The sequence below is a fragment of the Lepidochelys kempii genome, chromosome 1, assembly GCF_965140285.1.
Source record: "Lepidochelys kempii isolate rLepKem1 chromosome 1, rLepKem1.hap1, whole genome shotgun sequence".
NCBI classification, from domain to species: domain Eukaryota; kingdom Metazoa; phylum Chordata; order Testudines; family Cheloniidae; genus Lepidochelys; species Lepidochelys kempii.
Window position 1 is genome coordinate 268,618,774 of NC_136380.1, and position 212,474 is coordinate 268,831,247.

Sequence of the window (212,474 nt, forward strand, 5' to 3'; positions counted from 1 at the left end):
CCTGCACTTAGGACGGAAGAACCCAATGCACAGCTACAGACTAGGGACCGAATGGCTAGGCAGCAGTTCTGCGGAAAAGGACCTAGGGGTGACAGTGGACAAGAAGCTGGATATGAGCCAGCAGTGTGCCCTTGTTGCCAAGAAGGCCAATGGCATTTTGGGATGTATAAGTAGGGGCATAGCGAGCAGATCGAGGGACGTGATCGTTCCCCTCTATTCGACATTGGTGAGGCCTCATCTGGAGTACTGTGTCCAGTTTTGGGCCCCACACTTCAAGAAGGATGTGGATAAATTGGAGAGAGTCCAGCGAAGGGCAACAAAAATGATTAGGGGTCTGGAACACATGAGTTATGAGGAGAGGCTGAGGGAGCTGGGATTATTTAGCCTGCAGAAGAGAAGAATGAGGGGGGATTTGATAGCTGCTTTCAACTACCTGAAAGGGGGTTCCAAAGAGGATGGCTCTAGACTGTTCTCAATGGTAGCAGATGACAGAACGAGGAGTAATGGTCTCAAGTTGCAGTGGGGGAGGTTTAGATTGGATATTAGGAAAAACTTTTTCACTAAGAGGGTGGTGAAACACTGGAATGCGTTACCTAGGGAGGTGGTAGAATCTCCTTCCTTAGAGGTTTTTAAGGTCAGGCTTGACAAAGCCCTGGCTGGGATGATTTAACTGGGAATTGGTCCTGCTTCGAGCAGGGGGTTGGACTAGATGACCTTCTGGGGTCCCTTCCAACCCTGATATTCTATGATTCTAAAGTCACCCTTGAGCATCTTTCAACCCCCCACCCCCCTACACTTATATTGTGGACAGTTCAGTTGGACTAAGGAATCTGGCCCTTATTGTTCTGATGAAATCATAACCAGGACATTCCATTTCTTTCCAGTGTCTCCCATTGAGATTTTTGCTGTATTTTGTTGCATACACATAATAAATTTCTATTTGCCTGTAAGTGGAATCTTAATTCAGGCTGACCAGTGATATGAATGAATTATCTTTGGAGTTTGAAGGCTGAAAATTAAAATTGCTTTGGTAAATATTAGATTTCAGTACTTGCCTCTGGACTCTTTCACTTGCTTTCTTTATCTTACTTTTGTTTTACAGAGCAACCTATGCTTAATTTAAAGAGCATATCTGGCAAACATAAATGGAGCTCTTTGCTATCCTAATTCATTTGGTTTATTATCTTGTAATTCTGCAAATTAATCCTAGCCCCATCATTATTCTACTTAAGAAAAATATTTATTTTCTTATTTGACTGAAAAAAGGATTAGGCAACAAATATTCTCTCTTTAATACTGTCTCTTGATATAATAATTTGCATTCCAGAGCATCTTCCATTCAAGGATTTGAAAACATTTTGTGATGTTAATGGATTGTCTCATAACACCCCTCTGAGTTGGGGAAGTACTTTTATCCCTATTAAAGATGGGGGAACTGAGGTACAGTGAGGCTAATCTATGGACAGTCCCACAAGATGATAATTTCTCCAAGAAAGAGGATACGTTCCTAGTGCTAAGCAGATGAAAAGTAACTAGAGTTGGAGTCAGAAGGGACTCCACACAACTTTCACACAATAATCACATACACTTGAAGAAAACTGCGTGAAACAACCAATTTTCACTTTACAAAATTTATTAAATGAAACCTGAAAGTACTTACAAGAAGCTAAGTATCTGTGGAGGTCTGGCAGATCCCATGCAGGCCTTCATTATTAATGTACACATGCATTACATACAAGAAAACTATGGTAAAAAGACATTAAGGTTGCAAAGTCAAGTGTTCAAAATTTCAGAATTGTGAAAATAAAGCTTACTTTGTCCGCCTGGTGTGTGCTGACCCAATCTTTAATTACATAATCACAGGTTATTTTTTCCTCAGGACGTCTGAGTCATTGAATGAAGCAGCTGTTTAATGTTTCTATCTGTCCTCATCATTCAGGGTCTGGACCCTTCCCCAATTTACTGCATGCCATCCAAGCGCTGCACTGAATATGGAGTATGTTATTTCCTCACTATTGCCTCTCACAATAGTAATGAATTTATCTTCACAGAACCCCTGTGAGATATTATTATTAACCCCATTTTACAGAAGGGGAATTGAGACACAGAAATATTTTGGCCCAAATTTGGCCACTGTCCATTAATTGTTGGAGTCTCTATGTCTGGGTGTCCAACTTGAGACATGCAGGTTTTTCAGAGCTGTCATAGAAGTAACTAATTCCACGCCTGCACTGCAGGAAAGGGATGATCCTTTGCATGGATTGGACCCTCACTACAAAAGGCCTGGGGGATGCCTGTTCCATCCGTTAGTCTTCAAACTCTGGAATCAAACAAGACATGGTCCCCTGCACCCATAATATTTTGGGGAGGACTGAGGGAGAGCATATTGTGGAGATTTGAGTAATGGTGCAAACAGAGACTTATCTGAGTCTAACAGACTGCAAACCCTAGTCTTCATTCAATGGTAGGGGATGAAAATCCCACCCAAATTCCTATGCTACAGAAAACAAGAAGCAATTTACTTTGCAATTAATTTTATGTTTTACTCTATGAAATTGTTGAAAATGTGTTTAAATACGAGCTTTCTTCCTTACAAGCAGATTGTTAACTAAAGAATTGAATTACATGCTAAAGAAAAATGTTGTCTCCAATGCTATCTTCTGAAACCTGCAATGAATTCTTAATCCTGTGTTTATGAAAGTAAAACCTGCTGCTCTGGATACAGTGATATCAAAATTTCAGCATTACCATTCTACTGAAATGCTAAGGAGAGACAGTAGGGCAAAATTCTTATTTCAACAAAAATAACTTTAAAAGCATAAAATATTTAAATATGAATGTGAAAAGAATTCTACTGAACTTTTATTTCTCTTTTAAAAATAAATGTAATAGTGGTGGCAGGGTCCAGATTGACAGCACTGAAGAGTTATCTCCTCTGTAATAAAAAACTTTTTACTTATATAGCACTTTTCATCTGATACTCTCAAAGTGCTTTACAACTATTAATTAAGCCTCATGAAAACCCTCTGATATACTTCAAGGTGACCTTCAAAAAGAATAAAGAAAAAAGAAAAAATGAGGTATGTGCCCTTTTTTGGTTTTTATGAAGTCTAAAATATGCTGTTTTTCTACTTCTTTTATAAAAGAAATATGAGGAATGTAAATTTTTATCTTCCCTGTAAGAGTTGGGGGTCTTCCTGGAGGACGGTGGAAGTGTAAGATGGAGCATTCTCAGCCTTTAATTGAAGGGGTAGTAGTTGTGAATCTTTTTTCCCAACTATGTTAGGCGTTTGAGTTAAATATAAGTTATAAGAGAGTTTTAAACAATCTTACTAAAAATACATTCCCTAATTAGTTACTCAAGTTTCACTTTCTTGGTTCCTCTGATGTGATAATCCCAGTAGAACTCCTCTTATCCATAGTGTTATAGGAAAAACAACATAGACAACATCTGAATAATGTAAAAATAAACACTCCCCCCCCGCACATCTCTTATAATAAAAGCAACACATAACTAAAATACTTTCAATCATCCTTTATATATAATAAAGCAAAAAGGACCACAACCCTCTTTTTCCCTTTACAGATCACCTTTAAGTATCATTATATCTATTTTATCATTTGGTTAACTGAGGCACAGAGATACAGTGAAGTCAGTGAGAGTTTTGCCATTTAATGGGGTCAGGATTTCACCGTTAAGTGGTTATAGTCACACACAGGAGGCAGAATAGAACCCAGTATTTCTGACTCCCAGTCTCAAACTCTAATCACCAGCTACAACTCAGCTTATTCCCCCACACATTCCCCTGATTCTTTCTGTTATTTGTATTGCTTGTTGCCTGAATTACGATAGTTAGCAATGGTTTTGAGGCAAAATGGTGTCATAGCTTGAGCAATGGCTAGGGACCAGAAACTCCCAAATTCTAATCTTGGATCTCACAGTGACTTACTATGTGGTCTTGGTCAAGCAACTTCATTTTTCTGTGTCTATTTCTCCATCTGTAAAGTTGGGATAACAACACTTACTTCCTTAGAGGAATGTTTTTATGATACTTTAGTTAATGTTTGTCTGAATTTTCAAACAATAACAACACTTAGCATTTATATATATTTTCAATGTTATTTTGTTAAGCATTTTAGAATATTGTATGAAAGATACAATGCCTTTGTACTACACTTATGTAGCTTTTAAATTTGCCTGTTTACAGATTCTCTCTTCAGAATTATATGAAGACATCTAAATACACCTCTTTCCAACAAATCAGTTTCACTGTCAGCAGTATGTAAGAGTTTTTCTTCCTTTAACAAAGACAGAGGAATCTGAAATTGTAATTTAAAAGCAGTGAAATTGTGAAAGAAGGAGTCCAGTGCAGTGGTTTCTCAATGAAGCTCATCAATAGACGCACCCTTGACTAAGTGCAAAAGCAGTTAAAAGTGTGCTGGTATGGTAAAGTTTAGCATATAGCACATGCTTTATGGAAAAATCCATAGTTTATGTTTGAATGTTAGGAGGCTACAAGGCCTGCAGTATCTCAAGGGCAGTCTTTTTGGCCTATTCACATTTTTTAATCAACATGAGCTTTTTGAAAAGGAGAAACCCCAGCAAAATACAGACTCACTTATTTAGGACTGAATGGCTTACATTCTAAATCTTTTTACTGAAAGAAGTTCATATAAAAACATTAATTCCTGAAAAAGACATAATTTCATTTAAGATTAAGATGGAAGAAGGAAAGTTACCTTTTATTTTTTTTAAAAAAAAAAATAAGATGACATTTTCCAAAATGTAACTAAAAACTATGCAAATCATTAGGGGCCAGATCTTGGTCCCTTTAAAGTCAATGGCAAAATTCCCATTGGCTTAAGTAGGAACACAATTTGACCTTATAAACTATGAAATTCAGTGTTTGATTAAGTTACCACAGAAAGAAAATTCAAGGGAGCAGAGATACAATCCAGTTGAAAAGGCTTCCTCCTGCTATTGCACATCCATTAGCAGGATCAAACATTTTCTCCAAATTCTTTATTGACTGCAAAGTAACGTCAAATGGGACCTGGCAAAAATAAAAACAGTATTTCTTAAGTAAATAGCTTTTTAATATTACAGTAGGAATAAACTGAGACCTCTTAAATAGTCAAACAGGTTTCCCAACCACAATAGAAGAATAAATTGCAAATATTTGCGGCACATAAATAGGTTTGAGGCCAAAATGACCTCTTCTTACATGAAACCCCATGGACACAGGTTAAGGGGGAGGAAACCTCAGCAAGATCCCTTCACAGAGTTTCTCTTTGATCACTCTGTACCCCTCAAACTTGGGGACTTTGGCATATCCACTGGATGCCAGAACACCAGGACCATCTGCCCCATTCACGTCTTTGTGCCAGCTCTTGAACTTTGGTTCCTTCTGCCCACCATTCAGTAGTGTAGCTCCAATGGAGCCATGATGCCAGGGAATCCCACTGGCTACAATTATCCTCAATCCCCCTCCAACCCCCCCCCCCCACCCACACACAATGAGAGGGCTGTAAAGCAGTGGTGGGCAACCTGTGGGCTGCAGATTGCCCACCACTGCTCTAATGGAGAAGAGAGTGCCCCAGGTTATATTACAGTTCCAAGTTAATCTCTGTGGATCTTGTAAGAAGGTGATGCCAGTCCCCCTAGTCCTGCCACCAATTAATGTGAGACCACCTAGTCTATATGAACTAGATCAGTTTTAAAGCTATTGTTTAACTGCATTCAGCCAAAAGGGATTATATTTAGAAATCACTTTTGAAATTTAAAATGGACTTTCCCTAGCATTATTCTTTAAAATTTCACTGGGGCACCTGACTGTACTGACTATATTATTTTTAAACAGATGATCCATCTTCTGTTCTCAAAACCTGAACACTAATATACTCTAAAATGAATGAGTCAATAAAAATGGCCTTTTGTTCTAATTAAGAAGTAAATTCAATGATGAAGCAAATGTACAGGCAGATACTTCAACAAAAGAAAAAAAAAGACAGGAAAATACAATGGGCTGCTAAGTGTGACAGGACAAGAAAGAGAATTTTAAAAGACTACGCAAAATTGGAAATTGACTTCATTCAATTAGCTCAGGAAAAGACAAAAAGGAGGTAAAAAAACAACTGTAAAAGGTTTCTTTCAGAGACTAGGTTCTCCCTGGCTCTGCTGTGAGGCAAGGGTGCACAAGAAGCTCTTCTGATTACATACCCCATACAAGGGAAAGAACAACTGCAGTCCCTGTGCTCAAAGTAAGGCAAGGAGTGTTTTAGCTATGCATCCTGGCTTCAGGGGACAGGTAGGGGTGGGGCTCGGTTTTCACCAAAAGGGGAGCATGCTACATCATCCTAAAGATGTTGTGTGTGTACTCCTCCTGCAGGCTGGAAAACGTGGGTGAGGGATTATACCTCCTGATGCACAATCTCTCCCTGAGCTTCCCCTGACTCCAACAAAGGGTCATTTGTTATGTGCATAGTCTAACCAAAGATGTTTTATAAAATGTACTGAAAGTGTTGGAAATATTGCTCTGAAATATACTTTAAGGAGGAAGGTGCTGAGCATCCTTAACTTCCATTGGTTTCAGTGAGGTTTGAAAATACTCATCCCTTTGCAGGATTAGGTTCTAAATCCTTCTTTAACAAAATCTCCCATGGAAGTTTTACGTGAGAGGATTTGGCCTGAAGCCTCTATTCAACATTTTAAAACAGGCCCCACTGATACAGCCCACCAGGATTGTAAGGAAGTTAGAATGGCTTCTCTTCCTATTCACCTGGCCCAGTTTCTCCTTCCAGGAAAGATGTTTGGGAGGGATTGTTGGAAGTCTGATTTCTGCAGAAAGGAATTGCATTTAGATATGGGCAACAAACTGGGTAATGTAGAGGGATAGGGTCCTTTGGGAAGAAGATGATTTATTTCTCAAAGGGGATATCTGGGTTGGTGGGAAGGGGGAAGGTGATATATACAAAAGGGTTTTGAGGAGCTCATCATTTGTGTTGGTGAATGTTGATCAGCCAGGGTAGGACTGCAGAACTGCCAGATACCATGGACCTTTTCCCCATTATTAGTTGGGCCAGGATCCATAAGAGTCAGCCCTTTGGACAATCTCACTCCTATAGGCAGGACTGCTCTGTGAGTACCAGGGAGTACTGTATTTAGTAATGAGGAGGAGGAGATAATGTGATTGAGAAGGGGGAGTGGAGGTGAGAGATCCACGGTTTAATTATTTATAAAGGATGAATGAGGGGGATGCCTTGTGTATTAATCATTATGCTGTGGGCAGCTGTAGGGTAAAGGTATTTGGGGATTAGTGGAGGGGTCACTGGTTAGGATGGACTTTGAAGCGTACTCTAGGGATTCTTACTTGAACACCCAGCTGCAGCCACTGCAACACTTTAGGGCCACCTTAATGTAGTCAAGAAAGTTGAATAATAGTGCCTCATTCTGGAGAGCTTTGATGCTGATTGAAGAGAAGGTTACTTACCCTGTGCAGTAACTGTGGGTTCTCCACTTGTAGGTGCGGCAGCATCCCCTGCACCTGGGATTGGAGATCTTCATCAGCAGTGCTCATTGGACTGCACATGTGCACCTCCCCACTCTTGCTCTGTGAGCGGGACCTCTATATAGTGCTGTGCAGTCTGACCGTTCCCAGTTCCTTCTCTGCCGCAGAACTTTGTGTTTTCGGCTCTGAAGCAGAGGGCAGGATAGATAGGTAGTGGAGCACCCACAGGGACACACATTTCAAAGAACCTCAGTTACTGCACAGGGTGAGTAACCTTCTCTTCTTCTTAGAGTGATGTCACTATGGGTGTTCCACTTATAGGTGACAAGAAAGCAGTGCCCCTAATTGGAAGGCTGGGGTTTCAGAGCAACATTTACTGATGATGATAAGACAGCATGTCCTAAGAGAGTGTCTGCATCATGCATAATAGCATAGTGATGGGCAAAAGTGTCGGTTGATGCCCATTTAGCAGCTTTGCAAATGTCAGCAATGGGGACATTATTGAGAAAAGCTATCGAGGTGGATAGTGAACATGTGCAATGTACTCTAATTGCAGTAGGGGAGTGTCTATTGTGGAGTTTGTGCAAGGGGTCCCTGAAGAGGGATCAGGATGAGGGGGTGGCAGTGCAGGATAGGAAGGGGATGAAGTATCCTTCCTTGACTATCTTTAGAACCCACTTGTCCAAGGTGATTCATCTCCATGATAGGAAAAACAGAGCTAGTTGGTAGCCAGACTGGTGGGATGTCAAAGAAGGTGGGTATGTGCGAGATGTAGCCCACTGCAGAATGCTGTCTAAGTTTGGACGGAGGCCTTTGTTTTCAGTGCCGGATGTCATAAAAGTGCCACTGAGGAATATACTGCAGTGGTCGTGATCACCGGGGGGGAATGATACTTCCACGGGCATCTTTTCGGCACTGGCATGTAGATGCTGAAGGACTGGAGAGTAGTTTGGGAGTCTTTAAGTGAGTGCAGGGAATCAACTAGGTGCACCGAGAATACTTTTTCACCCTCAAAGGTAAGTTTTCCACAGAGGTTTGTACATCCTTAGGAAAGCCCGAGAGGTGGAGCCATGAAGAATGCCTTATGACCACACCAGTTGCAATGGAGCGGCAGTAGTATCTGCAAAGTCTAATGCGGCTTTTAGGTTTGTATGTGCTAGGAAGCATCTCTCAGATATTAGGGTCTGAAATTGCTCTTTCTTGGCCTCCGGAAGGTCACAACAGAGTTCCTCCAACTTGGAATAATTTAAGTACAGTATTCAGAGTAGCAGTCGTGTTAGTCTGTATCCGCAAAAAGAAAATGAGTACCTGTGGCACCTTAGAGACTAACAAAATTTATTTGAGCATAAGCTTTCGTGAGCTACAGCTCACTTCATCCGATGCATGTAGTGGAAAATACAGTGGGGAGATTTATATACACAGAGAACATGAAACAATGGGTGTTACCATACACACTAATGAGAGTGATCAGGTAAGGTGAGCTATTACCAGCAGGAGAGAAAAAAAAAAGTACTGTAGAATTTCAGATTTATGAATACTGGAGTTATGAACTGACCAGTCAACCACACACCTCATCTGGAACTGGAAGTACACAGTCAGGCAGCAGCAGAGACCAAAAAAAAAAAAAAAAGGCAAATACAGTACAGTACTGTGTTAAATGTAAACTACTAAAAAAACAAAGGGAAAGCAGCATTTTTCTTCTGCATAGTCAAGTTTCAAAGCTGTATTAAGTCAGTGTTCAGTTGTAAACTTTTGAAAGAACAACCATAATATTTTGTTCAGAGTTACGAACATGTCAGAGTTATGAACAACCTCCATTTCTGAGGTGTTCATAACTCTGAGGTTCTACAGTCACTGTATTTAGCCATCAGAGCTCATAGTACAAAATTCAGAATTGAAGCATGGCTGATGAATACGCCTTGCATCCAAATAAGTCTAAGCATTTCCAATCTCTGTCTGGATGGCTAGACTGGGATTGGTATTGACGGTCTCTTTCTCTTGCACCACACTGACTACCAGAGAATTAGGGGTGGGCTGCGAGAATAGAAATTCTGCATTTTTTGATGGAATATAGTATTTTTTGTTGGCACGTTTGAAAGTCAGAGGGCTGATGGATGCTGCCAGAGCACTTCCGTGGTGTTGAGAAGAGCCTCATTTATTGGTAGTGAGATCTTGGAAGAAGAGGGTGTGTGCAGACTATCAAGCAGCTTATGCTGCTTGTTGCTGACTTCCTCCAAAAGGAATCTGAAGAGAGTCTGAAATCCTGTGGAATAACTCTTAAAAATGTTTGAAGTTGTCATCAGTCATAGGACGTGGGGGCACGATACCTCATCTGGGGAAGAGGAAGAGTAATGTAATGTTGGTGTAGCTTCCTCCTTCTGTTCCTCCTCCTGTTCTTCCTCAGGCAGTACTGGCGGAGGCTCAGCCTCCAGAAGGCGAGAGACCAATGAAGAAGGGAGAGGTGTAGGTCTCTGGTTTTGCTCCATCAGAGGTTTCCCAGATTGTGCCCAGTACCTGACCCAAAGGTCCCAATATGGCCAGTGTAAGGGAATGGAACATGTGGTTTCATCCATGGTGGTCCGTACCAAGGTTGTGGACCAGATGTAGATTGTGCGTAGTGAGGATGAGTAGGTGGAACTTGTCTGGCAGATGAGGGTGCAATGGAGCCCTCCTCCTTCTCCTCTTCTTCCTCCTCATCACTGGAGAAGGGAGGTGCCATCCTTGGGGGAGAAAGGAAGGGAGCATCGTGAGTCTGGAGAGGAAGGTGGAAGTGGGTGGAGGTCACGTCTAAGGAGAGGGAACTCAGGAATGTCAGATACCAGCAAGTTTTTAGGATATCTGAAGTCTTGTGGAGGGGGAAAAAGCATCATCGGTGCAGATGTGTGACTCTGCTAAAGGAGGGATGTGCTCCCCTGAAGAGTCAGTAGATGGAGCAAGAGGCTTGGCCGGTGCTGATGACTTTGCCAGTGTGGACACTTTCTATGGCCTGTCTCGGTCTTCAGAACTGCAAGACAGTTTTTTCATTTTGGTAGGAGAAGTACTTGGATGGGCCCTGGAGCTATGTCCCCTGTCAGATGATACTGAAGCAACTGACTTCTCAGTGGATGGTGTTCTGGCAGGCTGTGCCTCAAAGTGTGAGGAGGGAGCCCATTTCTTTCAATCCAAGCAAGAAAGCGAAGACTTTCTCTCCCAGGGACGCAGGGAATGAGGATTGGCAGATGATCTGGCAGAGCGCAAAGGCCTCACAGGAGGAAAGTCTGGGCTTGGGTCCGATGCCGATTGTAGTGATTTCTCCATGAGGAGAAATTTTAACTGAATTTCCTGGTCTTTACTGGCTTTGGCTATCAGGCCAAGGCAGTGGGAACACTTTTGTGGGACGTGTCCCTCTCCCAGACAGTGAATACACTGCAGGTGGCCGTCTGGTACTGGGAAGGCGACCACGCAAGAAACACACCTCTTAAACCTGGGTGATCTGGGCATAATTGTGAGGGAGAAAAAAGCTTCCTGGGTGGGAAGGATGGGAAGCGGAGAAACGAAAACCTAAACTATGAAATAACTGTAAAAGTAAAGTTACAACAATTTTTTTTAAAAAGAATTTAGATAGAAGAAAAGAGAAGGAAAAGAAGAAAATACTAACTACACTACAACTAACAAGTAACACACTATCTACTGAGGGAACAGGATAAGCAGGCTCTGTTGCGGATTCCATCCCAGACCAAAGGCAGCAGAGAAGGAACTGGGGGCAGTTGGACAGCACAGCACTACATATACATCCTGCGAGACGGGGGAGGTGTGCATGTGTGGTCCGACAGGCACTGCTGATGAAGATCTCCGATCCCAAGCACAGGGGGTGCTGCCACGCCTACAAGTGGAGCACCCATATGTATATCACTCAAAGAAGAACTATTAAGCTTCCATCAGGTAGACTTGAGGAAAAAAATTGTCCTCATCAGTCTATCAACAGTTTTATGAGACTTTATACTAATGTTTTGGCATCTACTATCACAATAGTTGCCCCAGGCCAGCTTCTCCTCACAGAACACCAAGGTTTACAAATAACCTGAAAAAAATGAAGAGAGGCAGGAAATCCCTAGAGGGCCGGTGGTTAAATTGTCATGCTGAGTCTGACTGACCAACAGACTTTTTAACATGGTATGCTGTATCTGTTTTTATTTAATGCAGTGTTGGTGTAGCCATGTTGGTCCCAGAATATTAGAGATTCGAAGTGGGTGAGGCAATATATTTTATTGGATCAACTTCTGTTGGTGAGAGAGACGAGCTTTCAAGCTACACAAAGCTCTTCTTCAGGTCTGGGAAACGTACTCTGGGTGTCACAACAAAATACAAGGTGAAAAAGATTGTATAGCATAAGTAGTTTCAAGGGTCCATTCCCGGTCACGTGGCCTGTCAACACCTCTCCAGTCATTGGGGAAACAGAAAGCTGGGGGTCAGGGGTTAGTGGGTTACAGATTGTTGTAATAAGCCATAAATCCAATGTCTCTGTTCGGTCCATGATTTTTAGTGTCCAGCAAAGTTATCAATTTAAGCTCCCAGGCTCATCTTTTGAAAGTGTTGCGCAGGTTTCCTTTAAGATGAAGACCGAGAGGTCAGATATAGAATGATTGCTTTGTGAAAAGTGTTCCCCCATAGACGATTTGGTATTTTCGTCAGGTTTCAGAGTAACAGCCGTGTTAGTCTGTATTCGCAAAAAGAAAAGGAGTACTTGTGGCACCTTAGAGACTAACAAATTTATTTGAGCATGAGCTCACGAAAGCTCATGCTCAAATAAATTGGTTAGTCTCTAAGGTGCCACAAGTACTCCTTTTCTTTTTGGTATTTTCGTCTTTCATCATTTTTCTGTGAGAGTTCATTTGGGAGCATAGTGATTGTCTAGTTTCACCCACATAGTTGTTATTGGGGTATTTAGTGCACTGAATGAGGTACACCACATGTTGTGATAGGCATGTGTAGAATCCCTGGATTTTGAAAGGTGTGTTATGGGGAGTGTCAATCATCGTAGCAGTGGAGCTATGTCTACAGGTTTTGTATCAGTTGTTCTGACAGAGTCTGGTCAACATCCTGGACTCCACGATCAGCTTCAGCAATGGAACCCTACAGACAACTGCATACAAGAAACCCACAGATCACTACACCTACCTTCACAGATCCAGTAAACACCCCAAACACACCAAGAAATCTGTTATCTACAGCCAGGTACTCAGATACCACAGAATATACTCCAAGGAGAAAGTCCAGGATATATACCTGTAATGGGGGAGGGTCCCAGAGTTTGGGCTGCAACCCAAGCCTGAATGTGTACACTGCAGTTAAACAGCCCTTTAGCCCGAGTCAGCTGGCATGGGCCAGCTGTGGGTGTCTAATTGCAGTATAGAAGTATCTTCTGAGTACATTTCCCAGATCTAAAGAAGAGCTTTGTATAAGCTCAAAAGTTTTTCTCTCACTTATAGAGGCTGGTCCAATAAAAGATATTACCTCACCCATCTTGTTTTTATTTAAGACAGTCTTGCTGGGGACTTGGAAACTGGTAGTGAGGTCACAATCACTCTTTGGATGCCTCCAAGAGAAACTGAATGCTGATCACAAGTGGGGTAACAACTTGAGTATACTGTCATGGACAAAAAATGTACCAATCCACCTCCCCAAAAAGTTGATGGTAAGAGCCAAAAAGGACAAAAGGAAAGCCCAAATGACTGGAGGGTCCAAAGCTAGATGTAAGGATACATGTAGTCTTTATATTAAAAAGTGCTGGGAATCTGGTGGAGCTTATGCAAAGGATATAGCTCTTGGCAAAGGTGGAGAAGGGAAAAATTAGACAAATCTACTGTGAGTATTTTTAGTTTTCTGTTGTATGTAGAAGGAAGTGTTTGTAGCCAAACAACGAAGATATAAAGTTTATAATCATGCTATTGTGGAGGCCTGAGACCTGATCAAATATGCCCCCCCACCCCGGTCCCATATTAAACCAGCCTTGGGTGAAACTCAGGGAGTTCACCACTAAAATTGGAAAAAAAAAATATTAAGATAAGCTCTGACCAGCATTTCAATACTGACCATCTGCATAAATAGAGAAGGTCACAACTAAGTTTATCTTTCATGTCTAAATTGTAAATGTAAAAACTTGGGCAGGAAGGAGGACAGGTAGGTGCCAGTATGTAATTGGTTAAATTTTTGTTATTTAGGAGTGGGGAATAATGTGATAGGTTTAGTAAATTTAATGGAGGTAGCTAGTTTTACCTATATAATGTAAATGAAAAAAATGCTCTTTGGGAACCATTTCTGGGCTGCAGTTCAACATCAAGCTGCCAGAACTCTGACTCCTCTATATGACCATGACGTGCAGAGGCATCGCTGGGAACCCCTAGATTAGTGGATCCTCCCTGGCCATTGGGTGAAATTTGTCTGTATATTGGGAGTGGTGAGCATAAGAGATTTGCTTGGTATATGTATTCTGTGAGTGTTGCTAATAAATAGGTGTTTAGAGCACAGCTGTTTAAAGCTCTTTCACGGGGAAAAGGGGTGGGTACTTAAATTGATTAGGTTTCTTCCTGAGCCCTGTGGGTAAAGATATGTACCTTACACCCTGAACCCTAGGAAGGAAAAGGGTGGGGGTGCCTAAATTGATTGGGTCATGCCTTGAGCTGTGGGTAGGGTATAGGCAGGGTGCCCTAAATTGAGCAGGTAACAATTGTGTACATCAATGCTATTTTGATTGTACAAATCTCTATTAAAAACCAATAATGTAAGAAAGAAAGAAAGACTAATTGATATCATCTCTATTTTAGTTTGACCAAAAAATTTTAGCCTTGAAGAAAAAGAGGGTTTTTTAAAAATCAGAATATCATACCTCAGTTAATGGAGAGGCCAGATCTGGAACAATACACAGCAAAGCTTTTACTTCAGACAAACATTGCTTAAGCATTTCCTATAACAAAATAGGAAAAATCAATGCTGTATTTTACGTTTTATGCTATGAACTATTAGAGAGGATTTTTAAACATTCTTTTTCATTGCCTCACAATTATGGGGTTATTTGTTGTTTTGACAGAATTCAAAGTGTGGGAATGTTTATGTTCCATTTTTTAATACTGCAGAGAAGTGATGCTCAGACATCCTTAAATGTATAAAGTACCAGACTTATAGTAGCCACAGTAAATTCATGCTGGTCTTTTCTATAGCAACTCAAGGGCATAATCCTGCAGTCCTTACTCAGGCAAAACACCAATTGACTTGAGGAATGAGCAGGGCCGTCTCTAGGGGAATGTGGGGCCTGGGACAACACCTCCCCCCAGCCCCCTCACCGCCCCCATTCCACCCCTTTCCCCAAGCCCCTGCCCTGCCTCTTTCCAGCTTCCACCTCCTCCCCCAAGCGACACCAGGAGCTGGTGAGGCGGAGCAGAGTGGGGCAGCCTGGGGCAGAGTTGCTCGTTGCTGCTAGTGCCAGGCCCCCTGCTAGCCCCTCAAGCCACCCTGGACCCTGTGTCCCGAAGCACGGGGCCCCCCAAAGCATGGGGCCCGGGCGGTTGCCCCGGTCCGTCCTATGGACAGCACAGCTCTGGGAATAAGCCCCCAATAAGTGTACTTCTGCCACACATTTACTGGAGACATTAGAGTTAAGCAGATAGGAAGAAGATATTTATGTACATGTAACATACAAAAGAAATGCCACAACCAATTAGCATTCCAGACTGTGGTTTTCAGATCACTGACTTATTTACTAATGAAAGTTTGAACAAAAACCTTCAGCTAATCAGAAACAGTCACTAAAGGACAGCTCTGTCTACCTCCGAAAAACACTGTATTCTCTGATTGGCTGAAACATCATTTGTTCTCCAAGCCAGTCAGAATACAGCTTTTCAATAATAGCACAGTGAGCAATTGTCACTGCTTCACAGCACCCATCAAGAAAAATGACAGCATCTACATCATTAATCATTTCATATAATAGATATAAAGAGAACAGTGTCACATGATAAATGTCTCCCACTTTGAAAATAAACGTCTTCTTTTCCTCAGCATTTATCAAGCAGCAGTTATGCTGTAGCGATATTCTATTCCATTGACATTATCTCAAAGAGACCACATGGAAATCCTGAAATTGCCTCTTTTGTATTTATTTATTTCTGTCACAGAGACATATTCAGCCTTGCTAATAAAAAGAGAGAGCATGGTGGTATAGAGAAAATGAAAAGAAATTCCTTGCCAGTTTTAGTCCTACTCAGTTATTGGAAGTTTCTCTTCTTAGAATCCAATCACTGGCCATTCTGCACTGAAGATGTATAAGCTATTTTGTCAAAAGAGCTTTCGTGTTCATCTGCATATTAGTATAATACCATGGCCAACATTTTCAAATATGGATCACTAAAAAAAGTTAGGTGCTTACAGCCATATTTAGACATCTGAGAATGTGGCCTTTATTTTCAAGGAAGCTGAGCATATTTTATGTCAGGCACACCTGACAAGAAAGGAAAAAAGTTACAAAGTTAAAGATTAGGTGATGTGGGTTAAAATGTTTCAACCTTCCTTGAAGTAGTTGAGGGAGGTCTCAGTTTTTGTCTTTTCTTCCAACTTTCCCATTTCCTCAAAAACAAACATGTAAGACATCGGACTATCAGATGTATTTAGAATCCTGGGCATAATTTGTCCTCACTTACTTCTGTTTTTTCATCAAGTTGCACCTTTGCGAGATTAATTTTGGACTTTTTTGAAGGCACTTGTTTCTGTCTTTCACTTTGTACTTGTAAAGGAAAACTTGTAGATGACTGCACCAAAATTTCAATGTGCTGTTTCACATTAGACAATTTCTCACGTAAGGAAATAATTCTAAAAAAGAATAATGTTGTATCTGTTACAAAATGCAGTTATACATTTCGCAATGCTTTGATGTTACTTTTATTGCCATACATAAACAAATTGACGTGAGTTGTTTCTCACATAGTTTTGCTACGATGGTTTCTTTCATTTCAAGCCTGATCCTGCAGTTTTGCAAAAACCAAGCTTTCACTGAAGACAATGGAAATATGAAATGTGAAGAAATGCAGTATTAGGCATTTTGTGATTTAAAAGAACCACAACAAAAATGGTGAGAGGAAACATATTTCAAAAATAATATTTTCTCCTTTATGCCATTGCCATTCTGTTGCCTTTGTTGCTATGTTATGTGTTTTGTATGCCAGAACACACCAGGTAAGTTTAACAATTTGATGATCTGAGTTGAATTTGAAATAATACATAAATTACTACTATAGTTGTATAACAAAATTCTGAACTTTGCCGGGCAGGGATACCTCTTACCTACAAGACTATTCCCTTCACAATGTTCTCCAGTGCTTCCTCCAGTTCAGTTCTGCATAGCTCAAACAATACTGCTTCTATTACTTTCCTTGGGACTCTATCCACAGTCTGATATATCTCAAAGTTTACTGATATTCAGCCTAAAATTTATTTTACCTAATTTTATCGCATTGCTCCTAGCTATTCCCCCTTGTAGCACCCTATACAACTGATCTCTGTCCTTAGTATTTATAGCCTTCAAATACTAAGTTATATTTCTGAGCAGTCATCATTTGATCAAGACACAAATTATGCATACAGTAGACATTACACACATAATATAGCATGTAGTAATATAACAAGGTCTGTGATTAATTACCTAGTCAGAGGAATCCACAAGTGACCAGAAAACACATTGACTGAATTGAAAGTCTTGATGCTGACAATCTTGACATACTTTATATTGTAAGCATAAAACAGCAAAACCTGTAAAGAAACCTTAGATTGTCAACTCTTTGGTGGAAGGAGTTGTTTCTTTCTACATAGCTATTTGTACAGCATCCAGACTATTGTAGGTGCTACCACTAAGTAAGTAAGTAATTTCTGTGGGTTTGAAAGATTATGCCACATGGCATGACCACCCCGAATGCACCCTGACTTCCTGACCCCATTAAACCACACATTTCAAAACCCAGAGAGTCTTCACCCCATGCAGACTGAACACAGGGCTTCTACCGAATGTGGGTTAGGGGACATGTTACTATTGAAGCTTCTTCCCTGCCCTGGTGTGTGTCAGTCATTTTATTATATCAAACTATTATGGTCCATATAGCAAGCACAATCACCCAGTCTATGGAGTAATACCAACAAGATGAGTTAGGTCAACTTTAGTCCTACTGAATTAATTTGCTTTTGTGGTTGAAAATTTATTTCTTAGCAATAGATGAAGATTTTTGGTCCATACACAGGCAATTTCAGGTGTGTGGCATCATGCACTGTATGTATATAGGATTTATACAAGTTTCAGGTACTGCACTTAAATGCACTTTGTTATTTTTAATAAAAATCTCCAATCCAACTCTTTTTTCATTTTGTAATTATACCATAGTCTCCATATCTTTCGTTCTTTTCTCCAGAGATGGAATGTACCACTGGATGCAAAGTTCCTTGTTTGGAGCAATCGTTGCCTTGTTGTCTAGCTGAATGTCTGTGTCTGTGCTAAAAGAAACAGGGGAAGCTATTCTCACTGTGGACTTCTTATGTGGGGCTCCAGGAATTTCTGGAGACACCTGAAAAACAAATGTAAACCAAAATAATGATTTATAATTTTTTTCCAATATAAAATAAGCTTGGCTAGCAGTTAGTTTTAGACCAGTGGTTTTCCACCTGGAGTACGTGGACCCCTGGGGGTTGACAGACTATGTTTAAGATTTGCAAAAGGGTCCACACCATAATTCAAAATTTTTTAAGGGTCCGCAAATGAAAAAAGATTGAAAACCACTGCTTTAGACAATCTACACTGTCTTTTTAGTCCCATTATAACATCTACTGCTGTATAAATATACTACTTTTATTTATACTGCATCTGACGAAGTGGGTATTCACCCAGGAAAGCTCATGCTCCAATACGTCTGTTAGTCTATAAGGTGCCACAGGACTCTTTGCTGCTTTTACAGATCCAGACTAACCTGGCTACCCCTCTGATACCTTTTATATAGTTATTCAAGTAAATATGCAGCTTTAAAAGAAGCCACACCCATTTTTCTCAGTTGAGCTTTTTAAGAGTTCACATGGTGAAACATTTTTTATAATGAGTAAACTGAAGAGTTTTTAAAAGTGAAGTAGTTAATCAAAATCTGTACTTCTAAGCTCCAGATGGTTCATCCTTTCTAAAAATTATTTGACATGCTGATCATGTGGAAATCCAGTGCTGAGATACTCAACTCACTTCCATATATGTTAACAACTACAGTAGTGACTTCACCATTTGGCCACAAAAAATGTTCGTATATGGTCAATGGGTCCTTGGCCACACAGATCCAAAGGATAAAAAACTCTGAGACAATAAGCACCCATGACATACCCACAATGGTCTCCTGGCAAAGTAAAGCAGACTCTGTTCCTGGGGGTACCCCACACTATACATGGTTCCTCAGTGTCTCTTGGTGCTCTGGCTGTGGCCATGAACTCTTCACCATCCACAAAACAAGGCTCTACCTTTAAGATACTTTTGAGCCCTCAATGCCTGATTAAATCCCTGTTCCCAGGCCCATTTTAGAATGTTGTTGTAAGTTTGTTGCATCTCCATGTTAATGTGTATCTGTATAAAAAGATTTCGTTTTTGATATCTCTATGATTTTGCAATATCTAGTCTATGTTGTACAGTTTAATTAAGGATTTATAGAAATTTCTTTTTACAGTATATATTTCTAATGTACCACACAGGGCTATGTGGCATATTTTGTTTTTAACTGTACAACATCATTTGTTGTGGTTTACATCACATTGAATCTTTCAGAAGAACGATGACACAGCTCCTCCTGTCAAACTGGAGGGTTGCTGGACTACAGACATTGGTATTTATCAACTCAACTTTCTCAAAATCCTGTAAACAAACTATTGTCTTACAGAGTGACATAAAATGTAAGCATGAAAAATTTTTAAAAAGTACATTTTATTAGAGCATTTTTTGAAATTTTAATGTAATTTGTTTGGATTCTTTGTTCAACAGAGCAGAAAAAAGCTTCAATGGATGAAAAAAAGTTATACAGACATGCATAAATGAGGAGATCCTGAATATAACAATGATACTTTCAATAAGTCATCTACCTATTTGTAGTGAAAAGCCACTGAGGTTTACCTGGAAATTACCACATGTGAGTTGGAAGGAAAATTTAAAGAGCTTAATGTGCTCAAATGGGGGCGTGGGGTGGGGTACCTATCAAATTACAGGAACAATTTTTTAAAATAATGCATACAACCTGCTGAATGATGAAAGTTTCTAAAATGTTATTATAAAAATCAATGAAGCTTTGAGCAGATAACAAAAAAATCAAACAATTTTATGCTTGTTAGCTGTCTACAACAGTGAAACTAACTCATGATTATGCTGCTTGCACCTGTCACAAACATAACAGTGATCTCTGGAGCTGATTATTCTAGGACAGTGTAACACTAATTATATCAAAAGAAGAGCAGACTGAGTGAAATAATTTTTGATATATGATGGCTGTTATAGATGTCACATATCATATAGTTACAGTTTATTCAGTGGCACAGTTAGCTCTTCATTGCTGGGAACTGGGTAATGCTATGCTGTTTTACATTACAGAAAATTCACCAATTCTAAAGAGCTACTTTCATAAAAGCAGTTTAAATCAGATGGGTAAGAGAACACATTTTTGCAGGCTTATATGAAAACACTGAAGAATGGAGAGTAAGATTAACCATAAAGAATAACCTGTTATTTTAATGTTGTAATGGTAATTGTTATTCCTGTTCAGGTGAAGAGTGGGATGGGAAGAAAATAATGTTTAACTTTACATTGAACCTTCAGAGACTAAAATCAATATATATGGCATTGTTATTGCAGACCCTACACTTCCAACTGTTGAAGCTTGCTGTGAATGATATAATGTGAGTATATAGCTTTATTTAGGTTTGAAGCTTGGAATTTCCTTTAATCAACTATATAAAAACAATCTCCAATTTGCATCTCAAACAAGGGGAAAAACTTGTAGGGAAAGGCTCCAGACCCAGCTTGACAAATAACCACATCAAAGAAGTTATTAGAGTAAGCAGAAGACCTACAGTGAATGGAAGAAGGGATTGATCAGCAAAGAAAGCTACATTTTGGAGGTTAAAAAATGTAGGAATAAAATGACAGTACCTAAAAGTCAAGCTGAATTAGCCCATGTTATGGAAAGTAAATAACAAGAGGTTTTTTAGTTATATAAATACAAAGAAAATAAGGAAAGATGAAGTTGGAACTCTATGCAGTGTGGATAGGAAGGGGATTACGGATAATCTAGGAAAAGGCCAAAATCTAAATGAATGCAATGCCTTGGTTTTCAATAAAGATGATAACATGGAAGCACAGCTGATGAAAATGAGTACATAGAAATGGAAATTACCACATGTGAGTTGGAAGGAAAATTTAAAGAGCTTAATGTGCTCAAATGGGGGCGTGGGGTGGGGTTCTGTATCATTTCCATTCCAGATACTGAAAGAATTGGCAAATGAAATTGTTAGTCCAGTAGCAAGGATATTTAATAAATCTATATATTTGTGGGTAATACCATATGGAAATAGCTAACAGTGTACCTATATTTAAGAAGGGGGGAAAAGTGATCTGGGCAATTTCAGACCTGTTAGTCTGACCTCAGTAGTACACAAGGTTTTAGAGCAAATTGTGAAGGAAAGAATAATTAAATTCATGGAGGTTAATGGTAATGGGGATGTAATGCAACATGGGTTTGCCAAAGGTAAATTATGCCAAACTAACCTGATTTCCTTCTTTGAGAAAATAACTGATTTATTACATAAGGGAAATGCAGTAGATCTAATACACTTGGACTGAAGTAAAACATTTGATATACTACTACATGGGAAATTACTAGCTAAATTGGAGAAGATGGGGATTAGTACAAGAATTGTAAGGTGGATAAGGAACTGGCTAAAGTGGAAAAGGCAACAGGTTCTGCTGAAAGGTGAACTATTGAACTGAAGGGAGATTACTAATGAAGTTCCTCAAGATCAGTCTTGGGACCAATTTTATTCAATATTTTTTATTACTGACCTTGGCACAAATATAAGAGTGTACTAAATTTGCTGATGGTACTAAGTTGAGAGGCATCATCAATGCAGACGATGATCAGAATATTATATGGAAAAATCCTGATGACCTTAAAGACCTGAATGGGATGAAATTCAATATTACAAAGTGCAAAGTCATGGACTTAGAGTCTAATAATAAGAATTTCTGCTACAAGCTGGGGTTTATCGTTTGGAAGTGACAGAGATGGAGAGAGACCTAGATATGTTGATCCATCACAGGATGACTATAAGTCAACAGTGTTATAAGCCTCTGAAAAATACTAGTGCAATCCTTGGATGCATCAGATGAGGCATTTCCAGAAGAGAGAGAGAAGTCTTAATGCCACTGGACAAGGTACTGGTTAGATCTCATAGATCTCACTGTGAATACAGTGTACAATTCTGGTCAGGTGCAGAGAAGAGATACTAGGATACTAGGATGGTTTTAGCAGATGGCAGGACAAGGAGTAATGGTCTCAAGTTGCAGTGGGGGAGATTTAGGTTGGATATTAGGAAAAACTTTTTCACTAGGAGGGTGGTGAAACACTGGTATGCGTTACCTAAGGAGGTGGTGGAATCCCCTTCCTTAGAAGTTTTTTAAGATCAGGCTTGACAAAGCCCTGGCTGGGATGATTTAGTTGGGGATTGGTCCTGCTCTGGGCAGGGGATTGGACTATATGACCTCCAGAGGACCCTTCCAACTCTGATATTCTATGATTCTATGACTGGGGGCATGGAGGAATTATCTTATGAGAGGAGGCTCATAGATTTTAAGGCCAGAAGGAACCACCGTGATTATCTAGTCTGACCTCCTGCACATCACAGGCCACAGAACTTCACCCACCCACTCCTGAAATAGACCCCATAACCTCTGGCTGAGCTACTGAAGTACTCAAATCTTGATTTAAAGTTACAGAGAATTCACCATTTATTCTAGTTCAAACCAGCAAGTGACCAATGCCCCATGCTGCAGAGCAAGATGAAAACCCCCCAGGATCTCTGCCAATCTGACCTGGGGGAAATTTTTTTCTCAATCCCAAATATGTCAATCAGCTAGACCCTAAGCATGTGGACAAGACCCAGCAGCTGAGACCCTTTTTTCTGGAAAAGAATGCTCTGTAGTAACTCAGAGCCCTGCACATCTAGTGTCCAATCTCCGGCCAACATGGATATATTGCTGATAGCAGTCGTAGATGGGCCATATGCCATTAGAGGCAACCTCATCATACCATCTCCTCCATAAACATATCTAGCTCAGTCTTGAAACAAGTTAGACTTTGTGCCCCTAATAGTCTCCTTGGAAGGCTGTTCCTGAGCTTCACTCCCATGTTGGTTAGAATTCTTTGTCTAATTCCAAGCCTAAACATGTTAATGGGCAGTTTATATCCATTTGTTCATGTGCTAACATTGGCCCTTAACTTAAATAATCATAGAATCATAGAATCATAGAATATCAGGGTTGGAAGGGACCCCAGAAGGTCATCTAGTCCAACCCCCTGCTCGAAGCAGGACCAATTCCCAGTTAAATCATCCCAGCCAGGGCTTTGTCAAGCCTGACCTTAAAAACCTCTAAGGAAGGAGATTCTACCACCTCCCTAGGTAACGCATTCCAGTGTTTCACCACCCTCTTAGTGAAAAAGTTTTTCCTAATATCCAATCTAAACCTCCCCCACTGCAACTTGAGACCATTACTCCTCGTTCTGTCATCTGCTACCATTGAGAACAGTCTAGAACCATCCTCTTTGGAACCCCCTTTCAGGTAGTTGAAAGCAGCTATCAAATCCCCCCTCATTCTTCTCTTCTGCAGGCTAAACAATCCCAGCTCCCTCAGCCTCTCCTCATAACTCATGTGTTCCAGACCCCTAATCATTTTTGTTGCCCTTCGCTGGACTCTCCAATTTATCCACATCCTTCTTGTAGTGTGGGGCCCAAAACTGGACACAGTACTCCAGATGAGGCCTCACCAATGTCGAATAGAGGGGAACGATCACGTCCCTCGATCTGCTCGCTATGCCCCTACTTATACATCCCAAAATGCCATTGGCCTTCTTGGCAACAAGGGCACACTGCTGACTCATATCCAGCTTCTCGTCCACTGTCACCCCTAGGTCCTTTTCCGCAGAACTGCTGCCTAGCCATTCGGTCCCTAGTCTGTAGCTGTGCATTGGGTTCTTCCGTCCTAAGTGCAGGACCCTGCACTTATCCTTATTGAACCTCATCAGATTTCTTTTGGCCCAATCCTCCAATTTGTCTAGGTCCTTCTGTATCCTATCCCTCCCCTCCAGAGTATCTACCACTCCTCCCAGTTTAGTATCATCCACAAATTTGCTGAAAGTGCAATCCACACCATCCTCCAGATCATTTATGAAGATATTGAACAAAACTGGCCTCAGGACCGACCCTTGGGGCACTCCACTTGATACCGGCTGCCAACTAGACATGGAGCCATTGATCACTACCCGTTGAGCCCGACAATCTAGCCAGCTTTCTACCCACCTTATAGTGCATTCATCCAGCCCATACTTCCTTAACTTGCTGACAAGAATACTGTGGGAGACCGTGTCAAAAGCTTTGCTAAAGTCAAGAAACAATACATCCACTGCTTTCCCTTCATCCACAGAACCAGTAATCTCATCATAAAAGGAGATTAGATTAGTCAGGCATGACCTTCCCTTGGTGAATCCATGCTGGCTGTTCCTGATCACTTTCCTCTCATTCAAGTGCTTCAGGATTGATTCTTTGAGGACCTACTCCATGATTTTTCCAGGGACTGAGGTGAGGCTGACTGGCCTGTAGTTCCCAGGATCCTCCTTCTTCCCTTTTTTAAAGATTGGCACTACATTAGCCTTTTTCCAGTCATCCGGGACTTCCCCGGTTCGCCACGAGTTTTCAAAGATAATGGCCAATGGCTCTGCAATCACAGCCGCCAATTCCTTCAGCACTCTCGGATGCAACTCGTCCGGCCCCATGGACTTGTGCACGTCCAGCTTTTCTAAATAGTCCCTAACCACCTCTATCTCCACAGAGGGCTGGCCATCTCTTCCCCATTTTGTGATGCCCAGCGCAGCAGTCTGGGAGCTGACCTTGTTAGTGAAAACAGAGGCAAAAAAAGCATTGAGTACATTAGCTTTTTCCACATCCTCTGTCACTAGGTTGCCTTCCTCATTCAGTAAGGGGCCCACACTTTCCTTGGCTTTCTTCTTGTTGCCAACATACCTGAAGAAACCCTTCTTGTTACTCTTAACATCTCTGGCTAACTGCAGCTCCAGGTGCGATTTGGCCCTCCTGATATCATTCCTACATGCCCGAGCAATATTTTTATACTCTTCCCTGGTCATATGTCCAACCTTACACTTCTTGTAAGCTTCTTTATGTTTAAGATCCGCTAGGATTTCACCATTAAGCCAAGCTGGTCGCCTGCCATATTTACTATTCTTTCAACTCATTGGGATGGTTTGTCCCTGTAACCTCAACAGGGATTCCTTGAAATACAGCCAGCTCTCCTGGACTCCTTTCCCCTTCAAGTTAGTCCCTAATAACTCTTCTTCCTCCTTGTATTTATCCTTCTGATGTGTTTATAGAGAGCAATCATATCTTCCCTCAGCCTTCTTTTGGTTAGGCTAAACAAGCCAAGCTCCTTAAGTCTCCTCTCATAAGGTAGGATTTCCATTCTTCTGAGCATCCTAGTAGCCTTTCTCTACACCTGTTCTAGTCTGGATTCATCTTTCTTAAACATGGGAGACCAGAACTGCACTCAGTATTCCAGATGAGGTCTCACCAGTGCCTTGTATAATGGTAATGACAATTCTCTGTCTCTACTGAAAATATCTCACCTGATCCATCCTATGGATGCACTGGCCTTTATCACAGCTGCATCACATTGATGGCTCATAGTTTGACCAATACATCCATGTCTTTCTTTTCCTCTGTCACTTCTAACCGATACATCCGCAGCTTATAACAGAATTTTTTGTTGTTAGTCGCTACGTGCAAAGTCATGACTATTAAATACCATCCCATTTCTGTTACTCCAGTTTTCAAGGTCCTCCAAATCTTCTTGTATGATATTCCGGTCCTCCTCCATATTGGCAATACCTCCCAACTTTGTGTCATCCACAAATTTTATTAGCACACTCCTATATTTTGTGCTAAGGTCATTAATGAAAAATGTTAAATAAGACTGGTCCCAAAATCAATCCTTGAGGAACTCCACTAGTAACCCCCTGCCAACCTGACAGTTCACCTTTCAGTATGACCTGCTAAGGTCTCCTAACCAGTTCCTTCCCCATCTTCTCCAATTTAACTAACAATTTCCCATGCGGAATTGTATCAAATGCTTTACTGAAATCCAGGTAAATTAGATTTACTGGATTTCCTTTTTCTAGAAAATCTTATCTTCTCAGAGAAAGATATCTATCATTTGTAAAACCATGTTGTATTTTATCCCAATTACCTCTATGTCTTTAATTACTCTCTCAAAATTTGTTTTAAGACCTTGCATACAGTTGAGGTCAAATTAGCAGGCCTATCATTTTCCAGATTACCCTTTCCCCCCCCATTTTTTAAAATATAGGTATTATATATGCAATTCTCCAATCCTGGGATATGACCCCCGAAGTTTATGGATTCATGAAAAATCCTTGCTCTTGGTCTTACAATTGTTTGTGTTTTGCTTCAGCTTTCACCTCGGATATGGTAATTTCTACTTCCACACTCTTGCTCCCATCAGCCACCCTGCCATTGCCCCTGAACTCCTCATTACCCTTATTAAAAACTGAGGCAAAGTATTTGTTTAGGTGCTGACCCATACCTAAATTATCTTTAATATCCGCCCCATCCTCAGTGTTTAGTGGTTCCACTTCTTTACTTGTTTTCTTTTTATTTATATAGCTTCAGAACCTTGCACTATTGGTTTTAATTTCCTTTACCATGTCCCGTTCTGCTTAGCTTTTGATAGTTCTCACTTTATCCCACACTTTCTGATCTCCAAGAGTTAGCTTTCCTTGCTGATCCATCCCTTCTTCCACTCTTTGTAGGCTTTCTGCTCTCTCTTAATCTGTTGAGATGCTTGTTCATCCAGTTTCGTCTGCAATGCTTCCCTATGAGTTTCTTCCCCTTGCTTTGGATGCAGGCTTCAGATAGTTTCTGCAATTTTGACTTACAGTAATTCCAAGCTTCTTCATATTCAGATGCTTGACCTCTGAAGTTCAGTCAACTTCCCTTAATATTTAAAAGTTCCTTTTGCAATCATGGAACCTAGTTCCAGACCTATTTTTGTTTCTCCTGGAAGTGTTTGGCTTATTTAATCTAGCAAAAAGAAGGCTTAGAGGGTATATGATTGCTCTTATTGGGGAAGGTGGGGGGAAGAAGGGAGAACAAACACCAGGGAGGGTAAAGGGCTATTTAAGCTACAGGACAATGTTGACAACAGACTAAATGGATATAAACTGACTATAAACAAATTCAGACTGGAAATCAGAAAGTTACTAATCAAAGGAGTAAGATTCTGGAACATCCTTACAATAGGAGTTGTGGGGAGAAAAAACTAGATTATTTTGAAGTGAGAGATGGACACATGTATGAGTGGGATTGTATGATGGAGTTGTTTGTGATGGCGGAAGACACGGCTCAGCAGACCTGGGTGGGTCTCTTCCAATTTATATATTATGTTCTTAAAAGTTTATGCTTCAGGGCTTCAGCTCGCCACCTGTAAGGTTCAAGAGAGGACATCCCTCACCCTTGCAATGTATTCTTAGGTGGTTTTGTTTGGTCTACTTCCCCTAAAGCATCAGAGATGGTCATGTCTGGAGATGGGATACTGTATGGGTGGGCCAGGGCTCCAAAGTGGCATTGAGCATTCTCTCTCTTAGATGCTTGGCTGGCTTATTCTTGCTCACATGTTCAGAGTCTAACTGATCACCATATGTGGGGTTGGGAAGGAATTTTCCTCTAGATTAGACTGGCAATGACTTTGGGGCTTTTTCTCCTTCCTCTGCAGCATGTTGTGCAGCTCACTCACTGAGATAATCTGGGTATATTTCATTTATCAATTCCCTGCCATTGCAGGGCCTTGGTATATGTCAGTCCCTCCCATGCGCTGCCTGATTCACATAATAGTTTAGGCTCTTGTGGACTGTAATACTTTGGATTTATTGTGTAGGTGCTGGGTTGTGTTGGTGGCCTCTGATATGCAGAAGATCAGGGTAGATGATCTGGTGGTCACTTCTGGCCTTAAACTCTATGACTGTGAGATTTGGACTGGACTAGTTGCCATGTTTGTTTGCAACCCTTCAGTCCTGAAAGGACTGACTCTAAAACTACTAACTCAGCTGGTCTAATAAGCATATTTACAATTGTAACACACATTTAAAAATAAGCTAAACCTGGAATTAAACACCTCTGCAGTGTCCTCTTTAGACAAATAAATAGAATTCATTTTTTGAATGAAATGTTTCATAATATTGTATGTAACATATAGAATATATACAAAACATATACAATTCTGACAGGATAGTAGGTTTGTACAATCTGAATATGTATTAGGCATTGGGTATTTTTGGTGCGATGCATGGGGATTTGACCAAGGGATAAGACAAAAATATTGGTCTTCTATCAAATAACACTGAAATTTTCTTTAGCTTTTTAAGAAAATTTCCCTTCAAAATAACATTGTTTAATTGCTACTGTTTTCCATGCTATAGACACAATGTACATTGGATGTAATTCACTCCTGCGCAGAGGATCAGCACAAAAGTCTGTGCAACAATTAATTCCTCAAAATAAGGCTTGAGTAGGACTTAAGTGTTGCATGGGCTTTGTGCTGGCCCTGTGCAGTGGTGTGAATGTCACCCTTGTAGAAGAGCTGGTAAGAAACAGAAAATTTGGAGAGTCCATGAAGCTCTTCTTGCATGACATGCTTTGCACTTATCATGCATGTGTGATAGGGAAAATAATTTTTAAAACATACCTTTACAGGAATAGCAGCCAGACTAACACCTGGTTTTTCTAAAACCTGCAGCTGTTTTGGAAAATCTTCAAGACAACAGGTTGAATATATATACAGATGTTTTTTTAGGAAAAAATGCATTTCTGCTAAACGTAGAACAATTCCTGTATCAAAAACAGAAGTGAACAGTGCATCTTCCATAGAAAATGGTCCGGGTGTTGATTTGGAGACAGCTTTGGAAAGAGAAAATCTTCATTAATTTACCATTTGCTATTTAGAAATATAGACTTTCTATGACTGCTTGACGTTTATAAATCCAAATCACATAGTAAATTTAAATAAATTCAGCAAAAATCTATAAATATTTTTTTCAGAATTACTAAACTGATGGTTCTTAATTATTATTGTTTATTTGAATTGTAGCACCTTGAAGCCACAGCCATGGACCAGGGCTGTCTGTAGCTGAATACACATAACAAAAGTAGCTTAAGAATCCTTACAATTCTGTGACAGACTAGAGCACCCACCTGCAAGCATCTCAGTTGGTGCTTGCAGAAAGAAAAGCTTTCTGAGGTGATTTTAAGAGTTGCTCAGTGGAAGGAAGAATCCATCTCTCTCAGGAGCTCAGTTAGGGGCTTACCCCGAGACAACAGCTGCGGAGGACCAAAACCACCCCCGGAGCCTGGCATGTAATGTTGTTTTTAAGTGCAACTCTCACTATCATCTTGACAATCAAATGTTTACTTAGGTCTCCGTAATTAAAAAGAAAGTTTGAAAATTAAATAGGTTACTGAAATAATAATGAGAAACCAATTTCAAGAGACTTATTTGGTGATGCTAAAGAGACATAATATGGTATCCTGAGTCTATGTTCATTTACATTGGTTTTACACTGGCATAACCCCATTGACTGAAGTTTCTCCTGATTTACACAGTGCAAAAGAGCTCAGAATCAGGCTCAGTATTAGGTACTTTGGAGTTAGTTTCAGAGAATAACTCTAATTCCCCTGGCATCAAGAAAAAAGTAAAATTGACAGTTCATACCAAAGAGATGGCTCATATTATATCTTATTAAGTAATTATGGTAGCGGATTAAATGGACCCATGTTATAGTTTGTTTCCTCTGGCTGTCCTTGGAGATATTACATGCTGTTCCTTCACTTTCTATTTGGTCCTTTTCACTTTGTATGATTTCTTCATTTTTGAGAGAAGGGGCCATAAGGTTTTTATAGCGAACCTCATATCCATATCCATCTGCAAATGCAAAAACAATTAAACCTAACTCACACCCATTTTATTCAACCTTGCAATTTGCAAGTTTAAAAGCTAAGGTGTACTTCACAGCAGAAAGAAACTAAAATGCACACCAAAAGGGAGTTTTATTTTCAATGCTATTTCTGAGTCTTCTGCTGAACTTTGTCATCTGCAGCTGAAATGCCATTTGTGACCCCAGCAATGTGGCGATACAAGGGAAGCAACTATAAAGCCTTTTCCAACCTGCTCTTGTACTTGTTTACCAGCCAGGAGAAAATGTTTTTAACATTCAATATTTTAACATCAGAAGTCAGATTCTGCCTGGCCCTTATGTGAACTGAAGCTGGGGTGTGGGTGGGGGGCAGGAGGAGAGGCACACGGCACCTTCAACCTCTTTGCATGGCCCACATGAAGGCCAGGCAAAACTGCAGTTCCTGTGCTCAGGGGAGCACAGTCCCCTGAGGACATGGAGACTGTGGACACAAACTGTTTGGGAAGGAGGAGGAACATACTCCCACCCCTTTCTGCACCAGCCTGGGGAGCAGGCTGTACCCAATAAAGGGGGGGGACCTCTCCTTGAGCTAGAAAGCTCCTGAAAGCAATGACTCTCCCTTGGCCCCCTTGAGGCAGTGTGACTTTTCTTACTCTGGGCTGTGTCTAACAGATGTGAACTAGCACCAGAGTGCATATAGTTTTCCATGTGATTCTTCCATTATGTCATATTAGGCCATTCCACATTTCCATATTTTGGCTTATTGCCTTCAGTGGGTCCAATCTTCCCATTGGTAGTGCACAGGCAGACTGCTATGTGGGTGTAGAACACTACTGATGTCAATAGGGTTCAATCTGGGCACAGCAGTCCACATGTGCAATCCACTGCAGGATCATAGAATCATAGAATATCAGGGTTGGAAGGGACCCCAGAAGGTCATCTAGTCCAACCCCCTGCTTGAAGCAGGACCAATTCCCAGTTAAATCATCCCAGCCAGGGCTTTGTCAAGCCTGACCTTAAAAACCTCTAAGGAAGGAGATTCCACCACCTCCCTAGGTAATGCATTCCAGTGTTTCACCACCCTCTTAGTGAAAAAGTTTTTCCTAATATCCAATCTAAACCTCCCCCACTGCAACTTGAGACCATTACTCCTCGTTCTGTCATCTGCTACCATTGAGAACAGTCTAGAACCATCCTCTTTGGAACCCCCTTTCAGGTAGTTGAAAGCAGCTATCAAATCCCCCCTCATTCTTCTCTTCTGCAGGCTAAACAATCCCAGCTCCCTCAGCCTCTCCTCATAAGTCATGTGTTCTAGACCCCTAACCATTTTTGTTGCCCTTCGCTGGACTCTCTCCAATTTATCCACATCCTTCTTGTAGTGTGGGGCCCAAAACTGGACACAGTACTCCAGATGAGGCCTCACCAATGTCGAATAGAGGGGAACGATCACGTCCCTCGATCTGCTCGCTATGCCCCTACTTATACATCCCAAAATGCCATTGGCCTTCTTGGCAACAAGGGCACACTGCTGGCTCATATCCAGCTTCTCGTCCACTGTCACCCCTAGGTCCTTTTCCGCAGAACTGCTGCCTAGCCATTCGGTCCCTAGTCTGTAGCTGTGCATTGGGTTCTTCTGTCCTAAGTGCAGGACCCTGCACTTATCCTTATTGAACCTCATCAGATTTCTTTTGGCCCAATCCTCCAATTTGTCTAGGTCCTTCTGTATCCTATCCCTCCCCTCCAGCGTATCTACCACTCCTCCCAGTTTAGTATCATCCGCAAATTTGCTGAGAGTGCAATCCACACCATCCTCCAGATCATTTATGAAGATATTGAACAAAACCGGCCCCAGGACCGACCCTTGGGGCACTCCACTTGACACCGGCTGCCAACTAGACATGGAGCCATTGATCACTACCCGTTGAGCCCGACAATCTAGCCAGCTTTCTACCCACCTTATAGTGCATTCATCCAGCCCATACTTCCTTAACTTGCTGACAAGAATACTGTGGGAGACCGTGTCAAAAGCTTTGCTAAAGTCAAGAAACAATACATCCACTGCTTTCCCTTCATCCACAGAACCAGTAATCTCATCATAAAAGGCGATTAGATTAGTCAGGCATGACCTTCCCTTGGTGAATCCATGCTGGATCAGACTTTGACTTTTCATTTGCACTGTGCAGTAGGGTCTAAACCCAACCTAATAAGACGTTATAACAAAAATCACTCTGTTCCAGTTATTTCTAATTTTCTATCTTTTGTTTAGCCACTTGTTTTACTTAATCCATGACAAACTCAAAAAGCACATTGGCTAATCTTATTTCTTTCTTTTAATGAAACCATTTAAAGGCCAGATTATTTATACAATGTATGGGTCTCTGACCCTCCTTGTAGAACTTGCTCCTGATTTTGCAAGTGCTCTGAATACTGAACTCTATGAAATCGGCTGGGCATCCTGCTCCCACAATACTTGCAAGACCAAGCTCCTTTTTTGTTATTTCAACCCTGAGGACTGATGGCTGGCAGTCTCCTGCATGAAACTCCTTTGCCAACTTCAAAAAGGAATAACTGACTGTAAATTTCAGAGGGCAGCATCTATACTCAGCAGGGAGTGAGCAAAATGATCAGTGAGGCTAACACTCTACCCTGCTACTGCTGCCCTCCAGGGTAAGAAAAACCCTAAGAGCTAGGGAAGTTTCATCAGTTTTGCCAGTCTTGAGCTAAGTAACTAAGACCCAGAAGTGAGAATCATGCACAGATCTATCTTTAAAGAAGTTATTATTAGCACAAAGCTCTCAGCACAAAAGAGAATGTAATCCTCACAATGCAACAGTAGACATGGAGTAGTAAGTATTACACTTCTATTTCAGCACAGAACACAGGGAATCTTTGCATCTGCAGGCCTGGCAGCACTATCTGAACTATGCCTGATTTAGTCTCTTTTCCAATTCCTTGCTGTTTTCAAAGACTACAAAATCTTCCTCTACATTCTTGTCTGTCTCTTACAACCATTCAAAAAAACCTTTGGTATTAATTCCCAGTGGCAATCTCCCAAACAACAGTTTATGCTAATTATGTGTGCATATAGAAAAATAAGTAATGCCTCCATTATTCCCATTTTCATTGTTAAAGATCATTTCATTGTTAATTGTAAAAACAGAATGTACTTAAAATGCCCACACTGTATATAAATGAAAATTTAACAATTTTCCTCATTAGTGCCTCTAAATCTAATATTTTACATGCTGTGTTGCTCATTTTCATTTCAATTCTCCTTTTCTTATTATGGCTTATTACTTCCTTTCTACATCCTCCATTCTCTTTTGTATTCCCTCTCAAAACAACCAGGACAAACACCTGCAACATTTGCTAAAGAAAAAATGATAAGCAATTGTCAGCCGATGGAACTTGTGCCAGACAATTAAATTAATGGAAGGCTATAGCACACGACCCATCTATTTTTATAAACCAATCACAACACATCTATTTAACAATGGTATAGTAAGCAGTCATTGCTCCACTTCACCATCATGTATCAGACAAAATAATTCCATCTCCAGTAGTCATTTGGAATAACTGAAATTAAGTCATTAGAACAGAATGTTATCACAGCATCAAGGTTTTCTGTTTCAAAAAAATATATACATCTCTGTTTTGCCTTGGTATTTACATAGCATTTCAAAATCATTGTTCCACAGCAACACTTTATTTCACTGAAATTATTTCTTAAACAAAAATTGCCATTTCATCATTTTTAATGAGCTCCATTGTTTGCAGAATAATTTTAGAGGTTGGAGGTAAAAATCTCCCTTTTCTAATTGTATATTTTATCATTCAGCAAACATGGATAATTTTTTACTTTGTTCCTCAAATGGAGCTTGATTTTTAAGGGAATCTTTTTTGTTTATTTTTACTATGAGACTGATCTCTGTGCAGCTCTAGGAACAGGGTTTGTTATGAATCAACCAATGCAAGATCAGAAAACATTATTTTTGGCTAGGTCTTACATAAAATCTACTGAATATAATTTTTTTATTTACTGGACTGGAAAGATAGTGTTGGATAGTGGTTGAGTAATAGAGTATAATAACTGGAATAGATCATTAGGGCTGCAGGTTTGTCACTGTGATTTTTCTGTCTGCCTGTGACTTTTCTCCCTGTCTGTGTGACTTTCCCAAAGCCTGGGTCACTGGCCCAATGCATAGCAGAGGGCCAGGGAGCAGTGGGGAGGTAGGAGCTGGAGAGTGAACCTACCTTAGCCCAGTGAGGAGATATGAAGAGGCTGGAAAGTGAGCCTGCTCTGCATTCACCAGGCAGAGCGTTGCTCAGATTTGGCCCCACTATCCCCGCATCATGGCGGGAGGATAGGTGGGTAAAACTTCATTGAGTGGCATTATGACCTAGCATGTGGGGTCACAGCACCTCTGAGGTTTGGCTCACATGCCCCTCCATCATAATGGGGGAGATGTGGGGTGGTCAAACCTGAGCAGTAATGCAACCCTGCGTGCTAGGTCACAGCAGCTGGAGTGGGACACTGGGCCCAACCCCGTGGGACAGCAGCTGCAGGAGTCTCTGCTGCAGGGTGAGCATGGGGCACCAGGCAGAGTCCTGCAGGACAGGCACTGCAGGAGCTGCCACTACCCAGGGTGAGTGTGAGGCAAGGAGGAAGTTGTTTTTTTTTTTAAATAAAAAATAATCAGGGAGCAGTCACAATAAATGTAATGACCCATGACTTTTACTGAATTGACCATGAGTGCTCCAGGATTTTTGATAAAAAATGCCATGACTAATCTGCAGCCCTAATAAGTGTTTTATAACTGCTTAATTTCAGAATTCCTTTGAAAAACAAATCAAACAGAACCTTACTGACTAATGGTAATATTTCTTTTTTTATTCCAAATTCAGACATTCCAAGGTAAAACTAACCTTTAGAGAAAAAATCTGTCCTAACTCACCATGTGAAAAGAAGCAATGGTAGCTGACCAGAGGGTCAGGAGCCATCCCTCTGGGCATAGGGCAGGTTGGCTCAGATAATCCTGATTCAGCATGCACAGCTGTCTTAAAAAGAAAAGGAGTACTTGTGGCACCTTAGAGACTAACCAATTTATTTGAGCATGAGCTTTCGTGAGCTACAGCTCACTTCATCAGATGTATGCCGTGGAAACTGCAGCAGACTTTATATATACACAGAGAATATGAAAAAATACCCCATTGTCCAGCTGGTAATAGCTTATCTAAAGTGATCATCAGGTGGGCCATTTCCAGCACAAATCCAGGTTTTCTCACCCTCCACCCCCCCACACAAATTCACTCTCCTGCTGGTGATAGCCCATCCAAAGTGACAACTCTTTACACAATGTGCATGATAATAAAGTTGGGCCATTTCCTGCACAAATCCAGGTTCTCTCACCCCCTCACCCCCCTCCCAAAAACCACACACACAAACTCAGTATCCTGCTGGTAATAGCTCATCCAAAGTGACCATTCTCCCTACAATGTGCATAATTAAGGTGGGCCATTTCCAGCACAAATCCAGGTTCTCTCACATCCCCCCACCCCCATACACACACAAACTCTCTCTCCTGCTGGTAATAGCTCATCCAAACTGACCACTCTCCAAGTTTAAATCCAAGTTAAACCAGAACATCTGGGGGGGGGGTAGGAAAAAAACAAGAGGAAATAGGCTACCTTGCATAATGACTTAGCCACTCCCAGTCTCTATTTAAGCCTAAATTAATAGTATCCAATTTGCAAATGAATTCCAATTCAGCAGTTTCTCGCTGGAGTCTGGATTTGAAGTTTTCTTCTTTTAAGATAGTGACCTTCATGTCTGTGATTGCGTGACCAGAGAGATTGAAGTGTTCTCCGACTGGTTTATGAATGTTATAATTCTTGACATCTGATTTGTGTCCATTTATTCTTTTACGTAGAGACTGTCCAGTTTGACCAATGTACATGGCAGAGGGGCATTGCTGGCACATATCACATTGGTGGATGTGCAGGTGAACGAGCCTCTGATAGTGTGGCTGATGTTATTAGGCCCTGTGATGGTGTCCCCTGAATAGATATGTGGGCACAATTGGCAACGGGCTTTGTTGCAAGGATAGGTTCCTGGGTTAGTGGTTCTGTTGTGTGGTATGTGGTTGTTGGTGAGTATTTGCTTCAGGTTGCGGGGCTGTCTGTAGGCAAGGAGGTATTTTTTCATATTCTCTGTGTATATATAAAGTCTGCTGCAGTTTCCACGGCATACATCTGATGAAGTGAGCTGTAGCTCACGAAAGCTCATGCTCAAATAAATTGGTTAGTCTCTAAGGTGGCACAAGTACTCCTTTTCTTTTTGCGAATACAGACTAACACGGCTGTTACTCTGAAACCTGTCTTAAAAAGTAACAGTTTAGCAGTGTGTCCATCCCTCCCACCACACACACTGATTTACTTGCCAACCCCAGTATGCTCACAGGGAGTTAGGTACACAGTAACGCCCCTAACTCAGTTGGCCAATCTCCCTTGGTGATATGAAGTGCTGGCAGGTGAGTTAGCTGGCACTAAAACCATTAGGAGTGTAATTTGCCCTGCTCCTGTAAGGGTGTACTGGGCAGTGGCAGATGTTCCCTCATCTTTAAGTCTTGTACTTCTTTGAATGGCAAGGAAGGATTTTGTCTTTACTTTACACGTATTACAAATAAAATGTATTGCAAGTATGAAAAACTAATAAGAAAGCTTTCATGTTTCTTTACTACCAAAAAAACAAGTGATTGAACCTAATACCAAGGTAAACCAGATGATCTGAGTTTACATATTAAATTCACTATAATATTACATGTGATGGATATTTTCCATGGATTATTAAACGCTCTACAGTTGTAAGATATAAAGTAATACCAGACAAAAAATCTTTGTATGAAGCAAGAAGGTCCATAGAAGCAAATTCTGGGATGTTCTGTTGTGTTGCGGCTTTCACTTCGTGGCCTTTAACACTCTTCTTTCCAATTAATAGCTGAGAAGCAAGCATAGCTTCACTGACCTAAAATTAACATTTAATTTAGTCAGAATCAGGTCATTGTTATATTATATATATACATACACACACATATATATACATACACACGAACACACACACTAGAAAACAGACTACAAAAAATTAAGCACCCAGCACCAGAGGTGACTGGGGAAATCTTCCATTTCTCTCTGAATGGAGTACATATCTCACTTAAATAGGTCATTACTGTTGACAACTTAATTATTACACAAGTGATTTCAAATCAGACATCCTCACCTGGATGCCACTGATGTCTGCCCACATGTCAAATGTGTATGCATACATATAAGGCACTTAATTCCTAGATTTGCATTGAATCAAAGTAAAAGCAACCTGTGTCAGACATGGCCAGGAGAGATGAAAAGCATTGCTCATACAGCATTAATTTTAAGTATTCCAAATAACATGCCTGGCAGAAGTCCCAATGAATTTTAATTCTTGTCTCTCCTATGTTGTGTTGTCTTCACAGCTGGTAGGAGTGAAATACAGGGTATGTTTACACAGCAAAAAAAGCCCTGAGGCAGCGAGTCTCAGAGCTCATGTCAACTGACTTGGGCTCATGGGATTTGAGCTGTGAGGCTATAGCAATGTAGATGTTTGGGCTCAGGCTGGAGCTTTGAAACCTGGCAACGGGGGAGGGCCTCAGAGCCCAGGCTCTAGTCCGAGCCCGAACACCTACGCTGTTATTTTTAGTCCAGCAATGCAATCCTGTCAAGGCTAATTTCCTACTCTGGCACTTCCAGTGCAGAAGGTGGGGCCCTCCAAGGATTCTAAAAATTAATACTGGCCACTCCAGGCTTGTATTGAACTCTCAAGGTTACAGCTTCTCTCTGACCTTGGATGGGTAGATGCTGCCACCACCCAAGTGCAAGAACCCCTTTGAGAACCCAGGAAGGCGCACATGGAAATTCCTTCCTGTGGGGAACCCTCAAGCCCTCTACACACACACACACACACACACACACACACAAGAGCTGAGAAAGAAAAAAAAAAAGAAATCAGCTATTGCCACCAGCTAGTTAAACAACATGTGCAGAAACCTCTTAAGACACAAAAATCCAATTCTGTTCTTAAAAAAGGTAAATTTTATTAATAAAAAAAAGAAAGAAAACACATCTGGGAATTTAGGCATTTGCTAGATTAAAAAAAACTACAAGGATTAAGTATCAAGAATAGCTTTCTTGAGGTTCAGTTTAAAGGTTACAAGCAAAACAAAAAGCACCTGGGGTTAGCACAGAGGAATCCGCAAGCCATAAAGAAATAAAAGGGATAAACCTAATTGCGTCTTCCTAAACATTTCCTGCTCTACTTACATATCTGGGGTTTCAAATGAGTAGTTTCTAGGTATGATACTGAGGATTTTTCATACCTGGCCCAAGCTTCTTACAGCATAGCTTCTCTGTCCATTCTCTCCAGGAGAACCACCACGGACAGACAAAAGGGGAGTCTTGTTTCAATTTTAAAAAGTTCTAGCCTTCCCACTGGCTCTTTTGGCCAGGTGCCCACTCACTTCCTTTTACCTATGCATAGCAGTGAGACTTTTTAACCCTTTACAGGTAGAGCAATTTGAGAACAGCTACTAAGGGATTTTATAGCTACTGGCTGGCTGGCTGTCCATAAAAGGGAGTGCCCCCCCCTTCATTTATCACAGAGCCCTGGTCAACTGACCCAGGGTCTGAGACTCACTGCCACAGGATTATTATTATTATTTTGCTGTGTAGCCATACCCAAAAATGGGATCAATATCACACCAACCTGTGTAGCTGCTCTGATTGCAATCCAGGCCTGTGCTCTGTACACTTCAGTTACATGGGAGATTCTCTCGATAGAAGCCAAGTTTTCTTTGGGAGTAGTCTAAAATTTAGCAACAGTTCATAATTAGGTTGGTAGGTTTGCCATGGAAATACATAGTTGGTGGGGAGGAGGTCCTGGAGGAGTCATGGTAATTAAGTTACAGAAATCAGTAACATTTGTGAAAAGTCAGATGTATTTTAAAAACCACCCAAACTATATAAATGGGTCTCCCCTATATTTTTGAAGGCACATCATGATCCCGCGCTTTTACAGAGTTCTAGTATACAGCTTTTTCCATTTTTTGTCAGTAAACATTGTCTTGAGTTTTAAGTGACCTTTCTACTACCTCTTTTTTCCTTATCTACTTGACCTGTATTCCCTGATGGTGTAGTGCTTGTGACTGTACCTTGCTGTACACTAGTCTTTTGTGTCTGCAATGTTGCCCCTCATCTCCAGTTGTAAAACAGTATACAAACAATATACTGAGTAACAGCAGTCTGAAAAATGTTTGAAGATCACTTTATAATGATACTTTGTTTGAGAACCACAAATTCATTAGTACAGAATCTGAAACTAAGCCACAATTTTGGGGTTGTTCTTCTGACCTCAGTGTTTTCCTGTTTATTTGAAACCATTTTTACATACAACATTAACATTGCAAAAATACCATAAACCAAATTAACTAAATTAGAATCCTACCGCTCTACTTTGAGTTAGTATTATTTATTTGTAATATATATTGTGGTAATGTCCACAACGTGCTAAAAGACGACATGGTCCATGCTCTGAAGAGGTTACGATCTAAAAAAAGGAGTACGTACCTTTGTTTTGGATGCCTCTATCTTAACAGTTTGCAAAGCCTCTTCCTTATATGTAGCCAAATGGAAATATAACAGTGCTATCTCCAGGTAGGATTTCCTTATCAGCCTGCAAAAATAAATACACAAATGCACTGATTTTAAGGCCAGAAGGGACTATTACGATTATCCAGTCTGAACTTTTGCATAATACAGGCTGTAGAACTCCAGTGATTCCTACATCCAGTCCATAACTCCAGTTTGAGATATAGCAGATATTTTAGAAAAATATCCAGTCCTGATATAAAGACTTCAAGTAAGAAAGGCATACCATACCAGGCAAGAAAACCTAACAAATGGCATAACTATTTAGGAATATGCAAAATGTATTTTGTGTAATATGCAAACAAGTACTTGGTAAACAAAAAACTGTTTGTCAAACTGATCTGGTTCTATGTACACAATTTGTACACGTTCCTATAAGCACAATCTACTGCTTCAATGTTAGGTCACATGTCCACTGCCTCAGTTTTTCTCTCTCATGGATGGTTGATTTGGGGTATAGCTCTCCAGACAAATCTATACAAAGATCCTTCCTCTTCCAGGAATAAACAAAACGTGTCCAGACAAAGAAAACAGCCCCTTCAGCCCTGTACTAGGCTCAGCTGAGGTACGGGGAACGTAATCCCTCTCTCAACTCAAACCTGAGCCTGAGACCCTAAACTTTCAAGCAGCGTGTCCTCTTCACTTTGTCTCTGGGCCATTTCCTACATATCCTTATAATCATGGGCCGAGACTCTATGATTGGAGAGATTCTTTAATATTCATGCTCCCTGTAGGTCATTTTTCCAGGCTTCCTAATTGGCTCTCTCCAGGTCCTCCTGCCACTCTGGACTCTTCCTATGAGGAACACAGTCTCCTGACTATGTAGTCCTCTTTCCAAGCACAGTCACATGCTGAACTGTTGCCAATTCACAGATTTATTGTGCTGAGTTCCAACAGGGACATGATTCTTGTGAAACAAAACAAGAGAGAGACACTAACACACTGCTGTGTAGACTAAGGGAAGCTGCACTAAGCAACAAAAATCAAAGATCATGAGTTCTAGACCCAGCTCTTCAAAACTGTTAATATTTCTGTGCATGTCACAATTCTTATTCTGAGACAACATTTTACATTGTGGGGAATAACTCTCATTCACCAGTTTCACAGATTAGATAACTAAGAGCTTGCACAAGGTCACATCAGGTACAATCCAGAACAGAACCCAGGTCTCTAATACAGAACTATGTCTCATCTACTTCGCCACACATTCTTTCAGAAGGAACATGGCACATTAGATGCTTATGAAACCTACACTAACACAGTATGGTACTGTGTCACCCTCTAGAAGGGAAGCCACATATAAAGGTTTATGCCTCTACTACTGCTTCTGTGCTCAGAGTTCTGATTCTTTGGCTCAAGTGGTAGAGGATCATGTTTTCACATGCAGAGGACCCCAGTTTTGTCCCCACAGAGAACCCAATCAGGGGCATTGCTATATTTGGCTATACTGTATGTAACCATGAGACCACAATCTGCTCCCTGAGTCAGGAATAGAAACTAACAATCTTGATGTCCAGTATCCCAAAGCTGCTCATCCTGGTCCTCACTGCCTGAATCGATTCAGGCCTCTAGGTCCTTCCAGTCTATTGCCAGCTTTTTGCTGGTAACTAATACCAAGGAACACTGTTCTCGTTCCTGTTCCAAGGCACATTTGCCCTTCTCCATCTCCATCTGTCCTTTCGGTTGTTTCTAGCTGCTAACTCTTTTAGCTTGCCAGGCTACAGGCACCTACTCCTCACCTACTCCCCCTGGGATCCCTCATACAGCTGCCCTTTCCCACATATTCAGGCCAAGCTGCTGTTGAAGTCATTGTCTGGAAAGTTCTTTAGGACTCCCAAGCTCTGGATTGGGTTTCCAGGTGCTTAAGGAAGATCCCTTGGGCAATAATAGGGTTCAGATCAGGAGCAACGGTGATAGTGCAAGACAATAGTTTTTACTATGCTATGATGTCAGGCAACCTCACTGAGACCTTGGTAGGTGGCCTGAGCTCCCCCTAGATGCTCATAGCCACTCCACGGCTATTGTTACTCTCTCTAACATAATCAAATAGTCTTCAAGGTCATCACTCGGGCCCAATTTGGCCGGTCTGAGTTGGTTCATGCAGCCTCAGTCAGTTCTGACATTGGCACTGGACCCCTCCAGCAGCCATTTCAGGAGAAGCTCCTGGCCATCCCCGTTCTTCCTCTGCTCTTCCTGTTGCTGCTCATATTGATGTTGGTTGACTTCTAACATTCGCTTCCGGGTCACTAGTTCTGCTGTTCTTGCTTGGTGGCCAGCTGCACTGCCTGCTACAGTTGCTGGTTTTCTATCCTTTGGACGTGGACTGCAATTCATGTTTTTTAAAATGAAATAAAACGATCAACTTAAATTTAGCACTTTTTGTTCCTGGAGCTGAAACAGAGGGTACATGTTCCAAAACAAAACTGAAAGCTCTAACTTTTATCTAACGTAATATTTATGTGTTGGTTATTTCAGTGTTTATGGAAATGTATATTTAATCCCCTGCAACATTTACATTATATAAGAAACTATATCAATATTTCTTTTATCTTGGAATAGACAATCTCTCCACAAAGAGGGAAAGAAGCCTGTCCTTTATAAAAGAAGCATCACAAAAAGTCCCAGAATAAAGCCGAACACTACATAGTGGCACATATCTAAAGTGAGAAAGTATTATGAAAACTTATATTCACAGTTCTTTACCCAAAGTTTTGATCATTTCGCTGGCTCACTTTTATGGCATTCAACAGGGTTTCAGCAGCTTGTGGTGACTTATTGTTACCTGCTTCAATAATCTGGCGCTCTACCTTACCTAAGAAAGAAACACAAAGCAGTTTTGCATGATTTTATTCTTTTCTCTGCAAGACCCAAATTGCTTTTTCCTGCAGGAAACTCAGGTTGCCTTTTTTCTCCTGCTGATAAGCAAGTAATGGGCACATATTCAGTTTTCTTCAATTTGCTTTTAAATGTAATGTATGATATCAGTATGACAAGTTATTCCAAACTGAAGTATTACCCTGTATTGAAATATGTGAAATAGTTACAATAATCAACTTTGGAAACACAGTGACACCTAGATGTCATTAGAATCCAATAATGCATGTCAATATTTCAGATTGTTCTTTCCAATATATATGACTTTGAACCCTACTGCAATTAATTTAACGGGACTCTTATTTAATTCCATAGCATTTTGAAATTTGTCTCAATCCTCTCATTCTCTTTACTGTAGACTGATGCAAAGAAGTCATTTAGTGTCTCTGCAATATCCTTATCTTTCTTGATTGTGCCCCTTACTCTCTGATAATCATTTGTTCACCTACCTAGTTTATCTTCAAAAAATAATGGAAGATAGGAGAAATTCAAGAGGACTGCAAAATGGCAAATATAGTGCCAATCTATAAAAAGAATTAAGACAACCTAGGGAATTACAGACCTGTCAACTTAACTTCAGTAACTGGAAAGATAATGGAGCAAACAATTAAAGAGATCAATTTGCAAACACCTAGAAGATAATAAGGTGATAATAATCAGCATGGATCTGCCAAAAACAAAATGTGTCAAGCCATCCTAATAGGTTTCTTTGACAGGCTGACAAGCCTTGCGGATAGACGTGAAGCAGTAGGTATGATATATCTTGACTTTAGTAAGGCTTTTGATACTGTCTTACATAACTTTCTCATACACAAACTAGGGAAAGACAACCGAGATGGAGCTACTATAAGGTGGGTACATAACTCGTTGCCAAACCATTTCTAGAGAGTAATTATCAGTAGCTCACAGTCAAGCTGGAAGGGCATATTGAGTGGGGTTCTCAAAGGGATTGGTCCTGGGTCTGGTTCTGTTCAATATCTTCATCAACTATTTAGACAATGGCATAGAGAGTACGCTTATAAAGTTTGCGGATGACACCAAGCTGGGAGGGGTTGCAAGTGCTTTGGAGGATAGGATTAAAATTCAAAATGATCTGGGCAAACTGGAGAATGGTCTGAAGTAAATAGGATGAAATTCAACAAGGACAAATGAGAAGTACTCCGATTAGGAAGGAACAATTAATTGCACACATACAAAATGGGAAATGACTGCTTAGGAAGGAGTACTGTGGTAAGAGATCTGGGAGTCATAGTGGATCGCAAGCTAAATATGAGTCAACAGTATAACACTGTTGCAAAAAAAAAAGCAAACATCATTCTGGGATGTATTAGCAGGAGTGCTGTAAGCAAGACACCAGAAGTAATTCTTCTGCTTTACTCTGCACTGATAAAGCCTCAACTGAAGTATTGTGTCCAGTTCTGGGTGCCACATTTCAAGAAAGATGTAGACAAATTGGAGAAAGTCCAGAGGAGAGCAACAAAAGTGATTAAAGGTCTAGAAAATATGACCAATGAGGAAAGATTGAAAAAACTGGATTTGTTTACTCTGAAGAAGAAAAAACTGAGGGAGGATATAACAGTTTTCAAGTACATAAAAGGTTGTTACAAGGAGGAGGGAGAAAAATTGTTCTTGTCAGGGCTGGATTACCCAGTAGGCAGACTAAGCACATGCTTAGGGCACCAGCAAAGCAGGGGGCACCAAAAAAAAAAAAGTGTTTTTTTAAAAAAGCTTGATATTTGATATTTCAAAAAAAGCATCGAAGTAGTCATCATGGGAAAAATCAGAACTTTGTTAGACTTCCTGACACTCCACTACACACTTTTCCCCCGTTTTACTGTTCTCTTTTTATTACTTATCCCCACCTAAACCAGGGGGGCGTCCTACTAACGTAGATCGAAATAATGCGAGGAAATCACATTTGGATCATTGCAGAATGGAAGTTTCTTGGGATTGTTGGAGCTTGTGGCTCAGTTTAACCCATTTTAGCAGGCCATATCTCAAAATATGGGAGTGCTGGCAAAGGTAACCCATCATACTTATCCAAGACAATATGTGATTAACTCATTGGTCTAATGAGTGACAAAGTTCATTCAGCTATTGTGGATGAAATATGTACTGCTGGGTACTTCTGTTTATCTGTCGACTCTACACCTGATCTTTCACTTATTGATCAATTGAGTATTGTACTAAGATATGTGTCTCCCACAGATGGAAAACCAGTTGAACCATTTATAACATTCCTCAATTTGAAAAGCCACACTGGTGAAGAAATGGCAAATCAAGTACTGCATTATCTGTGCCAAGTTTGCAAAATGGATTTCTCAAAGTGCAGAGGTCAATCTTATGACAACGCTGCCAACATGTCAGGGCGTTCTCAAGGAATCCAGAAGAAATGTTTAGAACAGAACAAATATGCCATATTCATACCATGTGCTGCACACTCTCTCAATCTTGTTGGCCGCAGTGCTGATTGTTGTCCGGTGGCAGTAAGTTGTTTCTCAACAGTCCAGTTACTTTATACATTTTTCTCTGCCTTAGCACACTGATGGGCAGTTCTTAAAACATATTTGGGCAATAATCATGTGTTGAAATCTTTCTAATACTCACTGGGAGGCACATGCAGTGTCAACAAGTACAATTCTGGAATCCTACTCAAAGATTATGGGTGCATTAGAAAGTATAACTGAAGACCAATCACAAAAGGGAGAAACTATACGAGAGGCAGAAAACATTGCAAAGAAGAAGCAAGAAATAGAGTTTGTATTCGTGTTGACCATGTGGAATGAAATTTTACAACACTTTTACCACACAAGTCAAGCTCTCCAAGAAAAATAATTGGATTTGAAAACGTGCAGACCTCTGTCAATCATTAGCACTTACACACTTTGAGGAATGATTTCGAAAGATTTGAAGACATATCAAAAGATTTCTTGCCTGATACTAACTACAGAGAAGCCCAGTCCCACAAGTGAATCAGGAAAAAAAACAGCAAATGATAGCAGTGCAACAGAAACAGCATTGAATCCTACAGACAAATTTTGCGTATCTACTTACTACGCTATAATTGATATACTTGACACTCATATGAAGAGGAGAGGTGAAGTGTACAAAGTAGATTTTCTTTTCTGAATGATATGGACTTATCTGACGAACAATATTCACAAGGTTCCCAAAAGCTAGTTGACTCATACCCTGTTGACTTGAACATGAATCTCTGTGGAGAAGTATGGCAGTTCCACTGTTATATGCATGCAAAATTTAATGAAATAGGAAAAATGAAATTCAGTCACATTGATCTTCATGACACAATATTGAAAGATGGAATACAATGTGATTTCCAAATGTAGAGATCGCACTACATATTTTTTTAACATTGATGATTACTAACTGCTCTGGAGAATGCTCTTTTTCTCAGCTGAAAAGAATAAAAACCCCTCAGAGAACAACAATGTGTCAGGACAGACTTGATTCACTTTCCCTATTGTGTATGGAAGCGGACATGCTTTGTCGAGTCAGCTTCGATGAGCTTATCCAGAATTTTGCAATCAGAAAATCTAGAAAAAAGCTATTTTAATTTCAGCCTACATGTAAGTTTTGTGTCATTTCAAAAAATAAAATGTTATTTTATGATATAGTATTGTTTTTATTTTAATTACATATGGGGGGGCACCATAATCTTTTCAGTGTTTAGGGCTTCTAAAGGTCTTAATCCAGCCCTGGTTCTTGTTAACCTTTGAGGATAGGACAAGAACCAATGGGCTTAATTTGCCTCAAAGGAAGTTTAGGTCGGACATTAGGAAAAACTTCCTATCAGGGTACTTAAGCACTGGAATAAATTGCCCAGAAAGGTTGTAGAATCTCCATCATTGAAGGTTTTTAAGAACAGGTTAGACAAACACCTGTCAGAGATTGTCTAGATAATATTTAGTCCTGCCTTAGTGCAGAGGACTGGACTAGAAGACATCTTGAAGTCCCTTCCAGTCCTAATGATTCTATGAAACTCCTCTTGTATTTCTGAAATATGTCATTATATACTATACTCTTGTTAAATATATTCAAGTATAATTAAATGCAGTAGAGATATTTTTTATTATTGCAGTAGAGAGTCTGTCAATGTGGGAAATGTCAGGAGCATGTATCCATTCTAAGGCATACTGCAGGCATAAGTATAAGTTGGAAAGATAGTCATGTCACACAACCAGGATTTTGCTTACCTTTCTGAAACAGAATTTCTGCTTCCAAATCTAATTCTCTTGTTGCAGATGTTCTGCAAAGGTCCAATGCTGTTTCTAAGTGACTGAGAGCAGGTAACCATTGTAATGGATTCTCTCTTTTAGATGTGCAAGCTACTTCTTGAGCTAATGCATGTGCTGAAAGGAAAACATTTTAGGCAGGCTTTGGTAAATCGTTTATCAAACAACACAAATACTGTAAAAAGGAAATAACTTCCTGGCAACGAGAATTATTTTACAGTACTAAACTCCAAAAATCTAAATGGTACAAATATTTTCAGTGAGGTCCTGTGGAGCTGAGAGATCATTAAGATCTTTCAAAACAAACCATCCTGGAAAAAAAAAAAGGGACTTGTGGCACCTAAGAGACTAACCAATTTATTTGAGCATTAGCTTTCATGAGCTACAGCTCACTTCATCCGATGAAGGGAGCTGTAGCTCACGAAAGCTTATGCTCAAATAAATTGGTTAGTCTCTAAGGTGCCACAAGTCCTTCTTTTCTTTTTGCGGATACAGACTAACACGGCTGCTACTCTGAAACCATCTTGCATGGCTCGGTTCACATGGGTCACAGGAACCAGACCTTGCAGAGGACATTTGGAAGGACTGGCAGTGAATCATTCCCTAGTTGCACTTGAACTTCAGATTCTATACAAAACCAACTTTGCCAGGAATCTCCAAATGTCAAAGCCCCTTTTGCACCCTTCAGATCTAGAGGCTTCTTTGACATTTTCCATGGAACTCTGCAAAGCTTATCTATTCTCCTAGGCTTTTCCTAAAAGTTTAGGCTGAAGGGTAAACACTGACCAAATGAGGTCATTATTTTGCTGGGTGATTTATATTGTGTGAACTGGAATTATATGGATGGTAAGTCACTGTACCTGGAACTCTTCTCTTTATTTTTGTATATTTTAAACATTTGTACAAGCACCTTTGGGAATACAACTTTAATGAAGAGAAAGAAAAGAACCGGAGCTACTGAGATTACATCATCATTAAAGTTACAAGATCTTGGTTCCAGTTCACACTGTAAATACCATACTGTAGAGTCAAATGTGCATATAGTGTCTCACATCACATATGGGCAGCTGAACCATCAAATACCATTTGAAACACTGACATTGCATTTCCCGCTCTCCCCCATGGTTATTGTAGGCGGTCACAGTATTGCCACCCGTACTTCTGCACTGCCTTCAGAACTGGGCCCTCGAACAGCAACCACCACTCTCCAGCCACCCAACTCTGCAGGCAGCAGCACAGAGGTAAGGGTGGCAATTCCATATCATGCCATTCTTACTTCTGTGCTGCTGCTGCTGGCAGTGCTGTCTTCAGAGCTGGGCTCTCGGCCAGAAGCTGCCACTCTCTGGCTATCCAGCTCCGAAGACAGCACTGCCATCAGTAGCAGTGCAGAAGTAGGGGTGGCAATAATGCAACCCTCCTATAATAACCTTGCAACTCCCCCACATTCCCCTTTTGAGTCAGGACCCCTTCAGTTACAACACCATAAAATTTCAGATTTAAATATCTGAAATCATGAAATGTATGATTTTTAAAATCCTATGACCGTGAAATTGACCAAAATGGACTGTGAAATTGGTGGGGGCCTAACTATATCATAGCCATCTTTGTGAACCAAAGAGACCACTCTGCCTTGTCCTAAATACTGATATCTGTAATCTACCATGATTCAGATACTATACCAGTGGTGGGCAACCTACGGGCTGTGTGTGGCCCACGGGCCGCAGGTTGCCCACCACTGCACTACACCAAAAGACAATTGGCAGGAGGGAATATGCAGACAAGATTAATATTGTTTGTGTAACTTTAGCTATGAATGTCCTGACTTTTTAAACATTTGGCTTTTTACTGACAGAGGTCCAGTAATGATTTAATTTAATTTAATTTAAACATCAAACAGAGTTTAAAGCTTTTTTCTGAGTATATTCAGTACATTTCCAAGTAATGTGCCAAAAAATATCATGCACTGCTAGTTACACTGGACAAATGAAGCAGAATTTATTTGTTCATTAACAGCTCACACACAGCATTAAACATTATAACTTATTTTATTGAGAGAAGGAATATTGGCCCAGATTATCTCCTATTCTTTTTTAAAAAATGTTTAGTTACCATAACAACTGTTCTCTGAGATGACTCCCCATGGGGATCCATACATTAGGGAGTTGGAATATATATGGGCAATTCTCAGAGAATAAATGCTGTGTGTGGCACTCAGCATGGTATTGTTAACTTCTGCTTGGAAAGAATGAAAGTTATTAATTTAAAACTACACATTGCACTTGGCAGTTGTATACATAACACTCAGAAAAGCAAAATAAATGGATATGTGAATGCAAACTATACGGGATATAGTAACATGCATTATACAAAACTATAATATTTATGAAAAATCATATTTTTAAAATGTTTATGGTTGTTGTAATAGTTGTACCTTGTCTGTATAGTTGTTTTGCTATTTGCAATGACTGTTTCCATTTACTGAAGATTTCAGAAGGAAATATTTTCTTCACATTTTTACCATTACTTAATGAAAAATTGATGTAATTCATACCCCTCTGGTACTATTTCAGTTAATCTGATATTAGTTTTCAACTATTCATCAGACCCATTACTGCAACAATGTACTTGATTTTTCTTACCAATTCTCATTTTGACTTTTGCCAGTACGTTGATAGCTGGCAAGTAATTATTTTTCAAAGGAACCACAGGACTTGTCAATGCAGGGTCTTCTATGCACTGTTCGATTGGTTCTCCAAGGGTAAAAATCTAGTAAAAATGTATTTTATAAAGATAATTATACACAATACAAACCATGTGATCCATATTATATATATCCAGGTTGCAATTCTGCACTTTGAATGTATACAAGGGTCTGCGCTCATAGATCCAAAGACCCACTGACTGACTTCACTATGTCTTATGAAAGCGCACTGAAGAAGGGCTTGATACTCCTGAACTGCTGAATTAACACCAAGTGTCCTCTCCATTGAGAAGAAAGTTCCTCTAAGTTGGGTACTTCAAATTGTATCCCAGATGGGACAGACACAAGGTTAATGAGCTCATGATCAGGTTTACAAGTCTCAGCCTCTGAAACAGGATAAGGGCTCCAGAAGCAAATTCCCTCACACCAGAAAGTCATCAAGAAACAGAACCTCTGATACCTTAGTTCTGGAGATGGAATGCTGCTACTGCCAGACTTGGAGAAAAGATCTTGAAGCCAGTGAGAGACTGTCTCACAATAATATAAATTCATGTGCCAAAACTACAAGCACTGTTGACATAGGGGGAGTCAATACAATTAGGAACTGCAGTTATGTAGGCTGTAAAACTATTCAGGTTAGCAAGTTCCACAGGTGGAATTCTAAGAGGACAGAGTGGTCCATTTCATTCTTGATCATATAGGTTGGGGGACAACAATTTAATAGTTTAAGCCACTGCATGTCTACACTTAAGGAAGGAGAGAGTTTAATCTGAAAGCTTCTTTTGTGAACCAGTATCAGTAGAGTGGGCAGAAAATGAAGAAGGGCATGTCTACTTCCAAATAACGAAGGAAATAGAATATTGCTATAAACTTATGTTACAGGTGTTATGCCTTTAGATGAATTTTAACTGTATGTAAAATCACTTTATTTACACCATTTCAGTTTATTTTTGTGAATATCTATAAATACAAAATATTGCTATTTTATACTTGATTTCTGGTTTGGTTTCAGTCCAGATTTTCAGAGGTGTGGAGCACACTTTGACTTCAGTGGGAGCTGTGGGTACTCAACATCCTTGAAAATCAGGCCATTTATTTCAGTACCTACATAGGGATTTGGGTGCCTAAGTGCTTATCCATTTCAAAATGACACAGGATAGTATTCAAAGTACAGATTATCTACATCTGCATCTAACCCTTGTTGAGTCTGTAGGAATTTGGTAACTATAATTTTGTACATTGTATAATCTGAAGGAAATTGGATTATATGCCCCCTTTCTTTCCAATGAGTTGCTAAAATCGTTTCCAGAGTATGTCACAAATGAGACCAGTATGAGGAGTTTGCAAATCGCATGAAACTAACATAAATCACAACATACCCTCACCTGTTTAATGGTAAATTTGTGAGCCAGAATTAACAAATTTAATCGTTCGACTGCAGAAGAGTGATGCTCTGTGTCCTCATCCGTTTGTGTTGTCAATATGTCAGCCAGCAGAAGCATACTTTTCACTAGTGTTAAAGAAGCCATTGGGGAAATAAATGGCTTTTCTTGGAGTAAATTGATTATATCCTATTTAAACACAGATAAAATAAACCAATTTAACCAATGTTATTGTTTGTTTATAAAGACACAAATAGAATGAAAAAGTATGTTTATATTCACATTATCTAAGAGGTATTAACTATTTCAGGATTATTTTGTCCTGGCAGCAGTTTTATTTGGCAAAAACCAAAAAAATTAACAACTGTTCTTTGTTTTCATTCAAACCTGCAGAAGAAGCTGAATGCCGGTCACTGGGCGCCTTTCTTGCAGGTCAAGTATAACAGCTTGCACCATCACTTCAGCCTGTGTCTCAATGTCACTGAAGGCCTCTGCTTCTATTATTACTTCATTTATTAGACTTGAGCAATCATTCATGTCATTTTCTAAAACAAATAAGGCGATTAAAAATAAAAGTTATTTTACAGTACCTTTCTCTTCCAAACTTTAAGGTTGCATCCACTCTGAAAAATGACTATAAAAGTGATATAATGGGCTTCCATGTTTATTGTGTTTCACTGATTTCAATATCAAATGTGTTCAATTTACAAGAAAAAATGGTTTGTTTTCAAATTGTCAACATTGCCAACACACAAGTTGGGTTCTTTTCTTCTGAGGTATCAGTACAAGTAATGAAGATTCTGCAAGCCTGAGGATATTCTCCAATTACACCTGCTCAACTCCACTATTGTCTTCAAAAATCTTCTGCCAGTTACAACTTTGAAACTCCATTATCCTTTATATGGGCTGCACAGGTGCAATTCAGAGCAGAGTTGGCCTGCAGACCTATGTTAGTAGAGATGATACTCATGCCAGAAAGACCACAGCTTCAGAGCTCTTGTTGAGCTTGTACGACTTGAAGTAGGAAAAACATCAGCTCAATTTACAACTAAAAAAATTCAGTCTGGAATCAATAAGACACAATAAATGTTCCTGTTTTACAGTCACCTTTCAGAGTGGAAGTAGAATTATATATAAATTGTAAATACATAATTTTAACATATATATTAATGTACATGTATATATAATGCAATATAGTTAACACCAATACATCATTGTGTAACTGATGAAATATTAACTAACAATCTTATGTACAAAAAAAATTCCCTAGCAATTTTGTGCAATTAGTGGCATAAAGTATTTTTATACTGTCATGCTCAAATGCCTGGAAATAAAAGAAACTGGAACAGAACATTTCCATTTATAGGAGCTATATAAAGTCAGCACAGCAGAGGCTTATTTGAGGTTTGTTCAAAATAGAGATATGTAGCAGCAATAAATTTTAAAAATTAAGTGCGCCTATTTAACTTAATTGCTTTAAAGCACATCGATTTTTTTATTACATACTTGATTTTTCAGAAGGTAATGAGCATTAAATGAGCCTTCTTTGATTTAATGGCTTATACTTTATAAACTAGAGGGAAAGACCAAATTCAGAAACAGAATATTTTCCTGGCTGTATTGGCTGAATTCAGTATAAACAGTTGTTTACTGATAGTGCTAACATCAATATTTTATTATTTGTACTGTAGTAGAGATTGGGATCAGAGGACCATTATGCTGGGCACTATACAAACACCCAAGAACATATGGTCCCTGTCTAACGAGCTTACAATCTAAAATACTGAAGCAAAGACAGTAGTACCTTTCATGTCACAAATGCCACGGATCTGCGCTGTTAGTGCAGTCACTAATGCCATGCGACATCTCAGCCACAGACGTATGTTCATATGTTCTTGTGCTATTACATTGCAAGGCAACGGAGTACTGTCTACATAAGAATCCTGGTCATATTTCCAAAGTCAATAAAAAAAAATTATTCTGTGAATAAACTACTTTAACACAAACAATGCAGAACTGTTTGTGTTAGTTTCTGTATTTGTTAGTATAATATAAATCAAAATAATACAAATATTTTAAAAATAGCATAGTTATAATTAAAAGTTTATTCAGTTTGGCTCAATCATTTTTATTACAGATGTCAATTTTTGATTTATTAAGTTAAAACCCGATGAAATAATGAAATCTACAATGAAAATTAAACTGTGGTAATGTGAGAACAAATAAATATGTAATATGTGTAGAATATGTGCCAGTGATGAGCACGTGATAAATTCAAGGACCAGGTGATAAAGAGCATTTGTTATACACTTTTGATCACCTCATCTGCAGTCTGCCCATTAATCCACTGAGACTAATTCTAACATTTCAGATGTCTAAGGCACCTCAAGCAGCTGTCTTCCAAAACAAAACCTACCACAGAGTTCTGGCTCCCAAGCCAATCTTGTATACCACCTCCAATCCATTACAAATAGCTTTTCTGAGACTGTGTTCTGCAGCCCAGATGTCAATAGCTTGTGCCATCAGAACACAAGAGATGAGCATGGCCAGAGCTTGTTGTTTAGCCAGTATCACAATTATATACTTCAACTCACATTCTGCTTTTAGTGACACCCATTCAACATAAATGGCTTGCATGTTTGCAAAGATTGATGAAAATTAGATATAAGGCTGGATTTTGACCTTCAAAATCAGTTTCCTTTAACGATATTTTATGTTGAGAGCCTTAACAATTTTAATTGTCACTGCTGGAGCTACAATATGTGGGACTGTCAAGATAATAAAAGACCTCAGTCAAAATTCTGTCAATCCTTAGACAAGTATTGAGAATTAGGAGATTTGATCAGACACTCTAATTTTAGATCTCAGTGGTGATGTGTACTTCTCTCTCAGGCTCTTCCAGTGAAATGCTCTCACTCAATACATTTGCTTATACAATTTACGTATAGTAAAGTCAATCACGTATTTATTATATAGCATCTAAAAGTGTCTGAAGAGGTTTGAAGTTCAAATCTATATTTTACAGTATAAAAGAAAATCCTGGATTTGTATACTGTAGCACAACTACTGGGAGGAGGTTAGGTCAATACAACAAGGTATTTCTCTGGTGGTCTTTTTTCTTGTTTTGCTTTGCTTTTTTTTTTTTATGGGGTTTATAGGCAGAGGAAATGTTGATGCTAAAATATGCAACATGAAAAAGCATCCTAATTGCATTTACAATACTCCCACAGCATATTAACTACCTATGATGGCAATTAAAAGTCAATGTTTAACAACAGTAACCATACAGAGTTATCAGATATATCAGACCTCTCCTATACTAAGACTAAAAGTAAATTTAATACTTCAGATACCACTGCTTAATAGCTGTAGATAAATGCATGAATGGTGATCACCGCACCAGCATTTCTAAAAGAGGTTCAGCAGTGTGCTCAATTTGACATTTTGATGCAAGACTTTACATAGCAAGCAAACAATAATTTACAAAGTAAATCTGTATCAATACATACTCGATGCTCTGTTTGCTGTATATTTAGCTGAATATGTGGAACATTCTTCCTGAAAATGATTGCATCCTGAAGAAGTCGAATTGCAGAGAAAGCCAAAGCAGCACTGATAGGGAACATATTGTTAAAAAACAAAAGTATGTATCATTTTATGCTTTTATGTAATCATTCTGATGTCTAGACCATTTCTGATTGTGAATCAGCAGTTATAGACTAGATTTTTCTTAATTAATACAAAAAATGTATCTATAGCACATACTGAATTTACAAAAACAATGAGGAGTCCGGTGGCACCTTAAAGACTAACAGATTTATTTGGGCATAAGCTTTCATTGGTAAAAAAACCACTTCTATGCAGAGTTATTTCCTGTGGCCACCAAGCTCCCCTCACCCACTGCCCCCTCTCCCCCAGCGCGCTGCGTCCTGGCTCCTCTGCCTACCTCCAGGTGCTTCCTGCCGCCAAACAGCTGTTTGGCGGCACTTAGCGCTTTCCAGGAAGGAGCGGGGAGGAGACAGAGAAGAGGCAGGGTGGGGCAGGGATTTGGGGAAGGGGTTGGAATGGGAGCAGGGAAGGGGTGGGAAGAGGCGGGGCAGAGTCGGGGCCTCATGGAAGGGGTGGAGTGGGGGCGGGGCCAAGGGCTTTTGTATCTTTGTATGAAAAGGTGTCGGTAATACAGCCCTTCAGCCAATGTACTAGTCCTCATGTGGCCCTCATGGTGATTTGAGTTTGAGATCCCTGGCTTAAAGTCAGACAAACCTGTTAATAGAGGCTGTACCATTTTCTGCATGCTAGGAAAGGAGAGGACACACCCTTCTTCCCTGGTATCCCTTTGTAATTATACCTCAGGCTTTTGCCAAGTCCCTGTAGAGAGGCTTCTCTCTTCCCAAGATTGAACCAAGAGACTTCCTTTACATAGTCTCCAGTGAGCAGTCACATGGTATTTGGAAGTTGCCCCCTCACCATCATTCAACGTTGCTAGAGACTGACTTTCAGTAACCTTTAATATAAAAGGGCTGTAACAGGCACACTGAGAAGCACATACATGCAACCCAAGGCCCAGTGCTCTATGAACCACAGTACTGTGAACATCAAGTGTTCAAAAATCATCAGTCAGCGCTCCCCTCCCCCCGACATCATGAGATTGGCTTGAAAATAATAAATGATGGGCTTTTTTTCTTTGCCTTCTGGTTTCTGAGCCTGTAGACTGCACTTGGGTCACATTTTCAAGATTTTCTTTGCAACCACGAGGGCAATAAACTTCATTTTTAAAAAACCTAAAAGGTAAGATTCTTGTGCAACCTAGTTCTAGCAGTTAGGGCATTAGGAAAAAATATGAGTGTTGGTAACACTCTAATTAAACAGTGCTTCTTTGAAAAAGAGAGGACTTACCAGCTACACTGATATTTTATGACTGAAAAGGAATCTCCAACAATTGCAGATATAGATGGAAATCCCACATTTTGTCAAAAGAATGAAGGTATTTTCAAGACAGGAAAATGTTTGGGAAACTGATCTAGTGGGAAAATCTTTTCTAGCAAATGCTCTTGAGCCAAACATAGGCGCACCCTCCAGAGAATGTGCTCCTTGTAACAGCTGTCCCCAACTTTCTACTGAATCAGAGCTACAAGCAACAATGTCACACGTGTAGTTACACCATATGAGTTATATGTATTTTTCCAACCTTCCCATCTTTCACCACACTTCTGAAATGTTATTGCTTTTCTGTGATATTGAACAATGCAAAGTATTTCCAAGCTACCATAACTCAAAAGGCAAAAGCTCCAACTTCTTGTTGGAAGGCATAAAACTATTCCACAAATTAATTGTTCAAAAATGATAAGCCAGGTTAATTTACACTGCGGCCTCTTTGCACAGCTCTGGCAATGTAAAGCTGCCTTAAAGTGAGAGTAAATATAATTTAAGGCCTCTAAATACTGTAAATGGGAATCAGACTGTGAAATTTGAAAAATGCTAGATTGAACGTTCTAGAAGACACAGTCCTTTATTTATGCAGAAAACAGACAAAGGATGAATAGCAGTATTCTAAGATTACTCACATACTCCTACCAATATGTGTCAACTGCACACTGGACTGACTTAATCGATTCAGTACACAAAGAGCCTCAAACAGTAATGAAAACTAAGAAAGCGGTTTTGTAGTACTTGTGGCACCTTAGAGACTAACAACAAAAGCTTATGCTCAAATAAATTTGTTAGTCTCTAAGGTGCCACAAGTCCTCCTTTTCTTTTTGCAAATACAGACTAACACAGCTGCTACTCTGAAACCCGTTTTAGTAGTGCTTAGTCTTCCCACTCTTCCCAACTGAATCCTTAAAGACTGATTTGCCACCACTTTATTCCAGTTTTACATAATGGTGAAGAACTACCTACGTCCTGTACCTTGTGAGTAGTCCCATTGAGTTCAATGGGATTACTCTTGTGTATAAAGGTACTCAAGGCTATCAGTGTTTTTCAGGATAGGGACTGTAATGTGGAAGACACCCAGTGAGGCCAGTGATGGGGCTGGTATGGTACTGGAGGCGAGTTCTGCCTAGACCAGACATTCCAGTCCTTTCACTTGTTATGAGAATGGAAATGGTTCCTGAAGGAGGCCCTGGACTCCCTGAAGTGGAAAAAGAAGGAACTCACTTCAGAATCCGAGGTGGCGGCAGAGAACTGTGAAGCCAGGGTGGTGCAGTACCGGGCAGCATATCCACAAATCAGGTTTGTGATCTATGATGCAACTATGGTACTGGCAGCAGTATTGAGGGTTTCCTAATCTGAGGTGGCGCAGTTACTTACGGTAGTCTCTGAGCCAACACTAAGGAGATTCAAGAAAGCAGTACAGGACTCGAGGTCACAAGGACCAAAACAGATCCAAATGTTGGCGGCAACATATGCATCACTTGTGTGATGGTTCCACATGGCACTGTTGGTCTGGATGGTTGGCAAGGGCGGTACCAAAAAGCTCAGCAGACCTTATGCAGCTTTGTAGGCCTCCAGAGTGGTCAGTACCAAAAGGGGCCTTTGCCCTCACATCCCCACGCTCAGCAATGATGGCTCCACCATCTGCACTGATGAAGTAACTGATCTCAGTGGCCCCAGAATGGGTACTAGAGTCAATGGCTTTGCTCATGAGATCCACTAAACTGCAGTACCGGGGAGTGGTCGGCCAGAGGGTACACTGTACTTTCAATACAAAACTGGCTAACTTCTGCAGCCAAAAAGTCCCGTACAGAGGAGTTTGATGAAGTCAAAGCTGTCCTCTTCTTAGGCTTCAGCAGCTGAGGGTGCTCCAAGTGCTTGTACCTCTTTGAAGACTGTCCTGGTTAGTGGAATTGTCACAAGGTTCATTTACCACTGCTGGCCACTGTGGGGAATAGCTCTGCCAGTCTGCACCCTCCCTCCAGTGGTGTCTTCTCCCATCTTGTCTCATTCTGCTGCCTCGCTCATTCCCAGATCTGCAGCTTCCTCTTCATGGCTTGGCCCTCCAGCCAGATCATTAAAGTCTTCCCCTCTGGAGAATTCAAAGTCCTTCCAGAGCCTGTTGTCTAGCTGGTGTCTCCACTGCGCTGTGCCACTACCCAACGGCTGGTAAGGGAACCCAGACTCACCCTCTACACAGGGTTTCAGCCCAGGGACCCTATAACATGCAGCCAAAGGCTATATCTCCTTAGTCCTTGCTGCAGTTTCATGGGCTTCTTCCTACCTTACTAGCTACTCCCCTCCCTGAGTTTGCCACCCTCCAACTCCCTCTACTCAGGGAGTGACTGTAGCCTACTTCCTTGCAACCCTTTACACCCTTGCAATAGCCAGCTACTTGGTTATATACTGGCCCCACCTGTTCCTAATTAGTGGCCTGCTCCCTGGCTCCTCCTCCAGGTGCACCTGGGGGATTTAAATGGCCTGCCTGGCCACCTTAACCCCTTCCAACCCAGTGTGGGACAGATGCCCTGTCATAGGAATCTCCTCCTGTGTCTGTCTACAGGTAAGGCCAGGGGAGCACTTCTGAAAGGAGTGGTCAAGGAACTCCCTCAATCTGACTGATCTGGTTCTGATGCTGGGCAAAGGGCAGCCTCCATGGGGATGTATCTGAAATACTCTTATTTTTGTTTCCTTGTTCTAGTCTTGAAACCCTGGCAGTCTGGATTCCCGTCCCTGACGTGGCTCTTACCCAAATACTTCAAACAGCAGGAGTCAGGGTCACTCATAGATTCACAGGCATTGGTTTGTGACCCCTGGAGCAGGGCTTGAAGCCAAGGGCCCTTGGCATAAGCTTCCCAAAGCCCAGATCCACTAACTATTGACATTAAGGATATAAAAGGAAAACAAAAACAAAAGGAAAAAGAGGTCCAAGGAAACAAAATGAGTATCACTAACTACAACTAGGCTAACTACTAATTATCAAAAACTAGAAATAGGAACAAGTACACTCTAAGAACAGACAGTAAGAAGGAACTGAAGGATGGGCAGGGCAGTTCTGCCTTTTATACCCGCAACTCAGAGCAGGAGGCAGAGGTGTGGCACCCCTCTATTGCTTGGGAAAACTCTCTGGCATTGGTGTGCAAGGCACACACACATCTAGTGTAATGGACATATGCAAACATTTTAAGATTAAGTACCGTACTTCCTTCCTGACCACTTTGGATCACTGAACCACCCATCTATAAGGCCGACTGAACATCTACCCCGCATTGGAGAGCCCCAAAAGATAATCAGCAAATGCTTGACACACACTGGTATCCCTAACACCGTAAAAAGGGGTTCCAGTCTGAAGCAAATTGTAAGCCAAGAGAGAAACAATACGTAGTTGGATACTGACAAGAGAGTTTCATAAAACTGACATAGCAATCAAAAGGGTAGAGCAGTCATCGCATACTGGTCAGTTATTTCTCTTGGGGAAATTTACAGCAGCATTAATCTGCTTGACAGGAACAGTGAACCACAAGGATTACATGAGGAGAAATGTCCACAGGCAGTCTACAAGTTCTCATTTCCGCATCTACACTAAATACCTTATTAACTCTGATACAAAAGCACCAGTCCTGCTGCCTGGACTTCAGGGAAACTTCTGTCTTCTTTTAAATAATCTAAAGAAAATTCAGCTGAAAGATTATATAGTTGTGCTATCTCAATGTCTTCAGCTAATTTGTGAACGTTTGTACAGCATTTTGAAGATGGAGAATGGTAGATAAGTCCAATGTATAATTAGTATTAGTCCATGTATTTAAGAGAAAATCTTCTCTTTGGTAGGCTGTGAGTCAAGGCTACATGATGATTCAGCTGGATGACAGACAATTTATTAGAACACCAGAAAGAGGAATTGCAGTTCAGCATGATAATAGTGGGAGAATGGAACGGTAAACTAAAACACGAGTGATTAGCCCATAAAGGGGTGACAAGCTAAGCTTAAATCTCTAGTTAACAGCCCACTGCAATGCAAATACTGTTTACATCAAATAAAAGACCTAGCTAAAGGGAAGAGGTAGACATTATCAAAAACAAATAATACTGTAATAAAATCATCATTCTTATAAAAATAGATTAATCTATTTTATTTTATACTAAGCAGGTAATAAGCAGGAACATTTTCCCAAATTAAACATTAATGTGATACGAAGATGATTATACAGAAGCTTCTATGAATAATTTGTATCTCTATTGTGCTTGATATTTCTAAAGTAATGGAAAACCTCAATTTTATGAAGGTCTCAAAGGTCACCAGAAATTTTCACAAAATTTGAGGTTTAGAAATTATGGGGAAATCTGAAAGTCATGAAAATACAACAGTATTCTACACAATACTATTAATTCAATTTAAAAATGCAAATATACTTCAGTGCAATTAATATCTAATTCATTTAAATATATTAAAGCTATATTAATACAATTAGAACAGCTCTAAAATCTAGTATTACAATTCAGATCTAACATCAATGAGTAAATCTGACGTAAATCTGATGTAAATCTGAATGTTCTCTTAGGCCAGGGACACAAAGGCATTTTAAAATAAACCAATTTCATAAATTCAGAAAAAAAGATTTTGCACAAAAAGATGTTCTCTCTATACTAAAATTATACCAAAAATAGGAAGGCATCTGCTAAAATTTCCAGACTCTTATTTTCAGTAAAAACCCTGGGTGTATTTTTTTTATTCTGCAAAATATTATATCACAAACACTCTATCTGGAGCAACTGATATGTCAAATATTGATGTTTTTTTTAAATGAAATAGACAATAGAATCCTAATGCAATTTGCCATGCACACAAATGACCACACGACATCTTAAGTAGGGGTGGATATTGTCTGGCTTGCTGGGGGAAGGAGTATAGCACTTTATGGGTGCGGGATGAGAGAGAAGCTCAATAGATGCTGCAAAAGTGAGTGAGTCAGCTTGGCAACGCTGACGTGTCCCCCAGGAACTAGAAGGGCTTGGGAATTGATAAAGGGCAAGCCTGGAGGGAGAAGCCTGTTTTCCTCAGACCAGGCTCAGCAGCACCCACATCCTTCCCGTTGGAGGTGGCAAAATGCCAAATTTGGTCAGGACCTGCTGTGGGCTTTGTGCTAATTGTTCCTTTCTAGGGAGTCTGGGAAGGATGTTTTCCCTTACCACAAGATTGGCCAAGGTAGAAAGTGGGGGGGCTTCGCCTTCCCCACAGCAGGCTCAGGGAGAGCTTTGTTATGGTGAATAGGGAAGGAGTTAGGCTATGCTGTCACAACTCATTATATAAGTGTGGGATGGGTGTCCAGTGCAGGTACTCCATAGGGAAGTGACATAGTGACCAGATAAATGGCTTGGTAAAGGACCTTAAAAGGAGATGTTTGTTAAAGGAGTGGAACAGGGGAGGTTCAGGGCTCCTATGACTGGCACGACAGGGAGCCAACCCCCCTTCCTTATAGCCCACCTTACCCTTCCTTCGGGGGCGGGAGTGGCAAGGTCCCAGCAATGAGTTGGCTGGGGGGCCTCGATGGAAAAAAAGCAGGGAGGCTTGCAGAAGCCCTCAGGTAGATATTGAAATGATCATGGAGTTACCTGCACTGGACACTTATCTGCCGGGTAGTCCCAGACATCTAGTAATAAAGTTGCAGCCTGATTAAAATAATATCAAGTGTCTCCTGTCCTTCTTTTGGTATAGACGGGCAATTATTGTTGTTACTTCCGGTAGCTTTTAATGTTTGAAATGTATGAGTATCTTTGAAAGCAAAGAGGATAGTTGTTTTTTTTTTTGGGTGGGGGGGAGTTAATCTTACATTCAGCAAGCTGCAATGTATTCTGGTCATTTACCTGAAAGCAGTTTGATGTCTCTGCTGAGAAATAACTGCAAGCTGAAGCTTGGCCTCAATAACAGTCTCTAATTCTACAGCAGAACAGTGAGAAATCTTCCTGTCATATTCATTCAGTATGTTGGCTACAAGAGAGTTAAGCCTTTCTTCAGCTTCTGTCAGTAAAATCCCCTATGAGAAGAACATCACAACATCATGTAATTTCAAGAAATAATACAAATAATAGAAAGACGCTTAAAAAGTTCCCTGTTATTGTCCAGGACTTTCCATACTTTGAAATAGGCCAACATGAATATAAGGCACTATTTCTGTAGGCAAGATTATTTTTTTGATCTGGTTATAAACTCAAAGAACAGGAAGTAGCACTGCATACTTAACTGGCAATATTGTAATTTATGACTCTAAGCACAATACTCTAATTTATTACTCCAAGCACCAGAAGATATAGTACTGTATATCTTAATAAAATATAATTAGAAATTATTCAGTTAAATATTTTTCATTCTTATCTTTATATCATACAGTTCAGGATTCAGTAATTTTCAATTGTAAATAAAATAATAAAAGAGCAATTGTTCATATTGAAAGAAACCTATTATTATCTAAATATAACCTCGTTATAATTAATGAGTACAGTATATATCCTGAAAGTCCCTGAGTAGTTTGCAGGCCCTCGGATTCACATTAAGTAAAGCTGCAGGAGACCTTGGAAAAACCAGATCAGAAAGAAATTTCACTTTAAACTAAAAACTTGTCAACCTCAGGACTCTAGGAAGAGTTAAGTTAAAAGTCATAGGAACATGTCATGCCATCCGTTTTTAAGCAGAACTCCACAATGACCTCAAAAGGGTGCTCTTCTTAAAAATCCATGGTATCATAGGGCTCAAAGGAAACATCAGAAGCGTCAAATCTGTATTATGCCTCTCAAGTGTTTTGTAGTCTCTAAAAGAAGAGCACTCTTCCAACTCATTTAAAAATTATATATGGCATGTTTTCAAGTATGGAGCAGCATAGTATTACTTTCTAGTTGCCAACTAAACAACATAGGAATTGCCCTACTGCATCAGGCCCAAAGTTCATCTAGACAGTTATTCTGTCTCTGATAGTGGCCAACTGTGTCAGAGGTAGGTGTAAGAACCCTGCAGTGGTCAAATAAGGGATAATTTTTCCTCCCACCTCTGAATAGTTAGAGATTGGGATAAACCATGATGCATGAGGTTTAATATCTAAGATAAGCAATAAACAATTAGGTGAGGTAATAAGCAATAGCCTGATTTCCAGGGTAAAGGATCATAGATAGAGGATGATTAATTTGCCAGGAGAGAACAGGCAACTGACACTAGAATGACTACTTTCTCTCACTATCTATTTCTTTACCTTTTCCATGGATTTGGCAGAATTCATACAGGCAGCAATTAATGCCTATCAAGAGCATCAGTAAGTTTATTCAAAATGTTTTAAATCTTTATTTTTCTTTGTCATATCCCTGGAGCTGTAATTTCTTAAACTACACAACAAAATGAAAATGAAATGCTTCTCTTTTAAAAGCCTTGTCAAAGGTTCTAGAGAATTAATTTCTATTTATCCAGTATATTATCCCATCAAAATAACTCAGATATGTCCTGCAGGGACCACCTCTAAAGGTGAATGGGTACATTAGTTCTCATGTCCAAGTTAGTCCCAAGCCTCTCTGTTGAAACAGAGGGGGCTCCTAGTTGCTAGTCCATGCCAGGCATAGATTAAGGCAGGGGTCCCTGGCCAATTTGGAGGCCCCACAGGAAAAATGGGTGTCCCAGCCCCAGAAGAAGCCCCTACCGGGTCACCCCAAGCCCCAGCAGCAGCCATAGGGGAAGAAGCTCTGAGCCTGGGCACCCAGAGACTGGCTGCAGCCGCGGGACTGAAGCCTCAAGCCTGGGAAGCCCTGAGTCTGGACTGCCCCGAGCCGCAGCTGGAGTGGCTGAGGGTGCAGAAGCTCCAAGCCCAGGCTTCCCCGGCTGGAGCGGCTGGGGGACGGAAGTACCTAGCCCAGGCTTCCCCGACTGCAACTGGCAGGCGCACAAGCCCCTAATCTTGGGGCTTCCTCTGCAGCTCCTATTGGCCGCAAACTGCAGAGGTGGCGCCTGCGGATGGGGCAGTGGACAGAGCTGCCTGGCCACGGCTCCACATAGGAGCCAGAGGGAGGAAATTCTGCTGCTTTCGGGAGCTGCTTCAAGTAAGTGCCGCCGAAAGCTTGCACCCTTGCCCCACTCCCAGGCTGCAAAACCCTGTCCCAGCCCTGATCCCCCTCCCCGCCTCCAAACCCCTCGGTCCCAGCCAGGAGCACCCTCCTACACCCCAAACTGCTATCCCTAGCCCCACCCACGTCTGCACCTCCAGTCAGAGCCCTCACACACACCTACATCTCCTGCCCCAGCCCAGAGCCCCCTCTAATACTCCGAACTCCTTAGCCCCAGCCCTGAGCCCCCTCCTGCACGTCATCCTTGGCCCCACATCAGAGCCCACACCCCCACCCTGAGCCCTCACCCGCGCACACACCCCACTGCCTGCCCCAGCCTGGAGCTCCCTCCCGCATCCTGAACCCCTCATTTCTGGCCCCACCCTGGAACCTGCACCCCCAGCCCAGAGCCCATACCTCCTCCCACACCCCCACCCCCTGCCTCAGCCCAGACCCCCCCCTCCCATACTCCAAACCCCTCAGTCCCAGGCTGGAGCACCCTCCTACCCCCCAAGCCCCTCATCCCCAACCCCACTCCAGAATCTGCACCCCCAGCCAGAGCTGTCACACACCCCCATACCCCAACCTCCTGCCTCAGCCCAGAGCCCACTCCCATACTCCAAACCCCTCGGCTCCACCCCCCCAGCCCCCTCCTGTACCTCAAACCTCTCATCCAGGGCCCCACCACAGAGCCTGCACCCACAGCCAGAGCCCTCACCCCCTCCTACACCCCAGCCCCCTGAGCCAGCCCAGTGAAAATGAGCAAGTGAGTGAGGGTGGGGAGAGCAAGCAACAGAGGGGAGATGGAGTGAGCTGGGGGCAGGGCCTCAGAGAAGGGGTGAGGCATGGCTTGGCCTCAGAGGAGGAGTGGGGCAGAGGTGGGGCAAGGGTGTTCGGTTTTGTGTGAGTAGAAAGTTGGCAACCCTAGTGAGGGCAGAAGCCCAGAGCCCAGGATGCCCCAGCTGTAGCCACTGGAAGCAGAATCTCCAGTCCGGCAAGAGTCACTGCGGGAGGAAGCCTCGAGCTTGGTGCCTGGTGCTGTGGCAGAAGCCACTGGGGACGGCGGAGGGGGGGTGAAACGGAAGCCTGGAGCCCAGCTCCAGGGCTGCTGCAGCGTAGAAGTGAGGGTATACCACTCTCATTTCTGCGCTGCCTCTGTAGGTGGGTCTGATCTCCCCACCAAGGGCGGCCATGCAGAGAAGGACAATTCCTGTCCCTCCCTAGCGCGGCCGGAATAGCAGCTAGGAGCCGTGGGTTCCCAGCAGCAGAAGAGATCAGATTTCATGGGGGAGGGCTGATTTCACGGTCCATGACATTTTTCATGGCCATGAAATTGGTAGGACACTACCTATAGCTACTAACAGCTTGGGTCACATTAGAACCAGTGACCTAGAAAGTAGAGACTCTTTAACTCATTTCCAGTTCCCTACATCATCTAGTCCCCACAGTATAATTTCGGCTACATAGGAAATATATCATTTGATGAATAGTGGATTGTTTCCTAAACAACAAAATTACCTTTAGCATAGCCATATTTAATTCGTCTTTACATCTGACCAGCTGTATAATAATGCTGCTTTGTTCCTGGTGTCTTGTAACTTCTGCATTAACTGGCAAATAACATTTGTAAAAGCAAAGGATAGCAGTTAAATTCCAAGAAAGACTTCAACTTACAAAGGAGCAGAGCTGAGCAAATAATTCTCAATAATTTGAAGAATCTATCTTATTTTTCTATTCACTGAATATTCATGAGAAATTCATGACTGTTCTCAAACATATTTCTTATTTACATTTGTTCTACCATCCTGCCAAACTTTTTATACTTCACACATCTCAGGTGCAACTACAGGGCTCTCCGTTTAGAGATTGGGGGATTTTTTGGGGGGGAAGGGGGGCGGGGGGAATTTGGAAAAACCTCCAATCCCACAAGAGCTAGCCCCATGAAGAAAAGGACTGAGCCTGCAACTGCCAATGAGGAAGAGTAGAGCAGTTAGGCATAGTTTATATATAACAAACTAAATCCAACAATCTTTGGAACAAACAAAGCATGTCTTTCTCCTCATTGTGACCATTTTGTTTGTTCCCATATCTACTTCTCTGTCTTCAACTTTTTATACTGTAAGATCTTGGGGACATGAACTATCTCTTATGTTTGGAGAGGGCCCCAACATATCTTGGGAGATCCCAGAATATATATAATTAATAGTAATAAGTGAAGCATTCTGACTATGAAAGGAAAATAAATAGGTGACCACATCATGATCTAAAGAGTATCTTCTGGTGGGTAATTTACTAAAAAGAAAAGGAAGCCAGTCATTCATCTCCCAAGATGAAAAAATGGATACTCATTTGGAAGAAAGTGATCAGGAAATGTTAAAACAGTACAAAGCACAAAAAGCCAGAGGATCCACCAACAATAATGTATCTATAAAAACAAGTAAGAATGAAAGGCAACTCTAAATTAAATTTAAATATGAAATTTTAACTATAAAAATTTGAAAACTTATATGTTTAAACTTTCTAAAATAAAAAATAAACGTTTACATTTTCAGCAAGACATAATATGAATATTCTTTAAAATGCATCAGTATAATGTGTACAGAAATGCTAAAAATGATAAAATTATACATGAAACAAGCTGGAGAATAAAATCAAATGATGATCAGACTTTTTCATGACAATTATAATTACTTTTTATGCTTGACTCCATGATTCTGCTTGGCTTTTTTAAGCTAGTGTTATCCACAGAATAGATTGTTTTAATCACTTTTTCAGGAATGCTATTTATTGTTGCCGAAAGACAAATGATGAAATGCATTTTGGCCAAAGTTAATTTATTCATGATTTGTTGATCACACATTGAAACCACAGCTGGAGGTAGACTCCAATTAAATAAGTCTTCTAGTACCTACAAGCAAAGTAAATAATTTGAATTCATATGCAATTACATGCCAACCACCATATTTGAATTCAATAAAAGAAATGTGTACTCCACTTCAATTAATGACATTCATGAAAATACAAGTAGATATGACTATGACTCATACTAGATAATATAATATTTGTCACCATGGAGGAATTGGTGTTTTTCTTCCCACAATGTTTTTCTGCCAAGTGGTCGCATATGGGAGAGCCTGACAGGTGAGTTTCCCGCTGGAGGAGAAAATCAATGACAGAGGCCGGATATTTCCATAATTTGTTCTATTTACAAAGTATGTATCTGTCCTTGAACAGAGGTAGTCACAAATAGTATACAATTAAACTTCTATATCAGTAATCTCAGCCAAAATCCCAATTCTGCTCCCAGACTTTATTCTTGTTAGAGAGATTAAGGCAGGGAGCAAACTCACATTATTTGTAACCCCCCACAGCAAAAAAAAACCCCTGCATCACAAAACTAACAATACTGTGTACTTGCTACACAACTTTGTATTTTTCATTCTACTCTCTGTAAATGCTTCCTTAATTATTACTAATAATAATTATAACTTTTTAGCTCTTCATAAATATTAAATTTTGTATCAAACCTCTGTATATCTATCTATCTTCCTACTGTATTTTCCACTGCATGCATCTGATGAAGCGGGCTTTAGCCCACAAAAGCTTATGCTCAAATAAATTTGTTAGTCTCTAAGGTGCCACAAGTACTCCTCGTTCTTTCTGCTGATACAGACTAACACGGCTACCACTCCAAAAGCTAGAAGAGGTTCTTAATATAGTACCATGAAGTATATAAATAGCAGAACTAACTAAATCAAATCTCAAGATAGAGCCACAGTGATCCTGTGGAGATTCTTCAGCTTTGGTCATGTCAAATCTCTGTCAGTTTTCTCATTTGGTAAACTGGCAATAATAATACTAACTGAATAATCCAAGAACTTTGCGATTATTGTATGTATTTGATTCCTTTAACCAATTTTAAGTCTCTCTTCTTTTCGCTTATAAATAAACCTTTAGATATTAGATACTAAAGGATTGGCAACAGCATAATTATAGGGTAAGATCTAAGTTATATATTGACCTGGGTGTGTGGCTAGTCCTCTGGAACCAGAAGAGCCCTTTGGTTGATGAAACTGGTTTTAAATAACCACTTATCATTAACTCTAGTGCCTGGGAGTCGAAACAAGGACTGGAATACCTAAGGAGGCTGCAGTTCTGACTTCTTGTTAGCCAGTGTGGTAAGACAGAAATTTACTTCTGTTGCTTGTTTGGTATTTCTCATGGAAGAATAACCACCAGTTTTGCAGTGTGTCTGCCCTATTTCTTAGCAGTTTGTCCTGAATCTGGTATTCTCAGTTGTGACACACCGAGGAACGGTGAGACTAACTTCTATCCAAAGAGGCCTATTGTGAAATGTAATGTATATGAAGTGCTAAAGAGTGTTATTATTAACATAAAATAATAAATAATAATAAAAGGAAACATTTACAGAGGCATATAATGGACAATACAAAGTTATATAGAAATCACAGGAATAGGTATATTCTCCAGGTCACATAATTCCTATTGACTCTTACAGGTACTATGCAGGTGAATAATCATGCTCTGAACTAACATTTTAGTTCTTGGAGATAAAGTTGTTTTCTTACCTGTAAGTTTGCATTCGTCAGGAGGGGTTTCGATGAGTCGAATTTCTGAAAAGACTGGAATTAAAATGTAACAATGAATGATGAATGAGTTGCTGATGCTCTTACAAGGAACTTGGGGGAAACCAGTGTAGTGGTACAGTGTCACATGCTATATTGTCATGTAAGCCTCAGTTCAGAAATGCATTTAATCATATGTTCAAATGCAGTTGACTTCAGTAGGGCTGAGCACACGCTTAAGTGCTGCTCTGAATAATGAAGGTTCCCAGAGGGCCAAAGAAAATATCATTAATGGTACTGGTGTCCTTTAAGGCCCAATCTAGTGGGGGTGCAATATGTTCACTCTCTTTCGGAAACACTGGTATCTTACTCTTGCACGACTTTCAGCTTCTTAACCCATGAAGTGTCTCCCTATGGTATTTGTTTGAAAGAAACATTGGAAATTTTAAATAAGATCACCTTTCTGTCTGAACACTTTTCATTTAAGCAATGTTTCATATGAAACCTAAGATTACTACACATTAAAATGGGGGAAAGGAAGATGTTTTTCTCTTTTTTTTAGATTATTTAATTTACGTTTGACATTTTGTATATTTTCAGCTTTTTTGTAATCCGTTTTCCTTAGCCCTGATTCTGGTCTCAATAACACTTGTGGAAAGGAAATCAGAATCCAGCCTTTTGTGCATTTGATGTCACTGCCTCTGCAGTCAGTTTCACTGGTTCCCCACAATCAGTCATTTTCCCCTGTTGCCTGTGTTAGCTTTTCACACAAACAGAGGAATAAAACATTTTAAAAAAAGAGGACCATGTAATTGTAATGCTACAAAATTTTCAAGGAACTTGGGGCCACATTTGGTATGTAAAAGTAATTTGTACTCATCTTTCCAGAATAACAGTGGCCCTTTTAAAAGGGCTACAAGCTTCTCCTATAGTGAAATGCTAAAAATGGTAACCAAATATTAATAGGAAGAGAGGAAGCTAATGTTAACTGAAGGCAATTAAAGAACTCAAGTAGTGAAAAGATACGATTTGTAATGTGTTTGTTTATTTTTAATCTAGCATGGGTGATTCTAATCCTCAAATGACAAACAACAGAACTAATCAGGCTATCAGACCTTTGTTTTGGACACCGAAGTATATACACACACTTACACACACACTTCTTTACATGAGATTACAGGAAAGGAATGTTAAAGTTGCAAAATAAAATGTTTCAAGATCAGGAGATGCCCAAGTGCATACATCCTTAACTCTGTCCCTTTGTGCATATGCATTATAAGAAAGGGTGAAATCCTAGCATCACTAAAGTCAATGGGAATTTTGCCATAGACTGAAATAAGGCTAGGATTTCACCCATAGTCTTAAACTACATGGTCACATACTACTTTTCCCTGCAAGACGCCTGCCTTACTCATTGTATAGTCTGGACGGAACTCAGTGAACAAGGAAGGTATTCAAACTTTATTTTTGTCTTCACTGTTCAATGACCGGTTCTCTCCCTCATTCAGTGCACGATACCTAAACTGCTTATTGCGTGATGCTGGAGTACTAGTAATTTCAGGAACTAGTAATGGCTCTACTGCTTGTAAAGGTTTTTGATCATTATAATTCAATGAAGGAGAACCAAGTGTTATAGTTTCGTGGCATATGAGGGTACAAATATAATTCAAGCATGCATATTTTACCATCATTTTCCCAATAAGTCTGTAGCCCGCAGGTACTTTCCAGGGAATTTTTTTGCCATGATTGAGCAGACACAGTTCATGGAAAGCCTCCGCAAAAAATCCTAAGTCTGTAAGTACTTTAATCTTTAAAGAAAAAAGAAACTGAGATTTAGTTTTAGTGTCTTTTCTTAGTCATTCCATTTACTTACAATAAAATATATTAAAAAGGGAAATCGTCAAGTAATTTTGACCCAAATTTTGACCACTGGACACAATTTAATGGAGAATGTTCATTGCTAGACAGCAATCCTGTATGTCTTGTACTGAATAAATGAACCCAAAAGCTGAAGATTTCATGTAACAACAATAAAACAAACAACCTTTCTCCAAAACTGAAAAAAAAAAAAAAACGTTCTCCATAATCCTCATCATTTCCTTGAGTCATCCAAACTCTAGAATAGTTAAGCTTTCACTTACAAGTTATGTTATTTTAAAAAATGCACTCACACTAAGATTTAAAGAACTTTAGCAGGAGTACAAATGAAGTGACAAAACTATTCCAAAAGTTACGACAAAGTTCTTGACGACGTTACTGGTGTTGACAGTGAGTAAGGAAGTGAATAAGGACAGCCACGCCACGTACACGTAACTTTAAAAAAAATTAAAAAGAGCAGGAGAGGGGAAAATCAATGTTTGCCAAAGAAAAAGGCCAGACTCAGAAGGGAATATGTTATGTTCATATTTTTGACTATTGTAGGAGTCTTGATTAGTAAAGACAGTAATAAAAATAAGTGATTTCAATTACAAAGGACTCTCAGTCCATCAAGATGCTCATTGAGAGAAAAATATTGAACAAGAATTCAAGTATAAAATATTTCTTTTACAGTTCATGGCACAGTGTTATATACCAAGGAACAGTAAATCAATTACATTTAGTAATAAAGTTAAATGAAATGTTTATTTCAAAATGGAATACGTTGTAGCAGCTAGAAGGTTTATTACATTACCTTGAGGATTCTTCCTTCAATACATTTAACCGGGTCCCGACAAATTTCAGAAACAAAGTATTGGTACAATGTGAACAATGGCAAAACCTGCAGAAAAAAATGTTAGGTGGTCTAGACATAAAAGCCAGAAAGTCTGCCAACACAAAAATACAGTACTGCGAAGACTGTACATTAAAGAAAACACAGGAAAGTAGCCTAAGTTACAGTGGTAATACTTCCACTGCCATCCTGGCTTGACATCTTCTTCAGAACCGCTTCTCTTGTGTTCTGTGAAGAATGGATACTTTACAAAATTCTGTAAATGGCTAAAGCCAATCCTACTATTCTTAGAGCACTATCTTTCATCTGATCAATACAACAGACTTTAAAGTTTCCTCAAAATTATCCTCTTAGCTCAGGCGTGTTTGATGTACCATAGGAGAGTACATCTACTTGAATGAATTTAGTACACAGGGTTGCTCAAATAGTCTGCACTCACCAAAAATTTTCTAAAACAATAACTAAAAGGATAAAAGTATACCTATGACATTATAAAATATTAAACACCTAGTCAAATATAATAATGTTCTAATTTAAACTATTTAGATTACAATACAAATTGAATCCTGACAAGGCTCAGTTGAGTTGAATCTGCTTATCCAACAGTGAATTTGTCTCTTGATCTAAATTATTTTTATTAGACAAAGTTAATAAAAGGTAAATGCTCGATCCTATAATCTTTACTTATGTGATTAATATTTAACTATCCAAACAGTCCCATTAATTTCAATTCAACTTCTGATCTAAGGGTAACTCACACAAAAAAGTATAATGTACTACGACCCAGTCCTGCAATCATAAATAAACATTGTTCACTATTTTAAAGATTAAAATATACTCAGGTTAAAAATCATATTTGGATTAACATTGAAAGAACTTTTGTAATCTGATTTACTGTTCACCACTTATACTGTTTGTTTTCTTTTTAATTTTCTTTCAGGGTGGACAATGAAAACAAGCTAGGCAGTGTTACTTTGGTTTATAGTTATTTTCTTGTCAGTATCACTTTACGGTTCTCATGAACTAGTTTAATAGTTCTGTGTCTGAATTACAAAGTCCTCAAGGGAATCTTAGTCTCTTCTTAAAATGTTTTCTCTGCAAATTTAAAGTATTTCTGAAAAAATATATTCTGTAAAATATTATTTTATCAAACCAAAATCTGGAGCCAAATTTGACCTCACTTTAAGTGTGCTTTAATGGTGTCCGTTGTCTAAAACAGTCCCACAACTGATTACACTGTACAATAGAGTGGAAATGTAGCTCTTGATCTGCTGGTACTGCTATTGCAGTGCCTCTGATCCATGGCCTACTAGCTACTCTACCTGATACAGGAGCAATGTGTCTATAAATGTGCAGAAAGAGGTATGTGATTAACAATCTGCTCTCTGAGATAGATAAGCAGGTGAGAGTATGTGTTTCATTAAAGTAGGAGAGAAAGAGGCAATCTGTATAGAATAAAATTAACCTGGGGGCTAGGAGGGGACATAATTAAAGTGGGAAATGGGAAAGAACTTGGTGGAGGGCAGGGGTACAGACGAGAGCCTTGCAGCAGGACCTGCTGCCATAACAGTGGAAGCAGGTAAAATGTACTTTGTTACAGGTGCAATTGGGTGGGCAAAAAAAAGAGACTGTGGTAATTTGCAGGAAAACACTAAATCTCCAGTCAGTTTGTCATAAATAGAATTTCAGCAAAGTAAAGCAAGTTTTTCTTTTTTTTTTAAATAAAGGTTTCAATACTTAAATTTAAGCGAGGGATCAAAAGAAATTTGCTGTCTATTATAACAGGAGTTAAAATATTTTTACATAGTTTAAACAAGATTTGTTTTATTCTTTTAGTGATAAAAATTGTGTCTAAATTCCATTTGTATATATATTAACCAACTTTAAAAAAAAATAGCATAGGAGAATCTGTCTTTCTTGTGGGATTTGCGGGATCTAAGATTTTTGTGGGTGAGAATGGGATAAAAACGCAAGAAAGAATGCGGGAGCGGGTGGGAGTGGTATTGTAGGGCAGGACGGAAGCAGGATTAAAGAAACAGTCACTTGCAGGGCTCTAGTAAAGATAATTAATTAGGGAAGGAAGTGGTGAAGACAGATCTTTAAGAGAAGGAAGAGGAAATGAGAGTGAGGAAAATAAAACTAAAATAACTTACTTGCTGAATCTATAATTAAAGTTCTCTAATGTGCTTTGAATATATTGCATCTACACTCACTTTTGAAGTAGAGCGGTTCTTGAAATCACATATATTATGTGTTTTCCTCTGAAGTGCTTAGGAACACAATGCATTTTTGGCTTCCTGTCATGTACAAGTGCCCTATCTATGCTAACCAATTGTAATCCACTGACAACCTGGACACACTGTGAGTGGTAGAAAAGCCAGCAGCTGCATCTACTTAGGAAGACACAGCATAAGCACAGTGGTTGTTTAGCTCTGCAGCGAATTCCATTTGTAAACTGGATAAAATCCTAGTTTATCTCTGCATCTGGCTTCATGTGAAAAGCACTTCTATGCCTCAGCTTAGCTCTACTCCTTGACTACTACTGACACTTTCAAGGAGGGAGGAAATAAATGAGAGAAAGAGAGAGACCATTACAATATTCCACCAACATGGCATGAAATAATAAATCAGTATTGCTGACCTTACACACGCAAAATGTACAGACCCTAAGGCAGTCATTCTCAAACTTATTTGATCATGCCCCCCTTCTTTGTGTCTAATAGTTTATGCACTCCCTGCCCCAGGCACCCGGCCAGCAGCTGCCGCGCTCTGGCCACACAGCTCTGAAGTCAAAGCAGATAGCAGTGGCTGCTGGCCAGGTGCCCACCTCTGAAGGCAGCACCACCACCAGCAGCATAGCAGAAGTATGGGTGGCATGGTATGGTATTGCCACCCTTACTTCTCTGCTGCTGCTGGTGGTGACACTGCCTTCAGAGCTGGGCCCTCGGCCAGCAGCTGCCACTCTCTGGCTGCCCAGCTCTCAATGTGTGCAGTAAGATTTTTTCCCCTAAAGCTTCTCATGCCCCCCACCCCCAGAATACATTCTATGATATCCCTGGAGGCATCCCCCTCCTCGGGGCACACACACACCCCAGTTTGAGAATCTCTGCCCCAAGGGATTAAAAAATACAAAACTCTGTGCCATGACCCTGTTGCAACAGTCCCCAGACCACCAGCCAACAAAGATAACAAAGGCTCTCTCCAAAACATGCAGGGTACCCACAACAGATTAAGCATAACAATTTTCTATTAAATATGATGACTTACAATTCATTTATATATGTTTTTCAATAGTACTTACTATTAGATTTTGCTTTGCACAATGCAATTCAAATATAAGGAAACTCAGACTTGCAACTACAGTGGAGACATCAGCTCTGTAGCGATCAGAGAACAAATCAATGCCAGGAATAAGTTTGTGTATTTCGTATTGTGCAAAGTCACAATCAGCTGTGGGATGTGGAATAGAGACTCTAAACAGTGTCTGAAAATAATAAAAATGACATATTTGTAAGTATATATGCAGCTGTGAAGCATAAAAAAGGATGAACAATTCCCAAAGCTCAAAATGAAATTCAGTCAACTTCTATATTTCACCTGGTTCCAAATAAAACCATGCAAAATTGTAGAGGAATGATTAATGTTTTCATGTCTGAACCTTGATCGAGTGAGAGATCCGGCTGTAGATGGATAGAAGAGAGCATCAGATGACACTGAGCAAAGCACAGAAGGAGATCTAGGTCCAGAAAAGCCACAAACAATGTCTATTTGTCTGGATAGGTAAATTATATTCAAAGGTAAATTAAATTCAAAATTACTGCTAATTTGTTTTCAGTGGCTTTCTCTGTGTTGGTCTTCTTGGTCTGATAGGCAGAATGACTATCATCATCAACCAGTATTTTCCTGCTCTCTAATTCTATCCTTTCCTCCTTCAGAATTTTCTGGGAACCTATGCAGTCCCTGAGCAGATTTATAACAACCAGTTGTGTGGCAAAGGGAGAGGTGCTGGTAGTCTTAGTTATTTGTTGACTCAGGACTTGGAGGGAAGTCTGCAACAAACAAACTAAAACAAACACACCCACACCCACATCCATCCCAATAAACAAAATTACCACAAAAGAAGCCTCAGCAAATATGCCACTTCCTGCTAAGAAACCTTCCTAATGGGGTTTAGGGCTCAGCTTTCCAAGTCAGAGCACATCAAAACAAAACTTTAGATAGAGTGGAAGAAGTAGAATAGTAAATCTCCAGAGAGGCTCTTGAAAATATGTCAGGTAACCCCTAGGAGAAGAGTATAAAGCCTCCTGATAGCATACAGCAGGGCTGGCCAACCTGAGCCTGAGAAGGAGCCAGAATTTACCAATGTACATTGCCAAAGAGCCACAGTAATACATCAGCAGTACCCCATCAGCTCCCCACCGCTCCAGCCCCCAGCGCCTCCCACCCACCAGCAGCCCTGCCAGTCAGCTCCTCCCACCTACCATAATAATCTGTTTTGCATGAGTGGGAAGCTGGAGGGGGGGGAAGGGAGAGGAGCAATGAGCTCATGGCAGGCTCGGGGGAAGGGGCAGGAGCCTTGGGGGAAGGGGTTGAGTGGGGGCAGGGCCTGGGGCAGAGCAGGGAGTTGAGCAATGAGCACCCACTGGCACACTGGAAAGTTAATGTCTGTAGCTCCAGCCCCAGAGTCAGCGCCTGTGCAAGGAGCCACATATTAACCTCTAAAGAGCCGCATGTGGCTCCGGAGCCACAGGTTGGCCACCCCTGGCATACAGGAAGGAATTAATGACTCATTCAAGTACTTCAGGAGCCAGGGAAAACAAGGAGGAAGGGCTTGTTGAGATTCCTCACCTCATGGAAGTCTTAAAGCATCTCTTTATGGAGAGTATCTTCCCCCACAGAAGGGCTTCTCTCTCTTTTGCACAAGCTCAGCAGGCTGGTTTGGTCTTTTACAGCCTGTGACTCCACCAACTTCCTGCTGCTTCTGGAAGAGTCACTACCACCTTTACACAAGCTAAGGGGCTGGTTTTGTCCGTCACAGCTCAGGACACTGCTTCAGCCACCTCCTTGTTTCACTGAGGTAGGTGAGATTTCTTTCATTGAAAGCAGAAACAACAATAGCCGTCCCAAGGTAAAAATGCTACTGTAAGAGGCAGAACCAATGGGAGGTTTTTTTCCCTTTTTTCTATTATGGTCTTCTTTGGTCACAAGAGAAATGGCTACTATTTGAAGACATGAACGCTACCCTCCTGTGCCTGCTGAGTGAGGGAGGAGTCAAAGTGAAAAAGCTGAAGAGAGAGCCCTAGAGAGTGGGAACATCCTGGATAATGATGGCCGGCATCCTGCCTGCCAGCGTCTTTGCTATGCTAGACCAAGCCACAGAATAGTACTGTTTTTGACATATGGACAGTAAGTTTAAATAGGGAAAATGTGTTTTCTTTGAGTTGTTTACTAAAGTTGATCCATCTTAAATGGATTTTAAGGGGCAAAACTTGTAGAAGGGCGACTATTGTACAAGATAAGAATGTTGTCTCTGAAATTGAAAATTCCTCCTATACAGAGTCTATGACATCACAGTTAGCACTCATGGCCTAGAGACTTGCCGTGTCTACACTGCCACTTATGTCGGCAAAAGCTATGTCGCTCAGGGATGTGAAAAAACAGACCCTTGAGAGACATACATTTCACCGGCATAAGTGGTAAACGTGCCCAGTGCCATGTGGGTGGAAGAGCCTCTCCTGCCAATATAGCCACTGCCACTCACAGAGGTGGTTCTATTATGTCGATGGGAGAGCTCTCTCCCATCGGCATAGAACATCTACATGAGTGATCTTACAGTGGCGCCGCTGCATCAGTACAGCTGTGCCACTGTAAGCTCCCTAGTGCAGGCATGGCCTTACTGTTTATATATTCATGCAGCAATGTGAAACACAAAATAGCGAGCATAAACCTGGGACAATAACTAGATTAAAGACTATACCAGAAAGAGGAAACAAAGTTATAAAACAACCTTCCAAACCAAACAAGTTATGGGACTTTATCCTTGTTAGGTACCATGGCAGTGGACTGATCATATTTTGCAGCACACTCCCATCAAGCTACAGCCATCTGAATGAACTAGGACAGATCCTACTCCAGTCATGCACAAGTATTTCCAATGGGACAATACTGCGATGATCGGCTGATACTATTGCTCTCGGATTCGTGGAATCAACATTTTTCACCTTTGTATCACAGACGGTATAGTGCTAATAGATAATTGAAATGCTTTTGCTCAAATGTTAGGATTTGGTTTCTATTCTTGGTGAAGTTAACAGGGCTTCAATCTGGATGGGTTCTATCCTCGTGGATCAGGCTGCAGCATAAGGATCCTAGGATGATGCATGTGATTAAAATAATACTACGAATTTTCTATTCTCCATTTTTTTGGATGAAGCTGATTAAGTTCCTGAGGCTGCATTGGTAACTATTAGCATAGACCCCTTGTGCGTATGAGAAATCCAGTTGACAGGATATTTGTGATCCCTCTTTCAGGATCCCTGTTTTTAGTAAGATAATCTCCATTCCCAGAGTATACAGAAACATCTTTACTCCTGACTTTGTTTCCAAAAGATTGCATTCTTAATTTAAAGATCTTACTTTCTTTCTAAGTGAAATTTTTATTCATTTGAATGCTCTGCCATACCTTTTAGAGGAAACTTCTAACAGCTGAAAATTTAGCATGAATAGTCAATATTTTGCATTACCAAAAGAAACATTCTTCAGTGAATTTTTTAAAAAGTTTCTATACTCCCGGTTACCTAGTTAAAAATGTATGACAATCTATGAAGACTCTGTAGAGATCTGTGACAGGAAGCACCCTGCTGATATTGATAGTATCTACTTCAAGAGGAAAAAATCTATTTGACTGGCAAATGTTTTAGCCATCTTCAGATTACAATATTTTATTTCTTCTCTGGGAGACTAACTTCTTATTGAAATGATAATTTTTGAGACTAAAATACATGTGCATAAGTTGGTATCTACCTTCAATCTTGACTCTACATAATTTGATATGGGAATATTTTTATATCATTGGCCATTTATTGAGTTTTATACCTTGAAAACAATATGCCAACTATTGAATAAATTCTAAATGAAAATATATCCTTACCTTAAAAAGTATAGCAGAGAAAATGCAGCATTTAGTTCTTAGTCTCACATTTGATGTCAATATATACCTAAGTATAACATATAGGTAAGACATTTGAATGTGTTCATTAATTTATGTTAATTAACAAAGCTTTTTTTCCTACTATAATAATTATTAATAATGACCTCTAGCAGTTTTTCAGATTTGAAAATGTTACGTCACATGGCTTAATGAACTACTGGAAGGTTCTCAATATTATGGTCATGAGGGCAGTGTAAGAACCTATATAGAAAAAAGAGAAATAAATAGATATGTGGCTATATCCTCCCTCATAATACCTCACCAGAGATTTCATGATGATTGGCCACTATGGTGTGTATAATATGTGCAAAGTGCTTTAATCTTTTGCATGTTATGGGGCAAAATCCTTACCTCTGCTCCAGTCCCATTACTTTGGGTAAGAGGGCCAGAGTAGCACAAAGGGGCTCTAAAAGCCCTGGAAATTGATGGAGAAGGATTCCCTCAGTGCAGGAATTGAGGAAGAAAGCTGTAAGGCTGCTTTCCCAGGGCTCCCTCACAAGCCCTAGCTGTGACAGATCTGGCAATTTCCTGCAACATCCTTGGGAGACCTAACTGAATTAAATGTAAGTATCTTTGGGGTTCATTGTATAATTATGGGCCAGTGTTGTATGTAACCTCCACGGTGGGGATATGTTTACATATGTGAGACCTGGAGGATCAAAGGACTATATTGAACAATGTGCCAGATAACAATGGACTTGTGGAACAAAAAGTGGTAAGTGGTTTTCCTGGGGAATATCTAGGGGGAGGTAAATATAAATTCCACATCTCTGGGGAATGCAAAAACCCAGCCTTTTGAAAATATGGCCTGAGGAGGGGTCACTGTCTGCTGATCACTTACTACATGAGACCAAGATCAAAGGCCCGTGCTGTAGAAAAGAAAAGGCTGAACTATTCCTGGTTGTTCTGGTTCTGAATCTGATACAGTCATGAACTTAAAAAGAAAAGGAGGACTTGTGGCACCTTAGAGACTAACCAATTTATTTGAGCATGAGCTTTTGTGAGCTACAGCTCTCTTCATCGGATGCACTCAGTGGAAAATACTGTATTTTATATTTTATTTTCAAGTACTCCTTTTCTTTTTGCGAATACAGACTTACATGGCTGCTACTCTGAAACCAGTCATGAACTTGTAAGCACAGGGAAAACCTAGTTGTGAGGTTTGATGGAGTGACACTTATCAGAGCCAGAGACTGGAGTTGGGGTGACCTCTTGAAAGCTTTTTAGCATGCATGTAGATACTTTTATTATTTTAATATGTTTTCTCAGTAATGCTCTTACCTTCAGAATAAATGTACTTGCTTATAAAGAGCTATACTATAATTCATAGCTGTGGGCCATTAGGCTGTCCATAGCCTTTGAAGAGAAAGCAAACAGGAGATGGTACCCTGTTTAAGCAGTCTGGCTTGCTGGGAATATCAGTGTAGGCAGGGAACTGCACAGCCTGGAAAAATCCTGGTCAGGAGGCAGACAGACACGGGTTACTACCCAAAAAAGGTGACGGCTGAGGAGATGGGTACCCTTGGTGGACCACGGAGGGGGAATACAGGTGCATTTGCCCCGAACTGTGACACTCACATGGGGTGGAAGTGTACTGGGATTGCGGCCATAGTGCTGCAGAGATTCTGGGTGCACTGTGGAGCAAGGCATCCCAGGGACAGGCTGCTGCTTAAGTTACACCTGGGGCTGCAGAGCAGCTCAGGATCAGTGGCCACAAAAGGTAGTTTAAGCCACCTATGCCCCCACCCCTTTTTTCCCCCCTTGGCTGCTAATTCTGTGCCATGCCTCTTAGAGGCACAAAACAGAATCTTAACTATGGTCTTTTAACAGTATGCATACCATAGCTTGGCTGATATAGTTATTTGTGGTAGTCCGGCATACAACAGATAAAACTTCATCTGACCTAAGACTAATCAGAAAAATTACAATTTTTCCGCATTAAATTTGCCCTGATATATTAATATTCATTAAGAGCACTAACTTGAGAATTTTGATGTTTCTATTGAAAATTAATAAGGATGTAAAGTCCTTTTGGCTACAATTTGTCAATCATTTATTAGATTTTTATGTTTTATACATATATTATTATTCTATTCCTATGATCCCTCCCTGTGCCATGCAGCTGCAGTTAAGATCAGAGGGCAGTGCTTGAGAGAGGGGGCTGTCCGCAGAGTGTTCTCAAAGAGGGCCACTTCCCTTTAGAATACTCTCCACGTGCTGATCTAAAATAGCTTAAATCTGTTAACCTTCTGGGCATGCTACAAAGTTCAAGTGCTTGAGTGGGAACTGGAAGAAGACTGAGGAAGCTGGGGGATTAATTTTTGTTTTAAGGAAAAACTGTGATGCAGTGTGGGAATTTACAGTTATACTGTATTGGGCATGCTCACTGTTAATTAGCAAGGGACATGGTCAGGGTAATAGCAGAAGTACAGCTGCTTTGACTGATTTTGTTTTATAACTCCTCTTTAATGTGTTTTTAAATTTATGTTGGGGCACTCAAGGCCTTAGATGGGCATTTGTTGATGTGGAGTTCTAAAATCTAAAGAAATACATTAAAAAATAAAATACTTACTGAGCTATCTTAGCCGCTAAAACTGCTGCATGCAAGCACCCCCAAATTCCAGCTTGATAAATACATTTCTCACTAAAATGTTTAGAACTTCCATCCGTAAAGTCGTCAGTAACATTTTTTGAAAAGCCATCTAACTCTTGCCAGTTGTTAAGTACATCAGCTATGTTAAGTGTTTCATCAAGGGCTTGACACCAGTATTTAAAAGCAGCTCTGTAACATAAAAAAATGTATCCATCATATTGCTGACATCTTCTGTAGCAGAAGAAGAGTTTTATTCTGCTTTCTATCAGCTACAAATAATTGTTATTCAGACAGAAAATTGGAATCTAGTTTGTAAGACAAAAAATATAATTTTTGATCAACTCACAAGTTGATCAATATTTTACTAAGATCAAATAGCTGTACGGTAAATGACATAGTTACTTCATAGAGACGCATATATATCGGTTCCAGAGAAAGCCATTCATTAATGTAGTTAGTAGAGAAAATGGATGGGAGAACAATATGGAAATGAAGACAGCAGGTTAACTCATAGAAGAACTGAAAGTCAGGAGAAATATAGATAAAATTACAAAAATAAAAAGTGTCATTTTTGTATCTACTGTTCATCCAGTGACTATGTACCTCTTCTTTCCTGCATAAAAGTGAAGATTTCCAAGTTCATGTAGAGCCTGCACCTTGAGGTCTCTCTGGTTATTTATTTGAAGGATTTCTGTTTTTCATCAATTAGAAAAAAATCCATTATAACATTAAAACCATTACTGGATCTTGAACAACTTTGCAACAGAAATAGATTTGCACACGGGAGATAGTAAATAAGATTATGAATATTTTATGTAAAGGTTTCTGAGGATTTGGGGATATTTTAATTTCAAATGTGTGACTGTGGACCCAACCCTATTCCTACTAACTCCAACTGGAGCAAGACATATGCATGAATCTCTTTCAGACTGATTAAATGGACAGAACTTGTTTGAAAATAAGCATTCATGATACAAATGCAATTCTCTCATTTCTACAGATTGCATACAGCAGTTTAAAAAATCATAAACCCCCTTAGCTGTCAAATGGTTTCCTGGGAAAAGTCTATAAAAGGAAGTAAAGGGACACGGTCAGATGATAAAATCATGAGCCAGATTCTCAACTGGTGTAAATCAGCGAAGCTCCACTGAAGTAACATTTTTCATATGAAGAGATAACTACTGAAAATTGTGACTGAGGTATTGGCTTGTTTTGGATCATATTGGGGAAATTATTTTTTATTGCGGGGTGGGGGTAGGGGCTGTCCCATAATCACTATGTGGATGGGGAATACCTGCTGTGAAGACTGTCTGACGTGAAAGGGACAGAGAATAAAACTGCATGAAGAAGAACATGAACATAGGTAAACAGAGTTGTTTGTATTAGCTGTAAACAAAAATATGTAAATATCTTACCAATAGTTTTTTCATATGAAGAGACAACTACTGAGAGCTGTGACTCAGGTAATGGTCTGCTTTCGACCCTACTGGGGAAATTAAATTTTTCTTGAGAAAGGTCATGTGGTTTTGGTAGAAATGTCAGTTCAGCTCCCACACTAAATTCCACTTTTTCATTTGAAGAGATCCGATAGGGTACTCTTCCAAAGGTATCTAGGTCAGAAATGTAATTTACTTACTAAATATAGTTTACAGCCATATTTCCTTCACATAAATGATTCTAAACCATATCACCCAAACAAAATATTTTCAGTGTCTGATTTCTACATTACATTTCTGGTCTTTATAATAGCAGGTTAGAAGGAATAGCCAACTTGTGATTAAAAGTGAATAAACATGGGAAAAGAAAAGCAGGCTGCATTTTTCAGAAACATTTTCTATCCCTGCAGTATATATATTAATTTGCACTGAATAAATGAATAATGACACACTGAGCATTACTTGTACTCTGGATTTAGCCTGAAAGCACTAAACAAACAAGTTTTTAAATGTTCCTATTTGCCCCATATAGCTTTCAAGGAGAAACTTTCCAGGACCAGAAAGTCAGTCAGCAAGTCAACACAATGTCAATCCAGAGATATACAGCAAATTAAGTAGTATTCTATTTTACACAGTGATGAATGCTGGAATCATTGCAGACATGATGTTCTGTATGCCAAGTAACTGTGGTTCTTCAAGATGTGCTGTCCATATGCACTGAGGCTGACCTCATACACCACATGGTATAAAAGCTGGGGTGACCCCAAGTGTCCCTCAGTTCCTTTGCCAGTATAGAATCCAGGTGTTATAGGATTCTGTAGTTATGTGGAAGAAACATGGGTTGTGGAATACACCTCTAGAGGAATCACAAGTACAATAAAGTAAGTAACTGTTTCTTCTTCTTCGAGTGCTTGTCCATGTTATTCCACTCCTGGTGCCTTACAAGCAGTAACCTACATCATGGAAGGTGGATGCTCAGAGTCTACCTGAATAGCAACTGCAAGACAGTTTTGCCAAAGTGGGCATCAGATTTTCATGACTATACTAAGGAGTAATTTTGTGTAAATGTATGTACTGAATCCTATGTTGCTGCCCTACAAATTTTTCAGATTGGAACACTTCTCAATGAAGCTGTGGTAGCTGCCTGAGCCATCGTGAAGTAAGCTATAATGTTGAAGCTGGGTCTAAATTCGCATATTCATAGTATAGCTTAAGGCAAGTAGAAATCTAGTTGAAAAATCTCTGGGTCTAAGTAGCTTGATCTCTTACCCTATCTGTATAAACTACAAAAAGCAACATGTGGAGTTGGTCACATGTTGTGGAGGTTTCCCTCAAATGAGCGAATCATCGAGGTATGGGTAAATCTGGACTCCTTGTTTTCTCACATAACAAGGGCCCTCAATGAAGGCCCTCAGTGCTGCCAATAGACCAAATGGTAGAACACTCTACAGATTTTGGAAAGTACCCACTTGGAATCCCAGCAGGATGAGCAGGATGGATTACTATGTGAAAATAAGCATCTTAGAGGTTGAGAGCTGCATACCAGTCTTGTGCCTCAATGAAAAAAAAGTTACAGAGGGCAGTTTTACCACCTAGAACTTGAATTTGCAGCTGAAGGTGGTTAGCTGTGTCTAGTCCAAAAATGTGCACCACTTCCTTTTTTCCTTCAATATTGAAAAGCATTAGGAATAAAACCCCTTCCCTTTGTATTATAGAGGCACTTCTTTCACTGCACCAAAACTTAAAAGGGACTCCACTTCTTGATGCAACACACTCTTGTGAAAGGGGTCTCTGAAAAGGGATTGGGAATAGGGCTGGTAGGTGGGGAGGTCTGGATTTCTCTAGAATACCCCACCTCTGTGATCTCTACATCCAATGGTCTGTAGTGGTGAGGTTCCAGGCCCCACAAAAATAAAACAAATGGTTCTGAAAAGCAGGGGGGAGGAAAAAGATACTCCAGAAAATGTACATGGCTCCCAAACAAGGAGTCAAATTAGCTGCCTTGATGATGACATTGAAAGGTCAACAGATAATGAAGGAGGAGGCAGATGATTTCCTCCTCTGGTATCTTTTTCTCTTTTTAGCAGAGGCCATCTGAACCTTCTGAGTGTAGTAACTAGAGCTGGTTGGGAATATTTCAACCAATTTTTTTTATTGGAACCAAAACTTGTATGTTTCAACAAAACTTTCAATGAGAAGGTTTCTAAGGTACAGAATTGATTTTTTAGGGTGGGGGGAAGAGAGAGAAAGAGAGAGAGACACCCTCCCCCCTCAGAAAATAGCACCATGCGAGGGCACTCATCTGACACATGGAAGACCCAGGTTTAAGTCCCTGCTCTGAATCAGGTTTTATTCAACCAATTTCTGTTGGTCAGAGAGACAAACTGTCAAGTTTACCCAGAGCTCTTCTTCAGATCCGGAAGCTTAAAAGCTTGCCTCTCTCACCAACAGAAGTTGGTCCAACAAAAGATATTACCTCACCGTCTTGTCTCTCTAATATCCTGGGACTAACAAAGCTGCAACAACACTGCATACCGCAATATAGGCAGTTTTAAACTCAAGAGACTACATTTGACCATATTGTAGATATGTTCATAAATGCTGATCTTGGATTTATTTTTTAAAAGTTGTAATTCATTGTGTCTTGAAAAATAAATGTTGTGATGCTGAAAGATGTTAATGGCTGCCATCATGAGGGTCTTTGACCTATAGATAATCAAAGACTGCACTGTCCTAAGTGCTCTTCTTTCAGGCTGAGTAGAAGGAGCAATCAAATGTTCCTCCATGTAGCTACCACAGTAAAATAGGAAGCCACATCCCAAGGCACTTGGGTACAGAACAAGGCCTGAACACGAACTAATCCAGGGAGAATAAGAGGAGGTTAACTGAAACTATTTGCAAATGCAAGGGCTATTATATTGGTTACAGCTGTATGTCTGAGTGTGAACTGAGAAGAAAGCCAGCAGAAACATGAGAAGCAGTCATGCATATGGCACTGCGAGGAAACCTAGAGACAGAAGCTTTTCTGAGGCACAGTACTCACTGGAAAGGCAGACTTGGATTTCTGAGAAAGGAAACTGCCTGCTGTTCTTTGTTTCTATTATGTTCAGGGAAACAGAACTCTATATACAATCCTTGTAAAAAAAATAGGACTGCATTAGAGACATTCCTAACTCTATCTTCAACTTCTCCTCCTAATGAAAATAACTCATCAAGAGGCCCAAATACTGGCTAACAACTCAGGCCAAAAAAGGGCAACAAGAATTAAATGGGTAACGTAAAGCTGTAATGAATGAATGAAGCTGTAATGAAGAACATAAGAACAGCCATACTGGATCAGACTGAAGTTCCATCTAACCCAGTATCCTGTTTTCTCAGAGTGGTTAATGCCAGGTGTCCCAGTGGGAATGAACAGAACAGGTAATCAACAAGTGATCCATTCTCTGTTGCCCATTCACAGCTTCTGGCAAACAGAGGACAGGGACACCGTCTCTGCTCATCCTGGCTAATGGCCATTGATGGACCTATCCTCCATGAATTTATCTAGTTCTTTTTTGAACCCTGTTATAGTCTTTGCCTTCACAATATCCTCTGGCAAAGAGTTCCACACGTTGACTCTGCATTGTGTGAAAATATACTTCCTTTTTATTTTTATTTTTTTGAAGACTATGGCTGTTCTTATGTTCTTAAAGAGAAAAATGTTTGATTAAATTTTGGCCTTACCAGAGTTCAGAATTTTTCTTTAAATAAAAGTGACTATTATCTTACTCTCAACTATCACTGGATTTTAAAAATTGATTTTCCAATATTTGCTACTAAAAATATGTACCATGTGCAGTCACTTGTTATAGGGGTGGCTTGGAACCACAAACATTTGATAATTAAGGGACACCATAACAAACACCTTACCTTGTGTGTGAGCAAGAAATAGCGAAAGCAATTTTCTGCTGTGTCTAAGTGCTCTGCTGTGGTATTTAGATTTTTCTAGGGTTTCTCTGAAACATTTCAGTGTGTCTGTCACATCAAGAGGGACACAAACTAAGGATTGTGCTTGACTGCCATCTAAAAGGAAGTAGGAATTAGTAACAATTTTTATATTTTACAGTGAAATATAAGAGCATAGATGTAGTTGAACAACTTCTCAACTATTAGACAAAATACATTTAATACACTGGGTTGATTAGATTTCCAATTGGTTTATGAACATAAATCTAAAGCATTAACAGACCGTTAATAACACTACTTTTAAACTTTTCAAATATGTTTTAGTGTTGTAAATAATAGATGGAGCACTGGGCACCAGAAGTGAGAGCAAGGATTCTGTCTTTATTGTGCTCTCAATGTCATCTATTGTTCAGTGATTTTACCCAGCTTCCTTAATTCACCCCCCACGCCCTCTCTTGTATGTGATACCTTGACACATATGTGATATTTAGAACCGTCTTCTTTTTCCTTCTGAAGGACCTGCCAAGGCTTTAAACTTTTCACTATTATCCAATTTTAATAGATTTGAAAGGCTCTTCTTATAATTACAACAGACCTGAACTATCTAGTCCAGGGATGGGCAAACTATGGCCCGGGGGCCACATCTGGCCCTGAAGATCCCACGAGGGATCAGGGTCCAGAGCTTGTGTGGCTCCATGCTGTAGCTCCGTACGGCTCCCGGAAGAAGCAGCATCTCCGCCCTCCAGCTCCTATGCATAGGGGCAGCCAGGGGGCTCCGCAAGCAGCCCCTGCCCCAAGTGCTGCCCCCACAGCTCCCACTGGCCAGGAATCGCTGCTTGAGGTAAGTGCCACCTGGAACCTGCATCCCTGACCCCGTCCTGCACCCCAACCCTCTGCCCTAGCCCTTAGCCCTAGCCCGGGACACCCTCAACCCCTCATCCTCAGCCCCACCCCAGAGCCCGCATCCCCAGTTGGAGTCCTCACCCCTGCCCCCACACCCCAACCCCCTGCCCCAGTCCCGTGCCCCTTCCCAAACCCTGAAGTCCTAATTTCTGGCCCCACCCCAGAGCCCTCACCCCAACCCCCAATTTCATGAGCATTCATGGCCCGCCATACAATTTCCATACCCAGATGTGGTCCTTGGGCCAAAAAGTTTGCCCACACCTGATCTAGTCTCTTTCAAAACAATATTTCTGAAGCACTCATACAGTTGTAAAAACAGAATTCAATAGCTTCCTAATTTCTATGAAAGAGAGATTCTGAGGTAGGGTAAAAATTAATACAAAACAAAACTTTTTGGAGAAAGAAAGGACTGGATTATGCTGGAATGTGTTCTGACCTGTATAAATATCTGGCATCTCAGGAACAAAATGGTGTCCAGAAACTGTCACTTCATTAAATCTGCTGGCAACACGCAACTGTTTTCCAATGAAGTTTCTGCAATTTATCTAAAAAAGAAGGTTTTCCACTTAGTCACTCATTTATAATTAAAATGGCCAATATTTTGTAATGTGGATTCCCCAAGTTAGGCACCTAAATCCATACTTAGAGGCCTAAATAAAAGAGGTCTGATTATCAAAAATACTAACCAGCTGCAATTGCCATATAAATCAACAAGAGCTTCAGATGTTCTGCACTCTGAAAAGCAGGCCTCTTAAGAATCTAGATGTAAAATCACATGCCTAACTTTCAGGCATTCGAGTTTGGAAATTTAGGGCCAAGACATCTACGTACTTAAAACTATCCCTCATTTCTTGCTTGTCAGAATTAAGAGCCATACAATGACATGCAATACACTATTACATATCATAACTTTCAATCTGTCATGTTTCTCATAAAATATTAAGCTTATTGTATTATTAGGATAACTGAGTAAGAATCATGGTATTGTGACAAAGTTCCTGCTCTACCTTGGTAGGTCTTGCGCTTATTGGCGGATTTGCTCGCCTTGGAGCTTCACGGCAGCCCTCAGCTTGGCCATTTTTCTGAATTCACAGTCCAGATCAACTCCTCCTGTGTCTGACCAGGAGTTGGGAGGATTTGGGGGGAACCCGGGCCCGCCCCTCTACTCTGGGTTCCAGCCCAGGGCCCTGTGGAATGCAGCTGTCTAGAGTGCCTCCTGGAACAGAAGTGCGACAGCTACAAGTCCCTGGGCTACTTCCCCATGGCCTCCTCCCAACACCTTCTTTATCCTCACCATAGGACCTTCCTCCTAGTGTCTGATAATGCTTGTACTCCTCAGTCCTCCAACAGTCCGCGTTCTCTCTCTCAGCTCCTCACACACACACACATACCACAAATTGAAGTGAGCTCCATTTTAAAACCCAGGTGCCCTGATTAGCCTGCCTTAATTGATTCTAGCAGCTTCTTGATTGGCTGCAGGTGTTCTAATCAGCCTGTCTTAATGGTCTCCAGAAGGTTCCTGATTGTTCTGCAACCTTCCTTGATACCTTACCCAGGGAAAAGGGACCTACTTAGCCTGCTCTCCTGCTGCTGCTGCCGCCGCCCTCTAGCCTGGGCTTTCCTTGCTTTTTGCCCCTGCTTTTGGCTTCCCCCCGACTGGGCCAGACGCTCTCCCCACTTTCTTTTCTTTTTGTTTTTGTTTTTCTTTCTCTGCTGTTGCTAGCGTGCTGGCCAGCTGCCGGCTGGCTATTAGCCCACCCGCCCTCGGACGCTGCTGCCGCTCCAGCTGAACCCCCCCTCCCCCCGTGAGAGAGGGGAGGCCTGCCAGCCCGCTTCCCTGGAGGGGGAAAGTGGAAGGACGCAGACCCAGCTGCTTGCTGTTTGTCTGCAGACCCGTCTCCGGTTGAGAGGAATCTTATCACTTGCTCTGGCATTTCTGGAATGCAAAAAAGAAAACCCGGAACAGACAAAGAAACAGCCATCTACCAGAGGAACACCGCCCGGGGAACTTACAAATCACCGTGGAGGGGGCCCAAGACTGAGTAACTTTCGAACTGTGCTCTTGTGTGGGGGGAGGCCTTGACTGTGTCGTGACTGTGTTTGTAGGGACACAGGGGGTGTGGCACGGAGCTGCCCCCCGATCCATCTGTGTCCTTCCAACCCCCATACTATGATCTTCACCCCCCCACACACTCCACCATCTTTGCTGGCTGTCTAACATCTGCCTCTGGAATCAGCTGCTTGTCCTGATTCCACCGTGTGGGCCAGAAGCACCAGCCAAACAAACAGGACTCTCTGGACAAGCGTATGGTGGTTCATGTGCCCCCCAACCCCGAATTGTCCACCCCACAGCTTGTCCCTTTCTACCTGACCCCAACTCCTGTTAACCACCTGCCACTGCCCCCGCTGGGGCATCGGCAATGGAGGGCACCAGGGTGACCTCCGCTGCTGCCATGCCCATCGCCTCCCCAGTCTCTAGGGAAGCCCCACCAGCCGGCGGGAAGGGCCAGGGCAAGAAAAGGGGAAGGGCCCCGCTAAAACCACCGGGCCCTCCATGGCAGGGGCCACCCCCACTGCTCCGGCCCTGTCACCGACCACAGCCTCCTTCCCCGCTGCCCCCTCCACCAGCTCTGTGGGTGTCCCTCCCTCACCCCCCAGGAAGTATGCCCGGGCGGCGGCGGCAGCCTGCCTGCCGCCTCGTCATCTCTCCCGCCCACCACCTCCGCCACCATCAATAGTGGCTGGGGCCCCTTTCCCACCATGACAAGGAAGCACGGTGTCCGATGCCTCCTGGTGCCCACCTCGCCTCACGTGGAGACCTACGTGCGGGCATTGGCGAGGTTGGTGGGGCCCTCAGCCATTGTGGCGGCCTCCAAAATGTACGGGAAGGTCGTCTTCTTCTTAGCATCGGAGGCTGCCGCCCAGGAAGCGGTGGAGAGGGGCCTGGCGGTGGGGGGGATATTTGTCCCCCTAGAGCCGCTGGAGGACCTGGGCGTCCGCCTGGTCCTCACCTCTGTCCCTCCTTTTCTCCCCAATGCTGCCCTGTTACCGCCCTTTCCACCCTGGGGAAACCTGTTTCTGTTATCAGCCCTCTCCCGTTGGGCTGCAAGGACCCCACCCTCCATCACATCTTTTCCTTTGGCCAGCAAGGGCAACTTCTACTGCTGTCAGCGGCATGTGACAGAGAGGCGATCAAGGGGTCCTTCCTAGTCCCCCACCAGGGGGCCCATTACCGGGTGTATTTCTCCATGGGGGAAGCCCGGTGCTACCTCTGCCGGGCATCAGGGCATGTCCAGAGGGACTGCCCCTTAGCCCGGCAAGGAGGGGCACCTGGGATCCCCCGAGACCCGGCAGGACATCGGCCCCGTTATTGCCGACGCCCCTGGCCATCCGATACCCGAACCCACCCCGCCTCCTCTTCGGACCACCACTTCTCCCGCTCAGGCCCAAGGGGCACCTCCCCTACAAAGCCCAGATGAGCGGGAGAGCACCGCCCTTGCTGCTGACAATCTGGCGGGGCCTATGGAGGAGGGTGTGGCAGAGATACCACCAGGCATGGGAGAGAGCGTCGTGGCGGGTGCCAATGGGGAGAACCCCAGGGCGACGGAAAGTGTCCTCTCCTCCATGTTCGAGCAGATCGAGGCCCTAGATCTGACCCCACTCGCCCAGGGGGAGGATGACCTTTTGCCAGCAAACCTCGATTTGGGCGACCTCACTCCACCCCTCTTTTCCCCATGCTCCCTCCCCCTAACTGCTGTTTCTGCTCCCACCTCCGAGGAGCCCCAGGACTCCTTCATCGACCCGGCCGCTGATGGCACCCCGCTGACGACCACCGAGCCTGCTCAGGTGGCAGCCAGCGCCACACGGCCAGGACACGAGCCGGCAGGGGCACCCCCCATTGGTGCGGAGCAATCCATTTCCTTCCCAGGTGGGGGCCCAACAGAAGATAATCCACCTCCTGATGCTGTAGCCGCTAAATCCACCATACAGCCCGTGCCTGGTATCACTGAGAGCTCCCTCCCTACCCCCTTAACCCTCGAGCCTGCTCGGGAAGCGCCACCATCCAGCTGCTTGCCTCCCTAAACCCAGAACCTCGCCCCTGCCCCTGCCCCTACCCCTATCCAGTCTACCTCCTGCGATGTTATTGCAGCCCCCGGGGCTGTCTCCTTCCCTTTTCCAACCGATGACCTCCAGGGAGCGGCCTTTGCGTTCTCCTGCCCCGACCCATTAGGGGCTGCTATTTTCCCTCCATCACCCCCTATTGCCCCAGAGTTTGAGGTGGGCCTAGACGCTCCAGCCCATCAGGCACCCTGTCGGGGGTCCGCACCCTGCTTGCCCGTTTTAGTGGGCCACGGGGCTGCACCAAGGGCCCCGCCGGGGAACAACTGGGAAACCGTAACCCCATCCCCCCCGATGAGCTGCGAGGAGAGCTGTGGAAGTTTTTAGAGGATGTCCGTGGCTCCCACAACAAGGTACAGCTTGCTCTCCAGCGATGGGGGGATTTTTTTCAAATCCTCTGGGCCACAAGGGCCCTCATGGGGGAAGGTAAAGGGACTGGGAAGCAGAATGCCGCGGCCTACTGGCGGGTCCGCGTCTTCTGTGACCAATTACCTACGGGATGAGTCAGGGACTGTCGCGCGGCCTGCTGGGGGATGCGAGCATCTCTGCCAGTGAGGACCCCCCCAGCGCGCCCCATGACACCTCTCACCATCACAACGTTAAACATCCGGGGTTGTAGGATTGCTCTCCGCAGGTCCCAGGTGCTCTCCTTCCTTCAGGAGGGAGGGTACTCTGTGATTTTCCTGCAGGAGACCCATATGGATCCGACCGCTGAAGACAGTTGGCGGCTGGAGTGGGGGACAGGATCTACTTTAGCCATTCCATGATTCGGAAGGCTGGAGTGGCGACCCTGTTCTCCCCCGACCTACGGCCTGAGGTGCTAGGGGTCGCCGAGGCCATGAAGGGTCGCCTGCTGCAACTCCGGGTCCGTATAGAGGGGCTTGTGGTTAACCTCGTTAACGTCTATGCCCTGACATCGGGCCCGGAGCGGTTGCAATTCTATCATCAGGAAGCGTCCGCCTTCCTCGGCACCTTACATTCTCATGAGTGCCTGGTCCTGGGAGGGGATTTTAATACCACTCTCAAGGAGCGAGACCGCTCAGGGACCGAGCAGTGCCTGGCCGCCGCGGACACACTCCGGGAGATAGTTGAACATCACTCCCTAGTGGACATCTGGCATGACCACCATCTGGATGACAATTCCATGTTCACCTTTGTCTGGGTGGAAGCCCATCGGTCGAGCCACTCCCGGTTGGACCGCATTTATCTATCACGCTTCCATCTCTCACGAGCCCACTCCTCCAGCATTTGGCTGGCCCCATTTTCTGACCATCACCTAGCCACCGTGACAGCCTCCCTCTGTGCAGAGAGGCCGGGACCAGCCTATTGGCATTTTAACTACAACTTGTTGGAGGATGAGGGCTTCGTGACGTCCTTCCGGGAATTCTGGCTGGTCTGCCGAGGGCAGCGGCGTGCCTTTCCCTCGGCGCGGCGATGGTGAGACCTGGGGAAGGTGCGCACCCAGCTTTGCTGCCGCGACTACACCCAGGGCACCAGCCAACGGAGAAATGCGGCGATAGAGCAGTTGGAACCGGAGGTCTTAGAGCTGGAGAGGCGTCTGGCCACCAACCCCGAAGACTCGCTCCTCTGCGGAGCGTGCCGGGAGAAGTGGGAGGAGCTCCGGGCCCTCGAGGACCGCGTGGCGCCAGCCCATCGTGTGCCCCGTCGGGGGTCCGCACCCTGCCTGCCCATCTCAGTGGGCCACGGGGCTGTACCAAGGGCCCCGTCAGGAGATGACCAGGAGACAGTAACCCCACACCCCCATGCACTGTGAGAGGAGTTGTGGGAGTTTTTAGAAGACGTCCATGGCTCCCGCAACAAGGTACAGCTTGCTTTCCAGCGTTGGGGGGACTTCTATCAGATGCTCCGGGCCACAAGGGCCCTTATGGGGAAGGGTAAAAGGAATGGGAAGCAGGCCACCGCAGCCTACCAGTGGATCTGCGGCTTCCGTGACTCGTTGCTCACCTACGGGGTAGGTCACGGTTTGCTGCGTGGCCCAATGGGGGCCACGAGCGTCCCTGCCGGCGAGGATCCCCCACAGCTCTCCTCATGGCAATGCTCATTTTCTCAACACTGAACACCAGGGGCTGTAGGATGGGTCTCCACAGGTCCCAGGTGCTCTCCTTCCTTCGGGAGGGAGGGTACTCTGTGGTTTTCCTGCAGGAGACCCATATGGATCCGGCCACCAAAGACAGCTGGCAGCTGAACTGCGGGGACAGGGTCTACTTTAGCCATCTCACAGTTCGTACGGCTGGAGTGGCGACCCTGTTCTCCCCCGACCCACGGCCCGAGGTGCTGGGGGTCATCAAGGCTGTGCCGGGCCGCCTATTGCACCTCCGGGTCCGTATGGAGGGGCTTGTGGTCAACCTCATTGACGTCTATGCCCCGACATCAGGCCCAGAGTGGCTGCAATTCTATCAGCAGGCGTCCGCCTTCCTCGGAACCTTGGATCCTCATGAGTGCCTGGTCCTGGGTGGGGACTTTAACACCACACTCAAGCAGCGGGACCGCTTGGGGGACCAAGCAATGCCCAGCCGCCACGGACGTCCTCCAGGAGATAGTCGAACACCACTCCCTGGTGGACGTCTGGCGCGACCTCCACCCAGATGACATTTCCACGTTCACCTTTGTCCGGATGGAGACCCATCGGTCGCGCCACGCCCAGTTGGACCGCATCATTTATCACGCTTCCACCTTTCACGAGCCCACTCGGCCAGCATCTGGCCGGCCCCATTTTCTGACCATCATTTAGCCACCATGACAGCCTCCCTCCGCGTGGAGAGGCCAGGGCCGGCCTATTGGCATTTCAACAACAGCTTGTTAGAGGATGTGAGCTTTGTGACATCCTTCTGGGAGTTCTGGCTGACCTGGCGAGGGCAGCGGCGTGCCTTTCGCTCGGCACGGCGGTGGTGGACCTGGGGAAGGTGCGCGCCCAGCTCTTCTGCTGTGACCACATGTGGGGTGCCAGCCGACGGAGAGTTGCCGCAATAGAGCAGTTGGAACAGGAGGTCTTAGAGTTGGAGAGGCGTCTGGATGCCAGCCCTGAGGATCTGCCCCCTGTGGAGCGTGCCGGGAGAAGCGGGAGGAGCTCCGGGCCCTCGAGGACCATTGGGCCTGGGGCGCCTTTGTTCGATCTCGCATCCGCCTCCTTCGGGAGATGGATTGTGGCTCCTGCTTCTTCTACACCCTGGAGAAAAAGAGGGGGGCCAAGAAACACGTCACCTGTCTTCTGGCAGAAGACGGCGCCCCCCTCACAGATCCAGTGGAGATGTGCGGGAGGACGAGAGCCTTCTACGCAAGCCTTTTCTCCCCGGATCTGACTGATCCTAATGCTTGCAGAGTGCTCTGGGAAGAGCTACTTACGGTCAGTGTGGGCGACCGAGACCGGCTAGAGCTGCCTCTCACTCTGGCCGAGTTCTCGGAAGCCCTCCGTCGCATGCCCATCAATAAATCTCCGGGCATGGACAGGCTGACCGTGGAGTTCTACCGCGTGTTCTGGGACGTCCTCGGCCCAGACCTAGTCACTGTCTGGGCTGAGTCTTTGCAGAGCGGGATCCTCCTGCTTTCGTGCAGGCGAGCCATGCTCGCCTTATTGCTGAAGAAGGGGGACCTCTGCGATTTACGAAATTGGCGTCCCATCTCGCTCCTCAGCACGGACTACAAAGTCGTAGCAAAAGCCATCTTGCTGCAGCTAGGGTCCATGCTGGCGGACATGGTCCACCCAGACCAGACCTACACCATCCCGGGCCGCAGCATCTTTGACAACCTATATCTGGTCTGGGACCTTTTGGAATTCGGGTGTATGGATGGTCTGTTGTTCTCCCTCCTGTCCTTGAATCAGGAGAAGGCATTCGACAGGGTAAATCATGGGGATCTCCAAAGCACTCTGCGGGTGTTTGGCTTCGGACCCCAGTTTGTGGGTTTTCTCCGGGTGCTGTATGCTTCCGCAGAGTGTCTGGTCAGGCTCAACTCGACCCTGACCGAACCAGTCATCTTCAGGCGAGGAGTATGGCAGGGGTGCCCCCTCTTGGGCCAGCTGTACGCTCTGGTGGTCGAGCCCTTCCTCTGTCTCCTCCGCAGGAGGTTGACAGGGTTGGTGCTGCAGGAGCCGGAGCTGCAGCTGGTTCTGTTAGCGTATGCTGATGATGTGCTCCTCGTGGTCCAGGATCCGGGCAACTTGGCGCAGGTGGAGGCTTGCCAGGCCATCTATTTGGCAGCCTTCTCCGCCCGGGTCAACTGGGTCAAGAGCTCTGGCCTGGTGGTCGGGGACGGCTGGCACGCAAGCTCCCTCCCACTCGCGCTTCAGGCCATCCGGTGGAGCGCAGGTCCGCTGCTCTATCTCGGCATTTATCTTTCTGCTGCGCATCCCTCTCCACCGGAGAACTGGCACGATTTAGAGGGCAGGGTGATAGAGCAGCTCTGGAAATGGACAGGACTACTCCGGTGCCTCTCCCTTCGAGGGAGAGCACTGGTGCTTAATCAACTAGTCCTGTCCATGGTCTGGTACTGGCTCAACACCCTGGTACCACCCCAGGTTTCCTGGCCAACCTCCAGACATCGATTCTGGAGTTCTTTTGGTCAGGACTGCACTGGGTCCCTGCAGGGGTTCTCCATCTACCGCGGAGGAGGGAGGGCAGGGCCTGAAGTGTCTGCATGCTCAGGTCCATGTCTTCCGCCTCCAGGCCCTGCAGAGGCTCCTTTATGGTGCAGGTAGTCTGGCGTGGAGCATACTGGCGCACGCCTTCCTGCGCCGCTTCCGAGGGCTCCAATACGACCGGCAGCTCCTTTATCTTCATCCGAGAGGTCTTCCGCGAGACCTCTCTGGACTGCCTGTCTTCTACTAGGACCTCCTCCGGACCTGGAAACGGCTTTCAACGACCAGGTCCGTGGTGGCCACCGAGGGGGCAGATCTCCTTGCGGAGCCCCTGCTACACAACCCCCAGCTTCACGTGCAGGTGGCGGAGTCTCCCTCGGTGCGCCAGAGGTTGGTCCTGGCAGAAGAGTCGGAGACCTCCTGGATTACGACCGGGGAGACTGGCTGGATCCCCTGACGCTCGCTCAGCACATGGGGCTCTCCAGACCTCGTACTCCCCGGCGCATACTTCAGGACGTGAGGGCTGCTTTGCCGCCCATTGCTCGGGTTTACCTTGACCAGGTCCTGCATGAGGGCATGCCCTGCCCACCCTCCACCCCAGGCCCGCTGGACCTTTCCATCGGGCTCCTGCCCCGTGGACCCAACCGACCCCCACCCCTAGCCCTTCACCGTGAGCCAGCTGCACGAGCTGCAGCCAGTCTGCTTCCAGACCGCACCACGGAAACATCTATACATGCTCGTGCTCCATACCCTTCATGCCCTCACTCTCGTGTCCTGCCCCGATACAAAATGGCTGGACCTTCTGCCACCTTTGGAGGGTGAGGAGCCCCGGTGGGCCAGCATATATTCCACCTTGACCCTGAGGCCTGTCAGGGATATCAGTTGGCGGCTCCTTCACAGAGCCATGACCATGGGCGTGTACTTAGCGCGGTTCACCCCATCCCAGACACCAGCCCCTTTTGCGGCTTGAGGGAAACCCTGGCACACATATATTTGGAGTGTGTCAGGCTGCAGCCCCTATTCCGGCTCCTCAAAAATATTTTATTATGCTTTTGGTTGCACTTTTCCCCTCATCTTCTTATTTATACACTCCCTATCCGCGGCCCCACAAAGTCATGGGATCTCCTGGTCAACCTCCTCCTGGCCCTAGCTAAAATGGCCATCTATAAAACCAGAGTGAGGAGGTTGGCCAGTGGAGTCTCCTGTGACTGTGGGGCCTATTTCTGATCAGTCCATTCACGTATCTGCACAGAGTTCCTCTGGGCGGCGTCCGCTGACTCCTTTGAGGAGATGTTTCCTATTATCTGACCTGCTATGTGAGTGGAGGCTGCATTTATGCTGGTCTCCTTCTGCCACCTCATGCCCATTTGGTTGGGAGAGAGGGAAGCCTTGCTCTGCCCTCTCTGTAAGGCTCCTGGCCCCAGCCCCTTAAAGAAACAGCAATGGGATTTCCTCCTGTATAAGTCTGACTCCTGGGACAGCTTCCTCTCTCCCAATATTCTCCAGGTCCTGGTATCTATAATCAGACCTTTCAGAGTCTTAAAGGGTCACACTAGATGGACTGATCATTAAGCAGTACTGCCATTAAGGGGCAGAGTACCCTGTCACATATGCATAATATGGTATAGTTGCATAAACTTTGATCTGTATTGTTCATTAATATAATCTTAAAGATTCCTGTTTGACAACATTATGAGAAATCTTATTGATCTGTTAAAAACACAATAAATTAAAACATTTTTCAGGATTTAGTTCACAGTGAGATTCAGTACCTAAATAAATAAATAAATAGTTCACCTTCTCTGCATTATCACCCAGGTATTTTATGAAATGAGGCTGAGGACTATCTGGGCCTCCGAATTGCTGTATTCTCTCTAGAAGTTGTCTCTGTGCATATATCAGCAGTGGAGTCACTTGTTCTGCATATCTCTCACTGGAAAAGGCCAAGTAATATTACAAATCAAAATTACTTATATTTAAATGAATAATCTAGCTTTTTCCTTTCCATACGCCCTTAAGTGTTACTTACTGTGTAATTGTGTTAAAATGCATGGCTATATGTACCAGTGCTTCCCATTTCTTCATTTGGTATAAGAGCTCTATAGTTCTCAGTACCAAACCACATATCCATCTCAAATCAACCACATTGATATCATCAAGAAGGCAGCAAAAAGTAAGATTAGAACCACCGTCCTCATCAGCAATTCCTCCTACACAACTTGGAACACAGAAATCTCCTTCAGGATCAAAAATCTATAAATGGAACATAATATATTATAATGAGCAGTTTCAAAAGTTAATGCAACTAATTGTATTGCAATGAACAACCACAGAGTTAATGTAACTCTTTCTAGATTGCTTTTCTTTTTGCCCATTTCCTTTTGTTCGCCATATAGACTTTCCAACCCCCTCCCCATCCCTTGGCCATTGGGCTCAGTTTTGTTTTCATCAACGGTTTGTAAGGCACTTCACATACTTTGTAACGGGCACTAGAGCCAGTTGGGAAGTTTCTGAAAAACATTTTATTTGTCAGAAAATGCCAATTTATTGAAACCAAAACTGTTCACAATCAGTTTCCCATTTTAAAGATTTTTGATGAAAAAGTTTCAAAATTGTCAAAAAGTTACATTTTTTGGTTTTCATTTTAAATTTTTATTTTCAAATTTCATTCCAATTTTTATTTCGAAATTTAAGTTAATTTATAGTAAAAAATAAAATTTAAGAAGTTGAAATCAAAACAAAGTGTTTCAAAATTTTCTAAATAGAATATTTAGATTGACCCAATCCAAAACAAATTTCAGATTTTTGGTTTGCAAAATTTTCAAGATTTTGACTTTGCATCCTGATTTGAGCTGGGAAATTTTTCAAAATTTTGAAAATTCTCATGGGAAAGGAAAACCATTTCCTGCCCAGTTCTCGTGGGCACCATAGAAACTGAAAGATAAAAGGAAAAGGTATCTGTAAAATTGAGGCAGACAGTAATAATAGATGGCTTCAGTTTCTAACATCTCTTGGAAAGCAAGTTTTTAGAAGGTAAGTTATAGTTCTACAAGTTAAGAAATACTTTTCTTGTGTATAGGCTGTATTATGGGCAGTAGTTTGAAGTTACCAAAATCAATGAAAGAAAATAATTCCTCCGATTCTTTTCTGCATTTTTCCACACCATTCAAAGAACTAACTACAATGGACATAATATATGAATAAAAATATATGTTTACCTTAAGGGAATTACTAGTTTGTAGTTCAATTATCATATCAAGGATCATATCTGATGCCAAATAGAATGGCAACCAGATAGTGCTGATAAGAAAATTTCTGGTAATAGGAAATAATCCTTGAAGAGAATGTGAATGCTTGGCAATTGACTGCACTTCTTGACTATAGTTCCAAAGCTCTCGGCAGGTATTTTGAAGCAATGTCCAGTGACCACCACGATGAGCGAGAACCTATATATAATTTTTTCAAAATGTTATATTTTCAAAGTATAGCTCTGAACAAAGATTCATTCCTCTACCTCAAAACTTATATAGAAATAATCCTTTAAAATTAAGAAGATTTCCTCAAATTACTCACCCTCAGTAAGAACTTACTTAATACATTTAAAAAAATGATAATCATAGAAGTGTAGGACTGGAAGGGACCTCGAGAGGTTATTTAGTACAGTCCCCTGCATTCAAGGCAGGACGATGTAATACCTAGACCATTCTTGAGAGATGTTATTTTTAAAAACCTCCAATGATGGAAATTCCACAACCTCCCTAGGCAATTTGTTCCAGGGCTTAACTACCATGACAGTTAAGAAGTTTTTCCTAATGTCCAACTAAACCTCCCTTTCTGCAATGTAAGTCCATTGCTTCTTGTCCTATCCTCAGAGGTTAATGAGAACAATTTTTCACCCCCCTTCCTGTAACAACCTTTTAAGTACTTGAAAACTATTAAGTCCCCCTTCAGACTTCTCTTCTCCAAACTAAATAAATCCAATTTTTTCAATCTCTCCTCATAGGTCATGTTTTATAGACCTTCAATCATTTTTGTTGCTGTCTTCTGGACTTTCTCCAATTTGTCCACATCCTTCCGTAACTGTGGCACCTAGAACTGGTCACAATACTCCAGCTGAGGTCTTATCAGCAATACAATTTAGAAAATTGTACAGCACCTTCCATTCCAGGTTCTTAATCTACTTTGCAAAAAAAAAAAAATCAATACATTTAGCCTCACAATGTAATAATACATAAGGGAAATAAGTCACATTGCCAGTGATGGAGAATCTACCATGACCCTTGGCAGGAGTGATGAAAAAAATGCTTCCTATTATAAAATTCAAAAGTACACATTTATAACATTTTAGCAATGTCAGACACAGTGGGCTGAATTCTGCCCTAGCAAACTCACTGAAATCAGCAATATCAATGGGGTTTGTTATGTTTACATTTGTCCACTCAGAGGGCTTGTCTACATGGGGACTCTCAGGAATATTAAGACAAACCAATTAAAGCTGTGTAATGTGCATAAGTCAAAACACACTAAAACTTAAGTATGGATGCTTTCATTCAGAGGAAAAGTGGCCTTACTCTGCTGTAGCTTTATCCACCTAGAATTATTTTTATGTGCATTGGCTTCATAGCTTTAGTTGATTTCTCTTAACTTTCCTGAGTATCCCTGTGTAGACAAGCATCTAATTTCATATAGGCAAACAGAAACTAGAAGGTAATGATTTCATCACTGTCAAAGGATTTGATCCTCCTCCCAGTGATGTTTATTACAAAACTTACATTGACTTCAGCTGTAGTAGGACTGAGTTCAAAGTGGGATAGATTGAACCAATGACAATTCTTTATCTGCCAGGACTTTAGTTTTGTGTTTCTCTTTCAAGAGTTGATGCATTCCAAGTAAGAACTTTTTACACAGCTACAAAAATAATTTTTTACTATTTTTTTACACTTAGTTTTGGAGAGTCAACCCAGCACCATGAAAGTGAGCTGGGATTCTATTTTGCCACAGGCAGCAGAATGAACAACTAAATTCCACTTGCAAATATGTTTCAGTCTTTATTTTTTGAGATGTCAGATTCAGAAAGAACATGCCTTGAACTTTCTGATAACTGATTCAATTTGCAGGGCGGACAAAGGAAATAAAATTATAAAATGAGTAAATCTTTGATAAGGTAATCACATATGGAAAGCCCACAATGCCACTTTCAGAATATAACCCCATTTTCAGGAGGAGGGTTTAATCTGTGCATTTCTATCTTTCAGTATTTACAGATAGATAATACCATAGGCAGATATTTTTCAGGTGAACATCAAAGGTTTTATTAAGTATTGTTACAGATGTTTTAGATGTTTGTTACATTATCAAATGTTGCTGCAGAAAAAATAAATCCTCATGAATTCAAGACTTGGCAAATAAAGAAAGAAACAAATTGAAAAAATACTATATTTTAAAATGTACCCATACTTACAGTGCTAGATCTACACATATTCTACTAACGATACAGGCTCTTAAACATTTTTTTAAAATGTTTGAAAAAGCTTTGTATGTTAATAATATTCAGAGCCGTCACTTTTTTTTTAAAGTGAAAGTTTAGGTGAGCTGGGAGGAAGAGAGGGGGTCCCAAAAGAGCTACAATTAAAATAGTTTTTAAAACACCAAGATTGATCACTTATTCACCATGGCCCTCAACTCTTCTAACAAAAGATATAAACAAATAAACTATATAAACAAATAAGACTGGCAATACTTTAAGGAAGGACTTAGAAAATATGGTAAGGAAAAATTATGAAGAAAGTGAAAGATGCAGTAGTTTGTCAAGTATGATAAAGTGTGTATATATATGATATACATTGTTTGAATATTTTCCTCAGGATGAAAAATCACTAGTTTTCTCCCATTTAAAAGTTTTTTGAAGTAGTGTAGTATTTAAAAAAAACTAAATAATATAAAACAGTAGCAAATATCTTAATTCAAAAGTGCACGTTACCACTGCTCTTCTTAAATGCAGAAAGGTTTTTGTGAAATGCTCTAACAGAATGGCATTAGACGTAAGCCGTTCATGTTCTCTGGCGGAAAGAGTAATGGATAACTCTGTATCATTTGTCATTTGAGATCGAGGAGTATCTGCTTCACTAAATTTAATGATGTGCTCAGAAGATTTATCAGAATCTTAAAATGAAAAGATAATTGGTTAAAACGAAGTTAACATTCTCAAAAAACATAACAAAAATCACATCACTAGATTTAAGATTTTAAAGCTGCACTTAAATATTCAAAAGTCAGGAAATGCCAAAGCTAACATTATAATTTATAATTATTTTATAAACAATTATTTTTATAAATAAGTTATATTTATAATATCATAATATATTTTTAGTGAATTGGAGGTCAAAGTAGTGATGGGAAAAATTGGTTGAACCAAAATAGTGTGCCTAATATTTTGTCCATCCTCCAAACCAAACCAGAACCTCTTTTCTATCAAGCAGTCTTCCTCCCTGAAGCCATACAGTTTTTTTTTGCCATTCAGCAAGCTCCCCAAAATCCCTCTGGTGGCAAAGCCCTCGTTGGAGGGAAAGTGGTGGGGGGAATGAATCACACTCTCTTTTTGTGACAATGCTTGTTGTGGGTAAAAATTACTTAGCTCTGTAATGAGACAAGGTGAGTGATGGAATATCTTTAATGGGACCAACCTCTGTTGCTGAAAGAGACCAGCTTACAGAGAGATCTTTTGAGACCTGCTCTTTTTCAGGTACCTTTCCAACTCCTTAAGAAGAGCTCTGTGAAAGCTCAAAAGCTTATCTCCTTTTGTAGTATGTGTGGGGAAGGAAAACACAAGAGGAGACCTTTGGGATCCAGGAAAGCCTGGGGACCCTTTCCAATCTTCCCCAAATGGAGGTATAAATGACTTGCCCAAGGTCACAAAATGAACCAGTGATGGAGCTGGGAGTAGAATTAGGGATCTCCTGATTCCCAGTCCTAATCTAACCTTGCTATCTCCATACAGTATTTTGTCTATAAGAGGTGTTTCATGATTCTGACAATGTTAAATAAGGTATTGGAGAAAGCTAGGTTAAATAGATTTAGTCTGTTCACATATTCATAACAGTTACCAGTTATTTTTCTGGTACTTCCTGATTGTGTTCTTTTAATCAGCAAGTGACTCAGTGCTCCTATGTTGTCATCTGTTCCTCCTCTCACAACTATGATGCCAGAATTATTTAATGAGAGTATTTCAGGGTCCAGAACATCATAACTGGAGGGGGGAAAGAAATAAAACAATAATTTAAAAATCTAGATACTGTATTAAGGAAGACTTCCAAACACATTCATAATATTCATTCCACCATCACTGAATTTTGATTATTCTTCAAGTACTTTTATAAGTCTTAAATAATGAATTATGGTCAGAAGTTTTAAAGTCTGAAAAAAATAAGACAAAAAGAATGTTCTATTGCACAATTCCAAAACTTTCAATAGACTCAGAAATAGCACTTTCCTGGCTTAACAAAACAAAAATATTATAATAATCACCCTAACAATACAGGGTCACTGTTGTACAATGTAAGATTTGCTTTACCCTTGTGCATAGGGGCTATAAAAATTTTCATGCAACCCATGAAGGGAGCTAGTCATATGACCAAATTGACCAATGGGATTTTAATTAAAAATGTAAGTGTTAGCATTAATAACACATTCCGTGTTTTAAATATTACAGTACATCATACCTGTTCAAATGTTGTAAACTGCAAACTCCGATATTATATTGCTCTTCCAGCCTCTTCTTAAACAAATTGAAGTGAGTAATTGCCATATAAACGTTCATCTGAGACCTCCAGGGCATCTCCTCAAGACATACTTGATGAAACTTTTTTCGTTTTAAGTAATTACTAACTATTGGGTTCAGCAGTACCACCAGGGTGTGAAAAGCTATTTTTTCTAGGTCATCTTGCTGTTTCCTAAACAAAAACATGTTAACAATTTTGTACATTAGCAGAACAAATATTGTGCCTTCCAAAGTTATAATGAAGGAAAAATGATAGTACACAACTGAATAATCCCATTATACATCAACAGACTTCTATACATCTTCAGCAGTGATTTTACTAAACCAGGACAAGGTGTATTTTTCTTTTTCAAATGTATTTAAGTTTAGAGATATTCTACAACATGCAGGTCAAATCGTCCTACTCTCTCTTTTGTTACTGATTTCCAAAGGAGTGTTCTCTGAATAACGATGGAAGAATTTGGCTCTGTGTTGTTTATTACAAAACTTACATTGAGTTCAGCTGTAGTAGGACTGTTGTTTAAATACGTCATTGCAGCAAGTACTATATAAAATGGGAAACTAGAAGGTACTTTATAGCCTTTATATCTGATAAAACAATATTTAGCCTTCTATTGCCACTTGTTGAATCCACCACACCAAAAAAAAAAATCACAACTAGATCATGAGTTTCTACAGCAGTTTCAAAATACAAGGCTGAAACTCACTGCAGGTATTCTCATCAATGGGCTGTGGAAGTAATAAAAAGGAAACTAATTGTTTATTTAGTATTCATGCACTAATATTTGCAGAAACTTTTTTAAAACTACAGAAGATATATGCTGGAATGAGATTTTTCGCAAGCCATATTTCCTTGACTGATTTTGCATCTGAAATCCACAACTGACCCAATACATTGCATCTGCACAGGCAGCCACCATTACCAGAAGTTGAAGGTCTTTGGAGCCCAACACTTGTTGGGCTTGAAACATTAGAAGAACCAAGAATCTAATCTTCTGAAATTGGTCCTAGAGTAGGAAATCTTCTAAATTTCCACATGAATGATCTACTAGGATTGATTAAGAGAGCTCTTACTCCAACTGATCATGTTTGTTTATTTATTTAGATATTTTTATATAAAAATCTCATTACTAGAAGAATAGGGCAGGTTGTTTCCCTTTCCAAGGGAGCTTGTTACAGTAGGCTGTTCAAATAGTAATTGACTTGAATGTCCCATTTCTTAATTTGAAGATGATATTACCAGTAGTTTGATAAATATTCTGGGAGCTGATTGACATTCCAAAAGGCATTGATATGATCTGGAAGTATCTACCATCCACTGAAAAACAGAGGAACCATTGATGTCAGTATCTTATTGGGACATGGAGGAAGGACATCCAGGATACCATGAAGTCTATGTGGTCCTCTAGTGATACCTCCTGGTCAGACATACTAAGGTTTACATTCGTCTTACTGATTCATGAATTCATATGTTTTAAGGCCAGAAAGAGCCATTAGATCCTGTATATCACCGGCCATTACATTTCACACAGTTACCTCTATATGGCGCCCAATAACATATGTGACTAAAATATTCCTCCCAGAAAGGCATCCATTTTTTATTTGAAGACATCAAGAGATGGAAAATCCACCACTTCCCTTCCAGCGGGGTTGATCACCCTCACTGTTAAAAATTTGTAGTTTATTTCTAATCTGAATTTGTCTGGCTTCAGCTTCCAGCCTTTGGTTGTTATTCCTTTGTCCTCTAGATTAATGAGCCCTTTAATGCTCAGTATTTTCTCTCAGTGAAGGTACTCCGTGAAGGGTCTTTTCAATTGTGGTAAGCCCATTCGATTGATCTAACTCAATTGACAAATACAACCCTCTCGCCCATCAAAACAGGGCCTTAGAGAGCTTTTACTAGATGTTTTCTGAAAACTATGACACAGCTGAAAGGATCCTGAATTAGATTTGTCATGAGACAGATTTTGTGACCATGGTTTGAAGCACATGCCAGAATGTTTCACAGAGGAGGGTGATCTATGAACCTGCTGTTATAATCAATCCCTCCTGGAGTTCATTCCCTTTAGCATAAATTTAGAAATGAAGCAGACATCATTACAAAGTAAATTTCCAATAACATTAATTCTACTTTTATGTAGTGAGTATAAATAGTGAATTCGAACCCTGTAAATTTACCTTTGTGCTTCTGGAGATTTCCCCAGACTTGGGTGTCTCAGGAAATATTGTCTAAGACTCTCTTTTCCTTTAAAGGGGGACATTACTTCTTTTCTTGGTTTCTTCAAAGTTGATGCCGCTAAGGGCTTAGAAAAATATTTGCTATGTCACAAACTAATTAAATATTTCATATCTAGCTCTTTAGGCACATTAATTGCATCTACATCACTATTTGCATCCAAAATGTGTCATAGTTCACTTCTGTATAAATGTAAATGGAAAAATAAAAGAAAATATGACAGGTTTCAGAGTAACAGCCGTGTTAGTCTGTATTTGCAAAAAGAAAAGCACCTTAGAGACTAACCAATTTATTTGAGCATAAGCTTTCGTGAGCTACAGCTCACTTCATCGGATGCATACTGTGGAAAGTGTAGAAGATCTTATTATATACACACAAAAAGCATGAAAAAATACCTCCTCCCACCCCACAGGACAGGCCTAACAAAGAAAATAACAGAACGCCACTAGCCGTCACCTTCAGCCCCCAACTAAAACCCCTCCAACGCATTATTAAGGATCTACAACCTATCCTGAAGGATGACCCAACACTCTCACAAATCTTGGGAAAGAGGCCAGTCCTTGCCTATAGACAGCCCCCCAACCTGAAGCAAATACTCACCAGCAACCACATACCACACAACAGAACCACTAACCCAGGAACCTATCTTTGCAACAAAGCCCGTTGCCAACTGTGCCCACATATCTATTCAGGGGACACCATCACAGGGCCTAATAACATCAGCCACACTATCAGAGGCTCGTTCACCTGCACATCCACCAATGTGATATATGCCATCATGTGCCAGCAATGCCCCTCTGCCATGTACATTGGTCAAACTGGACAGTCTCTATGTAAAAGAGTAAATGGACACAAATCAGATGTCAAGAACTATAACATTCATAAACCAGTTGGAGAACACTTCAATCTCTCTGGTCACGCGATTACAGACATGAAAGTCGCTATTTTACAACAAAAAAACTTCAAATCCAGACTCCAGCGAGAAACTGCTGAATTGGAATTCATTTGCAAATTGGATACAATTAACTTAGGCTTGAATAGAGACCGGGAGTGACTTAGTCATTATGCAAGGTAACCTATTTCCCCTTGTTTTTTCCTACCCCCCCCCCGCCCCCAGACGTTCTTGTTAAACCCTGGATTTGTGCTGGAAATGGCCCACCTTGATTATCATACACAATGTAAGGAGAGTGGTCACTTTGGATAAGCTATTACCAGCAGAGAGTGAGTTTGTGTGTGTGTGGGAAAAGGGGGGGGGTGAGAAAACCTGGATTTGTGCTGGAAATGGCCCACCTTGATTATCATACACATTGTAAGGAGAGTGATCACTTTAGATAAGCTATTACCAGCAGGAGAGTGGGGTGGGAGGACGTATTTTTCATGCTTTTTGTGTGTATATAATAAAAGAAAATATGGAATTTCAGAACTATTTGTCAAAATATGCCATTGAAGGAAATATTATGCATCCCAGAAGGTTATCCCAGGAAACTCTTTTTGCAGAAAGAGAGAATACTCCAGATGTTTCAAATTGGGATACTGGTCAGGATCGAGAATAATCTATTTCACTTATCAATGTTTTTCAACTCTGTATCATCACAGTTCTTTTCCTGTCACTTTAAAAGACAAGTTCTGATACTGCAAAATCTCTGGCTTTATTTCCATATATTATAAATTGTAGTGAATGAAAACAGAACTACACCGAGAACTTCTATTAGCTGGATTCAAAGAAACTGTACTGGGATAAAAAATTTCTAAAGAATCAATCACATAAATCACTAATAAAGATGCCAGGAGATACTAATTATGCAACAGAAGCAGGAATTTTAGGAGTTGTATGAAAGCTATCAAATGAGAAATTTTGTTACCCTTTACAAATTCCAAGAAGATAATCATATTAGAGACTTTTGTTTTTAATTTTTATACATATTAGTACTTGGACACTTCTTTAAAATCTCCTTACAGAAATATTTCACAAATTGCTTGAAAAAATGCAGGATAAAGACTTTAATTTTGTTTTAATATATTTCTTTTCTTTTTTTTTTTAAGTAATTCCCTGGCAATCTTACACATCTCATGGACTGATCATTACCTCTTGATTTTTGTGAAGGGACACATCTCTCTCAGCAGTGCCAGTAATCTGTTTCAGTTATCTCCCCTCAGAATCTAATGGAACCCAAGCATGTCCACAAGGCTCCAAGGGAGAACATTGTTCTGCCAATAGACTATTCTATCGATAGTTTGATAAAACTGTATAACTCTCTTTTTCAACTATCAATAAAGTGGCCCTTGGTAGTCCTTTTCTCCAGCTCCATCCTTACATGTCAGTATGGGTTACAGATGACCTGCAACAACTAAAGCTAAGAGAGTGGAGACTAAAGTGATGTTACTGATCCATAAAGCCCTAAATGTCTTGAGACCTATCTATTTGAGACAACACCTCTCTTCGAGTGTGATGGTAGCACAGTTGTAATCAGTGGAGGCGCTCATGCTAAAGTCCCTTCAGTTTCAAAGGGAGCCGCTGAAAAGGTATTCTCTGTGAATTTTGGAATTCATTACCCTTCATTGTCTGAAATAGCTTATATCTGTTGGCCTTTAGGGAATATTGCAATGCCCATCTTTTTTCCTGGGCTTTTAGCCCGGGGCATATTCAGATTTGGAATTTGCATCCCAAAGGCTAGGAAATATGCCTGTTTCCATTCCTGATGTTTAATTTTGTTTGTATTATTGAACTTATATTGTTGCTGTATGATAATGATATATAGCTTTAAATAAAAATACAACTCACTTTTTGGAACTCCATTACTGCTGTTGTGTGCTGCTTTGCGTCTTCAGATACACTGAGCTCACTTATTTCCTTTGCCAAAGTTCCCTTGATACCAAGAAAGTGGTTATTCCTCCTAATAAACCAGCAACAACATTAAATGTTAGTAATATATTAATTAAGGATCTGTCTGCAGGAAGAGCTAGGGTACTTGGAATTCCAATGGACTTCAATGGGAGTTGTGGGTGTTCAGAATCTCAAAGAAGTCTTATCCTAGTTTTTTTAAAGTCTTTGCAGACTCTACTGTATATATAAAGGTTTATAGATAGTTTAATTACATCAAACATTATTTTTGTTCTTCCAGTTGCATTAGGCCACTCTCTCCAGCCTAATTATCGGCAGGGATGGTAGCTCACTAATACTAGTGATCCAGGGAAAACTCTCAAAAAGAAAAGGAGTACTTGTGGCACCTTAGAGACTAACCAATTTATTTGAGCATAAGCTTTCGTGAGCTACAGCTCACTTCATTGGATGCATTCAGTGGAAAATACAGTGAGGAGATTTATATACACACAGAACATGAAAAAATGGGTGTTACCATACACACTGTAAGGAGAGTGATCACTTAAGATGAGCTATTACCGGGGGGGGGGCGGGGAAAGAAAACCTTTTGTAGTGATAATCAAGGTGGGCCATTTCCAGCAGTTAACAAGAACGTCTGAGGAACAGTGGGGAGGGGGAGAGGAATAAACATGGGGAAATAGTTTTACTTTGTGTAATGACTCATCCACTCCCAGTCTCTATTCAAGCCTAAGTTAATTGTATCCAGTTTCTAAATTAATTCCAATTCAGCAGTCTCTCGTTGGAGTCTGTTTTTGAAGTCTTTTTGTTGTAATATTGCGACTTTTAGGTCAGAGATCGAGTGACCAGAGAGTTTGAAGTGTTCTCTGACTGGTTTATGAATGTTATAATTCTTGACATCTGATTTGTGTCCATTTATTCTTTTACGTAGAGACTGTCCAGTTTGACCAATGTACATGGCAGAGGGGCATTGCTGGCACATGATGGCATATATCACATTCATAGACGTGCAGGTGAACGAGCCTCTGACAGTGTGGCTGATGTGATCAGGCCTTAGGATGGTGTCCCCTGAATAGATATGTGGACACAGTTGGCAACGGGCTTTGTTGCAAGGTTAGGTTCCTGGGTTAGTGGTTCTGTGGTGTGGTGTGTGATTGCTGGTGAGTATTTGCTTCATGTTGGGGGGCTGTCTGTAGGCAAGGACTGGCCTGTCTCCCAAGATTTGTGAGAGTGATGGGTCGTCCTTCAGGATAGGTTGTAGATCCTTGATGATGCATTGGAGAGGTTTTAGTTGGGGGCTGAAGGTGATGGCTAGTGGCGTTCTGTTATTTTCTTTGTTGGGCCTCTCCTGTAGTAGGTAACTTCTGGGTACTCTTCTGGCTCTGTCAATCTGTTTCTTCACTTCAGCAGGTGAGTCCTGTAGTTGTAGGAATGCTTGATAGAGATCTTGTAGGTGTTTGTCTCTGTCTGAGGGGTTGGAGCAAATGCGGTTATATCGTAGAGCTTGGCTGTAGACAATGGATCGTGTGGTGTGGTCTGGGTGAAAGCTGGAGGCATGTAGGTAGGAACAGCAGTCAGTAGGTTTCCGGTATAGGGTGGTGTTTATGTGACCATCGTTTATTAGCATCGTAGTGTCCAGGAAGTGGATCTCTTGTGTGGACTGGTCCAGGCTGAGGCTGATGGTGGGATGGAAATTGTTGAAATCATGGTGGAATTCCTCAAGGGCTTCTTTTCCATGGGTCCAGAGGATGAAGATGTCCTCAATGTAGTGCAAGTAGAGTAGGGACATTAGGGGATGAGAGCTGAGGAATCGTTGTTCTAAGTCAGCCATAAAAATGTGGGGTATGCGGGTACACATGCGGGTACCCATTGCAGTGCCGCGGATTTGAAGGTATACATTGTCCCCAAATGTGAAATAGTTATGGTGAGGACAAAGTCACAAAGTTCAACCACCAGGTTTGCCGTGACATTATCGGGGATATTGTTCCTGATGGCTTGTAGTCCATCTTTGTGTGGAGTGTTGGTGTAGAAGGCTTCTACATCCATAGTGGCCAGGATGGTGTTTTCAGAAAGATCACCGATGGATTGTCGTTTCCTCAGGAAGTCAGTGGTGTCTCTAAGATAGCTGGGAGTGCTGGTAGCATAGGGCCTGAGGAGGGAGTCTACATAGCCAGACAAAAACTCGTACAGATACAGACAGACATAATCTTCCTTTCCAAATGCAAACAGATGGACATCATACCAAAAGGACTGAAGGTAAAAAATCCATTACAATCTACATACCACACAGACTATGCTGACAGCTTGTGCCACACGCTCTCAAAGGAACTGCGGAACCACCTGATCAACATCCTCTACAGCAAACGGAAAGATTAAGAATGAGCTCTCAAAAATGGATACTCTCATAAAAAAACAACCTTCCACACAAATTTCCTCGTGGCTGGACTTTACTAAAACTAGACAAGCCATTTACAACACACACTTTACTTCTCTACAAAAGAAAAAGGACACTAAACTATCTAAACTACTACATGCCACAAGAGGCCACAGCAATGGTTCCCTCAACCCACCCAGCAATATTGTTAATCTATCCAACTATACTCTTAGCCCAGCAGAAGAATCTGTCCTATCTTGGGGTCTCTCCTTCTGCCCCTCCACCCCCACGAACATGATACAGTTCTGTGGTGACCTAGAATCCTATTTTCGATGTCTCCAACTCAAGGAATATTTCCAACACACCTCTGAACAATATACTAATCCACAGAGACCGTCCTACCAACACTACAAAAAGAAGGATTCTAGGTGGACTCCTCCTGAAAGTCGAAACAACAGACTGGACTTCTACATAGAGTGCTTCCGCCGACGTGCATGGGCTGAAATTGTGGAAAAGCAGCATCACTTGCCCCATAACCTCAGCCATGTAGAACACAATGCCATCCACAGCCTCAGAAACAACTCTGACATCATAATCAAAAAGGTTGATAAAGGAGGTGCTGTCGTCATCGTGAATAGGTCAGAATATGAACAAGAGGCTGCTCGGCAGCTCTCCAACACCACTTTCTACAAGCCATTACCCTCTGATCCCACTGAGGGTTACCAAAAGAAACTACAGCATTTGCTCAAGGAACTCCCTGAAAAAGCACAAGAACAAATCCGCACAGACACACCCCTGGAACCCCAACCTGGGGTATTCTATCTGCTACCCAAGATCCATAAACCTGGAAATCCTAAAAGTCGCAATATTACAACAAAAAAACTTCAAAAACAGACTTCAACGAGAGACTGCTGAATTGGAATTAATTTAGAAACTAGATACAATTAACTTAGGCTTGAATAGAGACTGGGAGTGGATGAGTCATTACACAAAGTAAAACTATTTCCCCACGTTTATTTCCCCCTTCCCCCCACTGTTCCTCAGACGTTCTTGTTAACTGCTGGAAATGGCCCACCTTGATTATCAATACAAAAGGTTTTCTTTCCCCGCCCCCCCCCTCTCCTGCTGGTAATAGCTCATCTTAAGTGATCACTCTCCTTACAGTGTGTATGGTAACACCCATTTTTTCATGTTCTGTGTGTATATAAATCTCCTCACTGTATTTTCCACTGAAGGCATCCAATGAAGTGAGCTGTAGCTCACGAAAGCTTATGCTCAAATAAATTGGTTAGTCTCTAAGGTGCCACAAGTACTCCTTTTCTTTTTGCGAATACAGACTAACACGGCTGCTACTCTGAAACCTGTCATTATGCAAGGCACTGCATTTAGCCGTATGGAGTGGAAATCTATCAACTTCATGAAAAAACTGTCCTCCTGATATCACTGCCACACACCCAATGGCCATATTGCTGAGTAAAGTCTGTAAAAGAGACAGGCTTGGGCAGCTATTCTTGACAGAAATGGGCTTTACACAGACCTTAGCAAGGGAGAAATATCCCCTCACAATAGGGTGTAGTCTCTGAGGCTGTATAGCTCTTGAGGTCCATGGAACTTTAGCACGCCAGTAGCCATGGACGCAGTATTACCTGGGATGGAGCCCTTATACTTTGTTGTATCTGGAATTCTGAAGACAGAAACCAAAATTATATGTTACTACTGTAATTTAAAGTTACCTTCTTAAGAAATCTTTCACACTGCCTGTCCATTCCAGTATTCGTTGAAATTTCTCTTCATTCAGTGCTTTGTGCAAAACTTGAACAAAGAACTCAAGGAAACGAGGTTTCTTCCTGAATTTCATTACTATGTTAAAAATAAAATAATATGGAATTATCGTATGCTTTCTTGTATTAATATTCTAATTGTTTTCTGAATTCTGCTTTATATTACTACTTTTTATTAGATGATTTCTCAAGGCATATATTTATATTATGTTGCTCATAGAAAAGGCAAACAATATGCTAATATTGAAATCAGATAGTTCAATGTATACAGGATATAATCCATAAAACATTTTACTATCCAGTAGACACTGATAGTAGCAGAACCTCCCAAATTTGCACAAGTGACTATAAGACCTATTATAAATTACTGAATTTTGTGAATTAGAGAGCAAGTGAAGAATAAAAAGCGAGGACAAAATATCACAAATGCATTTTGTTCATTTAGGTTCCAGTCTTGCAATGAAAACCATGTTAGTAAAGGTAAAACACAGTTCTTGCTGCAGGATATAAGTCTTATTTTGCCAATTCTAGATTTGTTTTAATTATTTCTAGTTTACACTCTGTGCTATCTGGCCAGGCCTCTCTCCTCTTTGTTACCAATAAATTAAAAATACCTTTAGTCCCAATTTAGTCAGTGTTAAGATTATGGTGAATTATGTTCATTTTACAGTTTTGCCCCCATTAATATTTTGGATTCTATTGTGTTAATCATAAGAGGAGGCACAGCCCAGATTTCATATACCTCATATTTTGCATTGAAAACATGAGCAAATTTGAACTTCAAATTTTAAACTCTTCTTCATTAAAAAGGAGTTTCCAGTTGCAGAAAAGGCATTGCTCTTTATAGAAAAATTAACAAAACATTCTATTTTCAAAATAGGCCCATTTTCAAGTTAATCAGCCAATGTGAAAAAACATCAAATTTTCAGTAAAGTCATAATTTGTTGCAAATATTTCATGCACATATAAATGATCTCCATAAGGAACATTAATAACTATATTGCTTTCAAATGATAAAAGGATAAAAATGGAAAAAATGTTTTCAAGTTGTAAAGTGCTTATTACAAACAATGAAGAATAAAAATAACTTCTTAATTATACCTATTACTTTATCAGTATTGGATTTTAAAGAAAAGAAACGGACAACAAAAGCAAAATCCAATTTTCCTACCTTCCCTGTAGGCATTGTTTGCTGTCCAACATGAAATTATAGGGTAGAGAAAAAAAGGATCTTCTTGTCCTGTAATCTCTGGTCCAGTACCTAGATTGATGACCAAGTTAAATAAATCCATAGGACAACTAATAACACAAAAATGATATGTTTTTTTCTTGAACTGCAGTTGAAGACCAGAAAACACCATCCTTTAGCCCATACTTTATGATATAAAGATTTCTCACTACTATCACTACTTTTAAAATACTTGTTCTTCTAACCTTTTGAGGAAAAGAGAGGGAAGTTATCTACAAACAGATGAAACAGACTAAATGTTTTGAAGGCAATGTCTTTCAATGATCAACACTGGTCACATTTCCTGAATATGGGACTTACCTTATAGTAGTGCATAAAGGCAAACAACTGTAACTCTTTTATATATAACTGTGACGGGGTGAACTCACCCTGCACTGGACGGGGAAGGGTTAACTCCTCACTGTGGGCAGAGTTCATGTCCCTACTGGGCATGCTCCAGATGTAGCACCAATATAAGAAGGAGCAGTGCATCTCAGTCTGGGCTGACCATGGGAGTGGAAGGATGCTTCTTGCTGGCTTCTGCACAGGAACTACTAGAGCCCTGGACCGCGGAAGCCAAAGGTGCCGAGACCAAGCAGAAGCCCAGCTACCTGGGGATGCCCCAGGGAGATCTGAGCTACAGGAAGTTGCACAGGCCAAGGAACCCTGAGATGCACAGACCACCACAAGTATCATGGTAGGATGTAGCCCAGGGGGGAATAGCCATTGTCCCCAAGATAGTCAGCATGTTGTGGATGGATCCCTGCTGATGCAGCGGTGGACACACTTGCCACTGACAGAGCCCTGGGCTTGGATGTGGTGCAGCAGGGAAGGCCTGGGTCCCCTAGCCTGGCTGCCACCCACCCCAACTGGCCAGTGGGCCACACAGCCCTGCCTGGAGGCAAACCCAGGGTATCTCTATTGACTTTAGTTGCTAGGCCTCACTGCCCTACAAACCCAGGGTATGACTATTAACTCTGGCTGCAAGGCCTCACTGCCCTGTGAGCCTGGAGTAGTAGTTCTAGTGACACTGGCCACTAGGCCTTGCTGCCCTGTGAACTAGGGTAATTCTATGGACTCTGGCTCTTAAGCCTTTTTGCCCTGAAGAGAAGGGCTACCTCACTGAATCAGCATGAGGCGCTACTACCCTGTGGATCAGGGTGATTATATAGACTTTGGCCACAAGGCCTTATAGCCCTGCGGATCAGGGTAACTCTGTTGACTTTAACCCCTAGGACTCACTGTCCAGAGGCAGAGGGCAACTCCAAGGATGGGATGAACTCACCCTACACTTGATGGGATCCCCCCACTCATCACAATAAAATTTTAGACAAAAGCAACACCAGACCTCAGGCAAGACCTGATCATGGTTGAGAGTATGGGCTGAGGAGTTTGTGGATTCAAGAATCAGGGGTCAAGACTTCGTGTTTGCAGACTGTCTCTGTGTGTTAGAGCAGAAAGTCCACAGAAAGCTGGAGAAGCAGCTGTGAGCAGGGCACTGAAGGGAAGCAGATAGACAGAGCTTCTTGGAGAGGCACCCTGAGGGATTTTTGAGAAAAGAAACTGCCTGCTGTTTTTTCCACTGAATTCAGAAAAGCAGAATTATACATCAAAGAATATACCTGGCTTGTATCATCAATTTTTCCTTCTAATGGAACAGGGGCTAACATCTCAGGCCGAATGAGCAACAATACCTATTTTAGCTATCGCCACCATTGCAATACCTCTGAGCACCTCACAATCTTCAATGTATTTATCTTCATAATACTTTTGTGAGGCAGAGCAGTGCTATTATTCCCACTTTATAAATGATGAACTGAGGCACAAAGAGACTAAGTGACTGACTTGATCAAGGTCACACAGGAAGTCTGTGGCAGAGCAAAGAACTGAACATGGGTCTCCCAAGCCTCAGGCCAGTGCTCCACCACTAGACTATCCTTCCTCTCCTATATACATTATCTGTGTTAATGATTATGCTATGCAATTTGCTGTTATAATAGCATGATTCAGGTAAAGACTTTACTTTTCCAATCTATTTTACGCTTAGCTGACTTAAGATGCCCAAGTCTATAAATTCAAAGTTATATTTCAGGGTTTTTTTACATATTGCACTAATGAAGATTTTTGCTTTTCTTTTTTAAACCTTTACCTGTATTTTCCATACACAAATACAAGCAGATAACTATATAGCAAGACCAAGTGCAATTTTTCAGACATATTTTGCCAATACCTATAGACTACTTTCTGTCTTGAAGTACACATATTTGACAGTCTACAAGAATATATTATGTACCTAAACCCAAAAAGGATCTACAAGACAACCCCCTTCCTAGAAATAAAAAGGGTAAAAATTAAATGAAACAGAGATAGGAATGTGGGGAAAGAACTGGCATAAGACTTAGATGCCATAATTACTATGGCATGTGTGTCTTTCATACATGATCAGAGATTGTATCTTTTCTAGTTGTTCCTGTTAGTTCAAGTTAGTTTCTTGCTCAGTGCTGGGATAGCTAGCTCTTTAAGCCAGCTGAGGAGGAAGCAGTATCTATTTTCATCATCTGGAAAAGATCCTTTTAGACATTAGAAAAAAGAGGATGAAACAATTTTGATGTTGATTACAAGCACTAACTCTTCTAATACAATCAACAGACACAATCTGAGTGAATGTGGAGAGTTAATACCCAGCACTGATGGAAACGCTTTAAATATACTGCTTCAGTAATATACAAAGTAGTTTTAGAAAGTGGCATAGGAAAAACTGGCTCTCTGTCTCCACTTCCCTTTGGTGTGTTTGACAAGATCAGCTGTGAATAAGCATTTTGGGGTCCAACAGTGTCTGCTTAAAATTTTAATTTGAGAAAATCTTCAAGAGAGGGAGAGCCTGAATTGTCCTTTTTGTTGTGGCAGATGGTTTCCCAGGTTTCTAGTGAAACAGGCACATTCAGTTCTTGCCCCAATTTCCCTCTTAGATCATCATCAGGGGGATGCTTCAAGGTGTAGATCCACTTACAAGAATTTCCCTCAAAGTGGTTTTTGTTACCATATTTGTTAATAATGTGCTCTAGCATAGAGCACATGGTGCTAGATGACCTAACTGTATTCATTTGGATAGCTGTTAGCAGGGCATCTAGCATTTGTTATAAATGCAGTCATCGGGAGACTTGTCTATTGCTTTGTATTATGTCTTTTATTCTGAATATCCTTTTTCCTAACCAAAGATTTGTAAATGTTCCTTTATCTTGAACTTTTCTGATTTAGATTTTGTGTTTATTCATTTAAATGTTGCAGATACACCTGCATTACCAAGCACCACACTTTAGAAGCACATTGAGTACTGCACATCAAATTGTTGATCAAAATGCAGTCTTCTTTAACATGGTACAGTATTTTATTAAAGAGCTATTTAATTTGAATTTAACTTGCATACCTCAGTAAGGCCCCAATCCTACAACTTGTTCTGCATGAGAACATGCGTCCATCTCTGTGGAACAAGTGGCAGGATCAGGACCTAGCTGAGCTACATATTTAATTGGATTGCTGTGCTTTCTTTTTCCATTTGTTACAGAGATATTTTCATTGCCAACATGCAAGGAAGCATAAGAAGGTCAGATTTGTAATTAATATGGAACAATCAGTAATGACTCCAGAGTTAGAGTTTTAATCAGGATTTCCATTTCAGGTCCTATTCTCAGACTCGTCTAACCCTCACCTAAACTTGGCACACAAACAAACTTATAACCTAAACATTTTCATTTTTAATGCAGGCTGCACCATTTGTTTAATTGAACAAGCCATTACTGAATTAAAAAGGCAGTGAAATGTAAACAAGTTTGTAAAAAAGAGCAACTTTCTGGGGTGAACATTTCCTTCACCCCTGGCATTTTCAACCATTGCTACCACGGTTTGCAACGACAAACTTCAAAGCAGACAAGGCATCGGTGGCCACCAATGATTTCAGCCACCATGTTGACTAGTCGTGCTCAGAGCATGTATAGACAATATGGTGGACAAAATGTTGCCAGTTAGTGACACTTTATCAACAAGAACTCCCTTCTTGGCTATCGACAATGGAGCTGCAATTGTTTTAGGCTTTTACAGACAACGTCACATATAAGCAGCTGCACCTGGGGTAGCAGAGGATGTGCTTGAAAGCAAGAGGCTGTTGCTGCTACAACAAAAGATGACTAGGAAGGGCACAGAAAGGAGAAGCTATGCTCCTACAAGACGTGAGGCGGCCTTGATGGGAGGATAATTCCCCTGAGGAGTACAGCAGGCCTGTCACAGGGAAATCAGCCAGGGCACAGAACTCCCTGCTTTTCCAGCTCGTGTTTGGACAGCAACTTGTAGCTCATCTCTACCTTCTCCTGGAGAGCAGCTGAAAGAGTGGGGAATAAAAACGTATTCTGTGTATTTCTCCCACTCAAGCCTCTAAAAGTAGGGGAAGAAGTGAAGAAGAGAGATTCTGGAAATGAACAGAGGAAGAGACTGACACTTTTACTGATCACTTAATTCACCTATTAATTCTTTTGTTTTAAAAAGGACAGAAAATGATTGAGATGAAGAAACAAATCTTCAAATAAGGCTGAGATGTATTCTATTCAAGGAATGTGAAAGAATGAGCGCACAGCACCTTTAAGCAGGGTGAGTGGGTATTTACCTGGCTGGCCGAATGAAGGGAACAGTGCTTTGAGGAGAGAAGAGGAAAACTGCTGCAAAAAGGGTCATCATGGTCGCTGATTCATCCCGTGGGAATGAAGGGTTTAAAAGGGGCAGCTCTGCGTCTGAAGCCTCCCCTTTACACAGAGCATACTGAGGGACATCACAGTTCACATTCTGAGGAATCTAAGCGGCCTTGCTCAAAGCAGCATTCTTAATAGCAATTTTGGTGCTTTTGGGATCAGTGAGCTAATGCCTGGGTTCTGTAGGTGCACTGGGGGGCTGGGAGAGGGAGAGCGGGATTTGGAGTTGTGTGGTATACACTGTCAGGGACAAGCAGGAATATTAAACTTGCAATGGTCAACTGATCAAGGAGGCTGGGGAGCATCTGTTATCTTACAGAAAAGCTGTAAGCTTGGTTCTGCCCAGCAGTGGTGCAGCTGAGTATGGGGGCATAGGCAATTCTGGCAATTGGGCATTGGCATTCAGAAACATATGATACATGTGTGCAACCTTGGGTGGTGAGTCAACATTAACATGTTGTGATTTCATTCCAGATGTTGGAAGACTGGCCCTGGAGGCGGTGGTGTGGCTCTGTGGGCACAGGATTGGGCGGGGGTGTTTAAGCACATAGGTGTATGTTCTAGTGGCCTGGGAACCAGGGGTCAGTGACAGGGCAAGCCTGCATTGGCCTGGAAGGAGAAGCATTTATTGGGCCAGCTGATGTCATGCTGTGCGCCATAGCAGTCACTGGCATGATGTGGCACACCTTGGAAAAACTATTTGGGAATGTGTAAAGGGGTTCAATTACTGCCCAGAACAAGAAGGGACTTGTTGTCGAACATGCATTAACAAAGGGTCTGGCAGGGAGCCATGGGGCGCCACCTGGTGGACAAGGCATGACAAATGCTAACGGGAGGCGGGGAATTCCTTGGTCATAAAAAGCTCACCAATTTGGACATCTTGGGGGGCACCAAATTATTGAGGGAGGATGGGGTTCCCCTGTAAAGCTTTGGAGCCCATTTTTTTTTGGCTGGGGCAGTGAGAGATGTCTGGGAACCCAGGTGGGCTTGGGATGGGGGGAGGCAGCCAAGCTAATTGCTGGCACCTCCTTGTGGCAGATGTCCAGTGCAGGTACTCCATAGGAAAGGTATACAGTGACTGGATGAATGGCTTGGAGAAGGACTTAAAAAGAGGGTTCGTTAAAAGGAACAAATGGGGGGCAGTTGGGAACTCTTATGATTGGTACAGCAGGGAGCCATTCCCTCTCCCTCCCCGCCCGCACACATTTTTATAGCCCACCTTAACCCTGTTACGAGGGGGGCGGATGGTAAGGTTCAGGCAATGGATTTGCTGGAGGAACCTGGATGGAAAAGGAGGGGGAGCTGGAAGAAGTCCCCCTGGTATTACAGAATAAACATGGGGTTACCTGCACTGTACACTTTTATCTGCCGGGAAGTACCAGACATCTAATAATACAGTTGCAGCCTGATTAAACTCATGTCAAATGTCTCCTGTCCTTCTTTCGGCATAGCTGGACAAATAATCCTTCCTTAACTGATCCAGTATAAGGAGCAGCTAAACATTTCAGTTATTATTATGAATTATGTATGTACTTGTATGGCTCTACTGTGCTAGGTCGTAGACAAATGAAAAAAGACAATGACCAAAGAGTCACATGTGACTAGTAATTAGTGACGCTAGTTCACTAATAGACTCTGAAAGACTAGACTTTTAAAATTTAGTGTTTTGATAGATTGGGTCAATTATATTTACTAAAATTTACTGCTGCAGGAACTTTAAATTCAGAATGGCCGTAAGTCATTAGATTCTCAAACTAGATTGCTCTGAAAAAAACCATACAGGCAGTCTGAACAGCTTGAGGTAGAATATAGCGTAGAGCCTCAGTGCAACCGATAGAGCTTTTAAGAAGTGTATTTGCTTGAATGCAGCAACCGTAGTTGTTAATGAGGAATGAGATATTGAAAGGAAGGGAAGACTTGGTGAAAACAATGCCCTATGTTACTGCCAACCTAAATGACACAACAGAAATCATATATTTGGTTGGTTATATTGCATCCCTCATTTTCCCTCTTAAAAAGAACCAAAGAACACACAAGCACTTATTTGGCAAAACCATTCTTGAATGCAAAACCATGAGAAACAGTAGAGAGAAGGTTAAAAAATACTTTGCTAAAACATCTACCTGGTCTTGTCAATTTGAGGAGGTTTGATTCCAGAGCTGCTAGGTTCTCAGCTGCTTTTTCAACTGCAGCTGCTTGTGACTTCTTTTTACTGTAAGGACTCTAAGAATATCAAGTTATAAATTATTAATACTTAGAATTTATGTAGCTGTAGACAGCAGGTCAATGGCAGAGCCAGGAATAAACCCCAAGTCTCTTAATTCCCTGTTTGGTGTCCTAATGTATGTTGTTTATGTTTTTAATGTAATTTTTTCCAGTGACAACTTCAGATATGAAATAAATTTTATGTAAATTGTGATTTACAGATATCGACTTTCTGTATATTGAATTATTTGGGTATAATGAAACTAAACCAAAAGAGAAAGTTAAAATGACTTAGGATCTTGCCAGAACTGTAATTTTTTAAAACATATTTAGGGGGAAATATACTTAAAAATACTTGTGGTTTCCTGTCCCTTGCAAACCCTGAAAAGTCCAGGATGCTGATAACACGGCAGCTTGCACTATCTAAGCGTGCTGCAGAAAAAAATTCTGTAACAAAATATTACTGACCTGATGAAAGGGAGCTCTCTCATGGGCCTCTAATTTTCCTCATCTGCAGGGGACACACATCCTGCACCAATTACTACTGTCCAAAGGCTAACATGTGAGTCATTTGCATGGGGAGATAACTTGTTTGTATTTGTTTGGCAACTTGGGTAAACAAGAGAGAATCTTCTGCCCATCTGTCAGTTCTGCTGGTGGTGGCAGGCTGCTTACAATGTGTCAGTTGCAGCATCGAGGTTGTTCCCTATAGTTTGTCAAGATGGGCTTTTGTCACTTCTGAGAAGTGTTTTTATAAGGCTGAGGGAGTGACCTTTGGAACCAACTGTGCCCGGTTTCTCTCACTAGCTAACAGATCCACTTCAGAGCTCAGTTAGAAAGTAGTTGCTTTGAGTTGTATATTTCTTTCCTAACTGAATGTCATTCAGACATCTCGGGAGTCACTTATTTCCTTTATTAAGGCACTGAAGCAGCTAATTGACATGTTCTGTGATTCTCACAGTGTCATGGCCAGAAGCTTGATTGACTTATTTCATTTGGGTGGGATAAGCTAACTGCTCCGCTCCCAGTAAGGGAGTGTAGTGGGGTGGTCACCCACTCCTGCCCGGAGGGGCTTAAAACAGCCCAGGAGAGGACTGTGGCTGGGGGCAAGTAGCTCCCAGGCTGACTGGGGAAGTAGGCACAGCTGGGGCCACACCCCAAACAGACCACAGCTGTCCCTTATAAAAGGGCTGTGAGCCAGCTGCTCAGACAGTCTTCTCTAGCTATGGAGAGAGTACTAGAGTAGATGTAGGGCTGGGGAAGGCCAGAGGAGCTGGGAGGCTCCAGGCTGGAAGCCTGGCAGATAGCCTAAAACAGAGTACTGGGGTTGGAACAGGGCAGCCCAAGGGTAGGCGGAGGCAGCAGGTCCAAACCCCCCCCCCCCCCCCCCCCCCGCCTGTGATGAGTGGCTTGTACCCTGCAGTCCGCCCCAGTGAATGGGGGCTAGGTGGTGACTGGCAATAGCCATCTACTGAGATGAGGTGGTGATGGGGGGGCTCCTGGGGGGGGGAGGAATAGCTCAGTGGTTTGAGCATTGGCCTACTAAACCCAGGGTTGTGAGTTCAATCCTTGAGGGGGCCATTTAGGGATCTAGGGCAAAAATTGGGGATTGGTCCTGCTTTGAGCAGGGGGTTGGATTAGATGACCTCCTGAGGTCCCTTCCAACTCTGATATTTGATGACCCAGAGACTGTGGGGGTACTGCCAAGGGGCAGGACCCAAGGGAAAGGGGCACTGGGGTCAAAGAGGGACATGGGGGGGCCAGCAACAGGCAAGACACCAGCTGACAGGCTAATTCCCTGGATGACCTGCAGGAGACTCTGCCAGGTGAATCTCATATAGCTACAGGGAGAAATCTAATTATTAGTCAGATTATATCTCCCACGAAATGCCTTCCACTCCTCACTTGGTGAGGGGAGGCAGAGTATTAGGGAGGTCTGTGTTTGCAGAGCATTGTGGAAGCTGTAGTCCTGCTAAGGAGCCCAGGGAGAAGAATGGACACCTAAGGCATTCACAAAGCACCCCAACAGCATATTTGAATAGAAATACTTCAGATTTTGGAGAAAATATTTTGGTTTTTGAACAAAAATCAAAAACTTTTAGGATTTTGGACATTTGATTTTTTTGACAAAACTTAAGCTTTCTTCAGAAAGCTGACACATTTTGTATGCTTTGTCGGGGGTGGGGGAACTGCTGGGAGAAAGCAGCCAGAAACTGTCAGCAATAGCAGAGGTAAAAAAAAAGCTGAATCAGGGACCCGGTGACTCTGATGTCATCCTTCTCCAAATCGTTTGTACAACATTCTTCCCCCTGTGCTGACTGGCTGTTTGCTCCTACTTCCTCCAACCTCTCCTTCAGGCTCTTCATTTTGGCTTGACTTCACCTGCTTTCCATAACACTCCTCCTTCCCCCTCCTTTTAATGTTCCATCTACTTTCCTTATCTCTCTTTTCAGTTGATTCCCTTCTCCTCTTTTCTTCTCTTCTCTCCTCCCCCCCCCCCCCAAATTAAACAGGCAGAAAAATAAGAGAAACAAAGTTGTGGAACTAACAAGACAGTTACCTGTATATTGTATCTATTCCCTCCAACCTTTTGCTATCTTCTCTATTTAGGTTGTAAGCTCTTCAGAGCTAGGACTGTTTGTACTGTGCCAAGCATAACAGGGTCCTGATCTTTGCTAGGAGCCCCAGGCTCTACTGCAATACTACTACTAACAGGATGTAGCTACAAATGAGGGAATATCCCTCAAATAAGAAGCACCAATTGCAGAGGTTAATTTGGGCTGACCTGACTGACTGTTTATGGTATCAACTGCTGTTATGCTCAGTAGGGGTTTTTTCAGTGGGCAATAATTATAAAAATCAAAAAGCCCTCTCTCCTTAGCTCTTAAATATCACAGTCCAAGGGTAGAGAGTTGTAATCCACAGATTTGAGTCAGCACTTTTCATACCATTAGTGACTGACCTGGAGATGCTCTGTCATAATTTGAGTACTCTGTGTTGACATGCTTATTTGGTGGGGGGAGGTTTATAGGACTATAATGACTTAATACAACATGAGGCCGTCAGGACGGGAAAGAATGGCTCCGGACAGGCCACCTTTCCACAAACAGTTGAGGGCTGTTAAAGGACAATGCCAGGACTATTAACTTGGAAGATTGGTTTGTATCAGGACAAAACAAGCCTTCAGACACAAGAGATCAAAAGACTTCTGGCAGATTTTAAAAGGAATGCTCTTTAACAGGGGGCAGCTGTGTGGGGGGAACCAGGCAGAGACAAAAGCACCCACTGGAGTGTCTGAAGATGCTAGGTTTCAGAGTAGCAGCCATGTTAGTTTGTATCGGCAAAAAGAACAGGAGTACTTGTGGTACCTTAGAGACTAACAAATTTATTAGAGCATAAGCTTTTGTGGGCTACAGCCCAATTCATCAGATGCATAGAATGGAACATATAGTAAGAAGATAGAGAGATGTCTGTCTATATCTTATATGCAGAGAAGGTGGAAGTTGCCGTACAAACTGTAAGAGGCTAATTAGTTAAGATGAGCTATTATCAGCAGGAGAAATACTGAAGCAAATACTCTCCAGCAACCACACAACAAAAACACTAACCCAGGAACCCATCCTTGCAACAAAGCCCAATGCCAACTCTGTCCACATATGTATTCAAGTGACATCATCATAGGACCTAATCACATTAGCCACGCCATCAAGGGCTTGTTCACCTGCACATCTACCAATGTGATATATGCCATCATGTGCCAGCAATGCCCCTCTGCCATGTACATTGGCCAAACTGGACAGTCTCTATGCAGAAGAATAAATGGACACAAATCTGACATCAGGAATCATAACAGTCAAAAACCGGTAAGAGAACACTTCAACCTCTCTGGCCACTAAGTAAAAGATTTAAGGGTGGCAATTTTGCAACAGAAAAACTTCAAAAACAGACTCCAGCGAAAAACTTCTGAGCTTGAATTAATATACAAACTACATACCATTAACTTGGGTTTGAATAGAGACGGAGTGGCTGGGTCATTACACACTGAATCTCTTTCCCCATGTTAAGTATCCTCACACCACCTTGTCAACTGTCTAAATGGGCCATCTTGATTATCACTAAAGTGTTTTTTTTAATCCTGCTGATAATAGCTCATCTTAATTAATTAGCCTCTTACAGTTTGTATGGCAACTTCCACCTTCTCTGTATATAAGATATACATAGAGATATATCTATATCTCCTTACTATATGTCCATTCTATGCATCCGATGAAGTGGGCTGTAGCCCATGAAAGCTTATGCTCCAATAAATTTGTTAGTCTCTAAGGTACCTCAAGTATTCCTGTTCTTTTTGAAGATGCTAGACCTTCCTACACTACTATCAGAGGTAGTAAGCCTGCAGGTAAGAAAGAAGTCTGTAGACTGTTTTAAAATCTTTTTTTCTAAATCCTTTGTTCCTCCTGATAAAGAGTACTTTAGATTAAAAAAATCTGTCTGGTCACTGTACATCCCTGCTCTCAGACTCCTGAAGGGAAGCAAAACAAGTACCTGAACTCGGTCAGTCCCATAGGGTAAGCACAATTGATACACCAGTTACTGTCACCAAGGGCCCAGTGGGAAAGTGGAATTGCAGAATTCCCCACCCTGGAACAGACGAAGGCGCAAGGCCCAACACTTGAGGAGGTGCTCTCAGAGAGACCAAAAATGAGACATAGGTGCAGCTAGCCATGTAACTTTGACACCATCTTTTTCCTTCCTGAGAAGGACTTTAAATCATCACCTTCAAGAGTGAGAGACAAAGGGAGGAACAATGGTATAACATTTTATGTCTCTTTGAGGAAAGCTGATAGGAGCCCACACCTCCAGAGGACCATCAACATGACTGATGATTGCAAGGTTCACTCGAGCCTGTGAAGTACTCTGACTGCATGATAACCTCAAGGGAGGGCATATCCAGAGCCAATCCCTGTGTTGTTCTCTTGCAGCCCCAGGCAGAAATGCACTCAAGTCTGAGAGGGATGAAGTGGTTTGTGGAGAAGGAAGGTGCCATCAACAGCACCTCTGAAGATGTGCAGCAGCAGCAATGAGAAAGCTAAGTTTTTCTCCAGTTCAGTAAACTTGGGATACTATTTTTTCAGCGTTTCTTTAGCTCAGCAGTTTCACCAGTTAATTATTTCTTCATCAATAGTGTTTCTGAAGACAAGGTATGAAGTGCAGTATTCAACTATGAAAATTGTTTGATTAAAATTAATTTCAACTTTCCATGGATGTAAGTGATCTTCTATGTGATCTCTGATATATTAAAGAATGTATGTCTTTAAATTTCTTACACTCTCCTATCAGCAATGTTTTGATGAGGTGCTAGTATGCAACATCCTACTTATAGAAAAGAAAGGGAAAATGAAAAAAAGATTACCTCATCTTCTGTTTCTGTGTCAATTTGCATTTCTTCAATACTACTGAATTTAGACTGTCCGTGGGATGTTTGTGAGGAATCCAACAATTTTTTCCCATAGTTAATAATAATTAATGCTAGTTCATATTCTTTCCATGAACGCAGTACCTGTTAAACATGTATTAATTAATTTTTTTCTTTTCACATAATAGGTAACATTTACATTTTTCCTTCGTTGTTTAACTGGGAAATATATGACTATTAGAGATATTAGCCAATGACTAAAACTCCACATTTAATAATGTACAGTGCAATAACATCAGTTTATTGATGAGGAATTGTAAACTTGAAGAATTTAGATTAGAATTTTCAAATCTTCCTGTCCAAGTGTCTAAATCTGTAGTTATGAATCTCAGTTTATACACCCTCTTTTGCATGTAGATTTTTTTTTCAAAGCTGTAGTAGGCACATTGCTGCTTTGAAAATCTGATTTGATATGTACACACTAACCCTTTTGTTCCATTACCAGGTGTTGTCTCTGGGGAATGCAGAGAATCTCTTCTTCACAAGTACCTAACAACTTCGGTATGCCCTGAATTGGTCTAACTTTTCAGCCACCTCCTCTGGCTAGGTGCTTTCCCGCCTACTTTAAAAATACTCTATTGTGCTCTTGACCAGGCCCATAATTCAAAATACTAGGTGCATCACACATCCACCCCAAATGTTCCACAGCCTTATAGGCACTTTGAATCAAATGTTGACAAATCATTGTATGCCTATGTTCCACTTCAAGATTTAATTAGGCTCCTCTGTCCCTACTAAGGCATATAAAATGCATTAAAAATTCCAGCCTTAGTTCCAGGTTCTATTTACTAAACCAACACTTTCAAACTAGGGTAACGAGTTTAGGAGCCTAACTTTAATGTAGGAATCTAAATAAAGTAAGTGGCCTAATATTCAAATGTACTGAGAAGCTGCAGCTCCACTGAAGTAAATAAAGAACTTCAGGGGCATAGCAACTCTAAAAATCAGGCCACTGATTTATGTTCCTGAATATGGACATAGGTGAATGACCAGAGGCTCTTACATTTGTAAATTTTGGGCTATTCTTTATTAGAAAATAAGGCGAGTTAGGCTTGATGTCAGAAATGACTTATTCACCCAGGGGGATAGTTGTATGTAAAACTGTTTACCTTCCATCATAGTGGTACCAGAAGGTAGACTAGTGGTAATTTCCACACTAAGATTTCTTACTAGTAAGGCACTAAAAGTCATCTGTTAGACCAGATAGGGATATTTCACACTATAAAAATAAGCACTCCATTTTATGACCTATTATACCACAACTAAGATTTTTCATTTCTAACATACAGTCCAATAAAGAATAAAATGTAAAGTTGGTGAAATCTAGGTATCACAAAGTACAAATGAAAATGAGGTCACTGATTTCATCCAGTAAGTAACAAATAAATCTATGCCCTGAACAAACTACTTTCTAAAGTTTCTGATTTTTAAAACTTCAACAATAACAGTATTACTAAAATGTGCTGATTCAAAATATGCCTGTAAATAGTTTTTATACCACTATTTCTCACTTTAGGCTTTTATTCAAGCGTGCCAAACTTTTCTTAAGGTCAGATCAGTAAGATGAAGGTTTGTCTAATTTTTTCATGTTATCTACTGAGCCTTAAGTCTATAGTCCTAAACACACTAAAGAAAATACCTGTGCTGCATAAAAGGAGGAGCAAGCTATCATATGCTGAATACTTTCATAACAACCAGTCTGTTTCCTCTGTAAGGTAGAACTTGGGACTTCTTGCAGGACTGTTAGACACTTGATGAGGATCTGAAAGTACAAGGATTACAATATGAAGCACTAAATCTGAAGAGATTTTCCAGGGTCAGTGCCCAGCAATGTATCATCTTGTTCTACTTGACTGTAATCCTTAAAAATAGTTTACTGAATACACAGGGTAAGATCCTAGCCCCATTGAAATCAGTAGTAAATGTGACCAAACTTTCACTCACTCTGCCTACGGTAATAGATATAAAAGTGATAGGTATTTTTGCTGTTTTAATTAGTCAGAAATAAAATAATTTATGATTATAGTATGAGATAACATACTCAGATGGCTCTGTTGCAAATTGTTTTGAGCTGGTCAGAAATTTAAATGAAAAGCAAATTCACAATTTTTTGTTTTGCAGTCAGTTCTAAACATAAGAGATGGATTTCTCCCCCACCACACACCTTGTTTAACAGATATGAAAAGTGCATATTACCAAATTACTGTCCATTAGAATAAGGATCTGAACACGGAAGCTATGTTTCAATAGAGTGGTTGTGCATTTTGTATGATATCACAGCCAATAACTACCCAACTGAGAGATTATCATTAGACAGATACAGTATGTGAACAGAATCCCTCTGCCTTTTCCCAGTTGCTCTCATCCCATCTCTAGTTTTAACACAGTAATTATTGCTAGCTGTTTTAAGTTATTTAGCTCAGTCTAACTATAAACTGGAATCTATTTTTGTTTTTATTTCTTGATCATGAGTTAGTCTTTGGATGCTGCCAACAATATGTTTAACTGAATCCTTGATGAAACTAAATAGTATTTATGCCAAACACAGAAATGGAGGGAAGGGGGCTCAAGTAGTCCTTCAGTTTTCATTTGGAAGATGCTTGCTTTTGGAAAGGAGCTTTGTTTTTAAAAGAAAACATCTCTCCATTGAAAACAGAAAGTGAATTATCAAGACACCTGTTAGGGGGCTTATTCCTTCACCCACTTTGTTCATGGGAGAAGGACCAGGAAAGTGAGAGCAACAATACCCGAAGTCCAAAGGTGCAAACAATTTGATGTTTATTGGGGTGAACTTCCAGCAAGAATGATTCCAGTTTCCTTCCTTAGTGTCCCCCTTCCCAACTCTGACACCACACAGCCTTACACCTGTGTCCCTGTTCCCATTCCTGCCCTTAGCCAAACATGATTCCAATTTCCCCACCCCCATTCCCTGTTCCCATTTCCCCCACACACACACGCACCCACTTCCTGATTGCAGACTATATAGTAAAACTTGAGTTCTGCTTAGCTATACCTTAACCAATCATTTTCCTGAAATTTAACTAACCAATCTTAACATATTGTAACATGATTATGCAACCAATTATATCCCACCACCTTAATTAGTTTACACCCAGCAAAATTAATTATACAGCAGACATGAACAATCACAAAACCAGACAGATTATACAGACAAATAATAGGTGCTATTGGTGCTATTAGTCGAGACACTACTGCTTGTAAATGGAATATAGTTAGAGGTTATGGCCCAGATTCTGCCATGGTTTAAATCCACCACAGTACCCCATGAATTCAAGGGAATTACTCTGAATTTACACTAGCATATCTGAGAAAAGAATCTAGATTCATGGATTTTAAGCTATACAGTACCGGACATGCATAGAATAAATACTTTGTTTGTTGTGAAGTTATCAAAAGCATTAAAAATTTTGCTCTCAATAAGCTCCTAAGAACACAGAGCCTACAAGTTTGGTTCACCTTCTGTCTACTTCATTATATATTAAATTTTAAATTCAGAAGATTTGTATGCAAGCTGCCTCTCTTTTAAATGATCTTACCTGAACTACTGGCACTGAAGCAATCTTGTGATAGATAATCGGAGCAAGGAGACCATAACATTGAACAACAGATTGCAGGGCATAATTTGCATCATTTAACCAATTACTGAGTTCAATCGCCACTACCATTCTCTCACATTCAGCTAGTCTAGCAACCTGTAAATGAACAAACATTTTTATTCAGATGTAAATTCTGTTTAAATTACTTATCTCAGAGGGTAGAAGAATAAAGATATTTTGTATCTTAAGCAGCAGTATAATTGCTAGGATGTAGGATGTGTGAATTTGGAATAAGCTTTGCAGTGATCCCTGCTAGAAATATATAAGAGAAAGCAGTATTGTCAATGACTCCAAAGGAAGACTGTGATTGTGAACTAATTGTGACGTTTGACTATAAGCTTTCAAAGCCTTTGACTCAATCTCAGTTCCTTTTTCACTGAGCAAGGAAAGAGGCTGTGGCACAAAAAAATTTTTTTAGCAAAGTAGAAATTTCACATGCTAACCTCTCTCATTTAATTGATGGGAAGGTATCAACTCCCTTCTTAACCTGACATTTTTGGTCCCAATTCTGCAGCTCTTGCTCATGTGTGCAGGCCCAGTGAAGTCATTGATATGCCTCACATGAGTAGGGGCTACAGCATTGGATCCTTAGACAAAAGAAGTGCAATGGGACCTGGAATAGAAATGGAGTGAAAGTTGAGTTGATATAACTTTGCATTCTTATCTTCAAGAAATACGATATCACTCTTTTTGGGAGTCAGAGAGGCAAGAAAGAACTCAGGCTAGTATGTCAAAAATATCCTATTACAAGTTTAACAGTAAAAAAAAACAAACAAACAGGTCAAGTCACAAAAACATTTATAAAGAAAAAATTCTAGCAACATTGAAGTAGCACAACATTAACAATGATTTTTTCCTCTTTTTTTAGGACTTGATCCAGACCCCACTGCAGCCAATGGAAGTCCTTCCATTGGTTTCAGTGTGCTTTTCCCCTTAATCAGGGAATAATTGATCTGGAAACAGCCCTTTTACCAAAGATACAAAAATGTCAGCATGTGTTAACAGACCTTAAAAACACACAAAGAAAAGGAATACTTGTGGCACCTTAGAGACTAACAAATTTATTTAGTCTCTCAGGTGCCACAAGTACTCCTTTTCTTTTTGCGAATACAGACTAACACAGCTGCTACTCTGAAACCTTAAAAACACAGAAGATTGTATCTTGATGGATACCATGCTAATGAAGAATGTGAGACACTGCAGTTACAGTTAATACATTGTAAAATATACCAGTGAATTTTGAGATGCAACTGGTCAAATCAAAAAGATAAACTCAACCCCAGCATTAGTTTTAAGCCAAACATACTTGTCCATTGTACAGTATCTCTTTCGAACAAATGGAATCACAGAAGAGTGCTCCTTCCTTAACATTAATCTCATTAATAATAAAAATGCTCCTAAGAAAGAGGTTCAAGAGGATTGGAGAAGTCTGAGATACAGCATCAAGACATAATCTACAAAATACAAAAAAGGAAAAATAATCTTAAAAGTACATATTACAATATAGACATTCCACATATAAACTGCATAATTTGTGAAAATACAAATTCCAATTGTAACATAAATCAAAAGGATTAATACAGCTGCTGCTGCTGCTGATGCAAATGAGATTAATTTCACTTAACTCTGCCCAGTGATGTCAGCATTGGACTAGAGGAGAAAATTCTCCTGCTTTGGCCTACGCAGGGCAGCTAGTACCCCAGGGTGGCTTTTTTCATTGTTCTTCCTTTTAACATAGTCATGCTATTGTATCATCATCTTTTGACAATTTGGAAGTTACTTCAAGGATATAACAGGCTATTTACTTTTTAATCAGTTTCTTCCTCTATGGCTGTCTTTTATTATTATTCTTTTGTGTTGTGGTAGCACCTAAAACAGGGGTTGGCAAACTTTTTGGTCCGAGGGCTATGTCTGGGTATGGAATTGTATGGCAGGCCATGAATACTCACAAAACTGGGGTTGGGTGTAGGAAGGGGTGAGGGCTCTGTGGTGGAGCCAGAAAAGAGGAGTTCAGGGTGCGGGAAGAGGCTCTGGGCTGGGGAAGAGGGTTGGAGTGAGGGCTCGGGCTGAGGTAGGGCTGGGGATTTGGGGTGTAAGAGGGTGCTCCAGACTGGAGAGCAGGAGTGGGGCAAGCCAGCTGGATTAAAACGGCTGGCGGGCTGGATGTGGCCCATGGGCCTTAGTCTGCCCACCCCTGGCCTAAAAGCTCTATTCAGGGATCAGGGCCCCCACTGTGACAGCCATTGTACATACATGCACACTGAAAGCACTATTCGTATACCAAAGAGTTAATTAAGTATTCATAATATTTTCCTTTTTCTGGTTGATGTTTTGGGGCAAAATTCTCAGTGCAGTATTTTTGTGCTTTTTCCAGAGGATTTCTTCTTTTTTAAATCCTTAGCCTGATAGCTTCTAACCTGCATTTTTATGCTATAAAGAGTAAATTATTTGCTTCCCTTCACTGATTATGTCTCCTATAACAGTGGTTGTCAACCAGAGGTACCCCTAAGGGGATGCACGAGTCTTCCAGGGGGTACATAAACTCATCTGGATAGTTGCCAAGTTTTACAACTGGCTACCTAAAAAGCCCTAGCAAAGTCAACACAAACTAAAATTTCACACAGACAATGACTTGTTTATGCTGCTCTATATCATATACAGTACAATATTTATAGTCCAATCGATTTATTTTATAATTATATGGTAAAGATGAAAACGTAAGCACTTTTTCAGTAACAGTGTGCTGTAACACTTCTGTATTTTTATGTCTGATTTTGCAAGCAAGCAGTTTTTATGTAAGGTGAAACTTGGGGGTATGCAAGACAAATCAGACTCCTGAAAGGGGTACAGTAGTCTGGAAAGGTTTAGAACTATTGTCCTATAAGAAAGCTGAAAATAAAGGAACGAAGGGTCTGTAGACTTGTTCACATAGCTGACTTTACCAGACATCAACAGAGATTAATGGTGCAAGGCTTGAGTGTTTTTCTCTCCTTTAAACCCCTTCTGCAGTCTTCACTAGCCATTACTGCTTTTAGCCCTGGTCTACACTAGGACTTTAGGTCGAATTTAGCAACGTTAAATCGATTTAAACCTGCACCCGTCCACACAGTGAAGCCCTTTATTTCGACTTAAAGGGCTCTTAAAATCGATTTCCTTACTCCACCCCTGACAAGTGGATTAGCGCTTAAATCGACGTTCCCAGCTCGAATTTGGGGTACTGTGGACACAATTCGATGGTATTGGCCTCCGGGAGCTATCCCAGAGTGCTCCATTCTGACTGCTCTGGACAGCACTCTCAACTCAGATGCACTGGCCAGGTAGACAGGAAAAGAACCGCAAACTTTTGAATCTCATTTCCTGTTTGGCCAGCGTGGCAAGCTGCAGGTGACCATGCAGAGCTCATCAGCACAGGTGACCATGATGGAGTCCCAGAATCGCAAAAGAGCTCCAGCATGGACCGAACGGGAGGTACGGGATCTGATCGCTGTTTGGGGAGAGGAATCCGTGCTATCAGAACTCCGTTCCAGTTTTCGAAATGCCAAAACCTTTGTGAAAATCTCCCAGGGCATGAAGGACAGAGGCCATAACAGGGACCCGAAGCAGTGCCGCGTGAAACTGAAGGAGCTGAGGCAAGCCTACCAGAAAACCAGAGAGGCGAACAGCCGCTCTGGGTCAGAGCCCCAAACATGCCGCTTCTATGATGAGCTGCATGCCATTTTAGGGGGTTCAGCCACCACTACCCCAGCCGTGTTGTTCGACTCCTTCAATGGAGATGGAGGCAATACGGAAGGAGGTTTTGGGGACGAAGAAGATGATGAGGAGGAGGAGGTTGTAGATAGCTCACAGCAAGCAAGCGGAGAAACCGGTTTTCCCGACAGCCAGGAACTGTTTCTCACCCTAGACCTGGAGCCAGTACCCCCCGAACCCACCCAAGGCTGCCTCCTGGACCCAGCAGGCAGAGAAGGGACCTCTGGTGAGTGTACCTTTTAAAATGCTATACATGGTTTAAAAGCAAGCATGTGAAAGGATTACTTTGCCCTGGCATTTGCGGTTCTCCTAGATGTAGTCCTAAAGCCTTTGCAAAAGGTTTCTGGGGAGGGCAGCCTTATTTCGTCCTTCATGGTAGGACACTTTACCACTCCAGGCCAGTAACACGTACTCGGGAATCACTGTAGAACAAAGCATTGCAGTGTATGTTTGCTGGCATTCAACCAAAATCCGTTCTTTATCTCTCTGTGTTATCCTCAGGAGAGTGAGATATAATTCATGGTCACCTGGTTGAAATAGGGTGCTTTTCTTCAGGGACACTCAGAGGAGCCCATTCCTGCTGTGCTGTTTGCCTGTGGCTGAACAGAAATGTTCGCCGCTGTTAGCCACAGGGAGGGGGGAAGGTTGAGGTGGTAGTCACGCGGTGGGAGGAGGCAAAATGCGACCTTGTAACGAAAGCACATGTGCTATGTATGTAATGTTAACAGCAAGGTTTACCCTGAAAGAGTGTAGCGACTGTTTTATAAAATGTGTCTTTTTAAATACCACTGTCCCTTTTTTTTTCTCCACCAGCTGCATGTGTTTCAATGATCACAGGATCTTCTCCTTCCCAGAGGCTAGTGAAGCTTAGAAAGAAAAAAAACGCACTCGCGATGAAATGTTCTCCGAGCTCATGCTGTCCTCCCACACTGACAGAGCACAGACGAATGCGTGGAGGCAAATAATGTCAGAGTGCAGGAAAGCACAAAATGACCGGGAGGAGAGGTGGAGGGCTGAAGAGAGTAAGTGGCGGGCTGAAGAGAGTAAGTGGCGGGCTGAAGAGAGGGCTGAAGCTCAAATGTGGCGGCAGCTTGATGAGAGGAGGCAGGATTCAATGCTGAGGCTGCTGCAGGACCAAACCAGAATGCTCCAGTGTATGGCTGAGCTGCAGCAAAGGCAGCTGGAGCACAGACTGCCACTGCTGCCCCTCTGTAACCAACCGCCTTCCTCCCCAAGTTCCATAGCCTCCCCACCCAGACGCCCAAGAACGCGGTGGGGGGGCCTCCGGCCAACCAGCCACTCCACCACAGAGGATTGCCCAAAAAAAAGAAGGCTGTCATTCAATAAATTTTAAAGTTGTAAACTTTTAAAGTGCTGTGCTTAAAGTGCTGTGTGGCATTTTCCTTCCCTCCTCCACCACCCATCCTGGGATACCTTGGTAGTCATCTCCCTATTTGTGTGATGAATGAATAACGAATGCATGACTGTGAAGCAGCAATGACTTTATTGCCTCTGCAAGCGGTGATTAAAGGGAGGAGGGGAGGGTGGTTAGCTTACAGGGAAGTAGAGTGAACCAAGGGGCGGGGGGTTTCATCAAGGAGAAACAAACAGAACTTTCACAGCGTAGCCTGGCCAGTCATGAAACTGGTTTTCAAAGCTTCTCTGATGCGTACCGCGCCCTCCTGTGCTCTTCTAACCGCCCTGGTGTCTGGCTGCGCGTAACCAGCAGCTAGGCGATTTGCCTCAGCCTCCCACCCTGCCATAAACGTCTCCCCCTTACTCTCACAGATATTGTGGAGCACACAGCAAGCAGTAATAACAGTGGGAATATTGGTTTTGCTGAGGTCTAAGCGAGTCAGTAAACTGCGCCAGCGCGCCTTTAAACGTCCAAATGCACATTCTACCACCATTCTGCACTTGCTCAGCCTGTAGTTGAACAGCTCCTGACTACTGTCCAGGCTGCCTGTGTACGGCTTCATGAGCCATGGCATTAAGGGGTAGGCTGGGTCCCCAAGGATACATATAGGCATTTCAACATCCCCAACAGTTATTTTCTGGTCTGGGAATAAAGTCCCTTCCTGCAGCTTTTGAAACAGACCAGAGTTCCTGAAGATGCGAGCGTCATGCACCTTTCCCGGCCATCCCACGTTGATGTTGGTGAAACGTCCCTTGTGATCCACCAGAGCTTGCAGCACTATCGAAAAGTACTCCTTGCGGTTTATGTACTCGGCGGCTTGGTGCTCCGGTGCCAAGATAGGGATATGGGTTCCGTCTATAGCCCCACCACAGTTAGGGAATCCCATTGCAGCAAAGCCATCCACTATGACCTGCACATTTCCCAGGGTCACTACCCTTGATATCAGCAGATCTTTGATTGCGTGAGCTACTTGCATAACAGCAGCCCCCACAGTAGATTTGCCCACTCCAAATTGATTCCCAACTGACCGGTAGCTGTCTGGCGTTGCAAGCTTCCACAGGGCTATCGCCACTCGCTTCTCAACTGTGAGGGCTGCTCTCATCCTGGTATTCATGCGCTTCAGGGCAGGGGAAAGCAAGTCACAAAGTTCCATGAAAGTGCCCTTACGCATGCGAAAGTTTCGCAGCCACTGGGAATCGTCCCAGACCTGCAACACTATGCGGTCCCACCAGTCTGTGCTTGTTTCCCGAGCCCAGAATCGGCGTTCCACAGCATGAACCTGCCCCATTAGCACCATGATGCATGCATTGGCAGGGCCCATGCTTTCAGAGAAATCTGTGTCCATGTCCTGATCACTCACGGGACCGCGCTGACGTCGCCTCCTCGCCCGGTATCGCGTTGCCATGTTCTGGTGCTTCATATACTGCTGGATAATGCGTGTGGTGGTTGATGTGCTCCTAATTGCCAAAATGAGCTCAGCGGCCTCCATGCTTGCCTTGGTATGGCGTCCGCACAGAAAAAAGGCGCGGAACGATTGTCTGCCGTTGCTCTGACGGAGGGAGGGGCGACTGACGACACGGCTTACAGGGTTGGCTTCAGGGAGCTAAAATCAACAAAGGGTGTGCCTGTACATCAAGGAGTATTTCAGGCAGGACTGCACGGAGGGTTCCAATAAGAAATGGTGCACCAAAGTTATTGTTGTTATTGGAACAAGGAGGTTAGCCTGGCCTCTGATTGATACATGGATAGATTAACCTCGCTGCGCCTTCTCTGTGACTGACTGCAGTGTGATCTAGACAGGGGAGGAGGAAAATGAGTACAAAACAAATCTGGTCTATTTCTTGTTCTGACCCACTCCATCTATCCTTTACATCTTTGGCTGGCAGCAGACGGTGCAGAAGGACTGCATGCCATCCACATCTCATGGCTGCTTGGCAGAAGATGGTACAGTATGACTGCTAGCCATCTTCATCTCTTGCCTGCCTGGCATAAGATGGTACAATACGACTGCTAGCAATCCTCATCTCTTGCCTGCCTGGCAGAAGATGGTACAGTACGACTGCTAGCAGTCCGTATCGCCTGCCCGCTCACCATAAGACGGTTCAATAGGACTGCAGGACTAAAGAGAATGACCTGGTCAAGTCACTCCAAATTTAGTCCCTGCGCCCATGTCTGCCCAGGCGCTCCCAGCCGACGTGGCCAGGAGCACCTCGGACACGACGAGGACGACTACCAATCGTATTGCACCGTCTGCTGCCAGAAGGCAATGGGTTGCTGCTACTGTGCAGCAAAGCCGTACCGCGTCTGCCAGCACCCAGGAGACATAGGGTGACGGTTACCTGAGCTGGCTCCATGCTTGCCGTGGTATGGTGTGTGCACAGGTAACTCATGAAAAAAGGCGCGAAACGATTGTCTGCCCTTGCTTTCACGGAGGGAGGGAGGGAACGGGGGCCTGACGACACGTACCCAGAACCACCCGCGACAATGTTTTAGCCCCATCAGAGTGCTCCATTGTGAGTGCTCTGGACAGCACTCTCAGATGCCCGATTGTTTGCCATTGCTCTGACGCTGGGAGGGGCGCTTACAGGGTTGGCTTCAGGGAGCTAAAATCAACAAAGGGGGTGGCTTTACATCAAGGAGTGTTTCAGGCAGGACTTCACGGAGGGTTCCAATAAGAAATGGTGCACCTAAGTTATCGTTGTTATTGGAACAAGGAGGTTAGCCTGGCCTCTGATTGATACATGGATAGATTTACCTCGCTTCACCTTCTCTGTAAGTGACTGCAGTGTGATCTAGAAGAATGAGTCCCCTAGACAGGGGAGGGGGGGAAGCAAATCTGGTCTATTTCTTGTTTTGATCCACTCCATCTATCTTTTACATCTTTGGCTGGCAGCAGACGGTGCAGAAGGACTGCATGCCATCCACATCTCATGGTTGCTCGGCAGAAGATGGTACAGTACGACTGCTAGCAGTCCGTATCGCCTGCCCGCTCACCATAAGACGGTTCAATAGGACTGACTGCAGGACTAAAGAGAATGACCTGCTCAAGTCACTCCAAATTTAGTCCCTGCGCCCATGTCTGCCCAGGCGCTCCTGATCGACCTCACAGAGGCGACCAGGAGCACCTCAGACATGACGATGACGGCTACCAGTCGTACTGTACCGTCTGCTGCCACAAGGCAAGGGGTTGCTGCTACTGTGTAGCAATGCCGTACCGCGTCTGCCAGCATCCAGGAGACATAGGGTGACGGTTACCTGAGCGGGCTCCATGCTTGCCGTGGTATGGCGTCTGCACAGGTAACTCAGGAAAAAAGGCGCGAAATGATTGTCTGCCCTTGCTTTCACGGGGGAAGGGAGGGTGGGAACAGGGGCCTGACGATATGTACCCAGAACCACCCGCGACAATGTTTTAGCCCCATCAGGCATTGGGATATCAACCCAGAATTCCAATGGGCAGCGGAGACTGCGGGAACTGTGGGATAGCTACCCACAGTGCAACGCTCCGGAAGTCGACGCTTGCCTCGGTACTGTGGAAGCGCTCCGCCGAGTTAATGCACTTAATGCACTTAGAGCATTTTCTGTGGGGACACACACACTCGAATATATAAAACCGATTTCAAAAAAAACGACTTCTATAAATTCGACCTAATTTCGTAGTGTAGACATACCCTTAATGTAGTCAAATTAGCCAATCAGAGATCTATGGCTAAGCAAATTGAAACAGGCTGACTAAGATTTAAGGGACTGACCCTATACTCATTTAAGTCAATGAGTGAATTTCTATTAATTTAAATGGGAGTTGGATCTGGAACTGAGGGAGAAGCAAATCTCTAGAAAGCATTTGAGCAGGTATTCAAAACCTACACTTTAAAACTGATTCATATAACTCAAAGTTGGATATAGTTTCATCAAAGTTAAATTTGTAACAAAAAAACATTACGTGTTTAGGAAAAAATAAGAAAGATTTGGAAAAAAGATAATGAAAAACCAGTGCAAAATGGGAGTACTATGGGCCTGTTCAGGTCCCAAAATTTCTAACAAGGATTTAAATTAAATAATGCTTTGTACTTCACAAAAATAAGCTTACAAAAGACTTTATAATGTGTATTTATATGAGACTATTAGATACTCTGGAATCTTTGGAAAGGAAGGAGTCTTGCCAAGTCTGACCCCCCAATTATTTTTTCAAATAATATTTTGTATACTTTCCTAATTTCCCTAATTTATAGCATTGTCTCCTTTATAGGAATCAACTACAATGACTCTGGTCTTGCTGTGGAATGGGAATGTATTATGATTACAATATGAAGAAGACAATTATTTTTTCAAATAATATTTTGTATACTTTCCTAATTTCCCTAATTTATAGCATTGTCTCCTTTATAGGAATCAACTACAATGACTCTGGTCTTGCTGTGGAATGGGAATGTATTATGATTACAATATGAAGAAGTAAGAGCAATATATGTTTTTAGAAAAAGAGTTATTTTCTGTGCTCTGAATTCTTTACATTAGGCTTTTAATGTCCTGGGTTGTTTCTGGCAAAACTGAAGCTTATGAATATTTTATTTATATTTTATTTCAATAGTGATGCCAAAGTTTTCTAATTTACACAATAATCCCTAAAAGAAGATGAGGATGTATACTAGATGTTTTGGATAAATGTTTGTTAATCTATCAGCAGTCGACATACATTTAATTGTATATTGATTTTTTTTTGTATATTACTTTATACATCAAAACGCAATGTGTCTTTTCCTCTTATCTTTTCATTACAGGTTTGCTTGCTTTTGTGACTGTACCTATGGCGTTTTAATGGACAGTTGAATTAAAACTTTTGTAATTATGAAAACCTTATAATACTTATTTCCATGTTTTCCTTTATCACAGTTATATAGTTGGAATTTTATTTAGTTATAGGTAGCATAATTTTTAAAGGATTATTCCTAAAATATTTTAGTATATTAAAAATATACTGGCAGATTTTTTAATTAAAAACAATTTGCAAATATCCACAGATTTTGAGTGCCCCACTTGACACCAGAGACCTGGCTTTCAGCATTTCTTGAGCCCCTGTTGCTCCCATTCATTTCAATTGGAATTGTAGGTGCTCATTCCTAAGCCTACAATTTTGTCATAGAGGTCACAGAAGTCACCGACTCCGAATTTCCAAAGACCTCCATGACTTCAGCCCTGACAGCTGGGAGCTGCAGGGTCCTGCTGCCTCCTGCAGCAGCAGGGAGCTGTGAGGTAATCCCGCCACGTGAGGCAGCAGACCCCCAAACTCCAAGCCTCTGTGGACAGTGGGGGTACCCCACAGCTCCCCAGCCACCGTAGGCAGGGGGATCCCCGCAGCTCCCCACTGTGGCGGCAGCAGGGGGATCCCCAAAGCTTCCTGCCACGATGGTGGGGTAGAGGGACCCCCGCAGCTCCCTGCTGCGCAGTGAGGGTGGGGGACCTCCATAGCCCCGGGCCACCGTGAGGAGCAGGGGTGCCCCCACAGCTCTCCACAATGGCGGCAGCAGGAGGATCCCAGCAGCTCCCCACTGCCAGGGAGAGGGCAGGTGGACCTTGCAGCTCTGAGCCCCCACAGATGGTGGAGGCCCCCGATCTCCCAGCCACCCCTGCAGCTGCCCAGCTCCTTCCCATTTTATCATGGATATTTTTAGCAAAAAAGTCAGGGGGCTTCCATGAATTTTTCTTTATTGCCCGTGACCTGTCTGTGACTTTTACGAAAAATATCCATGACAAAATTTTAGCCTTACTCATACCATCTGGAAGTCTAGATCCAGGCGCCTTGTGCTTGGCATCAGAAAATGAGGCTAACAAAATTAATGAACAATTCCTAAAAATTTAACCTGTCTAGACTGAGAAAACACTGTTACAAAGGAAAAATATGCAAATACTAGAGATACCATTTATAATGAAAACTCTGTGCTAATTTCATGACACTATATATTTTTGTATGACAAAGTTAACAATTGTGATTTATTTTTAGAGCATTTTTCATGCTAGGAGTATCAGCACAATTTCACAGCTTGTTACTCTGCAAAATAAAATGGTACACATTTACAATTGACTGCTATTTAAAAATCATTTTTGGCAATTACCTGTTCTGAGATATAGTCAAATTGTTGCTAGCAGAAATAACTGCTAGATCAGCAGATGGTGTTGAAGGAGCCAAGACAAAATAGTCCCACATTGGTGAAAATGCTTTTTTGGCTAATGTATAGTTATCTGTCTGATAGGCAATCTACAAGAAAAGCATAGTTTTGAAATGACATGATTTTTATACTAAAAGTTGTTAGCAAGTAATATCATTATGAATGTGTTAATTCAAATAAAGCTGTTGACTTTCCTTGTTGTTTACATAGCCATACCAAGTCAATTCTCACTACAGTAATAAGCAAGGTTTTAACTCTTGTAATTCTATCCCCTTTCTACATTTCATGGAAGTTTATAACATTTGTGAGAATACTATCAGAACCATATCTGAGTAAAATAAATATAACCTTCATTTGATTCTGCTAGAATTTGTAGGACTTGAGTTTCAGCACTAGCATCAGAAAGGGTGGAACAAGGCCTTGGTCATTCAGCTGCACAGAGTCCTGTATGGGAATCATGTAGGTGTTACTACAGTTTGCGTAGCTGTACTAACTCCTTCTGGGTTTCCTCTACAACTGCTACTACTGCAGCAGCCATGGATGAGGGGATGCAAATGGATCCACAAAAATGAGCAGCCATTCATGTGCACAGCTCTTGCCTCTGCAGATCTAGGAGAACCTTTCTCACAGCTTTCCAAAATCAACAGGGCTGGAAGGTTTCACTCTCTGCCCAATGTGCAGCTCCCTCAAATTCCTCCTTGTTGAGACGAAGTTTATAAGAAGTATAACAAAGTTGCCTCACAGAGTTTTCCTGAAACCTGTTGCTGGTTTCTCCTTTGGAGGGGTTGGATTTAGCTCCTGGAAAGTTTAATCAAATCTTTAATCCCCATTCCTCAGAGTTTCATTTGAATGATCTCCTGCTGTTGGCCTGAACCCCAAAACGCAAAAGGAAAGAGGAGGATGCTAAGGGAAAAAAAACCCCAAGAGACTAAAAGGGGATTAAACAGGAAGCGACCGACATAGAAAAAAAGAAAGAAAAGGACAAGAGACGTAGTCCAAAAACATCTTCCCCCTTAAGATGGTCCCACATCGTTTTTGAAGTCCGAATTAGTAAGAGTGCTAAAGTCTATCGTTTGTTGTTTTAAAGTTGTGATTTGTCCTAATTATGTTTGTTGGCAAGTCCTGAAATTTTATCTTGTAACCTGACTAAAATAAGGTTTGGAACCACCATTCTCAGGGACAGAAACAAATCTTGAACCAAATTAAAAACATGTATCTATTCATTAAAAATCCAATCTACCTGAGTCAGGTATGCTCGAGCAGTAGTAGCAGAAAGTGGTGGATAAGCAAGGATTGGTTTAGTTGTTTCCCCAATGGCATCACCAATAAGCTTTCCATCCGAGGAGTATGCTGCAACTGCAAATATGTACTTTTCATTGGGATCTAAGCCTTTTATTTCCAGAAGGCTTTTTCCATCAGCTGGTATCTGTTAACAAAAATATTTCTAATTATGTGCACTGCATATAACAAAAAAGTAAATAAAATACAGTAAACCTTTATTGTAAGACCTTCTGGGTTTTTTTAATCACTTTTCATATAATCAAAGTTACATCCCATCAAATTCACTGATCCAAAGAATGTACCTAGCCTATAAAATATGTGAAGTTTCCATGGCAGATGTCATGGAATGTTATGATCAGATTATGTTAGTATACTTGGAGAAATTTGTAAGGCAAATAGTCTACAAGCTTCCTTTCTTGAAAGCAGAAAGAAAAAAAGTATTAGGCCCTTTCTGAAGGGTGACTGAGGACACACAGAAGAGCTAAGTATATAGCCTAAAAGGGTTCAAGTTCTCTCTCCCAAAGAATATAGTGGCCTTCATGTTTGAATGTGACAGCTACTGAGGAGTGACACCTTCAAATCTCCAAGAGTGGGGTGAAAATAAATCTAAGGTAATGTCCTTTAAAAAAGGAAATATAGCTCCATCTCTGTTTTTACTTAATAAAAATATCAAAAGAACTACCTTTATTTATTTCTCAAATCTGTTTTAAATTTCTCCTTGTCTATTTCTATATTCTTGTAAGCAGCTAGTGATAGAAATTGTAAATAAATTTTATACTTTCATCTGTTTTATTCTTTATTTTGTAGAGACTTCCTTGAAGAAAACAGCTATAGTAAAAATGGACTCTAATGTAACCATCTCGGACACATTCTACGTATTATTCCAAAAGAGTTGAAGGTAGAGTGTCTTAAGATCTGCAGAACTTAAAACACTTCAAATAAAGGTCAAAAATATACCAAAGATTTGGCCAACTAGCTGATTAGATACAGATGAGGAATGGAGGAGGTGATAGATACACACTCCAGTGAAAGCTGTATAGTGAGTCATTCAATGAGGGAGAATGACTTGCACAGGTTTTATCTTGGTCTTACCTTTTCTCCTGCATTTGGAAGATGATGATTATTTAACCTTACTTTTAAATTGCTTCCTGCTGCTATGCAGCCCAAAATACTGTACCAGGAAACCTTTTGAGAAAAAGACATCTACCATTATCTCTAATTTATTAAAATTTACTGTGAGAAGCAATATTGTCTAATGAAGAATTTATGACATTTTCTGAATACGAATAAGGGCTTTAAAGTGAATGTCATTATTATGAAAGTTGTTAGATTAATGGCACTAGAAAATGATTCCACAGTTTAGTAAGAAAGCAGGTACAAAAACACACAATGACTAAGGCTATGTCAACTCTACAAGCAAGGGGTGTGATTCCTCTGCTCACACACACACATACTCACACTAGCTCAATGAGAATCAGACCCCCTAGCTCAAAGTATAGACATAGCCAAAAACGTACACTGCTGCTCTACTGTCTTTCCAATGAGGCTCATACATGACCCAAGGGGACCACCTCTACAGGTGAGAGAGTTGTTAGGTTTTCATGCCCACTCATTCGGTCCTTTTACTCTCAAATTGAACTGCCAATAAAGGTGCCATTTGTGATGGTGGTTTTAATGATGTGGACACCTGGGCCCTGACCCAGCAAAGTACTTAGACAAATGAGCATGTGAGACTGGACCTTACCCAGAGCCCACTGAAGTCTATATAAAAACTCACATTGACTTTAACAATGTTGAAATGGGCCCATTAACTTCAATACAACTATTTACATGCATAAAATTAAGCTTGGTTAAGTGCTCTACTGGATAAAGACATTGTCCACTAGGAAATGGATCACCTCAGTTTACATACAATAGGCCTATGAATAGACCACAAATAAGACTGAATTCAAATCCATAATCTAAAAATGAAATACTCCACCCCAGAGACCCTTAAAGCATGTAATTATGTTGGCATCACTCAGACTTATTTTGTTTCTCTACATTTCGAGACACTGTGTTATTTTGTAAAAACAAATAATAGAACTAAAGGAAGAACATAACTCCATATATCAGTACTAAATAATCAAAATCACAAATAACTTAGGGCAAGATTCTGATACCCTTACTCCTGTTGAATACTTCATGCCTGGTCACACTGAAATCAACAATTCCACTTGTAAAGCAAGAGGCTACTTCACATGAGTATCAGACTCTGTCTCTTACTATTACAGCTTTATTCAGTTGGTGACAGTTTTCTTTAAAGTTTCACACGAGAATGTACCCTTTTTGTTTTAGGTTATGTTGCACCTTTCTTTACAAAATCCAACAAATTGAGTGGTTACATTTTCACTGTAAATATGCACAATGTTGAACATACCAAACTAAAATTCTCAACAAATATCATTTTACCTGTTCTTATCATTTGAATTTTTGGCTTAACTTTTAACTAATTGTCATTAAACAATCGGTTCATTTTCAAGCAAACAAATATATAGTGAAATATGGCAGGCTTTTTTTCATAAAATGAAACCATTTTTTAATTAATAAGGGAATAGATTTGGAGTTGTTTTGACTTTCAATGCAAGAAATGTATGTACCTTTATTTAAATGTAATTTAGGAGAGGATGCAATTTTAATTAACAAGGATTTTTTTTAAATCTCTTTCTGATTTCAATTTAACACACACATGTACCTTCAGGGGGGAAAAAGGGCTCCTGGAAAAAGTCTGTTCTTGAAAAAAGGATAAAAAAAATAAACATATTGCACCATCTAGTGGTGAATACCCTATAAGATCTGTTAAAAACTTACTATGCCATATATTAAAGTGGAATAAATACCCATACCTATTACAAAATGTTAAATATTGGATGCTTTAACTAGTTTTAAAACTTTTAAAAATTATTACTTAGGGCATAAATGGAAAGATATTGTCCCACAGTGAATTCAAAGTTGCAATTCAGTCAATTGGTCATAATAAATATACGAAGTCTGAAAACACTATTTCCAGAATTTTGTTTATAACTCGGAACAGCAATTGAGTCCTCACCATTTCTATACACAGCATGAACATGTTTGAAAAGATTTACTATTAAAATTCATCTCTTGAAAAAACTGCAGATAGTGGTTATTTGGAACATCAAATTGAAGTGTGCATAGTGCCTGCTTAGCAGAAGGATTAGTTTTTGACAGGTAGCATAAACGGATGATATATGGCAGTAACAGAAGAGAACAGACCACAGGAAAATAAATGTTTCAGAGTAGCAGCCGTGTTAGTCTGTATTCACAAAAAGAAAAGGAGTACTAGTGGCACCTTAGAGACTAACCAATTTATTTGAGCATAAGCTTTCGTGAGCTACAGCTGCGATTACAGACATGAAAGTTGCGATATTACAACAAAAAAACTTCAAATCCAGACTCCAGCAAGAGACTGCTGAATTGGAATTCATTTGCAAATTGGATACAATTAACTTAGGCTTGAATAGAGACTGGGAGTGGCTAAGCCATTATGCAAGGTAACCTATTTCCCCTTCTTTTTTCCAACCCTCCCCCCCCCCCGACATTCTTGTTAAACCCTGAATTTGTGCTGGAAATGGCCCAACTTGATTATCATACACATTGTAAGGAGAGTGATCACTTTAGATAAGCTATTACCAACAGGAGAGTGGGTTTGTGTGGGTGGGGGGGAGAGAAAACCTGGATTTGTGCTGGAAATGGCTCAACTTGATTATCATACACATTGTAAGGAGAGTAATCACTTTAGATAAGCTATTACCAGCAGGAGAGTGGGGTAGGGGGAGGTATTTTTTCATGCTTTGTGTGTATAAAAAGATCTTCTACACTTTCCACAGTATGCATCCGATGAAGTGAGCTGTAGCTCACGAAAGCTTATGCTCAAATAAATTGGTTAGTCTCTTAGGTGCCACAAGTACTTCTTTTCCTAAAAAGAAAAGGAGTAATGTTGCTGGTAAATGTCAAGTTCACAACAGTGAGTCACCAGTGACTCACAGAGATGAGAATTTAGAATTTATTCAGTTAAAACAACATAATCTACCTAAGAATGACAAAGAGCACTGTGATAAATATGGTATTGCTGAAGCAACTTTCTTCACTGCCACTTATAGTTTCACATCTTTCTTATGGAGTCATTATGAAAAGCATTACCTGAACATCTGAGGTGAATGGGGCTGGTTTAAATGTCATGGAGCAATGTGATCTGGAAAGCAACAGAGGAGGAGGGGGGATTCTGTTTTTCTTGCTAGAGATAGCTTGTTTCAGATTGGAGCACAATGCATTTTGTTCAGCTTCCACCTTCTGAATTAAAGCTAATGCATCCTATGATGAAAAATAAGAATAGAATACAAAATGAAGGTGAAAAACCAAACAGAAGAGAAAAATCAAAACACATTTTATATTTGCAAAACATCTCCAAAATGAATATTACAGTATGATAAAGTTCTCCACAATGCTGAGGCCCACGCATAGTGCCCCATCAATCAGTTATGGCCTGGGTTTAGGATTAGTGGGCTTTAAGTGGTGAATGGGGCATCGTGTAAGTCCTCTGTGCTAAACTGAATTTCACAATATACAAAAACAGGAATGCAGGGCTCTTTGATGGGTCACCCCAAGCTGAGGTGTTATAACGGTAGAGAAAGATGTGAGTAATTATTATTGGTGCTGATTAAAGATTAATGCTGGTAGGCAACTCTTGTTAGCTCCAATCAAGACATAAAAGGGATCAAAGGGATCTGAGAGAAGTGGAGAGCTAACTCGGAGAAACTTCTGGGAGGAAACTTTAGGAACAGCCATGCTTGGGAAGGAAGCTTAGGTTGCCCCCTGTCCCCCACTTTATCTCACTGAGTGAGATACAGATAGGACTGGCAGTGAAATAGCTCAGAAAAAATATGAGAGAGTGGAAGAGGACATGCATGAGAATGCAGGATTGGGCCCCTCCTCCTCTTCCATGGGCCCTCCGCTTCCCATTGGCCAGGCAGTGGGGAGGGAGGGTGGTTGAGAGCTGACTGCCCTGCTTTCCCTCTTTCCCCATTAATTTAAACCTCTTCTTGGATTTGGAGGGCCTTTTGTCCACTTTAGCTGCTTCACCCTTCCTCCCTCTAGATGTAATCTAGCACCTGTTTGGGGATTAGGAAGGATTTTTTTCCCATTGGACCAAAGTGGCAGATGTGCAGTGGGATTTTTCACCTTCCCTGCAGCAACATGGAGGCACAGTTAGGGTAAAAGGAGTAGGTCTTGGAAATTTAATAGTAGGATTTTTTTTGGAAAAAATGGTTACTCACCTTCTTGAAACTGTTGTTCTTCAAGATGTGTTCCTTGTATCTATTCCAGTTAGATGCGCAGTCGTCAGAAATGTCTTCCCCTAGCAGCACCCGTCGGGTTGGCTGTGGAGCCCGCTGGAGTGACGCCTCTATGGCACTCAATATATGACCCTGCGGACCCTGCGCCTCCTCAGTTCCTTCTTGCTGGCTACTCCGACAGAGGGAAGGTGGGTGGGTCTGGAATGGATATGAGCAACACATCTAGAAGAACAACAGTTACGAGAAGATAAGTAACCATTTTTTCTTCTTCGACTGCTTGCTCCTATCGATTCCAGTTAGGTGACTACGAAGTCCTACCTTGGAGGTGGGGTCGGAGTTATGGAATGACAAACTGGAGCACTTCTCGGCTGAAGGCTGCATCATCTCTAACATGCTGGGTTATAGCGTAATGAGTGGCAAATGTGTGCATTGAGGGCCACGTCGCTGCCATGCAGATTTCTTGAATTGGCACCTGGGCCAGGAACGCTGCTCATGAGGCCTGCACCCTCGTGGAATGGGCTGTGAGAGCCAGGGTTGGAACATTGGCTAATTCGTAGCAGGTGCGGATGCAGGAGGTAATCCACGATGAGATACTCTGTGACAAGACCAGGAGAACTTTCTTATGGTCTACTACCGCCATGAATAGCTAGTTCGACTTTCAGAACAGCTTAGTATGCTCAATGTAAAAAGCAAGCGCCCATCGAACATCCAGAGAGTTGAGCCGTTGCTCTTGGCTGGTCACATGAGATTTAGGTTAAAACACAGGCAGAAAAATGTCGTGGCTGGAGTGAAACTGAGACACAACCTTTGGAAGGAAAGCCAGGTGAGGCCTGAGCTGCACCTTGTCCTTGAAGAAGACCATGTATGGACGGTCAGAAGTGAGGGCCTTGAGCTCCAAGAACCTCCTCGTCAAAGTAATGGCAACCAGAAAAGCAACCTTCCATGATAGATACAGGAGTAAGCAAGTTGCCAATGGTTCAAATGGAGCTCCCAACAGTTTGGAAAGAATCAGGTTGAGGTCCCATGCAGAGATGGGCTACCTAACCTGTGGGTACAGGCACTCCAAGCCCTTGAGGAAGTGGCTTACCATGGGGTTGAGGAAGATGGAGCGCCTGGCCACTCCCGGGTGGAACGCAGAGATAGCTGCCAGGTGCACCTTGATGGAAGAAACAGCCAGATCTTGCTGCTTGAGCTGCAGCAGGTACTCCAGGATGACAGGAATGGGGGCCTGCAATGGTGCAGTATGGCTCTGGGAGCACCAGATCGCAATCTGCCTCCATTTTACCAGATAGGTGGCCCTAGTGGAGGGCTTCCTGCTACCAAGCAGAACTTCCCTGACCAATTCCGAGCACATGAGCTCCATGGGGTTTAGCCATGAAGCTTACAGGCCATGAGGTGGAGAGACTGGAGGTCTGGGTGACGAAGGCGACCACAGTCCTGGGTAATCAGATCCGGGAGCAGTGGTAGCATGATCGGGGTGTCTACCGAGAGCTCCAGGAGCATGGCATACCAGTGTTGATGTGGCCACGCCGGAGCCACCAGGATGACTGCCGCCTTGTCCCTCCAGACTTTGAGCAGGACCTTGTGTACGAGAGGAAATGGTGGGAACACATACATGAGATGATTTCACCATGGGAGGAGGAAGGCATCCACAAGGGAGCCCTGGCTGTGGTTCCAGAAGGAGCAGAACCTTGGGCACTTCCTGTTGCTTCGCGCAGCAAAGAGATCAATATGGGGAGTATATCTAGAAGATGGTGAGGACGACATCCAGCTGGATGGACCACTTGTGGTTGCGGAACGATCTCCTGAGGTAGTACGCCAGCTCGTTCTGTGATCCTGGGAGATACTTTGCCTCCAAATGGATAGAGTGGGCTATGCAGAACTCCCACAGCTGGAGGGCTTCCCAACAGAGGGGAGAGGAACAGGTGCCACCCTGCTTGTTTTATGTAAAACATTGCAGTTGTTTTGTCCTTCATGACTCCCACACATTGACCCCTCAAGTGGGCCTGGAAGGTCTGGCACACTAATCAAATTGCTCTCAGCTCCTTGATGTTGATGTGGAGCGAGAGCTCATCTTAAGACCAGAGGTCCTGTGTCTGAAGGTCTCCCAGGTGCACGTCCCACCCTAGCACCGATATGTCCATTACCAGGGACAGGGAGGGCTGAGGTCTGTGGAAGGGGACTTCCTTGCACACGTCTTGTTGGTTGAGCCACCAGCCCAGGGACTAGAGGACGTGACCCAGAAGAGTGACCACAGAGTCCAGACTGTCACATCCTGGGCAGTACGCTGACATGAGCCAAATCTGGAGAGGTCTGAGACGCATCCTGGCATGCTAAACCACGAATGTACAAGATGCCATGCGACCAAGTAGTCTCAGGCAGGCCCTTGCTGTAGTGGTAGGGTACTGTCTGAGATCTTGTATGGCATCTGAGATCACTAGAAAATGGGTTTCCAGCAGGAATGCTCAGGCATGCCCTGAGTCCAGGACTGCCCTGAGAAACTCTATCCTTGGAGCTGGTATCAGGGTTGACTTGCTCTCATTGAGAAGAAGGTCCTTGTTGCCCGTGCCTCTCACGTTCATTCACCACCGACACTACCAAGGAGCAGGTCTGTGGGTGGGTGTACAAATACTTCTGCCCCTTAGGGGGGACAAAGTACCTCCTTCCTACACCCTTAGTTGTGGGGGCAATGGAGCCTGGGGTCTGCCACAAGGCCTTCGAGTTGACCTGGATGGTCTTGATAAGTGGCAGGACCACCCTGGATGGACCTTCTGGGGCCAGTATGTCCACAGTCCTCTTGTTCTGCCACCTCCTCAGCCTGTAGACCCATATTGCGCGCCACCCTGCGCAGCATGTCCTGGTGGGCATCACTGTCTATAGGCGGTAGCCCTGAAGTAGAAGTCCCTGGCACTGCCTCGTCTGGAGAGGATGACGGGGATGCAAGCGGGGGAACAGGGTCATCCTGGACCTCCTGATCCATTGGAGCCTCCTGCCCAGCCTCCTGTTCTGGGTCAATTATCCCTGGATCAGCTGTAGGAGCAGGGGCCAGCTCCAGGGGAGGCACTGAGGCCGGAGTCCCCTCAGTGCCCTTGGGGGCAGGGCAGCTGGCCAAGGTTGCTGGCAGCCCAGTCTCAGATACCACTGACCAGGAGCCCTTGGACAAGGTACCCTGGACCTAGTGATATGCCCAGGGGGTCCAAAAGGGCCACTGTGCCAGCCCCTGCCCTTGCGCCAGCCATGGAATTGTGCCCACGTTGGGGCGTCTGTGTGCCGACTGGTGCCAGCTCCAGTGCGAGTATCTGGACCCCACCTCCAAGTCCAAAGACGAGGACCGGGATCTTGACGGCCAGGGCGGTGCCAAGCAAAGCTGGGCTGGTGAGCGGTGCCACAAGGATGGGGAGCTGTGTTAAATGAAGGGCACGGGTAGCTCTCTTTTATGGACACCCAGCCAGCCATTATAAAATCCCTCTTAGTAGCTGTTCTCTAATTGATCTACCTGTAAAGGGTTAAAAAGTCTCACTGCTATGCATAGGTAAAAGGAAGTGAGTGGGCATCTAGCCAAAAGAGCCAACGGGAAGGCTAGAACCTTTAAAAATTGAAACAGGACTCCCTTTTTGTCTGTTGTTTTCGGGGAGAGGCAGACAGAGAGCAGTGATGCTGTGAGAAGCTTGGGCCAGGTATGAAAAATCCTCAGTATCATACCTAGAAACTACTCATTTGAAACCCCAGATATGTAAGTAGAGCAGGAAATGTTTAGGAAGACGCAATTAGGTTTATCCCTTTTATTTCTTTATGGCTTGCGGATTCCTCTGTGCTAACCCCAGGTGCTTTTGTTTTGCTTGTAATCTTTAAGCTGGACCTCAAGAAAGCTATTCTTGATGCTTAATCCTCGTAGTTACTTTGTTGAAAATCTAGCAAAAGCCTAAGTTCCCAGATGTATTTTCTTTCCTTTTTTTTATTAATAAAATTTACTTTTTTTAAGAACAGAATTGGAATTTTTGTGTCTTAAGAGGTTTGTGCACATGTTGTTTAATTAGCTGATGGCAACAGCTGATTTCTTTTGTTTTTCTTTCTCAGCTCTTCCCCAGAGGGGGGATGAAAGAGCTTGAGGGTACCCCACAGGAAGGAATTCTCAAGTGTGCCTTCCTGGGGCATCAAATGGGTTTTGCACTTGGGTGGTGGCAGCATCTACCCATCCAAGGTAAGAGAAAAGCTGTAACCTTGGGAGTTTAATACAAGCCTGGAGTGGCAAGTATTAATTTTTAGAGTCCTTGTGGGCCCCCACCTTCTGCACTCTAAGTGCCAGAGTGAGGAATCAGCCTTGACAGGAGCAGTGCCGAGATCCATAGTTGCGCCACGAAGACAACAGACACCAAGACCTCAACCAGTGCTGTGATGATTGGTGCAGAGAACGGGACCTCCACTAAGTCAGGGACCTGTGCCGAGATGAGGATCAGTGCCAGGATGGTAAGCAGTGCCGCAAGCCAGACCAGTGCTGTGAGTCAGACTGGTGCCACAGGTCCAACCAGTGCCGCAAGTCCCAGTGTTGTCGTGAGATGGATCAGTGCCTGGACTCAAAGCGGTGCCTCCTTGTCAGTGTAGGAGAGCAGTGCCTTGGAGATGCAGGTGGATGCAATATCGCCAGCTTGCCTTGGGACGGTGCCGCCTTTGGTGGCGCTGGAGGCTGGTCATGGAGGACCAGAGACCACGGTGCCATTATGGCAATGAGGTCCCTCACAGCCTCAAAGGTGTTTGGGGTGGATGCAGAGCCCCACCTCTTCCACCACATGGCTTGGGGAGTCCAATGGCACCGGACTCAATGGGCAGATTTGTGGGGCCGAAGTTGACGGTGCCAGCTCCAAAGCTTTCAGTGCCGGGTACTCCTCCCTGGGACACGTCCCACTGGCCAACTCCTGTAGTGCCGGGGAATGGGACCAGTGGCCAGAGCCCTTCTGTGGTGCTACTTCTGCCACGGATGCTGGAGCACACCGCACCGATGAACTCAGTGCCAGGTCTTGCTGCGCCAAGGCAGATTGCGGTCTCAGAGCCACCTCAATAACTACAACTAACACTAAAACTACAGCAAACTGAAAGGCTAGGAGAATAAGAGGAGAATTTGCTAAGCAAGCCACCGCAGTTCCAACAACCATCACTGCTGGTAAGAAGAAACTGAGCAGGCGCCGGGCCAGCAGGGCATATATTGAGCACCATAGAGGCACCACTCCAGGGGGCTCCAAAGGTGACCTGATGGGTGCTGCTAGGGGAAAAACTTTCCAATGACTTTGCACATGGCGCACGCACACTTAACTGAAACTGATATGAGCAAGCGCTTGAAGAAGAACATTTAGTTTGTTGCAACATGCAGCCAGTGTTCAGTGCAGAAGAATACTAAAGCTAGTTCCCAGAATAAAAGAAACACAGATTTTGCTGGTGAAACTTGTCCTCTGGGAGGAGGAATAGCCTGAATTCTTCACAGACTGAGGTCCCCTTGTGGTACCCTCTATCCCCATAGGAGGGAGGGCAAGAGGTTTCAGAAGTGAGATGAGTCCAAGGGTAGGCTAAGGAGGGTCTTACCCAAAATATTGGTTAAAATCGAGGGAATTTTATAACCCAGCGGCTCTCAAACTGTGAGTCAGGACCCCAAAATGAGTCACGACTCTGTTTTAATGGAATCGCCAGAGCTGGCTTAGACTTGCTGGGGTTCAGGGCCGAAGCCCGAGCCCCACTGCCCGGGGCCAGCGTATATCTGCCGTGGCCTATCACACTATCTGGGAAGACCATTCACACCCAACCTCCGGTGGGGGAGGGAGGTGAGAAAGAGAGAAGAATCAGTCTTCCTTCCATCACCCCCACTCTCAGCACATGGCCCCATATAACAGGGTAGCTTGTCCCACGAGCCAGAGAGCCTGAGGCTAAAACAACCCTAATTGCAGGATAAGCCCAACCTGCAAGCGATCTGGTGTTTCCCCTATAAAAAGCAGCTGAAAGCTACAGTGAAGAGGCGAAGTTCAGGTAGTTTGTAAGGAGTGAGAAAGACTCCTGCAGGGAAGACCCTAATACCAGAAAAGTGGAGTAGTAAGAACCAGGAGGCTGAACTCCCACCAAATAAAGTCTGGGAGTGACTGTGACAGGACCAAGCTCTGGGAAGGAGGGCTGGGAATCCCTACTTAAGAGGAAAGAGACTTTGAATGGGGTTGGAGCTTGGATGGCCAATGTGTACCTAGAGGACTAAATACATTGGATCCCCTAGAAAGGTAGTAATTCAATTACCTTTGGACTGAGTGCAGGGAAACAGTGACCTCTGACCAAAAGTGGGTGCTCAGGAAATAGCCAGCCCTGTTACACCCCAGGAGCCAGCCCACTTCCCCACCCACCCACATGCACCAGCTTTCTCCTTATGCTAGCTAGGAGGTTGCACGGGCAACCTTAATTCTTGCATTCCTAACTCTTGAGGACCCAACTTGCAAATCTAAATAACATTATTTTTATTTACCTTTTTGGTGTGTGATATATACACAGGAAGAGAAAAGAATATATAATAGTGTGGTATCAAACAAAGTCTTTACCAGCATTTGTTTGGGATGGCCACGTTACTCAAAAGTGGTGGAACTATAGGTGCTCACGGCCAAGTTGCTGGTAAATCTTCACAACACCGCACCCCATTCTGTATTCTGCCATATACCACATATTTTACAGAAAAAATAGTTTAAAATATTTCTAGAGTGTTTTAAAAATCTTATTAGGACCAGTTTTTTCATTCTTTTATCTGTAAAGCCAGGTGTTTTTGTTACCATGGTCCAACTGTCTGGGACTGAAAGGATGAGAAAAATAACTAACATTTTAGAAACGTCTAAAAATGACAGAAAACATTTTCTAATATAGTTGCAAGTTTTAGAGTCCAATATCTTCCTGTTCCAGGGCTAGAAACAAGTACTGTATTTCACTGACAAAGAGAGGATTCTAATGGAAAGGCCCCTGCAGTCAATGGAAAGATTCCCAATGACTTCAATGGGCTCTGGATCAGCCATGCAATGCACTCACCCCCATGAGTTGCACAATACCAAATCTTACACCTGTCATTGATCTGGGAGTGAACATGTCTCATCTTGAATCTCATCCAATGTAGTTTGAGGAGAAAATCCTACATGTGGGACATGAAGGATTTGGGGAGATCTGCAGAGCTGGCTCAGAGTTGCAGGATCTGTGCCTGGATGGCTTGGCCTCCAACCAATCCATATATTTCGGGATGAAACAAATGCCCATTCCACAAGAGTCAAAAACACTTCTTTCCCTCTCCTTCTGTTCCTCCCTCCCTGCCACCTCATGGAATGCTTCAGGGTTTTCATGTTGACTTCAAGTTCCTCAGATCCCTTCCTTTTGGGTGTTTTTGCAAGAAGAAATAATCCAGTCCTGTGTTACATGGAATGTGAAAAACTGATATTTTAAAAAGTAAAGGAGGACTTGTTGCACCTTAGAGACTAACCAATTTATTTGAGCATAAGCTTTTGTGAGCCACAGCTTACTTCATCAGATGCCTTCAGTGGAAAATACAGTGGGGAGATTTATATACACAGAGAACATGAAACAATGGGTGTTACCGTACACACTGTAATGAGAGTGATCAGGTAAGGTGAGCTATTACCAGCAGGAGAGTGTGTGTGGGGGGACCTTTTTGTAGTGATAATCAAGGTGGGCCATTTCCAGCAGTTGACAAGAACGTCTGAGGAACAGTGGAGGGGGCGGGAAGGGGGGAGAAAAAACATGGGGAAATAGTTTTACTTTGTATAATGACCCATCCACTCCCAGTCTTTATTCAAGCCTAAGTTAATTGTATCCAGTTTGCAAATTAATTCCAATTCAGCTGTCTCTCGTTGGAGTCTGTTTTTGAGGTTTTTTTGTTGAAGAATTGCCACTTTTAGGTCTGTAATCGAGTGACCAAAGTCATTGAAGTGTTCTCCGACTGGTTTTTGAATGTTATAATTCTTGACGTCTGATTTGTGTCCATTTATTCTTTTACGTAGAGACTGTTCACTTTGGCCAATGTACATGGCACACGATGGCATATATCACATTGGTAGATGTGCAGGTGAACGAGCCTCTGATAGTGTGGCTGATGTCATTAGGCCCTTTGATGGTGTCCCCTGAATAGCTATGTGGACACAGTTGGCAATGGCCTTTGTTGCAAGGATAGGTTCCTGGGTTAGTGATTCTGGTGTGTGGTTGCTGGTGAGTATTTGCTTCAGGTTGGGGGGGTGTCTGTAAGCAAGGACTGGCCTGTCTCCCAAGATCTGTGAGAGTGATGGGTTGTCCTTCAGGATAGGCTGTAGATCCTTGATGATGCTCAAATAAATCTGTTAGTCTCTAAGGTGCCACAAGTCCTCCTTTTCTTTTTGTGGATACAGACTAACATGGCTGCTACTCTGAAACCTGATATTTTAAAGGGTACTTCAGAAATTTCACAATAAAGATAATTTATATTACCTCGAGGAGGTGCTTTTGGGAAGAACTGCTTGATCCTTTAGGGAACATCAATGCAGCCTTCTGCATCAGGAAGATAGCTTTGGATAACTTATTCTTTTTGATTTTATTCATTATATCTGATTCTGTAAAACAAATATATTGTTAAACAAGTGATATAATAAGGATTCTTAATTTTTTACACATTTTATAGCAATACTACACTAAACTTTTTAATCAATACATCAATATGCATTACCTGTGAAGAGACAAAGGCAATTTACATCTTTCCCAGGAGACTTAGTAGACTTGAGATTTTTGCCATCCATTTGAACACCTATATGGATAGAAAACACTTCATCATCTTGCTCATTATGATGGTCCTGTTGAAGAGTACTGTCAGAGGGTTTATAGGTAGTTCTGTATCTGAATTCTTACTCTGACAATATATGCTCCTCTCTGTTCTTTTGTTTGGATCATCGGCATTTCTTAGAGTGAGCTGACAAGCAAAAATATTCCATCCCCTTATCCCGACGATCCTAAGGAGCACTGCTAGCTCATGGGGAAAGAGGAATCTTGTGTTATCTAGTGCAGTGGTTCCCAAACTTGTTCCGCCACTTGTACAGGGAAAGCCCCTGCAGGGCCGGGCCGGTTTGTTTACTTGCCGCGTCCACAGATTCGGCCAATCGCAGCTCCCACTGGCCATGGTTCACTGCTCCAGGCCAATGTGAGCTGCTGGAAGCGGCGGCCAGTATGTCCCTCGGCCCACACCACTTCCAGCAGCTCCCGCTGGCCTGGAGCAGAAAACCGCGGCCACTGGGAGCCACAACTGGCCGAACCTGCCAACGTGGCAGGTAAACAAACGAGCCTAGCACAAGCAGCGGAACAAGTTTGGGAACCACTGATCTAGTGTGACAAAGTCAGTCCTGAAAGATATAAGGGCATGGTCAGGGCCGTCCTTCGGATTATGGGGCCCTTCGCAGTATTATTAAACTGGTGCCCCAGCCAGCACTGCTGACCCCAGTGTGTCGAGGGGGCACAGCCATTACTTCTGTCCGCGGACCGCCAGAACCTCCCCATTGCTGACGTACACCAAGCTTCATGTGTGACAGTGGCTCAAGGCAGGCTTTGCGCTGACACATGGGGGTTGCATCTTGCCAGAGCCCACAGCCCTCCTGCAGCCCCTAGCCACTCCTGGCTCACCACAAGCATTTTGACAGGAAGTACCAAGAAGTAATAACAACAACAACAATACGTGTGTGTGTGTGTGTGTGTATGAGAGCCAGTGTGTGTGAGAAAGTCAGAGGGAGAGCCTGTGTGTGTGTGTGTGTGTGTGTGAGAGAGTGTCAGTGTGTGTGTTGGGGAGTGTGAGACTGTATGCGTGTGTGACAATCTGTATTGGGGGACTGTGACTTGTGAGAGCCTCTGTGTGTGTGTGTGTGTGTGTTTTAGGGAAGTGTGAGAGACTCAGACTAATTAAAGATACCTGAGGGCAATTAAGGGCTGCTAGTGACCTTTAAAAACCCTTCTTCTGGTGAAAGATCAGCGCCAGTGTAGTACAATAACAGCCTGAAGAGGGGAAAGGGGAAAATATTTCTGTTTGTGTTGGGAGTTAGGGTTTTTTCTTGTTTTGCTTAAGAGAACTTCTTGGCCTAGCCTGCGGCCAACCATGTAAATAAGGAAAAATAAACCACAGTGAAGAGAAAACCCCTCCAGAGTCAGACTGATTTACTCCAGGCCCCTACACTGTCCAAGGGAGAAAGAGGCTGACAAGGTGAAAGAAGTACCCTACCACACTAGGATTTCATGGGAAATCCTGAAGTACAAGATTTATAATGGCTTTTAAATATTCAAAAATGGACCAAGCAGAGTGATTCTTTGGGGCCTTCCATACCAGACTGGGAGAGCAGGTTTCTTGCTAACATCGAGTAGATAAGGGTAAATTGGTAGCACAGAAATTGAGACTACAAATATTATAAAATAAACTATTCAAATCTACTTTTCTAGAGAGAGTATATAGTACAGATGATCCATCTACAGAGCTTCCTCCTTCCTTTATTTTAATGACATTACAGCAATTTGCAATACAATTGAAATCATGTAACTCACTGTCTAGGAGCCAAATACTGGAGTCCATATTAAGATTTAATTCCCACTGATGTAACCGAGCACAGATTAAAGATTGCAGGATATTGTTTGATAAACAGATGTTAATCTCAACATGTTATTTCTGATTGTGTGTGAAATATAAACTGCCCCAAATTTGCTGCATTTTACAAGCATTGATAAACTTTTATGACTTAAATAACATTACAAAAATATACTAGCACACACATTAATCCAACTGTGAAAGTTATTTAGCTTTATTAAACATTACCTTGTTTCATGTTAAGAAGTTTCACAGCGACTCTGTGTTGAGCCTGAATAAGCTCCAAGTGTAAATCCATCACAAAATTGTTTTTTGGGACTGGCTTATCATTACCATATGCTGAAGAAGCATTCAGATTTTGGCCTTTTGAATTCTTCTGATAAAAAGAAATTAATTAAGCAAATACTGATTTAAAGTAAGCCATTTTAATATATTTATTTTGAGATTACTAATAAGAAAATTACTAATTTAGTATGTTGAGGAAGTTTCAGCAATTTGCCATAACTATATAGATAACAAATATTCAGAAATTCATTCTCTTTAAAATAGTCAAAAGCAAACTCAATAATAAAGTATAATACACAGACACAGATAAGAAACATAACACAGATTTCTGAATCTTACAATCAGAAGTCACAAAACTACACTCAAATGAACTATCTACATCAAAAATGAAATAGTTCTATCCATGGTCAACTACTCTACAATAGGTTATGGAAATAATAGATGCTGTTCACATCAGGGAAATGATAGTTTTCAACACGCCTTTTACGTAGGATGAGTGGAGACAATGTGTTTTACAATATGTATGAGCCAAATACGCTGGGAGGAAAAATTTAATCAGAAAAACGTGAATGATCATTTGGAATCATTTAAGAACTTACTAGATGCCCAGAAATATATACATATATTTATAGCTGCCTTCACTTCTACTCTAAACCAGGTCAGTTTAACCAGCATTGAATTCTTCCTGAATTGTGGCATTATATATGTATATATATATATATATATATATATATATAATGGCATGTATATATAAAAATGGAGGAAGGGAGAAGTTGATAGTAATGAATACAAATCAGAAGCTAAGAACTGTGGAAAATTGTTAAGGGAAGCAAAGAGACATAAGGAGAAATTTGTGGCCAGCAGAGTTAAGGACAACAGGAATTTTTAAAAATATATTAGGAATTAAAAGAATCCTAACAATTGTATTGATCCATTACTAGATGGAAACGGTACAATTATCAACAATAATGCAGAAAAGGCGGAGTGTTCAATACATATTTCTGTTCTGAATTTGGGGAAAACAGATTATATAGTTTCTACATATGGTGATGATAACACTCTTTCTATTCCACTAGTATCTTTGGAGGATGTTAAACAGAAGCTTCTAAAGTCAGACATTTTTAAATCAGCAGGTCGAAATAACTTGTATCCAAGAGACTTAAAAGAGCTGGCTGAGGAGCTCATTGGACCATTAACGCTGATTTTCAATAAGTCTTGGAGTACTGGGAAGGTTCCAGAAGAATGGAAGTAAACTAATGTTGTACCAATTTTTAGAAAGGGTAAATGGGATGCCCTGGGTAATTATAGGTCTGTCCGCCTGACACACTACATCTTGAATATTGTGTCCAGTTCTGGTGTCCACAGTTCAAAAAGGATGTTGATAAATTGGAGAGGGTTCAGAGAAGAGCCACGAGAATGATTAAAGGATTAGAAAATGTGTCTTACAGTGATGGGCCCAAGGAGCAAAATCTATTTAGCTTAACGAAGAGAAGGTTAAGGGGTGACCTGATTATAGTCTATAAGTATCTACAGGGGAACAAATATTTAATAATGGGCTCTTCAATCTAGCAGAAAAAGGTATAACATGATCCAATGGCTGGAAGTTAAAGACACATTAAGACTGGAATTAAGGTGTAAATTTTTAAGTGAGGGTAATTAACCACTGGAACATTTACAAAGGGTCATGATAGATTCTCCAGCACTGACAAATTTTAAATCAAGATGCGATGTTCTTCTAAAAGATCTGCTCTAGGAATTATTTTGGGGAAGTTCTACGGTCTGTCTTATACAGGAGATCAGATCCTCTAAAGCAATGGTTCTCAGAGCCGGTCCGCCACTTCTTCAGGGAAAGTCCCTGGCGCGCCAGACCGGTATGTTTACCTGCCGCGTCCGCAGGTTCAGCCGATCATGGCTCCCACAGGCCACGGTTCGCCGCTCCAGGCCAATGGGGGCTGCAGCAAGCAGCATGGGCCAAGGAAGGATCCCAATTGGCCAGTGGGAGCCGCGATCAGCCGAACCTGCAGACGCGGCAGGTAAACAAACTGGTCCAGCGAGCCAGGGGCTTTCCCTGAACAAGCGGCGGACCAGCTTTGAGAACCACTGCTCTAAAGCACTTGCAACACCTCCCAGCTTGGTATCGTCGGCAAAATTTATAAGTGTACTCTGTATGCCATTATCTAAATAATTGATGAAGTTATTGAACAGAACCAGACCCAGAACTGATCCCCGTGGGACCCCACTCATTATGCCCTTCCAGCATGACTGTGAACCACTGATAACTACTCTCTGGGAACGGTTTTCCAACCAGTTTTGCACCTACCTTATAGTAGCTCCATCTAGGTTGCATTTCCCTAGTTTGTTTATGAGAAGGTCATGCGAGACAGTATCAAAAGCTTTACTAAAGTCAAGATATACCATGTCTACCACTTTCCCCCATCCACAAGGCTTGTTACCCTGTCAAAGAAAGCTATCAGGTTGCTTTGACACTATTTGTTTTTGACAAATCCATGCTGACTGTTACTTATCACCTTATTGTCTTCTAGATGTTTGCAAATTGATTGCTTAATTATTTGCTCCATTGTCTTTCCGGGTTCAAAAGTTAAGCTGACTGGTCTGTAATACTTTACCTTTGTACAATAGGTGTCAAGTACTGATTTTCCATCTGGTAAAATGGTCATTAAGCGAGACATGTTCATTCCATTAATTGCTTTTTCAAGATTTTCATAAGCAAAATGTAACTGTTCTGCAGGGCTTTTCTGAAATAAATTCACATACAAATAAACTGAGAGTAGCGCTAACAGCTACATTATATACTATGGAAAACAAAGTGCAATCATTTTTTGTTGTTGCTATTAAGGTCCAATCATATTCTCTTTAGACAGACAATATTCCCATTGGCTTCACATGCTAATTTTGAAATTTTAAAGTTCAGCCATTTATCAGTTAGTGGTAAATATATATATTCTCATTCACATATAACTAAAAACACACATGGACAGATTCTCCTCAAACTTTCTAAAACAACATTCAAATCCGCAAAGGCAAATTTCTCAGAATATGTTTACAATGGAGGTAAAATCTCAGCCATAAATTTAGTATTCCCTAGCAGCAGTTTTACAATATTCTATTAAAAAACTGTAAAAAAAAATATTAAGGTTTCAGAAGCAAGCATTCTAAAGTTAGGATATTCCAGTGTGAAGGATGCTCCCTGTGCATGTGCTCTAAGATATAGGGCCAGATTTAGAAATATATTTAGGCATTTATTGGGCTTTTCAAAAGCACCTATGTGCCTAAAGTAATTGATTTCAATGAGTGTTAGGCACCTAGGTGCTTTTCAAAATGCCTACTACATGCCTAAATACCTTTTAAAATCTGGTCCATGGCCCTTAAATTACCTAAAGACATATTATATCTCAAATAATATAATATAATACCATATAGCTTTTTGTCCTATAGGGCTTAGTGATGGAACTTGAATGGTCTCTTGATATAGAGTTTTTTAAGGTGAAATTTCCTAGATTTCTTTAAAAGAAAAAAATGCCATGATCTGGAAGTATTTGCCTGTACAGCACTGCAATGCCCTAAAAGGTAAGGGCTTCAGTGAAGTTATGTTCATTCACACACAACTTGCAAGACTATAGTCGCCTTTGAGGGTCTCACTGAATGAAGCAAGAGCTCCATACAGGACATCTTTTATACAAATTAAATATATTAAATTTGGTAGATCCCAAAAGAATCAAATTACTAATCCTCTCCAAAATCTTAAAGCTGGTCCCATGCACTGCGATCACACCTGTGGGTGTCAGTTCTCCCTTCCCCTTCCTTTCTTCCCCCGTTCTGCCTCCCTGCTACTATGCATAGACTTGGATTAGCTGGGGGCAGTGCCACTTCAAAACAAGAATACAGAATTAACTACACACCACCTGTGTGAGTTTGAGCCAATGAGCGGATGGGGGGCAGGACAGGGAACAGGTACGGGAAAGTTCGAGGAGAGAACAAAAGAAAAGGCAGAGGAGAAGCAGTGGCACTGAGCTGGGGCAGAGACTGAGACAGGATGCAGAACTGGAATCAAGAGCTGCTTGGAGGAGAACGAGCTGCTTGCAAAACGCAACTCTTACAGATGCACAACCTGGAGCTAACAGGACGGCTGCAATCATGTCGCAAGACCCACCACTTTGAGCTCACAATGCAGGTGCCAGTATCAGGAGCTAACTCTGCCCCCCTAGAAGGGAAGGCTGGTGTTTGTGCAGAGACACATGACTGGAACCCAGGACTCCTACCCAAATCCGGGGAACCCCTACCTTACAAGTGGCTCATGAATAGGATTTGGGAAGTTTAAGAAGGGACAATGTTGGGAAGCCGGCTACATCATGAGGAGGTGCTCCCAACGTTGGGTGCTCTAAACAGGGGACCCTCAGGGTGCGGGATCAAACTCTGCAGGGACAATCACTAGGCCCAACACCCAACTGGGAACAATCCAGATTCATCAGCAAGTGTCTGATCGTTCCCATCAACTTCAATGGTGTGTGGATGGATGCCCTGCAGGACACGAGTTCTCAGGGGAGTTCTATGGCACTGGCAGTCATAGGACTTATCTACCCCTCCCAACAACTGGGTTTGGTTAGTTGCTGAGAATGGACTCAACATTCCTTATGTGGGGTACATGCTTGCTGATGTACAAGGCTAGGCTCCGAGACACTTTGCCAACTGGGGATCACTGTAAGTGAAACTGATAACCACACCCTGCGTCCTGTTGTTCTACACATGAACCTGCTCCAGCACTGCTATAATGAACTTCTAAAGGTACTGCAGGGTCATTAATCCTGGATACCCCACAGGGAAAAAAAAGTGTGGTAGAACACCAATAGAGAAATACAGAAGTAGCAGTGCTTCCCCAACATGCATGGAAAGGCTAAGATCTGGGACACTCGCCCTCTGAGAATAGGGCCAGATACCAAGACCGTTCTCCTGTGTAAGACAAAGACTGACATAGAGGCAAAGATTATACCACCCCAGTGGAGCCCTACCCCGGCACCAGTGCAAACCTGATCATGGTGGCTTGTAGCTTGGCCACTGTCAAGAAAGGGGTGCTGTCAGGAGTGTCCTGAACCAAGCCCATCAGCCTATAAGATTGTACCACAGTCAGGTCATTGCACAGGTCCTCTGCCTTGACTGGGCAGATATAGCAATTCCCAAAGCGAGACCAGAGGCTGGGAGTGCACCTATTGCCTTGTAGAGTAGCATTAGCGAAGGTTCAGGAGGCCTGGCTCCAGGAGATAGATATGGGCGATGTGGAGATTACCACAGAACAGAGAAAGCATCTGACTTGGAAACATTCTGCCACCTTCTCCAAGAACTTGGTCAACTTTGAGTGTGTGACTCTGTGATGGGCTGTCCACCCTACACAAAGCCTGAAGGGGTTTAGGTGGCTAGATGGGCCAATTAACTCCATAGACTGCACCTGGAAGAGGAGCCAGGGAGCAAGGACTAATTAGAGATAAAATTCAGCTGGATAGAAACACGAGGGGCCTGTATAAAGCCCAGTAGCTGGGACTAAAAGGGAGCTGCAGAGAGAAGGAGGCTGCAGTCATACTCAGGGTGAGAGAAGGAAAGGTAGGAGGTAGTCCAGGTATACAGCAGTAAGGTTCAAGGCCATGCAGATCTTGACTGCTTGTTGTAGGGTCTCTGGGCTAGAACCCAGTGTAGAGGGTGGGCCTGGGTTCCCCTACCAGCCACTGGGCAGTGGTGCCATTAAGGGGCAGTGAGAGGAAAGACTGCCTGGAACAGTGGGTCCCAAGAAACTTTGATACCCTGAAAGTGGAGGACTACATTGACCTGGCTGGAGGGCCAAGCCAAGAAGCAGAAGTAGTCAAGTATGAAGACAGTGAGACTGAGAGTGAGACAGAGTGAGCAACTTCAGGAGGGATGTTGGCCTGGCAGAGCTAATGCCCAAACATGACCAGAAGGAGGTGCTCCACAGTGAGTAGAGCACCCTGTGACAGACTCCTATCCAGCATCCGATTGCCACCAACCACTCCCTGATCTGAGAGAGGTTCCAGATGGTCCCACGTGCCTTATATCAACCATTAAAAGAGATGCTCAATGAAATGAAGGAAGCAAGTATTATCAGAGCAAGCTACAGTCTATGGGCCGCCCCCATTGTCCTGGTAAAGAAAAAAAAAATAGGGAAACTCCACTTCTGTGTGGACTATTGGAAACTCAATGAAGTTATATATAAAGACCACTCCCCTACACAGAGGAAGCATTGACTGCCCTTAAATACGCCTCCCTATTTTCCACCAAAGAGCTAGCTTGTGGGTATTGACAGGTACCAATGACATCAAAGGACCAGGAAAAAATGGCCTTCGTTACCCCGATAGGACTCTATGAATTCATGCACAGGCCATTTAGCCTCTGCAACACTTCAGGAACATTCCAGCAGCTGGTAGAGCATTGCCCAGGTAGTGAGGAAAAAAGGGTTATTTACCTGCTGTTGTGAACATATGTATTCCGCTGCTGATGGTGTTTGTGTACCTAGGGCACTCAAGTCAGAGACTTTTGCCAGCAGTAACACTAAGTGACACATGCACCCCATCTCTCCTCATGCTCTAAGGCAAGGGCAGAAAAGGGGTGTGGCTGCCACCTCCCTCTCTTTTCCTTTACACCACTGTATGTCATGTCCAAGGTAGCGGGAAAGATGAAAGGACTGTGGAATGTACAGATGCACTACACACCTCGAAGAACAACAGTTACTGTATGAATAAGTAATTATTTTTTCTCCTTTAAGTCATTGTGCACCTATACATTCCACTACTGGTGACTCCATCAGCCCCTTTGAGGTAGAGGGCCTTCAGATCATCTGAACAGAGATTGTAAAGCCAATATGCCAAAATTGGCATCGTTACAAGAGGTTTGAGTGATGGTATCATGAGCTAAAAAAGTATGTACAGATGACCATGTTGCTCCCTTACAGATATCAGCTATGGGAACATTGCTCAGAAAGGCTGATGAAGTTGACTGAGCCCTGGTGGAGTGAACCATTATGCTCAGTGGAGGAGAAACTTGAGCAAGATTGTAGCAGAGCTTAATGCAATCAGAAATCCAATGTGAGATTTACTGAGTTGACACTACATAGAGCCTGGGAGAAGTGCTGAAGGATATAGTGCAGTCAGGTAAAATACCAAATCTCCATGAACATCCAAGGTATGAAGTGTTTCTTTAGCTTCAGAAGAATTGGGTTTCAGAGAAAAAAAAAACACTGGCAAATTAACAGTTTGAGTCATTTGGAAATCTGGCACTATTTTAGGCATAAACTTAAGGGGTAGCCTAAGGGAAATCTTGTCTTTGTCAAAAACTATAAAAGGAGGATCACCTAAGAGAGCATGAAGTTCTGAAACCCCCATAGAAGAATTGATTACCACCTGAAAAGCTGTTTTCATAAACAACAATAGTGAGGTTGTAGCGATAGGCTTGAAAGGGGGGTGGTTCCTATGAGTTTGGTGAGGATTACACTGAGATTTCATACAGGTACAGGATCAGACACAGAATGGTAATCATTGAGTTGACCTTTCAAGAATTGGGAAATGAGAGGATGAGAGAAAATGGAAAACCCATCTACTGGCAGATGTAACACAAAAATGGAAGCCAAGTGACCTCTCACAAAACAAACTGAAAGGCCTGGTGCTTTCAGGTGCCAACATACAGTCTAGCACATACATAACTTCCATGTGATAAGGCAATAAATGTTGAGATCATGTCCAAATTGAAAATCTCTTCCACTTTGCTGCATACAGGGCTCTAGTGTATTCTTTTCTGCTTCTTATCAAGATGGTCTGAACCACTTGGGAGCACAATTGCTCCTGAGAATTCAACCAGAGATCATCCATGCATAAAATGGAGAGATTGGAGGTTAGAATGTAGAGACTTGCCTTGGTTCTGGGACAGAAGATCCTCAACTAGTGATAAAATTATTGGCAACTGGACAGAAAGCTGATATAGGGCCAGGAACCAATATTGTCTTAGCCACACCCATCCAATAAGAATCAATGTTCTTCTGTTTCTTTTCAGCTTCCTGAGTACCCTCACAATGAGAGGAACTGGAGGGAATGCATGTAGGAGATGACTGGATCATGGAAGAAGAAAGGCATCCATGATGGAACTCAGACTGTGGCCTGCCTTGAGCAAAATCTCGTGCACTTGTTGTTCAGGTTGGTCACAAACCAGTCTATTGCTGGATTCTCTGAGTGGTGGGAGTTCTGAAGGAGAATGTCCTTCCTGATTGACCACTCATGTTGATGTACACAAACCCTGCTGAGGGAATCTGCAAGTGTGTTTCTCACTCCTGGAAGGTGAAAAGCCTTCAGGGAAACATGATGAATGAACAAATTCCACATGAGGGTTGCCTCCTGGCAGAGTTGACATGATCTTGCACCTCTCTGCTTGTTAAGATAAAACATGGTGGAGGTGTTGACTGTAGGAATTTGTATCACATAGTCCTCGATGGTAGACATAAACAACTTGCTAGCCTGAAGAACAGCTCAGACCTCTAGCACATTCATATGGAGTGACACTTCCTGGCTCGATCAAAGAGTTTGTTTCTGGAGTTGACCAAAATGGGCTCCCCAAACTTTGATATATGCATCTGTTATCAGAGTTATATTCAGTTTTGGGGACAAAAACAGAACTCTTTAGCACAGATAATGAGGATCCAGCCACAAAATCAAGAGACTGAAGCATTCGTGCAGAAACACAAATCCACAAGTCCAAAGAGTGGTTGGACATAGCTAATAGATCCAGACCTATAGACAGTGGAGTTGAAGTTTGTCATGCAGAGTTATGTGTGGGCATGCAGAGTTATGTATGGGGCTATGTAACCCAAGAGCTGAAAGCTGACATGCACTGTTGTCTTAAGGCTGGACTTGAGGCTTCCAGAAAGGAAAGCTATAGATTGATACCTTCCCTTTAGAAGGTAAGTTATGGCAGTCATAGAATCATAGAATATCAGGGTTGGAAGGGACCTCAGGAGGTCATCTAGTCCAACCCCCTGCTCAAAGCAGGACCAATCCCCAATTTTTGCCTCAGATCCCTAAATGGACCCCTCAAGGATTGTACTCACAACTCTGGGTTTAGCAGGCCAATGCTCAAACCATTGAGCTATCTCTCCCCCCAAGTCCTGGCAATGAGGTCTGCTCCGATTAAGATTATGCACTGTGTTGGATGTAATTGCGATTTGCCCAAATTTAGTTTCAGGCTCAGATGGGAGAACAGTTATCTTATGACTAGGATGCTGTTTTGCACCTAGTCACTTGATGCTCCACAAACTAGCCAATCACCCAAGTAAGGAAATATTTGAATGGCCAAGCAGCAGTGGTGGGCTATCATTATTGCCATGCAATTGGTGAAGACTCTTGGGGCTGACGACAGTCTGAAGGGAAGCATTGTGTATCGGTAACAGTTGGTGCTGTTATGAATTGAAGGTACTTCCTGTGCCAAGGATATATCACCATGTGGAAGTATGCATCCTGTAAACAAAGGGCAGCATACCAATTTCCCATCTCTAGGGAAGGGATAATAGAAACATGGGTGAAAATCCTGAACTTAATTTTCTTGATGAAATAGTTCAGCATTCTTAGATCTAGAATAGGGAAGAGGCCACCAGATTTTTGGGGGACCAGGAAATACTGGGAACAGAAGCCTTTTCCTCCATGTTGGTAAGGAACTTCTGCCTTCCTCCCAATTCTAGAAGAGACCATAGTTCTTGAAGTAACACAGACTCTGAGAAAGGTCCCTGAAAGGGATGGGGAAGGCTGATTGGAAAAAGAGAGACAGGTAAATTGGATAACATATCCCTCCTTTACTCTGTTGAGCACTCACATGTCTGACATGATGCTTTCCCAAGCACAGTGAAAAAAGGACAGACATGATCCAAAGAGAGGAGATATAGCTGGTGTGCTGTCCGACCAAGAAGTCAAAATGATTGCTTGGAAGTTGCAGCTGTTTGGTGAGAAAGCCCCCTTCACCCACCCACCCACACCCCGCCCAATGGAGAAGGCTGGCTTTCACTTAGACCTCTGTTGGAATGAGGTTCTGGAGTAAGATTGCAGCCTAAACTGACTCCTCTTTGTAACCAGAATATAAGGTCCTAATGAATGAAGTGTTGCATGAGTCCTTTAGTGTGTGCATAGCATCATCTGGTTAGCAGAAAACAGTTTAGAACCCTCAACAGGTAAGTCCTCTATTGCGTTCTGCAGCTACGTTAGAATATCAGAAGCCTATAGCCACAAATAACGCTGCACGTAGAGTGCAGTGGCTACAGAATATGAGGCCATATCACTGGTGTTTACTGCTGCCTGAAGGGATGTATGAACCGTAAGATGTCCCTCAGAAACCAAAGCTAAAAACTATTCTTTATGTTACTCTGTCAACTTGTCAGCAAATTTAGAAATTGCAGAGAAATTAATAAAATTATATTTTTACAAGAGTCTGATAATGAGAAACTCTCATTGGAAGAGTGATGGTGGAATAAATTCTTTCTGTCATATAAATCCTGCTTCATAAATTCCTTAACCTTGGGAGTGGCCTTAGGGTGGGACTGATGGGACCTCTCAGTAGCAGCTGTGATCACCCAAAAGTATCAGGACCTGGATGGGTAAACAGCAGGTCAAAAACTTGTTGACAGACTTGGTATCGTCCATCCACTCACTTGGTCTACCTGGACTACAAACTGTATACAGATGCCAGAAACTAGGGGCTGTACTCTCCCAGGACCAGGAGAGGTGGGAGAGGGCGATAACATATGCCAGCCAGGCATTAAAACAAACAGATTGGAACAATAAAATTACAGCTCCTTCAAACAGAATTCCTGGCTCTGGTCTGGTCAATCACCAAAAAGTTTAAGGGCTACCTGGGACCAACCTGCTTCACTACATACATGGATAACAATCCCCTGGAGCACATCGGCTCTGCCAACTTGGGAGCACTAGAACAATGCTGGATTTTAAGACTGGCCAACTACAATATCTCTGGAATTCTGGTCTGGCCAGAGACCAGAACGCTGGAACCAGAAGCACTGGATGACCATGTACTGGAAGCCCTGACCGTGAAGTACTGGACTTAGAGATGCCATCCCCATTGAAGTGGTCCAGGCATGCTGCAAGTCAGTCCGAGATTCTACTAGGTAGGGATGACCAATCCGTGAAGGAGTGGTATAAAAACTGCTCAGTCTATACCAGCAGAAGAAACCCAGTGGTGGAGGACAGGGTCCCTGTGAAAGTTTCCCCCCACCCCCAGGGGTGCCATTTGGAACTCGGATACCACTGAGCCCCCCGACCGACCAGCCTGAGTTTCCCTTACTCTGTGCTGCTGTGACCAGCTTTCAAGCCTCCTTCCGGCACACATACAGGTGAAGACACACCAAGCTGCAGCTATATTCACACAGATGCTGAGAGCAGCTCTGCATGGGAGAGCACAGCTAAGGAGTTGCCCAGCATGCAAGTGCACACCCCCTGTGGAGTGTAAACCCAGAATTGTATCATCTTGCACTACACAGAGAACCATACAGCGTAAGATCATAAAATTTGCCCTCTTCCTCAATGTGGAGAGAGATATGCAACAGCTCTCTGCCCCAAGTATAGGCTCCACACTGGTTTTAGAGACAAAACAAAACAAGTATATTAACTACAAAAGGTAGATTTTAAGGGGTTTGAAGTGATAGCAAACAGATCAAAAGGAGATTATCTTAGTAAATAAACAAAACCACAAACTGATCTTAACACACTAGATAGGTAGGATATAAATTAGCAAATTCTCACCCTGAGTGATAAACAGGCTGGCAGATCTTAAGGCACAAGTTGCCTTGGCTTTCTCAGGTTTTCATACACAGGCTAAAAATCCTTCTAACCTGGGACCATCACTTCCCACAGTTCAGTCTTTGTTCCTCAGGTGTTTCCAGGTGTGTTGTTGTAGGGAGAGTGAGGACTACCACCACCCCCGATGTCATTTTCCCCTTTTTATATTTTCTTCCCACTTGCTGGAAAGCTCTTTTGCTGTGACTTGGGTCAAGCAGTTCCCATTGTGTAGTGCCATCTCTGAGAGATTTCTATTATACACAGGTTTCAGAGTGACAGCCATGTTAGTCTGTATTCGCAAAAAGAAAAGGAGTACTTGTGGCACCTTAGAGACTAACCAATTTATTTGAGCATAAGCTTTCGTGAGCTACAGCAATCCTTGTGCTTATGGGAAGAGGCAGGGCAGGGGAAGGTCAGGGATGTCCAGTTTTCAACAATTAGAAAGTTGCCAACAGCACGCAGAGGAGAAGCAGCAGCACTGAGCTGGGGCAGAGATTGAGAAACCCCAGAGTGCTGGGGTGCAGAGTCACAACTAGGAGCTTCTAGGAGAGGAACCAGCTGTTTGCAAAAGGGGACTCTTATAAACATGCAGCCTGGAGCTGACAGGATAGCTGAGACCACACCAAAAGACCAATCAGTTTGCGCTCAGAACACAGGTGTCAACACAGGTTATATTGATGGGGGATGGATTGTAGTTGCCATGGGACAGAGTCTGTGTGTAGGTGGGGACCATTTTCCTGTATGCGGTAACAAGTGCAGCCCCTGTTAAAGATCCTGGCCTGGGTCTGTTCTGTTTCACAAGTCCTTCCTACAGGATAAGGCCTGCTCTGACTGCAGCACAACAGAGAGAGTACAATGGAAAGAAGTATGGACACGGTATAAAGGAAGAATGAGCTTTAGCACAAAATATCTTTCAGATCACAAAGGACTGTACAAGGTCAGAAAAAAATAACTTCTCTGGGTTTACATGATGAAGATTTGAAGTATCTACAATTTTTCTCTGCTCTAGCATATCGGTGCAAACTGTTCGACTTTATAAAATTAAGTACTACATTTTATAGGAATGTTTCTAACTTTAAAATGTTTAGAAAGGGACATGTGCTATGGTTTCTGAAAATGTTATGCAAGTGGCAAAGAATTATATATTACCTTCAGTATTTCAGGAATGTCACAGATATGAGTTTGTGAAGGTAATACCGATTCATTTCTTTCTCCTGCTGGGTAAGAAAAAAAAGTAAAAGTAAAATGAAAATCAACTGCACTGAATTTATAAGACTAGTAATAATTGACTAGTTCTATTAATAACTGAAGACCTTGGAAGTGGGAGTTTTCTAGCACTTGACTGTGACATTAATCGTATTGTTTTGATTACTGCACATTTTTAATGCTCTAAAACAGGGGTTGGCAACCTTCGGCACACAGCCCATCACGGTAATCTGCTGACAGGCCACGAGACATTTTGTTTATGTTGACTGTCCGCAGGCATGGCGTCCCACAGCTCCCAGTGGCCGTGATTCACCATTCCTGGCCAATGGGAGCTGGGGGAAACAGCTATCTGTTTGGCTTTCTGTCTCCTTCTCACTGGCTATTCTCTGGCTACTTCTCAGAGCTTCGTCTCACAAACAGACATACCTCCATCCAGCAAAACCCAGAGAAACTCCTCTGCCCACATAGCTCAGTTTCTGACTGGTCTTGCATATGGCCTATGTTTTGGGTGGTGGTTCATATTGTCTCCAGCTATCTTACTTCATAAAGGAGCTTAACTGCTTCTTCCATTGATCCTGAATGAAGGGCATCTGTCACACTCACCAACTTAGGTCTAAACAATTTGTATTTTATAGCATTTATTTAAAATAAAATCAAGCATGCTGCTATCAACAACCAACCAAAACAAATAAATATATTCGAAAACCTCAGACTTCAATTCAGAAAATGGCCAACAAAAAAGAAAATTGATTAGCTAATTATACATTATATTTAGATATTCCTTCCATACCTATTTCCAATAACACTCCCATTACCTTGTTGAACATTTTACCTGTTTTTGCAGATTTATTTGCACAGTCAGCTATGTTCTCCAATATCGCAGTCAGACGTAACGTGACCTCTGCAAGTACTACAACATTAGCATCTCCTATGTTACTGCTGTGAATTACTTCATTTATTATCCAAAGTATGTGAACCCACTAGAAGAAAAATATATAAAGCAAGAATCTTAAAGCAGTTCATAAAACTGAATTAAAAATATTCATATTTATGTATTCCAAACACTGATGATTTTTTGCACTCCAAACTGTTTAGAGACACTTGTAGATTGATCATAACACATGGAATATGATAGTACTTGGACCTTGTGAAAACAGAGCACAAAAGGGGGAGGAAATTCCCCATGTACCTGCACAAGAGTTAGGCAAAATATAGGCCGTAATAGTCCTCATAGGAACTTTAATTTATCAGTTATGTGCAGTAACTTGCTTTATTTTTCCAAGTTTCGACACTTAGTACTTTCACTTTTCCATGATTCCTCCGACATTCCTTCAGATCACAAGTTCTTTAGTTTGTTTTTTTCTTTCTCTTTCTTTCTTTCTTTTTTTTTACTTTGCAGAGGTTTTGTGCATGTTCTGCATGGGATACCTATTGTACTATATGCTGGTCTGACGGGATGCCAAATCCCATAGCAGATTTCATCAGGTGCATAGAATTTGGAAGCAGTCATTGTAAGGAAAACACTGGTTTTCACCTTTTAGGCATGGAAGCCAGGGGGGATGTGATCCAATGTCGTTTGTGACCTACAGTGATCCTTAGATAGGATGAGATCCTTAACCCCACTCCAGTTCCTTTATGCTAGGTAAAAGGGATGGAGCAGCATAAAGGGATTCTAAAAACCCCAACACTCCTAGCCCAAGCACAGAAAACGACAGCCATAAAGCTGCCGTCCAAAGAACCCCTCTCAAGCCCTCATGTACTTGGGGAGGGAAGGGTGCCTGGGGCAGGGTCACAGGGCTAGAGATATGCTTGGCAGTGTTGCTGTCCACAGGTCAGCCCCAGGAGGCTGTCATAACACCTACAGGCCTCCAGGAGTCTGTGTTTAATTACAGCAGGGGTCTCTTCAGACTTTGGAGCACCCCAAGATCAAGCTGGCTCAAAGCCATCTCTGCCCTCCCACCTTTCCAAGAACTCTTTCTCCTGAACTCCAAGTTTTCTGCTACACCCAGAGGGTACATCTACTCTGCAAAAAATCAATAAACCCACAGCTGCAAGTTTCACAGTCTGGGTCAACTGACTCGGGCTTGTGCTATGGGGCTAAAAATAGCAGTGTAGACATTCCTGCTCAGGCTGGAGCTAGGGTTCGGGAACTCAGCAAGACGGGTTTGTCTTAGAATGCAGGCTCCAGCCCAAGCAGAAATGTCTACATACTATTTTCAGCCCCATAGTGCAAGCCCGAGTCAGCTGACCCAGGCTCAGAGACTCATTGCTCCGAGGCTGGGGTTTTGGGGTTTTTTTGGAAGTGTAGACATGGGTTTTTTTGTGCAGTGGCACACCACAAAACCTCATCCCACAGTATTTGGGAGATTTCCTTGATCCATATGACTTTTCCTTTCAAAAAGAACAAGAACTTTTGTGTGGGAAGTGATTCCCCTAACACTGTGTACACAACCACCTTGAACAATCTGTTATTTTCATTTTGTCTGACTATCCCCCTATAACAGACTGGACTTCACAGAGAAATGGAACAGAGATCTGTTGTCTGCCTTGTCTCTCTCACTTTTTTTTTTTAAGGCGCTATGAGGTGGGAGTGAAGGAGGGTTGTTCTCATATCACTAATGACATTACTAAGAATATGTGTATACATGTGAAGAAAATAGTGTAGAAATGAGAAATACTGTCATTAAAATTAATGCATTTTTTTATACTTTACAATGCATAAGTAACAGTTTGGAATTATATCCCTCACAGAAAGAACACAACTCTCATTTGTAACTAATGGGAGTTAGGTCTTTATCAAAAGGAAAATATACTTCTGCGATTTGAGACCTAAATTTTAACTTGGGTTAGCCATCATAAAATGCATTCATGCGAATGGAAATAGAATAAGAAAAAAGGAGTACTTTGTAAGCTTTGAATTTGTAGATATATTTTAAGTAGGCACTTCCACTCATTTGGATCCGCTGAACTCCTACTTTGCACTTCTGCCACAGAAACATTACTATATCAACAAGTATTTCTTTATCTGGTTGGAGAGTCTGGGGGAAAAAAAGATGTTACAATAGCTGCATAAATGGGTACAGACAAATTAGTTTTTCGTACAGAAAATAAGCCAATTTATACTTTGCCACATGTAGTGTTCTTATATGGGATGCCATCAACATGAAATCTAGCCGATATTTTTTTAAAGAAGAGTTAAAAGTAGTTTCAGGTATAATATCTGTCCTCTGCCCCGACCTGCCAATTTGGGAGGGGGGTATAATCATTTTTTAATAATTTATTTTCTCTTGTTGCTATGTGAAAGATTCACACAAAGAAAAGGGTAGAGTAACTAACTACACAGGGAAACAGCAAAATTGACCATATGCAAAGTGCTGCAACAAGTAAACAAACTGGAAAAATATGAAAAATAATATGGGTTACTAGTTATATTAACCTTAGGAGTTTCTTGAGCGATAGTAAGTAAAAAAATGTAAGTGTGATTTTTAAGTTGAAAGTGTCTTTTCTTCTTTCTGCTTAGAATTTCTGCAGTATAAGCTCCCAGTTTGCCACAAACATTATGGGCTATCATTATGGCCTTATGAAGGCTAGGAAAATATGCCAGCAAACATCTTAATTGAGAGTTGTTTAAAAGCATATTATTTCCTAGTAAAGATGCATTTTAACACCTTGAAATACATTTTATCTGGTTATACCCATATTTGTAAAGGTGTTAAAAACTGCTGTTTAAAAACGTGTTAGCATATAAATAAAACATGGGTATGTCTTCACTGCAGTGTTAACTAAAGTTATCTTCACTGGAGTTATTTCTCTTGAGTTAGCTTATGTTGAATGAGAGCAGCCATACTGAGAAATAACACTTGAACGGCAATGGTGGTGTTGCACTCACTTGTGTGCGATACCAACACTTCTGGGGTTGTACCCCAGGAGTCTTTGCACTGCAGTAAGCTCAACCAATCTAAGATTTCTTTCCCAGTGAATTGTAGGAGAACTTGTCTGTCCTTTCTGGGCACATAGGAGGAATTGTGGGAAGGTAGTGAAGAACTAGCAGTACTCAAGTGGTTTTAACCTGCATCCACACTACAGAGTGGTCATGTAAGCAGCTGACAAGTTGTGCTAACTGGAGCTTTAGCCTATACCCCCTAATTCTCTAGATACATTCCACCATATTTGACACACTTGCTTCCCTGAGTGCAACACAGCAAAAAGGAATTTGGTCTCCTTCCTTGATTATTAGAAAGCTGCAGTGTGCCCGGTAATTTTTGAAAATGGCTTTAATAATTTTATAAAAGTAGTTTAATTACATAGGACCAATCATAATAAAAAGTAAATTAAAACAAGGTAAATCACAATCAATCACATTTCTTATGCATTAATTAATTTCATTTTTGTTGTAATTTGTAAAGCTTGTCAACCATGCATAACTTCCTCTGACCTTGAATTACATATAATGGTACTGTCAGGAATTAGAGCCTGCTGCAGAGCCAGTCTCCAGGCAACCTAATGAGTGCAGCTGAGCTGCAGTAGGCTGCCTGATTGGCTGCGCCAACTGATTGGTTGGAGGAGTCTCTGAGGCCCTGCAGCAGTTCAGAGGATGCTCAAAGCACTTCCTAACACCTCTATTAGCTTCTGCTCCTGCCTTTGTTCTCTCCAGGTAACCCAATTCTGATCCTTGACTCTGATTCCTGACCTCTGACTTCGGCTCTGACCCTTGGCTCTGGCACCTGGCCTTTGACTCCAGCTCTGACCCTGGGTTCTGATTCCTGGCTACCCCAACTCCTGTTCTAACTGCTAGGCATGATCACTGGGCCTGACTCCAGCTCCAATCACTAGGCATGACTGCCCAAGTCCTAGTCATTTGACAGATACAATAGCAAGTACTGCATACAGCAGAAATGTGCTTAATTCTTTTATACCTGCTTAGATGTACATACGCAGGAAAACAGTGCGGTTGCCAAAGTGACAAGATCATCAGAAGGGTCTCCAGGCTTTAGGGATCCTTCTACAGTCACAATTGATAAAGGAGGAAAAAGTAAAATCAAGATATTATTTCCTCATACAAATTTAATAAAAACATGATGTTTTCAATGCAGCTGCTCCAACCTGCACCAGCTGCAATATGGTTCAGGAAATAGTCAATATGAAGGAGAAGCACGTTCCCCATCTTACACATTCCCCACTTCTGTGAAGAAGGCATATTTCTTTTCTGGTACAGGGAAACGTTTTCAAGATGCGTGTAATTTTGTGGATGACAGAATACAGGTTTAACTGGCAGCACACTTTAACAAGTTCTTCTTGTTTAAATTAAAAGAAATCTCAGATGTATGAACAATAAGAAAGTGCAAAATAAAGTCAGACAAGCCTCTTCCATCCCAGGCTCATTTTTTCCCTGGGAACCCCCTGTCTGAAAATATCAGTTAGCGTCTCCCCCGTTTATTGGAAATGTCATTAAGTCATGTTTTGACAAGTGAAAGTAAATAAGGCACAGTTCAGTAGGTCATAATTTCTTAACTGTTAGTTACAGTGGCAGAAAATTGTATACTGTATTTTAAAGAACTTCTCCATAACAAATAACAAAACTTTTGCTATAAAAAATTATATCTGAAATGTGATTATTTCAACTCCATAGCTGTAATGATCTACAACACACCTTGAAGTGCAATTGTTCTTCTTCCAGAACTGCGAGATACTGTGGCTTCCTTGAAACTATGTTCCTGGAGAGAGAGGCCATGTTTAGATCTTCTTGTAGACACGAGAGGCTGCATCGCAATAATAAGCCTGAGTTCCATTTCTGCTTTCTTCCATACTGGATCATCTTGATTCTAACAGTTTAAACAGAAATAGGTAATGGAAATTTGCCTTAATAATTTATGAACCTAAGTACATTTTAATACCCTCATATATACCATATAGTAAATTTGGATTACCTGAAGAAAATTAGCAATCAGTCCAACAGTAGAATCGAATACATCCCACTCTTCATAGCTGAAAGCTAACTTTATAAACTTCATAGCAGCTTCTCCAGAAACACCATTTTTCCCTACAACAATGGCAAATAAAAATATAATTCTTTTTAAAAATATAACATTCAGTAAAATTAAAGCTATTTTTAGCATCTGCATAATACATAACTAAGATTCCACACAAGAATTCTGCAGACATTGAACTACCTTGTGGGTTTCTCAAAAACTCCACAAAATCGACTTTTTGTATTATATTGCTGGATATTTTTCAGTATTTATAAGACTGGACTGCCATACCTGCATTGTCATGTTACATTCCAAAAGTCCACGTTGCTGTTGAAATTAATGAGTCTTTTTGATGAAGTCATGGACCTAATTCTACCTGCCTCCAGAAATAACCTCAAAATGGTTGCAACCATAATCCCCACATATGCCCCTCCTTCCAATTATTACTTTTAAGAATGTGAAAAACTTGTGCAAAGATGGCTGAATATTCTCATTGCTAGATCTGCAAATATACATATACATACTGGAGAGCCTCTTCTCCCTACCCTCTCAAGTGAATCCATATAAGAGCAGGGCAGAATAGGGAGTCTCAAGCTCCTTTCTGCCATAGGCAAGGGCCCCAGGTAGTACATTCAGCAGTGTTCCACAGTCCCAAGACAGCGTTCTAGTGAGTGAGCTCCAAAGGGTATTCCTTTGGTTGAAGGTGCTGGGAAGAGGTTTAGATTAATGTTTGGCAGCAGGTATCTTTTTGAAGAATACTAAGGACTGCTCCAAGGCCACATCATTCTGTTCTACACAGATATGATGACTCAACGACTCTCTGCTCAGCCACATCCACCCCTCTCTCCTCCCTAAACACATCTCACAATTATAACATCAGAAACTGGCCTTTGATATTTGTAAAGCACTTGAAGATCTCTTGATCAACTGTGCTATCTATGTTCAAAGTAGTAGCATTTTATTATAATGCCTGTATGTTTACAACTTGCTATTTCAGTAAAGCTTGTAATAGCTTTGTAATTAAAATTGAAACAATATTTAATGATTAGTTCTGATTGTCTGAATACTAATAGAAGGTAGGATCTTGCAAACTTTGTAGGCATAGAACTACCACTGGAGTTCGGCGTGCTGAGAGTTTGCATGACTGGGTTCAAAATGCTTTGAAAACCCAAACTAATATACCTGTTAATATCAGCTGCAGAAGTGTCGACGACGCATTTATTACACCAGAAGACTCAGTACAATAACTTTCTTGTGTACTAGCAAAGCTGCCACCTCCTAAAACAAAAGTAACTCATCAGATAATAATAGAATTTATTTGATGTTATATTTTATTTAGTCATAATCAGAAACCAGAATTCCTGTTGTACAGGAAATTTTGAAATTAAAAAAATATCATCATAATGAAAACTCGCAATTTCAAAATTCACATGGAACAAAGGGAGTCCAAATTTTTTGTTTTGAAAAAATCAAAAAAGACATTCTGTTTTGACTTTTTCCTCAACAAAATTAATGAGTCTCCACAAGCTGCCCAGAGCTCAGGCAACCCATATTCTGGACTATATAAGAACATAAGAATTTAAAAACAGCCATACTGGGTCAGCCCAAAGTTCCATCTAGCCCAGTATCCTGTCTTCCGACAGTGGCCAATACCAGGTGCCCCAGAGAGAATGAACAGAACAGGCAATCATCAAGTGATCCATCCCGTCGCCCATCCCCAGCTTCTGTCAGACAGAGGCTAGGGACACCATCCCTGCCATCCTGGCTAATAGCCATTGATGAACCTATCCTCCATGAATTTATATAGTTCTATTTTGAACCCTGTTATAGTCTTGGCCTTCACAACATCCTCTGGCAAAGAGTTCCACAGCTTGACTGTGTTGTGTGAAGAAATATTTCCTTTTCTTTGTTTTATCCTGCTGTCTATTAATTTCATTTGGTGACCCCTAGTTCTTATGTTATGAGACACATTAAATAATGCTTCCTTATTTACTTTCTTCACACCAGTCATGATTTTATAGACCTCTATCATATCCCCCCTAAGTTGTCTCTTTTCCAAGCTGAAAAGTTCCAGTCTTATTAATCTCTCCTCATACGGAAGCCATTCCATACCCCTAATCGTTTTTGTTGTCCTTTTCAGAACCTTTTCCAATATATCTTTTTTAAGATGGGGCAACCACATCTGAAAGCAGTATTCAAGATGTGGGCATACCATGGATTTATATTGAGGCAATATGATATTTTCTGTCTTATTATCTACCCCTTTCCTAATGATTCCCAACATTCTGCACATTGAGTGGATGTTTTCAGAGAACTATCCTCGACTCCAAGATCTCTCTCGAGTGGTAACAGCTAATTTAGACCCCATCATTTCATATGTATAGTTAGGATTATGTTTTCCAATGTGCATTACTTTGCATTTAATCAACATTGAATTTCATCTACCATTTTGTTGCCTAATCACCCAGTTTTGAGAGATCCTTTTGTAGCTCTTTGCAGTCTGTTTGGGACTTAACTATCTTGAGTAGTTTTATATCATCTGCAAATATTGCCACCTCACTGTTTACCCCTTTTTCCAGATCATTTATGAATATGTTGAATAGTACCCGTCCCAGTACAAACCCTTGTGGGACACCACTATTTACCTCTCTCCATTCTGAAAACTGACCATTTATTCCTATCCTTGTTTCCTATCTTTAAACAAGTTACCAACCCATGAGAGGACCTTCCCTCTTATCCCGTGACAGCTTACTTTGCTTAAGAGCCTTTGATGAGTGAACTTGTCAAAGGCTTTCTGAAAATCTAAATACACTATATCCACTGGATCCCCCTTATCCACATGCTTGTTAACCCCCTCAAAGAATTCTAGTAGATTGGTGAGGCATGATTTCCCTTTACAAAAATCATGTTGACTCTTCCCCAACAAATTGTGTTCATCTATGTGTCTGACAATTCTGTTCTTTACTATAGTTTCAACCAGTTTGCCTGGTACTGAAGTCAGGCTCACTGGTCTGTAATTGCCTGGATCACCTCTGGAGCCCTTTTTAAAAATTGGCATCACATTAGCTATCCTCCAGTCATTTGGTACAGAAGCTGATTTAAATGATAGGCTACAAACCACAGTTAGTTGTTCTGCAATTTCACATTTGAGTTCCTTCAGAACTCTTGGGTGAATACCATCTGGTCCTGGTGACTTATTATTGTTTAGTTTATCAGTTTGTTCCAAAACCTGCTCTAAGGACACCTCAATCTGGGACAGTTCCTCAGATTTGTCACCTAAAAAGAATGGCTCAGGCTGGGGAATCTCCCTCACATCCTCAGCTATGAAGACTGTTGCAAAGAATTCATTTAGTTTCTCCGCAATGTCTTTATCATTCTTTAGTGCTCCGTTAGTATCTTGATTGTCCAGTGGCCTCACCATTGTTTAGCTTCTGATGCACTTAAAAAAAAATTTGCTATTACTTTTTGAGTCTTTGGCTAGCTGTTCTTCACATTCTTTTTTGGCCTTCCTAATTATATTTTTACACTTCACTTGGCAGAGTTTATGCTCCTTTTTACTTTCCTCACTAGGATTTAACTACCCAGAAGGTAGGAAGCCCAAACAAGCCTGGCTCAAACCGGGGCTTCCAGAGCTACAGGGATCCCAGTTGTGTGGCAGCCCACAATACCAGCAGACAAGCTGTCAGGAAGCCTGCCTGGTTTCTGTTGGAAGATTCAATAAAGCCAACAGATTCCCACAAGATATTTTTAATTTGATTATCAGCATTTTCTGACAGAAAAATGCTTTGTTAGAAAACCTCTGACCAGCTCTAGTCATAATGATCTTGGAAGTAAAATACAATTATTAAGTGTATTTACTTTATACATGTTATTTTATTACCAAAACATCTTCTACTCCATGGTTCTAATTCTGTCCTTATTTACACCTCCATAGAACGCTACTGACTTAAATGTAGAGGCATGGGGTGAAAATCAGTGCAAACTTTGACCCCTCAAGTGTCCTTTTGAACAACTATTTTATGTGGTAAATAAACTGGATTAGATAGAGTCACTCTGAAATTACACTTATGCAACTGAAGTTAAAGGTAGTGGGGATATGTGGGTTTGACTTAGGACAGAAAATGACCTGACCTATATACCCAAACACATGAGATTAAAAATGTTTTAAGCAGTGCCAGGGCAAATCAAAGAAATAGAGATCTTTGGTTTATAATTTGAAGCATTCTAGGCATTCACATAATAATAATCAACTAAGCATTTGGCTGCAAAGACCTACTGCCACGTGAAGTTTGCACAAAAGAGACTTGTCAGCACATCCCAAGAGAAATGTGCAGCCATCAGCTGGGATTTTAATTCAGAGGTGGGCAAACTACGGCCCGCAGGACCGTCCTGCCCAGCCCCTGATCTTCTGGCCTGGGAGGCTAGCCCCTGGCCCCTCCCCCGCTGTTCCCTCTCCACCGCAGCCTCAGCTCACTGCTCCGCCGGTGCAATGCTCTGGGCAGTGGAGCAGTGAGCTCCTGGGGCAGCACAGCTACAGAGCCCAGCCTGACCTGGTGCTCTGTGCTGCGCAGCGTGGCTACCTGTCCTGGTGCAGCCACGCCACCAGCCACCAGTGATCCAGGCAGCGCGGTAAGGAGGCAGGGAGCGGGGGGGTTGGATAGGGGTCAGGGCATCCAGAGGGCAGGAACAGGGTCGTTGAATGGGGGCAGGAGTCCTCAGGGGGCAGTCAGGAAGGGGGGGAGGTCAGGGATAGAGAGCAGGGGGTGGATGGGGCAGAGGTCCCCGGAGGTCCAGCAGGGAACAGCGGGGTTGGATGGGGCAGGAGTCCCGGGGGTGCTGTCAGGGGGCGAGAAGCAGGAGGGGTTGGATAGGGGGTGGGGGCCGGGCCATGCCTGGCTGTTTGGGAAGGCACAGTCTCCCCTAAGCGACCCTCCATACAATTTCAGAAACCTGATGTGGCCCTCAGGCCAAAAAGTTTGCCCGCCACTGTTTTAATTACATGATTAGTTGATTTGTGCATTTTTTTTTAAAACAGCAGCTATTTAAATGGTTTTACCAGCAATAAAACATTCTTTCAGCATGAAATTCACTCCTCCCCACACAAAGCTTGACTAAATGTACTTTGTTCAGAGAATGAAGTGGATGTCAAGTGATGGAATGCACCATCACAACCTACAAGCTGGCTATAGGACTGCATCGTAGCCCATTGGAAACTAGCATTCCAGCCCACAGGCTAAAATAGCAACCACAGTCGCTCTCCACATCCTCTATGCTGGAATTACTGGATACAGATAAGCATATATCAAGTGGGTCCTACCTTGGGTCATCACAAAGACCCCTTCCATGCTGAGCTATTCAGAAAAGGTGCAGACTTTCTGTGAAGCACAAGGAGTTACTCCAGATATACACTGGTAAAACTGAGAGCTGAATCTGGCCAAAGGTTTTAACTTAATTATATAAAATTTTGGGAAGGTATAATTTAAAAAAAAAGTAAGTTTGATTTGATCAGTGCTATGATTATAATTGAAACACATACTTCTGCAGGTGAGATTTTTGTTTTATGAGAGTAAGAAACACTGAGGTTCTTTACCAGTGTATTTTCATTTTTATGCCATTACCTGCCAGGATATCCATGCCTGCAAAAAAGAGCTCTGAAACCACATCACGAATCTCAGTTTCCTCAGGAACAGGTGGGGCAGGGCGCAACACTTGTCGATTACTATCAGAGAGAGCTTCTAGGATGGCAAGGAAATGGGCTGCAGTGCCATCAAACATCTCTGTCAGCAGCCGTTCTGTAACAGTACGAGGCCATGGCAACTAAACAAGAGATAAATCTTTGTAAGGTTTTGTCATATTTCAAATGCATTACAATAAAGCTGTTTTTTCAAAACAGCTCTCTGTGAAAAAGTGAATTCAAGTACAAGAAATAACTGCAGTATACAGCGTGGTTGTGAATTCTATGATCCAGAGGTATAGCAAAGTATCAGGCCAAGTTTGTAAGGTACCTTAGGAAGGCATGAATTTCACAATAACTACATACACTGCTGCACACTATTCTAGTTACAAAACAAAACAATGAAAATTATGAAAGGAAAAAACGTATTAAGCCTATGTAATTCAAAGCTATCCAGATCATGTCCTGTAATCACATGGGCTTGATCACTGGGAGCTGAGGACTCTCAGCGCTTCACAGGAAGTCAGTGAATATTGACAATGATCAGCACCCCACAGGACTAAAGCTACAGTCCATTAGGTTGCTTCTTTGGGCTGTACATTTTCCAATCAACATAATGTAAAACATAAGACAATACACACAAAACCATATGCACTATGTTTGGCTGCTAAGTAATGAGAAATCTATAAAATAAAATAAAATAAAATAAAATAAAATAAAAAAACTGATTTCATGATGCTTTGTTTACATGACTGTTTTTTCCTTGTCAAAATCATTACCAGGTATGGAGCAATGAAGTGGAGACCCAGTATTTAATGGTCACCTGCTCCATGTCATCATCACTCCAGTTATAACAATTTATTTGACATTTTATCAAATAAAAAGCCTTCAGTAAGGTTTCCAGGACCATCTAAACATTATAATGTTAGGGAATTTCCTTCCTGCATTGGTGGAGCCACATCCTTTATTTTAATTTTCAAATTAGGCACTTTAATGCAAGCAAAGCTAAGATGTATACCTAATAAAAAGGGAATAATTTGTGCCGTATATGGCAGCATTTCAGCAATTTATATGCTGATGGATTGTATTTTTATTGTAACATAAATTATACACCCATCTTTTCAAACAGGCTACCTCTTTAGAGGTAGCTACTTATCTTTTGAAAAGAAAGAGCAACCATTTCTACAGGGCGGAGAGTAAATCCACGTTTTACTGGCAACCTCATTCCAAACCAAAGACAAGAAATATTTTTAAACAATTCCTTATAATTATACATGCAGGTTTAAAATTTCCCAAGTACACTACATTGGATTTAAAAACCTAACATTTGTTGCTAAATTATTATATCCCCAATGGTTCTTTCCACAGCACTGAGGAAATAATTACAGTCCCAAACCTGCAACTGACTATATGCAACAGAACCCTGCCCCCACGTATAGTCGTTGACAGTTTATGCACAAAACACAGATTTTATTTAAATAAATGCCTGAGGTTGGGAGGGTAACTATACACAGCAGCGATAGCAATACTGTTTTAGCTGTAAACAGTTCCCTGTGGTGTTTGCAATCCAAATATTACAGCATTGTAGGGGTGAAGGAAAAAATGAAAATTATTAAAAACTATTGTAAAATGAGCCAGTCTATTTTCATTTTCCAAGTTAAATTAAGAGCTAAAAGTACATGGAACTACACACATACTAAAAGTTAAGCGTGCGCTTATATATTTTGCTGGATCAGGACCAGACCACTCAGCACCTTGCAGGATCAAACTCTTATCAGGCATTCCAGTCTAAATATCCCTACATTGTGGCTTTGCTACACAAATGTTTCATTTGCTGCAAGCTGAGGTATAAAACTACTCGCACAAGCCTGCTGTGCACTTAAGTGTCCAGGTGGACGCTGCTGCTGCACACTAACAGTTCCCTAGTGCATTTTGATCTATGGCTGTTTCAAAGCTGGATAAATCAAAGGGCACTAGAAAACTTTTAGTTCATGGCAGTAGGGTCCATACTAACAGAGTGCACGGCACACTAATGCAGGGTAGATTTATGCCCCGGTTTGCCATGAGTGAAGTGTTCATACAGACAAGCTCTCTGTCTTCTTATCATACTATGAGTACTGGACTACACATGTTTTATAATATTAAAATGTCAAAAAAATTGCTTTAAAAGTGAACCAATGCAGGCAAATATAGTCCTATAGATTTTTCTCCATTTATTTGAACATTAGTAAATCTACAAAATGTGCAGAAATATTTCTGAAAATGGTATCGCATTTAATGTTCACAACCCTGAACAAATAATCAAACTATAAAAGCATGTAAAAACAAACAACATGAAAATTCAATACTTCTGTTTGCTAAGGCCAAGAAAACAGGCATGGCAAGTAGTGGACAAAAACGTCACATTTTAAAAGAATTATTAAGAAATTGATTCCTAACGATCAGTCACTTTTAAAACCAGGCATTAAGTAAAGTCCGAAACTGATACAGAGTTATGTGAAATCTTTAGGAATTACATTGTAAACTGAATTATCTCCTGACCCTGACCACAGACTTCAAAGCCTGCAGAAGCAACACCCCCACTAGAATTGTACACCTGCTTCCCCAAGTCCTGCTGAAGGACATCACCCAAAAACAGCTAAGTTTTACTGAGCCAAATCCTTGAGAAATCTGGTAGTCTTTACATATGCAAACCACACCCTCCTGAGGTTTCAGATAAGTGAGGTTTGGATCAACTGGAATGTGCTATATACTCAGCAATTTAATATGAAAGTATACATGACTGAAATCACATATGACCTGATATTGAACCCTTTGGTACTCTTTTATACCAATGTATCATACAGATCACTTAAAGTTTGATCAGAGCAATCAGGTCACATCTGAAATGTGTCAGGATGATGATGTTATAGCTTTACTATTAACTACAGTAAGGCTAAGTTTTTGTCACAGATACTTTTAGAAAAAAAGTCATGGAAAGGTCACTGGCAATAAAATTCATGGAAGCCCGTGACCTGTCTCTGACTTTCACTAAAAATATCCCTGACAAAATGGGGAAGTGGGTTCAGCACCCACTCTTGCTGGGGCTCCCGGGTCCCCCACTGCTGTGGGGAGTGGGAGCTCTGGGGTCCCCCTACTCACAGGGGATGACTCCTGCGGGGTCTCCTTCCCCACAAGATGGATGGGAGCTATGGGGGGCCATCACTGTGGCTGGATAGCTGCAGGGTCCTCCCGCCGCCTGCCGCGGCTGGGCAGCTTCGGGAAGACCCCTGCCTCCCACCATGTCTGGACAGCTGCGCGGGGAGGATGTCCCATGCCACCCACTACAGCTGGGCAGCTGTGGGGAGGTCCCCCCACCTGCCACAGCTGGGCAGCTTCTGGGGTTCCCCGCTGCCTGCCACAGCTGGGAAGCTGTGGGGGTCCCCCCGCCACTCCACTGGGCTGGGCAGCTGCAGGCTCCCCTCACCAGAGTGGGGGCTGGGAGCTCCAGCCCCAGGCAGAAAATGTCACAGAGGTCAAAGGAAGTCACGCAATCCATGACTTCCTTTGACCTCTGTGACATAATCGTTGCCTTAACTATAAACAATATCAGCTGAGAAATCCCATGAATTCATAATGTTATTTCTGATGGAACTTATTTATATATCTGTTTTTCCCAATACTCAGACTTTTTTCTATTAGTAAAGAAACAATAACATAGTATATACAAATGATACTAATATTTAATAGCATATTATTTTCCAGCAAAAATTATACTCTTCTGATTTTGAATATGACTGGGGTTTATCAAATATAGTGCTTTCATTCTCAGGCTAGCCCAAAGGCACTTTATGAATAAATAAGTTAGATAATGATTGTGCATGTAAATAAAGCTCACCAACAATTCACACAGCTCTGTATATTTGCAATTGACAGAATAAATGATGAGACAGAAATGGGAGTTATGCAAGGAGACATCTAACTTCTGCCTTGATGGCCTCTCAACCGAGACAGAAAAGACCTTTTGTCTCGCATCTCACCCAGAGGATGGTAGTGTAGCACTTACCTATGCCTCTTGGTACTGCTATATTTGCAATGAGTAAGAATGGAAACCATAGGACCAAATTAACCACAGGTTTACAGCACCAAAAACTCTGATGCGGGTCCACAGCATAAAGCCTTCCAGCAGTGGAGGCTGCAATGATGCAAAGTGACTGCAACCTTCTTCCTACCTGGATGAGGGCTGTGTAGTGCCAATGCAGCCCAATAAGTGGAAAGCACTGAGCAGCAAGAGAGAGTAGCTGGAAAGTGTGCTGGTTTGAGCCTCCTGGAGTGTTTCCCATTTGGCAGAGTGGCTATGTAGCCCTAGCAAAAATTAAAGTTGCCCCAACTCCAGATGAAACCACAAGGGAAAAAGCAGAATTACCATCTGCCTTTCTTGGGGTGAATCACCCCTGGAGTGTAAAGGGCTTCTCTGGCTCTGGGAACTGTAAATCACACCTCCCTGCACCAGCGTTAGTAGAAGTTCTATAACCTGTGTTATGGAGGGGGTCAGACTTGATGATCACAGGATCCCTTCTGGCCTCAGAATCTATGAATGTATGAATCTTGTCTCTAGGAAAGGTCTTGAACCCAATGACTTTAAACCTGACTCAGAAGGAAGAGTGATACTCTCTGAGGTATATGGGGGGAACCATTATAAATACACATAATAGTATAAGAATAAATGCGGCTATTAAAGCTAATAAAGTAGGTCTGGAAGTTGTCCAAAGAAAGTAAGTATGCAAAAATATTTAATATTATGAAAGAACGTGTTTCTCTATACTAATTTACAAGGCATCTCCCAATGGAACACTTGGCTGTGGCAACTAAGATTGTTGGCAATAGAATGTGAGTTGGGGAAAATAATGATTTTCATCAAAGGCTATTTCATACTTTGTACTCATTTATAAAGGTCACAGAATCCTAAGGGGGAGTGACGAATCTCTGAAAAACATATCTTTCAAGGTTTGAGAGGAGTACTGCGACACAAAAATCCACTGAAGATTTGTTGAAGCTGGCCCCGAATCTTTAATGTAGTTAAACACAGTAAGGAAAATTCAAGGGGCCATACACCATGGATGAATTTGAACAATATTTTTAAAAATTATATTATCTTTAAATACCGTAGAGTTGTGGCTATTTTGTAGTGTACAGCCAAGAATATTTATCCTACACAAATAACTCACACAGCCACTAAAGAAAACAAACCCTGAATGATCCAATATAACCATATTGCCTATTATAATTATTACTCCCTTAAGTTGGTTCTGAGTCTTAATGGTAAAGTTAATATGTTATTTATAAGGCTGGAAAGGGAAAACAAATCATTCTGTTTGCAGATAATGCTGTATGCCCACAAAAGATGTGTGTTAGGCAAAGCTATGTCATATCATTACTAAAAATAAGTAATAAATAGATCAAAAAGAAAAAAAGATTTACACAAAATTCTAAACTTACATTTTGTGCTTCCTTTAGATTAACCCTTAATTTTGGTCGAAAAAATCCTTTGGGCTTTCTTCTGGATTCATATACTGCTCTCTTGAAAACCATTACTGCCATCTGACTCAAAGAGAAGCATGTGAGTAAAAACTGTATTATGTATTCCACTTGTTCAGCTGTATGTACTATAATTTTTATGAATTGTGACATGTTTATACCTTTATAGTGGCCTCTCTAAAAACTTTTTTTGTTTCTGAATTTTGTGGTGAAGAACTCATGCTTTCCAACTGCTTTAGTTCATCAATTTTACTCAGACCACGACGAGCGAATACCTATATAGCACAAAAATTGGATAAAGAGTTGTTTTACCTATCTTGATATTATAGTTCTGTGCTCTGCTTGCTATGAGAGGGAGAGTATAATAGCCACACCACCTCCTCATCCTTGTGTTCAGAGAACAATAAAGACTGAAATAATAGCCAGCTCCTGTACAACAGATGCAGGGAGAGAGAAACTCCTTACTCTCTCTCCTTTAGTGCAACTGCTGAGGGGCTGGCCACAGTCAAGCCCTGAACACTTAGAATGTTTATGTACATATTAAAATGTACTACTGTGCTTTAATTTGAATTGATTAGTTCAATTTATACAGCAAAACATATTGTAGTAGCCTAACTACATTTCTGAATGCAGATAAAAGGCAAATATCATAATAAAATTTAATATTTAAATAAATATGCAGTTTGCCATTTATTGTTACAAATACCTCTCCATGGATGCTGGCTTGGCAGTCATAATAGCAATAACAAACTGCAGTGTAAAGGGTAGTTCTCCATGTCAAATAGTGTACAGCTAAAAGTGGGACTGATGATTCCATACATATGCTGGCCCACAATAGGTATTCCAGCACCTGTGATGGGAAAAAACAATTATAAACAAAACACTATAAAAAACTGCTCAAAATGTATTAACAGTATAAACTTGAAACAGTTGTGTTTTATAGAAGGGCTGAGAAAAGTATTAAGCATTGACATGCATTTCTTATTGCTCAAAGATGCACATAAAAACATGGTCTTAAATAACGGAGCAAATTAGAACACGAAATCACAGAAAGAGAGTTAATATTTCATTCATTTTACTTTCAGTCATTTATGAATTTTTCCACCTAGAACTGTGTTCATTTTCATCTCTAGACCTGAAGAACTCTATGTAGTCTCTTTCATCAACAGAAGTTAATCCAATAAAAGATATTACATCACCCACCTTGTCTCTCTTCATCTTCACCTGACATTTTATGGTCTGAGATATCAAAACAATCCCAGTTCACTACAGAACTGTTTCCTCATTTAGGGCTTGATCCTGCTCTCATTCAAGTCAATTGCAAAACTCCTACTCACTTGAAAAATGCAAGATCAAGCTCTTCAGGCTTTTATTCCGCAAAGCATTGAGCACTTCTTATGACCGCAAAGCACTGAGCACTTCTTATGAGGCGCTGAGCACACTCTATTCTCACTGTCTTCAGTGGGTACAAGAGGTTCAGACCTTCAGTTTGGGGAAATTCATCCCCTTCTCTAAACCTACTCTTCACAGCAAAGACCTTTTGATATAATTAGCCCTACTAAAAGCCAGGTCTAGCTTGATTTCTACAGAATCGCAACACTTCATCCTACTGAACAGCATTTTCCTCTCTTACTATCTTTGGGCCTGATGCTCTAAGAGATGATGAGCACCCTCGTTTCCAAATGCAGTCAGTTTACAAACTCAGGCCTTCTGTAAATTACTGAACAGAAAATATATGTCCTGAATGTTGCTGACAGTATTTCCTCCAGAAATCATGAAGCACATTACACGTATAATATGAGCTACACTGGCATACAGAATAAAGATACAAAGTCACTTCCAGTTTCAATGCTAAGATGTTCAAATGGAAGATTTCCTTTGAAACTCTCCAGTCACTGAGAGGGATACACTTGCTCTTTATGAAAGACTGAAATAACCATATGTCAACAACAAAAAATATTGGATCCAGGATTGTCCAGTGTCTGCTTACTCCAGGTGGGGGGAAAATTGAAATCCAATTCAAATCTAGATAAGTAAAAAAATAAAGTCCAGGGCATACCAACTGAGACACTCATATGAAAGAACAACGAGGCATCCTTGTGGCACCTTAGAGACTAACAAATATATCACTTGTGCCAGCAATGCCCCTCTGCCATGTACACTGGCCAAACCGGACAGTCTCTACGCAAAAGAATAAATGGATACAAATCTGACATCAGGAATTATTACATTCAAAAACCAGTAGGAGAACACTTCAATCTCCCAGGACACTCAATAACAGACTTAAAAGTGACAATTCTTCCACAAAAAAACTTCAAAAACAGACTCCAATGAGAAACTGCAGAACTGGAATTAATTTGCAAACTGGACACAATCAAATTGGGCCTGAATAAAGACTGGGAGTGGATGGGTCACTACAAAAACTAATTTCCCCCTGCTGATACTCATACCTTCTTGTCAATTGTTTGCAATGGGCCACCTTGTTTACACTGGCCTCATTAGCACTGCAAAAGTGATTTCCACCCCTTCTTGTCAACTGTTGAGAATAGCCCATTCCACTTTAATTGAATTGGCTCGTTAGCACTGACCCCCACACTCCACTTGGTAAGGCAACTCCTATTTTTTCATATGCTGTGGGGTATTTATACCTCCCTACTGTATGTTCCATTCCATGCATCTGATGAAGTAGCTTTTAGCACACGAAAGCTTATGCCCAAATAAATGTGTTAGTCTCTAAGGTGCCACAAGGACTTCGTGTTGTTTTTGCTGATACAGACTAAGACAGCTACCACTCTGAAACCTGTCATATGAAAGAAACGTTCACGGTTAAAAAACACCCAGCCACAGGGTGTCACTACAGCTCTAACAAAAAACAGCAAAAGGATAATTCCATTCATGTAAACAAACAGCCCAATATGGCTCAGCTTGCTGATTTATATCCTATTTTAAATAGTGAAACTATAACTACGTATAATAAATTATCCTAACCTTAGTTAACAACAGCTTGCCATTAAGAGTCATTGTTACTATTTGCTTTAGTTAAGCATTTATAGTGATGACAGAGTTACAGTGTAGTATCTGTCACATATGGATACAACATCTGTCTAAAGCATTCTGTTTTATTCAAATTTACAAGTAAGCAGTATTATATGATGGATATTTTAAGAAGATTTTTTGTCAAAATTAAGTCAAAAGGCCACATTCTCAGCTGGTGTAAATCAATGTAACTGACTTCAATTGAGCAACAATGATCTATACCAGTTGAAGATCTGGCCCAAAACATCCAGTGGGAATGAGGCTCCATCAGGGATATCTAATTAAGGACTTGAGAACCCTAAGCTCAACCCTCTGCCTTCCTCACAAAACCAGTTTAAGAATCTTGTACCACCCTTTTTTGATAATTGACTACTTTGGAATCACTACCTTGTGTCGAGATATTAGGAGCCAAAGATTGGGGTGATAAATCATTAAAATGTTGTGCAGTTAAAGTCTGCTTCACTTTTGAAATAAATAGTTTATTAAATTAAAAATGAACTAAATACAACTTCAAGGGGCTTGGATGACTCTTACTCCAACATTCCACAGGGGCTTGACTAATCCCACAGACCAGCAGCCTGGTATGGTGGGGATATATGCTCACAGTTGAATGCCACAGAGGTCCATGAAGGCTTGGGGGATTCATGTTCTCCTGCCCTTCTAATGAGAATCTCTGGATACCAAACTCTTTCACCCCACTGTCCAGGATGGTCAGCGTTACTAGTGCCAGGAAGAGTGGAGTCGGTCAGATAAGATTTACCCAATGTGGACAAAATAAAAAAGCATTTCCTTCTTTTCAGTAAAATTCTGTTTGCTCTAAAACTAAAAGTATTCTTAATAGCTGTACAATATACTAGAAATACTAAATATAAAAAACCTTCCAGTTTATCTTGCCATACCTTAGCAGACTGACCTTTGCTCATCAAATGTCTGCATATGGTGTATATATAAATTGTACCTAGAAGAATAAAAATAAATTAAAATCTATACAAAAATGGATATGAGTCCAACATTTCTACTTCAACTCTATTATGCTAGTTAACTGAAATTTTGTTGTTAGTATTTGGATTGTTAATAAGTCTCTTATTTCAAGATGAAAAACAACTGAAAATATAGTTTTAAAAATAAAAAATTTTACATAATTATTTTTAAATTAGAGAAGTTGAAGCCATTCAAATTATTGTATAATATTCATGTCCACTGTAAAATAAGTAGAAAAACAGCCTCATAAAAATTAAAATATTACTGAAGTCTTAAATGTCCACTAGAAATATTTAATATCACAGGTCAAATCAAGGGATGTGACTATTGGGGGTAGAATTTTCATGAGAAAATTCGTGGAACTTGTGATCTTCAGTCACTAAGGTACTTTTGAAAATCCCACTGTGGAAGTGTAACATGTGTAACAAAGTTCTGCATACACAAAAAGCTAGACAAGCAATAAAACACTCCAGGGTGTATATTCTGTGTAGGAAAGGACATCTATAGTGCAAAGAGGCAGCCAAACGCCAATCAACACAACTAGAAGGGCATTTCATCAACAAGCCACCACACAGCATCCATTAATAGGGTATTGGTATATGCCTTGGATGTGTAGTGAGCCACAAACCTGCTGTTGCTGAGGGAGCTACAGAAAGATGTTCTTCCCATAAGAAGGAGCAGAATCCTGGGAGGAGAAATGCCAAAGTTCAGCCCCTACCCTAACCTCATTTCAGCCAGCTGAAAGGAGCTAATGCTGGTCAAAACCATGCTCAAGACAGGAATCTGGTCCAGAGAACTGGTAATGGGATCCCAGAATGGGATTTTTAGTAGATTTTAATTTAATTATTTTATTGGGTTTCTTTGGCAGTCAAGGGACAGCTGAAAGGGAGAGGTGGGACCAAGAGTGGTCCCAGCAGATAAGTGTGGTTAGAATCTCTAGCCCCATTACAGCTCTAAACAGGAAAGAAGATACCAGCACTTCTTCACCGCCAATTCAAAAGCACCTTTTCTCTCATATGCAATTTTATATTACAATTTAGCATCAAATAATAATCCATTATTTCGGGTGGAAGAAAAAAACAGAATGACCTTTTAAGAACTCTTGATACGTCTCTTTTTATATACCCAAGTCTGTTTATCTGATCTAAATTAAGCCAAGTATGAACAACACACTTACATGGTGGATAATATTAATCAGATACAGATGGAATCAAATTCTTAATCTAAAATGATTTCCATTTTTAAAGGAATTTTTATCATTAAATCCAATGCTGGAGAATATTATTAAAAAAAGCAAACTTTTTACGTTTCAAACAGTCACATAAGTTATGTCCTACACTTCAGAAATGTAATCCTCTTTGTACAAAAAAATCCCTATTTGTAAGTACATTTTATAGCTAAAAAAATTCTCCAGTTTGCTCATGTCTCAGCATTTAATTTAAAAAATGCTTTCATTATGATCTGTCAGAATTAATTACATTAGTACACTCAAAACACTGCTCAACTGTGGTCTATGAATAAGTTATTTCTTTTACAGATGTCCAACACAAAAATGTAATACCATAGAGAAAAATGAAAAATGAAAGTCATTGTGAATTTCAAAATATCATTATTTAATTGTTGAAAAAAATACTTATTAAAAGGGAACTAGATTTTCACTCGCAGTCTTTTTGTTGTCATTACTGAACAAGTATGAAACTTCCTTCCCAAGGCATACTTCGATAGAAAAATATAAATGAAATGTGTAACGTACCATTATAGATAAGCCAACATAAATGCTCCTGAGGTAGAGTCACCTGCATAATGAGTCGTAAAAAGGACAAGATATTGAAACACATCTGCAGAGACTCTTGATTCTGGAGATTTCTATCACGGCTGCATACCATCTGGTAAATGCAAATATTCCTTCCTTGTAAAGCATGGAACTAAAGTGTATGGGAACAGAAGTAAAATAAGAAACTTTCTTTTAAAATATTTATATTTATCAGTTTTCACATTAGCAAAGCACAACAAAATACTAAACATGAGAAAGTAAAGCATATAGCAGAGTTATACCATGACAGTTACAGGCATAGTGAATTAGAGAACAGAGAAGGTGTTATTAAGCTGTGCTTCCATTAGATCCACATGCAGAGAATAAGTTTAATGCACTAGTCTCCTGCATGACAGAGGGGTAGGAAGGAAGGATAAATAAGGCACTGGACTGGGACTCAGGACAAAAGTAGATCAGTGCCTAAGGTCTAACTCTCCATATATATCAATATTATATGGACTAAGCTTTCTAATTTATGCACCTTCCATTTTGAAATTAGGTCCCGTGGCATTTCCAAGGTCCATGAAGATGGACAGAAACTTAACACATGTCGCAAGTTAACTAAAGGAAACCATTTCTGGAACTTTAGATTTATTTTAAAAATTATCTTGTAAAAGCAAAATAAAACAGATTAATGAAATCTCTGACCACATTCCCTTCTTGACGCTGAACAGTTTTTAAATACCAAAACAAACAATAGCTCTCATATTTCCAGAGCACCTTGTCCTGGATTCTAAGCAAGTCACCTCATTCCGTTTCTTCCCAGAAAAAAAAATCTAAGGCCCTTTTTAAGGCTCTACTCCTAACTAAGGTCAGCTGTTCCTGGTCATCACAAGTGCAGGCAAAAAACTCACGGCTTATCCTAGCTCAGGGAGAAATCCAAATACCCACATCAGTGTCTGGTGCAGCAGAGATTCAACAGAGCACTGCTGGGACAGAATGCATTATTTTTGTGATGCCTCCCTCTCACCTTGCCCTGCCTTTCTCATACCAAAGGACCTATCACAAACCCTTGGTCTCTTGAAGCGATAACACAAAGGGATGTTTACATCCTCCCTGAGGTCATTTGGCTTTCCTACAAATTTTCATCATTTACAGATGAAACAAATGACCATATATATCTATTTATCAGTCTATTTCATTTAATTCCTGGAAAAGAATATATTGATAGTAGTGTGATGCTGCTTTGTCATCAAGCAGTTTATGTATAGTATTTTTACACAGGAATCCTGCACAAATTACAATACAAACTTCTAATTGTGTTGACTGCCTTGTTTTCATATCATGAAGGAACACAAAAATTGCCACATTCAATCAGTGACCAGTCATCAACTTTGGTCCATATCCTGTCTTTGACAGTAGTTTAGATCAGCTGTTTTGGAGGAGAAACCCTGGTCATGGAATAACCTGCCCACAGGAAAATTGTCTACCTACCCCCAATTAGTTAGAGGTTGGATTATGCCTTGAAACATGAGGGGTTATATCCCTTCCAAAACTTTTTTTAAATCATTAATTTTATAATCCTGGATATTCTCAGCATTCAGATAATTGTTAATCCTTTTTTAACCTCAAAGACATCTTGTGGCAAGGAGCTCTGTAGGCATGTGTGTCATTTCCTATTCTGGATATGTGAACAATTAAAGAGCTCCAGGTAGTAAATCTACCTCTCATTAGTGCAACAGTCTGATATACATTTATTGAAGCTTAATAATGGCCTCTTATTTTGAAAACATTAATATTTTTGTTAAAACTCTTTCTTGTTTATACCTACCGTAAGTGCAGCACTTTTATCACCAAAGCCATTTGGAAAAAACATGGACTTAAACTGATTCATGTCTGCTATTACCTCATCAAGGTTTATAGAACTGAACTGCTGAAGATACCGTCCATAGCACTGTAAAAGTGCCATCTTATATTCCTGGAATGTGAAGAATATGTTATTCATAGATTTTGCATTTTATTTTTCTATGCAATTATAAAATGTGTATTATACTTTTTTACACTCGTTTAACAAATGGCAATGTAGAACAATAACTGGAGGTGAAGTAGACTCATCCAGGACTATGCTGAGAAGTCAGGAAAACATTTTGTAATGTAGTTTATAATGATAAAGTCACCCACTGAAAGCATTAGAATCTTTGGAGTAATCAAAGATGAGTCAGGAGGTTTTTTTATTCAGAAACATGACAAATACCTGACAGTGGATTTAAAATATTATGTTCTCACGACAACACAACAAAGTCATGGGCTGAATGTCCTACAGCTTGAGAGGGGTAATCATAATGCTATTACTGAGAAAAGCACTTCAGAACAAAAAGCTTTATAAACTATACACAAGGATTGTTATTTCATCCCCCACTGCAGTGCCCACATCTTGAGCAAAAAGAGCAAACCGTTTCAGAGTTCACACCAAACCCACACACTGCTGTAGAACAAGAAGTGATGAAAACTAATTGATTCCATTGAAACTGCAGAAGGAATTTAGATACCTTAACTGTCCAATACACCTCATTTCATAATCCTACTCTTGTGAAAAATGCCATGGGATCTTTAATAACTACAAGCAGGCAGGAACTCAGGCTTTATGTCTCATCCATAAGACAGCCCTTCGGTAGTACAAAGATCCCTTCTAAGACTATGCTGGGACAGTGGTTCCATACTGACTCAGAGGTTGAACTGCCACCTATTGCAGAGGTTCTCAAACAGTGGGTTGGGACCCTGTTTTAATTGCGTCGACAGGGCTGGCTTAGACTTGCTAGGACCTGGAGCCAACGTCTGAGCCCCACTGCCCAGGAGACACTGGGGGAATCTCGCATGAGGCACACATAGCCCCTGCCATGGGAAGAAGGGCAGAATGGGGGACACACTGAGCCCTTTCCATGGGAATAAGAGAATAATGGAAGGCATGTGGAGGATGTGAAAAGACGGGTGCACACAGAGCTGCTGGAATGGGGGACCCCGGTATGGGAGGAGTGAGGAATAGGGAATACACATAACCTCTGTCAGGGGGAGATCGGGAAAGTTGCAAGGAGTCCCTGAAATAGAGGGGATGGCATGCAGGGAGCTTGTGGAAGGTACTGGAGGGATGCAACGAGACCAGGTATGTGCAAGAAGCTCGGCCTAGGAAGTGTGAAACCCTCTAGTCCTAAATAAGTTCAGTTGCAATTAATTACCTTCCAGCCTTACTCCTGGGGGAAATCTGCATCAAAAAATTAAAAATTCTACACACAATATTTTAAAATTCTGCATATATTATTTCTCAAAATAACACAATATAATCACACTGGTATCAATTATTTTGGAAATCTATTTTAAAATACCTGTCAGCAAGTAGGAACACATGAGTTATGAGGAGAGGCTGAGGGAGCTGGGATTGTTTAGCCTGCAGAAGAGAAGAATGAGGGGGGATTTGATAGCTGCTTTCAACTACCTGAAAGGGGGTTCCAAAGAGGATGGCTCTAGACTGTTCTCAATGGTAGCAGATGACAGAACGAGGAGTAATGGTCTCAAGTTGCAGTGGGGGAGGTTTAGGTTGGATATTAGGAAAAACTTTTTCACTAAGAGGGTGGTGAAACACTGGAATGCGTTACCTAGGGAGGTGGTAGAATCTCCTTCCTTAGAGGTTTTTAAGGTCAGGCTTGACAAAGCCCTGGCTGGGATGATTTAACTGGGAATTGGTCCTGCTTTGAGCAGGGGGTTGGACTAGATGACCTTCTGGGGTCCCTTCCAACCCTGATATTCTATGATTCTATGTCTGTAACAATACAGATAATGAAAAAGATTCAGGAAATGTTTTTTGTCAAATAGATTCCTTACTAGGCATATAAATACAGAACTTTGAGTAATTCATTTAAACTACAATACAGAACCATATTTCCCGCCCCCATCAGAAGCAGTGCAAAAGCTTGGGGGAGTCTGGGGTAATGGAAGAGATGAGGGAGAGGAAAGGAGTCTGGGAGTGAACCTGGGGGGTTGTTAGGTGTGGGTGGAAGAAATATGGAACAGATTTTTTTGGGGGGGAGGGGGTTAGGGAGCCTCCCCTATGCAGACCCTGGCTGATCCCTAGCCTCTCCCATTCAGTCAGGCACATCTGCCCCTGACTCCATGTGTCCCTGTCACTCCATGTGTCCCTGCACCTGCTCCTCCATCCCCATGTGTCCCTCCACCCCACAGCCACCCTCCATGTGTCTCTGCATCCCCTCCCTGTCCCTGGATGTCCCTATACCCCTCTGCCAGTCCCCTATCCCCATCCCCATGTGTCCCTGCATCCCTCCTGCTTGTGCAGGACCAGCTCTAGGCACCAGCAAATTTTTTGCTTGGGGTGGCAAAAAACCTAGAGCTGGCCCTGCGCTTGTGCCCATGTGTTTCTATGCCCCCACTCGGCCACCCCCTTCCCCTATATGACCCTACACCCCCTCCCCCTGTCCCCATTTGGCCCAGCACCTCCACTCCCATTCAGCCTTTGTCCCAGTCTGTCCTTCCCCAATAGCCCTTAGGAACCCCAGTCTCTGACACCTCCCCAGCCCCACGCTGTCTGTCCCCCCCATATCCCCTGTTTACTGACTTGGCCCCACAGGCACAGCACTGCCAGACAGGCAATCTCTTCCCTTCCCTATTGGCAACTGGGCCTACTACCCACCCGGGAGCAGCTGCTCTGTTTTAGTGCCACAGCGGCCCCTGGCGGGCAAAAGGTGGAATTGCAGCAACTTTCTGGTAGAAGTTATTTTCTCTGGAAAAAGATTATGCGTGGTACATTAATTATGCATGCAAGCAGTGGCGCAGAATTCCCCCAGGAATAAGTAGTACATTCTTGAACTGTCTCTGAATATTGGCTGGGAATAAACCCTCAAAATCCCAGGCAATAAACCGGGTTGGCAGGGCCTCCTCTTAAGGACATCCATGTGATAAGGTTTGAGGTCCCGTTCAGCAGGCAACAAAAGACATGTACTCATCAACACAGGTCCATTCTTTTTACTATTATTAAATATTTTGTATTTTATTGCAAGAGTGCCTAGAGGCCCCAATCAGAGACTGCAGCCCCACCGTGCTAGCATTATACACACATAATGAAAAGATGGGCCCTGCCTCAAAGAGTTTTTAGTCTTAAACATAAGACGACAGACAACAGGTGGACACAAGAAACAGATGGGGGAGCAAAATGCAACATTGAAACAATTATGCTCAGTGTAATAAGCTATGGCCACAATACACCAACTGCAATTAGAGTTATTTTTATTAATTTATCTCACATTCAAAACAGCTTCCAGTAAAGTATAATTAAACGAAACCCCAACATAGAAACACACAATGAATCACAAAAAGACTTGGGAGTAGAATCTTTTCTATTTAATATGACTTACTTTGATCTGAATAAGGAGGTCACCAACTTTCAGAAGTTTTTCATTGTAATACCAATCTGGCAGTCGAGGCTTATACTTGATCCAAATATTAAACAAAGTGTTTGCTCTAAACAAACAGCAGGAGACAAAAGTTACACATTAAAAGCTGGCAACAGACCTGCTACATCAAGTAAATGAATAATAAAACCTCCAGTTATGTTATCCATTAAAGAGCTCTTTCTTCCAAATGCACCTGAAACAATATGAACACTATGAATTTAAAAACCAAGTGATTATTAACATTGATTTGAGCAAACAAGTCAACCATCAAGTTTCACGCTTTTATCACAATGGATTTACTTTAGGATGAATTACCTCCTATAGAAGTACTTATCGAAATGTTCTAACATATGAATCCTTTGAAGTATTCCAACAGGGTCATAAGAGGTGTATAATGTGTCCCACTTTCCCAGCTAGTATGAAAAATGTTGAAAATCACTGTATGTTTAGAGATGTTCAGTCTTAAAAAACTATTTGGTATTTTAAATAAACTCAATGGATTACAATGTGGAAAAATCATTAGATTAGAACAAATGAATGAAAAGGACAGAAAAGAAAAATGTCAAAAGTAATAAAGCATGTCAGGCAGCCATAAACTAAGTAATTAGTGGATCCTGAAATAAAAACCGATATTTTTCATACTATGGCATGTATCACAGGAATAAGAAGAGAACTAACTAGACAGTCTCTGGTATGAGATTGATCTAGCATGAAATGTACAAGAAAATTACAATAGTTGGAATAGATAAGGACATATGTGCTGGGGGTGGAAGAGAAAAAGCAAATGAAAAACTAACTAAAAAAGTATTCTAAGGGTATGTCTACACTGCAGTTAAAGACCCACAGCTGGCCCACGTCAGCTGATTCGGGCTTGTGGAACTCAGGCTGCAGGCTGTTTAACTGTGGTGCAGACATTCAGGAGCCCGAGCCTGAATATTTACACTGCAGTTAAACAGCCCCATAGCCTGAGTCCCACGAGCCCGAGTCAGCTGACATGGGCCAGCCGCGGGTGTTTAATTGCTGTGTAGACATACCTCAGGCAATATCAGATATCATCAGTGGCCAAAAATGTCACCTTCTGCTGGGCCAGGTTATTACTCTCTTATGTTTCAATCACAGACCAGACCACAATTATCTATAGTGCTATCACCAAGGATGATTTAGTGTAACAAACTCCATCTCTGATTAATCCAACAGGTCTCCAGTAAACTGTAATTGATCCTCAAGGGCAGCCTGCCTGCTAAGTAGAGTGCACCGGCGTCGTGCCACCACTCTGACTCCTATACTGGCTGTAATTTGAATAATGGGGTCCTTGTCTTTAAAACTCTAAATGGATATGACAGGTGGTCTGAAACAACATTCTCTTTGTACTTAATTGAGAAAGCCACATTCAAAAGGGGACATGATAGCTGGTTGGAAACCAGGTTCATAGTAAGAAGGACAGGGGTTTTCAGAGGAGCACTCCATTAAAGAATTAAATTACGAATCTTCACAATGCCAAACATCTGTTTTTGCAGGTAATCCCCTAACAAATCACCTGCAGATCAGTCTCAACAATCATAACAGAGATACTCATAAGTAACAACTTATAAATAAGGAAGAAGAGAGGAGACAGAGAAGCTAAAATTTGAAGACATCCTTTTCACAGGATTCTTACTCCTGGGTCTTGTGCTCTCTAATATGAGACAAATGGAAGTCTCCAAGCTCCAAGGACCTTACAAGGGCCGCAGGAGTGGGTTGCAGTTCAAGCCACCTCCTCTATTGGTCAAATGACATTGGGACCCATAAAGCCACCTTTTTGTAACTTTCCAGTCAGTTCCTGATTTTAGCAGGAAATGAATGCTCCTCAAAACAGAAATTGGCCAATCACATGAAAAATAAATAGTTTGTTCAGATACAAAAATACAAATGTCAAAGAAGAAAGGTATAAATCACCTTCAAATTCCAAGGGGAAAAGGGTGACCTTGGTGTAATGTAGGTCCTCAGCCTTCTATTGGACCCCACATTAGAGCTCAGAAGTTTGTAATATAACAGTTCTAAGGTTTCAGTACTTAACTGTTAGATGCAAAGGCTTCCTGCACTAATGCAAAACCAAGTCCACAACTTTATACACTAGTTTTCAAACTTCCTGGCACTTGTAATGGAGAAGTTTACTTCTCTTCTGCGTGTAAATATATTTGGTATTAGAAGAGTATTCATGTCCCTCTAAATTCAAATAGTAACTATTGTCACTCTTTTCAGAGTAGCAGCCGTATTAGTCTGTACCCGCAAAAAGAAAAGGAGGACTTGTGGCACCTTAGAGACTAACAAATTTATTTGAGCATAAGCTTTTGTGAGCTACAGCTCACTTCATCGGATGCATTCGTGTATGGTAACACCCACTGTTTCATGTTCTCTGTATATAAATCTCCCCACTGTATTTTCCACTGAATGCATCCAATGAAGTGAGCTGTAAATAAATTTGTTAGTCTCTAATGTGCCACAAGTCCTCCTTTTCTTTTTGCGGATACAGACTAACATGGCTGCTACTCTGAAACCTGTCATTATGCAAGGCACTGAATTTAGCCATATGGAGTGGAAATCTATCAACTTAATGAAAAAACTCGTACAGATGCAGACAGACATCACCTTACCTGATCACTCTCATTACAGTGTGTATGGTAACACCCATTGTTTCATGTTCTCTGTGTATATAAATCTCCCCACTGTATTTTCCTGTCACTCTGAACATAATCTACACCCTCACAAGTACCTGGTCTGACAAAATGATAATGGATTCTCGAGTATATACAAATGCCTTAGGAGGCATTGACGCTGGCCATTTTGAGATCCTCACTACAAGAGAAACCAGGAGTACCTTCGCCAGGGCTGGTGTTTCAAACACAAAAAATGGTCCAACTGTGTCGAGAGTTCCAACAACGCCTGATACGAGCAAGGCAAGAGGGAAGCAATACAGCAGCTTTCTAAGCAACCTCAGAGATGAATATCTGTGATCTGGAGAGGTACCTGAATACACATTGCCACTCAGAATTCCTACCTCCATCTCCCTATACTGAATTTGAAGGGAGGATGCTGAAAGTTTTCATGCAATGCTGCCTGGAGCAGGAGGTTTGCCGTGGCATTAGGATGCTGGAGTTTTGGAAGTGAGAGCTCTCTCTCCCTACATTTTTTGCTGACATTTCTTACTTGGAGATGATAAATGTCAGATGAACTGCTCGGTACTACTTACTTCAAGGATAAAGACTAAGAGGGCATCAGTTCCTAGCTTCAAGGCGGACAGTGCAGAATAATTGGGATGTGAAACTGCCCTGCTGGGCCTTGAAGTGAGCTGAGTCTGTGCTGATATAGGCAGCACCTGCAGAATCCCAGTTCTTAGCAAATAGAGCTGATTTAGGTTTTCACTTCAAGGATTTCTCCTTTAAAGGATTCTGAAGTGCTGGACTTCCTGGTTTTGCAGGAGGGTGCCTCAAGAATGCCTTTGATGCATTCCCCACATCACTGAGCACTTGGGATGACATTTGCAGACAGATCAGATTCAGTACACCCAACTCCCAATCAAAGGATATAATAAATGTTCATTATTACACACATTTTTCTACGGCACAATGTTTGAAGTTGCTGAGTGGTCTTCCTTCCTCTGAGGAGTCTAGGTGGAGACTGACATTTTAAAAAAGAATAAAGAACAGCCAAAGGAACGAAAGAATGAATCTCTGAGGCAACAAATGAAGGCTTACAAAAGTACCAAAGTGAAAGATGATGAAGCTCTACAAACAGAGACACCAAAGGTATAACATGATTCAATGGCTGGAAATCGAAGCTGAACAAAGTCAGACTGGAAATAAGGTGCAATATTTTAACTGTGAGAGTAATTCACCATTAGAACAATTTCCTAAGGGTCATGGTGGATTCATCACCAACAATTCTGAAATCAAGATCGGATGTATTTCTAAAAGATACACTCTAGGAATTATTTTGGGGAAGTTCTGGGGCCTGCTACAGGAGGTCAGACTAGATGATTACAATAGTCCCTTCTGGTCTTGGAATCTATTAAATCCGCAAGGGAAAAAGTCTGAAACACCAAGTGAAGGTGCCAAAGCACCTAGAAGCCGAAATAAAAGCTTGGTCATATACTTGAACATCCCCAACTCCCTGGAAACTGGTGCACCCTGATGGTACGCCTGGGCCTAACCGTCATCCTGAATGAAAGAATTATGGAAAAACAAATGTATCAATTAAAAACAAAAAACAAAAACAAAAAAAAAGAACCTTAGCTGATTAGAAATTGGGAAGGTCTACAGCAGAACACGACACCCAGAGATGATCACTGCTGGGTTGCAAAGTCAGAGTGCCAGATGGAAAGGTTCAGCTGCTCTGGGGAGCATTGTTGCTTCAGTTAACTGAAAAGTTCCAAGAGTTAGAGTTGGGTGATAGGAAGTTGGTTCATGACACAACCACCCCCCATCACTGTTCAGAGGGATGAAAAATGCTGACAGCTTGGGAAGTTCCACCTGCCCCGTACTAGGGTGCTGAGAATTAGAAGTAAGAACTCTGCTCAGGCGGTATTTTTCAGAACCAGCTGTTTCCCTTGAAGGAAAAAGTAAGTGTATATCATAGAGCCTAGATATTATAGTGATGGTCACCATGCAAATATATATTATAAGCACTTATAAAGAGACAGACATCCACAAACGCACACTGTATGAATTGGATATTTTCCTGGCTGCTGCATACATAGTGCATTATATTATTATTTATATTATTTTATATTAAATTATAAAAATTTAGAGTGTGCATCCATACACTTATGTGTACCCACACATGCATACACATATAAAGGTGCACAAGTACATATGAACATATGCATAGCTATATGATATATATCTAGTGTTTTTCTTAACCCCCTCCCCAGTCATCTGAAGTCATAAGACTACATGAGACTCAACATAAAAGTTTCTAGACTTCATGATTGTGCAAGAAAAGCTGAAAAACATAAACCCTGACAGCTAAAAAAACAGACGGCAAATAAGAGCCCAACATGTAATATTTTTTTTAATCTCAATTTTTAAGCAAATTTCATTTTTTGTTTTTAAACACCTGGGGTTTGGAACACTGTAAAATGCATGTGACACTAGGTGGGAATCCAGCACAGTGGCAGGGAGGGTGTCAAGTTGGAGGTGAGGAGAAAATTTGAGCAGATGGTTGGGGGACAGGAAGACTAGAAGGTGAGGGGCATGATGGATGAGAGCTACAAAGAGCAGATAAGAAAGCCTACAGGGGCTGACAGTAACTAGATTGACAGGGTAAAGAGGAGGACCCAGCCGAAAGAGGCAGTGGCTGTGGGAGACTGCCAGGGAAGGGGGCAGCAGGAAGGGACAGTAGATTCAAGGGGATTGCAGGAGAGAGGCAAGGGGCTGGTGGAGTATTGCAGTGGGAGAGATGGGGAGCAGTGGTTGGAAGAGGACTTTTGGGGAGAAAGATGTGGGGGATCAGGAGCCAGACAGAGATTGCAGGGCGTCAGGGTCCAGATAGCTGTTGTGGAGGGAGGTGGGGACAGAGTCCAAATGGGGGTTACACAGGGAGGCGGCAGGATCCGGATGGGGGCTGCAGGGAGAGGTGCCAGCATCTGGATGGGGGTCTTCAGGTAGCAGTGGGGGCGCAAGGTCCAGGCAGGGATCTGCAGGGGAGGTTGAGGGAGCAAGGGCTGGATGGCTGTTGGGGGGCACAAGGTAAGGATATGGGGCTGTGGGAAGTAGTGGGGAGCAGGGTTCAGATGAGGCTTGTTGGGGGGAGCTACAGGGGCCCCGGGGCTGGACGGGGTAGAGACAGCAGGGACCTGATGGGGGTTACAGAGGGCCTGCGGGGTCCCTGGGGCAAGACAGGATGGGCAGGGTCTGTATGGGAGTTATGGGAGGGGGGCTGCAAAGTCCCCAGGGTGGGGGGCAGGGTCCAGCTGGTGGCTATGGGGGAGCTGCAGGGTCCCAGGGGGCGCAGGATCCGGATGGAGGTTACAGAGGGAGAGCTGCAGAGTGCCCAGGGTAGGGGGGCAGAGTCCAGATAGCCTAGGTGTTACTGGAGCAGTGGAAGCTGCAGAGTCTCTGGGAGAAGCGGAGCTAAAAAGTCCCCAGAGCAGGGTCCAAATGGAGGTTACAGTGGGGAAGCTGCAGAGTCCCCAGGAAGCTGCAGGTCCCAGGAGCGGGAAAAGGTGGGCAGGGTCTGGATGAGAGTAACCAGGGGGAGATGGCTGCATGGTCCCCGGGGTGGGATGGGGGCCTGGGTCCAGATGAGTTATGGTACGGGGGGGGGGGGGAAGGGGCTGCAGGGTCCTGGTATGGGGGGCAGGGTCTGGATGAGGGTTATGGTGCGGGGTGTATGCAGGGTCTCGATGTGGATGGGCAGGGTCTGGATGAGGGCTACAGTGCTGGAGGGCAGCAGGGTCTGGATGAGGGTTATGGTGCGGGGTGTATGCAGGGTCTCGATGTGGATGGGCAGGGTCTGGATGAGGGCTACAGTGCTGGAGGGCAGCAGGGTCTGGATGAGGGTTACGGGGCGGGGAGTTGCAGGGTCCCCAGTGGCGGGGGGGGGGAGGGTTTGGATGAGGATTATGAGGGGGTGCAGATTCCAGGTGCAGGGGGGCAGGGTCCAGATGACAAAGGGTTACGGTGCAAGGAGGCAGGGTTCAGATGAGGGTTACGGTGCAGGGGGGCTGTAGGGTCCCAGTGTGGGGTGGGTAGGGTCCAGATGAGGGTTAGGGGTGGGTGCTGCAGGGTCCCAGTGCAGGGGGGGGTAGGGTCCGGATGAGGGTTGGAGGGGTACAGGGTCCCAGTGTGGGGGGAGGTAGCATCCGCATGAGGGTTGCGGGGAGGGGGGCGGTACTGCAGGGTCCCAGTGCGGGGTAGGTAGGCTCCGCATGAGGGTTGGGGAGGGTGCTGTAGGGTTCAGGAGTGCGGTGGGTGTCGTGTCTGGATGACGGTTGGGGGGGGGTGCAGAGTCCCAGAGCAAAGGGGATAGGGTCCAGATGAGAGATGTGGGGGCTGCAGGGTCCCGTTGCAGGGGGAATAGGGTTCCGATGACGGGTGGTGGGGGTGCAGGGTCCTGTTGCGGGGCAAAGGGGGTAGGGTCTGGGTAAGAGGTGAGGGGGGCAGGGTCCCGGCATGGGATGGGGGGTAAGGTTGAGTGAGGGCCGAGGGGGGTGCAGGGTCCCGGGGCGGGGGGGTAAGGTTGAGTGAGGGCCGAGGGGGGGGCGGGGTCCCGGGGCGGGGGGGTAGGGGTGAGTGAGGGCCGAGGGGGGGGCGGGGTCCCGGGGCGGGGGGGTAGGGGTGAGTGAGGGCCGAGGGGGGGGCGGGGTCCCGGGGCGGGGGGGTAGGGGTGAGTGAGGGCCGAGGGGGGGGCGGGGTCCCGGGGCGGGGGGGGTAGGGGTGAGTGAGGGCCGAGGGGGGGGCGGGGTCCCGGGGCGGGGGGGTAGGGGTGAGTGAGGGCCGAGGGGGGGGCGGGGTCCCGGGGCGGGGGGGTAGGGGTGAGTGAGGGCCGAGGGGGGGGCGGGGTCCCGGGGCGGGGGAGTCGGGGTGAGTGAGGGCCGAGGGGGGGGCGGGGTCCCGGGGCGGGGGAGTCGGGGTGAGTGAGGGCCGAGGGGGGGGCGGGGTCCCGGGGCGGGGGAGTCGGGGTGAGTGAGGGCCGAGGGGGGGGCGGGGTCCCGGGGCGGGGGAGTCGGGGTGAGTGAGGGCCGAGGGGGGGGCGGGGTCCCGGGGCGGGGGGGTCGGGGTGAGTGAGGGCCGAGGGGGGGGCGGGGTCCCGGGGCGGGGGGGTCGGGGTGAGTGAGGGCCGAGGGGGGGGCGGGGTCCCGGGGCGGGGGGGTCGGGGTGAGTGAGGGCCGAGGGGGGGGCGGGGTCCCGGGGCGGGGGGGTCGGGGTGAGTGAGGGTCGAGGGGGGGGCGGGGTCCCGGGGCGGGGGGGTCGGGGTGAGTGAGGGTCGAGGGGGGGGCGGGGTCCCGGGGCGGGGGGGTCGGGGTGAGTGAGGGTCGAGGGGGGGGCGGGGTCCCGGGGCGGGGGGGTCGGGGTGAGTGAGGGTCGAGGGGGGGGCGGGGTCCCGGGGCGGGGGGGTCGGGGTGAGTGAGGGCCGAGGGGGGGGCGGGGTCCCGGGGCGGGGGGGTCGGGGTGAGTGAGGGCCGAGGGGGGGGCGGGGTCCCGGGGCGGGGCGGTCGGGGTGAGTGAGGGCCGAGGGGGGGGCGGGGTCCCGGGGCGGGGGGGTCGGGGTGAGTGAGGGTCGAGGGGGGGGCGGGGTCCCGGGGCGGGGGGGGCGGGGTGAGTGAGGGTCGAGGGGGGGGCGGGGTCCCGGGGCGGGGGGGGCGGGGTGAGTGAGGGTCGAGGGGGGGGCGGGGTCCCGGGGCGGGGGAGTCGGGGTGAGTGAGGGTCGGGGGGGGGCGGGGTCCCGGGGCGGGGGAGTCGGGGTGAGTGAGGGCCGAGGGGGGGGCGGGGTCCCGGGGCGGGGGAGTAGGGTTGAGTGTGGGTGGAGGGGGGGGCGGGGTCCCGGGGCGGGGGAGTCGGGGTGAGTGAGGGTCGAGGGGGGGGCGGGGTCCCGGGGCGGGGGAGTCGGGGTGAGTGAGGGTCGAGGGGGGGGCGGGGTCCCGGGGCGGGGGAGTAGGGTTGAGTGTGGGTGGAGGGGGGGGCGGGGTCCCGGGCGGTGTGTCGCGGGCAGTGCCGCCAGTGACCGGGCCTGGCACCCTGGCAGCAGGCGGCGCCCTCCGGGAGCACGTTACGGACCCGCTCCCCGCCCGCGCTCTGCCTGTACCCGCGTCTGTGCAGCTCCTGCCTCCGCGGCTCGGCCGCCTCCGCGCTGCACAGCCGGCGCATGAAGCCCAGGAAGTCCCGCAGCTCGGACTCGAAGCTGTCGATCACCGGGTTCCCCGGCTCCAGCGCCCCGAAGAAAGTAGCCGGCGGGGGCTGCGTCCCGTGGCAGGGAGGCGGCGGCGCGGGGGACCCGGCCTCCGCCATCATCCCGCTGCCTGCCCTGTATACAGGGGCGGTTGCGTGGCAACGGGCGGAGGCGGCGTGTGAAGGCTCCTGGCCTGGCTGGTGTTTGCGCCCCGCGTCCTGGCTCCGTCTCGGGCTTTGAACAGACCCGGCACTGGCCGGCGGGGAGAGTATAAGGCCAGGCGGGATGACTAGACCGGCCGGTGTGAGCTAGGCCAATGGCCACAGGGGCTGGGGCTGCGGCAGCCCCCTCTGGCTTGAACTGGTTCCCAATATCGACAGGGTGTAGAGAAGTGGTTCTCACACTTATGTACTGGTGACCTCTTCCACATAGCAAGCCTCTGCGTGCAACCGCCCCCCCCCCATTAAAAAACAGGTTTTTTGTATTTTTAACACCATTATAAAAGCGGGGCTTGGGGTGGAGGCTGACAGCTCAGGATCCTCCATGTAATAACCTCACAACCCCCTGAGGGGTCCCGACCCCCAGTTTGAGAACCCCTGGTTTATAGTTTGATTCAGTGGCTCTTAGCACCCCCACTGTCAGTATTTGTACAAATTGTTCCAGCACCCCTGCCAATGGCCGGCCCTGCATTGAGCTTAGCCATCTGGGGTTGGTTCATCAGGTCCTCTACAAGGCTGCCAGCATGGAGCTGAAGACAGTTGGAGGTGGCAAATCCATCACTGCCCTTGGTGGTTTGTTCCACAAGGATTATTGTGCCAAGTTTCTAATTTGCAGTTGCCGGGCTTTAACTCCCAGCCCTTGGTTCTGGTTATGCCTTTCTCCATTAAATTAAAGGCTACTTTAGACTAAAGTCTTCAGTACACTGCATTTTCTCCCTGTGAAGGCACTTTATACACAGAGCTGGTCAGAGAAACTGTGAGGGAACCATATTCTGTCAAAAATCTAAACACATAACAAAATCAGATCAATTTTGCCAAAATTTCATTGTGGAAGAGAACCACGAAAAAAGCTCCAATAACATTAAAGTGGCCTGTTTTGACACTTTTGGAATAAAAAGGTTAGTGTTTCCATTTTGAAATTACTTAGTTTCTAACCTTTTTTAATTTTTCATTTTATTATAATACTATATAAAATAAAAAAGTCAAACCCAGAATAAGTGTTTAGATCAAAATATTTTGCTCAACCAGAAAAATGTTATGATGAATGTTGGATTCATGCAATTTCCTCATTTGATGAAGAACTCAAAGAGAAATTTTCAGCCCAGGAAAACATAGCATATTTCTTTAAATAAGTTAGTCCTGGAGCCTTTCTTAAAATCTTCTCTCAGCTACCAAAAATGGCAGTGCAATTTTGTTACTATAAAATAATTCTATTCATCTACTTACACATTACTGTAGATTCCAAATGTTTCAGATAATTAACTATCATATTTTTAATCTAGGTAGTCCTTCTTGAAATTTTTTGCATGAACCATCAGTATGTTTGTACAAAAAGCTTTTGCATATCCAAATGCATGTTCATCATAACACTTCTTCTATTATGCATTTGGTTTGGGACAATGACAGAGTCAAAATAGACTCCATGAGTTAATCATTGGCCACAGGGAAAGAAAAAACTAAAATAAATTGCCCATGACCTGGAATATTTTTAGTTTCATGAATTTAGTGCAGACTATTTTTGATTGTTTCACACTATGAATTTTGAAAAAAATGGCAACATCTTTTATTTTTCATTAATATTACTCTATCACCCATTTGCCAGAATGCTTCACTTCAAGGTCAAGGTATCTGTAGATTGGAAGTTTGTTCCGGCAGCTGATGGAAATAGTTTTGGGCAATAGCCGGACGTTGGACTAGAAATCCTTGCATCATTTTATACTGCAGGCATAGAAACTGCTTTAGGGACCCATAGATATTTGTAGCTTTACTGAGCCTTTTTCATGCACAGAAGTTTAAGCATCCTTATCTGCAAGCATTTATTTTGTGAGTTCATAATTTTTAATAATAGATTTCTCAGTATGATTAATATATTTTCAGGACCATTCTTTCTGATCGTTTGTATCTGTAGCAGTATGAGCTTTATCTGCCCTTTTTTATAATATTTTTATAACGGTAAATTAACATTCTGTTTGTGTGTGTGTGTGGTGCCTAGCACAATGGAGCTGGGGCATGTAGGCACGATCACAGTGCAAATAAAAATAATAAATTCTGTATCTTTTCGTACCATTTGATGTTGAAGGATAACATTTTTTATTTATCGACAGTATTTTCTCTATGTGTGTATAAAGAGGGCTGTCAATTAATTGCAGTTAACTCACACAATTAACAAAAAATTAATCATAACTAAAAAAATTAATCACGATTAACCTCAGTTTTAATCGAACTGTTAAACAATAGAATACCAATGGAAATTTATTAATTTTTTTTATGTTTTTCTACATTTTCAAATATATTGATTTCAATTACAACACAGAATCAAAGTGTACAATGCTTACTTTATATTATTTTTATTACAAATATTTCCACTGTAAAATGATTTTAAAAATTATTTTTCAATTCACCTCATACAAGTACTGTAGTGCAATCTCTTTATCATGGAACTGCAACTTACAAATGTAGGGTTTTTTGTTACATATCTTCACTCAAAAACAAAACATTGTAAAACTTTAAAGCCTATAAGTCCACGCAATCCTACTTCTTGTTCAGCCAATCGCTCAGACAAACTGGTTTAAAGTGTCACCTGAAAGTGAGAACAGGTGTTCACATGGCACTGTTATAGCTGGTGTAGCAAGATAGTTACGTGCCCAATAAGTTAAAGATTCATCTGTCCCTTCGTGCTTTAACCACAATTCCAGAAGACATGGATTGATGAAGTTTTTGGAAAATGTAGGGGACAATTTCCTGGTGCAAGTGCTGAAGGAGCCAACTAGGGGGAGAGCTTTTCTTGACCTGCTGCTCACAAACCGGGAAGAATCAGTAGGGGAAGCAAAAGTGGATGGGAATCTGGGAGGCAGTGACCATGAGTTTGTCGAGTTCAGGATCCTGACACAGGGAAGAAAGGTAAGCAGCAGAATACGGACCCTGGACTTCAGGAAGGCAGACTTCGACTCCCTCAGGGAACTGGT

At 42.2% G+C, this 212,474-nt stretch overlaps 1 protein-coding gene and 1 long non-coding RNA gene across 2 annotated transcripts; one reads left to right on the forward strand and one right to left on the reverse strand.

Annotated features, from left to right (window-relative positions):
- Positions 1 to 1,833: 1,833 nt before the first annotated feature.
- Positions 1,834 to 209,424, reverse strand: CFAP54 (cilia and flagella associated protein 54). Its single transcript, XM_073327473.1, has 69 exons — positions 209,207 to 209,424; positions 200,384 to 200,489; positions 196,795 to 196,941; positions 194,964 to 195,135; positions 193,129 to 193,187; positions 189,900 to 190,043; positions 189,355 to 189,468; positions 189,155 to 189,256; positions 183,621 to 183,819; positions 179,185 to 179,280; positions 177,961 to 178,073; positions 177,684 to 177,855; positions 176,950 to 177,035; positions 174,937 to 175,071; positions 172,866 to 173,013; positions 171,977 to 172,044; positions 161,609 to 161,737; positions 158,925 to 159,072; positions 156,807 to 156,884; positions 156,572 to 156,693; positions 146,940 to 147,110; positions 143,829 to 143,921; positions 142,696 to 142,881; positions 141,402 to 141,544; positions 131,434 to 131,581; positions 130,068 to 130,223; positions 128,150 to 128,272; positions 126,448 to 126,594; positions 120,953 to 121,052; positions 114,034 to 114,123; positions 112,815 to 112,941; positions 108,651 to 108,762; positions 105,811 to 105,935; positions 103,574 to 103,804; positions 102,959 to 103,101; positions 101,836 to 102,017; positions 99,074 to 99,301; positions 97,885 to 98,108; positions 97,653 to 97,788; positions 87,579 to 87,687; positions 86,204 to 86,356; positions 82,274 to 82,468; positions 81,462 to 81,549; positions 80,838 to 81,047; positions 78,206 to 78,272; positions 74,357 to 74,539; positions 71,017 to 71,103; positions 70,031 to 70,153; positions 68,349 to 68,402; positions 66,451 to 66,667; positions 65,278 to 65,369; positions 61,546 to 61,715; positions 54,261 to 54,363; positions 52,556 to 52,694; positions 51,139 to 51,296; positions 50,755 to 50,940; positions 49,308 to 49,434; positions 46,630 to 46,785; positions 42,245 to 42,353; positions 39,461 to 39,566; positions 38,601 to 38,699; positions 36,689 to 36,830; positions 29,605 to 29,814; positions 28,582 to 28,793; positions 17,903 to 18,088; positions 17,179 to 17,285; positions 16,181 to 16,349; positions 14,374 to 14,451; positions 1,834 to 5,054 (listed from the first exon to the last, which is right to left on the reverse strand). The coding sequence occupies exons 1-69, from the start codon at positions 209,410 to 209,412 to the stop codon at positions 4,935 to 4,937; spliced, it is 9,564 nt and encodes a 3,187-aa protein (XP_073183574.1). The 5' UTR covers positions 209,413 to 209,424; the 3' UTR covers positions 1,834 to 4,934.
- LOC140905004 (uncharacterized) lies at positions 16,451 to 45,951 on the forward strand. The gene is made up of 4 exons (XR_012156707.2): positions 16,451 to 16,608; positions 19,531 to 19,675; positions 20,392 to 20,435; positions 44,624 to 45,951. It is a non-coding gene; the product is annotated as an uncharacterized LOC140905004 (long non-coding RNA).
- Positions 209,425 to 212,474: the final 3,050 nt, after the last annotated feature.

Excerpts from the sequence above, each read along its gene's own strand:
- CFAP54 (XM_073327473.1), bottom strand. The coding sequence starts at position 209,412 with ATGATGGCGGAGGCCGGGTCCCCCGCGCCGCCGCCTCCCTGCCACGGG. Across the intron at positions 126,595-128,149 it reads CCTCCTTTTATGCAGCACAG|GTACTGCGTTCATGGAAAGA; the intron begins GTATTTTCTTTA and ends CATGTTTAACAG. Across the intron at positions 18,089-28,581 it reads TGGCTGCTATTCCTGTAAAG|GTGTCTCCAGAAATTCCTGG; the intron begins GTATGTTTTAAA and ends TTTGTTTTTCAG.